This window comes from Anabrus simplex, chromosome 10 (genome assembly GCF_040414725.1).
Source record: "Anabrus simplex isolate iqAnaSimp1 chromosome 10, ASM4041472v1, whole genome shotgun sequence".
Classification (NCBI taxonomy): domain Eukaryota; kingdom Metazoa; phylum Arthropoda; class Insecta; order Orthoptera; family Tettigoniidae; genus Anabrus; species Anabrus simplex.
The window spans coordinates 68,635,184-68,923,541 of NC_090274.1; positions in this window are offsets into that span (position 1 = coordinate 68,635,184).

Here is a 288,358-nt window from a genome sequence, read left to right on the forward strand (position 1 = left end):
ACTCTCGACCGAACGCTATCATACAGGAAACATCTAACCAACCTAGCAGCCAAATTAAGGTCACGCAACAACATCATTCACAAACTTGCTGGCTCCACATGGGGAGCCTCTGCATCTACTTTGCGTACTTCAGCTATGGCGCTGGTGCTTTCCACAGCTGAGTACTGTTCTTCCGTATGGATCAACAGCTCTAATGCTAAAAAGGTGGACACGGTCCTGAATGAAACAATGCGTGTCATAAGTGGCACAGTAAAATCTACTCCTCTTTTCTGGTTGCCAGTGTTCAGCCACATAGAACCTCCTAGAATTAGAAGATTGAACAACTTGTTTAGAGAATACAGCAAGATATTAACCAATCCTGATCCCCCCATCCATGAAGATGCTAACGTCAGATTCAGCCGCCTCAAATCAAGATTTCCTCCTATTCAAACAGCACAGGAACTTGTTAGGAGGGATTTAAATCCAAAAGCAGATTGGCAACAAGAGTGGAACAGCGTAGCTCCGACTCAATGGCGGGCATTGTTCAATTATAAGAATCTTCCAGCTGGCTTTGATTTACCCCGCAAGACATGGGTAGCCCTCAACAGAGTCCGTACTAACCACGGGAGATGTGGTTCAATGATGTTTAAATGGGGTATGAGATCTTCCCCAGCCTGTGACTGTGGTGCAGTTAAACAGACTATCGACCATATCGTCACCGAATGCATTGGAAGGGCATTCGCTGGATCTAGCCAGGACTTTGTGGTGGCATCTGCTGAAGCCATACAATGGCTAGAGAATTTGGATCTAAATGTTTGAACCCTTTTGCTTGCATGATTGTTTTCAATGTTATGTGTATATCTTATAATTATGTATATAATGGTTTGTGCTTACTGTTCATTTATATTTAATCTTTGTATTGTTTTGTGTACGTTACCATACGCTAATAATAATAATAATAGTAATAATAATAATAACAAGGACACCTTTAGAAGATTAAACATTAGAAGAAGAATGGCAGCAAAGTCACAAAGAGTCATGCAACAAGAATTACAGTGGGGCAAGTGGAGGCATGGAGGTTGGAGCTATAGTAAAAATGTTTCAAAGATCTGTCATGAAACACAATGTAAGGTATACCAGTTACTTGGGGGATGGCGATAGTAAAGCTTTCAAAGCAGTATGTGAAGCAAATCCATATGGTACAGACTGTGAGATCACAAAACTAGAGTGTGTGGGACACATTCAGAAACGTTTAGGGAGTAGATTGAGGGAAATGATAAAAAGAAAGAAGGGGCAAAAACTAGAAGATGGGAAGGTGTTGGGTGGGAAAGGTAGGCTTTCAGGCAAGGAAATAGACACTTTGCAAGTTTATTATAGATTCTATGAAGAGCAGTTTGTTCCTCATATTTCCACAAGCTATCCACCAATGAGCAACCACAACATATGTTGTACCCCAAAAGCAGTGACACTTGGTGTGGATATTGGAAAGCTAAGGAGGCTGGTGTGACATATGACCACAAGCACAGCTTACCCTCGGCAGTTTTGAATGAAATAAAGCCTGTGTACGGAGATCTTGCACATCCAAGGCTTTTAGAAAAATGCTTGCATGGAGGTACACAAAACTGCAATCAAAGTTTGAACAATCAAATATGGCTGCGATGTGCCAAAACTACATTTTGTGATGCTAAAAATGTTCAGATAGCAACATATGATGATGTTCTATATTATAATGATGGAAATGAAGGAAAAGGGAAGGTATTAGAACTTTTAGGGATCAGTCCAGGGATGCACACATTAAAAACATTGAGAGTCTTGGACAAGGAGCGGGTTGATCGGGCTGATGCAGCATTGACAAAAGCATTCAAAGTTGACAGGCAGTTGACAAGACCACAGAAGGGAGGAATACCCTGATTATGGTTCAGGGAAGTTTTAAACATCCATTACATCTTTATTTTTCAAATAATTTGCAAAATTTATCAATGCAAAATTTTAAACCTGTTTTTCTACAAATGATATTTTTTAGTTCTTAGGAACGTGTAACTCCATGATGGTTTAAGGGGGGTCAAAAAATATCATTTTTCAATTTACTTTTTGCTTTATAGAAAAAACGTTTCTCGTTAATATGTTGAAGGAATTTTGTAAATATCTCTAACGGTATTCAAGATGTATCCCATAATCTGTACACATGTTACGCAGCCTTTTCCTCCCATTGGTAAGTTTAAACCTCATTCTCCGAAACTTTAATTTTTACCTTTGTTTTCCTTCATAACTCAAACATTGTTTTAGTTATCTTGATGAAGTTTTTATGCATATGTAGTTCTTGCTTCTTAACAATGTGAACTAGAACCATTGCTGTAATTTTTGTTTTTGGTAATTTTTGGGGAGAAAATACTTCAAGAAAATGCTGAAAATTAAACTACTCCTATAAAAAGGGAGAAAAAATATTGTTTCAAAGGATTACCAAACTATCTTAGTTCACATTGTTAACACAAGCATTGTAAACATTCTAAAACAATAATATTCCAGGAATATGAAAATTTGTAGAAATTATCAAGGAAAAGCATAATAAATGTATAAATTAGTCCAAAATTTTGTAAATTAATTTGTATTAACATGGGACAGTTAACTACAAATGTTCAAACGGAATGCTAAAGGAGAAGAACAGTACTATGAGTGTGTGAAATTTCATTTCAACAGAACATAGTGTTACTAAGAAATAAAAGGTTGAATATTGTAGATTTTTGTACTTGTAAAGATGTACCTTCCCCCTTAAGACAGAACTTTCAAATTTTCTAAGCTTGTGTGTATAGATAAGCTGCTTAAAATGGACTACAATGAAGTAAATCGCGGGTGTATTACAACTGATATGTGCCAATATACATGAAAAAATGACATTCAAAACCAGTCTGTACAAAAAAGTCATAAAACTGTAATTAGTGGAACAGTAATATTCATTTTAGTCCAAGTTGTAAAATGAACAATTAATACTGTTTTAGCCAAGTTTCATGACAGTGTGTCTATTGGTTGAGAAAATGTGTGTTCCTAAATTATTTAATGTTACTATATTGTTATTAAAAATTGATATTATTAAAATTTCTATCGAAAACTGTAGACTGACTTTCTTCAAATATCTGTGCCAAGTCACATTTAAATATGTTAATATTAGCATTGTTTTTTTAATTAAATTACATACTACTGCATTTTCACCATCATCCCCCCTTAATGTCTCAATGTATCTGCACTTTTGTAGTATTCAGATGTAATGCATAAATAAAACGTAAATGTTTTATTTTAACTCAGTTTCAATATAATTTCGGAATCATCTAAACTATTATAAATTAAGATGTTTTAAGTTTGTTATTTTTGGTTGAAAGTGCTCCAATAAGTTTTATATTTTTGCAATATACTATCATATTTAACTTAATGGGGAGGAAAAATTCAGTTTATTCACAACAAAAGACTACTAATTTCTATCGTTCTTATTTTAAATCTCGTGATGTAGTCAGAGTTACTCGGTGGTCATTCATGTTCTATAGCCTACGTCTTGTGGTTCCAACCACCTTTCTACAACTTCTCCAAATCGCTTCACTTTCGCTTAACGTTCTCTTCACCTCCAGATAGTCTTTCCCAGGACAACCTTTCGCTTCTTTCCCTAATACTTTACCTTGTAAAATATTAGTAATGAATATGGTCTCTCCAAAATAACTACATTCAAAATTCTTTCAGGAGTCGTCTGTAACCCTTTAATTCTCTTAATAATTCTCGATCTGTTTCTCTTTAAATCCAGCTTATTCCTGTCATCATGAACATAGGATAAGGAGATGAATAAGGGAATAATATTATAAACTACGTTTGCAAGTATTCGATTTTTATTCATTCACTCAGTTTCACATCTCACTAATAATAATATTATAAGAACTAATATATAATATTAACAAGACGTACAGCTCATTCATAAAGAGATATAGATTTATGATACAATAGTAACTGAGGAAGTAGAAAATGTTTGGAGACTATCAGTGCGAGTGCTACTGACACTTCTCAGACAGCGCGTCCTCCAACAGTGTCTCGTTGGATGGGAGATAAATAGTGAGCATGGAAGAGAGAGAGAGAGGAATCAGTCGTGTTTGAGGAGCTTAGAAGGCGAGGATGGGAGCGTGGGCGTAGGTCGTGGCGATGGGGGCGTGGGCGTAAGTGGTGGTGGCGATGGGGGCAGCATAAGCCAGAGGGGCAGCTACGGCAGCGGAGTGGAGGAATACAGGGCTGCGCTTCTTGCGTCCCAGAAGAGCGGCCTTAGCGGCGATGTGGGCGGCGTCGGCGACGGCTACAGGGGCAGCGTGAGCCACAGCGACGGGGGCAGCATGGGCGGCGTAGCCGACAACAGTGGCGGGATGAGCGGACACGGAGGAGTAGCCGAAGGTGCTGACGGGGGCGGCGACTACAGCGGGAGCGGCAGCGACGACAGCGGGGGCGGCGTGGGCGACAGCTACGGGAGCAGCAGCGTGAGCTACGGCAAGGGGAGCAGCAGCGCTCAAGTATCCAGGGCTACGCCTCTTACGTCCAAGAAGAGCGGCCTTGGCGGCGATGTGGGCATTGAAGTGGGCAGCACGAGCGGCGGTGATTTCGACGGAGTCAGCGGCAACGACGGCGGGGGCAGCAGCGATGGCGGCGGGGGCGGCCACAGCTACAGGGGCAGCAGCGACGGCGGGAGCGGCAGCTACGACGGCGGGTCCGGCAGAAGCGGCCAGGGAAGGATCGTTGGTGGCAGCCACACGGAAGCCGTTCAGAGGATCAGACACGTACCTGGCGCTCTGGACCAGACCGTTAGAGTCCAAGTAGGAGTAGGCTCCCTGGGTGATTCCGTCAGCGGTGCGTACTTCGTGCTTGGCAGAGGTGTCTCCTTGGTAGCCATAGGCGTACTGGCCAAGGGTGTCCTGCGTGTGGTACTGGCTGGTCACAGCTCCAGGAGCAACAATGGCGCTGTAAGCTACTGGGGCAGCAGCGTAGGCGGTGTGTGCGACGGCGGGGGCACCAAGATAACCGGGGTTGGCAGCAGCCAAAGCCACCAGGCAAGAGACAACGAGCTGCAAAAGAGAGAAAATAGTCATAAAGAATCTATCTTTGAACATATGAATTAAATGCGTGGCATATTTTCCCAATAAAACAATCACTTCAACACGCGACAAGCGATCATAGGAGGCAATAATTTTCACATCCAGGTGGCTTAGTATTTTCCTGTTGACTCACGCTAAGGGCAGCGATCGGTGTTTATTTCTCATCATTTTAAATTTTAGAAGCCCAAGTATACTGTTATGCATGAGTTCAGAGGCGGCTTTAAACAAACTCAAAAGCAGACGACATAGAGCACGTTTTGTGGGTGCCACTGACGAGCTCTATTTCCAACAATATATTAGTTTGAACCTCTAAGGGACTCTTTGTTCCATCGAACTGTAACACTTCATCAAGTGTAAAATTCCGTACGTGTATATATCAACCTAATTGTTATTCACCTCTTGAACTTCAGGGCATTAACGGCAAACTATTTGGGTGAGTGTTAAATGAAATAGATTAATTTTAAAATCACTGAAATCCAAAGGTGAGTTGTAGATTTTCGGAAGCTGGAGTAAGGTTTCAATTACTACTTTATAAAATTGAATACTGTCGTCATACGGAGCTGTCTGATTACGCCGCACGGTAGTGCTTATAAAAGGTCATAGCTGCGAACTCTACAGTTGACAACCGTATAATAGGTTGTTTTCCAAAATTTTCCCACTTTCACATCATGCAAGTGCTGGGATTGAGATTACGGTCACCTTTCTTTCGAATGCTGCCATTGACCTGCTAGTATCAGTGTGAGGTTGAAATACTAGCAATAGAAAGAAGAACATCAACATGCACCTGAGTTATCGGATGCCATCTCCTACAACTCATGTTAAGAGAAATCCTTGAGAGCGAATTTGATATATATTAATAGACTATTTAAGGCATTAATAGGATCTTCTCGAATTGAAAAGTCCTCTGTAAATTTTAAACATTTCAATCTGTAAAGGAATATGGAAGAAGGCTAACGGTATTATTATTAATCATTCTAAACGTCTTATGAATTCGCAGGAATACAGTTGTATTCGCTTGGCTTAAGCCACTTACTGTTTGATATATACTTACAATAAAACAATGCATTCGTCATGCCAGACGAGAACTTAGCAGGCCATGATTTCTGCACCACGGTACCGATCCAGGTGGCGTAGTATCTCTCCCTTACAGCTCACATTAACAGTAGCGTTAGGTGGGAAAGTACACATCAAGGTAGCCTAGTATTTGTCCCCCTGTCGGGTCACATTAATAGTAGTGTTAGATAGGGAAGTACAGATCCACGTGGGGTCGGTGGATACAGACTGGGTTTCGTCCCTTAAGAGGCCACGGCTTGTTGTCCGTGGTCCAACAGCTCTGTACTCTGACCGAGCAGAGGAAAGGTTGCCACGGCTCTACCGTGGCTCTACGCCTCTGCATTCGGGAGACGGGACAGGGGCACAGAGCTGGACTTCACGCCTGGTCCCACCCGTCGGCTGTCCTGAGAATGGTTTTCCGTGGTTTTCCATTCCCCTGCACTAAGGCGAATGCCGGGACAGTTCGTAGTATAGGCCACGGCCGCCTACCCCCTCACCTCCTCCGCACATCTCCTTCACCGTAACAACTCTCCCGGACTGAGAGACGGCGTCACCGTCTAAGAGGCCCGCCTCCCCCTTCAGGGGAGGAATGAAAACGTTAAGTAGTAGTATCCACGTGGGCCTAGCGGCTCACATTAACAGTAGCGTTGGGTGGAGGTCAAACAATAGGTAGCAGATGAACAAGGCTGGCCGCTATGCTAGCTGCTGATCTTCACCCCGCTGCAAGATTGAAATCCACGATAAAATCCACTAATCCTATTTTGAAATGTGCCCAGTACTGTAGAGTAATATAAATATTTTTTCTCCAGATATTAGAGGACGAGCTTCGAAAACTAAGAACAGTGTGCCTGCAATGTGGACATGGATGCTATTACAATTTTGAAGGTCAAGAAATGATGACTGTTTCCTCTACAATATATACTGTCGTATTTACGGGTATCCATTTCGAAAGGATACATTCCAAGAACCCTCGAAATTTTCTGATCGTTCTTACATTATATCAGTTGGCTATTGGCGTGTGATGGTGCCAAAAGTACTATGATTTTTCTTAGAGAAAGAAGGGTCGCATGGTGATATATCTCCTTACGTTTTGACCGTCTCCGAAGCCTGATAGTCCAATGGCATTTACCCAGAATGGTCGTGGTCCGAAACCTTTCTTATTTCACCTTAAACCTTCTATTTGAATCGAGATTTTTGAGGTAAAATCTTTCGTGCGTCGAATTCCAGATAAAGCAGGGGATTCAATGGTGGTACACTCCTGATTGAAATTGGCCTACTAAGTGACTAATCCTCAACAGGAATACCTGCAGACTATGATGGAATGAATGAATCCCCTCAGTAGCTATTCTTGGCTTTATGATCGCTCCCTCACAAACAGATATCTCCTCAGCTATACTCACATCACCTGGTTGTACATCGAAGAATTCTTTCAGATACAGGTAAAATATACTCACTTGTCCGGGAATCGAACACGAGCCTCCGGGTAAGAGGCAGGTTTTTATCCCAGGACCACGAAGCCGGCTGAATAATACGGTACGCAGTAACATTTTGACTGTGTGATGTAGTTGTTAGTGTGATTAACTGCCACCCTCGGAGGCTTCCGTTCGATTCCCAATTCAGCCATCCTCGAAGTGGTTTTCAGGCAAATCCGGGATGGTACGTAATTTAAGGCCACGGCCGCTTCTTTTCCTCTTCTTTGTCTATCCCTTCCAGTCCTCCCATCCTCACCACCACAAGGACCCTGTTCATCATAGCAGGTGAGGCCATCTAGGCGAGATACTGGTCCTCCTCTCCATTTGTACCCCCGACCAAATGTATCGCGCTCCAGGACACTGCCATGGAGGTGGTAGAGGCGGGATCACTCCCTGAGTCCGTGGGAAAAACCAACCCTGGAGGTTAAATGGATTAACAAAGAATCCCATATCCTATTTTTCTCTTCAGGAAATTTTTCCAGTTATCTAGGATCTGTATTAATGTAGATTAATCCATGTTTTACGGTCGGATTCCCTTCCTGACGCCAACCCAATCTGTTATTGCGTGCGGTGTTTGATAGTGTGACAAGTGTATCGATGAAAATGTGCACTAAGATTATCATAAATACAAAGCCCCCGAGCTGGAGGGAAAAGCTAAGTCCGTTTAAAATCCTCGGTCTGCCTGTGAGTCGAAGCCGGGTTCCTTTGAACAGAAAGCTTCTATCCTGACCATTCAGACAAAACCGGGCAAATAAGTGCCATATCTGATTCTGTTTAACTCATATGCTTCGCATGTTCGCACCTGCCAAGGTCGTTAACTAATAAAAACTAAACCACAATTGAGCACAAGTGTGTTCAAATGTAACCTTGCTTATTGCATTCCGCACTGAGCCAAGGTTATTTCTTTTAAGAACGAAGCAAAAATACTGCCTTTATTAAATGCGTGAGGTGTAATTATTTCACCACGAACTTACCATACACTTCATGTTGAGAGGTTTTGTTGAGAACACTATAGGAGCGACTGTGCTTGAATCCATAGCCTGCTAGATTTTTATACCCTCACGCTGCTTGACCCTGCCCTTGTTGGCAAAGCCTTTCTCTCCGTCATGACCGCGGGACTTAGCCGACCCCGCCCAGAAGCCAGCCAAATAGCCCCTGGTCAAACTGTAAAGGAAATTCGGTCAAAATGACATTCAATAAAACTAATTGATCTCTCTTGTCTGAGTGTGGTGTAAATATTCGATTATTTCGAGTTGCTTTATGAGATTATGAGGATTGCTCACACAAGGTGGCATGTACGGAAGGGGGCGTGGTATCTGAGAAACATCAGTACTTTCCGTTTCGCTTATGCCATTTTGCGGTCAATCACTAATAAACTAGAAGGTGCACAATCCTCCTAGTTATATCAATCGCCATTCCTCTCATTTACAGCTAATTTATGTTATTTTAATGTTTCACTGATCCAATGACCTAATGTTCGTATTGGGACAGTAAATTAAAGAGCTGGCACAGTTACATTAAGAAAGAAACAAACTATTTGGAAAGTTTTGAAATATGGTTGTGGAGAAGAATGAAAAACGTGAAGTGGACAGATTAGGAAAGTGCTGAGAAAACTAGGAGAGAAGAGGCACCTGATGAAAACGATAAGGAAGAGGAGAATATGCTGGTTCGGTCACATACTACGAAGAAATTGTCTTCAACCAGAAGGTGATGAAGCGAAAAATAGATAGAGGAAAAGACAGAGGTAGAAGAAGGTTTGGAATGTTAACAGATGTCAAATAAGGGGGAGAAGCTATGAACTGCTGAAAAAGATGCTCAGGACAGAGAATCATGGAGGGTATCAAGTTGATACCTGTCTCAAGACAGATGCATAGAAGAAGACAGTTACAATATTAATAGCTCATAAAAATTTATAATAACTTTATTCTAAAATACATTTTTCAACGATACAGTTGTGCCTTTAAAAATGTATATAAACAGAACGAAAAACTCGAAATGAAACATAATAGTAAGTTCATTTAAACAGGCTAAATTCCAAGAGCATTACATTTTATCCATACATATTTCTTAATATTTCTTTTGAATTTATTGAAATTCTGACCAGCTTTTATCGAGTCTAGAATGGAATTAAATTCTATTATAGCCCTATACAATACACCATTAGTTCCATACTTCACTGTATTAATTCTAGGGTCATGTAAGTTTCTAGATGGCTGTGTTGCACAATCATGAATTGATGCTAGTTGCTTTACGTCGCACCGACACAAATAGCTCTTACGGCGACGATCGGACAGGGAAGGGCTAGGAGTGGGAAGGAAGCGGCCATGGCCTTAATTAAGGTACAGCCCCAGCATTTGCCTGGTGTGAAAATGGGGAACCACGGAAAACCACCTTCAGGGCTGCCGACAGTGGGGTTCGAACCTACTATCTCCCGAATACTGGATACTGGCCGCACTTAAGCGACTGCAGCTATCGAGCTCGGTCATGAATAGATGAATAACTGATGTATCCGAGTTTAATTTTGAAGGCAATAGATAACTTAATCGGAGGAATGCCTTTTCGTGAGTATATTATTTGTCTGGACATTAAGAATGGAAAACTATAAAGGGCTCTGAGTGTTTCATTTTTAAGAATTTGAAGTTCTGCTATTTGAACTCCATACAACATTCGTATATTGTAGATGGCTATGAATTAAAGCACAGTCAACACAATTTAAGTTAAAATCAGGAATTATTCCACGTAGTCTGTTCAATACACCTATAGTAGGTACTATGTTAAAATCAAACCAAACCCCATGGTGCAACATGCCTGAAGGGACATGACCTACCAAGTGACCGCTGCTCAGGACGAAGGCCTGCAGATAATGAGGTGTCGTGTAGTCAGGACAGCGAATCCACTCGGCCGTTATTCTTAGCTTTCTAGACCGGAGCCGGTATCTCACCGTCAGATAGCTCTTCAATTGTAATCACGTAGGCTGAGTGGGCCTCGAACCAGCCCTCAGATCCAGGTAAAAATCCCTGACCTGGCCGGGAATTGAATCTGGGCCTCCGGGTAAGAGGCCGTGGAGAATCCAATATTCGTAGATGGCGGTAATGCCCCTCATACAGTTAAAATGTAAAAGACCTAAAATATAAATGGTAATCAAACAGAATATATAAAAAATAACACACATAAGTTCAGCTCTGTGCTGTTTTGGTCACTGTGATTAGCTGTCACTCCCGTAGTCCCGGGTTCGATTGGCGGCTCTCCCGCGAAATTCGAAAAGTGGTACGAGGGCTGGAACGGGGTCCACTCAGCCTTAGGAGGTCAACTGAGTGGAGGTGGGTTCGATTCCAACCTCAGTCACGCTCGAAGTCGTTTTCCGTGGTTCCCCACTTCTCCTGCAGGCAAATTTTAGGATGGTACCTAACTTAAGGCCACGGCCGCTTCCTTCCCTCTTCCTTGTCTCTCCCTTCCAATCACCCCGTCTCCCACGACGCCCCTGTTCAGCGTAGCAGGTGAGGCCGCCTGGGTGAGGTACTGGTCCTACTTCCCAGTTGTATTCCCAACTCAAAGTTTCACGCTCAGGGACACTAGCCTTGAGGCGGTAGAGGTGGGATCCCTCGCTGAGCCCGGCGTGAAAACCAACTCTGGCGGGTAAACAGATTAAGGGCCGGTTCTACCATCTACTGGTAAAGTGGCTGGCAGCTGCCCGGGAGGTAAACTACCTGGAGGTGTAAATCGGCTGGTACTTTGGCTTGCGTCCAACCACCTCCGCGCAAGCGCTAGGTAGCTACCAGGAGCTAGACACCGGTATACGAAGTTGGCTAGACTGATTTTCAGCGACTTCTCGCTTTCGAGTGTGGTGCTATCTATCGTCAGATGCATGAAACTCATTTCGATTGTCTTATTTCCCTGTGCTTGCGTTTGCTTATTATCACCAAAAAGCCTAATAAGGGGAGTTTTAAGAGGTATGGACAACGATTTATGTCAAGCTTTCGTGATTTTAATCTATGATCTTCAATATCAATACCTAATCGGGATTAAAATCTTGAGATTACATTTTCTTACGCCCGTTATAACCTGTCATGTAAGGCAGCGTTTAGAAAAGTATTCTCGTAGTAGATTGGTCAAGTCGCTCGCTCCATAATAGAAGGTACGCAGGTTTTCATCGTATTTCTAATTTACATTTTAAAATGTATTTTCGATCCCTGCCGTTGTTTTTAACTCTCTTTCACGCGCTTCCATATACGTAGGCCTATGTACACACACATCTTGTTTACGGACTTATTGCCTTTGAGCATTCTATCTGCAGGCTTCTGTGAACTGATTAAGTATCTCCACGATGCTCTATTTGCAAATAGTTCTGTGACCTCGTTTAGTTCAACCTGCTTCCATTTATTGATAAAGTATTTCATTCTAATGTTTAACTTTATGAAGATAAAGTTGGAAGGTACTGTAAATGTAAAGAACTAATCGGGATAAATATCCATTCATAGGAAGAGGAATTCGGGAATGGAATAGTTTCCAATTTCTTCGAAATAATCTACAAGAAGACTATGTAAACAACTAATAGGGAATCTGCTACCTGGGCGACAGTCCTATGTGCTATTAATCATAACATCACTTTCTATAAGTAGCATGCATATAAAGCAATTTCCTAGTAGACATAATATTGCGATTAAATATTTCAATGAAATATATTATTAACAAAAGAACGTATGAACAGAGGCATACAGATTAACACAACGCTAATAATGGAAATAAAAAAGATTCGTCATAATAAAGACTCGAACCTGCATACCTCGTATTACGCAGTGAGCGCGTTGGCCATTACACTACAAGGACACTCGAATAGTTAGGGTACGGTACATACTATATATTAAGTTATACCTCGTGTCTGAAAACTGAAAAAGTAGAAAACTAAAGCACATTTAAAATGATTTACAAATAGATTTTGATTTTATATCCTTTTAAAGTTTCTTTACAAAAGCTTGACTTATATAATGTGTTTCCTAAGCTACCGATGCGAGAGGCTGGTGTGACCGTTGCAACACAAGGGACCGAGCTCGATAGCTGCAGTCGCTTAAGTGCGGCCAGTATTCGGGAGATAGTAGGTTCGAACCCCACTATCGGCAGCCCTGAAAATGGTTTTCCGTGGTTTCCCATTTTCACACCAGGCAAATGCTGGGGCTGTACCTTAATTAAGGCCACGAACGCTTCCTTCCCACTCCTAGCCCTTTCCTGTCCCATCGTCGCCATAAGACCTATCTGTGTCGGTGCGACGTAAAGCAACTAGCAAAAAAAAAAAAAAAAAGCAACACAAGGGAAGCATTAATGTTCAACATCTTGCAATACAATATCGGCCACTGTTACAGCATCATGCTTTTTTCAGTATACTAAGCTAATTTAAGTTGTATGTCACCAGAAATACAGCTAATAATGTTCAACTCTCAAAACTTGCCCGGCAGGTAAAGTCTTATCGGGCCCTCGAAGTGGCCGATAAATTACGCGCCCGGTAACTACGATTTATGCTGCCAATAGCGCTACCTGGGGGTGGTCGAACGGAAACATCCTTTTACGCGGAGAGCAAATTACGCGCTACTTTACCAGTAGGTGGTAGAACCGGCCCTAGGAAACACAAATAAACTCAAAGCAATAAACTTAACATTTGCAAAAATAATATTTATGATTCTCCTTATTAAGAAGATCTTGCTTCGAAATTCAGTCAGTGCTTGTGGAGTTTTCGAAATAAATATTCAAACCCCTCTGGACGAACCCTATATTCTTCTAACAATTTCCTTTACGTCACACTTGATGACGATGTAATAAGAAAAGACTAGAATTTGGAAATATGTGGCCGTGGCCTTAATTATATCACAACCGGGCGAGTTGGCCGTGCGCGTAGAGGCGCGCGGCTTTGAGCTTGCATCCGGGAGATAGTAGGTTCGAATCCCACTATCGGCAGCCCTGAAGATGGTTTTCCGTGGTTTCCCATTTTCATACCAGGCAAATGCTGGGGCTGTACCTTAATTAAGGCCACGGCCGCTTCCTTCCAACTCCTAGGCCTTTCCTATCCCATCGTCGCCATAAGACCTATCTGTGTCGGTGCGACGTAAAGCCCATAGCAAAAAAAAAAATTATATCACAGTATTTGCCTGGTGTGAAAATGGGAAACAACGGAAAACCATCTTCGGGGCTGCCGACAGTGGGGTTTGAACTCACTACCTTCGGAATGCAAGCTGATAGGTACGTGACCCAAACAGCATGGCCTCTTGCTCAGTCGTGTATTCTTCATCCCCGGAGGCCCGGGTTCGATTTCGGGCACTCCCTCGAAATTCAAAAAGTGGCACGAGGGCTGGAACGGGGTACTTTCCAACATCAAACATCTCGGATGAAGAAATAGAAGACATTTATGACAACATTGATGAAATATAGAATCTGACAAAGGAATTAGACAATGGAATAATCAAGGGAGATTTCAATGGTATTGTTGCAATGCAGCCAGACCAAGAATGAATGGGGAAGGTCAGGAACAAACTAGTGGAGAGGCGATCAATAAAATATGATTGTGACAAACACGTAATTTGACGTTCCATTAGGCAGGAGATACACCTGAAAAACCCCGGGTGACACTGCCCTTTATCAGAAGGACGTCCGACTCGTTGGCTGAACGGTCAGCGTACTGACCTTCGGTTCAGAGGGTCCCGGGTTCTATTCCCGGCCGGGTCGGGGATTTTAACCTTAATTGGTTAATTCCAATGTGTTGTCTTCATCATCATTTCATCCTCATCACGACGCGCAGGTCGTCTACGGGAGTCAAATAAAAAGACCTGCACCTGGCGAGCCGAACCCGTCCTGGGATATCCCGGCACTAAAAGCCATACGACATTTCATTTCATCAGAACGACTACGTCCTTGTCAAGAGCAGATATCGCAATCAAGCCAAAACTGTCACAGCTATCCTGGGACACAGATTGACCGTGACCTCAGCCTTCTGAGGTATTTCCTGGACTTTGACTAAGTTATATAAACACAAGGCTACCTTCTTCTTATGCTTCTTATTCTTATTCTTCTTCCTCTTCTACTCCCAGAACGTCTTCATCCGGTCTCTCCTTTCCTCCTGTTCTTCAGCTGATATTTTCAGTACCCTCCCCTCATTGATGCTTCTCTATGCTATGCCTCGTCAAATGTTAACGGACGTTCGATCACCCTGTACAAGAGCAAAGGTTATCCCTCATATACCACCAGCCTCAGATAGAATCGAACCCGGTATCTTGGTTACGAGATGTGCAGTCCTATCGCAATAGAATCTTATCGCTAAGGAGATATATCTTAAATCGTGAGGGAGAAACGGTGAATTGTTGATGTGACTAAATATGTACCAGTGTAGATCAATAGATAACAAGGAGAAACGTCGCGTCCAGTGGAGTAACTCACTGACAAGGTGTTTGCCTTGTAACTGACTTCACCGTCGGCTGTCGGTTCGAATCAGGTCACGGGCATGTAATGAAATTCCCGTCTCGTGTTAGCACAGCCTACCACGTAGACTATTACACTTGACGTAATACGGGTAATAACGACTGATAACTGGGCATTGGGACAATGCGATCAAGAACATCGTGCACTTCGTGAAGTGTGTTTCGACATTTCTTGAAGTTAATACTCGTTCAGGAACTAGCACCGCAACATTCCTTCCTGGTCACTGCTTCGAGGCTATGGAACGATACTAAAAACTCTTCATCATCTAGCTCGTTTAAAATCACTTGCCATAAATTCTTCTACAGTACAATACAGTTGACTTAAGGTAAGGCCGAATGCCCTATCTCACCAACGTTAATTTTGATGTTATTTTTCTAAGAAACCGCTAAAGATAAATGCATGAAACTTTTACAGTATATTCCTCAAATCTTACTAAGTGCTGGGATCTACAATCGGAACTGTGATTAAATAAATGTGGGAGTAATTATTTTTTATTGAAAAGATACATTCCAATTTAAAAAACCATAAACAATAAGGCATAACTCCCAAGGTATTAGTCGCAATGACCTGATTGTAGATCCCCAGCTGTATTGTATATACATTAGGTACTTGTCAAAATTTCATGGTTATACATTGTATAGTTTTGAAGAAAAAGGAACATTTATTGAGATTTTTTAACTTTCAAGAAAATCAACTCCAAAGTTGAAGAGTGAAAAAAATATCTTAAAAATTACCCTATACGTTTTCCTAGACCAGTTAGAAGCATCCAGCACCATAATCTGACTCGTCACTGGCTAATCTGCTCCTTTTTTGTTCTTTCTTGCTTCTTTTGTTGCCAGATTTGCTGCAAATTCTGCTTTTTGCACCCTTAACCTGTCAAGCACACTCAATACAGATGCTGTATGCTTTCCTATTTCTACTCCCAGTTCTTCAAGAACCTTACGTCTGCCTGAATTCCCATGATTTAAGGTTATTACAGCATGTGAGACCCCTAACTTTAATGTACTATATCCCACAAACCCTAGTCCAGACGATATTATTAAAAAACTGAAAGAAATGTGAAACCACAACAAAGATTCAATAAACATATAAATTTATCGGCAATTATTTGTTTGTAAACAACAGTAGGCAGACATCTTAGAGCGCAACAGTATAGCCAACTTCCAGAACTTTAAAATGAACCAAACCACAACCTTCTAGGTCAAGAAGTTCCTGATTATATTAATGACTATACCAATCGGTGCAATATGAAACGAAAATCCATGCAGTGTAGATGTAAATTTAAAAAGTAATTAAAAATACTTCTAAGACGAATTTCTATATAAATGATACACCAAAATGTTCCATAACGTTCAAATTGTAACATAAGTCAATAAACGAAAAAAGTCTCTTTTTTTTCAGATTTTGGGGTACAATAATGCGAAACTGCTTGAATTTCTTCATCATGGAAAGTCTAATAAATTTTAGTCAAAAATAGAATTTTCTGCACCGAACGAGTTGGCCGTGCGGTTAGGGGGGCAGTTGTGATCTTAAATTCGGGAGGTAGTGGGTTTGAACCACCCTGTCGGCGGCTCTGAATATGGTTTTCTGCGCTTTCTCATTTTTACACCAGGCAATTACGGCCACGGCCGCTTGCTTCCCACTCCCAGCCCTTTCCTATCTCATCGTCGCCATAAGATCTATTTGTGTCGATGTGACGTAAAGCAAATTACAAAAATAAGAAAAAGTTGAACTCTATGCCGTTAAGAATCCTAAAGAAAGTGCTTCCACGGAAGTAATAATAACAACATTTGCCCCAATTATGGTTGACATAACCAATGCAGTGTACAAGCAATTAAAAGAAAAACTTTCTTTTTTATTACTATTTTTTAATTGATTAATTTAATCCGTTTATCTTCCAGGGTTGGTTTCTCCCCCGGAAACTGCGAGGGATCTCACCTCTACCGCCGCAAGGTCAGTGTCATGGACCGTGAGACATTTGGTCGGGGATACAACTGGGGAGGAAGATGTGTACCTCGCCCAGGCGACCTCATCTGCTATGCTGAACAGGGGCGTTGTGGAGGATGGGAAGATCGGAAGGGATACATAAGGAAGAAGGAAGGAAGCGGCCGTGGCCTTAAGTTAGGTACCATCCCGGGATTTGCCTGGAGAAGAAGTGGAAAACCACGGAAAACCACTTCTAAGATGGCCTCTACTCAGTTGACTTCCCGAGGCTGAATGGACCCCGTTCCAGCCCTCGTAACACTTTTCAAATTTCCTTGTAGTCTCGGGAAGCGAACCCAGGTCTGCGGGGCTGACAGCTAATCATACTAAGAAGGCGGACGAAGAACTTTCTTACCTTATACTAATTAATTGTTTGTGTCATTCTATTCAGCTAGCAGTATCTTCTGCTGCAGCTAAATCGCCGCCCAAAAGTTCTGAATATTTGCTGCCGGAGACTTATTCCTAATTCTCGAAGTAATCCTTGCAACAAATATTGTAGAAACAGTTATTCCATGCAATCAACAATAGTACTGATACCCTGAAAATCGTGCAGCAAAGTAGCACAGAGGATGACTATCCATTCAAGTCGCAATGGATCGTGTCCTTTCCCAACGCCTTGAGTTAATGACCTATTTTCAAGCAACAATGTTAAATGAAAAGTGTTTCAGTGATGAAATTCTCTACAATATATTCATTGATATAATTAACAAGTTTTATCTTGTTTTTCTGAATTCCTGTTTGGAAGAACATTGAAAGTAAATAAATCATTCCAGTCGAACTCTGCAGACCGGTCTCGGCTCTTCATTGACCTCGTAATAATTAGCACTATCGCAAGAAGAACCGTTGTCCTAAGATACAAGGGCGATCTGTTAACAGTCGATGTGGAAGTCGAAGTCCTTCCTTTGAACTGATCAAACACAATTAAAACAGTAACTAAAGTAACTACGTGCCTTGCTGTTAAGCTGCAACGGCGATGTAGCAGTGTTACGCAAATCTCCTTTGCTTGCTCCGAAACAGTGTTCCTATGCTCTAACGGGGCCAATAATACAGTTCGGTAAGGACTTAGGATATTCTGACAGAAGTGTAACAACAACAGATTTGGAGTAGAAGAACTATGAATATACTTCAACAAGCATTGAATTCTTGTCTTTGATATGAGTTATGATGCTTACATAACCCGTAGCTAGGCTTTCCTGGCTGTAACCGGACAGGTGACGGAAGTTTCATACACTTACGTTGATATATCGAACTTTGAAGGAAAATCTACACAAATACATTTCTTCAAAGTACATTTACTGTCCTCAGTTCATAAGTGTAAGATAAGATATTGCACTTCCCTCGCTATTCCCATCAATCACTCTTCAATTCTCCGTTGTGGCTGGGCCACGACTTTGGAATGCACTTCCAGCTGCTGTCAGGAACATTAGGCCTACCTGTCGAATACAACTGATTGTTTCGTGTGTGGTAGTTAGGCTATACTCCGGACCACCTTTTGAGTAGACTAAAGCGGAAGTGAGTGTATAGACCAGGGGATGGCGCGGACGACAGGGGCAGAGCGTACGGTGTTGTCACACGCTAGGTGAGGGGGCAAGGGGGGTGCGTTACTCAGAGTGAGTTTTGGCAATGGTGCAGTCAATGCGGAGCTGCCATACTTACTCACTCAGTGGATGTCCTGAACACGTGGGTGCAGTTTCAATCATAGTCTGTTTAAAACAACAGTGAGAAAATTTGATCAGTGTGCTTCGCTTTTACAAAAACAGTGTATGTGCGTATTGTGTGCTAATTCATAATTCTTGTTGTCTCTTGTACGTTTGTAGGTTTCTTCTTACTCTTATTGGATAATATTGTGCAATGGATCCGAAAAAAATCACCAGACTGTTATCAGTTGAAGAAGAAACGCAAGATTTTTACTTCCGGCGAGAGGAATATGATTCTGTCTGTTTATAAACATTTCCGAGCGAATAGTATTGACGGCGGGATTAGTTTACCTCGTGTGCTGACCCCGGTTCTGATTCCGACTTGGGTGTGCAGCCACTCGATAGTGACACAGATTACTTAGTGCGACACAAGATAATCTGACGCTGAAACCTCCTGCATGATAATAATAATAATAATAATAATAATAATAATAATAATAATAATATGTAATAATATTTTTATGAAAATATATTTGTAATAACTAATTTATTGAAATTGTACTGGACAAAGCGGAGGTGGGACAGGTTTTCGCCTGGATCCCCAACTTCATCTGTCAGTTTCCAGTTAATTCCAGTACGAGTAGGCCCATATATAATCCTCACTTCTCTCGCTTTTTCAAAGATCGCCCGTGAGTAGCAGCTCATTTCAATCAGAAAATCAGGCCATATATTTAGATAACAATAGTGAATAATAAATAATAAAATATTATATATATATATATTGTCTCTTGTACGTTTGTAGGTTTCTTCTTACTCGTTATTGGATAATATTGTGCAATGGATCCGAAAAAAAAATCACCAGACTGTTATCAGTTGAAGAAGAAACGCAAGATTTTTACTTCCGGCGAGAGGAATATGATTCTGTCTGTTTATACAGAATATATATATACTGTATATTGATAATTATAATAATAATAATAATAATAGTAATAATAATAATAATAATAATAATAATAATAATAATTTAATGAATGTACTGCTTACTGTTTGTGTCAAAAGAATTCGTTCGCAATGCATTAAGCGTGAAATTGTAGTTAGTACATTAAAATTGTGAAAACCTCCGTGGCTCAGGTGGCACCGCATCGGCCTCTCATCGCTGGGTTCCGTGGTTCAAATCCCGGTCACTCCCCGTGAGATTTTTGCTGGACAAAACGGAGGCTAGACAGGTTTTTCTCCGGGTACTCCGGTTTTCCCTGTCATATTTCATTCCAGCAACACTCTCCAATATCATTTAATTTCATCTGTCAGTCATTAATCATTGCCCCAGAGGAGTGAAACAGGCTTCGGCAGTCGGCTCAATTCCTGTCCTCGCCGCAAGATGGGGCTTCATTTATTCCATCCCTGTCCCGGTCATTGACTGCAAAACAGATTGTAGGTTTTCACATTAGAATGTAATTCAGTAAATTAATTGTTTACAGATGTAAGCCGTTGAAAACCTGTATGGGATTCTAACACGCATACGTTAATGTATTAATTATTTAAAATTCATTCGAGTTTCAATCCGTGAGCTGTACTGTATTATAGTGGTGGAGTACAACTTTGAATCGCGCGCCGGCTCATTTGGCAACCACGGCGAGTGTGACGAGACAATGACGTCACTTCCGCTTTAGTCTGCTCAAAAGGTGGTCCGGAGAATAGTAACATTGCCATTTTATTCTACATCTCAAGAACACTGTTAATATTCCTGCTATACAGTAAACGTACATAATATTTAGCTTTTAACTCATGTACATAGATCAGCGTCTATTGTCATACATGTATTTCCGTTACTTTATTATGTATTGCCAACGGCCGTGGCCCTGTTGAAACACCGGATCCCGTGAGATCTCCGAAGAGTTATGCAACATTGGGTGTGGTCAGGAGTTGGATGGGTTGCCACGCGCTGTTGGTGGGGGGTAAGGGAATGGAAGAGCGGAAAAGAACTGGCCACCCTACCGCACGTAAACTCCGGCTCAGGAACACCTCTGCGGTGGTTCGGACCTGCCTTCGGGCTGTATAACCCTTACCTTACCTTATTATGTATTATGTTCTGTTTATGAATTGGCTTATATTTTTCAGTTTGTATATTACTTTTTCATAATGATCTTTTCTCTTTCATTTTTAATTCTATGCTCCCAATTCTTTCTTAATCTTCTTACCCTCCAGGGTTGGTTTTTCCCTCGGACTCAGCGAGGGATCCCACTTCTACCGCCTCAAGGACAGTGTCCTGGAGCGTGAGACATTGTGTAGGGGGATACAATGGGCAGAATGACCAGTAACTCGCCCAGGCGGCCACACCTGCTATGCTGAACAGGGGCCTTGGTGGGGGATGGGAAGATTGGAAGGGATAGGCAAGGAAGAGGAAAGGAAGAGGCCGTGGCCTTAAGTGAGGTACCACTTGCAGGATGGCTGAGGTGGGAATCGAACCCACCTCTACTCAGTTGACCTCCCGAGGCTGAGTGGACCCCGTTCCAGCCCTCGTATCAGTTTTCAAATTTCGTGGCACAGCCGGGAATCGAACCCGGGCCTCCGGGGGTGGCAGCTAATCACAATAACCACTACACCACACAGGCGGACTGCTCCGAATTACTTTTTTAAATTTTATTTTATTTGTTCAGCTTTGTTTTCTTCTTATTCTTATTCTTATTCTTATTGCTCCCTTTCGCCTTCTTCTCGGTACGTTGAATCGATCATTTCTCTGCGTTTTGTGCTTTTCTTTGTGCCCAGTATTTCTTCATTCTTTCTGATCTTCGTTTTCTTTTTGCTAGTTGCTTTACGTCGCACCGACACAGATAGGTCTTATGGCGACGATGGGACAGGAAAGGGCTAGGAGTGGGAAGGAAGCGGCCGTGGCCTTAATTAAGGTACAGCCCCAGCATTTGCCTGGTGTGAAAATGGGAAACCACGGAAAACCATTTTCAGGGCTGCCGACAGTGGGCTTCAAACCCACTATCTCCCGAATACTGGGTACTGGCCGCACTTAAGCGACTGCAGCTATCGAGCTCTGTCGTTTTCTTTCATCTTCCGAGATAATAGATTTGGTTTTTAATGTAGATTTGTCTTGGAACCTTATATTTTCTTCTTTTTTATTACTTTAGTAGCTGTTCGATCGAATAATGAATACCGATCTCGATAGCTGCAGTCGCTTAAGTGCGGCCAGTATCGAGTATTCGGAAGATAGTGGGTTCGAACCCACTGTCGACAGCCCTGAAAATGGTTTTCCGTCGTTTCCCATGATCTCACCAGACAAATGCTGGGGCTGTACCTTATATAAGGCCACGGTAGCTTCCTTCCCACTCCTAGCCCTTTCCTGTCCGATCGTCGCCATAAGACCTATCTGTGTCGTTGCGACGTAAAACAACTTGCAAAAAAAATTGGGAATAATGAATTTTCTGTAATGTTGAATTCAAACACGTCTTCTTCAGTTTCTTTAAACCAGTTGAGTTTTGTTTAGGGATTATAGAAGAAGTCAAAGAGTTCATTCTGAGAAGATGAATCTTTTTTTTACATAGTATCAGGGCGTCAGGGAGTTTTTCAATTTTCTTGTGGAGTGTTTCATTCCTGATGTATATTACCTTATTATCCTGAAATTATGGTCCTATGACCTTTCTTAAACTTCCCTTTGTTTCAGATCGAGTTTCTCCATCTGCCCTTTGAAATTCGTGTTTAGTGCTTCTGGTTTAATCACAGTTTTATAATGTTTAACTGTGGACACCCATGAAAGAGATTTCTTGTTGTATGTATCTTTTGTTAGTTGGAAGGCCGGTTCAAGTTTCTTTTTCTTGGATCCCATTGCTTTGCATTCCACAGCATTCCAACTAAGCCAGTCTCCGAGATATCTGAATTCTTTTGCTATTTCAATGTCTTGTCCTTGGAATTTATTTGTCTTGATTTCGGTTTTTTCGCAAGAGATGTGAAGACTTATATTAGCTGCTTGTTTTTCTAGTTCAAGGATTTGCTCCCTTGCTTCTTCCATTGTTTCAGCAAATAAGACCATGTTTGTTTGTCCAACCCTTGTCCCGTTTCCCTACGGGGTCAGGTATGAGGTGAGATGAATCTGTCGTGGCGAGGTTTTATAACCGGATGCCCTTCCGGATGTCAACCTAATCAGAGGAGTTAATGAGATGAAATGAATTACGTGTTGTGTGATAGTAGGAAGGGAGAGGGTGAAACCCGGGGCCGGCACATAGCCTACTCCTATCGAATAGCACCAAGGGATCTGCCCAAGGCTTAACGTCGCCATCCGACGGACGAATCACCATCAACAGCATCATAAGCGCTCATTCCAAACGAGCACTGCGGGGAGGTTTGGAATTTAATCCAGGCTTTTAGCACGCAATTTAGTTATTACAAATTGTATACCACCACCTCCCCCACCCTGCCAGTTAACATTCTGATGGTGAAATTTTTTTCGACCAACGGGACTCGAACCTGTTAACCTCGGTGTCAGACCGTTTAGACTTCAACGCCTTAATGATCAGGGCCACCAGGCGGGCTTCAGCAAATAAGACCATATAATCTGCAAAAGGCTCAGTGGCTAAATGGTTAACATGCTGGCCTTTGATCGCAGGAGTCTCGGGTTCGATTCCATGATTGGTTAATTTCACTGCCACGGGAGCAGGGTGTATGTGTAGTCTCCGTCATAATTTTATCCTCATCACGACGCGCAGGTCACCTACGGACGTCAAATCAAAAGACCTGCATCTCGCGAGCCGAACTTGTCCTCGGACACTCCCGGCACTAAAAGCCATACGCCATTTCATTTTATATCTGCAAAAGCAATGCAATTGATTTTAAGGTTTTTCTTTCTGCAACCCAGTCTAATTCCAACCTTTTTATTTTTGGTCTATTCTCTAACTAGTTTCTCAAGCGCACAGTTGAACAACAAGAGTGAGAGCCCATTCCCTTGTCGTACTTCGAAGGAATCTGATAGTTCACCCATGAATTTAAATTTCGTAAACGTGACAGTCGCTTTAATGATATTAGTTTATTTTCTGATCCAAACACATTTCCTCCAGGACTGATAAAAAGGATTCACTATCGATCGAATCGTATGCCTTTTTGAAATCAATGAAAGAGATTACGTACGTCTTTGCACTTCATTACATTTACTCCAAATCTGTAATTTAGCTTATATTTGATTTTATAATAGAACAGTACATTTCTTTTATATGTGTACTAGCTAATATACCTGTACTTCGCTACGGAATTCTATATTGTACACAGAATTCTAAGTTAGGTAGTGTACACGTTGTGAGTAAGATTGTATTAAACTGCATAGCTCTTAGGGTTACCCTAGAAATGCGACGGGGAAGTCACCAAACGTCTTTCTTTTATGTGAAGATTGTGTCAGGGAATTTTCATTGTAATGGTAGGCCCTCTTGCCTACCATCAGTCACAATCAAGTTGAGGAATTTTCATTACAATAGCACCTGCCTTTTTTACATCCTCAGATAGACTGCCTTAGTGGTTTTCCCAACTGAAATCAACATAGATCATTAAATGACGTCGGTGGGAATGTCACAGTTAAAAGCAATGCTATCATATTAGATACTCGATCAAATGAAAAACCACACATTTTCTCACTTTTAACGAACAGTAGTACGCTGCCGATCTAACAATCCAAAGTTCCACAGCTGGAATGACCAGGCCGCAGACAGCCGTGAGCCACGAACACTATTTTAATTTGGGGGGAAGAGAGGAGCGAAGAGCGGATAGTCCCAGATCAAAAACTAAGCCCTTTTACTCATCTGTTTCCTAGGAGTACCCGATGAGTTGGAAAATCTCATTTCACGACACTGGCGGGGGAGAATCTCTAGCTTGGAGCAAAATTTTCCTCCGAGCCAGAATAGAAACCCCCTCTTGGCTGCTAATTTGCAATAAAATGAATGTAGAAGTTAATAAAAGTGAAGCGGAAGATGCTCTTCTTATTTATAACTCATTTCAGGGTTGAATTTTGAGTTACTTAGTGAATTGTGATGCTATAATTCGGAATAGGCCGAAATTGTAATTCTAGACCACGTTAGATGTGAGCCTCTGCCATTATTCCGTTAATTGGCACACTGATCAATTCAATCAGCACGTCAGAGTAGGGATCAAATCTCTGGAATACTATGATGAACCAGTGTGTTACGTACCAGCAGTATCAGAAAATTTATGAACCAGAGGAATGGTATGCTAGAGAAGAAAGTTATCTAAATCCCCGGCTATTTCCCGCCACTATTTAGGCAGACTGTTATACTCGGTACGCAGCAGTAATCCCATCTATCGGAGATGAGTGGCAGCAGAAGAGAAAAAAGAACATCACAACAAACAATGGTCAATGTGATGTTATTGTTGATCAATTTTATGAACTTTCGATGTCGTAGGCCTTCACATTTAGTTTCATTTCGACTCTGAAATACCACTCTTATCATAGTCGGTACGGTAAAATTGTATACTTTTCGACAGACCATTAATATATGTATCTAAAAATTACATATTAAGGTCCTTCCCCTAAACCACTATTTCATCCAGGATGAATAAAATTGTTTATAACTTGGACTGTAGTTTCTTATTCCCCGACTCTGTGTCCGATTTTCATTAAATTCTATTTACCCATTTTCTCGTGGCTCTGCGTTGAATTTGACTTAGAGCAACAAAAATACAAACTCATGAATACCTCTGTTATCATAACCGGTGAGGTAAAAATATATAAGGCATAAATGAACGGAAATTTAAATCTGTATAACTTTAGTTATGCAGTATTTATAGATAGGATGACTAATAACATAAACATTTGAGAACTGAATGTTAAGGCATCTCCTAAACTACTATTTCGATCAGCGTGAATAAAAGGATTTATAGCCAATATTTTAATGGCCTATTCCCCGAATGTACATATCGATTTTTAATTAAAATATCTTCAACCGTTTTCTCGTGATGCGTGTACATACATACAGACAGACAGACAGAAATTACGGAAAAGTAAAAAGTGCATTTTCTTGTAACTGTGGACATGACCGATACAGAAATACCATTCTTTTTCAATTACGAGCAATGTTCAGATAAAACTCCTATTATATACTATTTTCTAATTTACGTGGTGAAGTGTAGGAGAGGGCAACGAATCTTAACTTGGCTAATTCATTCATTCATCATCTGTTTACCCTCCAGGTTCGGTTTTTCCCTCGGACTCAGCGAGGGATACCACCTCTACCGCCTCAAGGGCAGTGTCCGGGAGTTTCAGACTCTCGGTCGGGGGATACAACTGGGGAGAATGACCAGTACCTCGCCCAGGCGGCCTCACCTGCTATGCTGAACAGGGGCCTTGTGGAGGGATGGGAAGATCGGATGGGATAGACAAGGAAGAGGGAAGGAATCGGCCGTGGCCTTAAGTTAGGTACCATCCCGGCATTCGCCTGGAGGAGAAGTGGGAAACCACGGAAAACCACTTCGAGGATGGCTGAGGTGGGAATCGAACCCACCTCTACTCAGTTGACCTCCCGAGGCTGAGTGGACCCCGTTCCAGCCCTCGTACCACTTTTCAAATTTCGTGGCAGAGCCGGGAATCGAACCCGGACCTCCGGGGGTGGCAGCTAATCACGCTAACCACTACACCACAGAGGCGGACAACTTCGCTAATGCTAAAGATAAATAAATAAATAAGTTCTGGAATGAAGTGTCATTGTATAACGATAGAAGTGGTTTAATCCTTTCGAAGAAGTTTCTAAATTATCCTTTGCTTTTAGTGTTACCTTGGTCCAATGTTGATGATAAAAGAGCTCTCACCGAGCTCGATAGCTGCAGTCGCTTAAGTGCGGTCAGTATCCAGTATTCGGGAGATAGTAGGTTCGAACCCCACTGTCGGCAGCCCTGAAAATGGTTTTCCGTGGTTTCCCATTTTCACACCAGGCAAATGCTGGGGCTGTACCTTTATTAAGGCCACGGCCGCTTCCTTCCCACTCCTAGCCCTTCCCTGTCCCATCGTCGCCACAAGGCCTATCTGTGTCGGTGCGACGTAAAGCAACTAGCAACTAGCAAAAAAAAAGAGCTCTCAGCCAATTACATTTTCTGAAACATCTCTGCATAACAGAATGTCTACCACTATCGTAAAGGCATTGCTTACCACAGGAACAGGATTGAGCAGAGTGAAAAAATGTTCCAGTGATTATGAATTGCCATCAGATATTTTGAAAGAAAATGGTACCTTACCTTCATATGAAACTACAAGAACTCAATCCAGCACTTGAACTGCAGAGGACATAGTGCAAGGAGGAGAATATCATGACCTCCTCTTCTAAAACTGACGATTGTTGAGTTAATTTCCTCTTATAAGAAATATGCTATATATAATATTTTGCTTCATTTAGGAATTTAGCGGAGAAAAGATTTCTGGGTTAGCAACACTGACTGTTTCTCCTCTGTGAACTGAGCGGTAAACTACTGGACGTGTGTGCGCACAGGAAAAGTGTGGATGATGTTCAGAGTAATAAATACACTCAGCTCTCGATTTACCGTAATCGGATCAACCGAGTTGCGGCTTAACCGCGATATCAAAAACACTAAAAATGCACGAGTTTTAGGAGTTACAGTAATACAGAACTATAAAGGGTCGGGGATAATGTTGCCAGGATGATGCTCTCATCACCGAAAAACTTGTATTGAGAGACTTGAGAAGAAAAATAAAGAAAAAGTGTTTCTCATTTCAAAAGCAGAAAACCATGTCTGATTATTTTCAGAAACAGTAAAAGTTAGGTAGTCTAAATACTTTTCTTTGGATTATTAGTTTCAACGAAATGTGCTGTTTATTTTTCCATCCATTAATTATGCTAAGTGTTACTTTTATTGCAATGTACCATTTGTTATCATTTTAACTGTACTTTCAGTAAACCTGTTCTATTTTAACCTTTTGCGAATTAACCGGGATTTTACTTATCCGGGAAGCCTTAACCTTACATTATCCCGGTTAATCGAGAGGTGAGTGTAAGTTACAAGATTGTAACTGCAAAAAGATATCGAAAATGTTGAGAGATGGACATCAGGCAATGGTATGATGATAAATGGGGTTAAAAGTCAGGTTGTAAGTTTCATTAATAGCAAAAGATCTCTTAATTTTAATTACTGCGTTAATGGGGTGGAAGTTCCTTATGGGAATCACTATAAGTATCCAGGTGTTAAATAAGGGTAAATGGGATTGTAAATAAAGAGTACAGATCTCTGCACATGGTTATGAAAGTGTGTAGGGATTGTACCAAGGATGTAAAGGAGAGGGCATATAAGTCTATGATAAGACCCAAACTAGAGTATTGTTCCAATGTATGGGACCCTCACCAGGATTACCTGATTCGAGAACTGCAAAAAATCGAAAGAAAAACAGCTCGAATTTGTTCTGATTGATTTCCGAAAACAGAGTAGCGTTAGGAAAATGTTGCAAAGTTTGGTCTGGAAAGAACTTGGAGAAAGGAGACGAGCTGCTCGACTAAGTGGTATTTTCCGAGCTGTCAGTGGAGAGACGACGTGGAATGGCATTAGTAGACAAATAAGTTTGTGTGTTGTTTTTGAAAGTAGGAAAGATCACAATATCAAGATATGTTGGAATTCAGGAGGATAAATCGGAGCAAATCTTCGTTTATATGAAGGGGAGTTAGGGATTGGAATAATTTACCAAGGGAGATGTTAAATAAATTTCCAAATTCTCTGTAATCATTTAAAAACTGACTAGGTAAACAACAGATAAGAAGTCTGCCACCTGGGCGACTGATTGATAATTGCCAAGGGCTTATTTAATTAAACATTGACTGTTCGTTTAATATTTTCCAGAGATGTTGGCCCTTTTAATATGTTGTAGGCTAGCATAAAACTAACTCAATTTCGATCTTTTTAATAACTTCCTCGCTTCAAAACAAACCACCGGATATATAGGGTAGAGAGTAGATGGGGGGGGGGGTCAAATTTACTCCTATAAAAAAACCATGCCGCAACAGCCCCGAAAGGCCATGGCCTACCAAGCGACCGCTGCTCATCTCGAACGCCTGCACATTACGAGGTGCCGTGTGGTCAGCACGTCGGATCCTCTCGGCCATTATTCTTGGGTTTGTAGACCGCTATCTCACCGTCAGATAGCTCCTCAATTGTAATCAGGTAGGCTGAGTGGACCTCGAACCAGCCTTCAGATCCAGGTAAAAATCCAAGACCTGGCCGGGAATTGAACCCGGGGCCTCCGGGTAAGAGGCAGGCACTCTACCCCTACACCATGGGGCCGTCTTTACTACTGTATGAACATGTTAAATTGCCAATGAAAAGTCTTAATTTTATTTTACAAGTAATCCCAGTTGGCTCCCAAGTTCTCTACCCATGCTTCAACGCTCATCGATATTAAGGCGCAGCAGTTACTCGCACAAGACTTGTCTATTGGGAAATCCTTATCGTTCTCTGAATCAGTTCGCCTCCTCTAGCGGTTAAGTCGAAGGTCGTACGGTACTGAGGCACTGACGCAACATACCTTACTCAGAGCTTTGATTTGTTATTGACCATGTCCCACAGTGTCACAAACCAGGGACACCAGGGGGAATTTTCTATGTATTTATTAACATAACCCTGAGAGATCAATGTTTAATAGCTTATATCGGAGGCTGCCTTGTCGAAGTGGCAGAGGCGTGTTCGGCTCACGTGGAAGGATGTGAGTTCGTCAAGAAATCAACTAAATTTAAAATAAGACTTCCCCTTTTCTAGGGAGGTGGTGATAGTTATTATTTATTAAGAAGAGATACAGAAGGGCAACCATTCTCTATTAAGGAGAGTCATGTCTCAAATTTGGAACTTTTACAATTTACAAATTATCACAATAAAATTTAAAATACAAGCATATATTCATGTCCGCCTTTGTGGTGTAGTGGTTAGTGTGATTAGCTGCCACCCGCGGAGGCCCGGGTTCAATTCCCGGTCTGCCAAGAAATTTGAAAAATGCTACGAGGGCTGGAACGGGATCCACTCAGCCAAAGGAGGTCTACTGAAGTGGTTTTCCGTGTTTTCCCACTTCTCCTCTAGGCAAATGCCGGGATGGTACCTAACTTAAGGACACGGCCACTTCCTTCCCCTTCCAATTTCCCACCCCCCGCAAGGCCCCTGTCCAGCACAGCAGATGAGGCCGCCTGGACGAGGTACTGGTCATCCTCCCCAGTTGTATCCTCCAGCCCAGAGTCTGAAGGTCCAGGACACTGCCCTTGAGGCGGTAGAGTTGGGATCCCTCGCAGAGTCCGAGCGAAAAACCAACCCTGGAGGTTAAACAGATAAAGAACAAGAAGAAGCATATATTCAAAAAGATAGACCACCACACAAAATTTTAACTTTATTATTTAATGTGTTGCAAAATTAACAAATGATATTTAATTTTTTAATGTTGCATGAAAAATTCTCCTCGCAACACAGTCTTCGTTATTTAGGGGTTATAATTTGACAGTCTTGTTAAAAATGCCCATATACTTAATAACAACTCTGGGTTTTACAGTCAGTTATAAACTACTGTAGGTATGTTTTTAATTTGTCTCTAATACAATAGGCAAAACTCAAGTTTGATGCTAGTTTAGGAATAAAAATCCACAATTCTAGTCCTTCAGCAAGCAACACAATATTGAAAACATCCTAGGGATATGAGCTACGAATTTTAGGTAAATAAAACATAATCGTCCGCCTCCGTGGTGAAGTGGCTAGTGTGATGAGCTGCTACCCCCGGAGGCCTGGGTTCAATTCCCGGCTCTGCCAATACATTTGAAAAGTGGTACGAGGGCTGGAATGGGCTCCACTCAGCCTCGGGATGTCAATTGAGTTGGATTCCCTCCTCAGCCATGTTTGAAGTGGTTTTCCATGGTTTCCCACTTCTCCTCCAGGCAAATGCCGGGATAGTACTTAACTTAAGGCCACGACCGCTTCCTTCCCTCTTCCTTGTCTATCCCTTCCAATCTTCCCATCCCCCAACAAGACCGCTGTTCAGCATAGCAGGTGAGGCCGCCTGTGCGAGGTACTGGTCCTCCTCCCCGGTTGTATCCCCAAAGTCTCACGCTCCAGGACACTGCCCTTGGAGCGATAGAGATGGGAACCCTTGCTGAGTCCGAGGGTGAAACCAACCCTGGAGGGTAAACATATTAAGAAGAAGAATAAAATAGAATGAAGTATGAGAATATGTTATTTATTTATTCCTAACAATTAAAATCTTTTTTCTTCATCATCGTTATCAGGTTATCAGTTTGCCTGTTGCTACCACTACGAGCGCTAATGTGAGTCAACCACATTCGGTGTGGTCATTTTTCAAAAAAATCAAATACGCGTGAGGTTATTGAACGAAGAAAAACATAACAGAAATAATTATGTAAATAGCTTAATTTAGCTAGGATTTGAATAAAAATAAAACGAATAAAGAAATAAGCGATTTTATGCAGTTTTTCCTGAACTTCATTTAGGCCGGAACTGATTTTCGAAATTTGATTTCTTAGTTTCATAGACTCACGATATTTGAAACCTTTTCATCCTTTCAACTTTCGGCACAATTGAGGATATTGCTTCATTTTACTTCATAATCTAAGAAATATTTGCAACATTAAAATATGAAGTTAATATGCAACAGATAATCCCCGTATTATTCAAACTTTATCTGAAAATTTCAGGTGAGTCTGATAAGAACTCTGTCGCAAGGGGCATTTTATACCTGGCAAAGAGCTGATGACATTTTAAGCCAGCAAAATGCAACTGAAAGTTTTAAGAAACACACTTCAGTTAAAACCTCCTGAGGCCCGGTGTCCTTATAAAGGGACACTATTTAAAAATGGGATATCCCGTAAAAGAATTTTTTTAAAAAAATGACCTTTTGTTGGTGTTCCATTTTTTTCGGAATTCATTTACCTTGGTGTGATATGCTTCTCACTTCACTGTCTCCCACCCAGACACCGTTAAAGAAGTATATACTTTTATGACATTTGACCAAAAGAGAAATGTTCTGGGCCTCAGGAGGAATTGCTCTAGACTTTAAATTACTCCCTCATAAATCTTTATCCTCTTACGCACAGCGTAGGTCTACTACAAGGTGAATATATTCGAGCGTTATTATTGAAGTGGTAGTTCGAAAGAACTTTAAACATCAATATTGTCTGACAATATGTGGTAAAGGGGCGTATTCTTGCTTTGTATACGCCGTGCCGTAACCTTTTAAATCCGGCATTTAGATTTTTTTAATGGCGCTGGAAAAATTGATAATGGGGCTTGAATGAGGAAAATTTCGGAGATTTTTAAGTTTAAAATAAAAAATTAGAAATTCAGTCATGACTCACCTTTTAAAGGTATCGTCAAAAGAAAGGAAGGGCCTCCCAAATCTAATACCGTTGGAGTCGGAAAAGAGCAAGAGTTGACCAAGAAAGGTCGGATAGGAAACATGAAAGCAAGGAGGCTGACACAAGTAAGTGGAAGTCAAGTCAGGCTGGGCTGGGAGATCCGTGGTCGCTAACACACGTTCCCAATATGAGAGTCTCTGCTTCACCTTTTAGGATAAGTACTGTGACAATATAGAGAAATATGGTATGGAGAAGAACAAAACAGTGATGATGACAAGAGGAGAAAGAGAAGGAAAAGGAATCGTTAGTATCAGAGAACAAAACCTTGAGGTTGTTGAATACTTGAAATATTTGGGAAGTGTAATAATGTAAGATGCAAGGTTGGATAAGCAGATCAGCAGAAATGTACAAGAGGGAAATAAGTTCTACCAGAATGTAAGGAACCTCGTGTGGATCAGAGAAGTTCCTATAAATTGTAAAGAGATAATGTACAAAATACACTATACCCTTATATTAACGTATGCATCCGAAACTTGGAATTTGAAAATGAGGGTAAAATTAACGCCAGTGAGATGAAGTTTCTCGGAAGTATGATACGGAAGGTATGGAGAGGCTGAGTAAGGGATTTTGAGGTTAGAAAAGAGATGGGGGTAGAAAATCTGAGTGACAGGATGGAGAAGAATAAATTGAAATGGTTTGGACATGTTATAAGGATAGAGGAGGGAAGGATACCAAAACAAGTTTTGGAAGCTATTATCTAAGGAAAGAGGGCAAGAAGGAGGCTCAGATCAAGAGGGATGGACTGTGTCAAGAACAGTATAAGAAAAAGAAGACCGGACTGGAATACAATTACTGAAGAGGAGTGGTGGAAGGAGAGGCAATGGTGGAGAAGTTCCATCAACACCTCGACCTGGCTTGAGAAGGACGAGGGGAAATGAAAAATATGATGATGATGATGATGATGATGATGATGATTATGAGTAGGGCCCGATGTTTACGCAGTATTAGGTTAGAATGCAAACTTACTGAAGCGAGTAAGAAGAAGAGTCTACCCGCACGACAGTAATGCTATGAGGTTTGCATAAACATTAGGGGTTCGGCCTATTAGAACCCCCCTAGAATTTATGTTACTCCCACTACATTACGTTAGCGGGCTGGTCGACATTTCCTGCTAAATAATGTTCTTAAATTTTGCTAAAGAATTTTATTAGTAGGAAATGTCGACTAGCCCGCTCTAACGTAATGTAGTGGGAGTAACATAAATTCAAGGCGTTCAAATGGGCCGAACCCCTAATGTTTATGCAAACCTCATAGCATTACTGTCGTGCGGGTAGACTCCGCTTGCTACTCGCTCCAGTAAGTTTGCATTCTAACCTATTACTGCATAAACATCCGGGCCCTAATGATGAGGATGAGGGTACTGTGAAGGTATTCTACCGCCCCCACTCACAGAGGTACGTCTTGGGAGTCACATGACCGTGAAGTTCGCTGGGCCTACACCAGGTTAATTCTCGGGGTCGAAGTCAGCTGGTCACGGAACTAACCACTCTACCCCACTTGAATAGCCAGTTTTGGAAACAATTTAAATCAGTTTTCTCAGTAACTACTTCTTACAATGATATGGTAATCGGAAATCCCCCTGTGGGTGGGGGCGGTAGAATAACACCCACGGTATCCCCTGCCTCCCTTGGTCAACTCTTGTTCTTTTCCGACCCCGACGCTATTTTATCGCCCTTCGTGGCCCTTGTCTTCCTTTGGCTGATATCTTCGTTTTTCGAAGTGTCGGACCCCTTCCATATTTTCCCTCTGATTAGTGTTATATAGAGGATGGTTGCCTAGTTGTACTTCCTCTTAAAACAACAATCACCACCACCACTAATCGGAAACACAGTGGCAATTTTGTTAGGAGTGCTACAGTTTTTCTTAAATGAAACACTTGCTCAGGTGTTGGAAAACTGCCCTTATGTTCTTGCATTAAGAAACGTCCGCCATCTATATGAATAAAATCTCTATTCTGTCATTCACTGTGATACTGAAAAATCGAGAAAGTTTCAACATCTGCGATTAGAGGTTTTTCAGAAATTTGTGTTTGCAATCTGTTCCAATATCCATTTTAATTGGAAGAAAACACTCAGTGAAGTTTTAAAAGCACCTGCTAACTGGCATTTCAAATTTGCTCCCACGAAAAGAATCATCGTACAAAAGAACACACAGTAACTATTCGGGGCGAAGCAACATAATTCACTAGGTTTTTGGTGAAGAAGCAAGAACATAAACCAAATATTTAGTAAAGCAGTACAGCTTGGTGTTTTACCTCAAGTTAAAAAGTAAATGACGTTCTAAAGCCTCTCAAAAAAACGGTTATAGAAGTGGTTTCCCCTAGTTTCTCACTTCTCTTCCAGGAAAATGCCAGGATGGTACCTAACTTAATGCCACGGCCGCTTCCTTCCGTCTTCCTAGTCAATTCCCTTACAATCTTCCATCCCCCTCCCCCACAAATCCCTTGTTCAGCATAGCAGGTGAGGCCGCCCCGGAGAGGTACTGGTCTTCCTTCCCTGTTGTATACCCCAATCCAAAGTCTGTCCGTGAAGCTGTAGCGGCTTGCCGAGTCCGAGAGGAAACAAAAGTTGGAGGGTAAACGGATTAAGAAAGAAAGAAGAAAGGAGAGAAAATGTTCATTTCCTTAATTCCTCTTTGAGCTTGAAAACCGACCTAATTATGAATATCTTGATCGATCATTTTACTTGGGTAAGGGAACCTCCTCCGCCTCTGTGATGTAGTGGTTAGTGTGATTAGCTGCCAACCCCGGAGGCCCGGGTTCGATTCCTGGCTCTGCCACGAAATTTGAAAACTGGTATGAGGCCTGGAACGGGGTCCACTCAGTATCGCGAGGTCAACTGAGTAGAGGTGGGTTCGATTCCCACCTCAGCGATCCTGGAAGTGTTTTTTCGTAGTTTCCCACTTTTCCAGGCAAATGTCGGGATGGTACCTAATTTAAGGCCACGGCCGCTTCCTTCCCTCTTCCTTCTCTATCCCTTCCAATCTTCCCATCCCCCGCAAGGCCTCTGTTCAGCATAGCAGATGAGGCTGCCTGGGCGAGGTATTGGTAATCCTCCCCAGTTGTATCCCACGACCCAATGTCTGAAGCTCCAGGACACTGCCCGTGAGGCGGTAGAGGTGGGATCCCTCAATGAGTCCGAGGGTAAAACCGGCCGTGGAGGGTAAACAGATTAAGAAAGAAAGAAAAGGAACCTCCATTATTGATGCTTACATTAAGCTAAGTTTGTTGATGGTTATGTCTCGTGATTTCAATATGTAACTAGTCAAGTTGGCAACAGTGATGAGTCATTTAAAAATTTACAGAATAGAGCGGCGATATTTACTTTTTTAGTGTATAGCCTTGCGTGCCGCGTACTGGAAAAGTACAACAGTAAGACTTGTTGTCAATAAAAAATATTAAGCACCAATGTTTACTATACAAAGTCGGTGGATCCATTCCACTGTCCATAAAATATAGACATTGAAAGAATAGGCCATGTTATGGCACTAAGAAAGTAATTTATATTCAGAACACAGATTTAATTAATGAAATCATTTCTTTCTGGGTAAGTTAGTAATTAATACCTGTTACAACTCAATTAAGACACATTACTATGCTTCGTCTGTACTCCACATCCTTGATTACCGACCATTTCTCGTTCACACGGATGTCAGTAAATCATCAACATTAGTATCCGGCTCCTTGGCTGCATTGTCAGCTTCGAGGCCTTCGGTTCAGAGGTTCCGGGCTCGATTCCTGGTCGGGTCGAGGGAAGTTTAATATTAAGCGTTGTTAATTTCCTTAAACTTGAGGACTGGGTACCCTAGCACTCCTGCACTTCATACAGCACACACAATACTATCACCCACCACATAATCTTGCAGTTTCCCATGAATTCTGTGTCGTCGGAGGGTGTGCCTCACAAATAAATAAATAAATAAATAAATAAATAAATAAATAAATAAATAAATAAATAAATAAATAAATAAATAAATAAATAAATAAATAAATAAATAAATAAATAAATAATCAGTGATGTGTATTTAGGGTGATCACCCACGTGGCAGATTCCCTATCAACTACTTGCCTCATATTTAGGCCGGCCTGAGTGGCTCAGGCGGTTGAGGCGCTGGCCTTCTGACCCCAACTTTTAAGGTTCGATCCTACCACCGTCCGGTGGTATTTGAAGGTGCTCAAATACGTCAGCCTCGTGTCGATGGATTTATTGGCACGTAAAAGAACCCCTGCGGGACTAAATTCCGGCACCTCGGCGTCTCCGAAAATCGTAAAAGTATTTGGTGGGACGTAAAGCTGATAAAATTACTTTTACATCATGTTTACAATTATTTATGCTGTAACTGCTTACTTAGTTTTTCCTTAAACATTTTCAACGGACGTGAAAATTTATCGAACATTTCCCTTGATAATTTATTCCAATCCCTTACTCCTTATCCTATAAATGAACATTTTCCCCAATCTGTCCTCTTAAATTCCATACTTTTCCTCATATTATGATCATGCCTACTTTTAAAAGCTCCGCTCAAACGTATTTTTCTACTAATGTCATTCCACGCCAACTCACCACTGACAGCTCCGAACATACCACACAGTCGAGCAGCTCATCTCCCTGCTCCCAAGTCTTTCCAACCCAAAGTTTGTAACATTTTATTAACATTACTCCTTTGTCGGAAATCACCCAGAAAAAAATCATGCTGCCTTCCTTTCAAGTTTTTTTTTTAGTTCTCGTATTAAGTAGTCTTGTTGAGGGTCCCATACAGTGAATTCATACTCTAACTGCGGTCTTACCATAGACTTATAATCCCTCTCCTTTATATCCTTAGTACAACCCCTAAATACTATAATAACTAGAATCCGGAATTTTAGGTACAGATTGGTTAAAATGCAAATTTACTTAAGCGAACAACAAGTATATACTACCCCGTACAGCGGTTATGCTATGAGATTTGCATAGATATTAGGGGTACGGCCTATGTAACTCCTTGAATTTATGCTACTCTTGCTACATTATGGTACAACGGGTTGCATGACACTTCCTACAAACGAAATTACTTTGCATTCTAACCTACTATCTATGTGGAGAGACCTTTAATATTAATTTTTACTGCCTCGTTAATATGATTACCCCAATGAAGATCATTCCTTATATTAACATCTAGGTACTTAGAATGTTCCCCACGAGGTAGTCTGCTATCACCCTATCAACACAATAATTAAACAAGAGAGGACAAGGGATAACACTAGACTATCAAAAGCCACATGGAACCATTATCATCAACCTTAGTGGCTGTGGTGATCATTATTGCTTTAAGTACAAAAGCAGTCGTCTAACGGAACTATTACAATAATCCCTAAACATTGAATAGAAGTCTTAAGCCTGAAGTCGTGAGGTCTTTTACCTCTTCTACTTTATTCTATTACTAGCTGAATTACCCGTGCTTCGCAACGGGACATAAATAAATTACGCACGGCCGGCAGGTACGCGTGGAGTAGATTGGCGAGGTACGGCGCTAATGCCGTGTTTTATAGCGCAAATTTAGGTTTTACTCGCTAAACGTTGGAGATACACGAAAAGTGATAAGGTCCTTTCGTATAGTAAATTAAATTTTAAACCTCGTATATGTCATCAAAAGTTTGCTGTTTCTTAGGGTTCTCTTTTTATTTTAAATGGAATTATGAACGTTTGAAACCAAAACGTGCAGTGACGTTACTTAAATAGTGAAAAATATCGAAATCAAAAGTATCCTCTATGTTAACCATGTAAATAAGCTATATTCATGCAAAATTTCATGTAAATCGGACCAGTGGTTCTTGCGTGATTGAATAACACACAGACATACACCATTTCATTTTCATATATTATGATAGATTAACATGGTTTTAGTGCGTCTATCTGGAATATTACCATCAACAATTTCCCCACTGTAACCATGGCAACCACTGTACATCTCCGTATACGAGGACAGTAGCGTCATCTTTTCACTGTGCGTTTAATTCATGTAACTAAGAGCTTGAGAACATCTCGTATAAAGTGAACCGCATTCTACTCCTCAGTCCAGAATTAAACAGGGAACTTTTTGACGAGTTGTCTAAATTGATTTCTGTCCATGATGTAATCTTCCGGAATTCCCATCGTACCGGGCGAGTTGACCGTGCGGTTAGAGGCGCGCGGCTGTGAGCTTGCATCCGGGAGATAGTAGGTTCGAACCCCACTATCCATCCTGAAGATGTATTTCCGTGGTTTCTCATTTTCACACCAGGCAAATGCTGGGGCTGTACCTTAATTAAGGACACGGCTGCTCCCTTTCCATTCCTAGGCGCTTCATATCCCATCGTCGCCATAAAACGTATCTGTGTCGGTGTGACATAAAGCAAACAGCAAAAAAAAAAGTTTTTCCTAACTTCATCAGTCTCTTTAATTTTGATCATGTACTTTGTCTTCTCAAAATAAATTTCAAGGCAAGTCTTCTCACCTATCATCTGGAGTTGTTCAATTTATTTCCTTAGCTGTTGCTATATCGCTGGTGAGTATCACTACATCATAAACGAATGGCAAACAATATATACTTACATTCACCATACCTCTCCCAATCTTAAAAGTTTATTATTATTATTTTATTATTAATATTGTTCTCATATATGGGGAGCAACTTCAATCAATCTTCAGTCAATCAATCAATCAGTCACCACTGAGTAGCATTTTGGGCTGCCACCCAGGCTGCAGATTCCCTACGTGTTGTTTCTTATGATTTCAAAGAAGTTGGAAACCTATTGAACATCTCCCTTGATAAAGTTTTCCAATCCCTAATTGCTCTTCCCAGAAACGAATATCTGCTCCAATCCGTTCTCTTGAATTCCAAATTTATCATCATATTATTATCTTTCCTGCTCTAAAAAAACCGTATTCGTCTACTAAAGTCATTCCATGCCATCTCTCCACTGACACAACGGAACATACCACTTACTCGAACAGCTCATCTCCTTTCCGCCAAGTCTTCCCACCCCAAACTTTGTAACATTTCTGTAACACTACCCTTCTGTCGGAAATCACCCAGAACAAATCGAGCTGCTTTTCGTTAAATTGTTACCAGTTCTCGAATCAAGTAATCCTGGTGAGAATCTCATTCATTGGAACCATACACTAGTTGTGGTCTTACAAGTTTATCAAAATACCATTGCCTAATGTCTATGTTACAACATTATCGAGCTCATTTTGCAGTTGCTAACAATCTTGTAAATTATTTATTACTCTATACAGAATAACATCATCCGCAAAAAGCCTTATCTCTTATTCCAGTTTTTTACTCATATAATTCATATGTAAGAAAACATAAAGATCCAATATGACTGCCTTAAGGAACACCGTCTAAATCATTACAGGATCGGATAATAATTCACGTAATCTAACTCTCTGAGTTCTATTTCCTAGAAATTTACCAATTCATTGTGTCTCTCCTTCCTCTAGTACAGCAGCTCTCATTTTTTTCAGTACCGGTACGAACAGCGTACAGTATGTCGGAGCCACCGAATAACAATAAATCATATCTTATGTTGTTCCTAATTTGGCAGTGGTGCAAACAGTATGCCGTTATAATGAAATGTAGAATGATTTCATACCGGAACTCCTATCCAGTTAGGGTCAACTATTAACGAAAGTGACTCATTTTTAATCTAGATGCATATTAATGAATAGCTTGGCCTTCACAGATTATATACGCAGTAAATATACCAATACTTTATGATCATTACATAAAGATTCAATATTCAAATAAGTAGCCTTTTAAATCTCTCAACCAGTGAGGCCTGTTAAGGCAACATAGTGGTGTGCGTGACGTATCAAACTACAAGTCTGCTTGAATGTCAGATTACACTTGTCAACACACAAAATCATTCCTATTTAAAAGCAGTCAATCTGTATTCATTTTGATGTGGGTTAAGCAACCATTATGCTTCAAACGCTTAGTTAGGACTTGTTCTATTGAAGAACAGGAAATTATTGTGTGATGGACGTAAATGTTATAATTTTGGAAAATAACTTTAGCTGCAAATGTTGCCAACACTGAGTAAGTTATACTTTATTCCTAGAGAAGTATAAGTATAAGTATAAGTATAAGTATAAGTATAAGTATAAGTATAAGTATAAGTATAAGTATAAGTATAAGTATAAGTATAAGTATAAGTATAAGTATAAGTATAAGTATAAGTATAAGTATAAGTATAAGTATAAGTGCCTTTTAATGTTGAAAATATTTTTAGCAGGCAAAGTGCGGGACCCCGTCGAAACCGACTTTCAACCGATTAGGTCGTGTTACGTACATTTAGTAAGTGTAGAAGAGATGTTAAATACAGAACAAAAATGGCCAACCGGATACCAGTGGGATCCAAACCCACAACCTCCCGAAAAATGTAAAAATAAGCAATTTTCTCAATTGTGCTGAAAGTTGAAGGGCTAAAGGGCCAGAAAAGGTTTCAATTTGTGAGTCTTGTATAGATATTTCAAACTTTAAAAAAAAATCGAAAATCACTTCCCGCCTGTATGCAGTTCCGGAAATACAACCTCAAATTGCTCGTCTTCTTTCTGATTTAAATCCTAGCCAAATTAACTTATTTACATAATTCAATCTGTAATGTGTTCCTTGGTTCAATACCCTCAGGTGTTTTTTATTTTTGAAAAATGTCCGCACTGAATGTAGTTATAAGGGTTTAAGTGAAACTCTGCATTGACTCACATTAGCGCTCGTAATGGTGCTTAAGTGAAACTCTGCATTGACTCACATTAGTGCTCGTAGTGGTGCTTAAGTGAAACTCTGCATTGACTCACATTAGCGCTCGTAGTGGTGCTTAAGTGAAACTCTGCATTGACTCACATTAGTGCTCGTAGTGGTGCTTAAGTGAAACTCTGCATTGACTCACATTAGTGCTCGTAGTGGTGCTTAAGTGAAACTCTGCATTGACTCACATTAGCGCTCGTAGTGGTGCTTAAGTGAAACTCTGCATTGACTCACATTAGCGCTCGTAGTGGTGCTTAAGTGAAACTCTGCATTGACTCACATTAGCGCTCGTAGTGGTGCTTAAGTGAAACTCTGCATTGACTCACATTAGTGCTCGTAGTGGTGCTTAAGTGAAACTCTGCATTGACTCACATTAACGCTCGTAGTGGTGCTTAAGTGAAACTCAGCATTGACTCACATTAGCGCTCGTAGTGGTGCTTAAACGGAACTCTGCATTGACTCGCATTAGTGGTCGAAGTGGTGATCTAATCGACCGGATAACGATGATTAGGAAACGGATTGTATTGCTTTAGGAATAAATAAAGAATATATTATCATGCTTTATTATATTTTATTTACCTAAAGTTCGAAAACTGTCTGCTGTTTATAAGAAATACCAATGTGAACAATCTTGTACTTTGAGGTTCTTTGTCCTGTAAATAAACCATCATTCGTTGAAATCTATATTTAAATCAGTGTCAATTGGCTTTATTTAGTGTACCTGTACCCTCCTGTGCCCGCTTCCCTGCTTCTAGGGTGGCTATTATTTTCCAAGTGTCTAATGGGATAGTTATTTTCACTTTATAACATCACTCTTGAGGCTCCTTACTTTATAAGGATACAAAAGTAATTGAAAATGGAAAAAAGTGGGGAATGTCTGGGTTTTAAACTCTCCATATGTCCCAGTTATTCGTCTTCTTCTTCTTCTTCTTCTCATTCTGCGCTAATGGGTCACTTAGCACCATGCGGAATCAACATTTGTTGAGCTTTCCTCCTTGCCCAGTAGCTCTTCATTTTCATCGATTGTTGTTATTTCTGTTCTTCCGACCAAGTACGTCGTGTCGGTTACTTACCGCCTTCCTCAAATCCCCTTTTGTGGACAATTTTCCTGATTATATTTCTATCCTTCAGATGTGGTTATCCTAATTCAGTGAGGTTTTCCTCTACTTTCTTATACCATTTTGATTTCGTACGTTTCATTTCCAGAAATTTGTGTACTCGATAAGTAAGTCTGTTGTTATTCATTCTTTCCAAACGACTTATAAATTTAATTCTCCTCAGTCTCATTGTATCAGTAAGTTTAGATACTTTTAAATACCGTATTGATGCGAAAAACCCCGCCACCGAATAATCCCCGCACCCTAACTTTAGGAAGGCTGATTTTGAAAAAAGAAAAAATGCTAACATTGACGCAAATAAAACCCGCAACCCAATTTCGTGCCTCATTTTTTTAACGCGGGTATTATTCGCGTAAATACGGTATATATTTCTGAATTGGGTTTGGGGTGATGTATTACATTTTTAATTCTCGGACCTAAGATTTCTTTCATGATTTTCCTTTCTTTAAATTCTAATGGTTCCTTTACATTTTATGATGCAAACTGTGCGTTTCTGAGACATAAAGAGCTTCAGGTTTGATCACTGTTAAGTAATGACGAATTATTTTGTTCAAGGTCAAGCATTTTTTGTTATAAACATACTTTGGTGATCCTAATTCAGTGAGGTCTTTCTCTACCTGTTTATCCCATTTTGATTTCGTACGTTTAATTTTCAAAAAATTGTGTATGCGATTAGTAAGTCTGTTGTTATTAATTCTCTCCAAATTGCTTATAAATCGAATGCGTCGCAGTCCCATTGTATCAGTAAATTTAGATATTTTTAAATATATTTCCGATTTTGGTTTGGAGTATTGTATTTCACTTTTAATTCTTGGCCCTAAGATTTTGCTCATGATTTTCCTTTCTTTAATATCTAATTGTTACGTTACATTTTTATTATGTAAATTGAGCGTTTCTGAATCATAGCAGGTTTGACCATTGTCAAGTAATGACGAATTTTACTGTTCCAGAACAAGCATTTTTATTATAAACATACCTTGTGTGTTGAAAAGGAAATATTTATGCAAATAAATAAAAATATGTCATATTTTTCTAAATATTTTTATTATAAAAAATTTTTCTTTTGCAATGATTACATTATTTACAATCCATAACATGGAACTCTTCAATGACCTGCACTACTAAAATATTATTTTATTATTTTCCAGTCGTCAAAGTATTTATGGTACGTGTCGAGTGATACAGAATATTTTCTTGGGAAGGAAAAATGTTCATTATTCACTTCATCTATTCCGATTCATAGTTATTCTAATAAGAATTGTTAGCACGTTGGGCGCCATTTTTTATTTTTATCCGTGGGTCAAAACTTTATTTTTACCCTCTGCAAGCGGCCAAGGCGCCCAACGTGATAATTAACGAATTACACATCAGATGAAGAAGAAAGCCAAGGAAGGTAGACATCAGTGTTGGGTCATTCATGCGGGTCCAACTGGGAGGTTAGTAGCAGCGACACGGAATCCAAGGCTATCAGCATGGTACCTGACGTTCTGCACAAGACCATGGCCATCAACATAGGAGTAGGCTCCATTGGTGGAGCCATCGACAGCGCGTGTTTCGTGCTTGGCGGAATTAGCATCTGCATAGCCATAGCTGTACTGACCGAGAACATCTTGAGCGTGGTGCTGGGAAGTGATGGCATTGTAGGTGACAGCCACAGCAGGGGAGGTGTGGGCTACTACAGTAGGATGAGCGGCGACGGCTGAGTAGCCCAAAGTTGAGACAGGAAGGGAGTGAACTGTCTGTGAAACAGTGAGAGATGCAGGATGTCCAGCAACAGCAGAATATCCGAAGGAGGCAGCAGGTGTAGCAGCGACAAATGCAGGAGTGGCACTGTGTGAAACAGCGACAGATGAAGGATGAGCGGCAACAGCAGAGTAGCCGAAGGAAGCAGCCGGTGCCGCAGCGACAACTGCGGGAGATACAGAGTAAGCGTATCCTGGACTGCGCTTCTTACGTCCAAGAAGAGCGGCCTTGGCAGCAACATGGGCGTTAAAATGAGCAGCTTTGGCAGCAGCAACTTCTACAGTGTCGGCTCCATCAGCTACAGTGTGAACTGAGAGTCCCTGGGGAATGTTGGTGGCAGCTACGACGGCGGGTCCAGCAGAAGCGGCCAGGGAAGGATCGTTGGTGGCAGCCACACGGAAGCCATTCAGAGGATCTGACACGTACCTGGCGCTCTGGACCAGACCGTGAGCGTCCAAGTAGGAGTAGGCTCCCTGGGTGATTCCGTCAGCGGTGCGTACTTCGTGCTTGGCAGAGGTGTCTCCTTGGTACCCATAGGCGTACTGGCCAAGGGTGTCCTGGGTGTGGTACTGGCTGGTAACAGCTCCAGGAGCAACAATGGCACTGTATGCTACAGGGGCGGAGACAATACTGTTGTAGGTCAGAGGTGTAACATGGCCGAAATATCCTGGATCAGCCGAGACCAGAGCCACAATACAGCAGACAACAAACTGAAAGCAAAGAAAGAATTCATCATTTAAAAGACATTCTCAGTGTGTAATTACGACAAATAATGAATGACGAAGTGATAATGGTGAACTACGACAATGCAATGAACCAGGAGAGTGAATGTAAACTCTGTTAGCTCAATTACTAGTGTATAATTAAATCACCATCAAAGCATTGGTTAACTCGCTGAACTTTCTATAGTACTTATAAGTGTCCCGCATGCACTAATGATGAATGGGATGCCTAATCGCTGATTAATAAAGGAGCGCTCTAACGTAATATATCACGGAAGTGAAACAAATAGCAGTAATTTTACTACACAAGTTCTGTAACAGGGGGCATTATTTTCTAATACGCCGAAGATGCAGAAAATAAAGTTTAATAACTTAAGAATTCACACAAGCACAAACATTACACTCTACCAAAGAGTTGCTTGTATGTTGTATCTGCCTTGAACGATCCATTACCTATTAATTGCAACTCAATTAGGTAAAATAGTGTATAAAGTACAGAGGACTATTTGTAAACTCCTGCGCGTACCGTCAGCTATCTTCGACTGCATTCCGACCAGATTTTCCATAGATGAAAGTTATCTCAATGTGTTACTCGTGGCTGAACACACCAGCCAGAGCCGATACGTTCACAGCAACTTCAGTGCTCCTGTACCATACACCAGCCTACTACTGAGCGTTCGAAAACGAGGTTCACTAACGCAAAAGGACGCACTAGACGGGTAGCGCTGAGGAACATGCAACGACCAGCCATCTGGTTATCTCTTCGTATTCTGACAGCATGTCTGCAGGCAGTAATAGCCCTGTAAAAACCAGTTATTAGGCACCCCATCCATCATTAGTGCATGAGCGACACTTACAAATAGAAAGTTCGGCGCTGGTGGAGTACCTGGTATTTCTTAACTTCACTGCTTAAGGATGGCAGTCTGTTTCGCTGCAACCGAGTAACATGCTCTTGCATGGGATGCATCAGCTCATGCAGGGAAGGTTGACATCGGCCTCAGCCAAATGGTTTACCTCACTACGGTCTACCTCAAACTTTCTCCTGTCCAGCGCCTGTGCATCCTTACTGACATTTCGCCAATCAAGATTAAAAGAGAAGTTGTTGCAGAGGCCAAAAAGAAGAAGCAAGAGGCAGACCCCAGGCAGTCAGACCTTGACTTCGGTCTCTGCACAGCTTTCTGACAAGAAAAATACCTATAGAAAGAAGCGAGGGAGCAGGAATGCTTCAGAAATTGCAAAAATTGAATTTCCTTGCAAAGACCTTATTGCTGTTAGTATACCTTTAACAAATGTCGGGGCATGTTTCATCCTTCTTGGTGGACATCATCAGCCTAAAATATTTGTAACAGCAATTTTAAGAATATTCTTCAAATTTTTTCATGCATTTTAACTTGACGTATTCAGTAACCCGAATCGTATTTTAATGTGTATTTGTCTTTGTCTATTTTACTTATCTTACAAATATTTTCGCCTGATGATGTCCACCAAGAAGAACGAAACATGTCACGACATTTGTTAATTGATAATTAAACAAAATAATTTTGTGTATTGTAAAGGTGGAACCTTTGACTGCACCTTAAAATGTATGCTTCAGAAATGCACAGCCTAGAATCAGTTTTACATAATTCCACTAAAGAAAGAGCTACCACCCGAACACAATTGAAGAACTTATTTCCAAAGTGACGTAAACTCACAATTGAAGATTTATCTTGTTTTCCTTTCTTAAAATAGTATATAGGTTCTCTCATCATATAGCGAAGGTTTAAGTCTCCATACGTCTTATATCCCATGTTAATAGAGATTTGAAAAATACAGTTATTTGCTAAGTGGCATAACCTCAATCTGTATTGAATTAAAATGTGTATTTAATCCGTTCTGACCAATCCGCTTGTTCAGAATACAACAGTCTTTTCCAAGAAGTTGGCACTGTACATGTTCTTCGGAGGGACTGGCATCTCCATACGTGGAAAACCTCAGCTAGGGAACGTATTAAATGACAACTGGATTTTAAAATCTCAGAGTTGAAATCTATTCGGAAAGTGCGAATAAAGTGTTCTGCAAATCCATATTTTCAGAAATGACAGGATGTTTCCATACATGGTTGGAGAGGAGTAAAAATTATCACCTCTCAAGCCCCAACAAGAAAAATTAAGCCAGTGAAAACCGGGCGAGTTGGCCGTGCGGTTAGAGGCGCGCGGCTGTGAGCTTGCATCCGGGAGACAGTGGGTTCGAATCCCACTGTCGGTAGCCCTGAAGATGGTTTTCCGTGGTTTCCCATTTTCACACCAGGCAAATGCTAAGGCTGTACCTTAATTAAGGCCACGGCCGCTTCCTTCCAACTCCTAGGCCTTTAATATCCCACCGTCGCCATAAGGCCTATCTGTGTCGGTGCGATATAAAGCCAATAGCACAAGCCAATGAAACAGGAGAAGATAAAAGTCAGAGAAAAAGTAAACTCTGTATAACGGAGGAGAACCCTACAATGCCACTTTATCGACATGTGTTTGCTCTGGCTGGCAATATTAATAATGAGAGCGACAGCGATCGTGATGACTGAAGACGATATAATTTACTCCAGGTTTTGAACATTGTTTTAAAATTTATGTTGCTCATATAAGTGGTGTAATAACTAGTTTGGAAATGTGGGTAAGAATTGTTGTGTTTGAAATATTTAAATGGTTATAAATATCTGTCAGAGTATTCGTCAATTAATTATTTAGTTCCAGAACTATATAACTCCAAGTTACACGAGATAATTACCACCATTTCCATTGGTCAGAGATTTTTAAAACAAAATGTTAAGATATGTAGAGAAGGAATGAATGAAACTACATTATATTCAAGATCATTTGGGAATTTAATCATCAGAAAATTAAAACCGGTGATTTCTGAAGTTTTTCATTTCATGGATTTACGTCACTTTAGAAATAACCTTTACCCCTGTGGAAAATTTTGAACGGGCTCCACACAGTAGCTTCAAAGTGCAAAACTAATTTAGAGTGATGATTGGGGTTGCTTCCAAAATTACAGAAGGGGAAATTATTGTCCGAAGGAAATAAATAATAAGAATCTGACATGTACACTCTTCTGCATTCTCAAACAATGTTGCATAATGCATCCGGAAGCAATAAAGGACCCCGACCACTGTACTTCCCATCCTTTTCACGCTTAGTTTTAAGGCTTTATTACTCACTGACAGAAATTATTCTTTTCGGTTGGTTACAATGTGCGGGAGTTCGTTAATTTTAATATGACTTCTTGTGATGTTTTGAAAACAATTAGTAGGAATTTTCTCCAAGCATTGTTCATATTTTGCTTAAGACATGAGAGATATTTTCTCATCGAATATTCTCCTCACTTTCACTTCCATACTTCTACAGTCAATGTTACCATTTTTCATCCAATTACAATATTTAGGAACACAGTCAAAAAATTATACACACTAGAGCCTATCGATAGCATCTCATCGTACCACAAGATACACAAAGTCGTTTGTTATTTCTTCAACATGGCAGTGGAATACACTAACTTTCTCCGTCAGAGGCAGTTTCAGGCAACCAATGTCTACTAAGTAATAGATGAAGATGTTTACGTTCCGGCCGGGAATCGAACCCGGGAGCCGCTCGACCAAAGACCAGAACGCTAACTATTTAGCCATGGACCCGAAGATTACAACGCCTACTGCACAATGCCATTTCTATTTCTGTCATGAGCTCAAAGATGACTACTGAAGCCAATTTTTGTTTTGAACAGAAGTTGAAGAATATTGTTCGTGATACCTGCTGTCACCGGGCGAGCTGGCAGTGCGGTTAGGGGCGCGCAGTTTGAGCTTGCATCCGGGAGATAGTGGGCTCGAATCCCACTGTCGATGGCCCTAAAGATGGTTTTCCGTGGTTTCCCATTTTCACACCAGGCAAATGCTGGGGCTAAACCTTAATTAAGGTCACAGTCTCTTACTTCCCATTGTGAGCTTGCATCCGGAAGATAGTGGGTTTGAATCCCACTGTCGGCAGCCCTGAAGATGGTTTTCCGTGGTTTCCCGTTTTCACACCAGGCTGTACTCTAATTAAGACCACGGCCACTTCCTTCCAACTCCTAGGCCTTTCCTATCCCATCGTCTCCAAAAGACCTATCTATGTCGGTGTGACGTACAGAAAATGTGTAACATAAAAAATGAAAAAGGCAGTCATTATAGCTACGTGGATATCATGTACACCGGACAGGAAAATTGAACAAATTGAAGGCTCTGTTCAAATATTGGCACAGAAATTACTCAAAACCCGACGAGATTTTTGAGCTAGCAGAAACCTGGTGATATCGTTTTTCAATGTGGCCATTTTGAAAGATCCTGCGAACACACGTGGCTTCGGAAGTTTTCGGAGTTATAAGACGATTAAGCATTCTTTTTTTAATCGGCGAATAATGTCCCAGGGAATAAAAGGCAAAAGAACCTAATTTTCTCGTTTATTGCAGATAGACGCACATCTTCCACTTATATAGTATACATAATCTGTAGTATCCGTTTTAATAAGAGTTATTAAATTTCAGAAATATTTTGTATTAAAGTCTGAACAAAATTAAAACATTGTAATGTATATGTTGTTGCTTTTGTTGTTATTGTTGTTGTTTGAGCCAGCATTTCATAGACTGGTTTGATGCAGCGCTCCACGCCACCCTATTCTGTTCTAAACTTTTCATTTCTACATAACTACTACATCCTACATCTGCTTTAATCTTCTTGTCATATTCGTACCTTGGTCTGCCCCTACCGTTCTTACCACTTATACTTCCCTCAAAAACCATCTTTACAAGACCTGGGTGTCTTAAGATATGTCCTATCATTACACAGTATATCTTTTTCTGGTCAAATTTACCCAAACCGATGTCTTCTCAACAATTCGATGTAGTATCACTTCATTCGTGATTTTATCTTCCCATCGGACCTTGAGCATTCTTCTGTAACGCCACATTTCAAAAGTTATCGTCCATGTTTCACTTCCATACAACGCCACGCTACAGACAAAAGTCTTCAAAAACATCTTTCCAATTCACATATCAATGCCGAGATGATATATTAATAAAAATACAAGACTTTCACTGAGAATACCGCCTCTTGAATGAATATCCAGTGCTGAGGCCTTCCGTTTAGAGAGTCTCGAGCTCGATTTCCGATCGGTTATGGGATTTTAACCTCGTCCGGTTTAATTCTCCAACTCAAAGATTGGTTGCTAGTGTGAAAAAAGTAGTAGCAGAAGAAAAAGTAGGAGAAAAAGGTGGCTGAAGGGAGGTCAAAACTACAAAAACTCCTTGTTGTAGAGCATGGCGGTCATTTCTTATTTTAGTCTCTTTTATTATAGTTTATACAGCTTACATCAGTTCTATTATGCAACATATTCCTTTTCACCACCGAGCGTTTCTATGCTCCTCCTTCTGTTTAGCTACAAATTAGAAACATACGATTACATCGTTTACAGCCACTCCTACTTAACTGCCTACTATTTTCTTATTGGTTCCTTCAAAACAGAAAATGCCATGTAACCGGCTGTTTGGAAGGGAGACTTCAATGAGCGCATAAGACAGAAGCACACATGCATCACTCAGAAAATGTTGGTTTCCACTTTAATTGGTCTAGAAGTTACCTGAATAGGTTTACAATTTAATAATACAAATATATATATATCATTGGAGAATTTTCTATTTATATTTTCTTTTCTTAGCTTATAAGAAATTTCAAAATAAACATACCCAGTGAGGGTGTAAAATGAGACTGAATTATTAATTACGAGGTCCGCCTATGTGTTATAGCGTTAGTATGATTAGCGCTGCCACCCTCCAGGAGGCCCGCGTTCGATCCCCGGTTGTGGTACGAAATTTGAAGAGTGTTACGAGGACTGGAATGGGGTCCACACAGCCTCATATGAGTAGGGGATGGTTCGATTCTCACCTTAGCCATCCTCGAAGTGGTTTCCCGTGATTTCCCATTTCTCCAGGCAAATGCCAGGATGGTGCTTAACTTGAGGCCACAGCTACTTCCTTCCCTCTTCCATTCCTATCCCTTCCAGTCTTCCCACCCCCACCCCCCTGAAAGTCCCTATTCGGCAAAGCACCTGGGCGAGATACTGGTCCTCCTTCCCAGTTTAATTTCTGACCAAATGTTTCACGCTCCAGGACACGTCTCTTAAGACGATAGAGGTGGGATCTCTCATTGAGATAGTGGGAAAAAACAACCCTGGAATGTAAACGGATTAAATAAACAGACATAATTAATTACGAGAAAGGAAACTGTCGTTGTTGTTAGTAGTAGTACGATTATCATAGAATGTCTCCGGTTACCATGTTCATGCATAATATTGGACGCCACTTATAGTGTTTGCTGGGCCGATGACCTTAGATGTTACGCCCCTTTAAACAAACAAACAAACAAACAAACATCATCATCATCATCATCAACAACAGACTGTTTGCTTGTCTATTTCAAATTTCTGTGTTACTATAAAACATCCCTTACATCAACTAGCCACAAAAGAGCCGGCAATCGGTCACAGGAGCACAGGAATGAATTCAGCGAGAAAATGAAGGAATACTGGGCCAACAGGAAGGCTCAAGAGGCCGCTAAGAACACAATCCACTACGCCAAAAGGGACAGACGACGACAGAAACACAGATGGCCTAGACGTAAAGAAAATAATGATAACAATAACAATGGATGATTCCTGACTAACAAAAATGATTTTCAAATACCTTTGGGACAAAAAGGCAACAACCAGCTGGATTCGAAAAGTAAAGAAAGATTTAAAAAGAAATAATATAAAAGAAGAAGAAACTATGGACAGAAAGATGTTTTAAAGAGGGTAGCAAGTATGGAAGGATTCCAAGGAAGATTGAACAAGAAGCCTCATGCGAAGTGCTCCAAGGAGACAAAGAAACAGCATAGTGAAAAGTTGAAATAATATTGGAAGGAACAGAAGAAAAAACAACAAAGTATGAAGTATTGAATTGAAATCGGAAATAATAATAATAATAATAATAATAATAATAATAATAATAATAATAATAATAATAATAATAATGTTATTAACTTTACGTCCCCTAACTAGCTTTTTTCGTTTTACGGAGATGAACTCGACAAGTTGTACATCCTGTATAACATGTGACTTACGTTTCTTTACCTAAATTTCACTTCTAGCTAATTGTTTTGTGTAAGAATTGACTGAAACAACATCCATCACAAGGGAAGACAAAAAGTTAGCTTATAATCCCCAATGTCCATATTTGCGCGGTACAAGGATGGTGGTAGATAAAACATGCCGCCCAATTTTCCCAAGCGAGGTTCAGAAACATTCTCAGGTAAAACAATATGATAATCTCTTAGGCCGTCATTAGCTCTGATATCTAGCGAACTGTTCAGCAGAAATAAACAGCACAATGGTAGGTTTCTAGAGGCACAATTCGATTAATAACAGCAGGTGACGTCCCGGGTTTCACTTCCCTGAAGTAAGAACACTTTTAGGCAGCCGATAAGAAGAACTGAGCATAAGGTACACTCTATCCATAGAGTAAAGAACTAGCAGAAAAGCGCAAAGTTGTAGTAGAAATTTACCATCATGCAGCGTCCTCAGAGAGAATTAGAAAGGTGGTTTATATTTCATACCATCATGCTTCAAAGAGTTAACTTCGAGGCATTATAGGCTACAAATATTATATTCTAACACTGTTTTAGATTTTGATATCTAAACACAGCCAAGATATTTACCGAAATCTGCAACAGACAGGGACTAAGAGAAGAAGAATTCTCCATGGCTTATGTTACTTATTAACAGAAAAGTAACACTTAATATTTTGGTTGCATCCTCTTGATATTTTAAGGGGGGATCAGGAGGTCCTTTGAATAGAACCATGTAATTTAGGTGCACCTAACTAGCAAGGTCTGCCTCTGTGGTGCATCAGTTAGTGTGATTCCAGTTCGATTCCCGGCTCTGCCACTAAATTTGGAAAGACGTTCAAGGACTGGAACGGGATCCACTCGCCCTCAGGAGGTCAACTGAGTAGAGGGGAGGAGTTCAATTCCAATCTCAGCGATCCTTGAAGTGGTTTTCTGTGGTTTTCCACTTCTTCTCCAGGCAAATGCCGGGATGGTACCTAAAGTAATGCAACGGCCGCTTCCTTCCCTCTTCCTTGCCTATCCCTTCAAATCTTCCTATCCCCCCACAAGGCCCTTTTCAGCACAGCAGGTGAGGCCGCTTGGGCGAGGTACTGTTCCTCCTTCCCACTTGTATCCCCAACCGAATAGCTCATGCTCCAGGACAGTGCCCTTGAGGCGGTAGAAGTGGAATCCCTCGCTGATTCCAGGGGAGAAATCAACCCTGGAGGGTAAACTGATTAAATGAAAACACTAACTGGCAAAATGCATGAGTTAAAAATTATTTTCATGGAGCTTAATTGGATTTAATTGATGTGTCCATTCCATGTTGTGATTTTCATAACATTCTTACAAAAATATGTGAAATGGATGTATTTAAAGGTGTAATACAAAAAGGTAGGCAAAACACCGTACTGAAAAGTATATGCACTAATGTACCAACTTAACTTGTGTGTCTATGTTTCTCACGCCTGATTTCCTTTCATCCTACGTATTCATTTATGATCGCTATGAAATGTTTTTCATCTCTTGTATACAGCTACATAGAAAAAAGCGTGGCTGATCATAAAAGTGTTCCTGCCTCAGCAAACAAAGGCTTCGTTATAGGGCAGAAGTTACTACAGCAATAAAAACTCATAAAAAACCAAGGCCCCCTCATATAAATGGTATAAAACAGATGTGACTCACCAGACACTTCATGATTACAACAGCAGAAGAACGGACGGTCAACTGAGATGATCACAGGGACCATGAACGGCTATATACCCCTACAGCGGGTGGCCAAGACCTTGATCCGGGGTGACCTGTTGTACGAAACAGCCTAAGGGTGAACCACGCCATCACCTAGTAACTTCTTCAGGAGTCAGGCCCCACCCAGACGCACTGAAAATGGACGAAGATCACTGCTCTCAAGGCCAAAGTGTTAGAAGAACCTGCTATTCCCAAAGAAAAAATTTGAATTATAGAGATCTCTTTTTGTTTTTACTGCACAGCGTAGTGACCGCACGCCATTATTACTCCAGCGTACGTGACAATTATTATTATCTGAAAGCTACCAGTTCACCACTTATTTTAAATAACCAGACTGTGTTAGAGGTACCGCCTCTCCCCATAGCATCACATCTCAGACCGTGATTTTGGTGTTCTATGAGACCATAATGCATTGCTGTTTTAATGTTGAAACCACTTCTTAACAGAAAAAGTACGTGTCACCATATTACGAAAAAACATAAAAATTAAGCAATTTCCTCAAATGTACTGAAAATTGAAGGCCCGAAGACCTTTCAAATTTTGATTTTTGGACATAAAAACAAATTTCGAAAATCGCGCCCGCCCTAAATTCAGTTCCGGATAAACAGCCTAAAATCACTTGTTACTTTACTAGTTTCTTTTTTGATTCAAATCCCAGCCAAATTAATTTGTTTACATAAGTCTTTCTGTAATGTGTTCCCTGGTTCAATACACTCGGGCGATTTTTAAATGTCCACTCCGAATGTAGTTATAAGGGCTTAAGTGAAACTCTGCATCAAGGTCTGTCTAGGGAGGTCAAGTCACGAATGCTACTTATGGAGCCGCCATATTGGGTCTTTAAGCGAGCGTAACCAAAGGCAAGTGTATTCGAATTCAGAGGATTTCGGTACCGTACATTGAAATAAAAACGAAATACTAACCAATTTTGATAAAGAATTTAATTGGGCATCTCCTGGCCATGTATATATAACTGTATAACACTTAAATGATATGAATACATTCACAGCTATTTGAATAGGAAGATAATTAACAGAGGCCGAAATTCTTTCTCTTTTTTTTCTTTTTTGAGAAACAAGAATCAACAGAAAAGCTCATGTTCTTCTGTTTTACTTCCTTACAACTTGGTCTTACTGTGTTTCTTATTAACATCATCTGTCAAATACGTAATCTTATTGACAGAAACATAGAAATCTGTACAGTACCTGTGTCATATTATGATTACCGGTACATGAAATACTGAACTTGAAGTACTGTATTTAAAGTACTAAACGACGGTTGTAATAAATTACCTTCAGCGTTTTCTTTATTAAGAAAGTAATTTCCGATACTGCGTTTCTAAAAGGTTACCCCAGTATGTTGACAAACACTGAATGCCCCTTGAGTTGAGTGCATTAAATTATGTATGGTAACTGTTGTTATCCATTCGTGTGGTATTTCTTTCGGTTCTAAGGCAAAAATATTCTGCACGTATGCATCAAGAGTGATGTTCTTGGCAACTCGTAACTAGTTTATTGATAACCCCTGCAGCTATATAGTACAAAGTGGTGGTGGTGTTTATTGTTTTAAGAGGAAGTACAACTGGACAACCATCCTTTATAAACACTAATCAGAAGACAACAAATGGAAGGGGACCAAAACTTCGACAAATGAAGGCATCGGCAAAAGAAAGATGAAGGCCACAAAGTGCGTGGAAATGAAAAAAACTTCCCAGGCCTCGAATGCGCTAATGCCGTCGAGGTCGGAAAAGAACAAGTGTTGACCAGGGGAGGTCGGATGGGTTAGAATAGTGAAAGCAATGTCAAGACTCAGCTAAGGGCCTCGTAGTCACAACACAAAATAGATTCCCCTCCGTGGGTGGGGCAATAGAACAACAACCACGGTATCCCCTGCTTGTCATAAGAGGCGACTGAAAGGGGCGTCAGGCTCTCCTAACCAGGGAGCGTGAGTTGGCCACCACTCGGCTCTTAGCTGAATCCTGATATTCGTGCATATAATAATAATAATAATAATAATAATAATAATAATAATAATAATAATAATAATAATAATAATAATAATAATTGTTAAGAAAATTAAAGCCATTGGTAGACACGATTTCATAAGAAATAGAAATTCAGTCACTATTAAGTTGAGTTAACCTAGGTTTGGCTATTTTAGCGATTACATTAGGATATTACGTTAGGCTACGGTACATTAAATTACAGTAGCCTAGTTGGTTAGTGCGAGTGAAGCGAGTGTTGTGATCTTTTAAGTATTTGTCCAGCCATATAATGTACTCTATAGAGCATTTAAGATGAATGAAATTTAGCTGTAAATAATAACTACAGTACAGTATAAGACTGCTATTATCAATGGAATTGTTGTAATGATGGCCAGCTGGACATAAATTGTTGGTTTGAAGTGATAGGCCTATTGTTTGTTGTGACTATAATTGGTAACTGAACAGGAACAAGCATTTCAAATATCTGTGAAACATTTCTACGTTGCATGTAGGGTTAGAATGATACTGTCTGTAGTTTACATGAAAAGGAATGGAATGAAATGGCGTTTGGCTTTTAGTGCCAGGAGCGTCTGAGGACAAGTTCGGCTCGCCAGGTGCAGGTCTTTTGATCTGACTCCCGTAGGCGACCTGCGCGTCGTGATGAGGATGAAATGAAGATGAGACGACACATACACCCAGCTCCCGTGCCAGCGAAATTGACCTGAACCTGCCGAGAATCGAACCTGCGATCCCTGTGACCAAAGGCCAGCACACTAACCATTTAGCCATGGAGCCGGACACATGACAAGGAAATTTTCATAAATATCAATACTAGTATTACACATTTCCTGTTACTTTTCTTGCTTGTTTTGAAAGACAATTCTCTTTCTTTGGGAGGTTTCCTATTATATGTCAAAGACTTAGGTGGATTAGGGACTTTGAAAATTGTTGGGATGGAATTCCACTTGAGTAGTTTCCGTCCATCTGCCCTCTTTAGTTCAAATTGCTATTCTTCAAAATGATGCTAGAAGAAAATACACCGGGCGAGTTGGCCGTGCGGTTAGAGGCGCGCGGCTGTCAGCTTGCATCCGGGAGATAGTGGGTTTGAATCCCACTGTCGGCAGCCCTGAAGATGGTTTTCCGTGGTTTCCCATTTTCACACCAGGCAAATGCTGGGGCTGTACTTTAATTAAGGCCACGGCCGCTTCCTTCCAACTCCTAGGCCTTTCCTCTCCCATCGTCCCCATAAGACCTATCTGTGTCGGTGCGACGTAAAGCCACTAGCAAAAAAAAACACCATAATAAGACCTATAAATATAAAACAACGTTCATATAAACATACTGTTATTCAGGAATAATACGAATGTATAACTTCACTAACCTCCCACAAGAAGCAATTATCTGTAGGTTGCCATTTGTCACGCCTACAGTTTTGTACCCACTGAGCTCTTCTTTGCTTATCTCTTGGGAAGCGAAACACTCTAATTCCGTCAGTTGTCTTATTTTGACAATTTGGTGCGGCGCAGTATCCCGTTTTCCTTCAAAATACAAGTAATAACTCACATCATTACATCGGGCACGCCCACTTAACAACGACATTTGAGACCCAATATGGCCACCACCGCAAAGGATTGTGGTAGCGTGACCAGACCTCCCTAGACAGACCTTGCTCTGCATTGGCTCACATTAGCGCTCGTAGTGGTGCTTAAGTGAAACTCTGCATTGACTCACATTAACGCTCGTAGTGGTGCTTAAGTGAAACAATGCATTGACTCACATTAGCGCTCGTAGTGGTGCTTAAGTGAAACTCTGCATTGACTCACATTAGCGCTCGTAGTGGTGCGTAAGTGAAACAATGCACTGACTCACATTAGCGATCGTAGTGGTAGAAAAAGGCAAACTGCTAATCTAATCGACCGGATAACGATGATTAAGAAAAGGATTTTAATTTTTAGCGATAAATAGAGAATATTTTCTCATGCTTTATAATAAACCCCACCAACCTGGACCCTTTGTTTTGGGCAGCCATGCTCTACCTGCCACGAGTCAGGACAAAGGCCGAGTGATAGAGGAGTAACACCTCTTTAAAAAACCATGGTCCAGTTGGCCCGACTGGTAGCACCTTGTAAGGAACCCTTGCCAGGGATACAAGTGAAGTCTGGTCAACGGTCTTGAAGTCGGAAGAGGAATCTCACTCACAACGGCTGAGAGAGCGGAAAAACCTAGTGGAGTAAACCACGAAAAACAACCCTTGTAGCGTCTGTCCTCCAGGTTAGGGGCGGCTACAGCGAGCGTCTGTTCCCCAGGTCAGGAGTGGCCTCAGTTACGTGCAGAAGGTAACGGAAAAATACTGCACTACTTAATCCCAAGTTAAGCCACCATAATTTTGTCACAGCAAGAAGTATCGTTTACTGATCATGAGTCACGGTACCCAAGATCCGGCAGGTAAAGGAACGTGGCCTCCCAGGTCATCATTAAGCGCAATCCTCGCATAAACGAGTCAATGAAAATTTTAATGTGGAATGTGAGAACGCTGTTGGAAACAGGAAAAATAGAATAAGCTAAAATGTTCATGAACGAAAGAGAATGACATATTCTGGATCTATGTGAAATAAGATGGCCAGAAAGTTGTGATTTCCACAGCGATGACTTTAGAATGATCTATAGTAATAGTTCAAGATGAGGCAGTAATGGAGTAGGACTACGGATTAGATGTAACTGCGCCGGAAATGTGATGAACACCTATCACATTACAACAAGAAAACTGAGAAGGAATTGGGAAGTTTAGTTTAGGTGTCAGGAACAAACTAGGGGAGAGGTTACTAGACTTCTGCGATCAGTACAATATGATTAATACAAACACGTTATTTGACGTTCCACTATGCAGGAGATACGCTTGGAAAGCCCCAAGTGACACTGCCCGTTATCAAAATGTCTATATCATTGTCAAGACAAGTCACAACTGTCATGGGGCAGAGACTGACAGTGACCATTGGCTAGTCATGGCCAAATGCAGTATCCAACTGAAAAGAGTCGATCGTCGAAAAGCGAAACTTCTAGATTTAGCCAAGTTAAAAGGCCATCAAACTATGGATGTTTATGTACAAAAAACAAACGAATTAACAAAAGTAAATGAAGAATTGGAATGGGATACTATAAAAGAAGGTTTGCTAGGTGTAGCTTATGAAACACTGGGGAAAAAGAGGATTGGAGCCAAGAAAATCGTGGATTATCAGAGAAATATTGGATCTAATAGTGAAGATAAATCAGTACAGGAGAGGGAAGATGACAGAAAGCCAGGAACACTACAGAAAAGTAAAAAATCAAATTACAACTCTGCGTAGAAGAGCGAAAGAAGCGTGTATGGTCGAGGTAACTGAGAATATCAGAAAAGATATAGTTGAAGGAAGGACGGACAGAGCGTATAGTAGCATTAGAATATTATTGTTAATGATGACATCAGTACACGGTGGAAGGAATCTCTTGAACAACTGCATGAAGGGGGAAATGTGCTAAATGATCTAAGGTGTATTGAACCAGAACATGACGTAGAGGATGATGATCAAGGTCCTACAATAACAAGGGGAGAGTTTGAATCAGCACTTAAGCGATTACATGAAAATAAAGCTACCGGTACAGAAAACATACCACAAAAATATTGGAGATAAATCAGAAGAACTATTTGCCATGATATGGAGATGCTATGATGAAGGTGAAATTACAGAATACGTCATCAAAAGCAAAACGGTTACATTACCAAAGAAGGAAAGTAGTGTAGAATGTTCCGATCACAGAACCATAACTCTGCTCTCTCATACATCCAAAATCGTACTACCAATAATAAAGAAAACAGGATAAATAACAAATTAAATTTACAAATCCATCAGGACCAATTCGGCTTTAGGACGGGGATGGGAACGAGAGAAGCCATCTTAGCTCTCCGAACAATATTAGAAAGGAGATTGGAGGTGAATAGGAACACCCCTTTCTAGCGTTTATAGATATTGAAAAGGCTTTGGATAACGTGAGTTGGGACAAACTGTTTAAAATTCTCAAAGCTACAGGTTTGGACCGGAATGACAGGAGGCTAATACTGCGACTCTATGAAGGACCGACCACGATGGTCGATATCGGAGGAAGTATCCAGACAGCAAAAATCAGGAAAGGTGTAAGGCAGGGCTACTCTGTCTTACTATACCTCTTTAATGTATTCATTGAAGAAGCCATAAATATGTTTAAGGCAAAGACCAAAGGAGTAAACGTAAATGTGCAATACATTCGATTTGCAGATTATATAGCAATTGTAGCAGACTCTGAGAAATAGTTGTCTAAAATGCCGAATGTATTGTCATCAGCATTGTCAGATTCGCACTTAAATATTAATGTCAAGAAGATCACGATATTAGTTGTGAGTAAACATCCTGAACAATGTCACACCAACATCAAGCTTACTGAGAAGATAGTGGAACAAGTCGCCATTTTCTCTTATCCAGGAAGCCTTATCACCAATTACAACAGCTGCAGCAAAGCAAAAGGCGAATAGCACTTGCCAAATAGGCATTTAGTAATAAGAGAAAACTTTTAATCAGTGCAAATTTAGATTTTGGTATTAGAAAGAAATTTGTGATTTATTTTGTATGAAGTGGGCTATTGTAAGGCTGTGAATCTTGTACAATCAGAGATCATGATTGGAAGCGACTGGAAGAGTTTGAGATGTGGATCTGGAGACGAAACGGATTGAAAAGAGAACAGAAAAATGTGTTCTGCAAGAAATTCAAGGAAAAAGAGAAGTGATGCTAACAATACAGAGAAGAATAGCTAAGTTCGCTGACCACATCTTCCGACACAATTCATTTCTTACCAATCTGCTGGAAGAAAGGCCGAGGACGATCGAGGAAAAAATTCCTTCAAGATTTGGCACAGAGTCTCCATTATGGTTCTTATTATGAAATAAAACGACGAGCTGAGGACAGAAAAGAATGGTTGCATAGACAAGGCATTGTCTGTAGACACTGATGATGATGATGATGATATATTTTATTTACCTAAAATTTGTAGCTCATATCCCTAGGATGTTTTCAACATTGAGTTGCTTCCTTGGATTTTATATTTAATCCCCTCCTGATAAATCTTTGATCAAAATATCAGTTAGATGTGTTAGTGAACTCCACTTGGGAATCATACGATGCGAGTAAAGAGTGATGCTTTATAACGACATTGACAGGCCAACGACCGGTGATAGTGGTAGTACTACTACAACACCGGTTTGTGTCCCTGAGATCCCGCTCATTCACGACATCTTCATAGTGGCCATGACATTACTATACACTTTATAAAGCCATCGCGGCTAGACTGGTGAGTCATCCTGGTTCATCTCTGCACTGGCTCATCTCTCATCCAGGAGGCCATGCTTATTACGCAACTGGCCTACACAGCTCTTCTCCAAGCAGAGAAGGCCATGACAAGCCAAAGCCTCCTTGATCACTACCGGTTCAAATGAACTCTTTCGAGGAGTGTGATTTATTGACCGCTGGCCCAGCGGTGTTAACTGAAGGTCGTGAAGGGAAAATATGTTCATCTACCACTTTATAATTAAATACAGATATTGACAACATCTTCTGATTGATGACACACTTCAGCGTATGCCGACAGTAACACGACACATTTACTATTATTACTTCCTTTTAATCTGTTTACACTCCAGGGTTGGTTTTTCCCTCGGACTCCCACTTCTACCGCCTCAAGGGCAGTGTCCTGGAGCGTGAGACTTTGGGCCGGTGATACAACTGGGGAGGACGACCAGTGCCGAACCCAGGCTGCCTCACCTGCTATGTTGAACAGAGGCCGTATGGGGAATGGAAAGACCGGAAGGGATAGACAAGGAAGAGGAAAGCAAGCGGCCGTGGCCTTTAAGTTAGGTACCATACCGATATTTGCCTGGAGGCGAAATGGTACATCAGAAAACCACTTCGAGGATGGCTGATGAGGGAATCGAATCCTCCTCTATTAAGTTTACTTCCCGAGGCTGAGTAGATCCCGTTCCAGTCCTCATACCACTTTTTTTTTATTTTGGGGCAAAGTCGAGTATCAAACCCTGGCCTCCGGGAGTGGCAACTAATTCCACTAACCACTACAACACAGAGGCGGACAACTTGCTTTTTCATACCAGGCGGAAAAGATCAAATAATTCTGATGAAGGTCTCATATACTGGAACCATACTCTAATTTGGGGTCTTATCACTCTTACCATCCTGACTACAACCCCAAATACCCTCATAACCACAAGAAGAGATCTGTACCCCTTATTTACAATCCCATTTGTGTGATAACCACAATGAAAAGCTAGGTCTTCTGGTGACGGTGGGATAGCCCCAGCATTTGCCTGGTTTGAAAATGGGAAACCACGGGAAACAGACAGTGGGGTTCGAACCCGCTACCTCCCGAATGCAAGTTGACAGATACGTGCCCCAAACCTCGCAGCCACTCGCTGGGTAAACAGACCTTAAGGAGAACTCTAGAAGAAATTCATAAGAGCAGTTTGTGAGTAACTCATAAGAGTAGTCGACCTCACGACTTCCATTTAAGTATGAGCCTGACAAGAAAGGAATAAACAAATCCGCATACCACGGTACACCGTTAAGGTGTACGATATATCGCATCCTGGACAGCCTACGGTCAAGGTAAGAGTGGAACGCACACCTGGACGATAGCCATTAAGAGAAACATGCACACTACTATTTTTATCCTTGAAGATTTAAGACACACCCTTCAGAAACAATTACTGACACTGATCTGATATTAACAGATAAATTAATTTGGTGGGGACATAAGTCCGTTCGCATTGTAATCCACTCAGGTGTGAGCTTACATTCAGGAGATAGTGGGTTCGAACCCCACTGTCAGCAGCTCTGAAGATGGCTTTCCGTGGTTTCCCATCTTCACACCAGACAAATGTTTGGGCTTTAACTTAATGAAGGCCACGGCCGCTTTCTTCCAACTCCTAGCCCCTTCATATCCTATCGTCGCCATAAGACCTATCTGTGTCGGTGAGAAGTAAAAAGAAAATTGTAAAAAGTAGCTTTGTAATCGACACAGCAGGAATATTCAGCCTGGGGAGGTGACAACACGCTCTACAGGATCGATAACACAGGTGTCCTATCACTAGAGTGGCTAGGAGTTAACTGGCAACTTGTCCGTCCTCGCCGTTAAGCTGTTATGCATACCTTCCAGGCGTTCTACAAGTCAATACGAATGGATTTTTGTCGTCACCAAATATATTGGCCGAGTGATACAGAGGTCCGCGGATTTGATTCCCGGCCAGACAAGGATTTTAGCCTCATCTGGTTACTGCCTATACATCAGGGGCTAGGTGTTTGTATCCGTTTTAACACACATTTTTATTCACACGCAATACCCACCACTATAATACATAAGAATGAATACATCTCTACACATAGAATTGGCGTCGGGAAGGTCATCCAGCCGTAAAAAGTGGCCCAAATAGCCATCAAGTGCCGACCGGAAAGAATTAGGAAATCATCAGGAAGCAAAAGAAGAAGATAGGGGACGTGATAGCAGAGTGGCATCTCACCAAGGTGGCTGTGATTCTAATACCGCCCAAGAGATCAGTCTCGTGTCTACGAAAGACGACAACAGGACACACAAGAACCGTCACCACAAACGAGAATCATGGGTAACGTTTCCAACAGGTGTTGCCTGTGCCTATTCCTTCACAGACACAGTCAGAACAAAATGTAGCTTCCACGGAAGTCTCGGCCTCATTTATGGCTCTGCCACTACGGAGGCTACTAAATCAGGGGTGCAAGTTATGCAGCTGCCAAGGAAAGTGATTTTAATGTTGAAAACATTCTTAGGAGACAAAGCACGAATCTCCATACTACGAAAAGCGTAAAATTAAACAGTTTCCTCAATTGTGCCGAATGTTGAAGGGCTAAAGGGCCCGGGAAGAATTCAAATTTTGAGTCTTGGATATCTAAATGGAAATTCTAATTTCCCATGGAGGGAATTATTTTTCCACCAATAGAGCATATCGAAAATCAGATCAAAATTAGATGTATGGCTTTTCAGGCGTTTGCTCTATTAGCCAGCGTTTAGTCTTAGGTCTGACACCTGACGCCTGAAAAGCCATACATCTAATTTTTGATATGCTCTATTGGTGAAAAAATATCTAATTCCCTCCATGGGAACTTAGAATTTCCATTCGGAATTGCTAGGTGGGCATTCATTCCTTTGTGGAGTTTTATCTCCCGTATGCAGTTATCAGACTGTGCCTCTTAAATAGGGCTTCTGATAAGTTGACCTGCATACACCCCACATCCCACTCTGACGAGTCTAGTTTCAGACCTAAGACGAAACGCTGGTTAATAGAGCAAACGCCTGAAAAGCCACACATCTAATTTTGATCTGACTCTTGGATATCTCTATCAAACTTTTTTAAAATTTGAAAATCATTTCCGGCCTAAATACAGTTCCGGAAAAACAACCTACAATCGCCTGTTTCTTCACTCGTTTTCTATTTCTATTTTATTGAAATCCTAGCCAAATTAACTTATTTACATAATTCTTTCTGTAATGTGTTCCTTGGTTCAACACCCTCATCAAACAATTTATTGACTCACATTAGCGCTCATAGTGGTAGAAAAAGGCACACTGCTATCTAATCGACCGGTTAGCGATGATTAATAAAAGGATTGTAATTTTAGGAATAAATAAAGAATATATTCTAATACTTTATTATATTTTTTATTTGGCTAAAACTCGTAGCTCATATCCCTAGGATGTTTTCAACACTGAGTGGCTTGCCTGAACTGTGGATTTTATTTTGTTAATACAACTTTGTTTCACGTCGCACCGACAGAGATATGATGACGATGAGATAGGAAAGAGCTAAGAGTGGGAAGGAAGCAGCTTGGGGTGAAAATGGGAAACCACGGGAAACCATCTTCAGGACTGCCGAATGCAAGTTTAAGTCACGTAGCCACTCGTTCGGTAATAAGTCCCATGTTCGTTCCCCGATCTGGTCGGGGTTTTAACCACATCTGGTTGATTTTGCCTAATCAGGGTCTGGGGTGTTATTGCTTCACCGAAGACATTAACTTCAAATACAAACAACACACCACAGAAACAGTGAGTACTGTATATATCCTCGAACATGGGGTTGGCTTCAGGAAGGGCATCTGGCTGTAAAACATGGCCTAACCCACAGACCGCAAATCCTTAGGGAAACACTGAAGAAATGAAATGGCGTATGTCTTTTAGTGCCGGGAGTGTCCGAGGACATGTTCGGCTCACCAGATCCACGTCTTTCGACTTAACCCCCGTAGGCGACCTGCGCGTCATGATGAAGATAAATTTATGATGAAGACGACACATACACCCAGTCCCCGTGCCAGAGAAATTAACCAATAATGGTTAAAATTCCCGAGCCTGTCGAGAATCGAACCCGGAACCCCTGTGAACAAAGGTCAGCACGCTAACCATTTAGCCATGGAGCCGGACAGGAAAACCCTGACCTTTTTCCAATGGGGCTAGAGTGACACTAAGCTTCGTAAGGAAAAATTGCGACTCCAAAGGGTGTGGCAAAATCAGAAGAAGAAGTTAAAACAAGTATACGTAAGTATTGAAATGCTAATACAGCCTAGTTTGAGCATCCATTTTTAGCCTGATCTTGAAACAAGATTATGTAATGATAAATATCCTCAGATTAGTTATCATTATATCGGTGGACAGCTCGTGGCCAAGAGGCTACCGTATTCACTTACGAGAACTTTGTAGGACAAACCCACTTGTTGACGTCAACCTCGAGTTCCCCTCCCACGATCATTGTTACCTTGATAACCGAACAGTGACACGAAAAAGCGAGGTCAAGCATCTAGATCAACTAATCCTTACTCGACATCTGCCAATAATTAACTCTTAAATGAGGGTTTTTCTTTATTTAATTTCATTATCGTTGCTGTTGTTTGGGTCTCAGTCCGTAGACTCGTTTGATGCAGCGCTCCATGCCATCCTATCTTGTGCAGAACTTTTTATTTCTACGTCGCTACTACGTACATCTACTGAAATCCGTTTGTCATATTCATACCTTCACCTACCTCTTTTTTTCTTACCGTCTACACTTCCATCAAAAACTAACTGAACAAATCCTGGGTGTCTTAAGATGTGTCCTATCATTATATCTCTTCTTCTCGTCAAGTGTCTCAAAATAGTTCTCCTTTCACCAAATAGATTCAGTATCCCTTCATTCGTGATTCGATCTGTCCATCCCACCTTAGCATTCTCCTGTAACACCACACTTCAAATGCTTGTATCTCTTTATTTCTGAGCTAGTTATCGTCCATGTTTCACTTCCGTGGCACGTTCCAGACAAAAGTCTTCAAAAGCATCTACCTAATCCCTATGTAGTGTTCTAAGTGAGTACATTTCTTTTTCTTATTTTCTTATTTTACTACCCATGTAACAATATTCATCTATTTCCTTTAAGACTTCATTTCATAATCTAATATTTCCACAATCAGCTGACTTCATTCGATTTCACTCCATTACTGTTGTTTTGAATTGGTTTATTTTGATTTGTACTCCAAGACTGTGTCCCTACGATTCAACAAGTTCTTCAGACGTTTTGCAGACTCAGATAAAATAGTGTCATTGGGAAATCTCAGACACTTGATTTCCTCTCCTCGTATTGTGATTCACTTTCTAAATTCCTCTTTGATTTCCTTTACTGTCTGCTCTAAATAAACATTGAAAAGGAGGAAGGACAAACAACAGCCTTGCCTCACTGCTTTCTGGACTGCCGCTTCTGATGATGATGATGATGCTTGTTGTTTAAAGGGGCCTAACATCGAAGGTCATCGGCCCCTAACCACTTCTTATATGCCAAAGCCCTCGATTATTATCACTGGAGATTTTTTTTAAATACAGATTGTAGGTATTTTTTTCAAACAGCTTGACCCAACCAACAATACAGAATGCCTTTTCTAGATCTACGAACGACATGTACGTAGGACTGTCTTCTTAATTCGATTCTATACCACAGAGGTAAATCAGGATTGCTTCGCGTGTTCCTACATCTCTTCTGAAGCCAAACTGATCTTCTCCCAGCTCTGCTTCGACTTTCTTTCCATTTTTCTGTAAATAATACCCGTTATAATTTTGCAAACGTGAGATGCTAAACTAATCGGGCGGCAGTTTTTACACTTGTTAGCACCGGCTTTCTTGGGAATAGGTATAACAACATTCCGTCTAAAATCGGAAGGAAGTTATCCTGTATTATTATTATTATTATTATTATTATTATTATTATTATTATTATTATTAAAATTTGAATTTATTTATTTATTTATTTATTTATTTATTTATTTATTTATTTATTTATTTATTTGCTCACACATAAAATAAACTTGCAATTAGATCCTTGATACCTAGCATTCCAGAATTGTTGCCAGCGCTGTTGGGATGATAACTGTCGCTGTCATCATCACTGCTGTTTGGTCTCCGCACCTTCTTCATCTCCTCTCCCAGTCAGTACTTATTAATTTTCTCTGCCTCGGAGGTTTGAATGTTGTGGTTCAGTCGGTTAGAAATGTCTGTCAAATAGCCCAGTTTGGCACTCTTATTGAGAAGGATAAAATCAGAACGATTTTCCAATATCGTTTTGTCAGTTAAAACAGATGTGTCCCAGTTCATTTTGTGCTCGTCGATTTCAAGCACGTTGGATAGCTGGTAGTTCTTGATGCAGGATTTTGGCTTCATCTCATTGTGCCTCTTAAAGCATTCCAAACCAGCAACCAGTTATATGATCGACGGTTTCTAGAACCGAGGTGCGATTGCGGTATCGTTCATCTGACACATTTTCTTCTAATATATGTTTTTGTTGTTATATGTAGTAATGACACGGTTATTATTGGTATTAGTTGCGAATAAGACGATTTATGAAATCGTAAAGTAGCTAGAGGCGTTTGTTTGGTTCCTGTGTATCGATATTACTTTCATATTTTTGCTGAGGGCTTCAGTGTTGCCAGCTCTTCTAAGTTCGTGTCCCCACAAGCAAATCAAAATGTCCCTACAGTTTACCGCAAGTCCCTACAAAATTATTTTTAATTTAGATATTACAAGTGGTGATACTGTACTTCTTCCCATCAAAACGGATTATATATAATTTTCACTATTCTTTCAACGAAAATATACTCCACATAAGTTTCACTGTTCTTTCACTAAAAATCTATTAAACGTAATTTTTATGCCCTTTCATCAAAAATCTATCACCGTATATAAACGTTTTGCCATTCTTTCACCAAAATATATTATACATATTTTTTTAACATTCTTTCACCAAAAATCTATTCTACGAAATTGTTACTACTTTTTTACAAAAAATGTATTATACAAAGTTTTACTATTCATTCACAAAAAAATATATTATACAAAATTGTTTCTATTCTTTAATCAAAATTCTATTATATGTAATTTGTTCATTCTTTCATCAAAAATGTATTGTACATAAGTTTTATTATTAATTTACCTAAAATCTGTTATGTATAATTTGAATACTCTTTCATCAAATCAGCGGCCGATGACCAAGATATTAATCCCCATTTAAACTACAAGCATTGTCATCATCATCACCCTTCATCAACAATGTATTATACAGAATTTTACTTCCTTTTTTCTTTTTTGAAAAATCTATTATACATAATCTTTAGCATCATTTCATAAAAATATATTATACATAAATTTTACTGTTATTTCATCTCAAATCTATTATATATAACTTTAACTATCCTTTCATCAAAACATTTATGCTACATAAATTTCACATCTATTTGTCTCACCTGATGAATTCGGTCATGCCTTCCTGAAATCATTCACATTTTGATCCAGGAAAGATAGGTTCTAATGTGATATCATGCAAGTTCTACAGGCTTTGTCTCACGCATTCAGAGAGAAATTAATTTTTGGTTTCTGTGTTACTCAGCACTTTAAAAAGGCCGCATTAAAGTGAGGAAGTGTAGGAACCAGTTTTCCAAGTGTAGAGAACAAAAATGGATTAAACTGACAGCTGGACCAATTAACTGAGACTTACTGTCGCAGAAATTTATTTGATATTTCATGATATTCGAATGTGGTCTTTAATTACTAGATTTTTAAAAATTACATTTTGCAGGTCATTACACTGGTAGGTGGCTTTTACCAGATTAGGAACTACTGAAGTGTAGTCGGCGGATGTGGTGCGTTACGATGCTGTATAACGAATGGCCTCGGCGCAGCAGGATAACAACTTGTTGACAACGACATTGGCTCCATAATACGCTGACTGTGCGCGGCTAAAAAAGGAGAACCGGTCCGAACACGATGTCATTGATGTAGATGGGAACGTGCCAAACAAGTGTCGAGACATTTGATCATAAATGCAGTATCATTTCCAAAACAGGTCCTAATTAACAGATACATTCTCAACATGCATGAAAAGATTAAAGCAAGCGATATCGGTATTAGTGTTTATTCCATTAAGGGCATTAAAAACCTGGTTATCTGTTTCTCTAATTACTAACCGAAATAGAGAGTAATGGCTGGTGTGATTAGCTACCACCCACAGAGACCCGGGTTCGATTCCTTACTCTGCATAAAATTTGAAAAATCGTTCGGGGATTGGAATGGGCTCCACTGAGCCCCAGGAAGTCAACTGATTAGAGAGGTGTTCGATTCCCACCGCAGCCATCCTCCTCTTCTCCAGGAAAATGCCGAGATGGTACCCGACTTAAGGCCACAGCGCTTCCTTCCCTCTTCCTTGTCTATCCTTTCCAATCTTCCCATTCCCCACAAGGCCCCTTTTCAGCATAGCAGGTGAGGCCACCTGGACGAGGTACTGGTCCTCCTCGACAGTTTTATGCAGAGCAAAAGTCTAACGCTACAGGACACTGCCCTTCAGGCGGGTGGAGGTGGTATCCCTCACTGAGTCCGAGGGAAAACCAACCCTGGAGGGACATCGGATAGAAAATCCCAAATCAAGACAGTGATAGTAAATATCACTTCTCAATTGCGCGTGTGTTCTTCCAGATCTTGGAGTTCTTCCAACACATTCATAAATATTCAAATCCAGATTAACACATTCATTAAACATAGTCGTTGGAGAAATAATACGAAAGGTGTCCAAAAATTAACATTAGAAGAAAATTTGTGAACATCTCGAAACAGTCCAATCAATCACCACTGGTCTTCAAGCAGAGCTGCCACTTACGTGAATAATCATGGGTTTACCTAGACCTTTCTTAAATGATATCAAAGAAGTTGAAAATCTGCCTAAGATCTCCCTAGGTAAATTATGTCAGTCTCAAGCTCCTCTTCCTTTTCAACAAATTTATCGTCATGACTTCCAACTTTATCTTCATATTACGAGGATCGGTGGATGCAGAGTGCGTCTCGGCCCACAAGTGACCACGGCTCTGCATTCGGGAGACGGGACAGGGCTGAACCTCACCGCAGGCCCAAACCTTCGGCTGTCCTAAGAATGGTTTTCCGTGGTTTTCCATTCTCTTGCACTAAGTCGAATGCCGAGACAGTTCTTCGTACAGGCCACGGCCGCCAACCCCCTCACCTTCTCAGTGCATCTCCTTCACCGTAACAAATCTTCCGATCTGAGAAACGACGTAACCATCTAAGAGGCCCGCCTCCACCTTCACGGGAAGGTGAAAACGTTTTAGTATTAAAATATCCACTCAGACTTAGTCGTCTACAATGTAATCCTACGCTATCTCTCCACAGACAGCTAGGAACATACCGCTTAGTCGAGCAGCTCGTCTCTTTACTATTAAGTCTTCCTATTCCGAACTTTGCAACATTTTTGCAACACTAGTCCTTTGTCCGACATCACTCAGAACAAATTATGCTGCTTTTCTTTGATTTTTTTTCAGTTCTACAGTCAAGTAATTAATCCTATTGAGGTTCCCATACTCTAGAACCATACTGTAATTGGGTCTTGCATGTGAGTTATACGCCCTTCATAAATATTTAGATAAAAACACTTCCCCCTTAAGGAGGTTGCCCACCAAGTTCATGAATACATAAATTACTAGCTGTTGACCGCGGCTTGGTTCGCGTGGATTTTGTAATTTAATACGAGTAATCTGAAAATCCCTTTCCTTTTGGGGCTAAGACGTCCATGCGACATAGAACTGTACACGTGAGAAACAGTCCTCTCTCGTGTCGAAAAAAAATACGTGGTTCTTTATATTTAAAGAAGATACCAAATACCTATTTCCACGTGTGTAACATCTTCGGTTTTTGAGATTTAAGTATCCTCATAAGAAGAATTCAACCCTTTATCACCCCCTCCCCTACAAAAGAAGATTTTCTGAAAACAAAAAGTGCATGTTACTTTATTTTTAAAAGAGATTCGAAATACCAATTTTCACGCCTGTAACATCTTCAGTTTTGTCACTGCAATACCTTTGGGTTGAATGGAGATTTTATCTATAACATCGCGATTACCACACTCAAGAAGTCCATCATGATCTTCAAGAACCATGCTTGCGGACCTCAAATAAATGTTTGACATGTCTCACTCGATTGCCTACATTTAACATCATACGATCACATTATCTATTGTATCCACATCCATTATTGTTGTTAAGTCCGGCTCCATGGCTAAATTGTTAGCGTGCTGGCCTTTGGTCACAGGGGTCCCGGGTTCGATTCCCGGTAGGGTCGGGAATTTTAACCTTAATTGGTTAATTTCGCTGGCACGGGTCTGGGTGTATGTGTCGTCTTCATCATCATTTCTTCCTCATCACGACGCGCAGGTCACCTACGGTGTCAAATCAAAAGACCTGCATCTGGCGAACCGAACATGTCTTCGGACACTCCCGGCACTAAAAGCCATACGCCATTTCATTTTTATTGTTGTTAAGGAACTCTTCGTCTTTGGGCAACCTGCATCTGTTGCAGGAAGATTGTATAACTTAATAAATATTAAAATACTCATAAAAATTATTCAACCAATTTTTCACGAAATTTTACCCCCATTCTTTCCAACCCCTTAAGTGTATTTTTCGCAAAGTGACATAGGCCAAAAGCAGGCATTTATACACATGGAAGCACATGCTTCCCCTAGTGCATCGTCACTGCATTGTCCTACATAAGAGGCTTGCAGTGGTGTCTCAACGGCGTTCTAGCGCCAGCGTCTTGGAAAGGTGTAGCATTCCAACTGATGGTCACTGCTACACTGGGGTGAAACGTTCGCAAATTCACGATTGAAAAAAGGCCTAAAGATTCAAAAGAGATTAAATGTTTTCTTAAAAAGTGTTTCTTTATTTTTAAAGGAGATTCTATATACTGCACCCGTCCACCTCCCGAGTCCCAGACTAGCATTTATCTCAGGGGTGTCGGTTCATTATTTTAAGTCTACGAATATATAAATATAGAGGCATAATAGAACACGGGAATGAACGGAGCAATTAAAATTAAAATGGGGAAAGCTCGATTGTAAACTTGAATTTAAGGACTCCATGATAGGACTAGGAAGTTGCAGTTAACTTAAAAAAAGGGTATCATCTAACTACAATAAAAAGATTATGAGAATGGTTTCCTTTGAAATAATTGCCAGAAGGAGCAGTTTATTACGCCACCCGACGTACGAAACTTTGATACATTTGGCAATGATATTTAAATTTCCACACATGTTACATAAACAAATCACTTGCTATACCGCAAGTGGTATCAGTATCTCGCTGGGTTGCTTCTGAAAGAAATTACAAGTGGAGTATAACTTATGGATCGATTCCATTTGAATCGAACCGTTGTTCAAGGATATAGCTTCCTTCTATCGGGAGCCCGAGCATAACCCATGTTATGGTCGGCTTCTCGATTTAACTAAGATGACGTACCCCGGCTATATACATTTTTCCGAGACCAGTACTCGGACTGGGTAATGTTTCTCGTGAATTACGAAAAATGGATTACACGGACAGTTCCTATCTTACGATGTCCAGCTGATGCCATACCACTGAATTAGCATTTATATTTTATTTACACATGATCTGAAATGTTACAAAGTAGCCTCAGTAGACTACTGCCACAGATGAGATAACGAGAAGCGGTGGGAAATACCGTGCCGATGACCTCCCCTCGCATCACAAGCGAAGTAAACAAACACACTAAGTATTACTGTCACCTGTCCCGTGCGGAAACCGTACGATAACGAGGTAACAAATGACTATAATATTTATTATTCTTATTATTCAAACATACGAGTCGAGGGATGTTGTCACCAATTAATTAATTCACTATCGTCAGAATATTCATTCATCCCCGAATTTATTATCATCCTTGAAATTATTATTATTATTATTATTATTATTATTATTACTCAACGGTTCCTGGCACTGTCACGTTTGATTAATATCATCATTATTATGCGGGACGCAAACACAAATGGTTATTACTGTTAATATTATTAGTATATCCCTCTTGTGGTTATTATTATTATTATTAATGAATAGGTGACCCAAGTTATTATTATTATTATTATTATTATTATTATTAACGTCACTCAAGATGTTATTATTATTATTAAAGTCACTCAAGATTATTATTATTATTATTATTATTATTATTATTATTATTATTATTATTATTATTATTATTATTATTATTAATGAACCGGTCACTTCCGCCAAAAATGCATTAGGATATCGGTCGCAATTACAATTATTTCACTGATCAACCAACGACATCATTACTGTTATTATTATTATGACAATTATTAATCTGACAGCGACGATTTGACATCGTCCTAACATTGTTACTATTATTATCAGTTGCATATTCTCATTTAGATTCCCGTTTAACATCTTTATCAACGCTCATTTAATTAAGGCGGTCCAATCCTTTATCTGCAATATTTATTATTATCATCAAGCCATCATGATTGTCATCACTCGTCATTACAATGATTACAATATACGATCATTTATGTGGAATCTGAACTCTCATTATCCTTAGTATCTCGACGAATAGCGGTGCAGTCTATTTATTTCGTACATGCTGTCACGGGTTCGAATTCTACCCGCTACGTAACTCAGTATTTCTCTGTGACACTGCCCGTACATTTTACACTCATTTCAATATCCTAAGTGTCTCTCGTACGGAATTTATTTCCCTTTCTATCTCAATATTCCTTGATTCATTTATTTCTCACAGAATTATCAACTGACTTATTTATTCACTTCTGACATCGTACGACCTTTTATTATCTGACTGTAGATTCTTTAACATTTTTCTATCTCATTTTGATCTACGCCTTAGCTCGTTCTCCACAAATAATCGTAACATCTTGAAATTATATTTACCAAAATTTGACAATCAAGGTTTCGTAATATTAGTCCTACGTGTTCCGGCTACTGAATTGCAAATTTAAGACACGATATTTATTCGTAAAAAAATATTGGACCGTATTTAAACCACACGTTCATTAACATGTACGGATTATTAGCACCGATCTTAAATTTCAATATTATTAATTTATCAAGTTAAATTACCACACACTTTATTTCCGAATTAAAAACGACATCCCGTCATTAAATGATTCCCGATAAACTCAACACCTGATCACTTAAATTTTTTTATTATGCACTGCTCACTAAAATTTCCAATATCTCATGAATTATTATTATTATTAATATCGCTTCTCACAAATTTAACAACTTCACTTTGAAAATATGAACACACTAATCAACAACAAAACACAACTGGCATGACAAGGCTTGACTCTCCTTCAATGTCATTACATAACTCGTCAAAATGACAAACAGAAAAGCACATATCGGGTCTATTTGACTATGATAACAAAATCAAATGTAAAGAAAATTATTCTTGACTACAAAGAAAATATGAATGCATGCATGACTTAACGTACTACCCTATATCTACAAAATTTACACCTACAACAAACTGAATACATAAAAAGACCCGATTATTTACATTGTTATTATTTAATACTGTCCGTGCTACAAATTTAGGATGGGGTCGTTAAGCGACTCATCTTGTTACAGAAGGTAACCAAGTGTAATCAAATTATTCCCATTTTTCCAATCACGCTAACATTTCCCAAATATTATCTACATTTTAGTACTCATCTTAGTTATTGGTAATCCATTGCAGCTTTGCAGATGAGAGGCTCCTTTCGGCCCCTCTCCGCCGCACTACTCGTTCATTCTTGATGGCGTAGTTCCACAAATGATTTCCTGGCACATTACCATTTTCACACTAATACCTTAACTATCACAATACTTCACCATTGACAATGTTAACACTGAACAATTTACTTTTATAAAACAAATTAATACCCTAGACCCAAATTTTTAATATTTTACACTGTTTTAAGCTTCGTCCACTCACCGCACAATGGACATGGACACGTACGGCGGTGTGTCGAATTCTACGCCCGTCGCGATTTATGTCGTCCGACGCGATACGCCTGTTTCATACGGCCCTCTTGAAGTGTTCATGATAGCGGTTCGATATTCCAAAGTACAGGCTATTATTCCCTCAAAGTACTGTTCGTCACACAGTATGTTATTTACGTACTTATTGCGGTGCAATTTATATTACTCACTCTTACAATGCAATTAATTGACTTCACTATGATATTTATAACTGGCAAACACTGTCCTAAGTTAACTACTTCCAGTTCATGTTGCTTGAGCGCGATCACATTTTCTAAACACTGGCGGATGCTCGCGCCATTAAATGTTGAGTTACTGTACGCCCGACGGATTTGAAGTCAGCTGCGAACGACGGTTCAGCTCCAGAGATTCATTTCAAGTGTGGTGGCGAGTATCCCTTGCGCCCGTATATATGGATGAAGCTTTCCCTCGCGGATTCATTGACGTCATACCCATGAGGGAGGGGGTGGATTTTTAATATCGGCACTTGCACTCCGAATTGGACGTTAACATTTATATCAAATTAATCCACTCCGCTAGCATATTTGCTGGATTAAATATGAACTCCTGGCGATCATAGATTTAGGAGATACGGGTGGATTTAGCTCCTCACATTTCGCGCCTTTGGAAGCGTCCCTTACAACTTGGTTTTCGTCCAGCCAATGACATTCAAGCTGTCTGGTTTCCAAGAAATCCAGCCTTCAATTTATTTAATTTGCCAATAATTATTGATTATTTTTCCATGCGTGACATCTAATAAATTCATTACATTGCTCCGTGTACTCACAATAATTTATTACTGATTACTTTTGAAGTTACGAGAATATCTCATCCATCATCTCTTAAGATGGTATCCCTGAGTCTCCATCTAAATTTTCGTGATTGGCCTGCAAGTGGTCACGTGATTTAGGTTTCCACCTGCGATAACCTAGGCTAGCGAATGTCCTCGCAACCACTGTACCTTTCCATGACGTCACGGAAATTTCCGTCCGCCAAAAATATCCCAGCGCACTACTCATGTTGCGAGCTTCCTTTGTGTCAAACTACCCCCTTCTCTTTCTGACCAAGACTTATTTGTGGACTTGTATTTTTCCTGGTCGCCAACTAATGGGATCCCCTGCTGTGAAGTAGCTAAATGTTGTTGTGTCGAGCTAAGCCTCACGGCTCCAGTCTGTCGCTTACTCAACCTATTATTTCAACACAGCTTGTACGGAATAAGTTTTCTGTATTTCAATAAATGTACTATATATTATTTTATCAATCAAATCATGACTGACTATGGACCTATGTCACTCGGGTTCAATACCACTTGTCACGTCTTTAAACTCTTAAGTTTTTGAGATATATACTCATTTTAAAAATTCACCCCCCCCCCATTTTCACCCCCTTAGCGATGGAATATCCAAAAATCCTCCCTTAGCGAGCAATTACACTGTAGTATAAATTTATCTACAAAATATAATTTCTCTTTGTCCAGTAGTTTTGGCGCGGCGGTGATGAATCAGTCAGTCAGTCAGTCAGGACATGTTATTTTATGTGTACAGATGTCTCACTATTGATAGTGTCCGACTCGTTGGCTGAATGGTCAGCGTACTGGCCTTCGGTTCAGAGGGTCCCGGGTTCGATTCCCGGCCCGGTCGGGGATTTTAACTTTCATTGGTTAATTCCAATGGCCCGGGGGCTGGGTGTTTGTGCTGTCCCCAACATCCCTGCAACTCACACACCACACATAACACTATCCTCCACCACAATAACGCGCATTTACCTACGCATGGCAGATGCCGCCCACCCTCATCGGAGGGTCTGCCTCACAAGGGCTGCACTCGGCTAGAAATAGCCACACGAAATTATTACTATTGATAGTGGACCTTTAGAGGCTCTGAGGATCACATTCTTAGTCAACAACTCTGGTAGTTCTAATCTGGAGTGGAATTCTTCAAAGAACTTACGAATTGTTCCTCTTGCACCGATCATGCGGCGTATCACATCTTCACCAAAACCCCTAAGTATCCTCATCTCATAACCATATGAAGAAGTCTATAACTTTTATTTACAATCGGTTCTTACAGTGATTGTACACGAGTAAACAAATTTGCAGGCAGATACGAGAGCCAGGTGCAGGTCTTTTGAGTTGACATCCATAGGCGACTTGCGCGTCATGATGAGGATGAAATGATGATGAAGACGACACATACAACCAGTCCCTTGGACCAAAGGTCAGCACGCTAACCATCTACCCATGTAGCTGGTCGTAGCATCCTTAATATATGCAAGGATCTGAGAAAGGAAGATGTGAAGCAGCAATCACATCAAGAGTTACTAAATTCTTCATTGCACAAAGCGGCATCCGTTATTAGGACAGAAGCTTACTTCATTCCTTAATTTATTATTCAACAGAAAGTGTGAAATGTCAGGGGTGAATTTGCGAAGGAATCGTGTGCCTTTTTTTCTAGTTCTTTTTCCAGATTGAACCGTGGTTTATGCAATGTATTCGACTTCTAAGATACGTCTAACTTTTTTTCCTTTCTTGCTTAGTTCGTTTACCCTCCAGGGTTGGTCGTTCCCTCGGACTCAGCAACGGATTCAATCTCCTCAAGGGCAGTGTCCTGGGGCGTGAGACTTTGCGTCGAGGGATGAAATTGGGGAGGAGGAACAGTACCTCGCCCAGGTAGCGTGACCTGCTGTCCTGAACAGAGGCCTTTTAGGAGGAATTGGAAGATCGGAAGGGATAGACAAGAAAGAGCGAAGAAGGCAACCGTGGCCTTAAGTCAAATACCATCCCGGCATTTGCCTGGAGGAGAAATGGGAAACCACGAAAACCCCTTCAAGGATAGCTGAGGAAGGAATCGAACCCCCCTCTACTTAGTTAATCTCCAGAGGTTAAATGGATCCCGTTCCAGCTCTCGTACCACTTTTTTAAATTACATGGCAGAGCCGGGAATCGAACCCAAGCCTCAGGAGATGGCAGCCAATCACACTAACCACTACACCACACAGCCGTTTTTTTTCTGTTTGTCTAAAATTATACTTTTTACTGGCTGAGGCCTTCACATTCCTCATCTCGTTAAAGAACGTGACAAATAACAATCGTTATACTAATTATGCTATGATACCTTCCGTGAGATGTCGTGTCACGAACAATAGAAGTCATTTGTCTGGCATGATAAATGAGGACCGGGAAGGCCGTCGTATATATTGTATTGTAATTAATGATACAGAAATGATGCTGGCAACAATTCCATCATGGCACTTTGAACGCCAGCATACTTATCGCAAGCATTGTGTTTTGGCCTTGTTTTCTTATCGAAATTATCTCTTGAGACTGTGATAGTACATACAGGATGATCCAAAAGTCCGTTAACATTTGAGGAGGCAAAATTTCACGGAATATTGCAGGTAGACAGGTACTAATTGGTACATATTACTGGTATGGTATGGGGTCATTATTATCAATCAATCAATTAATCAATACTGATCTGCATTTAGAGCAGTCGCACAGGTGGCAGATTCCCTATCTGTTGTTTTCCTATCCTATTCTTAAATGATTTCAAATAAATTGGAAATTTATTGAACATCTCCCTTGGTAAGTTAATTAATCCCTGACTCCCCTTCCTATTGTAACTGAGGAACATGAACCAAGGACTGGGGATCAAGTGGACGCCCATTTCTTTGTCTGGGAGTGAGTTCGCGGGATCTCAAAGCGTGGAACGACAAGCGCTAGGCTAGGAAGTATTTCCCCCAAGCAGAGCTAGGGAATCCCTGGATGGAAAGACGGAAGAAGTTATCCCCACCACAAGTCGTTGGTGAGTGGGAGAGATAAAGTTTTTAGCATCGTAATTTGGGAACCGTCTCTAAAACAGTTTGGCCAACATCGTTTTATATATCAAAGGAATCAACGATTTTAGTAATAATGCACTGTACAACGATTCAAAAGAGCTGTTCGTGATTTGTGAATTTATTTAGAGTGCGTGACGTCTTTTATGGTGATAATCTCCTTTTAAAATAAGGAATATATGATTACATAACAGTGGAAAGTTCACAGGCCATGTGTTTAATGTCCTGACGCCCACTTGACAGGGGGAATCCCCTGAGTGAGTTGAAAACTGAGGACAGTTTTTTATTCATTAATGTGGTTTCTGCGATCAGATTTCGTCCGGGCGAGTCTTAACCATATTATAAGATCGCTGGTCACTTGATTATCGCAATGTTGTGCCTTTAATACACCAAGAATAAGGTGTATGGGAATTTTGATAGAGGGAAACTTCGCAGATGAATATAAGGTTTGGGAAGCGTCACCCCTGGGCAGTCTGCGTTTTTGTCTCGTGAGAAACAGATGTGTGATCATCTCGAGTAACAGACAAAAGAAACATTTGTATGTGAAATTTCATTTTAAAGAATAGTAGTAATGTCTTAAACAATTGCTGTATGAGAGGAGGCGATATAATTGATATATGACAGTGCGCGTTCGAGTTATTTGGTCGTAATTCAGGGCATGAACTTGAACTGAGATTATTATTATTCCCGTCATCACTTAAAACGAATAAGGGACTACCGGAACCCTCATGATAGTAAATATCATGAGCGGCGACACAGGGCTTGACACTAAGACATCACTACTACACTAAATGTGGGCGTTTAATTAAAACACTGCATTAGTAATTTTGATCCCGGGATCTTGGATCAAAAAATCGCGCCGTAAAGTGTGCGTTTGTAGCAGACGTACGTAACTGGCCTAACTGTGTATGTTTTGTGCCGTAGATTAAGGTGATTCCAGTGCCAAGGATTATAGAGTTTCATCCTAGGAGTTCCAGTTCGGACCTGGTTATCAAAGCCGTCTATATGGAAGCCATGAAGCAGTAAATCAACCTATGGACGTCCCGTAGTTATCCGAAGTGTCCTGAGGATAAGGCTGAATACATCTATTTTACTAGCATGGCTCGTATTAAAACGGAATATCCATTTGAAGTCCATTAATTTGTAAATAATAATTAATAGGGTTTCTTTCCTTTGACATTTAAATCTGCTAATTAAGGGCACAGTGTTCAATTATTAACAAGTCTTAGTGAATTAGATTTTGTAAATACGGTAGATTTAATTTATTCTATTCTTCATTCTTCGTTTTCGTATTTTCTCGGGTTTGTTTTTACATAGTTTGACTTTGAGTAGAATGGTTAGTGCCAGTACCGACCGTTGGAATGTTTTCTTATGTTGATTGGTACTCAACCAGTTGTATCATCATGCATGCGAGTAGTATTTTGATGTAGTTTAGTCATCGAATGGAAGGATTTCCGGAGTGAGCCGTCTTGAGGTTCAAACCATGACCTCCCATGTAGCTGGCGAGAGTCGGAGATTTTAAATTCGTTCATAAATTGAATAAATGGCTGTGATTTAAAAAGGTAGGAATGTCATCCTAAGAACTTAGTATAATCTTTGATGAAAGTATTTTTAATTGCCAATTATTTCGTAGTGATTTTTTGTGTCAATGCACAGGGAGAAATGTAACATAGCGATACAGCAGAGATTGGAAGCCGGGACTCTGAGTTGGAAAGATTGAATACCCGGTAAGAAATGGAATACGAGATGAAATGCCACCGTGAACTAGTATATTAACGGGCTAAATATGAGTTTATAAGCAACGATAATATGAAAGCCGTGAAGGCAGATTAAAGGTATATTTATGAATGAGTATATGAGCCGGAGTTGCTAATGGAGAGATTTGAAGATGTGTTTCGGCTACCTGACTTGAGGAGCTATATAGTGGGAATCAAACCCCTCTCCCCACCTCTACTCGGTTGACCTACCGAGGCTAAATGTACCCTGTTCCAGTCCTGAAGGGTAAACGGATTAAGAAAGAAAGAAATTTCTTACTTTTTAATTATTAAAACACGCCTCTTTTTATGTGGATTTTATATCGACTGTATGTAGACTTCTGTTGGTACTCATTCATTATTGTTGAAAAAGCGCCTAAAACATTTTATGTTTTCCATAAAGTATGCCAACGGCCGTAGCCGTGTTGAAACACTGGATCCCGTGTGATCTCCGAAGTTAAGTAACATTGGGCGTGGTCAAGATTTGGATGGGTTGCCACGCGCTGTTGGTGGGGGGTAAAGGAATGGAGGAGCGGAAAGTAACTAGCCACCCTACCGCACGTAAACTCCGGCTCAGGTAAACCCCTGCGGAGGTTCGGACCTGCCTTCGGGCAGAATACACCCTTACCATAAAGTATTGCTCATTCGAAAACACCTAAAAATGCATTTTCATGACGGTTAAAGTTCGATATTTTCCAGAGCCTTCACCTTTTTGTACAGAGATAGGCATCATGGCGACTGTGTCCGACTCGTTGGCGTACTGGCCTTCGGTCAGATTCCCGACCGGGGAATTAAATCTTCATTGGTTAATTCCAATGGCACGGGTGCTGGGTATTTGTGCTGTCCCCAACTACCCTGCAACTCACACACCACACATAACACTCTCCTCGACCACAATAATACGCAGTTACCTACACATAACAGATGCCGCCCACCCGCATCGGAGGGTATGCCTTACAGGGGCTGCACTCGGCTAGAAATAGCCACACGAAATTATTATTATGGCGACTATGGGATAGGAGAGGATTAGGAGTGCGAAGGAAGCAACCATGGCCTTACCTGAAGTGAGTTGCAGTATACGGATATTTTATTAATTAGATCTGATTCAGTCCGTCTCTGTGGTGTAGTGGTTAGTGTGATTAGCTGGCCCGTCTGAAGACCCGGGTTCGATTCACACCTCTACCACGAAATTTGAAAAGTGGTACGAGGGCTGGAACGGAGTCCACTCAGTTTCGGGAGGTCAACTGAGCGGAGGGGTGTTCGATTCCCACCTCAGCCATCCTTGAAGTGGTTTCCCACTTCTCCCCCAGGCAAATGCTGCGATGGTACTTAAGTTAAGGCCACGGCCGCTTCCTGCCCTCTTCACTGTCTATGCCTTCCAAACTTCCCAAACCCTCCACAAGGTCCCTGTTCAGAATAGCACGTGAGACTGCCTGAGCGAGGTACTGTTCATCCACCCCAGTTGTATCCCCCGACCCAAAGTCTCACGCTCCAGAACACTGCCCTTCAGGCGATAGAGGTGAGATCGCTCGCTTAGTCCGAGGGAAGAACTAACCCTAGAGGGTAAATAGATTAACAAAGAAAGAAATACCTTAATCATCCTGGAGCAAGGTAACATGAGCAACGATCTGGTAAGAAGAAGAAGAAGAAGAAAGATAAGACAACACTTACTAAAAAAATAAGGGTCCTAAAATGAAACCCATAATTTAATGTCATCCAATACAAAGAGATTAAATGTTTCCTTCTAGGAACCTTAATTTTTATATAAAGGCCAAAGGCAAGTGGAGGCACATGCTTCCCATAGTGCACCGTCACCACATTGTCCTACATAAGAGGCTTGCAGTAGTGTCTCAACGACGCACTAACCACCAGCGTCTTGGACAGGTAGCATTCCAAGTGATGAGCCCACTGCTATACTGGGGCGAAACTCTGGTAATTTCGCGATTGAAAAAGTCTAAGTTTGAAGATCACAGGACCATAAGTCTGATTTCCCATGCAGCAAAAGTACTATTGAGAGTCCTGAATGGAGGGTTAGATCAAAAATTAGATGAATTGATTAAGGAAGAGCAGTATGGATTTAGAAAAGGAAAAGGTACAAGAGATGCTATTGGTTTACTAAGAAGGAGAAAAATACATTGAAAAAGGAAGACTGGTATTTGTGACATTTATTGACCTGGAAAAGGCTTTTGACAGAGTTCAATCGGAGAAATTGATGGGCATATTGAAGAAGAATGGAGTAGACAGGAAAGAAAGAAGGATAATTAAGAACCTTTACATAAACCAAACTATACAAATCAGAATAGGGCATGATCCGTCAGAAGGGAGCAGAATTGGCAATTAAACGCTGTTTAATATATACCTGAATGTACTAATTGCAAATTTCTTTCAAGGAAAACAAGATGTGGCAGTTGGAGGAAAAAGAATTGAATGCATTCGATTTGCAGATGACATGGCGGTTCTAGCAAAAAGTGAGAAAATTATGAATGCTATGTTAGAAAAATTGAACAGATCCTGTAAGAAGTTAGGTATGAAAATGAATAGGAAAAAGACCAAGGCAATGATCATGGGGTCAAAGAAGGAGTCAACAGCTAAACTAATACTTGCGGAGGAGGAGATCGAACAAGTGTCTAAATTCAAATATTTGGAAAGCATAATCAGAAGTGATCTTTATTGCTTGGACGAAGTGAAGACTAGAATTGCAGTGGCCAAGGAAGCATTTATGAAACAAAGGACACTGTTGAGTGGGCCTCTAAATAGGGACCTTAAGAGTGGAGTGTGGAGTGTGGCGCTTTATGGGGCTGAGACTTGGACGTTGAGAAAAGGGGAAGAAAGAAGACTACAAGCATTTGAAATGTGAGTCTGGCGGAAAATGGAGAAAATCAGCTGGCTTGAAAAAGTAAGGAATGAGTAAGTATTAAAAAGAGTGGGTGAAGGAAGGAGAACGGTATTAGAATGCATTCAAAGACGTAAGAAAAATTGGTTACGCCACTGCTTGCGACGACATTGTTTAATAACCGAAGCATTGGAAGGGAAGATACAAGGGAAACTGAAGAGAGGAAGGAAGAGGTATAAGTTACTGGACAGTGTAAAGGTGAATAGCAGCTATTGGAAGACAAAGAGAATGGCTGAAGACCGAACAGCGTGGAGAATTCATGCGAAGACCTGCCGATAGGCAGACCACCAGTGATGATGATGATGATGATGATGATGATGTTGGAAATGTAGTACGAAAAGGATTTAGCTGAATTCAGTTACCAAGGTGGACTAAATTTGTGGTGTGATAATAGGAAACGACGCAAAACCATCTTCAGGTTTCTCGACATTGGGGTTTGAACCCACTACACCCCGAATGCAAGCTGACAGCCACTTGCTGCACCCCCACTAATGTTGGAAACCCCGGGCCCCTGCTGGAAAATCATATTCTACTTAGGTGTGTATGACCGTGAAGCTAATATTCTTAATATAAGATCGCCGTAAATTCTCTTTGCAATAAGGTCAAAGTGGTTTGCAATTCATGAAGACCTGAGTATGACTTTATTATGCTCTAATAGCCGAGTAGCGAGACCTATTATTCAAATTTGATTAAGTCTACCAACGCGCACTTGCAAATCAAATTCTGCGGCGGAGTAACCTGAAAAGCAACGCCCACCAAAGTCAAGGTCGCCTTATACTGGTGGTCAAGGTGGGAGACACACCCTAAATCAAGGCTTAGCAACGGACCGGATCTGGTCTAGTGCCTGGGGCAAGGTAACAGGAGCAAGGATCTCGTTAGAAGAAGAACAACACCTGGCAGACAGATGTCAATAATCGATCATAGATAGGGGCCTGAGTCGCAATAAATAATGTATTTTATGGAGAGATCCTACCCCCGGGTTCGACTCCCGGCCAGGTCAAGGATTTTTACCTGGATCTGAGGGCTGGTTCGAGGTCCAATCAGCCTACGTGATTACAAATGAGGAGCTATCTGACGGTGAGATAGCGGCCCCGGTCTAGAAATCCAAGAATAACGGCCGAGAGGATTCGTCGTGCTGACCACACGACACCTCGTAATCTGCAGGCCCGCGGGCTGAGCAGCGGTCGCTCGGTAGGGCATGGCCCTTTGGGGCTGTTGGAGAGGAGGAAGATATGATCCTACAGAAAAAAATTGTGTTGTCCCAAAAGAAAACCTCCCCAGTTCAATTAAAACTTCACAAAATTTACAAGAATATAAGCGTTTATGTATACAACTAGTAAACCAAATGATATCGCTCACAGCACAGCTACATCAAACGACGTCCGACTTGAGGCTCAAGGCTATGATTAAAGATAGGAATTCTAGGTGCTGCGACTTAATTCTTTTTCACTATTAAAATTCTCAAATTAGCTTGTCTTGCAAAGGGAACATAAAATGAACATCGCTAACTGTGTTTTAGTTCCACTTCTTTTCACTTTTTCTCAATGTCAGCACCTTTTTTCCACTTGTTCAATACTTCTTTAGTTCCTTTGCCGCATTTTATTCCTAAAGAAATAAAACAAAGTAGTACGAGGGCTGGAACGGCGTCCATTCAGCCTCGAGAAGTCAACTGAGTGGAGAGGGTCCCATTCCGTCCTCAGCCATCCTCGAAAGGGTTTTCCGTGGTTTGAAACTTTTCTTTCAAGCAAATGCCGGGATGGTACCTAATTTAAGGCCACGGCCGCTTTCTTCCCTCTTCCTTGTCCATCCCTCCCCCATCCCCCACAAGGCCCCTGTTCAGCACATCAGGTGAGGCCGCCTGGGAGAGATACTGGTCATCTTCCCCAGTTGTATCTCCCGACCCAAAGTCTCACGCTCCAGAACACTGCCCTTGAGGCGGTAGACGTGGGATCCCTCGCTGAGTCCGAAGGAAAAACCAATCCTGGAGGGTAAACAGATTAAGAAAGGAAGAAAGAAAGAAAGAAAGAAAGAAAGAAAGAAGAAAAGAAATTCAACGAACATTTCGTCTGTAAAGCTTGGAAGTATTGTATGTAGTTTCTCTATCCGTCGCTAGAATCGTAGGCTCCCTATACTACACTGATCGGGAGCTTAAGTACGAACCTGTTGATTGTTGAACTATTAGCTTGCCGCCCTTCATCAGCTGCTTATCTGTCGGCCTTGTTATTACTGTATTACGTAGGTGACAGTTTATAATAGTCCGCCTCTGTGGTGTAGTGGTTAGCGTGATTAGCTGCCACCCCCGGAGGTCCGAGTTCGATTCCAGGTTCTGCCACGAAATTTGAAAAGTGGTACGAGGGCTGGAACGGGGTCCACTCAGCCTCGGGAGGTCAACTGAGTGGAGGTGGGTTCGATTCCCACCTCAGCCATCCTGGAAGTGGTTTTCCGTGGTTTCCCACTTCTCCTCAAGGCAAATGCCGGGATGGTACCTCACTTAAGGCCACGGCCGCTTCCTTCCCTCTTCCTTGTCTATCCCTTCCAATCTTCCCATCCCTCCACAAGGCCCCTGTTCAGCATAGCAGGTGAGGCCGCCTGGGCCAGATACTAGTCATTCTCCCCAGTTGTATCCCCGACCACGAGTCTGAAGCTCCAGGACACTGCCCTTGAGGCGGTAGAGGTGGGATCCCTCGCTGAGTCCGAGGGAAAAGCCGAACCTGGAGGGTAAACTGATGATGATGATGATGATGACGATGATGATGATTAATACATGATAACATGAGAGAATTATGTGCGATGTAAAATTGGTTTTGGTGATACTTGCATGAATATTTACATTTAAAATTTGCACCTCTTTTTGCACCTTTTTCGACTACCGGTAAATTAAAGCACATTTTTTAACAATAACAAAAATTCAGTCCGGCCCCGCGGTGTAGGGGTCAACGCTTCCGCCTATCACCCGGTGGCCCCGGCTTCGATTCCCGGCCGAGTCATAGGCTTTTAATTGCAAATGATTAATATCCCTGACCTGGAGACTGGGCGTTTGTGTAGTCATCAACGTTCCCTTCCTCACATTCAGCACTTAGCTGCCTCAGCACTTAGCGGGTTCAAACCCGGCAGAGGTAGTCGGATTTTTGAAGGGCAGAAAAAGTCCATTAGACACTCCATGCCATACGATGTCGGCATTTAAAAGATCTCTGGTGGCACATTTGGTGTTTACCCGACAAAATTAATTAAATCTCAGCCACAGACGCCCAAGAGAGTTTCGGTTTACTCGGTCTGCCATCTAGTGGGCCTAGAGTAAAACAAACGTCGAAATTGGCGACCAGACAGCCAGATGGCGTCAAATAGAAATGTCTACAGACGGTAGCTGAGGCCATACGATTATTATTATTATTATTATTATTATTATTATTATTATTATTATTATTATTATTATTATTATTATTATTATTATTATTATTATTATTATTATTCATCTGTTTACCCTCCAGGGTCGGCTTTTTCCCTCGGACACAACGAGGGATCCCACCTCTACCGCCTCAAGGGCAGTGGCCTGGAGCTTCAGACTCTTGGTCGGGGATACAACTGGGGAGAATGACCAGTACCTCGCCCAGGCGGCCTCACTTGCTATGCTGAACAGGGGCCTTGTGGAGGGATGGGGAGATTGGAACGGATAGACAAGGAAGAGGGAAGGAAGCGGCCGTGGCCTTATGTTAGGTACCATCCCGGCATTCGCCTGGAGGAGAAGTGGGAAACCACGGAAAACCACTTCCAGGATGGCTGAGGTGGGAATCGAATCCACCTCTACTCAGTTGACCTCCCGAGGCTGAGTGGACCCCGTTCCAGCCCTCATACCACTTTTCAAATTTCGCGGCAGAGCCGGAAATCGAACCCGGACCTCCGGGGGTGGCAGCTAATCACGCTAACCACTACACCACAGAGGCGGACATTATTATTATTATTATTATTATTATTATTATTATTATTATTATTATCATTATTATTATTATTATTCAACACTTTACACTTCCACCATTTACAAAATACACGCAGGTTCCTCCTCATATATGGTGCAAGTAGGGGCAAAAGATGTTTTTAGGTCGAAGCCCCGAACAAATAGCATTTAATGTAAACCAAAATTTTGCACCTAAAATTCCTACCTCTAGCTATGATACAAGTAGAATAGGGGATCTTCCACCTTGACGGCAGTCCTAAATGCAGATCAGTGATGACTGAATATACAGTATTATCCTGCGCTGCCCGAGCACTTAATTGAGTGTTTATTTTTAGGCTATTTTATCTGTTAGTTATGTGTGAAGCGACGTTTTGTAGATTTCATTATTGTGACATTGTCTTAACATTTTACGAACCATTTTTAATTTAAAAGTTATTGCTATGGAGCATGAACTTGGACTCAAGGAGCATACGAAGTGTCTCAGTTCACCACAGCGATCCCAAAAACTATTCATTCGACACTAACATCGGTCTTATTCGATATTTTTTTTTCATTTCAACCCCTCCCCTGCGGGTGCTTAAGGGATGATGGATGAACTAATGACGATTCGAACTGAGAATGGGCAGTAAAAATGTATGCGAAAAAAGGTGAAGTTAATAAAAGCCGTTAGGACCTGAAAAATTGCTAAAAAGGACGAATCAAATCCACCATTTTCTGGCCTACAAGACCCAGAATGACATCTTCGGACACTCGAGGAAAAATAATAATTTTCCTTCTACTTTCGAGCCATAACTATCATTACTTCAATAGATACAGTATGTCCAAAAAGTAACAATTTCTTTTCCTTATTTTTTCTGTTATATTGATTATATTTCCGTATACTGTGTCTTGTGGGAGAGTAAACGCCCGGATTACATAGACGAAGGAAGCTTTCCCAGAAAAAATAAGTCACTATTAACATCTAAGGCTATTGATGGGATAATCGAATACGGTACTTTTAATAATCGACTAATCTCTATCCGATTATTCAAATAATCGAATAAATAATCCAATAAAATAAAATAATTTAATAAGCGATTGTTTTGTATTTGATTATCTCATCACTATCTAAGACCGTCTGCACGGAGGTAGGAAGAGACTTCGTGAAAAGTTTTGTATGGAGTGTTGTAAGCTATGGACCCTGCGAAAAGCGGAAGTGATGAAATTCAAGGCCTTTGAGATCTGGTGTTGGCGTTAAAAGTACCTTGGACTGATAGAGTCACAAACTAGAACGTTCTCAAAAGACCAAATGAGATGGCACCTTGGTTGAAACCTTGAACAAAAGAAGAAATAGCTTCGTTTTCCACTTGCTTGGTCGTTCTGACTGGTGCACCACCCTGTTTGAAGGGAAAATTGAAGAAGGACCAAAGGAAGACGTAGAGTGCAGTTTATAGACAACATTAAAGGCAAGCACTTGAAGCTGCTGGCCAAAAGACTGAAACGCTTGGAAGACATGTGTGATACCCAACAACTTGAGGGTTGAGAATAGGAAGTGTTTTATAGCAACTAGATGTATACCTAGCAGTACTTTTGTAAATACAGTAATTTTCTCTCTCTCTCTCTCTCTCTCTCTCTCTCTCTCTCTCTCTCTCTCTCTCTGTCTATCTCTGAGTTTTGTAAGTCTTGGAATTTACATCCGATATCCAAAATATTTTGTGAGTTCATTTATGTTGCCAAATTAAGATTATAATAAAATTTGCAACATTTTGGTAACAAAGTTTTAGATTTATAACACATTTTATAAAAATAATTCCAAAATGTTCAAATTTTCAAATTTTCGAAACATTCCATATACACCATTCAAAACATTTCATAGCGCAAAGTAGGTGCCCCCTATACTACGAAAAACGTAAAATTAAGCAATTTCCTCAATTGTGCCGAAAATTGAAGGGCTAAAGGGCCCTCAAATTATGAGTCTTGGACAGCTCTTTCAAACTAAAAAAATTCGTAAATCACTTCCAGCCTAAATGTAGTTCCGGAATAACAGCCTAAAATCTCTTGTTTCTTTAATCGTTGTGTTTTTATTCAAATCCTAGCCAAATTAACTTATTTACATAATTATTTCTGTAGTGTGTTCCTTGGTTCATTACCTTCAGGCGTTTTTGGAGATTTTGAATAATGCCCACATCGAATGTAGTTACAAGGGCTTAAGTGAAACTCCGCGTTGACTCACGTTACCGCTCGTAATGATAGAAAAATGCAAACTGCTAATCTAATCGACCGGATAACGATCATTAAGAAGAGGATTGTAATTTTTAGGAATAAGTAAATAATATATTTTCATACTTTATTATATTTTATTTACCTAAACTTCGTAGCTCATATACCGTACCTAGGATGTTTTGAACATTGAGTTGCTTGCCTGAACTGTGTAGTTCACATCATTTTGGCTTAAAAAATATTTAGGGGCCCTAATTAATCATTTGTAGTAATTTGTCTCGTGTCCTTCCGATTGGAATGTGAACTCAGAGATATGTGACATCCGGGAGCGTAGAGAAGGCTCCAAATATCTCAATCGGGGTCCAGCCCATCATTAGCATCAATATACACACAATAGCTTGTCACTATAATTGTCTCGAGGAATGTTCACACACAATTCCCGATGACGAAACTTCAAGAAGGACATCCACTACAACAAGTGAATTCATTTCGGCTCAAGTACTCGCATAAATTTCCATTATAAGACATCAACTATGTCAATCATGTCAAAAATACATAATTTTTTACAATTTCCTTACGCCACACTGACACAGGTAGGTGTTGTGGCGACGACGGGGCAGGAAAGGGCTAGGAGTGGGAAGGAAGTGGCCAGGGCCTAAATTAAGATACTAAGTTCGTCTGACAGGAAGTCTGGATAGGCTCCATCAAATTCAACAAACATGTCACTGAAGGATCTGAAGTATGGTTAATGTGACACTCCGGGGATAAAAATCGATGTTTTGATCATTTTGGTGAACTCTTTTCATGACTGAAATTGAAAGGATTGAATTTCCTTTTTCTTGCCACGAAGTTATTCCGCTGAATTCTAACAATATTTATCACTGTAATAATGCTTCGTTTGCCAATTGTAATTTTACATTTAAATCCCATTTTTCTCCCATAATATTCTGCCAAATGTAACAAAATTTGTATGGTATATGAACACCCCCCCATGGCACTACAGCCCTTGAAGTGCCTTGGCCTACCAAGCGACCGCTGCTCAGCCCGAAGGCCTGCAGATTACGAGGTGTCGTGTGGTCAGCACGATGATTCCTCTCGATCGTTATTCTGGGCTTTCTAGACCAGGGCCGCTATCTCACCGTCAGATAGCTCCTCAATTCTAATCCTGTAGGCTGAGTGGATCTCCAACCAGCCCTCAGGTCCAGGTAAAAATCCCTGACCTGGCCGGAAATTGAACCCGGGGCGTCCGAGTAAGAGGCAGGCACGCTACCCCTACACCACGGAGCCAGCCGTATGGTATATTTATCACAGCTATATTAAGAAACCTTCGTATGGAATTTTTGATTGCAGCATTTTTCAAGTAGTAGGGATTTTTAAGTCCAATATTTTAAAAGGTAAAAATTACACCAACTTCAGTAGGATATATCTCCTTATATAAATTATGTACAGAAAAATTTATATGTAGTGTTTTTAAAAGAAGTATTGTCTACCTACTTACGGGTTTACATTAACAAGTTAATTAAATTTCATGAAGAAAATGGAATTAAAAGTGTCAAAAAAAGACTTTGGAAAAACTAGTAAATGTTTATGAAAGAAATGTTCGTGATATCTTTACTTTTATGTAGGTGACATTCCCACAAATTATCGTGAAAATCCATGCATTAGGTAAAAGTAACTTTTTACCTCCGGAATGTCGCCTTACAGACCGAAACATATGGAGACAGTCCATCCATGTAGTCGCGAGGAGTCGATGTCGAGTTGATGACACCTGGCCATCATCATCAGTAAGGATGTAAAGGAGAGGCCATATAAGGCAGTTGTACGATCCCAATTATAGTATGGTTCCAGTGTATGGGGCCCTCACTAGGTTGTCTTGATACAAGAACTGGAAAGATTCAGAGGGAAAAGCTGCGCGATTTATTCTGGATGATTTCCGACAAAAGAGTAGAGTTATGAAAATGTTGCAAACTTTGGACAGGGAAGACTTGGAAGTAAGGAGAGGAACAGTTCGACTAAGTGGTATGTTCCGAGCTGTCAGTGGAGAGATGACGTGGAATGGAATGAAATGCAATGGCGGGTGCCTTTTAGTGCCGGGAGTGTCCGAAGACAAGTTCGGCTCGCCAGATGCACCTCTTTTCATTCGATAACCGTAGGCGAACTGCGCTTCGTCATGATCATGAAATGATGATAAAGATGACACCTACATCTAGCCCCCGTGCAACGGGAATTAAGCAATTATGGTTAAAATTCTCGACCCTGCCGTGAATGGAACCGAGGGACCCTGTGACCAAAGACCACCACGCTAGTCATTTAGCCATGGAGGCGGACACATGGAATGACATAGATGAATATGCTTGAGTGAAGTTTATAAAAGTATGAAAGATCACAGAATGAAGAAAAAGTCGAAATTCAAGAGGACAAAATGGAATAAATACTGGTTTATAGGAAGAACAATTAGGGATGGTAATAATTTATCAAGGGAGGTGTTAAATAAAAATCCAACTTCTCTGAAATCATTTAAGAGAAGACGGGGCAAGCACCTAATATGATATCTACAACCCGGGCAACAGCGCTAAATGCGGCTCATTGACGATTGATTGATTGATTGATTGATTGATTGATTGATTGATTGATTGATTGATTGATTGATTGATTGATTGATTGATTGATTGATTGATTGATTGATTGATTGATTGATTGATTGATTGATTGATTGATTGATTGATTGATTGATTGATTGATTGATTGATTGATTGATTGATTGATTGATTGATTGATTGATTGATTGATTGATTGATTGATTGATTGATTGATTGATTGATTGAACAACAACGTATTCAGTTTTGTCTATATTAATTCCTAAACTTCACGTGACGTATTCTAGGTCCCACATGTATTAAACCAGAGCCAGTATTTTGATTTCCTAAAAATGATCTGTAAAATGACCGCAATGACATAAATTTTTAACGAAATTTTACAATCAATTTACCAATCGAGTTTGTATAGCCTATATTTATGATATATACATTATAATAAGTGTTTGTGATTTTGCCATGAAAAGAAAACAGCGCGAAATTCTTTACGATTCCGAGAGAATTTTGCTCCGCGACTTCAGGAGGTCCGCCTCTGTGGTGTAGTGGTTAGTGTGATTAGCTGCCACCCCCGGAGGTCCGGGTTCGGCTCCCGGCTCTGCCACGAAATTTGAAAAGTGGTACGAGGGCTGGAACGGGGTCCACTCAGCCTCGGGATGTCAACTGAGTAGAGGTGGGTTCGATTCCCACCTCAGCCATCCTGGAAGTGGTTTTCCGTGGTTTCCCACTTCTCCTCCAGGCAAATGCCGGGATGGTACCTCACTTAAGGCCACGGCCGCTTCCTTCCCTCTTCCTTGTCTATCCCTTCCAATCTTCCCCATCCCCCACAAGGCCCCTGTTCAGTACAGCAGGTGAGGCCGCCTGGGCGAGATACTGGTCGTTCTCCCCAGTTGTATCCCCCGACCAAGAGTCTGAAGCTCCAGGACACTGCCCTTGGGGCGGTAGAGGTGGGATCCCTCGCTGAGTCCGAGGGAAAACTGAACCTGGAGGGTAAACGGATGATGATGATGATGACTTCAGGAGAAAATCTCGACTGTTTACGAGAAAGACTTCTCTCTCGTGGAATGTGGACATTTCCAAGAAGTAAGCTGAACAATGTTTCTATAATCCCCAGATTGACAAAGCGTTGTGAAGATCCTCAAGTCTCCGTGTTCACCCTCACCTAAAATTGCGATAATATCCAATACCACACGTGTAAATGCTTCAAAATCCTCAAACATGTAAGCATATTACTCAAAAAGTATAAAATAGTCTAATAAATTCCAAAAAGTGGCCACGTAATGACGTATAATTTTAGATAAATTACCTAAAATACAAAGTGGCAAGAAATGACAAAAAAAAGATCTAATAAATGAGCATTTCTACGATGTGCGAATTACTATCACGATTTCTGTACAAGTTAGCTATGTCTGTTGTGAACCAATTAAAAGATGGCATGTCATCAAAATTCTAGCCCTGATCATAAACCATCACGCTGTTCTCACTAATGTTGCTGCTACTTGAACTTCAGCGGCAGCTTTCGGCGAGCACAAAGATTTATTCTCAGCCCGCTAAATAGCATTTCCAGCTTGTGAGGCAAGCCAATTAGATTTATGGGAATTATTAGTACTCATTCTCCTAGATATCCAAGTAAGACGCAACATTCATTACATTTCTGTAAGGTATGGAGAGAATTCGTCAAATTGACGGCGAACATGAACATACTTTGCCCCCTGCTGGGTAGAACTCTCACTACAACACGCTCACCTGGCACCAGTGACACAGTAGAAGCCAGCCACATCGAGGTGTTTCTCCCTACAACTTGTTGTCCGGCTCCATGGCCTTTGGCTCAAGTGGCGCCGGGTTCGATTCCCATCCGGGTCGGGGATTTTAACCTTAATTGGTTATTTCCACTGGCCCGGAGACTGGGTGTTTGTGTCGTCCTTCAGCAGAAAATACAAACAAAGAGAGGATTATAAAAATAAAAAATATATTAGTAAAAAGGTATTTAAAAACTTATTAAATAAAAAAAATAAAAAATAAAAACTTGCCATCGCAAACTCTATAAATGTAGTGTTCATGATTGTGGAACGGCTTCAATCGGCGCTGCCAACCTCCGAAAATTGAAAAACCAAATGGAAATTCAAAATAAACCGTATGATTTATCGTAAAACTGTACAGGGCCAATATTCACCCAAATTGATTACAATGCGTGCAAATAATAGCAAGTAGCAATAATATCAAATAGGAACACGTAACTGAAACGTATTACTAAAATAAAGAAAATGCAATGTACACAGTTTGCCCTTTTTTTCACATGTTGGATCAGGACGCAGCCACTTCCTACACTCTCCTTATATCCTCCCACGACTACCTGTATAACAGAAAATTTTAACTTTTGGGGTTTCAAAGGACCTGTTTCATTTTTAAAATCAGAAGTTAACTGCATCTTTACTTATTTTATATTCAAAATAAATGCCAAAGATAGTAATATATACTTAATTAATGCATGGTAAGCTAACCAACAAGAAATTGAAGCACTGGACTGTCACCCTGGCCAGAGAGAGGGCGACACCCTCTAGGTGGCCCGCCCCACCCCTTCAGGGTGGGGAATGAAAACTTCTATAGATAGAACTGTAACATAAAAGAATTTGTAAGTACATCACAATATTATTCACAAGTTTGACGAAATCACGTCACTGATGTTACACCGCACTTCACACTGATTAAGAAACGACTGCCGGAGTTCGGTGGGAGCTGATTCAAGAGTGTGACTGTGAACAAATATATGACTACGAGATCCACAATTGATTAAGTTTGAAGTAGGGTAATCCCGGCCGCAGAGTGAGACTGAAAAATCCCACGTGTCAGACTATTCAGGAGCTTCATTGGTTGATCCGAAACCAGCTCAAAGTTGAACCACAACATTCAAAGCTTGGGAATCCTCTGGAGAAATGGAGGCCATATCATATATGTCCAAGAAATGAGGTGTGTTCAAAAAGGAGACAAAAATAATTTTGCATACAAAATCTGAATATTTCCAATAATAAAAATCATTCATTTAAAAATTTTGCAGACCCTAACACCATACATGTACGATTCAAACCGTACGGTTGGCAACGTTGGCTTCAATAGGGAAATCAGCATCCTTATCAGTTCTTTCTTACTAATAATAATAACGCCCTATGAACGGCTTTTATTTCCCTGGTGCGGCCCATACTACTCAATGGTCTTCCTTCCTGGCACCCAACAACAACGGAAAATATGAAGAAACCAGAAGGTGTCCAGCGCCAAGCAGAACGTATAATATTCAAACACATCCCTCTAAACACAGCCAGGTCATTGCCACCAGGTGAACTCGTTACGTACATAAATATACGTAACCTTCCTGAGGCCGGGCTCAAGTTGAAACCGAAAATTAAAGTAGCAGTTCTATCACCACTGCGTGTGACTTTGTGTCAATAGTGTGTGTGATGATTGCAATGTATACTAAAACTTTACTAGACACTAGAAGTTTCTGTACCGAGCTCGATAGCTGCAGTCGCTTAAGTGCGGCCAGTATCCAGTAATCGGGAGATAGTGGGTTCGAACCCCACTGTCGGCAGCCCTGAAGATGGTTTTCCGTGGTTTCCCATTTTCACACGAGGCTGTACCTTAATTAAGGCCACGGCCGCTTCCTTCCCATTCCTAGGTCTTTCCTATCCTATCATCGCCATAAGACCTATCTGTGTCGGTGCGACGTAAAGCAAATAGAAAAAAAGAAGTTTCTTCTAAAACAAGGTTTTGTAACGCTGAGCGAAAAACATATCCATAACATGATAACGAGAAACTTAACAAGTGTCAGTTCTCAGTGACCAAAATCTTTCCGAGAAAATGTGCCATTTCAAATAGTATGTTACGGAACATGGAGCAACATTTTTAAAGAAATGTATCTTTTCTTTCTTTCTTAATCCCTTTACTCATCAGGGTTGGTTATTGCCTCGGACTCAGTGAGGGATCCCACCTCTACGGCCTCAAGGGCAGTGTGCTGGAGCGTGAGACTGGATCGGGGATACAAAAGGGAAGGCGGACCAGTACCTCGCCCAGGCAACCTCACTTGCTATGCTGAACAGAGGATGGGAAGATTTGAAGGGATACACAAGGAAGCGGCCATGGTCTTAAGTTAGGAGAAGTAGGTAAACCACGGAAAACCACTTCGAGGATGGCTGAGGTGGGGATCGAAGCCTCCTTCTACTCATGTGACCTCCTGAGGTTGAGTGGACCCCGTACCAGTCCTCGTACAACTTTTCAAATTTTGTGGCAGAGCCGCGAAGCGAACCCGGACCTCCGGGGGGTGGCAGCTAATCACACTAACCATTAGACCACAGAGGCGTACTTTTATTTTACTGTACATAATTATTTAAAAAATGTAGAAATAAAAAATTCATTTCAATATTACGTCTTCATTTTCTTTTTAACGACAAATCTGAATCCTCCCAACTAAAACATTCTTGTCATTCATCATTATTGGTTCATACAAAGTGTGACACATCTGTGTATAGAAAACATACAAATACCGTATATGCCAATTTTTTTAAAACTTCGTCAGTTAAAGAGGGAGTCTACTGAATATAAAATATCAACTAAAACAAATAAAATAATAATAATTAAATAAATTATACAAACTTGCAACTGCGATTTTAATTTGATTTTCATGTAGTCAGCATGTGAGGTGTCATATAAATTTTTCTCTGTCGAATTGCCTCGATGAGTTGCTCCTCTATCGTGGACTTCTTCGGAAAACAAATCTTTTCACTCCGCACAGGTCGTAGTCACTAGAGAAAACTGCAGCCCACGGACGCACAGAAACTGCGCCACGTCAACCTGCGTTCGAACAATCACTGTTGTTTCATGGAAACTCATGGTGAGTCACCTCACCAAACTGCGTCTCAACTTGCGCCAGGCCTAAGAAATTCCTGACAGACATCACACATCCACCGGCTGCAGTTTAATTACCGCCCTTCTAAGGAGTTACTCTTGTTTACCCCCTCACCAGAACAACCTCATATTTAAATGGAGTTTACGCAAGGTCTGCTCGTCTCTGGAATCTTCTATCATCTGAAATGAAACTGCTTCCTCTTCCTCACTTCCTCCATGCAGTAAAGAAAAATGTGTACAACTTGTATTAATTAGAATTAGTTGAGTGAGAATGGTTGTGAATGAGTGTGTATACAGGGGAATGAGTGGGGGTATAAATGACTGTTCTTACTCTGATATGTATAGCATAAATCAAGATAATTATTTTTACAGTGTTTGGAGTTTAAACATGTAACTTTAAAATTGTCTACACATATACAAATATTCAGTAAACATAATGTAGGGATGGAGGCACTTCCGTGTATGTGGGGTTTGGCCTTTCCCCATCTACCACCCGTAGATTGTATACGTACAATTTTCAAGGAAAAATATTACCATATTAGTCAATGATCTCTTTCAATTTGCTAAGTCCTCAACAATTAATGGGTTATAAATACTCTGGAAAAAGATAAAGAGACTTTTTGTCTTTAGCGAGTACTACCTGATTATATTCTGTTTCCAGCCACAAGGCTAGGTAATTCCAACAACAAAGTAAATCATCATATAGTACTGAACTAGTTTGTAGAACATTTCAATGTAATGTATTTTGCGCCTGACAGGCAGACAACTCCTAACAGTACAACAGTCTGGTGTGTTGCCTATGCACTAGCACTGATCCATAATAATCCGCAATGCAAACTTCCAGGTGGGCACGCACACGCGTCTATAACTAAAGAGTCATTAACTTCGTAGATTGTTTGAACACTGTTTGAGTAGCGGTGACTTTTTTAACAATACGATTTATTTATTTATTTATTTATTTATTTATTTATTTATTTATTTATTTATTTATTTATTTATTTATTTATTTATAGCAGCAATAGGATAACACGAAACGTAGACTAGCCCAGTTACCGAAGGCTTTTCGTCGGAAAAGAAATTTGTTCGCCTAAAACATACTGTACATGTTTAATAATAATAATAATAATAATAATAATAATAATAATAATAATAATAATAATAATAATAATAATAATAATAATAATAATAATAATAATAATAATAATAATAATATAGGTTTTACGTCCCGCTAACTATTTTCACGGTTTTCTGAACGCCTAGTTGCCGAAATTTTGCCCATCATGAGTTATTTTACGTGCCAGTAAATCTACGTACAGGAGGCTTTCGTATATAAGCACTTTCAAATACCACTGGACTGAGCCAGGATCCAACCTGCCAGCTTAAGGTTAGAAGGCCAGCGCTGTACCGTATGAGCTACCCAACCACGCTACATGTTTTTGAATGTTTCTTCATTAAGACGTTTGCGTGGAGGGTGCCTCTGTAGAAGAAGTAAAACTCGAACTACAGTAGCATAAAATGAAAGAGAGTGTACAAGTTTCTTTACGTTGCACCTACACGACGATGGGATAGGAGTGGAAAGTGGCCGTGACCTTACGTTGGGTACCATCCCGGTCACCTGGAGAAGAAGCAGAGAAACCACGGAAAACCACTTCGAGGATGGCTGAGGTGGGGATCGAAGCCTCCTTCTACTCATGTGGCCTCCTGAGGTTGAGTGGACCCCGTTCCAGTCCTCGCACAACTTTTCAAATTTCGTGGCAGAGCCGGGAATCGAACCCGGGCCTCCGGGGGTGACAGCTAACCATACTAACCACTACACCACAGAGGCGGACAAATAAAGGACTTAAAGAAATAATATTTTTAGTAATCCTGAGATGGATCCCAACAAAACTCAGACTATAATATTTCATATCAAAAGAAAACTTCACTTTTTTTAAAGAAAACACCGGGCGAGTTGGCTGTGCGGTTAGGGGCGTGACCTTGCATCCGGAAGATAGTAGGGTCGAGCCCCACTGTCGGCAGCCCTGAAGATTGTTTTCCGTGGTTTCTCATTTTCACACCAGGCAAATGCTGGAGCTTGTACCTTAATTAAGGCAACGGACGCTTTCTTCCCATCCCTAGCTCTTTCCTATACCATCGTCGCCATAAGACCTACCTGTGTCGGTGCGACGTAAAACCAATAGCAATAAAAGAAAGTAGACATGCACTCCCAATCATTTTAAATAATACTGCCATGCCCTATTTTTCGTCAGTAAAAAACGTAGGTGTTGTAAGGACTGAGATGCTAAACTGGATCGAACAAGTGATAAATGCATGCCGTTAAGTGCAGAAATCCTTTTTCCCTCTCAAATGCGACTCTACTATATTTACAAAACATTTACAAGTGGTAAAATCCCTAATCTTACCAGTTCTAGACTACTGCGACACTGTACTTACGTATATCTCAAGACAGTAACAAGATGCTCGAACGGAGTTTAAACACCTGTATTCGATTTATATTTAAGCTGCGATATGATTCTCACATTTCACCTTATTATAGGGAGTTGTCATGGCTTCGTGGTCATGAGCGTCGTAGCCTCCACATGTTGTTGTTCCCTCTGCATAGAGTTCTAAACTCAAGTGTACCGGATTATCTTTCATCAAACTTTAATTACCTCTCCTCCTATCATAACCACGATCCACGATCTGGCTCCTCTTTAACAATATCTCTCAGTCACTCGAGGCCTTACAACCGCTCCTTTGTAGTCACTGCCGCTAGGCTGTGGAATACCCTCCCTGCTACCATTAGGGATTTCCGTCCTCGTAAGAGATTTAAGATGGATTGCCGAAATCACTTGCTGAATACTTCTAGCTGTCTTGTAGCATGGGTGAAGTGAGAATGAGTGCGCGAATGAGCATAATTTCATAAAAATTAGGAATGTATTTGCTAGCTATAGGTTTTTACTGTATTTCCTTCTGTTATTACAGTATTACTAGTGTTATTTTTATAATTATGATCATGTTCATTTATATTTTCATGTTGTACATTCTATAATTATTTTATTATTCTTATTCTTAATCTGTTTACCCTCCAGGGTTGGCTTTTCCTTCGGACTCAGCGAGGGATCCCACCTCTACCGAATCAAGGGCAGTGTCCTGGAGCGTCAGACATTTGGTCGGGGGATACAACTGGGGAGAATGACCAGTACCTCGCGCAGGCGGCCTCATCTGCTATGTTGAACAGGAGTCTTGGTGGGGGATGGGAAGATTGGGAGGGATAGACAAGGAGAAGGGAAGGAAGCGGCCGTAGCCTTAAATAAGGTACCATCTCGGCATTTGCCTGGAGAAGTGGGAAACCACGGAAAACCACTTCCAGGATGGCTGAGGTGAGAATCGAACCCACGTCTACTCAGTTGACCTCCCTAGGCAGAGTGGACCCCGTTCCAGCCCTCGTACCACTTTTCAAATTTCGTGGCAGAGCCGGCAATCGAACCCGGACCTCCGGGGGTGGCAGCTAATCACACTAACCACTACACCACAGAGACGGACATTTATTTTATTAGTATCTCCATATTTGCTATTAGTACTATATTATTTAAAAAAAGATTCGTTGCATTTTAAAAATTATATATCTGTTAATTATTTTAAATGTTGCGGTTAAGTGTAAGAGAGGGCCTTGAGCCTTGACTTCGCCACGAAAAAAGAAGAATTACTTACTTACTTACTTCCTTTCTTTCTTTCTTTCTTTCTTTCTTTCTTTCTTTCTTCCTTCCTTTCTTTCTTTCTTTCTTTCTTTCTTTTGATATATAATACATAGGTTATAGTTTTGCTCGTTTTCTCACAATTTTGTATTACACATTCAAATTATTTATCTACAGTCTTACTAATAAACCGTGTATTAGCCTCCTCTGTATACATCTGTTATAGTTATTCACTGAATTACTTATACAGACCAGCACTCTTGTATAAGCGTTGTATAGCAGCGAGTAGCGGATAAAGAAACAAGTGAGCAGTTCATTTTCGTGGTATTTATTGTCTACAGTAACATAATCGTGTTAAAATATCCTATTTATCCATTAAGTACACACTGAAAGAAGGGAAAGTAACGTTGATGATCTCCACGATATTTGTAACGCAAAAGACATAGAACATTTATAGGTTACGGAGGCTGAACATGTTCGTAAAATAATAAAACACCTTAAGAGACGGACTGACCCATTTATCCTTAGATGATGAAAATTTTAAAATGAAATATATATTTATGAAAGAGTATGGTCGAATTTTCATTACCACAGAGAGAAATGACTTAATGAAAGATCCAATCGTGAGAACTGCATGTTCTCACAGCACCATGGACATGAGCGCGGAATAAGATACCGCTGAAATATGTGTATTACTGTTCTGTTCTTGTTTATTCGATCATTCTATTCTATTAGTCCTATCACACGGCTTCTTGAAAGGTTTATCTCCTACATAACCAGAAAAGGCGATGATAAAGGCGGTGAACGTGCAGAAATACGCCAGTGAATTACAGGAAAAGATTCCTACAGCTTGGAACGAGTGTATATGTGCACTATAGTAATACAATGCGTATACTAGTAAGTAAATATGCAACGCTTATACGAGGTTTATTCAATGTATAACTATACAAGTGTTGAACAACTGTGTAAAGATTTTTTATTAGTAAGACTGTATACAATCAAAATTGGTTTACGTGATTGAATCGTATCCATGAAATTTCATTGTAATTTTTATCCTGAATAATAGCTTTCATACAAATCAACAGTAAAATTTGCGATAAATAAAAAAATGCCATTATTACTACAGAAATATAGATACGGAACTACGGCGATTATTTCGCTGTAGACACGACTCTCTTCTGTGGCATTTCGCTTCATCGTGCCGTCCTTGCTTCCTTCCTGGGATAAAGGGCTAGCACCGACAAATGGGAGTGTCCTGTCTGTGACTTCTCAATATCTTTGTCGATCGTCACTAGCGCGGGCAGTTCAAACGGGAAAATGGAGGTGAAAAGCATATCGTAAGAAATATAAACAAATATTCTTGTTGAAAGAAAAATAGCATGATCCCTGGAAAAGTCAACAATTCGCTCCACCAAGTACCACGAAGTACCACCAAGTACCACCAAGTAACACCAAGCAACACCAAGCAAAGGAAAGAAGTTCAAAGAAGTTCATCGAGCAAAGAACACACAAAAGCGTTACATGAACAAACGACAATACTGAAGCGCTGTGACGTAGTGGAATTCATAGTAGCAAATGTAGCAAAGTATGTATGTATATCTTTCTCTAGTAATAATAGATTTTTTTTAAATTTACCGCCAATTTTACTCTTGATTTGTGTAAAAGTAATTATTATCTTCCATTTAACGCAAAAATAATGATGAAATTCCATGGATACGTTCGTTCATGTAACCGAAAGGAATAGTTTGCGACAAAAACATGCCTGTTCCCCAAAGTTAATTAAGAGTTTAATATGTGGTTATGCGACCAATCTAAGGTTCCATTCGTAGAAGCACTGACCTAGTGCTCAGATACCCACCGGTCTACCCGCATACAACGGTCTAAAGCGAGCTAACATTACGGGTACGCTTATAAAAGGTCCGGAGCAAGGTGGACAAGATAGGTCTTTCAAGGCCTCCTGCAAGACCTTGACTCCAAAGCCCCCTGGAGTCCCGCCACGCCTAACCAGACCACACCCAAAGCCGACTAACAGATCAAGTTCCATGTTATTTCTTTTTTAAATCATCACTCTTTCCGTTTTCCTTTCTTCACAGAACAGGTTTTCCGCGTTCTCTCTTTCAATGCCATTCGGTTGGCATTTTTTTCTGCAGGTAACGGAGAACACACCGTTAAAGATAGAAGAAGGCTTTTCTTGTCCTAGGCATGTAAGGTTCACTTACGCGAGACCTTAAGAGGAGAGAATGTGATGCCGATTGATCCCTTGATCTCTGAACTCCGTACATTCCACAGACGACTGACGCTATATAAATCAAATCACAGCATTTCACGGATAATTTCAATCATATCTTTGAACTATGTGGGGGGGAGGCTCCCAGATAATTTAACAATCTTATTGAGGATTTATTTTAGTTAGTTAGTTAGTTAGTTAGTTAGTTAGTTAGTTAGTTAGTTAGTTAGTTAGTTAGTTAGTTAGTTAGTTAGTTAGTTAGTTAGTTAGTTAGTTAGTTAGTTAGTTAGTCAGTCAGTTACTTACTTACTTACTTACTTACTTACTTACTTACTTACTTACTTACTTACTTACTTACTTACTTACTTACTTACTTACTTACTTACTTACTTACTTACTTACTTACTTACTTACTTACTTACTTACTTACTTACTTAGTTACTTAGTCAGTCAGTCAGTCAGTCAGTCAGTCAGTCAGTCAGTCAGTCAGTTAGTTAGTTAGTTAGTTAGTTAGTTAGTTAGTTAGTTAGTTAGTTAGTTAGTTAGTTAGTTAGTTAGTTAGTTAGTTAGTTATTTACCCTCCAGAGTTGGTTTTAATATTGGAAACATTTCTTCGAAGACAAACTACGGGTACCAATATTACAAAAATAAAATAATCAATTTCCTCAACTGTACCGAAAGTTTAAGGGCTAAAGAGCCCGGAAAGGTTGCAACATGTGAGTCTCGGATAGCTCTATCAAACTTTTTAAAAAAATCGAAAATCACTTGCGGCCTAAATGCAGTTCCGGAAAAACAACCTAAAATCGTTTATTTCTTTACTCCTTTTCTTTTTTATTCAAATCCTAGCCAAATTAACTTATGTGCATAATTATTTACGTAATGTGTCCCTTGGTTGAATACCCTGAGGTATTTTCTGATTTTTGAAAAATGTCCATATCGAATGTACTTACAAGGAATTAAGTGAAACTCTGCATTGATTCACCTTAGTGCTCGTAGTGGTGCCTAAGTGAAACAATGCATTAACTCACATTAGCTCTCGTAGCGGTACTTAAGTGAAACAATGCATTGACTCATATTAGCGCTCGTAGTGGTGCTTAAGTGAAACTCTACGTTGACTCACATTAGCGCTCGTAGTGGTGCTTAAGTGAAACAATGCATTAACTCATATTAGCACGCGTAGTGGTGCTTAAGTGAAACTATGCATTGACGCATATTAGTGCTCGTAGTGGTGCTTAAGTGAAACAATGCATTGACTCACATTAGTGCTCGTAGTGGTGCTTAAGTGAAACAATGCATTGACTCATATTACCACTCGTAATAGTAGAATAGTAGAAGGGCTAGAACTGTGGAATTTTCCCTCGGACTTAACGAGGGATCCCACCTCTACCGCCTCAAGGGCAGTCGAGGGGATTCAACTGGGAAGGAGGAGCAGTACCTCTCCCAGATCGCCTCACCTGCTATGCTGAGCAGGAGCCTTGTGTGGGGATGGGAAGTTAGGAAGGCATAAGCAAGGAAGAGGAAAGGAAGCGGCCCTGAATTTACGTTAGGTACCGTCCCGGCATTTGCCTGGAGGAGAAGTGGGAAACCACTTTGAGGATGGATGTGGTGGGAATCGAACCCCACTCTATTCAGTTCACCTCCCGAGGCTGAGTGGACCCCGTTCCAGCCCTCGTACCACCTTTTTACAAATTTCGTGGCAGAGTAGGGAATCGAATCCAGGCCTCCAGGGGTGGCAGCTAATCACACTAAATTGAGGATCTCAATAAATAACATTTAAATTGTGTCTGTACAATTAACAAGATCTTAGGGACCAGTAGTTCAATTTCTCTCTTTGTGTGTGTGTGAAGCCTATATTCAGGGCTATTCAGCTAAGTTGTCACCTCATATAACTCGTGAACCGTTAAAGATATTCACATTCTGTTTTCGCGTTCAGTAATGGTATCAAAGGCCTCATAATCAGACTTACGGTACTTTTTCATGGCTCTAAAAACTTTGCTTTTAATGGGACTACGCTATTTTCTACACCTAGCTTTATACTTGCAAACATGATGAATTCAGGGTCGTGATTTTTTTGAAAATTTGACAAGTATTTCTCGAGAAAATGTAAAGAATTCAAACGTGCTTCATTTGCCAGTGAGGGGCTGTCCTGTTGGATTAGTATAACGTATGGAACATCAGGTAGTCATTGGCACACAGAATTCCTTCACCTTCCTCTGACAGCTAGGTATTCGCTATGCTGTACGCCATAAATTCACTGCGATAAAATATATAGTTTAACACATTTCGTATTGTCCAAAGGGAAAAAATGCCAGGCTGAGTGGCTTAGACGGTTGAGCCCAATTCCGCAGATTCGATCCTGACTCAGTCCGGTGGTATTTGAAGGTACTCAAATACGTCAATAGAATTACCGGCACGTAAAGTAATTTCTGCGGAACAGAATTCCGGCATCCCGGCGTCTCCGAAACTCGTCAAAAAGAAATTATTTTATTTAAATTAAAAGGAAAAATGAATATGCGATTCCTTCTAAGGGACGACATTATTATCCTGTCGTGGCATTAAATCACATAGGACCGAACGAAGTAGTTGCGCGCTACGGGCAGCTTAGGTGAAAGCTTGATGCTAGGTTCGAACCATCATCTGCACCCCAGAAGATGTTTTCCGTGATTTGCCATTTTTACACTTTAATTAAGGCCACGGGCGCTGCCTTCCCAGTCCTGGGGTTTTCCTATCCCATCGTCGCCGATGCGTTAGTGAGAACTAGAGTCCGGACTTTCATGCATTAATAGGTTAGAATGCAAAATTACTGAAGCGAGCAGCAGGTATAGTCTACCTTCGCAACGTTTGTGGTATGTGGATTGCATAATCATTAGGGGTACGGCCCATCAGAACCCCTATAATTTATGTTACCCTTGCTGCATTATGAAAGAGCGGGTGGCCGACACTTTCTACTAACCAAATCAGTTTGCAATCTAACCTGTTACTGCATAAAAATCCGGGCTTTAGTGAGAACAGTAAAGAAAACCATACATGGTTGACGTCAGGAAGTAAAACTGGCCGAAAAACTTAGTCAAATCCACATGCGTGATACGGATTGCAACCGCATCCCCTGCAAGTTCCTCCTGACAATTTAAGGCCACGGCCGCTTCTTTCCCTCTTCTTTGTCAATCCCTTCCAATCATCCTACCCACCCCCTGCACATTGTCCCTGTTCAGAATAGCAGGTGAGGACACTTGGGTGAGGTACTGGTCCTCTATCCCAGTTGTATCCCCGACCAAATGTCTCACCCTCCAGGACACACTGCCCTTAAGGTGGTAGCGATGGGATCCCTCACTGACTCCGAGGGAAAAACCAACCCTAAGGGTAAAGAGACTAAGAAAGAAAGAAAGAAAGAAAGAAAGAAAGAAAGAAGTGTTAAGAATCAGATAGAATGAGAGGTATTTGAAATATGAAGTAAGGTAAAATGGCGGCAAAGAATGAAGGATTTTATGGAGATGACATAGGGTATGCACAGTGCGACGGATTTCTGGTCGGGGCCAGGATAGGATTTTTTTTAATTTCGTGTGGCTATTTCCGGCCGAGTGCAGCCCTTGTAAGGCAGACCCTCCGATGAGGGTGGACGGCATTTGCCATGTGTAGGTAACTGCGTGTTATTGTGGTGGAGGTAGTGTTATGTGTGGTGTGTGAGTTGCAGGGATGTTGGGGACAACACAAGCACCCAACCCCCGAGCCACTGGAATTAACCAATGAAGGTTAAAATCCCCGACCCGGCCTGGAATCGAACCCGGGACCTTATGAACCTAAAGCCAGTACGCTGACCATTCAGCCAACGAGTCGGACGCCAGGGTAGGTGAAGGAGTTACATGGTCATAGTACCGTCGATTACAGACGTATCTCACACATGCATTTTGACCACGTTGCAATCTCATCAATAATTGGCGCCCAGCATCTCTTTAAATCCCATCACAATAGTCGAACAGTTCTACGCCTCTTACCTTTAAATTATTAGAAACTGAGTTTAATCATCGTCGTCGTGGTCGTCCTGTACTTCTCTTACCCTCTATGGTCCAGTCAATTATTCTCCTCCATTCGCCTCACATGATCCTACCTCTGAAGCCAGTTTATGCGTACAGCCTTTATCTCCTCACACCGAGTATCCTACTGCTACTTTTCCCACCTGTTTATAGCAGCGAACATTTTAGCTACTTTCATGTCTATGACATCTAACTTATGGATAAAAAAAAGAAGAAGACTAATTCCATAAGAGGTTGTGTTCCATTCAGCTTACCCAAAGATATTTCCTACGCTTCGCCACTTCTACTGAGTCGCGAGTCATACTCAGCCAATCGATCATTCCATTTAGTAACGAGTATTATTGTTTGGCGAACACCCAGCCAACTTCCGTGTCATTGACCTTGCACAGGATGGTACTCGAGCAGTTGTGTCACTGCACAGTGCAGTATATTATTACAATAACATATCGGCTTGAAGACAGCTTCACAAGGGCAATGTATTCTACGTCTATACATTATTCAAGAAGCTTCTGCAACATGTCTTGAATAGATTAGCATTTCATCACCTGTGTCTGATACAGAGCAAAATTAACTCTTACCCTGAGATAAAACTTGCAAGTTGGGTTCCAGATATAGCCCATGTGTACTAAATCAGTGACGAGAAAGGGCGTGCAAATTTCAATATGTACCACTCACCAAAGTGAATGAATTTAAATATCTGGGACTGATAATTGACTCTCAGTTGGTTTGGGATGCTCACGTTATCTTTTTTTAATCTCCACCTATTGGTGTCAAGCGCGGATTACGCTACCCCACTTTAACTTCCCTCATGAAAAGTATATATCATTCAACGACCCGTTGTCATTTCCAATACCTTTGTGTCATGTGGAGTTGTTGCCAAAAGAAGAAAAAAACTCTTACAACAACTTCAGGTCCTACAAAATAGAACAGAAAGAAAACTTCATAGCGTTGGCTATTCCGTTAGAACCGATATTATATTCAGAATACTAACATACTGAAAATTGATCATCTTCTTACTCTTTTCCTTTTCTTCATGGGGCATCTAAATATTAGTTCCTAATTAGCGTGGACCTCTAAAATATTTTGCTACCATGTCTTTCCTTCTATCCCACCTAGATATACCTGCTCCCTTTACAAAGCTGCAGGTTGCTCTCATTGGGTCTTCTTGGATTTTTTCTCTCTTCACCCGGTAGTCCTAGCGTGGAGAGTCTGATTCTACCCAGCGCCTCACTTTCGAAAAGTATGTGTTCAGCTGATTCCTCTGCTTCATTGCCTTTCCTACATATATTGTCTATATTACCCCAATTCTATGTAAGTGTGTTTTCATATGGCAGTGTCCTGTCAACAGTCCTACTACCCATCTTATATTTTCTCTGCTGAGTTTCAACAGTTCTTTAATATGCTCCTTGTTTGGTCCTTTTATCAGTTAATTTGCAAGCCTGCATCATGGAGTATTTTTCCAGTTCTCGATTTATTTCTTTTGTACCCATTTTTCTATGTACTGTCGGGCTTGTCCATAGGAAATCCCGCATACAGGTTCTAGCTTAAAAATATGTTTCTGCTCCTTTCCAGACCAGTTTATCTGCCTTTTTATTTCCTTCTATACCTGCATGCCCTGGTACCCATATTATTTTGACATTGTTGAACTTTGAGAGCTTCAGCAGAAGTGAATGGCAATACCAGACAATTCTGGATATTATCTGGACTGCTTCTAGTGCCTTAATGGCCGCTTGGCTGACCGTAAAAATGAAAATATTCTTATTTCTATAGTTCCTTTTCAGATTTTCTTCAAGACATGTTGTGATAGCTATCACTTCAACTTGAAAGACTATAGTGTGTTTGCCCAGGCTCATTTGGATTGATCTCTCAGATCTTTCTCCATTGATCCCTCCTCCTGTGCCACCCACAAAATTGATCATACCATACAGGGCAGAATTATTAAACCTTCCTGTGTTCTTATATATACCAGGCGCCCCGAGAGCGCCGTACTTTCTACTTATAAATGTCCTGCATGCAAAAATGTTGAATGGGATATCTACTAACTTATTTCCACAGGGGCACTACTGCCAGCAGGCAGGAAACGTCAGAATATGGCGAGATAACCGAACGGTCGTTCGCACCATGTTCCTCAGCGCTACCCGTCTAATGCAAACCCTTGCATTAGTAAACCTCGTTTACGACCGCATGGTACTAGGGCGGTGTATGTACTAGTGTACAGCAACACTACATTTGCTGTCTGCATATCGGCAATGGCTAATGTGTTCAATCTGGTCGAAATGAAGCCGAAGCTCCAAACAGACGTCTGCCTTCTACACACGTATTTCGCCGAACAGTATTAGTTTTTGTTTCATACAAACAACTATTTTATAGAGTGGAATGTCTACACGTGTATAAATTAATAACTTATTAAATTTTCTTTTCTTCATCTTTGGCGTATTTAAAAATGCACCCTGTTATGGAACGTGTGCAGTAAAATGACTGCTATATGTTTCACAACATCCACAATACAACACGTCGTACCACTCCTTCGAAAACAAGTGACTAGGCATCCCACGCATCACTAGTGCATGCGGGGCAGTTGTAAGTAGAAAGTACGGCGCTCGCGAGACCCCTGGTATAAATGATATGAGTAAATAACTGGAATCACAGATAAGGCTATATGATATAAAATAACAATTTTGTTTGTACATTGCCAAGAATTTAAAAAGAATGGTATTTCTGTATCGGTCATGTCCTCAGTAACAAGGAAATGCACTTTTTTAATTTTCCGTCATATCTGTCTGTCTGTCTGTCTGTCTGTCTGTCTGTCTGTCTGTCTGTCTGTCTGTCTGTCTGTCTGTCTGTCTGTCTGTCTGTCTGTCTGTCTGTCTGTCTGTCTGTCTCTACGCTCATCACGAGAAAATGGCTGAAAATAATTTAATGAAAATGGGCATGTAAAGTCTGGGAATGAGGCACTACGAACAAGGCTATAAATAACTTTATTCTCGCTGTAAGAAATGGTAGTTCAGTAAAAGGCGCCAGAAATGTAATTTTAAAGACCTATGTTATTATACAATTTAATAAAATTTTATTCAAAACGTGTATATCACTCCATCTAGAATGTTGTATACAATGTAGAATTCCGAAGCGACGCAAGCTAGTACTGTCTTCTTCTTATTTTTCTACCGCTTTTCCCACACCTGTGGGGTCACGGGTGCGAGCTGTGCCGCACATGTGAATTTGGCCCTGTTTTACGGCCGAATGCCCTTCCTGGCGGCAACCGTTTATGGAGGGATGTAATCACGATTGCGTGTTTCTCTGATGGTTGGTAGTTTAGTGTAAACACAAACACCCAGACCCCGAGCCAGAAGAATTAATCAGAGGCGATTAAAATCCCCGATCCGGCCGGGAATTGAACTCGGGACCCTCTGAACCGAAGGCCTCAACGCTGACCATTCAACCGATGAGTCGGACTACACCAGCTAGTACTGTATAGAGTAGTAAATAACTCCCAGCATTGCGAGGGAGACAATATAGCGAGACGGAAGCAGACAACTGTATGATGGTAAACAGGATGGGAAGTCAGGTTGTAAGTTTCACGAGAGGAAAACTCTCTCTGTTTTAATCACTGTGTTGATGGGGTGATAGTAAATCAACTTAGTAAGTACCTAGGTGTTAATATAAGGAATGATCTTCAATGGGGTAATCATATTAACAAGGTTGCAAATAAAGGTCACACCAGGGGCGTATTTTCCTTGCATGCAAGGCATTCATTGCATGCGTTACGATAGCGCGAAGAACTGTCTGAAGTACAATTTTTGGCTGTTTCAAATCAAGTATTATTAATTTCATCTCTCAGAAGTTTAAGAGTTCCGCTCAACTTGCATTAGTTCCGTTGCTTGACTACGTTGGCGCTGCTGTAGTCTCACCATCTACTCTACCGTAGAAAGAAAGAGAGAGCAAATGTAGAAGTTACGGACGTAACGCATTCAATCTTAAAATTGAGGAGGTGGATGCAATAACAGCGTAAGTAGACTTACGTTATTTTGAGAAACAGAAGCTTGAAATTTATAAATGTTCTGAGTTAAAAGTAATATTAGGAATCAACCTGAATTTCATTTAAGGACATTTAAAAGAGCCAGGAAATGTATTTCCCAAAGAATTTTATTTATCTGTTAGCTAATAAGAAAGACAGAGTTATTTAAAATTTCATTTTATACGCTGTTATTGCATGAAGAGCAGGAATATTGTATTTTGCCATACACCTGTATCGATCAGGGAGTTAGGAAAGCATGACCGCCCACTATACAGGAACAAAAGTGGCAGTTTATCCCACCTCAGTTCTCCAAAATGTCTAAACTTGCTAAAATTAAGAACAAATTCCTAAAAAAATTGTCAACTAAGAAAAGTTTATTCGTTATTTAATATTCACCTTTTTCGTTCTTTTTGCGTAAAGGGTCGAGAGAAAGAATTTTGTTACAGTGCTCTCTCCATCTGTGGTATTAGGCTAGGGTAATTCCCCCCCCCCCCCGCCACACCAATTAGTTGAAATGTTATAAAATTAATAACATTCCTTTCTGAACAACTTTTATTCCTATTTTCAATTACAAAATGATTCTCTAAACCTAAACGAAAAGAAAAGGAACAAAAAACAGATCACAAAGTATATAATTGGGATTTAGACATTGTGTGTCTTACTTGTTTGAAATACCCAAATGCATCACTGATCAAAACCAGGATGATTCATCTTCACATGCTGCATTAGCAGACTCTAGGGAATCATTACACACGGACATGACTTTCACATACCACTCAACATTTTCAGTTTTTAAGTATTTCATTAGTGAAATAACAACAACCCTTTTGTCTGCTTTTACACCACACTTTCTTACATCATGTAGCCTCAAATCATTAAAACTGAGAAAGCTATAATTCCTCTTTAAGAAGTTAGGAGTGTAGGACTATGACTCTGATACAACACCATTATGGTAATAAAATCACACAAACTTCTGTATCATGAATCTGTTGCCTTTAGCAGAGTGCATTCTTAGAAATATAGGTCAAAGTGCTGATCCCCAGTCTTTTGTTAAATGTGACGCCACAAAACCTTCTCTTCCACTCGATGACATCTTCTCCAGGCAGAGAACTGGCGGGAACTGAACGTGCCACTCATGAAGCATGCATCATGCAATAAGAGCGTAGCGCATGGTACCAGTTTTAGTGAGCTCCGACATCTAGTGGTATCCTAGCGAACTAAGACCTGGACTGGGTTGTAGTGGTTGTAGTGCAGGGGCCAGGAAATCTGAAAACAGTATTCATGCAATAACAGCGTAAGTAGACTTGCTCCTCAATTGCATTCGGTGGCAGACGTAGTTCTGAAAGCCTCCGCATGACGTCACTGCACCTGTTACCCTCGGCAGTTATGTCTCAAAACTCACAAGTTTCAAAACTCACGGGCTAAAATTAGTTACAAATAGTATCAAAACTCACGAATACAAACTGGTTGCTAAAGTAAACATTCTAATGAGTCTCAAAATTCACGACTCCGGACCAAGGGACCAAGGGGGATGTTTCCCGAAGGGGAGGGGCGGGCCACCTAGAAGGTTACGCCTTCTCTCTGGCCAGGAGATTTGGCGGGGTTTGAGGATTTGATGGGAGTTTGAGGTTAAAAGGAAGAAGCTATGATTTTGGTGATGTGTAGGGATTTGGCCTCTTGGCTAAGGGTGCAGTATCTGCTCCTGTGCTTTTTATTGAGATTCCTGGGTTACATACATGAGTTAAAAATACATGGGTTACATACATCTTATGAGTTACGTACATTAGGTTGCTTACAATGATTACAATGTGTTTAGTTGGTTTACTAGTGCATATATTGGAGATAGCTTGCTAGTTAGATGTGGGTTGGATAGGGGTTGTAGTGGTAGAGTTGGGATGTAAGGAGATGAAGGGTTGTTGTGATGTTGGTAATGGACGTGGCTAGGAGGCGAAGAAGATCTAGAATTGGGAGTGGTGGTGGTAGGAAGTTGGTTTGGGGGATGGGTAGGTGTATGGTTTGCTGAGGCGAGGTGGGTGGGGGCGGCCGGGGGTGGCGGTGCGGGATATTAGGAGGGGAGCGTGTAGGTTGGGGCGGGGAGCGTGAGTGTTCTACTCTGTGATACTGACTATTAATTTGGACGCCGGTGGTTATTAGCTGTTGTACTTCTTCTTCTGTGGGGAGTTGGATTCGTACCATGTAGGTCGGGCCATTCCTGCTGTATATGCGGTACGCTCGGAGTACTGATATGCCTGCAGATTTCAGTTCTTGCTGGATGTCACTTGCTGTTAAGGTTGGTTCAATTCCCCTGATGACGCAGCTCGGGACTGGAGCTGGTGGCTGCCGATGTGCTGGAGTTGCGGCGGTTTCTTGTTCTTGTGGGGCTGGCTGTGCTGTGCTGGTTGCGATGTCTTGGCTAGTAGGAGCTGGTGGCTGCCGATGTGCTGGGGTTGCGGCGGTTTCTTGTTCTTGTGGGGCTGGCTGCGCTGTGCAGGTTGCGTTTTCTTGGCTAGAAGGGATTTGATGATAGCTGGGGGGTGAGGGGCTTGGGGAGGTGGTGGTTATTGACATTATCGGGGTAGGATGAGTTGTTGTGGTAGTGAAAGACGGAGAATGGTGGGGGGTGTAGGCCGAGGTAGTGATGGTGATAGTGGTAGTAGTAGTTGATGTGGAAGTTAGGGACATGGGAGGCGGTGGGCGCTCGTGGGCTGTTTTGGGTTGGTGTTCGTTGACGGTGGGAAGGGCATAAGGATTATCGATCATTTGTTGGAGAATGTAGTCTGGTGTTGTTACCACTGAGTACCGTCTATTGCCGTTCTCTGCTCCACGGGCTTCCAGGGTCAGTTTGTCTTCTCTATTAGGTAGGTATATCAGTAGCTGTGTTGAAGGCTGAGAGGTTGCTTGATCCATGAGGCGGCGAACATCGTGGACTCGGTAGCCGGACTTGCGAAGTTTTGTCCTGATGGTATGTTCTGTGATGTTGGTGTCCACACCTGATATGAGACAGGAGTACATGATTGGGGAGGCGACAGCCAACTAGGCGTCTGCCTGTTTGTGCTTTATTGGGCCGGCTGAGTTTGCGAGTAGAGGTGATGGCACCCCAGCCGAAAAAATACAGGTGTGTTTGATACTGAGTTGGCGAGAGAGGTCGGTGCACGAAGGACCAAGGACCAAGGGGGATGTTTTCATTCCCCTCCCCGAAGGGGAGGGGCGGGCCACCTAGAAAGTTACGCCTTCTCTCTGGCCAGGAGATTTGGCGGGGTTTGGGGATTTGATGGGGTTTGAAGTTAAGAGGGAAGTAGCTTGGGATTTGGAGATGTGAAGGAGTTTGGCCTCTTGGCTAAGTGTGCAGTATTTGCTCTTGTGCTTTTTTATTGGGTTAGATACAATGGTGTTACAATAGTGTTTCATATTTACATTTGGAGATACAGTGGTTGTACATAGATACAATGGTGTTTCATATTTACATTTGGTGTTATACTAGGGGTTACAATTTTAGTATATGTGATTTGGGATTAGGTTTGACTGTGGGTATGGTGGGATGGCCATGGTTGGGAGCAGGTGTGAGGTTAGGAGATGAAGAGTGGTGGTACAGTTGTGAAGAGACAGGATGAGGTAGTGGAGGAGATCCAGTGAGGGTATGGGCGGCTGGTAGGGGCTAGAGTGGGGGAGAGGTGGGAGAGCTTGGTGATATGGTGGAATTTGTGTGGGGGGTGGCCGGGGGCGGGGATGCATAGTGGCTGATGGTTGGCGGGTGGATGGGGGTGGTGAAAAGGAGGGTTCCACTCGGTGATGTTCTCCGTAGATTTGTGCTCCGTTGTTGATGAGTTGTTGTACATCTCGTTCCGATGGTAATTGCAGGCGGACCATATAGGTAGGGCCGTGGATGTTTCGGATCCTTATGGCCTTCTTCACTGGGATGCCTGCAGTGCGGAGTTCCTGAATGATGGCTCTTGTATGGATGTCCGGGTTGATGCCACGCAGTACACAGCTGTGGATGGACATGGAAGATGGTGGCTGCTCGGTCGGCGTTGCTCGGTCGGTGTAGTACTCTTGTTCGGATGGTGTAACCTGGTCAGCGGTATAGTCCTGCAGAGTTATGTCGGACGTTGTTTGCTGTGGACTGGGGGGTTGGTAGATGGGAGGGGGGGGAGGATTGATGTCATGACCGGGAAGGAGTGGCAGGGTGTGCTGGTGGTGGTTATGGTTGTGGCGTGGGTGCTGGTAGTGGTTATGAAGGTTGTGGTAGTGGTTGTGATAGGGAGGGAGAGTGGCAATGGTTTTGTCTTTATTGGAGGCTCATGGAGGATGGGAATTAATTCAGGTTTGGCTTGAAGTTGGTCTAGGATGTTCTGTGGCGGTGTTATTACCACGTAGTTGTAGTTCCTGAGGTTAACTCCCTGCAGTATTAGGCGGTGCACTTCTTGGTCGGTCATGACTTGTAGCAAGATGTGCTCTGAAGGTCTCTTCGTTCGGCCATCTATTACACGAAAGGATTTTACAAATTGAGCATATTGTGATTTTAGTGCTTGCTGAATTTCAGTCTCTGGGATAGAGAGATCTACCCAGGGGAGGAGTACGTAAGGCATGGTATTGGGGAGGCGACTGCCAACTAGGCGTCTGCCTATTTGTGCTTTTTTGAGCTCGGCTGGGCTGCGATTAGAGATGTGGGCCACCCGGCCGAGAAAAAAAAGATTGGGATGAGTGATTTGCGCACTACGGAGATCGGAGTGCACGAAGGACCAAGGACCAAGGGGGATGTTTTCATTCCCCTTCCCGAAGGGAAGGGGCGGGCCACCTAGAAGGTTACGCCTTCTCTCTGGCCAGGAGATTTGGCGGGGTTCGGGGATTTGTAGAGGTTTGATGATAAAAGGAAGGAGCTTTGGGTTTGTTGAAGTGAGGGATTGGCCTCTTGGCTAAGGTGCAGTATCCGTTCTTTTGCTTTTTATTGATTTCTTTGAGGTTACATACATTGTTTGGAATTATTTTAGGTTTACATACATTGATTGGTTACAGAGATAGACTTAAATTCTAATGAGGTTGCGATTGTTTGGGATGAATAGTGGTATGATTTGATGGTAGAAGGAGGTGATGTTTGCTAGGGAGGTTAGGAGTAGTAGAAGGAGCTGGGAGTTGTTGTGTGAGTTGGTAGGGGGAGCTAGACGGGTATGGTTCTGGGAAGGGTTGCGATTGGAGTGGGTGGGTTTTTGCGGAGGGGAGCGTGATGCTTCCACCCGATGGTGCTTCCCGAAGAGCTGGATTCCATTTTCGGTCAGGCGGTGGGTTTCTTCGGGGAGCTGGAGTTGAACTCTTATCATGTAGGTGGGTCCTGTTGCGTTGTAGATTCTGCTCACTTTCTTCGGTTGTAGTCCTGCGCGTTGAAGTTCTTGGTTTATTAGTTCCGGTGGGATGGCTGGATTCACTCCTCTGATGACACAGCTGGTATGAAGTTCTGGAGCTGGTGGATGCTGGGTTGTTCTATTGGGCTCGGACTCGGACTCGGGAGCTGGTGGCGGTGACGGTGGCCTTTCTGTGTCCATGGTGGTGTTGTGGGCTGCTTCTTCTGTCGCCGGTTGGGTTGGGTTGGATAGGGAAACGGGGGACATCATAATAGGGGAGGAGTGGGTCATGGTGGTAGTGGTTGTAGGGGTGTAGGGAGAGCTGCGGGCAGGAGTAGTGGCCAAGGGTGGTGGTGATAGTAGTGACTAAGGTAGTGAGGGGATGGGTTGTTGGCTGGGGTGGTGGGATGTATGGGGGTGTCCTTATTGGAGGTGGCCGGCAAGGTGGCTTGGTTCCCGGGTCCGGTCCGAACTCATTTTCCAGTTGGGGTGGGCAGGGCTCGGCGTAGTGTGGCTTGGCGTTGATGAAAATTCCGTATCTTATTGCAGTCTGGACCGCTCGTTCTGAAGAGAGTTGGAGGAGTACCCGGTCAGTTGGCATGAAGTTCTGATGTATTCTCCGGAGGTTAATAATCGGGATTCCTTCATTTTTCAGGTACCTGAAAAGAACATCGTCTGTGTAGGCAAGATCTACGCCTGGCAGGATGCAGTTGGGCATGGTGGTGGGAGGCCGACTTCCAGTTTGGTGTCTAGGCCTTGATTATGCTTTGTTGTCACGGCTAGGGTTCGAAGTGGAGACTGGAGTGTACCCTAGCCGTAGTGAAAACTGGCATAGATCGTATTCCGAGTTTGGAAGAGCGATGGTGCACGGACCAAGGACCAAGGGGGATGTTTTCATTCCCCTCCCCGAAGGGAGGGGCGGGCCACCTAGAAGGTTACGCCTTCTCTCTGGCCAGGAGATTTGGCGGGGTTTGGGGATCTGTTGGGAGTTTGAGGTTAAAAGGAAGAAGCTTTGATTTTGGTGATGTGAATGGGTTTGGCCTCTTGGCTAAGGGTGCAGTATCTGTTCCTGTGCTTTTTATTGAGATTCTTGGGTTACATACATGAGTTAAAAATACATGGGTTACATACATCATATGAGTTACATACATTAGGTTGCTTACAATGGTTTCACGAGTACAATGTGTTTAGTTGATTTACTAGTGCTTATATTGGAGATAGGTTGCTAGTTAGATGTGGGTTGGGTAGGGGTTGTAGTGGTAGAGTTGGGATGTAAGGAGATGGAGGGTTGTTGTGATGTTGGTAATGGACGTGGCTAGGAGGCGGAGAAGATCTAGAATCGGGAGTGGTGGTGGTAGGAAGTTGGTTTGGGGGATGGGTACGTGTATGGTTTGCTGTGGTGAGGTGGGTGGGGGCGGCCGGGGGCGGCGGTGCGGGATATTAGGAGAGGAGCGTGTAGATTGGGGCGGGGAGCGTGAGTGTTCTACTCTGTGATACTGGCTATTAATCTGGACTCCGGTGGTTATTAGCTGTTGTACTTCTTCTTCTGTGGGGAGTTGGATTCTTACCATGTAGGTCGGGCCGTTTCTGCTGTAGATGCGGTACGCTCGGAGTACTGATATGCCTGCAGATTTTAGTTCTTGCTGGATGTCATTTGCTGTTAAGGTTGGTTCGATTCCCCTGATGACACAGCTCGGCACTGGTGCTGGTGGCTGCTGGTGTGCTGGAGTTGCGGCGGTTTCTTGTTCTTGTGGGGCTGGCTGTGCTGTGCTGGTTGCATTTACTTGGCTAGTAGGAGCTGGTGGCTGCTGATGTGCTGGAGTTGCGGCGGTTTCTTGTTCTCGTGGGGCTGGCTGCGCTGTGCTGGTTGCGTTTTCTTGGTTAGTAAGGGTTTGTTGATAGCTGGGGGGTGAGGGGCTTGGGGAGGTGGTGGTTATTGACATTATCGGTGTAGGATGAGTTGTCGTGGTAGTGAAAGTGGGAGAATGGTGGGGGGTGTAGGCCGAGGTAGTGATGGTGGTAGTAGTAGTAGTGGTTGATGTGGATGTTAGGGACGTGGGAGGCGGTGGGGGCTCGTGGGCTGTTTTGGGTTGGTATTCATTGACAGTAGGAAGGGCATAAGGATTATCGATCATTTGTTGGAGAATGTAGTCTGGTGTTGTTACCACTGGGTACCGTCTATTGCCGATATCTGCTCCACGGGCTTCCAGGGTCAGTTTGTCTTCTCTATTAGGTAGGTATATCAGTAGCTGTGTTGAAGGCTGGGAGGTTGCTTGATCCATGAGGCGGCGAACATCGTGGACTCGGTAGCCGGACTTGCGAAGTTTTGTCCTGATGGAGTGTTCTGCGATGGTGGTGTCCACACCTGATATGAGACAGGAGTACATGATTGGGGAGGCGACAGCCAACTAGGCGTCTGCCTGTTTGTGCTTTATTGGGCCGGCTGAGTTTGCGAGTAGAGGTGTTGGCACCCCAGCCGAAAAAATACAGGTGTGTTTGATACTGAGTTGGCGAGAGAGGTCGGTGCACGAAGGACCAAGGACCAAGGGGGATGTTTTCATTCCCCTCCCCGAAGGGGAGGGGCTGGCCACCTAGAAGGTAACGCCTTCTCTCTGGCCAGGAGATTTGGCGGGGTTCGGGGATTTGGAGTGGTTTGAAGTTAGAGAGGGGCGGTGTTAGGTTTTTGTGAGGTGGGGGTGTTTGGCCTCCTGGCTAAGGGTGCAGTACCTGCTCTTGTGCTTTTTATTGAGTTTTACTAAAGATACATTTTGTTACAATACATGTTAGGTTTACAATACAAATGAGATTACAAATACATATATAGAGATTACAATGAGGTTTTACATAAAGTGGTGGTATGGTTGCGGGTTGGACGTGGTGTTAAGGTAGGTTTGGGATGTTAGGAAGTGGAGGGTTGTTGTGATGTTTGTGATGGAGGTGGCTAATAGTCGGAGAAGGTCTAGTATTGGGAGGGGTGGTATAAAGTAGTTGGTTTGAGGAATGGGTGGATGGATGACTGGTGGAGGGGTTGGGGGTGGCGGTGGGCGTGGGCGGCGGTGGGAGTTGTTAGAAGGTATACGGGTGGGTGGGGGTGGGGAGCGGGATTGCTCTACTCGGTGGTACTGAGAGTTAACTCGGACGCCGGTGGTGACGAGGTGGTGTACATCTTCTTCAGCAGGGAGATGGATGCGGACCATGTATGTCGGGCCGTTCCTGTTGAATATTCTGAATGCTCTGAGGGCTGGGATGCCTGCTGTTTTGAGTTGTTCGAGGATGTCGCTTGTGGTTATTGTAGGGTCAATGCCCCGAATGACACAACTCGGTGCTGGTGGCTGCTGGGGTGCTGGTGGTGTGGCAGTTGCTTCTTCTTGTATGGCTGGCTGAGCTGTGCTGGTTGGTTCTACTTGGTTGGGCGTTGCTTCTTCTTGAGTGGCTGGCTGAGGTGTGATGGTTGCGTCTACTCTGTTGACAGGGGATTGCTGGGTGCTAGGTTGTGAGGGACTGAGGGGGGTGATGGGTATTGACATTATGGGAGAGGGGTGCATAGAAGTGGTGGTAGTAATGATAGAGGTGTGGGTAGGAGTGATGGCCGAGGTAGTGATGGTAGTAGTGGTAGTGGTTATTGATATGGACGAGATGGCGGAGGGAGGTGGTGGGGGTTCCTGGGTTGCGGGTTGATTTTCCATGACAGTGGGAAGAGTGTTGGGGTTTTCATCCAGTTGCTGCATTATATAGTCTGGGGTTGGTACCACTGTGTATATCCTGTTGTTTATTTTTGCTCCGTCGACTTCCATAACTGATGCGTCAACGTCATTTCTAAGGTAGACCAAGACTTGCGTAGACGGTTGAGAGGTTGCGCTGTCCAGGAGTCTGCGGACATCGTAGACTCGGAGGCCGGCTTTCCGTAGTTGGGTCCTGATGACATGTTCTGGTAGGCTGGTTTCTACACCTGTGATGAGGGAGAGATAATACATGATTTTATGGGGAGGTGACAACCAACTAGGAGTCTGCCTATTTCTGCTTGTGTGGGCCGACTGGGTTGCGATTTTAGAGTTGCGGGCACCCCAGCCGAAAAAAATACAGGTGTTGAGTTGATCTCGAGTATGGAGAGGACCAAGGACCAAGGGGGATGTTTTCATTCCCCTCCCCGAAGGGGAGGGGCGGGCCACCTAGAAGGTTACGCCTTCTCTCTGGCCAGGAGATTTGGCGGGGTTTGGGGATTTGGTGGGATTGGTAGAGAAGGATGGAGCTTTGCTAAGTTGTAGGAGTTTGGGGGGGGTCTCGACCTCTTGACTAAGTATTTATTGATTTCTTCAATATGTACAGTATTCATTTTACATTTTTACAATTTAAGGGTTTTTACATTAAGATTTTTTTTACATGTGCTGTAACATTTTACTTGTTTATTGGTTTGCCTACTGTGTATTTAATATATCCCTTCCCCCCCTTTTTTTTTATTGGGGGGTTATTAGGATATTTACATCTGTTAAACTATGGACTATCTACACTTGGTTATTAACAGATCTTGGATAAACAAAGCTTGATATTTACAATACAATATTTACATCTGTTGCGCTATGGACTATCTACACTTGGTTATTTACAGAGATTGGCTATATACAGAACTTGGTTATTTACACTTGATTATTATAGTGCTTGATGTTTACAATACGTTGTTATTTACAATACATTGTCTTGCTTTACATAATTATGAGTAGTCCAAAATGGAGTTATTTACAAGTTGTTCTGGGTATTTACAGCAGATTTACATTTGTTGTTGCTTGATGAAAAATTATCTTGGTTCTGGTTGGAAGGCACTGCTTCTGAAACATAGGAGGGTTTTGTTAGTACATTTAACATGTATCCTGATGTTGGGGGGGGGAGGTCGCCAGGGGTTCCTGTGATGGGATGGGGTGGGTTTTTACGGGGTTAGGGGCTTACGGGGTGGGATATTTTCGTCACAGCTTCTTTTACTTATGTGATACCCTCATCGGGTGGGGGGAGGGACCGGTAGAGATGGAATGGGGTTTGGGTGAAGTGGGGGTTGGGGGGTGGGTCTCCTCGGAGGAGTTGGTTGAGGGTTGGGTTGTCTCGGTCTAGGGCTCGGCGGTAGGATCGCTGGAATTGTGTGAGGACATAGGAGTCTAAGGGTGGGAAAGGGAATATTGCTAGTAAGTCGGTCGTGGGGTATCGGAAGGGGAGTCGGAGGGCGTGTCGGACTGTGCGGCGTTCGATTGTTAGTAAAGGTTGGTATAGGTTCGGATGGGTGTTTGCAGCGGCCGCCCAGGTGATGAGGCCGTAGGTGGTTGCGGGGCGTACGAAGGCTTTGTAAGTGAGGAGGAGTAGAGAGGATTTTAGACCCCATCTGGTCCCGGCTAGGCGGCGCACTAGTCGGGCCCGGGCGGCGGTCTTGGTTTTTAGGTGTTGGAAGTGGGGACGGAAGGAGAGGTGTTGGTCGAAGAGGATACCAAGGTATTTTAGGGTGGGTTGTGTGCTAATGGGGGATCTACGGATTCGGAGTTGGAGGTTGTCTGGGTTACGGGATATACTGGTTTTTCCCCGTCTACGCCTGAAGAGGATGGACTGGGTTTTTTCAGGGTTAAGTTTTAGGTGCCACCGGTCGCACCATGTTAGGAAGGTGTTGAGGTAGGGCTGGACGGAGCGGTTAATGGCTTGGACAGAGTGTAGAGGGGCTAGGATGGCGGTGTCGTCGGCGAACTGGAGCAATTGGATGGGGGGAAGTGGTTGGGGGATGTCGGCCACAAATAGGATAAAGAGGAGTGGGGAGAGGGGTGATCCTTGCGGGACGCCTAATGTGAGGGGGAAGGATGGTGACAGTTGGTTCCTTATTGATATTTGGGTTGATCGGTTTGTGAGGTAGGAGGCAATGACTCGGACGTAGGAGGTGGGGAGGGCGAAGAACCGGAGTTTGAAGAGGAGGGCGGGGTGCCAGACGGAGTCGTAGGCTAGCTGGAAGTCGAAGGTGATTAGGAGGGTAGGACGGGCTCGGTTGAAGTTGTTGGCTGTGGTTTGGATGAGTCGAAGGAGTTGGTCTTCAGTGGAAAGTTTTGGGCGGAAGCCGAACTGGGATGGTGGGAGTAGGTGGTGGGATTGTAGGTGGGGGTGTAGGCGGCGGACTAGGATTTTGTCTAGGATTTTTGCTAGAACTGTGATGAGGATTATCGGGCGGTAGGAGCTTAGTTCAGAGGGAGGTTTGCCTGGTTTAGGGAATAGAAGCATTGTTGTGTGTTTCCAATCTGAGGGATAGAACCCGGTTCGTAGGATGAAGGTGTACAGGTTGGCCAGTAGGGATAGGAGGGTATGGGGTGCATATCGGATGTGAAGGTATCGGGTTTTATCTGGTCCTGGGGCGGTGTTTCGTGATTTAGAAAGGACGGTCTGTATTTCAGCCGGGGTGATGGGTGATTCTAGGGGGTGGTTTGATAATGAGTGTGTGATGGATGGTTTGAGTGAAGGTGAGGAGGCATGCTGGAGGTATAGTTCTGTGTTTGAGTTGTCGAAGTGGGGATCTCCGTGGGTGTTGAAACGCTGGCGGAAGTATTGTGCGAAGATTTCCAGCTTTTCCTCGGTATTCGCTGGTGTTGTGTCTCTGTGGATGATGGGGTAGTGGGGTGTTGTTTTGGTCCCTAGGAGGGTGTTGAGTTTAGCCCAGAATTTGGCTGGATGGGGTTGTAGGTCGTTGAGTTTTGTGCAGGTCTGGGACCATGGAGAGGAGATGTGGTGCACGAACAGCAGGTGCTTGCGATGACCGCAGGAGGGATGAGGTACGCGGTGACTCACGCTTCCCCTACGACAGGTAGGGTATACTGTGGAAGTCATTCTGCCATCGGGTCATCTCCTCGCCAGCCAGCGATTCTCGCCAGCCAGCGCTTCCTAGCGACCCGGAGAAGAACCGCCAGCCAGCGAAAACCAACCGGCAGAGCAGCCTAGCGGAGCAGCAGGTATCACCACTCCAACACACCGGTAAGCTGCCGGGAGGCCTAAGATTCACCGCCATCTAGCACCACGTGTGACGTCACGCAAAGCCGAACATAGCCGACTCCGCTCCGCTCTTGCGCCCTGGGACTCGCATTAATATAATAATTGAAGACAATTCTGAAATATACACTTTCACTGTAGTACGCATGATGACATGAGATCATCCCCAGTAGTAATTATTAAAAGTAACTTGAACTATACGTTAAAATTCGAAGTTCTTTTTCTTTTCAGAAATATAAATACAAAGTACACAATAAATTTGTTATTAAATATCACTTTGTCAAAAACATAATGCTGAACTTGAGCGGGACAAGAATATATCATAAAATAATTTTATTCAGAACTGTTCTGTTAGTTTTGTGTCTTCAGTTAGAATCCTTGGAAAACTCTCTGTAAATAAAGAATAGTTGTTCACTGTTTCAAAAAGAATATTTTAATGGCAGCAAACGATACGTTTAAAATTCAGTGTAACTTTATTATTGATGTAAATGAAGATTCGTTTAGATACCAGTTCTCATTAAATAATAATTGTACAATAAAATACACAGTTTTTATTCGTGAATAGCCAGTTATCTCCCTAGAAATGATGTCTTTAGTTAATCTCCGTTTCAACCCAAACCTCGTAATTATCTCTATTTCTGTTTATAACTCCACGGCAGTGAGAAGGTGGTGGTGAATAGTGTGAAAATGAAAGACTCCGTAGCATTCGCAGATGTAATACCGCCGGGGTCGGAAATGAGCAAGAGTTGACTAAGGGAGGTTCGACAGAACTGATGAAAGTGTGGAGCCTGGCACAACTAAGTGGAAGCAATGCCAGGACTCAGCTATGGGCCTCGTGGTCCCCAACCACGCCCCGAAGCTGAAAGCCCCAGATACCCCTTTTAGCCCCCTCTTACAAGCAAGGGATGCCGTGGATATTATGTTCTACAGACCCTGCAACCTCAGAAGGTACCGGGCGAGTTAGCCGTGCGGTTACGGGCGCGCAGCTGTGAGCTTGTATCCGGGAGATAATGGGTTCGAGCCCCACTGTCGGCACCCCTGTAGATGGTTTTCCGTGGTTTCCCATTTTCATATCAGGCTGTACCTTAATTAAGGCCACGGCCGCTCCCTTCCCATTCCTAGGTCTTTCCTATCCCATCGTCGCCATAAGACCTATCTGTGTCGGTGCGACGTAAAGCAAGTTGTAGGAAACCTCAGAAGGTTTCGTGAAAACGTTATATATTACCAACAATAAGCCTATACAGTACTTCAGTGAAAATTTAATATTTAGATTTCTACATTGGATATATAATTTTGAATGTTTAAAAATAATGTGCCTAACTATAACACATAAAAATGTTTATTTAACACGTATTATTCTACGCTGTTATTAGCTCCGTAGCTTAATGATCAGCGCCAAGACCTCCATATCAGAACATCATACGTTCGATTCCCGGCCGGGTCGCTTTTTAACATCGTCCAGTTAATTTAATTCGGTAACTGTGTGGATTATTTTGCTAGTGGTTCAACGTCGTATTAACGCAATTTCAGGGTTGTCGACGGTGAGCTTCAAACCCACCATCCGCCGCATGCAAGCTAACAGCTGCGCGAACCTAACTGCATGGCCAACTAACTCGGTACTCGTAATATTGAATACATCCCTCCACATATATTTGACGTTAGGAAGGGCATCCGGTCGTAAAGCAGCTCCAGTCCACATGTGTTGCACAGTTGGCACCCGACTTCACAAGATGTGGGTAAAATGGAAGAAGAATAGGAAAATTCCATGGCACTATTGGTTTCCTATTGCATCTGTTAGAGCTATGCACATTATTTTAAAAAATTCAGAAATGTTTGTTTCTTTTTTGTTTAAAGGGACCTAACAGCTAGATCATCGGTCAAATTCAGAATTAGTATCCAATCTAGAAATCATTAATATTAAAGTTTCACTGAAGTACTGTATAGGCTTATTGTTGGTAATATGTAACAGCTTTCATGGAGTCCTCTGAGATTTTGGGGACTGTAGAATATAATATCCACGGTATCCGCTGCCTGTCGTAAGAGGCGGCTAAAAGGGGTCCCTGGGGCTTTCATCTTTGAAGAGTGGGTTGGCGACCACGAGGCCCTTAGCTGAGTCCTGGCATTGCTTCCACTTAGTTGTGCCAGACTCCACACTTTCATCAGTCCTGTCCAACCTCTCTTGATCAACTCTTGTTTATTTCCAACCCCGGGGCATTACATCTGCGAATGCTACGGAGTATTTCATTTTCACGCCCTTTGTGACCCTTGTCTTTCTTTGACCGATTCCTTCATTTGTTGAAGTGTCGGACCTCTTCCTGTGATCAGTTTGTTAGGCGTTGATGGTTGCGCAGTTGTATTTTCTCTTAAAGCAATGATCACCACCACCTTCTCATTGTCATGGAGATATAAACAGTAATAGACATAATTACGAAGTTTGGGTTGAAACCGAGATTAATTCAAGACATAATTTCTAGGGAGATAACTAGCTATTCACGAATAAAAACTGTGTATATTTTATTTGTACAATTTTATTATTTACTGAGAGCTGATATCTAACCGAATATTCGTTTTATTTTAACAATAAAGTTACACAGAATTTTAAACATATCGTTTGCATATTCTTTATTTACAGATATGTTTCCAAGGATTCTAACTGAAGACACAAAACTAACAGAACAGTTCTCAGTACAATTATTGTATGGCATATTCCTATCCCGCTGAAGTTGAGCATTATGTTTCTGACAAAGTGATATTTACAGTAATATCAACATATTGTGTAGGCGTACTTTATATTTATAGGTATTTCTGAAGAAAAACTTCGAATTTTAAAATATACTTCCAGTCATTTTCAACCATTTTCAATAATTATTACTACTGGGGATGATCTCCTTTCATCGTTTGTAAAATGCGTACTATAGTGAAAGTGTGCATGTCAGTATTTTCGTAAATTATGACATTAATGCGAGTCCCATTGCACGCGCAACTTCTGGCGTCTATCGGGTGCTGGTGCTGGAGTAAGATATTATTTCTTGTCGGAGCGGAGTCGGCTATGTTCGGCTTTGCGTGACGTCACGCGTGGTGCTAGATGGCGGTGAATCTTAGGCCTCCCGGCACCTTACCGGTCTGTAGGCGAGGTGATACCTGTTGCTCCGCTAGGATGCTCTGCCGGGTGGTTTTCGCTGGCTGGCGGTTCTTCTCCGGGTCGCTAGGAAGCGCTGGCTGGCGAGGAGATGGATGGCAGACCAAGGACCAAGGGGGATGTTTTCATTCCCCTTCCCGAAGGGAAGGGGCGGGCCACCTAGAAGGTAACGCCTTCTCTCTGGCCAGGAGATTCGCCGGGTTTGGGGGATTGCTGGAGTTGGAAAAGAGGGACGGAGCTTTGTAATTGGTGAAGGAGTTGGGAGGGGGTCTCGACCTCTCGGCTAAGTATTTATTGGTCTTTCAACATATATACAGTATTTTACAACATTTTTACAATTTGGAATATTTACATTTGATTTTTACAATGGTGGTTGTTCTTGTTTTTGTCTTCCTCTTCTTCCCTGTCTGATTGTATGTTAATTGCAAGGTGGATTTGTGTTCTGAGGGATATCCTTAACCCCCGGGTTTTTTTAATTGGGGGGTTATAAGGATATTTACAATGTGTGGCCCTAACTTGTGCCTGATATGCTCTGATTACATTCTGAAATGCATTTTGTACATGGAGTATACAGTTATTTACATGTTCTGGATACATTATCTATACAGAATTTTTGAGGGTTTTTTACAATTATTTACATGCTCTGGATACATTATCTATACAGAATGTTATTTACATTATTTACAACAGATTATTATAGTTTTTACAGTAAATGTTTATTTAGGTATACAATTCACGTATTCGTTGGGTTATTACTCTCGTCCTTACGATCAATGGGGTCTCGTTGCTGATATATCCTGCTTCTGTAACAAGAATTAGCACAAGTTAGTGATATTGCTTGGATGTTTGTTGACTAGGGGGGGGGGGAGAGCTCGGTGGGGGCTCGAGGATTTTGCTTGATGTCTTTAGGTGGGTGGGGGTTCGGGTTTTTTTTGGGGGGATTATGGTTATTTGGTTGCTGGATTAGACATTATAGCCTGTTCGTCTGTGCATCGCCCCCATCGGGTGGGGGGAGGGATCGGTATAGGTGGTATGGGGTTTGGATGAAGTGGGGATTGGGGGGGAGGGTCTCCACGGAGTAGTAGGTTAAGGGATGGGTTATCTCGATCGAGGGCTCGGCGGTAGGATCGGTGGAATTGGGTGAGGACGTAGGTGTCAAGTAGTGGGAAGGGGAATATTTCAAGTAGGTCGGCCGTGGGGTATCGGAAGGGGAGTCGGAGTGCATGGCGGACAGTGCGGCGTTCTATGGAGAGTAGGGGTTGGTACAGGTTCGGGTGGGATTTGGCAACGGCTGCCCAGGTGATGAGGCCATAAGTGATTTGGGGTCGGACAAAGGATTTATAGGTATGCAGGAGTAGTGAGGTTTTTAGGCCCCACCGGGTCCCGGCCAGGCGGCGCACTAACCGAGCTCGGGTGGCGGTCTTGGATTTTAGGTATTGGAAGTGGGGGCGGAATGTGAGAAGTTGGTCGAAGAGGATGCCGAGGTATTTGAGGGTGGGTTGGGTTTGGATGGGGGATCTCCGGATCTGGAGTTGGAGGTTGTCAGGGTTACGGGATATACTGGTTTTTCCCCGTCTTCGTCGGAATAGGATGGATTGGGTCTTTTCAGGGTTGAGTTTTAGGTGCCACCGGTCGCACCATGTGAGGAAGGAGTTGAGGTAAGGTTGGACTGCGCAGTTTATAGCTTGGACTGAGTGTAGGGGGGCTAGGATGGCCGTGTCATCTGCGAACTGTAGGAGTTGGATGGGGGGGGGGGAGGTTGAGGGATGTCAGCCACAAATAGGATAAATAGTAGTGGGGAGAGGGGTGAGCCTTGCGGGACACCTAATGTGAGGGGAAACGTGGGTGAGAGTTGGTTCCTGATGGAGATTTGGGTTGAGCGGTTTGTGAGGTAGGAAGAGATGAATCGGACATAGGAGGTGGGGATGGCGAAGTATCTGAGTTTGAAAAGGAGGGCGGGATGCCAGACGGAGTCGAATGCGAGCTGGAAGTCGAAAGTGATTAATAGGGTGGGGCGTGCTCGGTTGAAGTTGTTGGCAGTTGTTTGGACAAGTCTTAGGAGTTGGTCTTCGGTGGATAGTTTTGGGCGGAATCCGAATTGGGATGTGGGTAGGAGGTGGTGGGATTGTAGATGAGGGTGGAGGCGGCGGACTAAGATTTTTCCTAAAACTGTGATAAGGATGATGGGGCGGTAGGAGCCTAGTTCGGAGGGTGGTTTGCCTGGTTTGGGAAAAAGGAGCATTGTGGTGTGTTTCCAGGGTGTGGGGTAGTACCCAGTGCGGAGGATATAGGTGTATAGGTCAGCTAGTAGGGATAGTAGGTTATGGGGTGCGTGACGGATATGAAGGTACCGGGTTTTGTCGGGTCCTGGAGCGGTGTTCCGGGATTTGGAGAGGACCGACTGTATTTCTGCCGGGGAGATAGGTACGTCTAGGGAGTGGTTCGAGAGGGTATGGTTGTTGGAAGGTGTGAGTTGTGGGGAGGAGGCGTGGTTTAGGTATAGATCAGTGTTGGTTCTATCGAAGTGGGGGTCTCCGTGAGTGTTGAAGCGTTGTTGGAAGTATTGAGCAAAGGCTTCCAGTTTTTCCTCGGTGTTTGCTGGAGCTATGCCTCTGTGGATGATGGGGTATCTGGGTGTGGGTTTGGTACCGAGGAGGTTGTTAAGTTTGGCCCAGAATTTGGCAGGTTGGGTTTTTAGGGAGTCTAGTTTGGAGCAGGTTTGTGCCCAGGAGCGGCGGGTGTGGGCTGTTAGGTAATTGCGGATAGTTCGAAGGATTTGGCGATGGAGGCGTAGGAAGTAGGGGTCTCGGGACCGCATGTATTCTCGGTGGTAGGAGTGGGATAGTTTTTGGAGGTGTACGAAACGGGGGGGGAGTCAGGGTTGGGAGGGGGAGTGGAGAGTTAAGGGGATACTGGATTCTGATGCTGTGGTTATGGCGGAAAGGATAAATGTGTTCATGTTATCAACGGATGGTTGGTCGGTCGGAAATGGAGGGGGGTTCTCGAGTGCTTGGTTGAGTGAGGCTTGGTAGGCGGGCCAGTCGGCTTTGGAGAAGTTGAGGATTGGTCTAGGGGGTGGTGGAGGAGGACGTGGATTAGTGGATGGGATTTGGAGTAGGACTGGGAGGCGGTCGCTTCCTATGCTGGGCAAAAGTTGTACTGTGATGAGGTGGGTTAGAGAGTTGTGGGCAATTAGTGCATCTGGTGTGGTGTTGGAGGCGGGACGGGTGGGGCCAGGGAAGGGTATTAGGGAGCAGTTATGGTCGCTCAGGAGGTTTTGAAGTTCGGTCATGGCTCGGCGGGATCGGTGGGTTAGGTTGAGGTCTGCTATGAGTATAAAGTGGGGGAAGGTGTCGCATAGGTAGGTGATGAAGTCTAGGGGGAGAGGGATGTTCGACCGGTGGTATATGGTTGCTAGGTGTAGGACTCGGGAACGGAAGTATACGGTTGTTATGACGGATTCTTGGAAGTTGTGGGGGTGGGGTGGGGTGTGGGGGCGGGTGGGGAGGGAGGAACGGATGGCAATGGCTGAGCCCCCTCGTCCTATGTCGTGGGGGTGGTCAGCGCGGTGGATGGCGAAGCCGGGGAGGTGAGCGGATTGGTGGGGACGGAGCATGGTTTCGTTGAGAAGGATGGCGTGGGTGGAATGTTGTGAGGCCAGGGCTTTTAGGAGTAGTCGTTTGGAGTGGAAGGATTGAATGTTGAGGAAGAGGATGGAGATGGGTTCCTGGGGTCGAGGATGCCGGGATGGGTTGAGGGCCATTATACCTGTGTTTCTAGGCGGGTGTTTAGTCCGGAGTGGGATGTTTGGAAGTGTGCGTTGAGGGTTTGGTTAGCCGCTGCCTGGAGTTTGGATATTACCAGTGATCGGTGGTAGGGGTGTATGTTCATGAGGGAGAGGGTGACAAAGCGGATTATATCTTCTAGGGTTGGTGGGGGGAAGATGGATTGGTTGGGTTGGGTGGGGGCATCTATGGTTTGGAATGGGGCTACTAGCTCAGGTCGGTTTTCTGGAGGTTGGGGGCGAGCTTTGCATTTGAGGGAGTAGGTTGGGTGGGATTCTCCGCAGGTGTTACATTTGGGTGGGAGTTGGGCGTTGGGGCATCGGGAGGTGGGGTGCGATTGTGTGCAGTGGCTACATACTGTTCGGCGGTACAGTGGGCCGTGTCATGTTTATTGTAAGTTAGGCACCGCTCACACCTGAGGGGTTGGGGGCCTGGGGCGCGGGAGGGTTCCACCCGATGATGGTGTCGGTAGATGTAGACTCCTTCCGCGAGTAGCTTGTCTACGTCCTGAGGTGTGGGGAGGAGTACCCTGACCATAAAAGTAGGCCCTGAGTTGTTTTTGATGCGAAAGGCCTTCCGTACGGGAGTGCCTTCCGCGTTCAGTTCCTCTATTATTTCATTTTCTGAAATGTCCAAGTCCACACCACGGATAACACAGCTGAACAGGCTATGGCGGGGTGGTGGGGGTCGTTCTTTAAGGGCGCGTTGGGAGAGGGTTTGTAGGGGTTTATTTGACCCAAATTGGGCTGTCCCCACCGAGTTCTTTAGCCGTTGTGCGGCTGTGTCCCCGTTTACTTTAATGATTACCCCATTGTTAGTAAGGCGAATGTCGGCTATTTCCTGTCTATTGAAGTTAAATTGCATTAATTTTCTGAATATTTTCTGGGGTTGCCTGTATTCGGGAGAGGGATTTTCGATTAGGAAGGTGTGGGTTCCGGTGGGGGTTTTTTGGAGGGACCGGGAGTTGGTGATGGGTCGGAGGGCTCCGGAGAGGGGGGGGAATTCGGTGTTGGATGCGGTATTAGGTGAGGTGGCGGGGTTGGTGTTGTCTTGGTCGCGGTAGGGTGGTTGCTGTAGCGCCTGTACTTTTGGTCGCGGCTGGTCTTCTACATTTCCCATGGGGCTGGAGTGAGCTCTTTTGGCGACGGCCTGGGAGGTGCCGCGGTCTGCGGCTGGAGAGACTGGGAGGTGGTGGCTGGAGTTTCGAACGTTATCCACGAATGTAGGCATGGTTGGAGATTGAGCTGGACTGTAGGTCCATACTGGCCTGGATTATGGAGTTGGTAGTTGTGGTATTGGTGGCAGCACTGGTTGATGTCATAGCACTGTCCGGAGTACAGTTCACTCACAGTAATAACGAGCACGTTTATATGAGTATATTCACTGTTCACAGCACTCACACTACTTTAGCTGCTGCTGCAACGTGTTTCATTCCCCGCCCTTCGGGCGAGGCGGGCCCCTAGACAGTGTCGCTGTCTCCCGGGCCGGAGATGTTGAAAGAGTTGGGGAAGGACCAATATTGTAAGGAGGAGGGTAAGTGGAATTAATGCTTGAGGAGGTGTGCACGGATGTTATTTAAATACCAGGGATGTGTGTAACTGGTGAAAATTCAGAGAAGAGTACTAGGGCTGCCATGAAAGGTTAGTAGGTGTAAGGTTGCGGAGATATTGTACAAGGAGGTGGTGAGAAGTCTGAGAAGGTCGGCTGTTAAGGGTGGTGAGAAGGAGAATTGAGTTGGTGGACGAACATGTGGGGGAGTTCGATATGAGAGGGCTGGCCGGGGTCGAAGACGTGGGCTGTTGGAAGTTCGAGGAGGGGAGCGTGAAGGTTCCACTTGATGTTGACGACCGTAGATACGTGCCCCGCTGGTAAGAAGACGTTGGACTGCTTCTTCCGTAGGCAGGTGGAGACGGACGAGATAGGTTGGTCCGGAGTTGTTCCAAATTCGGAAGGCACGACGGACAGGAATGCCTTCGAGATTAAGTTCTTGGATAACCTCTCGATCTGAGATGTCAGGATCCACGCCGCGTAAAACACAACTATGCATAGTGGTGCGATCTGGCGGTGGTGATGTTGAATGGCACACGGTGTCTGCTGGAGGTGAAGGCTGTATGACTGGTGTCGTAGCAGTGGTTTCTTCAGCGATGGTCGAACGGTTGAAGTAGCGGGGAGGGATGTACAGGTAACTGGGCGGATCAGGGTATGGCGGCAGAGGAAGGGTCGTAGTCAGAATAGGGGAAGAATGGGAGTACGTAACCGCAGTGACAGGAAGGTAGGGAATGCTAAGTGCGCAGGTCGTGGTGGTTGTTGTTGTTGTGGTAGGAGTGGTAGTGGTCGTCATGGTGAGGAGAAAAGAGTAGGTCTAGGTGTGGCTAACTTCCAACAAGGCGTCAGCTAGAGATGGGCACTATCGACTGATAACTATCGAACTAGTCGATAGTTTAAACTATCGTAACATTCGACTACTTTAAAAATAAGTCGACTGAATTCAGTCGCATTCCCGCCACGCATCTCTCCACGTTTCTCTGTCCAGACAGCACAAAACAAGTCGACTGAATTCAGTCGCATTCCCGCCACGCATCTCTCCACGTTTCTCTGTCCAGACAGCACAAAACAAGTCGACTGAATTCAGTCGCATTCCCGCCACGCATCTCTCCACGTTTCTCTGTCCAGACAGCACAAAACAAGTCGACTGAATTCAGTCGCATTCCCGCCACGCATCTCTCCACGTTTCACTGTCCAGACAGCACAAAACAAGTCGATTGAATTCAGTCGCACTCAAGCCACAGCGACATGGAAGCGAATGGAACTATCGGTTTGTGGTCACTTCGGATATGTTAACTTCATATGTACCTACGATATATGGCGATTTTCTCTTGTCGTTTATATGCTCTTTATTTCGTTGCATATTTGTTTATGTTAATTACGTTAAGCCCTATTCATACATAAGGCATAACTATAATAATAATAATAATAATAATAGTAATAATAATAATAATAATAATAATAATAATCTGAATAACTATAATAATAATCTAGAAAATACGGTAGTATTGTGTTTGGCTGTTCTCATATACAGTATATCTTGTGTACTACAGCAACGCGTTTTACATATTATTATTGTTAGCATTGTTCGGGAATAGAGCCTCATTGTCGTCTTTTTACGTTTCACTGTCCATTTAGCACCAAGAAAGGCCATTCGTATGATGTTGGTTCGTATTAAGGGCATCTCTCTATCTATTAGCCCCGTGTACGAACGAGTGCGTAAATCGGATTTTAATGCGTGTCTATACAAGTGATTTCTAATTATGGGTAAATTGCGTTAAAATGAGTCGAATTCGTAAAAGTACGACTCTCCACTTTTGATACGGAGAGCTTCGACTGGAAACATTCGAATGTTTTTCTTGGTCTGACTAGTTGCGTTATACTTTTGTTCGACTGAAAACATTCGACTATTTAGTCGATAGTTCGAAGGGACTATCGCCCGACTAGTCGATAGCGGTTTTCAGTCGATAGTGCCCATCTCTAGATGTCACAAATCCCGGAATCGTGGTTGCCTGGTGAATAAACCAGTGACAAAACCATTCCCGATGTGGAAAGTCTGATGCTAGTAAGCCCTGCACACGCTGTAAGTTATAAGGGTAGTAACAATTGTCATGGTGAATGTTTCGCACGGTTGTCTGGCTTACGCTGTACTGGCGGGCCAACTGCCTGGTCGCCTTTCACAGTGTTCATCACATTTTCTTCCTCGTCTGGTGTCCGAACAGGGCGGGTAGGTCCTTCATGATTTCTTGCTTCCTTAAACGACCCTGTCTCAGACAAACGGCGAAACGCTGTTGCGAACATTGAATGCTGTGGTTATTGTCGGCGGGGATAGGTCTCCCGATATAACCGTGCTGCTCGCCGCCCATTGCCATTTGCTTTGCCGTAAGTAAAACCATATCGGCAAGCTCTCGAGTCGGATACGGAACCATTGTGTACAACGTTGTAACACATCCACTATCCGGTGAGTCAGCACGAGAAGTGACTCGGACACAACGTTACCAATAACTATGGCAGGAGAAGGCGCTAGGGCATGACGTATGAGGAACTGTACCACCTCTAGGACGAAACCACGCATACTGTGGCGGCATGGTACAGCGCGTTTTGGCCTGCAGTCTTTGTAACAAACCTAGCATGGACACCATGCATTTCCGGACATACGTTCATTAGACCATTTCTGTTCCGTATCCTCTCCGCGATCAATCTCTAGAGTTTGTACGCGGTGGAAGAAATCACCCTGTATTTGGAAGCTGGGAAAGGTTGGAGAATCAGGGAATAGTATTCTTCCGTGATCAGAGGAAGTGTATACTCTCTGGCTTGACAGGTGGTAATCAAACATGGCTGCATGCAATGGCATTATTTAGGATGAAAATCACATATATAATACTAGCTGGAATATCCGGCGTTGTCCGAATAGTTTTTGAATATTTACCTTTAAGATGTGTATTACCAGTTAGTTAGGGCCTATGTGTGAAGTGAAATTCTGTAGAATTCATTTTGGAGAAGTTCATTTTACGATCTATTATGTAGTTTGGCCTTTGCTGACGGGACTTAGTGTTTACAGTGCACTAGGTCTTCTGGTATAGTCTAGACGCAGGGCTCAAGATGCGTGCGCTTGGTGCATGCACTGTGCACGGTGCATGCACTGTGCACGGTGAAAAAGACGACTTCGCTTGGTTGACCAGAGTGCAGACCCCCACTCCTCGATTTGGAGCAATAGCGCTTACTCTCTCTTTCCTCACGCCTGTCTTGCTCGCTCCCCCTGTCTCCCTCTTTCACACTTGCCCCGTAGCGCTCCAAATCCGAGCTGAGTTGCGCCGAGTAGAGCCGAGCTTAGCCGAGTAGCTCAGAGACGAAGCGTTGGTCCGAGACAAGCCGAGCCCGACCGATGCACAGTGCACGGAGCTCTTACGCCTCGATTTGCACGCGTGAGATTTTGGGCGTTTGAGAGACCCTGGGCTAGAGCAGTTTTGTTGCTTTCATTGATCTGTCTCTGTCTTATCCTTGGCTTTGACAATATGAAAGTAACTGAGGCATGAGCGATGCTAGTAATGCCATTCCTTATGCAACCAGTCCTTATTTTGAATAGTGTGAAAATGTTGCTCATAGGGTCACTTGTTGCATGTATTTCAGTGGGCTTGACAGACTGATATGTAATAGCAACTTCTGGCTCGATGAGGAGATCAACGGAAAACTACCTCACTCCTCATTTTCCTACTACGCCTCTTCATTGATGCCTAGGCCATCTATGACTGCTGATGGTGGAGCTGTTGAGGATCCATCAAGCCTTCGGGCTGGGGACTGAACATACATACATACATAGTTTTAAAGTTATTTAGATGGGTTTGATTTCAAGTTTTATATTACTTAATTTTCAAGTAAACTTTTCTCCTTGTGAAAACTTGAATTGACTGGGAAGTATTTGATCCTGTAAAATAAAGTGATACCTATTTGTATTTACCTGTCGTCCTACAGATATGATTTAAATTGCCATTGAGACTGCCACCTACCAGCCTTGCGACCTCGAAAGCTGTGGATTCAACACTAATCTCGGTCATTTCAGAATATTTACTTCTAAGCCTCTCTCAGCCCCACCTTCTCAATGGAGGCGTAACGTGGACTTAAACGGTATCCAGAGCATCACAGTTCCTCTTGGCGACATATAAACAACTGATTCGACATTAATATCGGTTATTTTCAATTATTTTTACATGTTATCCCCTCCCATTCACCAGCCCGAGCGGGGTTCGGGATGATTCATCCCCATAGTATTCTTTTTCCAGACGGTAAATCAAATATGTACCTAGTTTCGTGAGAGCTATTCTGAAACATCATCGAGAGTGTCACAGTACAACTCAGCGGTCTCGTAAACAATGTATTCGACATTAATATCAGTCATTTTCATTTATTTGTATATTTCACCACCTACCCTAGAGTGCTAGGGGTGTTTTACCCCAATAGTGTTTTCTTTTTTTTCAGATAGTAAGTCGTACGATTACCCATTTAGTATGAGGGCTATGCTGGAAGGAACACATATACATCCTCATTTTCGGTCATTTCGGACATCTTCTTTTCCTACCCTTCTTATCTCCATGACGATGAGGGATGAACATGGACTTCAACAATACCTGGAGTGTCATTATTCACCTCAGCTACCCCGAAAAGTATGGATTGTCCATTAATATTTGTCGTTGTCTATGCCACCCTTCTTTCTGCATTTTTATAATTCACCCCCGTCCCTAGGGGTGCTATGGATATCATACACCCACAAAAACATCTCCGAGACAGTAAGTCATATGTGTGCCAAGTTTGCTTGAGGGGTATGCTAGAACATACACACATACGTCCTTAAACTCGGGCACTTAGAACATTTTCCTTTCTTTACCTGTTTTCACCCGTGCCGATTGGGACTGTACTTTGTCTTAAACGGCATCCAGAGTGCCATAAATCATCTCAGCGATCCCGAAAACTATGGGATCGACACATAGTTTTCTTCGTGTTATGTTTATATTTTATCCCTATTCTAGGTGGCGAGAGGTCTCTTACCCCCATGGTATATTTTTCAGGATAATAAGTCATACTTGTATCAATTTTGTTTGAGAGCTATGCTGGAACAGACACACATACATCACTTAACTCGGTCATTTTGAAAATTTTGTTTTTCACCTTCCCTCAACCTCCTATATGAAAGGAGGCTGAACTTGGATTTCTAAAAAGTCCAGAGTGTCAACCACGTTTGGTTCAAATCGCCCCAGTAGTCCTAAGAACTATGCATTCGACACGATTGTCTTTTTTATTCATATTTGTATTTCACCCCTTCCCTAGGGTTTCCGGGGTGTCCCCACAGCATTTTTCACAGGTCCTAAGTAATATTTTCACCGAATTTAGTTGACAGCTATACTGGAAGATAGCCATCTCGGCCATTTTGATCACTTTATTTTCACCCTTCCTCATCCCCTATAGCAAAGAAGGCTGAATTTCTACTCTAAAAAATGTGGTGTAACACTATTCATCTCAGCGACCCCGAAAACTAAGAATTCGACACTATTTTCGATAACTTTTATACCTCGCTCCCTCTTGCCCCCCACCCCAAAAGGAGGCTGAACTTGGACGTTAAAAATCCAGAGTGCCACTATTCATCTGAGCAACCCCGAAAAGTAGGGATTCCACACTATTTTCGATTATTTTTATATCCCATCCCCCACACCGAAGGGGGTTAGAATTGGACTTAGAAACAATCCGGAGTATCACTATTCATCTCAGCGACCCCAAAAACTATGGATTCGACACTTTTTTTCGATTTAAAACTATGGCTTCGACAATATTTTCAATTATTTTCGTATCTCACAACCCCTCGACCACTCACCACAAAGAGCGCTGAAATTTTACTTTCGTATCATGTCAGCGACAACGAAAACTATTGATTCGACACTATTTTCGACTATTTTACTATATCACTCCCCCTCACCCCCACCCCAAATGAGGATGAACTTGGACTTCAAAAATTTCCAGATCGTCACTATTCATCTCAGTAATCCCGAAAAGTATGGATTACACACTATTTTCGATTAGTTTTATATCCTACCTCCCACACCAAAGAGGGCTGAAATTGGACTTAAAAACAATATGGAGTGTCACTATTCATCTCAGCGACCCCGAAACGTATGGATTCGACATTATTTTCAATTTAAAACTATGGCTTCAACAATATTTTCCATTATTTTCGTATCTCCAGCCCTTCGACCACCCCCTCCCCCCTCCCCAAACATATAGAGGGCTGAACTTTCCTTTTAGAAAATCTGGAGTGTCACTAATCATCTCAGCGACACCGAAAACTATTGATTCGACACTACTTTCTACTATTTGATATATCACTTCCCTTCGCCCCCCACCCCAAAGGGAGCTGAACTTGAATATTAAAAAATTGCGGATTGTCACTAATCATCTCAGCGACCCCGAAAAGTATGGTTTCCACATTATTTTCGATTTAAAACTATGGCTTCAACAATATTTTCCATCATTTTCGTATCTTACAACCCCTCGACCTCCCACCACAAAGAGGACTGAACTTGGACTTTAAGAAAATCTGAAGTGTCACTATTCTTCTCAGCGACCCCGAAAACTATTGATTAGACACTATTTTCGATTCATTTTATATCTCACCCCTCCTCGACCCCCACCACAAAGGGGGACGAACTTGGACTTATAAAAAAATCTTGGCTCTCTGTATTCATCTCAGTGACCACGAAAACTATTGTTCGACTCTATTTTCGATTTTTATTATGTATCACTCCCTCCTTGCCCCCCCCCCCCCACACTCCAAAGGAGGCTGAACTTGGACTTTAAAAATTCCGGAGTGTCACGATTTATCTCACCGAACCACGGCCATCTGTTATACTAAACATTTATTAATACAAGGAAATCCAAACATTAAGAAGTATTGCTTAAACGCACTCGGTTACAATGGTCAGGGTGTGTGCCCTTTTCGAATACATAACCTTATGAACGGGGACCTGCCCCTACACAATTCAAAGTTTCATCAGTCCCCAGAATATGGGCGAGGTGTACCTCGAACATATGCTTCCTTCAATATTACAGACCATCTCCTTATAGACCAGTCAAGATGTACATCCGTGCTTGCAAAAGATCCGGTCGTTCTGAATTTTTATATGTTGTTAGGACCTAAACCTATATTAAAAGACCAAATTTGCAAGTATATTTGAAAGTATATAGAATGACTATACCGGTCAGACCCTTCCTTCACTGATATATTGAGCAAAACCTGAAAAAAGTCCGAAAATTTCATGGTTTTTTGGGCACACCGCCGCTCGCACAACACTTTGGAAATTGCAAATCTGGTTTTTAAATATTGGTTTAGGTCCTAACAACATATACAAAATTCAGAATGACCCGACCTTTTGCAAGCATGACCCCGTTTTCATGTTTAACTTGACTGGACTATTAAGAGATTAAGTTAAGACGATGCTTATGTGCTTCCCTTTTCCCTGGAGCCATAAAAGGAAGGGAAAAATGTAATTTATTAAAAGACAGGGAAAGATCATACACACAAATAATATTACAATAAATACAGATCGATCTTCATAAAGTTTAAAATAACGAAGGTGAACGACGAGGGAGAGAAATTCCCGGTTCAGACCTCCCTTTCTAAATCCCAACCATGTTGGGAAGGTTTATTGCTTCTCAGACATGAGAATTCTTGAGAAAAAGTCCTTTTCTTGCAATAGGTACGTATCAACTTGCTTAACAACCAATAAAATTAGTGAACACATATTCTCTCTTGGCAAATAACCGATGAGGCAGAGTCCGTGAAGATTAACAACCTGGGATAAAACACGACTCATTTTCCAAGAAAAGAAGGCATTCCAACAGCATTATCAGACGATATTTTCGGCTTCCAAGTCCGAATTAAGACGGGTACCAGCAAGGCCCAAGGCCAGCCATAAAGCAGAGCGTGAGGCAGTCAGCCGCACCAAGACGTGGAAAACCAAATTGAGCATGCGTCCCACTACCGGCAACGGACGCTGGCCCATAGGGTGCATAAATAAACGGTGGCCAAGAGGATCGGGCCAAGGAGTCGGCGCACGCCAAGATTCGCCCACATGAGGGTCCCTTCCCACGGAGCGACGGGCGAAGGTAGGACCTCCGTACTAGTGCAACACATATGTTTAAAGTCAGCGATTTTGTCACGCAAAAGCCGATAAGAACGAAGGAATGAGTTGGCGAAAAAGACCCAGGCATCGTGCCGGGTGTAGAGGAGAAAGGCAACAAAATTCTTACAAACTTACAAACCTCCAAATACTCCAGTTACCAAACCACTAGGGAAGAAACGCACCCAAATTGAAAATAACATAACAGGCAGCGCAGGTTATCGCTAAACAATTAAAGACAGAAAAACGCACTACGCGGATTGGACCTGCGAGAGATGAGTGCAAAACCCCCTCCCCCCGTCCCGGGGTCTTTCACCAATAGGGTGATCGGAGTAAGAAAATAAAGAATCTGAGATGGACCACAAAAACGAGGAGCCAGCTTTCCGGAAGGAATGAAATTCTTAATAAATACATTATCTTCGACCGCCAGACTGGTAGGACGACGTCCCTTATCATAGCGCTCCTTTCTTCTTTGATAGGACACCTTAAGATTCTCCTTAGCTTTCTTGCAATTAGCAAGGATGTTAAGGGAATCCACCCTTTCAGGCAACAACTCATTAATATGCCATAGATTAGAAAGCGGGGAGTTGGAAACAAACGAAAACATGAGAGGAAAGGGGGGAAATTGGTGCGCCTCGTGGACAGCGGAATTGAACGTATAAGCGAGCCACGGCAACGAAGTGTCCCACCTCTGAACATCTTGATGATGATACGCGATGATGGCAGAGCGAAAATTCAGGTTGACTCTCTCAGCGTACGAAGGCTGGGGGTAATAGGGAGATGTCGTCACGTGAGAAATCGAAAGGCTCAAACAGAACTTCTTGAATAGGTTGAAAGTGAAATTTCTAGCGTTTTCAGAAACCAAGTACTGACTAGGGTCAAATGATGAAAATATAGTCTTCAAACACCTAATAGTAGTCTCAGCGTTGGCCATCCTCGTCGGAAACAACCAGGAAGAACGAGTAAAGCCTTCGACACATACCATTATGAACCTACTCACTTCAGTCTTCGATCTCGGGAGAGACCCGACATAATCGATATACAGACGTTCCATAGTGCGCGTAGCTTGAGTAGAGGACTACAAACCAAATCGGGAATTAACGGAGGGCTTACTTACCCTACAAATCTTGCACGCCTTGACAAGTTCCAGAACTTCTCCGTCCAGTTCCTTCCAAATAAATTTTTCTCATCTTTTCCCTACTTTAAAATACTCCCAGTTGTCCTGCGAGGGGAGTTTCATGGAAGTGCTTAAAGGTCATGGGTACCAACACTGATGAAATTACCACCTTCATCTTACGATCATGACGGGAAGGACAACAAAGAACCCCGTTCCTCAATACGTAAGGGTCAAGTCTTGAATGATAGGTCCCAAGGCAGGATCTTCTAATTGAAATTTAGCTATGGCATGACACAGGAGAGGGGTATCAGGTAAAATGACTCCAGCCAAATGTAATGAAGGTAAAGACTCAGAGGGGCAGGGTTCTTCATCAAGAGTCGGTTGATCCGAGAACATACGGCTGAGGGAGTCAGCTGCAACATTTTATGAACCCTGAACCTGGGATATGACGAGTCAAACTGGAAGGCGGAAATCCTTATGGCCCAACGGACCAGACGACCAGTTTTCCTTCGTTTCTCAAGCACCCAACTCAACGCCTGATTGTCGGTCTCGAGCTCGAACTTAACGTGTTCCAGGTACATACGAAACCGTTCTAGAGCGAAAAGGGCGGCCAGCCCCTCGAGCTCGTACACGGAGTATTTAGCTTCGAGATGAGTGAGAGCCCGCGAAACGTAAGCAATAGAATCCTGCAGCAAGACGGCGTCGACGGCTGTCGACGAAGCGTCAGTTTGAACTATAAAGGTCTTTGTAAAATCTGGCATGGCCAAAACCGGAGCGTTGGAAATAGGTAATTTCAGGTCGTCCAAAGCAGCCTGCTGAGAAGCGCCCCACTGGAACTTTACTGCCTTACGTTGGAGTGCTTTAAGAGAACAATGGGAACAATTTTCGAAAGAAGTTAACCATTCCGACAAAGCGGATAACACCTTTAACGTCCTGCGGAGGTTTAAAATCCCGAATGGCCTGAGTCCGGGACTGATCGACAGAAACGCCGCTCGAGGACACAATATGTCCTAAAAAGATATTTGGAGCTTGGCAAATGACACCTTAGATAGTTTGACTGTTAACCCGACCTTTCTAAGACGCAGCAGGATATCCAAGACCAATCCAGAATGAACAAAAGAATTCGAACCGAGAATAACGGGGTACGGTAAATCTCTCGCTACGTACCAAGGGAATTTCCAGGTAAAATTAGAAACACGAATTTTACATTTTATCACCACAGAACCTAGATTCTGGAAGAATTAGCAGACACGAAGGAAAGCGAAACAGAGGACAAATCAGAAAATTTACAGGCAGATTTGTGTAAGGCAAACCATCTTTCACTAATAATCTTTCACTAATAAATGACACTACACGAGACTGGCCCATTATTTATTTCCACCTTAATCAAGGGAGTCAAATCCCTAACTTCTGTGGATATCTCTAAACAGCCCGCGGGGCAGATAGGAGAAGGTTCGCCGAAAGAAGTACATTTATTGCGGTCAACAGGGGAAGGTGATTCAATACCGTGAACGCCATCCCCATCCGGATCTAGTCAGGTATTATCCGGAGTCGCCACACAACGCCGCGCCACATGACCGGCAACTCCGCACTGAAAACATATGTTATTAGTTCTAAATGGAACCTCAGTCCTAGAACCCGCGTCAAAATCCTGAGTGTTACGGGATCGAGAGGGGGAATTTGTTGCGCAAATAATCAGAGGCACTGCAGCTGCAACACTTTCTTAATAAGACAGGCTTACGAGCAACCGAAGACTCCGTTACATTAGGATCAACGGAAGATGAACTAGTAACACGAAGTGAGTCCCCATGGCGAAAACCTTCGGCCGATACCACGATCGCTTCCAACTCCGCGAAACTATGAGCATAGCGAGAAGAAGGAAGAAGTGTGATCACTCCCCTAGTTCATCAGTTCCTCCGGTAGGCCACTCTCCCAGCAGTATTTGAGCTTGAGCTTACAAGTCAGCATACGAATAAAAGACAATTATTGCATGCAAAATATTATGCTTTTGCTTATCATTCCAGAAGTCAGTTGTCAGATAGTTTAGATAGCTTCCGGGTAGACTTTGTGGTCTTAAAAGATTTAAATTCCTTTCTCATCTGTCTTGCTACAAAATAAAATTGACATTTCATGTAATGTAAAACAAAAATGTAAAAAAAAATCTTCCTCCACTTGGAGACCTCCAAAGACAAAGAATGCACAAACAATTTCACTCAAAAATAAAAATAAATAAACTATGTCTTAGTCTGGTGAGTATAAGTAGTGTCTGTGTATCAAAAGAGAACACCTGAGCGCTTTCAGCCCCCAGTCGATGAACTCCTTGGTACTGAAGTCCTATCGTCTTCTGAGGGACTGTCCCTCTCGCACCGATCATGAGACGCCCTCACTTCTATGTCGTCCAGTTCGTATTTATCCTCATAGTACGGCACTGTAGGCAGATAGATAGACTTCTTTTCTCGGTCCACTTCGTCTGGTTGGTCGGAGTGTGTTTCGAATCTTACTGTGGGGTCTAATATGTATCCTTTCTTCCCTTTAATTGCAATCATATCAATCCTTCTCGTGCTGCCATTTACCCCAATGCCGTGGACTTCATCATGCACTTGAAATCCTTTCTCACGGAGCGTCTGTGCTATGGATGACCTGATGTTGCGATGTCTAGTGTTTCGAAGAGCTTCACCGAAGTTTCAGTCTAGGTTTCTAGTGGCTTCAATATATTGGTTCTCCTCCCGTTTCAGAACGTTGCAGCTGTTTATATTCTGAATCAAGGCTTCCTAGCTTGCTCTAAAAACACCTAATCCTTTGTACCATTTATCTGAGTAAATCATAGAATCCGGAGTGTCAGTAGGAAAGGATAAGGTCTCCTTTAATGTACTCTTAACGAGTTTATCAGCATCTTCCAAAAATCGCCGTGGTATTTTACCTGCAGGAACACAGAGGAAATAGTAAGTCAACGTAGGGCAGACTGAAGAATTTAGAATTGAAAACTTCTGATCCGGATGAAGCCAGGGACAGGATGATAGCGAGGTGAGTTTCTGCTGAAGGAGTATCATTGATTTCTTGGAATCAAATAACATAGTACCTGCATAATTTACCCCTAAGTATTTGACACATTCGTTCCTCGAAATATATTTGATCTCCATACCTTCTTCGACTGTAATGAGCCCTTCGTTTATTTCTCCTCTACTGATATTAATAACTTTACATTTTTTAAGGGTTTATTGTTACACCGAGTTCATGAAACCTTTGTAGAGCTAGTTTCGTCAGTTCTATTGCGGAGTCTCGGTTTTTTCCTACAATAACCGTATCATCTGCGAAGCTTAATATTGTTAGAGGTTGCAGTCCGTTGGCATGTCACATAGTTCGTTTTCACCAATTTCTCGAAAAATGTGATATGTTGTGAGAGTGCATAAAACTGACGACAATGGAGATCCTTGCATTACGCCACGGCGTAATTTAATGGGATTCGTTTTCTTGAAATTGGCCTGGATATGAGTTATATTATTATCCTGAAGCTTGCAAATTATACTGCTCAGCTTGCTTGGCGCAGTTGACGTAGCTAACGTTTTCCTTAAGTGTAAATGGTCCACGTCTATGTCTAGGAAGACCAGAGTAACATCTTGTTTGTTGTGTTTTGCTGAGTTTAACACAGATCTGAGTAAAGCGGTGTTTATGATGGTGCCAGGTGATTTGGTGAATCCTCTTTGATGTTCACTAAATTAGATGTAACTCCTTAATCTTGCGTCAAGGACCTTCTCGATGACACGACGGGGACTGAACATATAGTTATTGGCCTCCAGTCTGAGAGTTCTGTTAGATTTCCATTTTTAGGTAACAAAATGGTGCGCGCCTTTGTGAACAGTAGTGGAACATGCCCTGTCTGTAACATTATCGTAGCAATTTTAGCTATGATAGTTGATGCCATATCATCTTTGATAGCTCTGACTAGAACTCTGTCGGGTCCAGATGACGTGTCCACAGCCATTCGTTTCATAACCTGGATTACCTCGTCCTTGCGCACCGTTACATCGAAGGTTTCGTCTTGTACAGCGCAACATGGTCATCACAGCATCCTAATTGTTTGGAATTAATAGTGATACTGTGCAAAGTGTCCAAACACTCGTAAAATATATCGCCCCATAGACTATGTTCACAGGAGAGGTTTTGTTCCACCGCACTTTCAACATGCACGAACACATTATAAACTGCTCTTGAAGGATTGTTGAGGAAAGTACTGTCAGTGCAGTATTTATTGCTATGGACCCTAATAAATGTGAGGGCTGCGGCAAGTATTTCTTCTGTAGGCTTTCCGTGAAGCAGATTGACACATTTATGACATTTGGTGACCTTAGAAACATTGCGTACTACAGTATATATCCTCCTAGAAAATAAATCAAACACTCCCTTGCAAGAATGCGACTATCACTGTTAATTAGACCTAAATTGTTCTGCCAGTCCGGTAAGAAGTCATTCGTGTTCTCAGTGAGGTCTAGTGCTTATTTTGTGCGTTTTCTGTTACAGCCTTGCTTGTCTCTTCTGTCTTCTTAGCCAGTGTTCTCATTTGATTGACGAATGATTTCAATTTCAGTTCAAATTTGGACTCACAGTTACTACACGATGACAGGGCAAGTTTGGTTGGAATATAAATAGACTGTAACATGTGTAAATTCAGAAAAACTCTTGTTGAAGGGTGGTCGTCAAAACTTAATGATCGTAGTATACCAAAGTGCCATTCTAGTGGATCTTGATTCAATTTGGCTGTGAGAACATATCGGAATCCATTATTCCATAAATACTCGGACACCTGTATGGTGCTCTCAATTGTTACTCTTAGGGATTCAAGAGTTCCTTTTGAAGCAAAAGTATTATTCTTCCGACTGAGCTTATCTCTCCATTTTGTTAAGGTTTGATGCCCTAATGAATCGTTATAAAGAGACGCTGCTCGTGCAGAAGTATTTAATACATCTATTAGGATGTTTAATTCCCTTGTGTATGTATCGTCGCCATAAGACCTATCTGTGTCGGTGAGACGTAAAGCAACTAGAAAAAAAAAAAAAAAAAAACTTTTGTACTTTTCTGTCGGTTCGCTGTCTCCAAATCCCTCCGAGTTTATCTGTCTAAAGAACTTTATGCCATTTGCAACAGAATTACTAAATAACTGAAAAGCAAGTCTCACGTTCATGCGCTAAAAATGAAGTGGGGGGTCTATATGTGCAGACGTTAGCTTGTGGCAAAGTTTCAAACCTGCAAATTTATGACAGTTATCCATTTGAAAAACTTGTCGATAGAATTTGAAGTCCACAAGTTCATTATTGAATTAGAATTGCCTTTTGTCGTCAAAATTATTTCTGATGCACTTAATTATATGTACAGCATCTGAAAAGGCCCAAAGTCTCCTACTAGAATCAAAAGGATTAGAAATAGAACACACGACCTTCTCTTCTTTCCATTTATTCCTAAACATTTCCACACCTTTTTATTAGACTGACTTCCGTCTGAGGCGAAACCTATAATTCTAGCGCCAATTTGCTCCAGTTGTAAGACCACCTGGATTAAAATTCGTGACAAAATATCACCAGGTGTGGTGTCCGACTCGTTGGTTGAACGGTCAGCGTACTGGCCTTCGGTTCAGAGGGTCCCTGGTTCGATTCCCGGCCGGGTCGGGGATTTTAACCTTTATTGGTTAATTCCAATGGCACGGGGGCTGGGTGTATGTATTGTCTTCATCATCATTTCATCCTCATCACGACGCGCAGGTCGCCTACGGGAGTCAAATGGAAAGACCTGCACCTGGCGAGCCGAACCCGTTCTGGGTTATCCCGGCACTAAAAGCCATACGACATTTCATTTACCAGGTGTGCAATTTCGGCTTGCATAAACAGAAACCGGTCGAACCCAATTATGCAACAGGGGCACAAACATGAACACTAACGCATGATTTGAGAGTTCATTTTTCCCGTGTTCTTGGGTGTGTTCTCTTAAATTTACGAATCCATCAACATTTAATGAGTTGGTGTTAAACTGAATATCTTCTCTGTTTTACTTCGTCATGTATGAGAATTTCCGTGCGACTGTTTTCACTCTTCTCATAGCAGAAATAGTTCTTAATAGCACTAATGGCATGGGTGTTCACCCTGTAAGGGCAGGTAAGACCTTTAACTAATTTTCGCCGGTGGGCCTCCGAAGGAAGGGGAAGCATGTCATGCCTTAAACAGTGTCTATAGGCCTTAGGTGATTTAATTTTAAATAATAAGAGACTATCTGAAAGGAATTCATTATCATATCTCATCCCTTTCTTATTTCTCAGCTTACATTTTCTTTAGCATGGTGTCAACAATTACTTTTTGCTTTCTGCTTAATGTCGGCTCACTTGAATAATTTGACTGTAATTTGGAATCTCTTAGTTGTTTTTCTAGCATCAAAATCTTAGCAGTAGCTGTTTTTAATTTATTACGGATAATCATTATATTACGTCCCTGTCTCATTAGTTGGTTTCTAAGTGAACTTATTGCTTTTTAGCTGTGTATGAATCTATTTCATTTCTTTTAGCACTCTCAGAAAATGCATCGGAATTTAATTCGCGGTGAGGCCTGTGTGATTTGTTTCTTGAAGCGTCCTCCGTTTCGAGACAGGATGATTTTCGTTTGTTTAATTGTTTCGTGAGATATTGTGGCAAATTGAGGAATATGTGAGCGACAGCGCCAGTTTTCAGTTTCCATCTATCTCTACGAATTTCTTCCTTTTCACCTTGTATTACAAATGAATCTGATTTAACAATAAATTAATCAGAAAAATGTGAATCGCACACATAACACTTATCAGAAAGCTTTTTGTCTTTCTGGGAATCGTCTTTTCCCATTTTGAAAATTCTGCTTCATTTTTGGTGGTTTGATGAAGTGTTTACCTTGCATAGTGTTGCAGCCAGACTTACATCCTGGAACGAATTAAGTAGGCATTTTTTCTTCGTCGGTGTTTTTGTAAGTTTCATAAGCTCAGCACTATATTTTCACTAAATAAAAGAATACCATCACCAAATCACACGCTCTTCACGTTCACTTAACAATAATGCAGGACAATTAAGTTTTTGCCTTCACAGAACAACACTACCGAACATAACCATTTTACACCTACAGATACCAACCCTCAGATAGCAACGTTGCTGCTCCTAGCGGACGATTCATCACAGTCCCTGTACTAGTCAACAGGAAGCAACTTAAGAGCTTCTCTTCTACTCGTTATGCCACTACATTACTGCTAATTAAAATGGAAATGTTAATATCTTCTTAGACTCGGACGTATTAGGAATACCATATATTGCAGCCGATACGTGTCCGTCAAGAACGTTTGGTAATAAACTGTTCGATATGTTTCCTTGTTTGATTATTGTTTGCATGAAGGAACTTTACCAAATGAATGGAGAGTTGCTATAGTAGCCCCTGTGTATAAAGGAAAGGGTGATAGACATAAAGCTGAAAATTACAGGCCAGTCAGTTTGACATGCATTGTATGTAAGCTCTGGGAAAGCATTCTTTCTGATTATATAAGATATGTTTGCAAAATTAATAACTGGTTTGATAGAAGGCAGTTTGGGTTTAGGAAAGGTTATTTCACTGAAGCCCAACTTGTAGGATTCCAGCAAGATATAGCAGATATCCTGGATTCAGGAGGTCAATTGGACTGTATCGCGATGGATCTGTCTACGGCATTTGATAGGGTAGATCATGGGAGACTACTGGCAAAAATGAGTGCAATTGGACTTGGCAAAAGAGTGACTGAATGGGTGGCTCTGTTTCTAGAAAACAGAACTCAGAGAATTAGAGTAGGTGAAGCTTTATCTGTCCCTGTAAAAATTAAGAGGGGAATTCCTCAAAACAGTCTTATTGGACCTTTATGTTTTCTTATATATATAAAACTGATATGTGTAAAGAAGTGGAATCAGAGATAAGGCTGTTTGCAGATGATGTTATTCTGTACAGAGTAATAAATAAGTTACAAGATTGTGAGCAACTGCAAAATGACCTCGATAATGTTGTGAGATGGACGGTAGGCAATGGTATGTTGATAAACGGGGATAAATGTCATATATTTTTTATGTTATTTGCTTTACGTCCCACTAACTACTTTTTAAGGTCTTCGGAGACGCCGAGGTGCCGGAATTTAGTCCCGCAGGAGTTCTTTAACGTGCCAGTAAATATACCGACACGGGGCTGTCGTATTTGAGCACCTTCAAATACCACCGGACTGAGCCAGGATCGAACCTGCCAAGTTGGGGTTAGAAGGCCAGCGCCTTAACCGTCTGAGCCACTCAGCCCGGCGGGATAAATGTCAGGCTGTGAGTTTCACAAATAGGAAAAGCCCTCTCAGGTTTAATTACTACGTTGATGGGGTGAAAGTTCCCTTTGGGAATCATTGTAAATACCTAGGTATTAATATAAGGAAAGATCTTCATTGGGGTAATCACATAAATGGGATTGTATATAAAGGGTACAGATCTCTGCACATGGTTATGAGAGTATTTAGGGGTTGTAGTAAGGATGTAAAGGAGAGAGCTTATTTGCCTCTGGCGAGACCCCAACTAAAGTATGGTTCCAGTATATGGGACCCTACCTGGATTACTCGATTCAGGAACTGGAAAAAATCCAAAGAAAAGCAGCTCGATTTGTTCTGGGCGATTTCCGACAAAAGAGTAGCGTTACAAAAATGTTGCAAAGTTTGGGCTGGGAAGACTTGGGAGAAAGGAGACGAGCTGCTCGACTAAGTGGTATGTTCCGAGCTGTCAGTGGAGAGATGGTGTGGGAGGACATCAGTAGACGATTAAGTTTGGATGGTGTCTTTAAAAGTAGGAAAGATCACAATATGAAGATAAAGTTGGAATTCAAGAGGACAAATTGGGGCATATATTCGTTTACAGGAAGGGGAGTTAGGGATTGGAATAACTGACCAAGGGAGATGTTCAATAAATTTCCAATTTCTTTGCAATCATTTAAGAAAAGGCTAGGAAAACAACAGTAGGGAATTTACCACCTGGGCGACTGCCCTAAATGCAGATCAGTATTGATTGATTGATTGATTGATTGGTTTATTGATTGATTGATTGATTGATTGATTGATTGATTGATTGATTGATTGATTGATTGATTGATTGATTGATTGATTGATTGATTGATTGATTGATTGATTGATTGATTGATTGATTGATTGATTGATTGATTGATTGATTGATTGATTGATTGATTGATTGATTGATTGATTGATTGATTGATTGATTGATTGATTGATTGATTGATTGATTGATTGATTGATTGATTGATTGATTGATTGATTGATTGATTGATTGATTGATTGATTGATTGAAGTTAACCCCTAGATCACGACGGCGGACAGATTACTAAGATTCTACCCTTGCTGCGGAAAGAAGAAGAGTAAGCGTAGGAAAAGCGACCGGTCAAGTCAAGTAGCAAATAAACAAAAAAATCTGAAATAGTCATAATCTCTGCGTTATGTCCTGACAATAATATGCAGACATTTTAACCCATGTTTCTAAAAGTGTTTTCTTGAATAAACTGGAAAAGTGACTTCTACCTTCACCTCCTATTTCCACTGTTATTAAAGTATTGGAGCAAACAGATGATAAAATAGAGTTAGGAAGAGAACTGCTAACTTTTGCTCAGTAACGAGATTTTGCTATCAACATTCGCTGAAGTAAAGCAACATGTAGTTGAATACAAGATCAATATTATAAATAGAAGAAAATAAGTATGTGAAATTCCAACGCTACGGGAGGAAGTACATTTGCTGAAATGTCAATAACATAAAACGGAATATTTCTAGCATTAAATTACTTACAACTGCAGTTCCGATATCACCCCCCTCTAATCTTGCGTACACGGAGCACAGGTCTAATAGAACCTGGGACTTGTTTTATGATTTCACTCTCTAGATAAAATAACAAGGCAGTACGATCTAATCACACAACAATAAGTCTGACTTTTATAATAACTGATTTGTTAAAAAGTTAAGCAAATGCAGCCGATCACCACTCGTGCACTACAGTACGACATACACTAACCGGAAGGTTGAGTCACAGGGGGTTTCACTCTTCGCCGGGACTGGGAGAACCTCGTTGTGACATTATCTTCAAGACGACATACATGAGCGTAACTTCTCCGACACGTTTGGATGCAGAGAAAAGTAATACTGACACCAATAACAAAATAGTCAAATGCAATGTCCAAATAGAAACGAAGTCAGCATTTATGATAGAATAAGTTGGCCACACGGTTTCAGTCGCGTAACTGTGATCTTTCGAGCGCCACTCTCAGCATCCCTGAAGATCGTTTTCCATTGTTTCCCATTTTCACACCAGACACGTGATGGGGCTGTACCTTAATTAAGGCCACGGTCGCTTCCTTCCTAGTTCTAGCCCTTCCCCATCCCATCGTCGCTCTAAATCTGTATGTGTTGGTGCGTAAAAGAAAAAAGAGAAGAAAAATCAAGAGAAGTATAAATGATTACATCAACTGTATCATCATCTACACCATATACTTGCTTTTTAAGCTTGTCTGTCTGTTAGGTTATCAATACGAAAGCTCAAATAGCAGCATCCAAGGTTATGCGGTCATAATCTACAAAAACCATTGGCGGTGTCAAACTGAGACACGATAAGAAGGATGAGGAGTGATCTTTGAGATTACCTGCACTTCAGTTTGGATATTACACAAAATTATCCTTATTTATTTAATAATTACAGTAGCTACACTCTCCGGCTTCGCAAGGAGAGCAGTTATAAATTTAAGGCGATAGGTTATTTTTAACCGACGACATATAAGATTTCCTTGCGTACAACATTGACCTTTCTTCTTCCACTAATGAACATGAAAAGATTTTGTTTTGATGTAACACACGAAAGGGACACGTAAAGCTGTCCATGAGAAAAACATTCTCCACTGAGAACAACTTGTAGCTACTCCAACCACTACTCTTATACCTTCATATCTTCCACACAATATAAATAACATTTGTTTGAGCGCCAGTTGCTTTTTTAAGAAAAACAACAAAATTCGGTAGAGCATACCTCTTATATCAATTATCTCAAGGCGTGAGGTGATAAACTCACATATCTGGCAATATACAGGGATATGGATCAGGACAATATTAAATTACTGTTGCATTTCCACAATTGAGGATTGTACATGGAACTGGAATCACTTATTATAATTAAAAATAAAACTGAGTTTATGACTAAATTTACGTCACAATGAACAATCATTTACGTCTTTTAATTTAACAAAAGAAATATATCGTGAGATTTGCGGTACAAAGAAAAGGAAAATTTAATCTAAACAAAAAAAGCTATTGGCATGAACTTGAAGTGAGATGTGATATCGCCACTGATTACACTCTTCTTCATATTATGAATGCATAACATGTCTGATGCTTTAATTACCTGTTGTCTGCATACACCGCTGTTGAACTTGAAATTCTTGGGAAAACCTGTGAGCTGAAGTCGGGAGCCGTCTGTTGTAATCTTCTTATATAACAAGGAGTTGGCCTACATACCATGTACGCGTGTAGGGAGCTCCAATGTAATTACGTCCACTCAATATATTTTAAATAATTGGAAAATATTATTGAAACATCTTGTGAAGTCCATCCTCACAAGAAGATGATGTTTCTTTATCAGCATAGTACCCGTCTCTGCTCGGATACAAGCACCACTTGTAGACTTCCTCGATGATTACCTCTTCAAACACAACTCTTAGCTCTGACCATCACACTAAGACCACTTCTTCCATTTGATACATCTGACTGTTACATATGATCTGCACGATATCAACTGCTTATGAACTGAGTACCATCAACTGAATAGATATGATGAACGGAGTACTATCAACTGATTGATATCATCTCTATCTCTCACTACCGTTGCCTCGACTTATATCACCTCGCGATGACGACTCATCTCCCCACTCACTGTTCATCCCTTCCACTTCCACATACAGTAGCTGGCGAATACTGACACTTGGTCGCAATCACGTGTCCACGCACTGATGTCATCAGTCATGTGTCGTCTAAGCGTACCCAAGCGGTCCGAGAATGACTATGCCGAATGCGTCACCGGGAAATCTCCTTGCACAGTTAAACATAGCCTCGATTGCAAAATACTATGCCAGCTCATCCAGCCAGAGTTACAAGCCACAGCATGACAATATGAAACCAACAAATCTCACTTACTACAATACAGAATAATTACAAACATATTCACTTAACCTATGATGAAATACAATAATATACGTGATACCTAATTATTACAGTCTAATTGATGAGAAACAGAATATATAAAATCTAATGAATCGGGTTAATAATAATAATAATAATAATAATAATAATAATAATAATAATAATACTAATAATAATAATAATGAATACAGAATGGAGTCTGTAACCCCGTTGTACGGTTACAGAACGCCTCCCTCATGAAATAATCGATTAAATGAATCGATTGATTCATGAAATATATACATAATCACCTGAAATCGAGTACACCATAGATACATGTATAAAAATGCCCTTTACAAATTTGGTACATAGTATCATCCATCTGGATGTTCGTTGTTACACATATAAAACATTTATCAATTATCATTTTCACTTTGATTATACAGTATTATTTACATACAGATTACATTTCTTTCTCACTTCTGTCGTTTCAAACGTTCATTGAGTGTTCAAAAGTAATTCTCGAAGACATTTCATTATATACACAGTCTCCAAGCACTGGAGTTTATTGCACTGCCATGCTTCACTTAATATCACAACACACGCTAATTTCACTGAAGTCCTGTTCGCAATGCCAGCTTCATAAAACATGGTGAATTAACATAATAATGAAAATTAATCAACAAACTCACATGATATATTTCTTAAGATTTCTTATATTGTATGTTCCTACGATATTTCCTTCCTTATCTTCTAATGAATAAGCACATTTCCCAATCCGTTTCACTACGGTGAAGTATCCCTGATATAACAAGAAAAACTTAGAAAATTGACCAGCTTCTGCTGATGACGGGAGTGGCACTCTGAGTAAAACCTTGTCACCAAGCTCAAATTCATCCAATTTAGTCTTTTTCTGCTGGCGAATACGTTTATCTCCTGCTTTCTTTAAATTCTCCCTAGCCAGCTGGATATAAAAATCCTTAGTTTTCTCCTCTCCCAAGTCCAAGCCTAACATACTCGCAATTTCATCAGTAGGCTTCCTGCCGTGATGAATTTCATAGGGCGTAAATCCAGTGGACTCGTGCAACGTGATGTTACACCAACGTTCGACATTACCCTTGGGCGCCACGTTGTAGCTACTCCAACCACTACTCTTTCCCCAAATAAGATTGACATTACACAGATCAAAATTTAATTTAGCCTTGTGACACGTTAACCAGTCGGTACCTAAAATAACGGCATAAACTAAATTAGGCACTACTAAGCATGGTTGGAAAATACATTCTCCACTTATGCTAATGGGGACAGCTATTTGTTTATTCACTCTTTGAGACTTGTTTCCAACAGCTGTTACGATGAACGTATTCCTCACTGGAATTTCCGCTACCTCATACTTCTCTCTCAAAACTTCCTCATACAGCTTGGAATTTACACATGACTTCTCACTACCAGAGTCCAACAAAATCTTAACTTTTCTGCCCCATATCAGCAGTTCAATCGTCGGTGTAACAGTAACACTACTTAAATTATCCTCATTACATAATATAAGATCACTTAACAAATCTTGCCATATATCTAAATTTAAATTACACTTATAAAATTTATTGTCTACGATTAAGTCGTCACTTAAAACATCTGAATTATTGCTACTTAGGTCACAATCATGTTCACTTACAACTATAGGCTGATCGATATTGCCATACTTATCTACCTTATACGTGAACTCACCATTTACGGACTGTCTCAGTGACCTGTTTATACAGTCCGTTGCGCGTTTAAAGTACTTGGTTCGGTTACGACTTGTTGGTTACACACCTCAGTCGGCCTCCCCTGTTGCCTATTTCCTCTAGCGTCATTATTATTATTATTATTATTATGGCCTGTATTCTCTCGCCTCCCAGCTTCTGGTTGATTACCATAATCACGCCTCCCAGTCCTGAAATTTTCCGAACTATTTTGATAATTTCTCTCCCTGTGGAAATTATTATTAGGTCTCTCCTGATATTCTCTTCTGTAGTTACGATTATTCATAGTCCTGTCCTGATTATTAGATTGGTTATCCCTTCCTTCTACATTCCTATTTAGTGTCCTACTATTATTCAAGCTACTACCTAAAGCATCAAAACTTTCCAACAAAATCTCCATTTCCTTAATAGTCTCCACTCTTTGCATACAAACAGCTTCTCTTATTCTATCGGGATAGTGCTTAGCCATAAGTCTAACTATATCAGCCTCAGGTCCAATACATTCTAAATTTCTCCACACCAAAACATGAGCCAAAAAGTATTCAGTCATTCTAACACCCTCGTTAGAATTATACCTGCCAAACATTACTCTCTCTCTCTCTCTACTCTGAACACCTTCACTCCAAAATTTAGCCACGAATTTCTCCTTAAATTCAGTTAGACTAGACATCGAGCTTTTATATACTTGAAACCAAGACTTAGTCTCTCCTACGAAAGCATTAGATAAGATCTCCAATACAGTTTCCCAGCTAATAATATTGTCTCTTAATTGAACAGCAAATTTCTTCTCTACTACTCTCATAAATTCCATCGGGTTAATTCTTTCCCAGAAAACTTAGGTAAGTCATGATCTCTAGTGATTAAACCATTATTTACAATTATTTCACGTACATTTCTACTATCACGCACTTCTTTCTGGAGTACTCTCTGGCAACTCAGAAATTTTTCTTCCAATGTTTCCTCAGCCTTTTCTTCAATTTTTCTTAACTTCTCCTGTAATTTTTCTTCCGATTCTCTCACCTTCTGTGATAATGATTTTTGTTCACTCTCTAGATCACCTACTTCTCCAAGTTTTCTTTCCACCTGTTCTACCCTACTAATACATTTCCTAGTTTCTTGCCCCACTGTATTGGTTATCTTTTCAAACCTTTCTTCTACTAACTCATTGATTTCTCCTTTATTGGACTCGATCTTGGCGCCTAATTCATCAATCTGTTTGATGCATGTCTCACTAATTTGTTCTATTTCCGCATGGAGATTGCTCCGACCCAATTCCATCTCAGCTCTGATGTCACTACACTCCCTATTTACCTTACTTTCTAAATTATTAATTTGCTTACTTATTTCTAACACCTTATAATCTATCTTATTACTAACATCATCAATCTTCTTATTAATACTATTTATGGCATTACTCTGAGCTTCAATTTTTTCACTAATGACCGCTTCAATTTTCTCACTCATAATATTATTCTGAGATTCAATTTTCTCACTAATGACCGTTTCAATTTTCTCACTCATAATATTATTCTGAGATTCAATTTTCTCACTAATGATATTATTCTGCTCAGTCATTTTGGACATCAGCAAATTAAATAAACCCAGGTCAATCACCCCTTTACTTTGATCTTGCGTGACAGCGTTTTCCTCAGTTTCTACTATTTTCTGACTTTCAGTAGGTCCCACCTTAGTCACCAACTTCCTATTTATGTTACCACCTTGGATTTCCTTGGACACAATAACCTCAGCCTCATCACCTGACTGCATATTGCTATCCTTGTCCATCTTCGGTTTCCTACTAATTTTTTGCGATCTCAAAGCTATTTCCCCTTGCAATTCCTCTGACATTACCCCTTAAATACAAACTTCAACAAAATGACCTTCCTAACATTACTCGGTGAATTTAACATGTGCGTACTCATTAAAAGAACTGATCCATGTATATTGCCATTCAGAAACACTTCTTCTGAACCTTTCGAGTCCCACGTTGCTGGCGACACGTTGTAGCTACTCCAACCACTACTCTTATACCTTCATATCTTCCACACAATATAAATAACATTTGTTTGAGCGCCAGTTGCTTTTTTAAGAAAAACAACAAAATTCGGTAGAGCATACCTCTTATATCAATTATCTCAAGGCGTGAGGTGATAAACTCACATATCTGGCAATATACAGGGATATGGATCAGGACAATATTAAATTACTGTTGCATTTCCACAATTGAGGATTGTACATGGAACTGGAATCACTTATTATAATTAAAAATAAAACTGAGTTTATGACTAAATTTACGTCACAATGAACAATCATTTACGTCTTTTAATTTAACAAAAGAAATATATCGTGAGATTTGCGGTACAAAGAAAAGGAAAATTTAATCTAAACAAAAAAAGCTATTGGCATGAACTTGAAGTGAGATGTGATATCGCCACTGATTACACTCTTCTTCATATTATGAATGCATAACATGTCTGATGCTTTAATTACCTGTTGTCTGCATACACCGCTGTTGAACTTGAAATTCTTGGGAAAACCTGTGAGCTGAAGTCGGGAGCCGTCTGTTGTAATCTTCTTATATAACAAGGAGTTGGCCTACATACCATGTACGCGTGTAGGGAGCTCCAATGTAATTACGTCCACTCAATATATTTTAAATAATTGGAAAATATTATTGAAACATCTTGTGAAGTCCATCCTCACAAGAAGATGATGTTTCTTTATCAGCATAGTACCCGTCTCTGCTCGGATACAAGCACCACTTGTAGACTTTCTCGATGATTACCTCTTCAAACACAACTCTTAGCTCTGACCATCACACTAAGACCACTTCTTCCATTTGATACATCTGACTGTTACATATGATCTGCACGATATCAACTGCTTATGAACTGAGTACCATCAACTGAATAGATATGATGAACGGAGTACTATCAACTGATTGATATCATCTCTATCTCTCACTACCGTTGCCTCGACTTATATCACCTCGCGATGACGACTCATCTCCCCACTCACTGTTCATCCCTTCCACTTCCACATACAGTAGCTGGCGAATACTGACACTTGGTCGCAATCACGTGTCCACGCACTGATGTCATCAGTCATGTGTCGTCTAAGCGTACCCAAGCGGTCCGAGAATGACTGTACCGAATGCGTCACCGGGAAATCTCCTTGCACAGTTAAACATAGCCTCGATTGCAAAATACTATGCCAGCTCATCCAGCCAGAGTTACAAGCCACAGCATGACAATATGAAACCAACAAATCTCACTTACTACAATACAGAATAATTACAAACATATTCACTTAACCTATGATGAAATACAATAATATACGTGATACCTAATTATTACAGTCTAATTGATGAGAAACAGAATATATAAAATCTAATGAATCGGGTTAATAATAATAATAATAATAATAATAATAATAATAATAATAATAATAATAATAAATACAGAATGGAGTCTGTAACCCCGTTGTACGGTTACAAACTGTCTGACCCTGTGCTTTGTTTAATGTCATACCAAAGCAGACTCTTACTGGGAATTGGGTTCGTTTGAAATCAAAAGGCAAATTTAAAGTAATCATAGGGATTGTTGATATTAAGACCGCTTCTCCTGTGCCACAGCTAGTTAAATTAGTAACTTCAATCAAACAGTTTTCAAAATGTTCACTACCAATCGCGTCCCACTGTACAATTTTGGTGTAGTTTACGTAACAACATAGTAGGCACCTCCACTTTCGAAATCAGCTTGTGTGAGATGGCAAGGCGGAAGGATGTAAAGAATTTAGAAATTCTGTAGGGTAATGAACAGCTTCTTTACTATCGACTGTTGTATATGCTGAGTAATATATTTAAACCAGGGCAGTGAATTTGGAAAAAAAATGACTGCCTTTGTCTTTGTGAAGTCATTCTTTCTCTGTCTCACCCCTTTGTTGGTCAGTTTCATTGTTACGTGATAAACGCATTTTGTCGAATGCAATGTACTACGACCGATATTCGCTTTTCGTCTCGGCATGGTGTGTTATCATAGATTTTACATACATAACGAAAAATTACTTAAAAACTAATAATTATTGTATCGTAGCATTATTGTATCAAAGCGAAATGAAATGAAATGGTGTATGGCGTTTAGTGCCAGGAGTGTCCGAGGACATGTTCGACTCGCCAGATGCAGTTTTCTTTATTTATCTCCCGTAGGCGACCTGCGCGTCGGGATGAAGATGCAATGATGATGAAGACGACACATACATCCAGCCCCCGTGCCAGCGGAATTAACCAATTAGGCCTATGGTTTAAAATTCCCGACCCTGCCCGGAATCGAATCCGGGACTCCTTTGGCCAAAGGCCAGCACGCTAATAATTTACCCATGGCGCCGGACTGTATCATGGCATGTTCTACGAATACTGGCCGAAGTCGTTGATAGTTCGCAGCTTAGCTCGCAATCTACTCGGTCGCTCTGAAGCTGGTCATTTACATTATCATATTTCAGAATGGAGATTGCGCTAAAGAATGAAAATGACGGTATCTCCGAAAGTATACATGAATATTACATTTCATAAATTACATTTTAATCTACATTAGTCTCTTTTTCTTTATCTGTTTACACCCCCAGGGTCAGTTTTCCCTCAGACACAGCGACGGATCCTACCTCTACCGTCTCAAGGGCAGTGTCCTGGAGCTTCAGACTCTGGGTCGGGGATTCAACTGGGGAGGGTGACCAGTATCTTACCCAGGCGGCCTCACCTGCTATGATGAACAGGGGCCTTGCGGGGGGGATGGGGAAATTGGAAGGGATAGACAAGGAAGACCTCCCGATGGTATCACCACCTTGACGAACCAAAATGCATTTTGCCGGGTGTTTTGGAGGCTTGCGTGTTCAAATGATCCTTAGAGCTATGCCGGCGGGAGCATATGCTCCTGGTAGGGCCACCCAAGCCGAACAGGTCTAAGGTGATGATCCAGACTAAGAGTGATGCCCTGGTCCTCCAGGTTGGGGGTTGGTATGTGGGGCTAACAACTCCACTACCACAAAACTACATATTGTTCAGAAACCAAATCAAGATAACCGGACGGTCCCAAACTTACGACGACTAAAGCGCACTAAATGGCAACGATACGGATATATTGGAACATGGAATGTGAGAAGTATCTTTCAGGCCGGGGCTAGTAGAAAATTGGAGGAGGAATTACTTAAATATCAGATAGATGTGGCAGCATTACAGGAGATAAGATGGAAGACAATCGAGGTGACAGATCTACAGCACTACATTTTGTTCAATAGTGGGGAGGAAGAAAATATAATAGGAACAGGGTTTATGGTCAAGAAATCGGTCAGTCATAATGTGATTGAATATGAAGCAATAAGCAGCAGACTATGCCGGTTAAGATTGAGAGGGAGATTTGCCAACATATCACTAATTAGTGTCCATGCACCAACAGAGGATGCCGATGAGGAAGAGAAAGAACATTTCTATGAAAAAATGGAGCAAGTATATGACAAGTTGCCCAAGTATGATGTTAAAGTTGTCCTAGGGGATTATAATGCCAAAGTAGGCAAAGAGAAAGAAAACCACCCAGTGGCAGGATATCATAGTAAACACCAAGAATCAAATGAAAACGGGTGGAAATTGATTGACTTTGCCTTTAGCAAGGAGCTGGTGATTAAGAGCACATGTTTTCCCCATAAGGAGATCCATAAAGAGACATGGATATCACCGGATGGTCTGACAAAGAACCAGATAGACCATGTGCTGATAGATGCGCGACATGCCTCCAATATAATGGATGTGAGAAGCATGCGTGGTGCAGACAGTGATTCAGATCACATACTGGTGAGGATCAAGTTCCGAGAAAGACTGGCAATTAAACCCAGGGACAGAGCTGAGCAGAGCAAGATCTATAATGTAGAACTGTTAAGGGATGAGAAGAAGGAGGAAGAGTATAGAGACCGGCTGCAAAGAAAACTACAGATGGGCAGAAACGGAGATGTGGACATCAACACAATGTGGGAGGAAACCAAGCTAGCAATAAATACAACGGCGCAGGAAGTACTTGGAGAGAGATGGAAACAGAGTAGAAATAAATGGTATGACGAAGAAGTGGATAAGGTTCTGGAAGAGAGAAATCTTGCCCGACAAAGAATGCTACAGAGACCCACTCGAAATAATATTGCAGTTTTTAAAGAGAAACGGAGAATAGCAAAGACACTGATAAGGAACAAGGAAAGAATAGAAGAAAAGGAGATAGTGGATGAAATGCAGAAGAATTTTGAAAACAAACAAGGCAGAAAATTCTTCCATGGGGTTGGACAAGTAAAGAAGGGATATCAACCCAGAGTGAATGTGCTTAAGGATGAGACTGATAGACTCATTGTTGGGAAAGAACGAATTCTGGAAAAATGGGAAAAACATTTTGAAATATTACTTTCTGTCAGACCAATAAATGAAGAAAAAGAAGGATCAGACCATATGGAAACTTCAGAGAGAGATGAGGAGGGTGAATATGGAGATGAGTGTGAGGAGGAAGAGATGTATGAGGAGAATGGAGATGAGGATAAAGACGATATGGGATCACCATCGATTGAAGAAATAAGAGATATTATAAAACAATTGAAGAGCAGTAAAGCCCCAGGGAATGACCTCATAACAGCAGAAATGGTAAAACATGGAGGAGAAGTGTTGGTGAAGAAAATACACGAGATAATAAAAAAGGTATGGGAAACAGGTACAATGCCGGAGGACTGGACACTAGCAAATATATGTCCTATACATAAGAAGGGGTCACGCATGCAATGCAAGAATTATCGAGGTATATCCTTATTGAGTATAGTATACAAAATCCTCTCTACAGCCATAACAAAGAGAGTTAGTAGTAGAGCGGAAAGAATTATAGGGGAGTACCAAGCTGGTTTTATACCTGGAAGATCGACGGTGGACCATATTTTCACCATGAGAATGACTCTGGAAAAGACATATGAATACAACGTTCGACTAGGGCATCTTTTTTATAGATTTTAAACAAGCCTATGGCAAAGTTAAGAGATCGACATTGTGGGAAACAATGAAGGAGTTTAAATTCCCACAGAAGTTAATAAAATTGACTAAGATGACCCTGGAGAACAACAGAAGTCAGGTAAAAGTGCAGGGAAGTCTGTCAAGATCTTTCAAAACCGAAGAAGGCCTAAGGCAGGGATACCCCTTATCACCAGTGTTATTTAATCTAGTGTTGGAGAAAGCTGTAAGATCAGTAACTACTAATCCGGGTGGTAATATTTACAATAGACTGATCCAAATTTTGTCTTATGCAGATGATGTGGTGATATCTGCTAGAAGTAACGAGGCACTTACAACTGCCTTGAGGGAGCTGAAAGATGCAGCTGGGTCCTTGGGCTTGGAGATAAGTGAGGCTAAATCTAAATATATGGTAACAGAGAGAAATGGAAGGAACACTGAAAAACTCCAAGTGGATGGTTACACCTTTGAAGCAGTAGATAGCTTCACATATCTTGGCTCAGTAATAACATCAGAAAATTAAGTTCAGACAGATATTGTAAATCGAATTAAGGCTCCCAACAGATCCTACAGGGCACTGAATCCCCTTCTGAGAAGTAAAAACTTAAGCAGGAAATTAAAACTGACTCTCTACAAAACAATAATTAAACCAGTGCTTATGTATGGGAGTGAGGCATCGGTATTGACTGAGGCCACAGAGAGGAGATTAAATGTGTGGGAAAGGAAAGTACTGAGGAAGATATTTGGACCGGTGAAGGAGGGAGATTTATGGAGAATCAGAACAAATGAAGAAATAAGATTATTGTATAAGGAGCCGGACTTGGTGACATCAATCAAAATGAGACGAATTGGATGGCTGGGGCATGTACAACGGATGGAGAAGGGAAGACTTCCAAGGAAAGCACTGACAGGACACCCTGGGGGCAGGAGAAGGAGAGGTCGGCCCCGGATGAGATGGCTGGAGGATGTGGAGACTGATCTGAGGACCGTTGGAGTCAGGAGGTGGCGTAGGCGTGCTGAAGACCGGGACGACTGGAGAGCTGTGGTCAAGGAGGCCAAGGTCCTTAAAGGACCGTAGAGCCATGGAGTAAGTAAGTAAGTAAGTAAGTAAGTAAGACAAGGAAGAGGGAAGGAAGCAACCGTGGCCTTAAGTGGGAAACCACATCCAGGATCGCTGAGGTGGGAATCGAACCCACCTCTACTCAGTTGACCTCCCGAGGCTAAGTGGACCCCGTCCCTGCCCTAGTACCACTTTTTAAATTTCGTGGTAGAGCCGGGAGTCGAACCCGCGCCTCCGGGGGTGCCAGCTAATCACACTAACCAGTGCACCACAGAGGCGAACCGTTAGTTACTTAAGGGGAATAAATAATTTTAGTTTGATAAGGATTTTTTAAATTTTTCTGTTATTCCCTGCAAACAGTAAAATAAAGCAGTTATGATAGGTTATCTCCGAAAGTATAGATGAAAATAACATTCTTCAAATTACATCTTCATCTAAATTATTTACTTGAGGGGAATTTTTTTTTAGTTTGGTAGGGATTAACTAATTTATTTAAAAGGTTTTTAATTTGACTTTTTTTCTGCAAACTCTAACATAAAAGCATTTATAGTGGGTTATGTGATAAAGGTAGATACAGACGAAGGTCAGAAGCAACTTGAACTGGCTATATAAGTGTTACAGGGTTGGCCATATTGATAAATAACATAAAAATAATAATCACGCCATTGTCAATTTTTCAGGAGAGAAAGTGAGCCAAACAGACCGCTTTGCGGGCGAATTCAAATGGGCTTTGTGAGGCGGTGTTGCTATATCTGCACGTGGCTTAAGACTGGATTGAGAGCACCAATCGAAGTATACACTTCGTCGGAAGGAGATAGGGGAGGGGGGATTAGATTTGAACATGGACCTCCGAGCTGACAGGACCGCGCCATAGCAAGTACGCTACGGAGTCACCGGCTAAAATCCGAGGTGTGTTTTTGTATGGTGCGGATTTAGCAACACTGCCTCGCAAAGCTCATTTGAATTTGCTCGCGAAGCGATCTTATTGGCTAAATTCAGCAGCTCATAAAATGACAACGGTATGACATATCGAATAATCAAAGCATGGCCAGCCCTCTCGGTGTTGTATACCCAGTTTACGTTTTTTCCCGACCACTCTGTATGCAGTTGCGGAAATTTTTTGCACAGATTATGCTGAACAATTCTTACCCTCCTAGTATAGATGTATCTTTAACGGTTTAGCCGGCGTAAGGCTCACGGACGGCCGTTTTCTTTCTTTCGACTTGCTTCTCGGATATCATTACTGCTCGGCTTTCTTTCGTCATAGATGAAAGTTTGTATACATAACCCTGCCTCGAGAAATGCTTAATAGAATGGTGAATACCGCATCAAAATCCATCCAATGGTTCTTAAGGTTAGCCCTCACAGATAGACGGACATACAGACAGACAGAATCGAGGACTTTATTTTCATGGCCGGATGACCTTCCTCTTACCAACCCCAGGTAGACGGATGCGTGTTTCTGAGGTGGTTTGTGGTATGGTGTGTTGCCTTAATATGAAGAGGTGAATGACGGGACAAACACAAATATCCAGTCCCCGAGCCAAAAGAATTGATCATACGCGAATAAAATCCCCGACCCCTCCGGGAATAGAATCCGAGACCCTCTGAACCGAAGGCCTCAACGCTGACCACTCAGCTATGGAGCTGGAGAGTCACAATAATATAATTGGTTCTACATCCCTCCAAGTATTTCTAAGGTTTTTGAAGACCTGAAAATGCTAGAATTTTGTACCGCAGGCTAGAGTATTTGAGCACCTTCAAATACCACCGGACTGAGCCGGGATCTAACCCGCCAACTTGAGCTCAGGAGGTCAGGGTTCTAACGTCTGAGCCACTCGGCCCTTATTATTATTATTATTATTATTATTATTATTATTATTATTATTATTATTATTAATATTACTACTACTACGGGGTTACCCGTGGAACGCAGAGGTGAAAGAAGGTGCCGGGAGAATGGGTCTAACTACAATGTCAAGAAAGAATTTAAAACTGAAATGGAAGGTTATATTTTTTAAAAGCAACAAGTTAACAAATTCTCACTTAGTGAGATAACAATGACAAAAATAGAAAATCCAAGATTACAGTACTTTAACTCTCTTGGGCTACAAGCCCCTAGTTTTACAATTTTTGAGTTCCCAGCTCAAATTTACAAAGAGCACAAATTTACACAAGGGCAGAAATCCCTCAATACATGGAGCTCTTGCTCCCAACGCACAATATCAAGCCTCCCATAGGCACTTTTACAACACTAGAAAAGAGCGGACGTGCTCTCAGTTTTCCAAGCCTATTTTAGGCGATATCAGAAAATTACAATCACTCGCCAGCAAGGCACAACTTACAAATTCGAAACAGAGGTATCTAGTACCCAACCTATTGGGCCGTTGCGGTAAAGAACAGGTTAAGTAAATGGCTCGAAACACAAATTGAATGAAGGCGTGTACTTGCACTCCTAAATATGCATTCCTGAAACCTAAGGGGCACTACGCCGATGAAACAGGGGCTATTCCCAAACTATGGAGATAACTCGTATAAGAAAGTAATTTACCACACTACAGAATGAAAAACAGCAATAAACGTAGTCACCTCAAGCCAAGATGAAGGGGAGCTCGAGTGGGTACATCAATCTCTATCCCCGATTTACAGTTAAAGATTTATGAAATTTTTACATGAGCCGAAAGGAGATTTACATTTTAAAGAAGTTGGTTACATAGTTAAAGTTTTGAAACTTTCCCTCGGGTTAAACTGCGGAGCTAGCAAAAAAGTAAGATGTTAGATGGCCATTACCTTGCTGAAGAACTGCTCCCTGATGAAAGAGGCGCCTCCCGCCTCCTGCTTGACACACACACTAAGTTAAATGACGATCAAATGGCCAAGAGACGAGAAAAGCCGTAGTATATAAACCCTCGGGGAAAGTTCGAGATCATTAATGAATTATCAAGACATACCCACAGAAATTTATTGGTTAAATTCAAAAGTAATACTCAGAATCGAGGAAGAAGCCTGTGATTATTGATTGGTTGGATTCAAAACTGGCGGAAAGAAAAGATAAATATTGCCAACCCAAAAATAAATGAACATCAATCAATAAAAAAAATATGAATACAAAACTTCTTCCCCTGTAAGGGCCCCTGCCTAGGGTTACAGGTGAAACCTGGTCAACGGTCTCGAAGGCGGATGAGGAATTTAATGTCCCAACGGCGGAGAGAGCGGAAGAACCTAGTGGAGTAAAGCACGAATAAAAATCATTTCGGACTAACAATCCGATCTTATCTTGGAATTAATTTCCTACCTTGTACAATGTACAATTTCAATTGCAGAATGGAAAGTCCGCTGAATGAAAGCACTACCCCAGGTGGTAGCTCGGAAGAGAAATCCACCATTGCGTTATGCAATGCATCGGGACCTAGGGTTCTGGGGAGTCCCAACATCTGCAATAAGGGTGAGTCGGAGCATCCTTGGAATCCTTTCAGACTTAAATTTAAGAGGAAATTCTTTGCAGGCACTCTTAATGTAAATTCCTTGCTAAAAACCGGCAAACAGAAATAACTGGAAATTTTCTTAGATAGACATGAAATCCAGATCTTAGCAGCTCAAGAGACATGGTTTATGGATGAGAATGTAACAGAAACCAAAAATTATAGAATCTTTAAAGGTAAACCAGCAGTCAAAATTATGAAAGGAATGCCACTACTAGGTACCGCCTTTTATGTCCATAAAGCAATAGTTGATAACGTTATGGAATTTAAATCTAGTTCAGAAAGGTTATCTCTTCTCACACTTAAATGCAAGAACAAAAAGTATACATTTGTTAACTGTCATGCACCAATAAATGAAGATAATAGCAAGAACCCAAATAAAACTGAAGAATTCTGGAGTCTTCTAGATGATGAAATGTCAAAAATTCCAAAATCAAATGTTATTATTCTACTCGGTGATTTTAATGCACAGGTAGGCAAAGAAAAAGTTTTCAGCAAAACAGTAGGGGCATATCCGGCACACAAAAGAACAAACAAAAATGGCATGAGACTAATTAATCTCTGTAAATCCTTTCACCTAAAATTAATGTCGACCTTCTTTAAGAAACTTCCAAGAAAGGCTAAAACATGGGTGTCCCCAAATCCGATGTTAGGTGAGTTTCAGTTGGACCATGTAGCTATTTCTCAAGAAAGTATTAAAGAAATTATGAATGTTAAAGTAATAAGAAGTGAGGAGTTTGACTCCGATCATTACCTCTCTAAAATTAAGCTAAAGCTTCTACCTCGCAGGAATCAAAGAAGGCCGAGAAAATTAATGAAATACAACATAGATAGGCTCAACATTACACAAGCAACTATAGAAAACTTTCAGGATGAAATTAAAATAACTCAGCATGGCAAATGGCCAGAATTATCTAAACAGATTAATAGTGCAGCGAAGAAAGTATTTGGATCAGTTAAAACTAAAAAGAAAGTATGGTGGAATAACGTATGTGAGGAAGCACTTATGGAAAGAGTGAAAAAGTGGAAAAAATGGAAATGTTCCGGAAAGAATGAACACTATGAGCTATTTAAACAACAAAGAAAGGAAACAACAAGAATAATAAGGCAGGTTAAAAGATCTTTTGAAAAATCGCAGCTATTAGAAATTGAGAATAATTTTGTAAGAAATAACTCCCGAAATTTCTATCAGACCTTTAAGAATAACCTGAAAGGTTATCAATCCCGGAGCATTTGCTTCAGAGATGCAAATGGTAATATTGGCCTTAACAATGCCGAGAATTGTGAGATTCTGGCAAAACACTTCGAACACCTGCTGAACTGCCCTGAGCCAAATCATAAATTAGAATTTTCAGAAATTCAGGAAAATCTAGACGCTGATTCACCTCCAACAGCGGAAGAAATAAAGGAAGCAATAAAAAATCTTAAAAATAACAAAGCTAGTGGGGAAGACTCCATAACAGCTGAACTTTTAAAATGGGCTGAACCAAAAATTATAGAAGATCTACAAACAATCTTTGAAGAAATTTGGGAAACAGAAAAGATCCCAGAGGATTGGAAAGTGGCTCTAATACACCCATTACACAAGAAGGGTAACAAGCAGGATGTCAACAACTACAGAGGTATATCTCTCTTGCCAGTTGCTTACAAGATATTCTCAACAATACTACTAAATAGAGTAAAATCGACACTGGACAGTCAATTGGGTGAATATCAAGGTGGATTTAGAGAAGGAAGGTCTTGCTCCGAACAGATTTTCAACCTGAAATCTATAATTCGACACAGATTAATAAACTCCAAAGACATAGTTGTAACATTTATTGACTTTAAAAAAGCCTTTGTCTCTGTTGATAGGGAAACCCTAGATAAAGTAATCCGTGAATTTGGAGTTAAAACTAAATTGGCAAACCTAATTCGTGAAACACTTACAGACACTATCTCAAAAGTAAAATTTATGGGTGAAGTATCTCGACCTTTCAAAATAAATACAGGTGTCAGGCAGGGCGATGGTCTATCTCCACTCCTTTTCAATTGTGTCATGGAGAAAATTGTAAGAATTTGGAATGAAAAACTGAAAGAATCTAAAATATTGCCACTCATGCTGGGGAAGAAGAACAAAGGTGTTGCAATAAATTGCCTAGCATTTGCAGATGACTTTGCCATACTTTCAGAAAGCCTTACAGATGCAGCAATGCAAGTCAATCTCCTTGAAAAGACAGCCAACATGATAGGCTTGAGAATCTCTGCCGAGAAAACAAAATTTTTGACGAATATAAAAAGTTTTTAGCAACGGATATTGGTCGAATAGAAAAGGTAAAGAAATTCAAATATTTGGGTGAGACAATTCAAGAAAATGGTTTAGAAAAATCTGCTATAGAGGAGAGGATACAAAAGATGGAAAGAGCATACGGTATAACTAATAATACTTACAACAAAAAGTGCTTATCAAGGAAACTTAAAATAAAGCACTACAACACAGTAGTGAAACCAGAATGCCTTTATGCCAGCGAATGTCTAGCACTGAACTACAAGCTTGATAAATTAGAAATATTAGAAAGAAGAATTATAAGGAAAATATTAGGTCCTCCAAGAATTGCTGAGTTTTGGAAATTAAGAAGTAACAATGAAATTTACCAGAACGTAGAAAACATATCAGAAACAATAAGAAAAAGGAGATTGCTATTTCTTGGACACATTTACAGAATGGATGACAATAGACTAACTAAACGAATCTTCAAGTACCTTTGGGAAAAGAAATCAACTACCACCTGGATTCAAGAAGTCAAGAAAGACCTGGAAAGGAACAACATACGAGAAGAATTATTGGAAAGAAAGATTTTTAGGAAGAAAGTCTTACAAATGGAAGGATTCCAAGGGAGGAAGGAAAAGAAAACAGGCACAAAGTGGACTGAAGACAGGAAAAAGAAACACAGTGAAACAATGAAAGAATACTGGAAGAAAAGGAAAGAACAACTAAGGAGGAACAATTGAAATTGTAACGTGGTCCTTAGAAGGCCGGAACGCAAGAAGAAGAAGAAGAAGACAAAACTTCTTCAAATCAAAAGTTCTTCCACTTCGCACCAGGGTGCATGATCGTAGCTTTTTAGCAGTGAAATCTATGGCAGACTGTCCAAACTTCTTGATGAATGGCAAACAAAACAAGTAGAAATTCACACAGTACAGGAAACTTCAGAATAACAAAATTATATCAGATTTTAGTGGTGACATCTTCAGAGTAAGGTTTTAAGTAGGTCTAGTTTCAAGTTCATGGTTCCTCCAGTAGAGGAGTTATTTTAGGCGCAAGATTTAAATGTGCGGCGTAGAGGTGTATCGTCCGGTACAGACTCCCCCCCCCCCAAATGTCCTTCCTAGGGGTGACACAGGATAATGTTAAAAAAAGTACTATATCACTTTGAAGAAAATTTTGTAAGTTTTTTGAAGTAGATAGGCAGAAACTAGTTAAACTCCAGCTTTAGAGTGTCTTTGTAGTCACAGAAGGTAAAATATATGTGAATATAATTTTGACGGCAAGTCCTGCCGCCGCTGCCGATATCCAGTTGAGGTCGCCCGGCCCCCTCAAGTACCCTCAGATACACCTCTCCCGCTACTATGAGAGGGGTAGTCGTGTCGATGGACGCCGCAGATTAGAAGTATATGTACAGTCCCCAGATGAGTTGTCGGTTGGGGCGCCGCACTTCAGCCCTTGCCGGGAGATGGGCTCCGGCGCGCCGTGCACAAGGATTCTTCACGGGAGTGGAGTGGGCCCGTACACCACCTCTGTGGTAGTACGGCGGCGAACGGCTGCGGGGGCACTGAAACAGTAAGATCTCGGCGACAGAAAGGTGTTGTTGGAGATTTGAGAGTACGATCTTTATTGGTGATGCTGAGGGCCGGGCGGCGTGAAAGGCTATTTATACCAATGGTGTGGATATGCAGGTGGCGGGGGCTTGGTAATGGCCACTCAGGAATGGACAGCAGGAAAACCAGAGGGGAAGATCGTACATACAGTTTATATATATAACAAAATAAAATAATTTGGGGCAGAAGGCCTCCCAAAAGTATATACTTCAAACTGCTGCTAAACGTTGATGGCTAAGTTAACAATGACTTTACACAGGTTTCACCTGAGACAGGTGAACTCTAAAGATCCTCTCCGTGGCTGGATTGCTCACTAATAAGGTAACCGGAGTCAAAAAAAAAATCCAATACAATGCACGGCCCATGAAATCTGGGGGCAAGCTTGCCCGCGGGAACAAAGTTTCTTACCATGACTTGATCTCCTACTTTTAAATTGGTGGGCCTCCGTCCACGATCATACCTTTCCCTAAACTTTTCATGAGAAGCCTTAAGATTGCCCTTAGCCTTCTTCCATAGATCTCTAATATTATCGGGACCTATTGTCTCTGGTAGAATATCATTAAGTGACCAAAGGTTAGAGAGCGGCGTGTTAGGCACAAATTTAAACATCAAAAAGCAGGAGTGAACTTATGGAACTCATGAACTGCTGAATTCAAAGCAAAGGCCAACCAATGCAGGGACGTATCCCACCTGGAATGATCTTCATGATGAAATGCAATGAGCGCTGATCTAAGACTACGGTTGACCCGCTCAGCCAGAGATGGTTGAGGATAATAGGCCGATGTAGTTATATGTGATATAGACAGGTCAAAAGAGAATTTATGGAAGAGATTGGATGTAAATGTCTTAGCATTATCAGAAACTATATATTGACACGGACCAAGAGAAGCAAAGATGGTATTTAAACAAGCAATATTGGACTGTGCGGTTGCCAGCTTAGTCGGAAATAACCAGGAAAATCTTGTGAAACCATCTGCACACACGAGAATGAATTTGTTGGCATTCCCCATTGATTGGGGAAAGGGTCCTACGTAGTCGATATAGAGGCGTTCCATGATCGCGACGCTCGATGAGAAGATAATAGACCTAGCTTAGTGGACAAGGTGGGTTTACTAAGCAAACAAGATTTACAAGCCTTTACCAATTCACGAATTTTACCGTTCATACCTTTCCAGATAAACACCTCTCGGATCTTTACTCGAGTTTTAAGATGCCTAAATGCCCCCCCTAATGGGATCTCGTGATAGTACATGAAGATCATAGGTACAAGGACAGCTGGAACCAACACTTTCATATTTTGATCATGCCTCGACGGGCAACATAAAACCCCATTCCTCAACACATAAAGGACGACATGTTCCCCAGAAGAAAGGGTTTCCATAATAGGGGCCAGCACAGGATCTTCACGTTGATATTTTTCAATATCCCTAAACAACATGGGGGCGTCAGTTAGAATCGCATTAATGCCCGAAGGTATGGGCGTGGGAAGAGAAGAACGATCTTCCAATTCGGAGGTCTTTACATCATGAGCAAACATGCGGCTTAGTCCATCCGCAACAACATTTTCAGATCCTCCTATATACCTAGTATCCAGTAATCGGGAGATAGTGGGTTCGAGCCCCACTGTCGGCAGCCCTGAAGATGGTTTCCCGTGGTTTCCCATTTTCACACCAGGCAAATGCCGGGGCTGTACCTTAATTAAGGCCACGGCCGCTTCCCTCCATTTCCTATGCCTTTCTTATCCTATCGTCGCCGTAAAACCTATCTGTGTCGGTGCGACGTAAAACAAATAGCAAAAACCTATATGCCTAACGTCAAACTGGAAGGCAGAAATCCTGATGACCCAACGGGCTATACGACCAGTGCGACGCGGCTTAGCTAAAACCCAACTTAAGGCTTGGTTATTTGTTTCCAGGTCAAACTTGACGTGTTCCAGATAGAGTCGGAACTTCTCTAATGCAATAAGACTGCCAAACCCTCAAGTTCATAGATGGAATACTTGGCTTCTTGGGCCGATAGTGTCCTAGATGCGTAGGTGATGGGTCGCCTTCCGAGTTCAGTTTCTTGAAGAAGCACAGCAGCCACCGCCGACGACGAGGCGTCGGTTTGAACGATGAATTTTTTCGAGAAATCAGGCATAGCAAGGACGGGGGCGTAACAAAGGGCTAATTTCAAATCTTCAAAAGCGGCTTGTTGAGACGGCCCCACTCAAATTTGACGCCTTTTTTTACGAAGTAAGTTCAAGGGCGCCGCTCTGTTAGCAAAGTTAGGAAGAAATTCACCATGCCGATGAACTTGGCAATAACTTTGATGTCCTTAGAGTTTTGAAATCACGGATGGCCTGTGTTCTAGAATGATCGATCGAAACACCATCGGGCGACACAATATGCCCTAGGAATGGCATGGAAGGTTTAGCAAAAGCTGCCTTAGATAACTTCACCGTTAACCCTGTCTTACGCAGGCGATTAAGGACCTCTTTTAGATGATCAAGGTGTTCTTGAAAGGTCACAGATAATATGACGACATCAACAAGATAATGGTATAAGTATTTAAACTTGATGTAAGAGAAGACCCTATCTAACAGTCTAGTTAGCAAAGCTGCCCCCGTGGGGAGCCCGAAAGGCACGTGGTTGTACTCATACAAGTTCCAATCCGTGGCAAAAGCTGTTAGTTTTTTGATTGCTCGGCTAGAGGGAACTGATTATACGCCTGATTAAGGTTTAAGATGGTGAAGGTTTAAGATGGTGAAGAACTTAGCTTTCCGAAGCCATTAAAAACAAGAGTGTAGGTCGGGAAGAGGCACAGATTGTAACACCACCTTCCGATTTAAAGCCCTATAGTCAATCACAGGCCTGAAGCCATCTTGGGGTTTCGGAACCAGAAAAATAGGCGATGAATACGCCGACTTAGAGGGTCGAATAATACCATCCTTTAACATCTGATCGATGATCTCCCTGAGGGCCATCGTGTTAGGAGGAGATAGCCTATAAGGTGGAAACCTAACCGGGATCGAGTCCTTAACCTCAGTCTTGTATTTAATAAGGTCAGTAACACCAAGAGTATCAGAAAACACATCAGGAAACGACTGACACAACTTACGAATACTATCAGCCTGCTCCTCAGGTAGATGTCTAAGGTCTAACAACATCTCATCCTGGGTGGGCGAAACAGATGAACGATGCAGAATTACATTTAAGCAAGGGAATTTTAACATATTTTGCAAATTTGAAAGTGCACGACTTGTTCTGAATGTCGAGCACTAGACCAGTAGAAGACATGAAATCCGCTCCCAATATTACCGGGCAAGACAAGTTCTTCACCATAAACAATTTAACTTTCCAGGTGAATTTAGAAATACGAATTTTGGCGAAGATAAACCCTAAAATTTCTAAGGGAGAGTCTAATAGAGCGGTAACGGGCTCAGTATTCAATTCCACTTTCAGAAAAGGTACCAGTGCGGGGGTCTCCACCGGAATCCTAAGGCATTCTTTAGGGCATTCAAATGCGGGGTTGGAAGAACTTCTACCCCGTTCTGAGCTTTCGCTGGTTTTAACCGGGGCTGAGTCTATGAAGATGAATTTGCCGCCTCAGCCGATGCCACTAGTCACTTTCGATTATTCGAATTGGTGGAGGCTGCAACTTCACGGTTCCTCCAGTAGAGGAGTTCTTTTAGGCACAAGATTTAAATGTGCGACGTAGAGGTGTACCTCCCGGTAAATTATTGTTATTATTATTATTATTATTATTATTATTATTATTATTATTATTATTATTATTATTATTATTACTATTATACGCCGTCAATTATTCAGAAAATATCTCCAGTCTCATACTGAAATTGTATTTCTGTAACCTGGCATACCTGGTGTTACCGTGGTTTGGTGGATTAGCAGAGGTGAAAGAAGGTGCGGGGGTGAACAGGTCTCAGGCTACGAAATTAAAGTTAATTTAAAATTTAACAAGGTTATATTTTCTTTGCAAAATCAAGAAATAACAAGCATGGCAGATACAGAGTAGCAAGGCAACAAAAGTACAACTACAGTATTTACAGGATTTGGGCTTCGAGCCCCGAACTCACAATTCTTGAGCAATTAGCCCAGCTTTACCCCAAAACAAGTTTCAACAGAGGGGCAGAAAACCCCATTCATGCCCAGGAGCACTTGCTCCAAATTACACAGTAAAGCCTCCCTGAGGCGCGCAGAAAACAAAATTTTCAAGAAAGAGCAACTCGCTCTCAAAATTTAAGCCTGTCAAAGGCCACACCAAATTCCACCTTCAAGCTGTCCTCTAAGGACATAAACACAGGGGTAAAATACCCAACCTACTGAGGCCTATTAAGTGAGAAAAGGTTAATTACATGGCCTCTAAAATACCAATTTGAGAGGAGGCGATCTGCACTCCTAATACATTTGTTTAAAACCTATTTGGCACTAGGCCGTTAATGCAAGGGCTAATCCCATACTAAAGAGGTGACTTTAGAAAGAAACAATTTACATTACGTTAAGGAAGAAAAGTTGTGAAAATAAGCTCACCTCAATGCAATATGAGTGGGAGCTCGAGAGGGTTAAGCACTCTCTATCCCGATATGCAGTTTAAAAGATAGAATAGATACTAAGAGTCTTTACATTTTAGGGAAAGGTTACATGGTGGAAAAGCTTCGGAAAGGTAGTTTTCCCAAAGCAATATCTACGTCGTGAGTAGCATACGTTGAGAGAAATCCTGATGGTAGATAGTTAATTAGATGTTGCGGCATACGATGTAAGCTACCATGTATGTAATAGGCTCAAATAGCATAACTTACTACTGAGAAATAAATAGTGCATAGCGCATCCGGCTTAACGTTCGGCGTACAAATTTCGCATTTACAGCTGTGTTTGGTGTTATCACTGAGTGTTCTGATAGTTTCTGTTTTGTTTTCTCCAACCTCATTCCTCGTTTTCTGACGATCCATAATCTTCAATAGTTTCTAAAAACACACTGATGACGACGGTGTCGATACTTTCTTATTTATTCACACACACTCTTTTTAATGGTTGATTACAATTGGCTTTTCGTCACACCGACAAAGACCGGTCTTTTGGTGACGATGGAAGAGGAAGGAACTAGGGAGTTGGAAGGATGCGGCCGTAGCCTTAATTAAGGTGCACCCTCTAGCATTTGTCTGGTGTGAAAATAGGAAACCACGGTGAACTATCTTTAGGGCTGGCGACAGTGGGGTTCGAATCCACTATCTTCTGGATGCCCAATGGTAGCTAACTAAAATTGTGAGGGAATTTGCCTGTTATATATATATATGCTAGGTGTGAGATTATATTATTTAACATTAGCAGACGCGAGATTGTTTTGTATAAAAATTCTCGACTACACATATGTGCGAACTTCGTCGTCGTGAAACGTTTTCCGCTCAGGGAACCACATTTTGACGGGGGGTGAGTTCGTACCAAACAGTTAGAGGTCAATGTCTCTGGCGGGCAATGCGAAGCCGAAAGTTGAGCGTTCTCTCTTTCCGGGCCTGCAAACCGAAATATTTGCTGGCTGTGATATGGGAAGTTGAAATTTTGTGCCCGCCAGGTTTTAGAAAAGTATATATATATAAAGTGCGCGTATACTTGTTGAGATTACAGAACAGTGTTTTCTTATTCAGTACTCCATGTCCGTCCACAGTGCTCTCTTTCTACGAGAAATTCTGCGGTTAAAGGATGATTGCGAACAGCTGAACGTAAGAGAAGTGGAAGGAGCGTTCGAACAGGCTGTGATAAATTGTATAAGGCAATTAACCAACGAAGAGTTTCAGCTCTTCGTCAGTTATTACTCTTATATAATTTCATACCGAGATAGTCCACACGTCTTTCTCTTCCTTTTACTGATATATATTTCACTACTTCTTCTGTAGTTTAATCTTAATTAAACTAGGGGAGAGTATGCGAGCTTTAGAAGGAAATGAAGGAGAATTGCACGGTGAGTGTAAAGGTTTTTTAACTTTTTATTTCAAGAAAATATCTATTATGGGATTTAGGAAAAGAGAATATTTAATTCTACATTAATTTTCCTCTCGAAATATGGGAAGAATAAGAAGGATAAAACAATTTTCCACCCCTTATAGGTCGGTGTAAATGGGTTTTGTTTAATTTTACTTTAAGGCAAACTAATCTAGGATAAGAAAATATAAGGTTATTTCTTTAATTTATTCACCTTGGTCTTTTACAACTTGCTTTATGTCGCACCAACACATATAGGTCTAGGAGTAGGAAGGAAGTGACCGTGGCATTAATTATTATACAGCCTACGCTACTTGTCTGGCATGAAAACAGTGAACCATGTAAACTATCTTTAGGGCTGCTAACAGCTAGTGTTCGAACTTACTATCTCCCAGATGGAAGCTTATAGCTGTGCGCCCCGTAACTGCATGGCCAACTCGCAAAGTAGTGATTTTTTATCAGGAGAAATAAAAAAGGAAACTGAAAACGTTATATTTATTGAGTTATATATACGTTACATATTGTTTTGAATTAATTATGTATGGTCAAGACGTAGCCTAAATATTTTCTTGACTGAGGTAAAGCGGAAAGTCGACACCAACAAAACAAACACCACTGTTTCTTGTGAGAGAATTCTGCAACAATAAGTAGGTAAATGTAGTAGACAATAGAAGTGAACATATTTAATTTTATACTAGTATACATTCCGCCGATTTTTTAGAATGCACATTCTTCCGGAATCCATGAATTATGAGTGGAGTTAAGACCCAGCCAGGATACTAATACTTGGTTGCCTCTTCTGCGTAAAATTTTGTTAATAAGGTATACGCTAGGATGTTTTGTCTTCTTCACTTCTTGTTCATATAAAGCTAACAATATTGGTTTATTTTGATTGTCGTTAAGTAGGTACGTTCTCGGTAATGTTTCTTTCACTTTTGTTATAGTAAATAATTCATTACTTCAATTGGGTTTATAGGCCTTTGTGAAATATCGCTTAATTTTGCTTATTAGTATTGTGCCATTTTCATGGCAGTTATTCATTACTCGTGTTCTGGTTCGTACTCTAACCTGTATATTTGTCTTATGCTTGATTTCAGTCACTCTACAAAACTCAATATTTCCTAGTTTTGTCGTCAGATGGCAATGCTACGCCATCTTTAGTTTCCAGGCCTTGTAGAAATGAGGTACTGATGGTTATTCCGAGTTTTTAGTAGGATCGAGTGGTAACAACAACAAGATGGACTCCATACTAAACGAGACTGCTTTTATGACCTATCAGAAGGTTTTTAGCAGATTTCAACTATGATTATCCCTATGTGACTATTTTATTGTACTCTTATATTTCGCAGGTACGTGCATTTTTATTTTACATTTTGGTGCGTGCTGTTCTGTCCTCGAGCGCACAGGTGTGTGTGTGTGTGTGTGTGTGTGTGTGTGTGTGTGTGTAGATGTATCTGGCGTGTTATTTGTCTATCTGATGTACGGTCCCATTGCTTCGAATTTATGTGCCTCTACATTTATTTTTCGATTACATGAGTGTTGGTCATTCGTGTCAGTTCCTGTAAAATTGGATCTGTACGAATTGTGACCTTGTACACCTCGTGTGTCTTAGTATGCCTATCGCATATACCTTGTGTTCGATGCTTCTTATTCCTACGGAATACTGTGTACCTTATATTGAGGCAGTCTGTTTTGGTAACCCGGCTTGATTGGGAGACCGTTGTGTGTGAAATTACTCTTTGGACGGACCGATGACCTCGCGCCACATATATATCATTATGTTCGGGTGGTTGGTTGTGCGTGCGTGGGTGTTGTGTGTATGGATTGGACGGAGCAGAAGCCGCACTATATTATGTATGTTTTTCCCGTATTAATTCATGTGATGTTTTTATATTTGCTCTTTCATTTTTGTTCGTACCTGACCGGGCCTTGTATTTGACATATTTTTGATTCCTATGGCCGTCATTTTATTTCTCATTCCCAGTTTTCTTTTTCTTTTTATTTTGCGATATCTGGCTGTTGATGTGCGCAATCTCGGGCTTCCAGCCATGGAGGTTTATGACTGAATTTCTCGGCCTCCTTGTCCCTTTTTGATTAATGTCTTTATTCCTTTATGATGGGTAATCTAATGAATGCTATGAAATGAAATGTCGTATGGCTTTTAGTGCCGGGATATCCCAGGACGGGTTCGGCTCGCCAGTTGCAGGTTTTTCTATCTGACGCCAGTAAGCGACCTGCGCGTCGTGATGAGGATGAAATGATAATGAAGACAACACATACGCCCAGCCCCCGTGCCGTAGGAATTAACCAATTAAGGTTAAAATCCCCGACCCGGCCGGGAATCGAACCCGGGACCCTCTGAATTGAAGGCCAGTACGCTGACCGTTCAGCCAACGAGTCGCACAATGAATGCTATAATGAACTAAGAGCAATAATACATGTAAGTGAACATCGACCTATGTGGGCGTTTTGGATAAAAATTGAGAGAGAAGCATGAGGGTATTGTGGAATTGAACGTTTGGATGTGAGCTTTATTACCGTTCGCAATTTGGTGGGAAGCTTGGCCGGGAAGACTTGGATGTTTTGCTCAGTGTGTATGTATTTCTCTTAACATTTTTTTCAATATCCTACTTGCATGTTTCATTGATTAATTTTATCTTCTTAATTTACTCTTTCAATAAACTAGGAATTTGTGTACTAATTTGGTTTTGATTCATAGTAGCGTTAGTCCTTTAGTATTATTACTACTATCAAGGAACTGATCTCCAGTTCAAAGCTGATATGTTGTCGCCTTTCCCTATCGCGATCGCCGGATCTCATTTTATTTGTGCACTCGTTTCCTTGCGTTTCCCGTATTGATTCTCTCTTTTGTCCTCTTTTTCAGGGATACGAGTGCGAGTATCGGCTCTGTATTATGTCACCTACTTTAAATGTTGGCAGATAAGAAGACTTATTTTCCTTTTATTTCTCGTAATTTGTACACATTTGCAAGTTGTTGAAGATCATTTGTAACTTCTATAAGTTTCATACGAATCGTACGATGTTTTCGATTATTATATTCATCTAATAATTTTGGTAGCATAAGAAGCCAGTGGTAAAAACTACGTGCGGAAAATCTCTGCCACATCCACTGCTTCAGTGTTCGATTGAAGCGTTCAACTACGCTTGCCTTCAAGCTGCTCCCTGTCGAATAATGTTTAATTTTTCTTTTTGTAATCCACTGTTGAAAAATCTTATTATAAAATTGTTTTCCTCTGTCAGATTGAAGATGTTTCGGAAAGCGTTTACATTTCGAATAAATATGTTCCAGATTTTCTACTACTTCTTTCCCTGTTTTTGTTTTAAGTGGAACTTCCCACGCATACTTGGAATAAACATCAGTTACAGTCAACGTGTATTTGTATCCACTATTAAGTTTTGAAAATAGTGACATATCAACAAGATCGGCCTGGTGAAGTTCATCATTCCCTTTGCTAATTACACTCCGTCTTTCAAAATTCTTTCTTAGTGGAGCGTGGAGCTCTTTCGTTATTTCTTCTCTGATTTTGTTCATAAATTATGGCTAAAAGAATTCGTTCTGTGTCGTCTATTCGTTTCTTAAATCAAAGTCTGTCTATAGCTAGTTGCTGCCTAATGCTCTTTCTAAATGCTAAAGTTTGAATTAGCGGCGTGGAGGTGTACCGCCCGGTACAATAATAATAATAATAATAATAATAATAATAATAATAATAATAATAATAATAATAATAATAATAATAATAATAATAATAATAATAATAATAATTGTACCGGTTGGTACACCTATACGCCGCACATTTGAATTTTCCGCCTTTAAGTCCTCCTCTACAGCTGAAACTCTGAACTTTAAAACTGAATTAATTCAACCGTTTATCAGAAGATGCCACTGAGTTAATTTCGAATTGTTTTTGTTTACTAATTATCAAGAAGTGTGGACATTCTCTCACAGATGTCTCTACCATAAACTATGAGCATGCACCCTGGTGCGAAGTGATGGAACTTTTCTTGAAGATATTTTATACTCATAAGTTTTCCTATAACTAAATTTCGTTCTTTCATTTGTGGGTAGGCAATATTAATCTTTCTTTCCGCCAGTTTTGAAGTTAGCCAATCTATTATTTCTGTCATTAATTTTCAGCCAATTGTGTCTTTCTTCCCTAATTTTTGATGTGTAAATTTTAGTTAGCCAATAAACGACTGTGGGTGTATCTTATTCATTCATGAAAGGTCTCTAATCTTCCCCGAGAGTATAAAAACTGCTGATTTTCCTGGCTCTTGGCCACTCGTACAATATCTAGCTTAGTGTATAAAAGTATAGCAGGAGGCGTGAAGCGCCTCTTTCATCCGCCAGCAGCTCTTCTACAAGGTAATGGCCTTTTAACATCTTTAATTCTTGCTAGCTCAGCAGTTTAGCCCTCGGGGAAGGTCCGAAACTTTTTCAATGTAACCTACCTTTCGAATAATGTAACTTAGTGCCGGCTTATGCAAAAGTTTCTTATTACTTTAACTGTAAATCGGGGATAGAGACTGCTTTACCCTCTCGAGCTCCCCTTCATCTTGAGTTGAGGTGACTACGTTTTCATAACCGATTTTCTACTCTTAATGTCTTAAAAATTTTCTTATACGAGTCACCTCCCTAGTTTGGGAATAGCCCCTGTATCATCGGCCTAGTGCACCTTATGTTTTATAAGGTTTCATGTAGGAGCGCAAGCAACGCCTCCATTCATATAGGTATTTTGGGCCATTTAATTATTATTTTTCTTTTAAGGCCTGTAGGCTGTGTACGAGATACCCCTGTTTAATTCTTGTAAGTTGTGCCTCGATGGCAAGTTACTGTAAAGTCTGGTATTGCCTTTAATAGGCTTGAAAGATTGAGAGCGGGTCAGCTCTTTCTGGTATTTTGAAAGGTGCCTCTAGGAGGCTTGACATTACTAGGTGGGAGCAAGTGCTCCATGTAATTAGGGGTTTTCTGCCCTTTGGTAAATTGTGGTTGTGAGCTAAGAGCTGAGGAATTATTGATCTTGGGGCTCGTAGCCCAGATCTTGTAATGATCCCCTTAAAACTTGTGTTTTCACTTGTAAAGTTATCATTGTACCTGTGTTTTTTTATGGTTATTTCACCTAGTGAAAGTTTGTTAAATCTTGTTGTCTATTGAAAATATAACCTTTATTTAAATTTGAATTAATCCTTCGGCCTTGTAGTTAGACCCATTCCAGCCCGCACCTTCTTTCACCTCTGCCTTCCACGGATAACTCCGTAATAATAATAATAATAATAATAATAATAATAATAATAATAATAAGTGGACTTTGAGTGAACTAAAAACCGTAGATAACTCTTCTTTGCCGAGAGAAAAGCGGCAGAAAAAGTAAAGATTGAGTGAGCTGAGTTTGTACATTTGTGTAGTGATAATTGTACTGTAAAATAAAAGTGTAGTTAAGGCAGATTCAGTGTGTTGTGTACTTCACTACATAATTGGTGACCCCGACGTGATTCAGTGACGGAAGTGCGCAATAAACATCGCGAAGTGCATAAGTGTAGTGTAAGCGTGAAGAACAATGGATGAAAACAACACAACGGGTACGCCAACGGCAAACGAATCTCATTCAGAGCACATGGTGGGTGAAGCTAACAAGGTAAGTATCAAGATCTCTCCTTTATGGATAGAAAAACGTGATATATGGTTCTTTCGAGCGGAAGCTCAGTTTTCTATCTCAAGGATTACCCAAGAGGACACTAAATTTAACTACCTCGTGTCTCAGCTCGAACCTAAATATCTCGAAAACATTTGGGACATTATCAAAAGTTCGGAACTGAATAAATACTCCGCGGCTAAAGAGCGACTTCTAAATATCTTCAAGGAAAGCGAAGATAAACAAATAAAACGGTTGGTAATAGGCCTAGAATTAGGCGATCTGAAACCTAGTCAGCTTTTAAGGAAAATGCAGTCCTTAGCAGGCGTGAATGTTTCTGAAAAAGTGCTTCGTACCTTGTGGCTTGAGAAATTACCGGACTCTGTCAAACATGTTCTAATCGTATCTGACGAAAACTTGGAAAAAATCGCAATTATGGCCGAAAAAATCATTGAAATGAATCCCTGCAGTAAACTTTACAGTGTGGATAATAGCGGTACTGATGCGTCCATAAGTAACGACGCTATCACGAAACTCTCTGCACAGATAGCCGCCTTAGAGCAACAGATAGCTTCAATGCGGAATTTTAGGCTCCGCAGTCGAAGTTCGAGCCGAATCTGAAGCAAAACGAAGTACAATCCGAACGGAAAGTACTGTTACTACCACTTCAGATTTGGTAATAAGTGCTTCCCTGACAAATGCAAGCCTCCATGCTCGTGGAAAAATTTGGAAAACACCAAACAGTAGTTGAGTTGGCAGCAAGCTCCACTACTGAAAGTAGTAAGGATTGCTGTAAATCCCGTTTATTTGTACGTGACAAAAACACGAGTTTGCACTTCCTAGTGGATAGTGGAGCCGATGTTTCAATAATCCCTGTCACTTCCAGTAACAGAAGCTGTGACCCAGATTTTAAATTATTTGCAGCTAATGGCACAGAAATCCCAACTTATGGACTTAGAACACTGAATATGGATTTAGGACTCCGTCGACAATTCCAATGGCCTTTCATAGTAGCTAAAATTGGCAAGGGCATATTAGGTGCTGACTTTATGAAGAAGTTCAACTTACTAATTGACCTAAATAAAAACAGTTAATTGATGACGAGACTAAACTCTCTGTCATGGGTGAAGTAACAGCCATCACAGCTGATAATGTTGTTAGCACAATGTCAAATGCACAAAAGTTTGCCGATCTCTTATCCAGTTACCCAGATTGAACGAAACCTAATTAACTACCTACTCAAATCAAACACGACTTCAACACTTCATCCCAACTGAAGGCCAACCAGTTTATTGCAAGCCCAGACAGCTGGATCCTCTGAAGCTACACATTGCTAAACAGGAATTCCAGTTTATGCAAAACAGTGGAATTATTAGACCACCAAAGTCGCAACGGGCTAGTCCTCTCCAACTGGTCCTCAAAAAGGATGGAACTTTAAGGCTTTGTGGTGCTTACAAACGACTGAACGCACAAACTATCCCAGACCGATATCCAATTCCTCGGATTGAAGATTTTCAACATATTTTGAGGGGTAAGAAAATATTTAGCAAGCTCGACCTCTTCAAGGCATATTTCCAAATTCCTGTAGCAGAGGAAGACAAACCTAAAACTGCTATTATCACTTCATTTGGTTTACATGAATTTAATGTGATGACGTTTGGACTCCGTAACGCACCAAGCACCTTCCAACGTTTAATTAATGAGGTATTTAGAGGCCTAGACTTTATTTTTCCATATCTTGATGACTGCCTAATTGCTTCAGAATCAGTAGAGGAACATCGTGAGCATCTTAAGATTGTGTTTGAGAAGCTACCTACATGAATTTGGCCTCCAAATCTGTACTTGGCGTAGAGCAAGTGGAATTCTTGGGACACTTAATCACCACGGAAGGCTCCAGACCCTTACCAGTGAAAGCGATTGTTGACTATAAACTACCACAGACAGTTCATGACCTTCGTGTATTCTTAAGTACCGTTAATTTCTACAGACGTCACCTCAAGGATGCAGCAGAAACGCAGTCTCTTTTGCATGCTTATCTCAAAGGTGCTAAGAATAAAGGTAAGCGACAAATTCACTGGACACCAGAAGTTACCACAAAATTTGAAAAATGTAAGCAGGACTTGGCAAATGCAGCACTGCTTACATTTCCAGACCCAACATACCAGCTGGCCTTGGCAGTAGATGCAAGTGACTTTTCAGTAGGAAGTGTCCTGCAACAGTATGAAGAAAAAGGATGGAAATCTATCGGATTCTTTTCGAAGAAGTTAAGCGATACACAGAGAGCGTATAGCACCTATGATCGTGAACTGTTAGGAGTCTACCTCTCTGTCAAGCAGTTCAAACATTTTCTCGAAGGAAGAGACTTCATAATTTATACGGACCACAAACCACTCACTTTTGCATTTAATCAGAAAAATGAGAAGGCATCTCCACGGCAGCTGCGACATCTTCAGTATATCTCCCAGTTTACAACAAACATCCAACGCATTAGTGGCAAGGACAATATCGTTGCAGACAACCTGTCACGGACTGAATCTATGACTGTCATCGATTATGACACAGTCGCTGAAAGCCAACGTCAAGACAGTGAACTTGAACAACTTCAAGAGGGAAGTCAGTCACTCGTGTTCAAGAGCTACCCACTGCCATCTGGAAAGTTACTGTGGTGTGATACCTCTACAAACAACATAAGGCCATACATTCCAAAAGAATTTCGCAAACAATTCTTTCTTCAGATCCACAACATGGCGCATTAAGGGAAAAAGACTACTGTTAGGCTGACGACTTCAAAGTTTATCTGGCCTGGTATCAAGAATGACGTTAGAAAATGGACGCAAGGTTGCATGGGATGTCAAAAAAAAATAACAAGACATACCAAATCGCCAGTCAGTCATTTTCAAGAACCTGATGAGAGGTTCAGCACTGTTCACATCGACATTGTTGGCCCTCTTTCACCTTCTGATGGCTATCTCTACTGCCTCACATGTGTACATCGCTTCACCAACTGGATGGAAGCAATACCATTGCAAAATATAACAGCAGAGACGGTAGCAAAATCATTTTATGATCATTGGGTGACGCTGTTTGGAGTCCCAGCAAATCTAGTTACTGACCAAGGCCGACAGTTCCAAAGTCAGCTCTTTAAGAATCTTTCCGAATTGTGTGGTGTGAAGCTTAAACGTACTACACCCTATCATCCGCAGAACAATGGTAAAGTTGAACGTCTGCATCGAACAATAAAAACTGCTATCAAAGCCTACAACTCTATAAAGTGGACAGACACCCTTCCGACTGTGTTGCTAGGTCTACGCGCATCACTCCGGGAAGACTCGAACAGTTCAGTTGCACAAATGGTGTATGGCACGCATATTAGGCTTCCAGGTGAATTCTTTGATAACCCTCCATCTCATACCGAACCAGAAACTTTTGTCTCCAAACTTCAGCAGCACATGCAGCAACTCAGGCCTGTGGAAGTTAAGCACAAAACTTCCCGAACTGTGTTCATCCATAAAGACTTGAGTAAATGTACTCATGTATTTCTGAAAATTGATAGAGTGAAAAAACTTTTGCAACCCCCATATGAAGGTCCTTTCCTGGTAACTGCCAAAACTGATAAATATTTCACGCTTACCATAAAAAATAAATCTGTGAATGTCTCCATTGATTGCCTGAAACCAGCCTACTTCATAGCAGCAGATGATGAAACTTTTAGAGCTCGTCATGAAGAACGACCAGGTGTCTTGCAAGGACTCTAACCCCCTGATGGATCAACCTCGGATTCCCAGGACAAACCCAGCAAGGAGAAAGTGGTAACAAAATCACGTAGTGGAAGGACTGTCAGGTTTCCCACTCGCTATTTAGATGATGTTGTATATATTTAATATTCTTGTGATTATGGTATATTTTGTTTATGTTTATATTGTCTTTGTATCGTACCTTGGTTACTGGAGGGGGAGCGGTGTAGGCAGCCCCTAGTGGGCTTTGAGTGAACTAAAAACCGTAGATAACTCTTCTTTGCCGAGAGAAAAGCGCAGAAAAAAGTAAAGATGGAGTGAGCTGCTTTTTTGTACATTTGTGTAGCGATAATTGTGGTGTAAAATAAAAGTGTAGTTAAAGCAGATTCAGTGTGTTGTGTACTTCACTACAACAGTATACCAGAGTTGGCTTCCTGGTACAAGCCATGCAGATGTGAGCTTGTATTCAGGAGCTGGCTAGTTCGAGCCCAGCCCTGAAGATAGTATTCCGCAATTTATCAGGTTCATACCATGCAAAAATGCTGGAGCTATATGTTAATTAAAGCCACGGCTATTTCCTTATCAGTCTTAAACCTTTTCTATTCCATCGTCACCGACAACCTATCCGAGTGAGAGAGGCGTTAACCCGCTAGCGACGATGATAATAATAATAATACACCCCATGTCAATACTTGTTATTGAAAGATCAGATGACCAGGGGGATGTGACAGCTGAGTGACATCAACACGGCTTCTCATTTAGGCTGTTTATGTTCGATTCACAGATTATACATGAGCAATGTTCGAAATGAAATTGCATCTTTAATGTAAAATTGCTGTTTACATGGCTATGATCACGATGTCAGTAGCCATGCAAAATAACAGGCTTCTTTCTTTTTCAGGGAAGATGGTACATACAACTTACTGCTTGTGTGGTGGTGGTTGTTACTTTAAGGGAACGTCCATCTGGGCAACCATACTCTCTTAATCAGATAAAGAAATGGAAGAATTTCGACACGTCGAGGACTGAGGGATGTCGGCAAAAGAAGGGAAGAGTATCGCACGTCTTGAAAATGAAAAGGCCTCACAAATCTCATGCCGTCAGAGTCGGAAGAAAACAAGTGTATACCAAGGGAGATCGGATATGAGAGATGAAACTGAGAAGTCTGGCACAAGCAAGTGTCTCCAGGCCACGCTCCCAAGTTGAGGGCTCCTGAGGTCACTCTTTTAGTAACCTCTTAGGACAAGCAACGGTATCGTGAATATATTCTACTGCTTCCACTCACAGGGGCGACGAGATAGTGCAGCTGCCACCAGGATTCCAATTCCAAACTCCCACCAGGGCGCCCCCGGTCCGTCGCGGCACGCCTCGTCGCGGTAGGGGCCGCGGCTCTCGGGGAGCCCCGAGTGGAGCCTCAGGAGGAGCAACCTAGTTCTACGTCCTCCCCGGCCTTGCCTACCAGCCGGGGCGAGGATTCCGGCTCGCAGTCTTATCTGCGGTTGGGCTGTGTTATTGTGACCTTACTGGCTATTTATGTATCTGTTCTCTGTATCTTCTCGATTATGTTTGCCTAGACCCTCGAGGTCGCCAGTTAATGGATTTGCTTGTTTATCTGTATTGCTCCTGTATTTGATTGTATTTAATAAAGAGCACATGAGGGGTGCGGAATCGAGGAAGGATAGTCGGCGCGGGCTTCCTCTTCATCGCGCGGTTTTTCTTGGGCTCTCTTAGCGGAGAGGAAAGAAGCCGTGCGGGAAGGGTAAGCTTCTTGGCCTTGGCAGACCTTCACCGGTCCCGCATCCGCTCGCCTGCTCCCTCGCTCGCTGCGGCTTCGCCTGTGCTGTTCCTTTACACGCATCTCGCGGCTTCCTATATAAGGAGCCACGGGATGGGAGCAGGCGACAGTCGTCAGCGGGCGGGGGAAAGGCCTTCTGTGTGAATTTATTTTGGGTATGTTTCCTCAATCCTAATATATTACGTACACGTGCAGGACTACCACGCACAGCACTCGATAGCATATACTGAGCTTAGTTAAAAAATGATTGCCTCTCCCACGAGTTGTATCTGCTGGCATAGATTAAGTTCAATCATTCAAAAACACAGAATTCAATGATTTGAAATTCAATTTCAGAACCGCCTAGAATCTGGACCTTGAATCCAAGCCGGAATATAATAACTAAATTATTTTAATGTTCCCACCCCCTACCGGAGGGGTAGGGAAGACAATTGACGCAGGCGCATTCGGCTCGTAATTCGTTACGTGGTAACAACCGCAACTATACAGTGGTTGTATGCTTGGACAATAATGTAAAAGTTTATGTTGTTGATACATTCCTAGCAACGAACTTACTTTATTGATATAAGCGATGATGATGATGATGAAGGTGTGTTTGGAACTGCGATGATGATGATGATGGTGTGTTTGGAACTGCGATGATGATGATGATGATGGTGTGTTTGGAACTGCGATGATGATGATGATGATGGTGTGTTGGGAAGTGCTACTAGTAGCAGTTGTTTTCCTCGATAGAAAGTTTACTGTCGGTAGACCTATTGAGGTGGATATGATGGCAGGGAAGCCATTAGTACGCAATAAGTACATGAGCCCAGTGATGCTGCATAATGCAGGTAAGATACGGGAGAGAAGTCGGTCATTAGGCCACATGCTACTTTAAAGGTTTGTACCATAATGGATAATATTTTAACGAACCACAAGTGGTTCTTGAATTTCGCACAAACTACAAGAGGTGGCACTGCAGATATCAGTGTTCATTCGTATGTCACTCTCTAAATCTGAATAATGAATGAAAAGAATACCCTTATGGGGGGAGACCTAGCTTAACACAGGGAATATAGGCAAATATTAATTCGATTGTTATATATGCTACAAACGTAGTTGACAAATGCTGCACATCACCCAGTACTGGCATGCTTCAGAGCAATCAGAAGCAACTTCAATAATGTCAAAATTCTAATTACAACATTTCAAAATAAAATGTTCAAAATTTTCCGCCTTTTTAACGGTTTCCTTCATAACTCCCTTACTGTTTCACGGATAATTATGAAATTTTCAGAGTTTCCTCCCATAGTGTTGTAGGGCCTACTACAATCTGTACCTCATTCAGACCAATGGGATTTAATTTAGATTTTATATAACATATTTATTTACAAAAATATAAATATTTTTCTGGTGCTCGGAATAAAAACCCAACAAAAATCCGAATTACAGTCTATATTAATGATTGAGGTTCATTTTGTAGCTGGAGGTTTTATACACACTTTAAAAAAGGAAAAGTACGAAAATTCTTATAAACTTGGAATTTATAAGGGAAACAGTGATATATTGTTAAAAAGGCGGGAAATTTTGAAAATTTAATTTAAAAAATTGAAATTATTAAAATTTGAAATTATTGAAGTTGCTTCCGGTTGCCAGGAAGCATGCCAACACTGGGATATGTGCAGGAATTGTCAACAACAATTGTAGCATATTTAACAATCGAATGAATATTAACCTTCTTTTTTCCTTTATTAAGCTGGGTCTCCCCTCTTAACTCCCAATCACGAACGATCACAAACTACGGAGAGAGTGTTCATTTATAATAATAGTAGTAGTAATAATAATACACGCAGTTATTTCTAAAAATGCAATAGATTGATAATAATCCAACTATGTAAATGTTACAAAAATTATTAAAATAGGAATTACTGATCTTCCGCCAATTTTCCACTCCCTGGCGAGGTCTTGAGTGCGAACTGTGTCACATATGGGTAATTGCTGTTATGTTACAGCCCGATAACCTTCTTGGCGTGTTCTTGTGGTGTGACATGTTTCCGTGTGTGTGTGTCAGAAGACAAACACGAACACCCAGTCCCCGAGTCTGAGGTCTTAAGCAGACCAAGTTAAATTTTCCGACCCTGCCAAATATCGAACCCCGGACCCGCTGAACTGACGCTGACCATTCAGCCAGGGAGCCGAATGAAACTTTCTTCCGCTTATCCAAACTTTTTCTGGGGTAGTTGGAGCTACCCAGGTTTATTTTAGTTCTGGCCAGGGGTTTAAGGGCGAGTACCTTTTCTGACGCCACTTGAGTTTTGAATTGAAAATCTCAACCCACGAACAACTGGGATTCGAAACTGAGCCTTCTAAGTTGGAAACCACCAGCTAAGTCACAGAGCTAATCAATATACGAATATACTGCATATTCCATAAAGAAACCCTGAACATTCATTTTTAACGGTTAGATCCTTTGAGGTATTTTCGAAGTCTAATACCCATGCATATCATTGTTTCTAGCTATATGTATCTTCTCTGTTTTCGGCTTAATTTTTTTCCAGATTCTAGGCTGCCAGGGAAAATGAGTATGACAGAAAATGACATGCACTCTTCTCCCCTAGACAGATGTTAACATATTTACTTTTACTGTTAGGACCAAATGAAATACTGTACATATACTGTAGTTTAGTTCTCACCTATACTACTTAAATCGAAATCCCTTCCAGGACTCACACAGTGGACGTATTTTATTTTGAACATTTTCTGACACTCCTGTTTTCCTTGTAGCCTAGTTATTATACAGAATGATCGGAAACAATGTGGACCGAGTATATGAGAGAGACATGGTCGTACTGAAAAACACTTTATAAAAATAAATTCAATATCTCTCGCCGTTGTCATTTTATTAGCTGCTGAAGTTAGCCAATCAGATTACTTCGCAGGCGAATTCAAATTAGCTCCTCGAGGTGATGTTGCTAAATCTGCACGTGGCTTGAGAGTCATTCCGAGAAATCAGCAACCAACACAAACCGTTGCCTACGTCACACCAGCGGCCGTGACATGAGCAAGACCGGACGAGTTCTGCTATTACCCGCTAGGCAGCACTCCTACCACCTGCCTCGTAGCTTTCTCCCTTGGGTGGCGGCGGTAGAATAACACCCACGGTATCCCCTGCCTGTCGTAAGAGGCGACTAAAAGGGGCCTCAGGGGCTCTGAAATTTGGAGCGTGGGTTGGCGACCACGAGGCCCTCAGCTGAGTCCTAGCATTGCTTCCACTTACTTGTGCTAGGCTCCTCACTTTCATCTATCCTATCTGACTTGGTCAACTCTTGTTCTTTTCCGACCCCGACGCTATTAGGTTTGCGAGGGCTAGGGAGTCTTTCATTTTCACGTCCTTCGTGGCCCTTGTCTTTCTTTGACCAATACCTTCATTTTTCGAAGTGTCGGACTCCTTCCATTTTATCTCTTGATTAGTGTTATATAGAGTATGGTTGCCTAGTTGTACTTCCTCTTAAAACAATAATCACCACCACCACCTCGTAGCTTATGCGCGAAGTATTTTTTTATAAATAGGTACGTAACATAATGTTTCTAATACCACTAGAAAATATTTTCAGAAGTTTTGTGTTTATCGCTTACCTCTTTAAACACGGCTGAAGATGATTACATTTTCAAATGCTTGCGGCTTATAGGTTTTCTCACGAAATTCCTGGAAATATCAAGTTTGTTGCTTATTTCATAGTCTAGATGCTGCTCAATGAGAGAGGTTACTTCCGTTTTACCATTTGTGTATCCAATATACGAGTAACTTTTCAATGTTCTTCTATGGGGAAGTTTCAAGCAGCCATTGATCTAAAGTAATGATATCCGGATGGAGATTTTCTGTGCAAAAGTACACATACCTTCAAAGTTGTATATTTATACGTCACATTTTTCTTGCCATAGGAATCAGTTCTTCTAAAATGAAAGTCTCTTTAATTTCTCCATTGCTAGCTACTTTCTTGTCTAACTGCGATGCTTATTGCCAAGGGCGCCCATAACCGGGGGCAACGTGGGGCCCCGGCCCCCCTCTAGCTCTCAGGGAAAGGCAAAAATCTAGTGTAGTCAGATGTTTTCCTTTCAAGCAAAATGATTTAAAATTCAGTATTACGTAGAATCTGTAGTACCGTCCCCCACCAACAGGCAGGGGATACCGTGGGTTATTCTACCGCAGAATACAAGTCGCCATTTATCTTCCAAAATATTAAAAATACTACGTATCCCCAGGTCTGCCCCCGCCCCCCCTACAAACTGTCATATGGGCGCCCATGCTTATTGCGTATTCGTATGTTTCTTTAATTGATAAATATTCACCTTTAGTACACTTATCGTTACTCTTAATCTTCGATTTATTTGCTATGGAACTAGTTGGTTGTGAATTATCGAACAGTATCTCAACATAATCGCTTCGTTCTTGCACTAGCATCCGTCTCTTTGGTGGCAAAGAATCTGATCTTAGCAAGACTTTCTTTCTATCAGCAGCACACTTCAGCTTATGAGAAGAATAACCATGACCAACTGAGGGAACTGCGTTAGGCATCAGTCATCTTTTAGTTGCACTAATACTTAAAGTCACATTTTTACAATGGGTACTCCAAAATCTTAAAGATTCCTTAGTGTTCCACAGAGTGCCTGGCTTCGTCCCCTGCCTAGAAATAGCTGTAGTCCATTTGTGTCTCAATTCGGCGTCCCTGGTAAAATTTGTTAAACGTGACACTGTCTTTCTTTCTGGAATCATCCGATGTGCAATACGAAACACAACTATACACCATTTTAAAACTATGTAAAAGCGTTAATATAAACAAATACCTCAAATATTTACCAGTCCTGCACAAGGTTTTACTCACTATATTTACACATTTTATTCGCACAATTTAACTGTACAATCTCGGAATGACTTTTTAATATCTCTGCTGGAAATTTTAGCACGCCACAGATGGTTAAAATGTGTTTTTTATTATCTGATAGAACTTTTATTACACCGTGCACTATTTGCATACAAAGCAATGTAAACTAGTCGCGAAACCAAGGTCTATATACACAGGTCAGGACACGAATGTTACTTACGGAGCCGCCATAGTGGGGCTCAATGCAGGTGATCCCTGCATAATTTCTATTCCATTTAAGTGAGTTTCGGATTTAATGAGTGAATTGAAGGACAACAAAGCTGTTAAAATTAGTTTTATTTTCCTCGTATTACATGAACACATGTATACATGTATAACCTGCGAATTGTTATGTAATGATAAAGTATCTATTTTGCCAACTATAAGAATTCGGGTTTCATAAATTGTGAACAATTGCAATGGAATTAAAACCAGACTATATGACAAAATTATCCTATTTTATGAGTTAATAGATCTAATTTAGCGTACCTGAGCATGAAAAAGTAATATAATGATCAGAAAAGTACAGGAACCCAAAGAAAAGGGTACGGAATCTGACCGTAAACTGCTAATAGAAAATTAGCTCAGTTCATAGCCCATTTACTGGCCTAAAACAACATTATTACGATCAATTTTACAGCCAGCAATTTAGGCTACATGCCTGGTAACAGAAAAAACATGCAAATATTAGAAAATTGCGGTACATTACGGCAGTGTGTCCGCCTCTGTAGTGTAACGGTTAGTGTTATTACATCCCGTCCTCGGGACCCGGGTTCGATTCCGGGTACTAACAGAAATTTAAGAATGTCAGGAGGGCTTGTATGTGTTTGAAATGGTATATACAGCTCACCTCCATTAGGGGTTTGCTTGAAAAGGGAGCTGCACCACCTCGGGATGTGGACGTGAGTTAATTACTTTAATAGAGTAGTATAGACTACATTTTATATAATAATAATAATAATAATAATGATAATAATAATAATAATAATAATAATAATAATAATAATAATAATTGAATAAGTTTTGCAAATTTTAGATAACTATTATCAAGAAAACCGTGTCTGAAGGTTAAGGAATCTGAAAGGTCATTGATTTACATGAATTTACAAAATTATTAAAATTATTACGAATAGTCTGCCTCTGTGGTGAAGTGGCTGGTGTGATAAGCTGCCACCCCCAGAGGCTCGGGTTTGATTCCCAGCTCTTTCAAGAAATTTGAAAAGTGGTATTTTACCCTTTTGATGGCTTCGCCTTATGGGTGCAGTATGAGGGCTAAAACTGGGTTCACACAGCTTCGGGAGGTCAACTGAACTGAGAGGGGTTCGATTACCACCTCAGCCATCCTCGAAGTGATTTTCCGCGGTTTCCCACTTCCCACCCAGGAAAATGCCGGGATGGTACCTAACTTAAGGCCAGGACCGCCTCCTTCCCTCTTCCTTGTCTATCCCTTCCAATCTTCCCATCTCCCACAAGGCCCCTTCTCAGCATAGCGGCTGAGGCCAACTGAGCGAGTTACTCAATCTACATGGCCTCCGACATGCTATTATTTCTAAGAAGAAGAAAGAGATAGCAGGGAGGAGTGGGAGGTGATACAAGGGGTATCTGCCGGTTTCCGAGTCAGACTCGCTACCACGGCAAGAGTTTGTGTTAGGTATATGGTGTTGAAGTATGGTATTGAAGGGTCAGGGAAAAACCACATAGGCAGAAAGAAGAAAGAGCCTACATGTAAAACCTCTCATCTAGTGATAGCACATGCAAGGATGTGGGCTGGATAAAGTCCAGAGGTTGTGTTAGTTAGGAATAGGTGTCATGCAATCATAACCATTTCCTTGCAATTTTTGTTATTATGGGGATCAGTCCTTCTTGTCACTGCCGGGTCGGCTCGGGTCTGCTAGCGTCTGGGCTTTGGGCCACAGGTTCGTCCCATTGTCCAGCAGCCAGCAGTCCCTGGTGCCAAGTCTCCTTTTGGAGAGGGGGAAATTAGAGCCAAACCTTGCATGCAAGGGGCTATCTTCTTCCTCCTGTCGATGTCCCTCTATGCGGTGTTGTTGGAACACACTTGTCACTGCAGATCTAAAACTAAGGTTATTAATAACATATGTATATACAAGTTCTCATTGGAGTGCCGGCTGTTTGCCTGCTCTCGTGTCCAGCGTTCAACCTAGATAGGAGTGAGATAACTTATTAAACAAATAGATATTAGTGCTGTTTATAGGGCGCGGGCTGGTGTTCCGTTCCCATGTCTCTGTCGGGAGGCGGGGGTGGATTGATACGTCTTTGGCCGTCTGGCTGCGTTGCCGTCGTCTTCTTAGGTTGTACTTTTGTCAATCTTCCTCGCCTGGTCCCTGGGTCTAGGACAGCTGAAACATATTTACATATTTACGTAGGTGTCTGCAGTGTGTGGGTTTATGTGGTATATAGGTGTCAGCTTGGCGGGAGGGGGTTGGCTATCGGCCCCTCGCCCACCCAACCCTGTGGCTGAACAGAATGTGCTTCGGTGTAGGATACTTTGTGTACAAATCGACGTCGTAGCGTCCGATCCCGCTTATTAACGGGTTGATCTTATTACTCCATGACTTTCTGTACATGTTTAGTGTCTGTTTACGTATTTGGTGCCTTATTGAGCTGACTTTTGCAATACTGCGTAGTTGGCGTATTGGCGTGTCGCAAGGGAGTCTGGTCGCTGCTCGTAGGCATTTATTTTGTATTAATTACAGCTTATCCAGGTTCGTCATTGCAGTGAACCCCCACGCTGGGGCTGCGTACATGATTATTGGTCTGATTAGGGCCTTATACATGTTTATGGCTACTTCCGTGTTAATACTGGACTTTTTGTTCAGTATAGGATATAGCTGCCTAAGTCGTATGTGTGCTTTTCTTTGGATATCATTGATGTGGTGTAGCTTGGTGAGCTTTCTGTCTAGGACTACTCCTAGGTATTTGACTTTGTCATGCCACACTATATCTTCGTTGAAAAGCTTTAGCGCTTTTATGTTGACTGGTCTGCGTGTGCGTCTGTTCTTCTTAGTGAACAGCACTGCTTGGCACTTGTCAACATTGACTTTGATGCGCCATTTCGTTAGCCAAGGCTCGAGAATTCTTAGTGCTACTTGTAGCCTCTTTCGAGCGCACGCTAGCTGTGGATGTTGAACTGTGAAAGCGGTGTCATCAGCGTAGAGGTGTGTGGTAGTGAGTTCTGTAGTAGGCATGTCGTTTGTATACAGGACGAAGAGGATTGGGCCGATAAGGGACCCTTGGGCTACGCCCGCTCTAATCCTGCGTGTACTTGACAGCGTGTTGTGTACGTCTACTTTGAACTCTCGGCTTTACTGTTTACTGTTTACTGTTTTTCAAGTTGCTCGATGTAGTTCTTGGGTTGACGATGCCCACTAAAGACATCAGTGATTTAGAATATGGCCATTTGGATTCTGGATGACCGCCAGCATCACCTGAGCGACAGCGAGGGAACTTCCCCATTTCTATGGCGAATTGGTCTCTCAGATAATTCCACTTTTTCCGCAGAACCCCATCTAAGAAAACAAACAGAATTATTAGTTTATCGATAGATTATTTAGTTTTATACTGTTAATAAGTCGCTGATCATCTGAAGTCCCATTCAAAACTATTCAACCATTAGGAAAAATCTGAAAACACATTACTGGGAAATGCAGTAATGTTTAGTAACTACTAATGTAGCTGTTTGATATAATAATGACGACTTAATTTGTGTTAATAATAATAATAATAATAATAATAATAATAATAATAATAATAATAATAATAATAAAAGTACTGTCTATTTCTCACTTACCGTCTTCAGCAGCTATTTCCTTCCATGCTTTGTCAACAAACAACGTTGGCATGGGCTTGCAATCTTTTGCCCCAAATTACACTTTTCATAAATACTTTGGGGATTAAAATGTCTTTATCTGCTTCCATTTTATAAAAGCAGAATGCGCAGTCGGAAGATAAAAAGCAGACTGACCGGGCGTGTTGGGCGGTAAGCGGTTCAAGCGGGGAAACGAAATAATTATTATTTCCTGTTAAAGCGGGTAGAAGCGGTTTGAGCTGGTTAACGCAGGTAAGCGGGTGCACTATGGCCGCCCCAATCAGTTTTCACTATCGTTTCTTTCCCGCTCGCCCGCCGCGATAAAGCAGGAAGCGGGAAGCGGTGCACTATGGCCGTACCCTAAGTAGGCAACGCACTAACACACCGTGGGTTTCAGCCGGTGTCCGTACTCGCTAGGGTGATATACTGTAGATATGCTCATTTTAAAAGTTCACCTCCTTATCACCCTCTTAGCGATGGAATATCCGAAAATCCTCTCTTAGCGAGCACCTATATTGTAATATGAATGTATTTTCAAAATTTAATTTCTTTATGTTCAGTAGTTTTGGCTTGGCGATAATGAATCAGTCAGTCAGTCAGTCAGTCAGTCAGTCAGTCAGTCACGACATGTTATTTTATATATATATAGACTAGCAATTAAACGCGGCTTCGCTCGCGTGGATTTCGTAATTTGATCAAAGTAATCGTTCCTCCGCATTGTACTAAGACATTATCTGAAAATTCCTAAACTATAAAAACTCACCCAAAAATTGAGTTTCATTAATCCCAGAAATTCTTTGTAAACCATGTTTGAGGTATTACCTTTTGGGGCTAAGACGACCATGCGACATAGAACTGTACAAGTTAGAAACAGTCTTCTCTCAAGTCGAAAAAATAAATACAGGTTTCTTTATTTTTAAAGGAGATTCCAAAATACCTATTCCCACATCTGTAACATATTCAGTTTTTAAGACATACATAAGAATCATCACAAAAATAATTCAACCCTTTGATCAGTCCTTCCCCCACCCCCACCCCCAATGAAGTGTATTTTCCGGAAATAAAAATACAGTTTTTAAAATATAAGTATCCTCATAAAAAATAATTCAACTATTATACAGCAGCGAGATTTTACATGTATGTTTGAGTATAGCTGCCAACCAAAATTGATACACATATGACTTACAATCTAGAAAAAATAAACTGTTGTGTAAGACGCTCATAGCACTCCTTTGGGCGGGGATGGAAAGGGAGTGAAGTATAAAATTAATAACACCCCCAGAGATCTCCAGTTGCCGACGGGCCTCTACCATCTTAAGTTTTAGAGATATTTTTTACGTACTGGCTTAGGTTTCAGCATTTTGCAGAGTCTGTTACCTATAGCTTGAACTATTTTCTATCAAATCGTGGAGTAGTAGGATCACTGATGTTATTAGTGCCGATATTTCGGTCCACTTTTATGATCATTGTAACCATGAAAACAACTTACATGCATAATTGTCAAGATGGCGCGCTCAATATTTGACAAAATATTTCAACAAAGGAATACTTGTTACTTTTAAAAAATATTCCAAATACAGATTTTCATGTATGTAACGTCTTCAGTTTCTGAGATATAAGCATCCTCATAAAAAGAGCTCAACTCACTTTTCAGTCCTTTTTACAACCCCCTTAAGTGAATTTTTCGAAAACAAAAGTACGTGTTTCTTTGTTTTTAAAGGTGATTCCAAATACGAATTTTCACGTCTGTAATATCGTCAGTTTTGGAGATACCAGCATCCTAATAAAAATATTTCAACCCTTTTTCAGTAATTTTAACCCCCCCCCCCTCTTAAGCATTTTCCCGAAAACAAAAAAATATGTGTTACTTTATTTTTAAAAGACATTAAAAATAGCAGTTTTAATGTCTGTAAGATGTAAAGTTTTGAGATATAATACAAATTGCTCATTTTAAAAATTTACCCCCTTTAACACTCCCCGTTAAGCGGATTTTCGGAAAACAGATTATGCGTGTTCCTCTACTTTTACATGAGATTCCAAATACCAATTTTCACGTCTGTAACATGGTAGGTTTTTGACATACACATCTTAGATATACTCCTTAAAAAATTCACCCCCTTTGTGACTCCTGTTTACCCCCTCTTAAGAAGATATCTTTTAAAAAAGCACGTGTTTCCTTATTTAAAGATGATTTCATATACCGGTTTTCAAGACTGTAACATCTTCAGTTTTTGACTTATATGTATCCTCACGAAGGGTACTCAACCCCTTTTTCATCTCTTTTCACTCCCCTTAAGAGCAATTTTCCGAAAACCAAAAAGTACGTGTTTCTTTTTAAAGAAGATTTTAAATACCAATTTTCACGTATTTAAACTGTTTATGAGGATGGTTATATATATCAGAAAATGAAGATGTTACGGACGTGAAAATTAGTATTTAGAATCTCAATTAAAAATAAAGAAACTCTCATTTGTTTCTTTTTTTTTCCGGAAAATCGACGTAAGGGTTGTGGGGTTGAACATAGGTAAATAAGGAGTTGAAATATGTTTATGAGGATACTTTATCTTAAAAACTGAAGCTGTTACAGAGGTAAAAACTGGTATTTGGAATCTCCTTTAAAAATAAACACGCACTTTTGGGGAGGGGGAATATACTTAACGGGTAGGAAGCGGGGAGGAGTGAAAAAGGACTTAAATTACATTTAAACTGTCATTACCGGTATATGGTGTGCGACATGAGTGACAAGCCCTCAGAATTATAATTCTCGATAATTATAGTAGTTTCTTTTCTGCATCGCGTATTTTCTTGATCATTCATGGATGAGGTTATGAGTTCCAAACGGTTTGTTTTGGTCCACTTCTACGATCATTGTGACCATGAAAACAACCTCGCGTATGCACTCGCCTTGTGATTCCTGGAATGTCGTTCTTGGAACCTGTTTCTGCCTTAAAGTGCCTATACATACTCATCCATTTTTCACTGAAAGTTGTATGACCGCCAATTTTGCTTGCCATCATGATATCCTTAGCTGACTTCTTTGCTAGATTCAATTTACTATAAATTCCTTCAATTTCTCCTTACTTCCACAGCCATTTCTAACTCTATTTCTTTCCAACCTGCACCTCCTTCTTAGGCTCTTTACTTCTCTGCTATAATATAGTGGATCTTTACCATTCCTTATTACCTTTGTAGGTACAAACCTATTTTCAGATTCCTCAACAACTGTTTTAAACCCATCCCAGAGACTGACATTTTTATTTACCGTTTTCCACTGATCATATTTACTTTTTTAAACTTCCTCATGCCTGTTTTATCCGCTATATGGTATTGCCTAACAGTTCTAATATTAATACCTTCCTTTCTTTCACATTTATTTTTAACTACCACAGAAACAGCTTCTTGATTACTTTTTTTTGCTAGTTGCTTTACGTCGCACCGACACAGATAGGTCTTATGGCGACGATGGGACAGGAAAGGGCTAGGAGTGGGAAGGAAGCGGCCGTGGCCTTAATTAAGGTACAGCCCCAGCATTTACCTGGTGTGAAAATGGGAAACCACGGAAAACCATTTTCATGGCTGCCGACAGTGTCTTGATTACTAATACCATCTATTACTTCGGTTTCTCTATAGAACTCGTCTGGTTTTACCAGCACCACATCCAAAACATTCTTCCCTCTAGTTTGTTCCATCACTTTCTGAATCAGATGCCTTCCCATATTAACTTCTGTCTATTATCGCATTCAATACGCGAAAACTTCAAACCTGGGAGTACAACTTGGTTCAGTCTTATGCCAATAGATGACAATGTTATTGTGTGTATGAAAATGACAACGTCACCTCGTTCAATGAGAGGTACTTTGTCGAGAAGAACTAGGCATATGAAATTCCATCTCAGCCGAATCATATCTCCACCGTCGAATCACCTATAATTAAGCATCCAGTATGAACATCTGTTAAGATGTCATTCGTCAAACTCAGCGGAAGCCTTTTTATATCGTGCTTGTACGTCTAACCCTTGCCCCGTTTCTCTTCGGGGTCGAGTATAAAGTGAAATGAACCTCCGTAGCGAACTTTTATGATCGGATGCTCTTCCTGACATCAACCTCATCAGAGGAGTTAATGAGATTAAATGGAAAATGTAATGGCGTATGCCTTCTAGTGCCGGGAGTGTCCGAGGACAAGTTCGGCTTGCCAGCTGCAGGTCTCTTGAATTGACGCCCGTAGGCGGCATGTGCGTCGTTGTGAGGATGAAATAATGATGAATACGTCACCTACACCCAAACTAGCCAATTATGGTTAATATTCCCGACCCCGCCGGGAATCAAACCCGGGACCCCTGTGACCAAAGGCCAGCACCTAACCATTTAGTCAAGGAGATTAAATGAATGAATTGATAGGTGATGGTACGAAGCTAGAGGGGGAATCCTGGTGCCAGCACATAACCTACTCCTGTCTAATAGCACTAAGGGGTCTGCACAAGGCTTTACGTTGCCATCGCGTCATATACCCTCATTTCATATGAGCACTGCGGAGAGATTTGGAATTTAATCCAGGATCTAACGAGTTTATCATGCGGTTAGGGGCGTGCAGCTGTAAGCTTGCATTCGGGAGATAGTGGGTTCAAACTCCACTGTTGGCAGCCGTAAAGATGGTTTCCCGTGGTTTCCGATTTTCACACCAGGCAAATGCCGGTGCTGCACCTTAATTAAAGTCACGGCCACTTCCTTCCAACTCCTAGCCGTTTCCTGTACCATCGTCGCCATAAGACCTCTCTGTGCCGTAGCGATGCAAAATCCGTTGTAAAAATAAAAATACGAAAATCTAGGCTTTTGGCACGCAATCTAGTGCTTAGATACTGTATACCACCAGCTACCTTCCCCTGCCGGCTAATCAACCAGCTAACAACGGTGTCAGACCATTTAAATATCGCGCCTTAGCGACCATGGGCACAGCAAACTAGGTTAATTTTGTGCTTATCGATGAATTGGTTTTCATATCCCAGAATGGAAAAAAAAATGATTCATTTATTTTACTGAAAGGTAGCATTTCTCACGAAACAGTATGATAGTCAGCATTCCATTGTTCTTGTAATCCACATCTGGTACGTGTTTTAAGGCAACAGAAGTCGGAATGTACGTAGTTCGAACACATGCCGATAGATATCGCTGTGTACTTAAGTCATCATGGCGATAAAACAATAACTTCGGTGACAGAAACGTATTTTTCTTTTAACAATTTACAGAAGTCGTGGTCGTAAGAGGTTTATTGTATTTTGTCGTAAATAAGACATAACAACCTATAACTGGTACCGGTTTCAGCTCTTGAAACATTCTCTTTTTCTCAATATCACTGTGAATGGCGCAGAGAAGAGGAATATTATCAATCATAAAATCATATTTTATATATAGGTTGTTTTTCAGTATGACCAATCCTCTAACGCTCATATACCGGTTCACATATTTTCCGATCACCCTGTATAGGCCTAGTTCTAATGTTCTCCCTGGTTTCTTCTATTCTCTGTTTAATAGACAAACAATGTTCATTTCCTTGTTTCCTTACAGTCTTTTTTAGTAGGTGTGCTATTTGCAACGGCGTAGCCAAGTGGGGTGGGGGGGTGGGGGGAGAGTCTTCCTGAAACTAGAGTGAGGATCAACCGCTATTTTACGTACGGTACAAACAAATTAAGGACTTACGCCGAAATGTTAAATTAACGTAGCGACAAAGAATCTACTAGCAAGACACAATGGGGCTAAACGTAATTCACGATGTCTGTACTGCTTGAAGGAGCTTGCTTGAAAGGAAAGCACTTAGGATTTTGATGCACCCTGTAGAGGCCTCAGTATTGGGAATATAACCATGTGTGGACGAATGTCGAGACATTAGTAAAAGGGCAATTAGCAAGGGATTACTCTGTAACGTTACCACCGAGATAGCGTGGACCAGAAACAGTTGCAAAGCTTACATCATCGTGTTAGCTTTCGTACATCGGTTCCTGGAAACAACAATATTCCAGTGACCGTAGCCGTGTGTATCTCGTAGGCAACGCCGTAGCACAGCATGGTTGTGATTGTCGGGTTGTACCGTGGTTGAGAGATGTGCTGCATTTAAGTTGCGGTGTTGGGAAAACTGTGGCAGGATTGTGAGCTGCACGTTACTTCCTCATTTTGTGCCATGTTTTGACTTTTGTGAAGATGGACCATTTTGTTATCTACAAGCAAAGAAAACGTTTTTTATTCTAACAGCAGCACTAGCCATGATCGCGGATGCATGCGTAAGTTCTGTCTGTTTCATCAAATTGTCTTATTAGAACCTCAAATGGCAATATCAAAAGTGCGGGCAACTACTTTGTATTTAGCGGGCGTGATAACTCAGTTCCAATGGTTTTATCTTCTCATCAAGATTGCTGAGGCTTAAATCGCAGTCGATGCATGCAAAATTTTAAAATGTATCCCGAAGAACGGCTGGATACTCAAAATAAACCACCATAAGTGATGCGGTTATGGCTCAAAAATACCAAAGAAAGGTAAGTGACGGAATCAACCGTTTTAAGTAGAATCGAATCAATAGAAAGTGACTTCCCATTTCCTGGAAATTTTCTGACAAGGTTGTGTGCAGGAGTCCTTACACTCGTACGCCGTGGTGGACTTGCAGTCCACTTATATAGATTACTTCCGTTGCCATAAAAGAAGGTAAGCATCATTACAATCACTAACCTCAGCACTTTCTTCATCTTCTGACTGTTCACTTCCTGTACAATGTTCGCTATCTTCTATAATGTCTTCTAAGTCTAAAACATCACTGTTCATTTCATTTTTTTTTTTTTTTTTTTTTTTTTGCTATTTGCTTTACGTCACACTGACACAGATAGGTCTTATGGCGACGATGGGATAGGAGAGGCCTAGGAAGTGGAAGGCAGCGGCCGTGGCCTTAATTGAGGTACAGCCCCAGCATTTGCCTGGTATGAAAATGGGAAACCACGGAAAACCATCTTCAGGGCTGTCGACAGTGGAGCTCGAACCCACTATCTCCCGATTACTGGATACTGGCCGCACTTAAGCGACTGCAGCTATCGAGCTCGGTGTGTTCATTTCAAGACCTACATGTTTTTCGTCCAAAGCAACAAGAATCCGCTCATCGTCCAGAGTCGTATTTCGTCTAAAACTACTCACCATAGCTGCTACACACTATTTACACACTGCATGGGTATCTACTAGTCCGCCTCTGTGGTGTAGTGGTTAGTATGATTAGCTACCACCCCCGGAGACCCGGGTTCGATTCCCAGCTCTGCTACGAAATTTGAAAAGTGGTACGAGGGCTGGAACGGGGTCCACTCAGCCTCGGGAGGTCAACTCAGTAGAGGTGGGTTCGATTCCCACCTCAGCCATCCTGGAAGTGGTTTCCCACTTCTCCTCCAGGCAAATGACGGGATGGTACCTAACTCAAGGCCACGGCCGCTTCCTTCCCTCTTCCTTGTTTATCCCTTCCAATCTTTCCATCCCCACCAAGGCCCCTTTTCAGCATAGCAGGTGAGGCCGCCTGGGCGAAGTACTGGTCCTCCTCCCCAGTTTTATCCACCGACCCGATGTCTCAAGCTCCAGGACACTGCCCTTGAGGCGGTAGAGGTGGGATCCCTCGCTGAGTCCGAGGGAAAAACCGACCCTGGAGGGTAAGCAGATTAAGAAGAAGAAGAAGAAGAAGAAGAAGAAGAAGAAGAAGAAGAAGGATATCTACTAACACCGAACAATTGAAGAACTGCAAGAAATGACGGTGGGAGGAGACAGTGACAAGGTGAATGTATGTCGCACTCGTGGTATGGAGCGGGTCAGACAGACCCAGATGCACCGGGAACAATGAACCGCTCTGTTTAAGGCTCGAACATGCACTGACCTGCAACGAGAGTGGAGAAACAGGCAGCTGTTGGCAGGTGGAGCCCTCTGGCAATAAAGCCACGAAAGTGACAGCACATATTCATAGCGCTGCAGCGATCTGACCCGTACCATACCAGCTGTGGGTTAAATTTCTTTTCCACTTGATTTGTTCAGAGAGGATGATTACCTAGTTGTACTTCCTCTTAAAACAAAAATCGCCATCACCACCTCACCAGGATTACTTGATTCGAGAACTGGAAAAAATCCAGTGAAAAATAGCTCGATTTGTCCTGGGAGATATCCGGCAGAAGAGTAGCGTTACGGAAATGTTGCAAAATTTGGGCTAGGAAGACTTGGAAGAAAGGAGACAAGCTGCTCGACTAAGAGCCTGTACTACGACTGCCAGGTAAACAGCCAGATACGTAGGCTGCAGTTTTGCAAACTAGAAGTTAAATATTTTCTTGCGTACTACCAACGGATTTTAACGACGGCATTGTAATGCGGAAGATGTAGTAACATTTTTATTGGGTTGGTAATAAGGTTACTGAAAATATAGTGAAATTTAGCGCGGTGGTATACGTGTTTCATGGTGTTTTCGTTTGTTTAGCTCTATTCCTTTTGAAATTGTATTACTAGAGTCCAATATCAGGCTCTTATTAAACTATAATGTGGAAGATCAGGTCAAAAACAGCATTAGGACTGAAATCTACACCTACGAGGAAATGTTAAAATTAATTAACTATGTAACGAAACTGAAACTGTTATAGAAAATAAAAAGACTGAAAATATAACCTCGACACACAAGTTAAGATTCAGGTTGTGTATCTTTTTTGTCTAGTACTATTTACAAGGTTACGCGTCACGGCGAAAGTAAAGTTTATATCCGTGATTAATGCCACTGATGCAGCGTAGGATTTCTTAACCTGCTTACCCTCCAGGGTTGGCTCTTCCCTCGGACTCAGTGAGGGATCCCACCTCCATCGCCTCAAGGGCAGTGTCCTGGAGCGTGAGACATTGGGCCGGGGGATACAACTGTACTGATACAACCAGTACCTCGCCCAGGCGGCCTCACCTGCTATGCCGAACTGGGGCCGTAGTGGGGGATGGAATGATAGGAAGGGATAGACAAGGAAGAGGGAAGGAAGCGGCCGTGGCCTTAAGTTAGGTACCATCCCGGCATTTGCCTGGAGAAGAAGTGGGAAACCACGGAAAACCACTTCCAGGGTGGCTGAGGTGGGAATCGAACCCAGCTCTACTCAGTTGACCTCCCGAGGCTGAGTGGACCTCGTTCCAGCCCTCGTACTACTTTTCAAATTTCGTGGCATAGCCTGGAATCGAACCCGGTCCTCCGGGGGTGGCAGCTAATCACACTAACCACTACACCACAGAGGAGGACTAGGATCATTAATTTTATATTAATTCAATTTATTGTTTGTTTCTTTGAATAAGTAGTTAGTTTCCTTCTTTTCAATACAATGTGAGAATAGTAAATGGCAAGCATTTATCTCAGTTTAGTGTAAATGCTTAGTAGAAAATTGTTATGAAGTCAAAGAAATATAACATCCTTAACAACCTCATTCGACGAACGAATTGCCATGAACAACGTCGTATACCTTTACTCTATATGTGCGTTGCGGATAGTTTTGGAATAGAACTCACGCTTTTGACACGCACTCTAATCGTTAGGAAATGAGTACTATCGCCTCTAGTACCCTACCGACTAACATTTAGATGGTAAAAGAAATGTAAAATTATTGGGATTCGAACCCACGAAGAATTACATAGCAGCAAACGATGTTGCCCTAACGACCACGTTACCCATGAAGCTTGCTGTAGACAAGCTTGTGTGTAACTCATATACTCAGTAGCAACAACTTGCTAGTTTGGAAAATCTTTTTTTTTTTTTTTTGCTATTTGCTTTACGTCGCACCGACACAAATATGTCTTTCGGCGACGATGGGATAGGAAAGGCCTAGGAATTGGAAGGAAGCGGCCGTGGCCTTAACCAAGGTACAGCCCCGGCATTTGCCTGGTGTGAAAATGGGAAACCACAGAAAACCATCTTCAGGGCTGCCGACAGTGGGGCTCAAACCCACTATCTCCCGATTACTGGATACTGGCCGCGCTTAAGCGACTGCAGCTATCGAGCTCGGTAGAAAATCTTTAAGAATTTTGTGATAGCTGGACAGGTAGCATGACATACTTTATAAATATATAGATTTTATTGTAACAAGTCCGCCTCTGTGGTGTAGTGGTTAGAGTGATTAGCTGCCACCCCCGGAGGTCCGGGTTCGATTCCCGGCTCTGCCATGAAATTTGAAAAGTGGTACGAGGGCTGGAACGGGGTCCACTCAACCTCGGGAGGTCAACTGGGTAGAGGTGGGTTCGATTCCCACCTCAGCCATCCTCGATGTGGTTTTGTGTAGTTTCCCACTTCTCCAGGCAAATGCCGGGATGGTACCTAACTTAAGGCCACGGCCGCTTCCTTCCCTCTTCCTTGTCTATCCCTTCCAATCTTCCCATCCCCAATCTTCAGCATAGCAGATGAGGCCGCCTGGGCGAGGTACTGGTCATCCTCCCCAGTTGTATCCCCTGACTCAGAGTCTGAAACTCCAGGACACTGCCCTTCAGGCGGTAGAGGTGGGATCCCTTGCTGAATCCGAGGGAAAAGCCAACCCTGGAGGGTAAGCAGATTAAGAAAGAAAGAAAAACGTAACAATTTAATTTCCTGGAGCATCATGTTGATGTAGATTCGATGGCGTGGAGTGACAGTAGTAGACGAATAAGTTTGAGTGATGTCCTTAAAAGTAGGAAAGATCTTATGAAGATAAAGTTATAATTCAGGGGGACAAATTAGGGCAAATATTCGTTTATAGGAAGTTAGGGATTGGCATCATTTACCAAGGGAGATGTTCAATAAATTTCCAAATTATTTGGAAGTATTTAAGAGAAGACTAGGTAAACAACAAACAGGTGACCTGCCACCTGGGTGACTGCCGTAAATTCAGATCAATGGTGACTGATTGACTTGATTAAGGTTTTTTCCTAAGCTATGTTGATGTTGAGCATGCAATTCCTGTATGGTCCAAATCGGCACATTCTAAACATGTGGATGTTGCATCAGTTTATATGTTCCATTTGTTTGAATTGTCCCTAGAAATCGTCACATCCACTCTGAGCCTATTAATAGCTCTCCAAAGAGGCCATTTCTTCTCATGTAGAGCGACCAGGCTTTTCGATTATTCCATACAGTGGTAGTGAAGTTTTTCCCTCGACATAATCAACCAGCATTTCTGGCTGGTGAAATCTGCTGCGCATATATCGCTGGCTGCCAATCATTTTCCTAGGCCAAGGTGGTTATTGCATTATATATGACATAGGATTGCTTTTGTCTTCCTTTTTAGTTACTTGTTTAACGTCGCACTAACACATAGAAGATTTTCGCCAACGGGGGGATACGAAAGGGCTAGGATTGGGAAGACAGCGGCCGTGACCTTAATTAAGGCATTTGCTTGCTGTGAAAATGGGAAATAATGGAGAACCATCTTCAGGACTGACGACGGTGGGATTCGAATCCACTACGTCCCGAATGCAAGCTCACAGCTGTCGACCCTAACCGCACGGCCAGCTCACTCGGTCGATTTGGTTTCATTAAGTAAATGAAATGAAATGGGTTATGGCTTTTAGTGCCGGGAGTGTCCGAGGACATGTTCGGCTCGCCAGGTGCAGGTCTTTTTATTTGACTCCCGTAGGCGACCTGCGTGTTGTGATGAGGAGGAAATGATGATGAAGACATATACACCCAGCCCCCGTGCCAGCGAAATTAACCAATGATGGTTAAAATTCCTGACCCTGCCTGGAATCGAACCCGGGATCCCTGTGGCCAAAGGCCAGCACGCTAACCATTTAGCCATGGAGCCGGACTTCATTAAGTAGTTTTAAATACTCTAAATACTAAGCTGTTAAAAAATAATTCGTCGTAATTTGAGGTGGTTAATTTCCTCAGGTTCTTTCATATAATTTTTAAAACTGCTATAATAATTCTTCTTCTTGGGTTTGGGCGAGTTTAACGACCGGATGACCTTTCTGATGTCAACACTGTGTGAGGAATGTATTCATTATTGCGATTTTCTGTAATGGTTGTCAGTACGGTGTGCTGTACGTAGGTGTGCTGTACGTAGATGGAGACAAGTGTATTAAGCTGCCAGTTCTCGGGCATACATAGTTAAATCGCCGATCTGATCATGGAACGAACCTGGGTCCATCTGAACCAAACACTATTACGCTGGCCATTAAGTCAAGGAACCACACATTGTTTCTAATATAATAATATTAATAATAACAACAACTTGGTCTTTGATTTTGATTATGAGAAGTAAATGGTAAGAATGAATTGCTTAAACCTTGCTTCGTTTTGTGCAGTTAGTTCACTTATATTTTATTTGTTTTATTCCAAAAAAATATGTTATCTTCTGCATATATCCATATAAATGTTCTGCTGTTTTACTGAAAGCAAATATAAAATTTGATGGAGTAGATGCTGACTTGACATTCAACAAGAGGAAAAAATATCACACCCCCCAAGAAAGTAAATACAGAACTGGCCGAGAGTAATTGAAAGCAAATTTTTGTCAATATGGAACGAAAGTTAATATTAACATTAATAAGGCTATTCTCGTTGTGAATTTTTATAGAGTTATTCAATAATTTCATTCTCCCATATCACTCATTTCCAATCAAGCGGTATGTCAACCATTCGGAGAATGGTTATCCATTTCTATTTCCTCTTATAACAATAACCACCACCACCTCAACCATTAGGAATAGACCTCTAGTTCCGGAGCTGTAAGCCCGAATATGAGCACTTCTTCTTCATGTGCCATGTCCTCGCAGAACGTTGGCGATCAGTAGCATGATCTGTTGTTTGTTCATAGCTGTTCTGAACAGAGTAAGCTTTGTCACCCCAAACCACTGGCTCAAGTTGCCGAGCCATGATGTCCTACTTCTCCCCGGACCACGTTTTCCATTAATTTTCCCTTGGAGTATTACTTGCAGAAGGTGGTATTTAGAGTTCCGCATCATATGACCAAAGTATTCTAGTTTCCTTCTCTTGATGGTAGTGAGAATTTCTTGTTCTTTGTTCATACGGTGCAAAACGTCTATATTGATCATTTTAGCTGTCCAAGGTATCTTAAGCATCCTTCGGTACGTCCACATTTCAAATGCTTGCAATCTCTTGCACATGGTCTCAGTTAGTGTCCATGCCTCAACGCCGTACAACAGAATGCTGAAAACGTAGCACCGGAGTAGTCGTGTCCGTAGTGAAATGGAAAGGTCACGGCTTGTCAAAAGTTTCCTAAGTCTCTGAAAAGAATTTCTGGCCTGCTCAATTCTGCATCGGATCTCGTGAGTAAGGTCCCAAACGTATGTAGGCTGGTTTTATTGTTACGTACAGAGTTTTGATGCTTGCTGCTTGCTTGTCGCTTGATGTTCAAAGGGGCCTAACATCTAGATCATCGGCATTTGAGATTTACGGTATTTGCGTAGAAAGGGAAAATGCATAAGTAACGCTATGATAAAATAAATAAATAAATAAATAAATAAATAAATAAATAAATAAATAAATAAATAAATAAATAAATAAATAAATAAATAAGGCAATTCGTGATGCGTCGCATTAAAAGGTCTGTTAAGAGATTACAAAAGAAGAGAAAGACCAAGATATGAGCAGTGCAAAACAGATCAAATAATAATAATAATAATAATAATAATAATAATAATAATAATGTCCGCCTCTGTGGTGTAGTGGTTAGCGTGATTAGCTGCCACCCCCGGAGGCTCGGGTTCGATTCCCGGCTCTGCCACGAAATTTGGAAAGTGGTACGAGGGCTGGAACGGGGTCCACTCAGCCTCGGGAGGTCAACTGAGTAGAAGTGTGTTCCATTCTCACCTCAGCCATCCTGTAAGTGGTTTTCCGTGGTTTCCCACTTCTCCTCCAGGCGAATGCCGGGATGGTACCTCACTTAAGGCCACGGCTGCTTCCTTCCCTCTTCCTTGTCTATCCCTTCCAATCTTCCCATCCCTCTACAAGGCCCCTGTTCAGCATAGCAGGTGAGGCCGCCTGGGCGAGGTACTGTTGTATCCCCCGACCAAGAGTCTCACGCTCCAGGACACTGCCCTTGAGGCGGTAGAGGTGGTATCCCTCGCTGAGTCCGAGGGAAAAGCCGAACCTGGAGGGTAAACAGATGACGACGACGACGATGTTAAAGTAAACTTTGTTCTTATCGAGCGTCCCATCGTGAATCATAATTGCTAGATTATACCACCAAATATGATGGGCATATTTAACCTCACCCCACGCACGTTATGCTGCATGTCCGGAACAACGGTCATCCGATTACAGTATTTGATAAGACGTCTTTGGACGCAATAGGCGTATCCTATGTTCCGTTATCAGTTTCTGATTTTCATTATCGTTATATTTTTAAAAAAAATCCATCTTATTTGTTACACAAAATTAACATGCAACAGATTTGGGAGAAGCAAATCTAATATTAAACTGAGGAATACACGATAACATATCATGAATGAAGACTGTAGTCTGGAGTCAGTTTCTTCTCTTTTCCACATGCGATACATTTTTCTCACATTCGAAGTAGAAGGTAAATGTGAACGTGCAGTTTCCCTCTTGACTCAATAGTCTTACTTTTTGATGTGATTTACAATGCTCCGTGTGACAGCAACGTCATTTTGTTTGATTCGTGAACCACCTCTTGTTTGACGTAGGACATCTTGACCCATCTGCAGGAATTTCGTCAAGTTCTTCATTCTGTCCAATGTGATGACTGTTACTGACAAAAAAGCACTTAAGACAGACGTAAAATTGTAGTCCATTTCCTTTCAGAATATTCTACTCGACGACTGCTCGGTCTTCCGGATTCTGTGCCCTTGGCCGTTGTTGCCTTTTTCTCTTAAATCTGACCTACCTCAATAAAAAGTTGTCTTGTTAAATCTTAGATTTATTGCTGTATACTACAGTATATCGAAAAAGTATTTGATGCCATAGGCAGTTAAACCACGATCTTGATGACAATTAAGTCTTGGAGGACAATGAACTTCCTTAATGTTCTTGGCTATTTGCTTCTTCATCCTTCTAATATCTTGTAATCTTCATCCTTAATCAGGCTCTTTTATTACTTGTTCCTCTCCTTCCCTTCTGACACTATATCACCCATTTTACTCGACTGAGGCAGCAGTTCAAAATAAGAACAATTAACACTCCTCTCCATCTCAAGCAGTTTCACTGTTGAGAGTTACAGTTACTGTTTCAACGGTTCTGTCATTTGTAAACTAGCTTCTCCCTCCAAAACTCAAATTCAAATATCGTTCCATATCAATCAATCAATCAATCAATCAATCAATCAATCAATCAATCAATCAATCAATCAATCAATCAATCAATCAATCAATCAATCAATCAATCAATCAATCAATCACTACTGATCTGCATTTAGGGCAGCGCCCAGGTAGCAGATTCCCTATTTGTTGTTTTCCTAGCCTTTTATTACATGATCGCAAAGAAACTGGAAAATTATTGAACATCTCCCTTGGTAAGTTATTCCAATCCCTAACTCCCCTTCCTATAAACGAATATTTGCCCCAATTTGTCCTCTTGAATTCCAACTTTATCTTCAAATTGTGATCTTTCCTACTTTTAAAGACACCACTCAAACTTATTCGTCTACTGATATCCTCCCACGCCATCTCTCCACTGACAGCTCGGAACATACCACTTAATCGAGCAGCTCATCCCTTTTCTCCCAAGTCTTCCAAGCCCAAACTTTGCAACATTTTTGTAACGCTACTCTTTTGTCGGAAATCACCCGGAACAAACCGAGCTGCTTACCAGAGACATATGCCTTCTCCTTTACATCCTTACTACAACCCCTAAACACCCTCATGACCATGTGCAGAGATCAGTACCCTTTATTAACAATCATATTTATGTGATTACCCCAATAAAGGTCTTTTCTTATATTAACACCTAGGTACTTACAATGATCCACAAAAGGAACTTTCACCCCATCAACGCAGTAATTAAAACTGAGAGGACTTTTCCAATTTGTGAAACTCACAACCTGACTTTTAACCCCGTTTATCATCATACCATTACCCACCGTCCATCTGACAACACTATAGAGGTCACCCTGCAGCCGCTCAAAACCCTGTAACATATTTATTACTCTGTACAATAACATCATCTGTAAACAGCCTTATCTCTGATTCCACTTCTTTACACATATCATTGATATATATATATATATATATAAATATAAAGGTCCAATAATACTGCCTTGAGGAATTCCTCTCTTAATTATTACAGGGTCAGATAAAGCTTCGCCTACTCTAATTCTCTGAGTTCTATTTTATAGAAATATAGCCACCCATTCAGTCACTCTTTTTTCTAGTCCAATAGCACTCATTTTTGCTAGTAGTCTTCCATGATCTACCCTATCAAATGCCTTAGATAGGTCGACCGCGATGTAGTCCATTTGGCCTCCTGAATTCAGGATATCTTCTATATCTTGCTGAAATCCTACAAGCTGAGCTTCAGTGGAATAACCTTTCCTAAACCCAAACTGCCTTCTGACAAACCAGTTGTTAATTCCGCAAACATGTCTAATATAATCAGAAAGAATGCTTTCCCAAAGCTTACATGCAATGCACGTCAAATTGACTGGCCTGTAATTTTCAGCTTTATGTCTAGCAACCTTTCCTTAATACACAGGGGCTACTATAGCAACTCTCCAATCATTTTGTACAGCTCCTTCAACCAAACAATAATCAAATATGTATTTAAGATATGGTACTATATCCCAACCCATTGCCTTTAGTATATCCACAGAAATCTTATCAATTCCAGCTGATTTTCTAGTTTTCAACTTTTGTATCTTACTGTAAATGTCATTGTTATCATAGGTAAATTTTAATACTTTCTTTAGTATTACTCACATCCCCTATCTGGACATTATCCTTGTAACCAACAATCTTTACATACTGCTGACTGAATACTTCTGCCTTTTGAAGATCCTTGCATACACACTCCCCTTGTTCATTAATGATTCCTGGAATGTCCTTCTTTGAACCTGTTTCTGCCCTAAAGTACCTACACATATCCTTCCATTTTTCACTAAAATTTGTATGACCACCAATTATGCTTGCCATCATGTTATCCTTAGCTAACTTCTTTGCTAGATTCAATTTCCTAGTAAGTTCCTTCAATTTCTCCTTACTTGCATAACCATTTCTAACTCTATTTCGTTCCAACCTACACCTCCTTCTTAGTCTCTTTACTTCTCTGTTATAATATAGTGGATCGCTACCATTCCTTACCACCTTTAAAGGTACAAACCTATTTTCATATTCCTCAGCAATTGCTTTAAACCCACCTCAGAGTCTGTTTACATTTTTATTTACCATTTTCCAGCGATCACAGTTACTTTTTTAAAACTCCCTCATGCCTGTTTTATCAGCCATATGGTACTGCCTAATAGTCTTAATTTTAAGACCTTCCTTTCTTTCACATTTATTTTTAAATGCAACAAAAACAGCTTCGAGATCATTAATACCATCTATTATTTCGGTTTCTCTATAGAGCTCATCTGGTTTTATCAGCACCACATCCAAAATATTCTTCCCTCTAGTTGGTTCCATCACTTTTTGAATCAGCTGCCCTTCCCATATTAACTTATTTGCCATTTGTTGTTCATGCTTCCTGTCGTTCGCATTACCTTCCCAAATGACTTTTGGTAAATTGAGATCACCTGCTACTATCACATTCCTTTCCATATCATTTCCCACATAGCTGATTATCTTATCAAATAATTCTGAATCAGCGTCAGCTCTACCCTTTCCCTTTCTGTACACTCCAAAGACATCTAGTTCCCTATTATCTTTAGAGATGAGCCTTACACCAAGAATTTCATGTTTTTCATCCTTAACTTTTTCGTACCTCATAAATTCTTCTTTCACCAGAATGGATACACACTCCAGTTCCGTTAGAATATTTCTGCATCCATTATATCATTTCTCAGCCATGATTCAACTCCTATTACAATATCTGGGAAGTATATATCTATTAAATTACAATTCTATTCCTTTGTTTACAATGCTTCTACACTTGAGTACTAACATTTTTATGTCATCCCTACTTGATTTCCAGTTCGCTGTTTGCTTAACACCGCTCCCTAGGCCACCCCGTTTCCCTTAATATACCTGCTCATAACCCTTCGACATAAGTTTCCTAACTTACATGTACCACTGCGGTTTAAGTGAAGGCCATCTGAGTGCATATCCCTGTCTCCTACCCACCCATTAGGATCTAGAAATCTCACTCACAGTTTCCCACATACCCACTTCATAGTCTCATTTAAATCCCCAATCACTTTCCAGTCAGTATCCCTCCTACACAGTATTCCACTGATAACAATCTCCGCTTAAATAAACCTTATCCGCGCTGCATTTACCAGATCCCACACATCCCCAACTATGTTGGTACTTATACCTGCTTGCCTTACGTTAGTACCAACGTGAAACACTACCACGGTCTCCTTTCCCTCTTCCTTCTCTTCTACTTTCCTCAACATCTACCTCAACCTAATTCCTGGATAACACTCTAGCCTGGTTCCCTTTCTTCCACACACTTTCCCCACATGTCTAACGATGGAATCCCCCATGACCAGAGCCTCAACCCTACCCACCTCATTGGAACCCCTCCCCTCCTGGTCTGCCCTATCTTCTCTCACTGCTGCAGAAGCTACTTCTTCCTCCCTTTTCTCCCTCCCATTACCCTGTTCCACCTGTCTTTTCCTTTCCACTACACTGCATTTCCCTTTCCTACCTTCTCCCTTCCTCCTACTTCCACACATATCAGCAACAGTTCCCTATTCATCTTCCCTCGGTTGTTCTACCTGCAGTGACTCGTACCGATTTCGCACAGACACCTGTCCTGAATTCTGATCCTGAACAGAGCCCTTAGCCTGCAATCTCCTTCTCCTTAAAACATTAGACCACCTGTCTTCTACAATTCCCCCATTTCCTTCCCATCCCTCCTTTACATGTACTGTATCCTGTACGTTATTTGAGGGAGGGCTACTTTTCTTCCTGTCCTCTGAGAGAATCCTAATTATCTCCCTCAAACTCTCCAACTCCTCCCTCATACTACTTAATGCCTGAGCACACCCACAGTTCTTACACTTGCATTACTTAGCCATAATTTACGGAATAATGGGAAGAAATAGAAACATAAAATAACATATTCTGTGCGAAATAAAAATGAAATGAAAGAAATATTGTCTAGGATAGTTCACAAAGATCACACAACAACAAGGCAATTCGTATAAGCTACTACTACACTACAATACTACTTAGTTGTACGAATATTTTTCCTACAACACGCTAACAGAATAAAAATTGCTGTTGATTACTGAAAACCGAAAGTAATACACAAGAATTAGTTCTACAGAATTCTAAACTGCAGTGAAATCGACCCTAATTACTGCACAGAATTCTAGTAAGAGAGTTAATACAGATACCACAGATACTACAAAAACTACAGGTACCATACTACACAAATATTTCACAGTCATAGAATAAACACACTAATTTATAATAAGATACCTATTATAATACAGTACAATGATTTTAAACTACGTTCAGACGTATCCTAATTATAATACAACAGGTTATTAGTAAGCACAACTGATATGAAAATTAATATTAAAGTTTGAAATTCGCAAGACTACTCAAAATAACAGAAGAAGCACTCTAATGTCTAATAAGTCACTACAATACACAACAACAGTTTTTAAACTACGTTCAGACGTATCCTAATTACAATAGGTTATTATTAAGCACAAATAGAATTGAAAATTGCAATTAGGCCTAAAGTTTCAAATTCGCAAGAACTACCATACTCAAGGATTACCAACAAAGTTAAACGCGTAGACAGAAGATTATTCTTTAGTATTACTTTATCCTACAATGCTCTAATAGAAATGAAACCTTGCGTTTGGTTAAATGCTTAAGTATCGAAAGGATTGCCGTAAACGAAGAAAAACACGAATATAACAGGCAAGTTACTATCTAATATACACTGACTGACAGTGACAATGCAACACCAAGGAGGAGTGGTTCGAAAGGGATGAAAGTTGGGGAAAAAACAGAGACGGCACGGATGAATAATTGATGTTTATTTCAAACCGATATGCAGGTTACACAATGCGCACGGCATCGACTCAGTAGGATGTAGGACCACCGCGAGCGGCGATGCACGCAGAAACACGTCGAGGTACAGAGTCAATAAGAGTGCGGATGGTGTCCTGAGGGATGGTTCTCCATTCTCTGTCAACCATTTGCCACAGTTGGTCGTCCGTACGAGGCTGGGGCAGAGTTTGCAAACGGCGTCCAATGAGATCCCACACGTGTTCGATTGGTGAGAGATCCGGAGTGTACGCTGGCCACGGAAGCATCTGTACGCCTCGTAGAGCCTGTTGGGAGATGCGAGCAGTGTGTGGGCGGGCATTATCCTGCTGAAACAGAGCATTGGGCAGCCCCTGAAGGTACGGGAGTGCCACCGGCCGCAGCACATGCTGCACGTAGCGGTGGGCATTTAACGTGCCTTGAATACGCACTAGAGGTGACGTGGAATCATAAGCAATAGCGCCCCAAACCATGATGCCGCGTTGTCTAGCGGTAGAGCGCTCCACAGATACTGCCGGATTTGACCTTTCTCCACGCCGACGCCACACTCGTCTGCGGTGACTATCACTGACAGAACAGAAGCGTGACTCATCGGAGAACACGACGTTCCGCCATTCCCTCATCCAAGTCGGTCTAGCCCGGCACCATGCCAGGCGTGCACGTCTATGCTGTGGAGTCAATGGTAGTCTTCTGAGCGGACGCCGGGAGTGCAGGCCTCCTTCAACCAATCGACGGGAAATTGTTCTGGTCGATATTGGAACAGCCAGGGTGTCTTGCACATGCTGAAGAATGGCGTTTGACGTGGCGTGCGGGGCTGCCACCGCTTGGCGGCGGATGCTCCGATCCTCGCGTGCTGACGTCACTCGGGCTGCGCCTGGACCCCTTGCACGTGCCACATGTCCCTGCGCCAACCATCTTCGCCACAGGCGCTGCACCGTGGACACATCCCTATGGGTATCGGCTGCGATTTGACGAAGCGACCAACCTGCCCTTCTCAGCCCGATCACCATACCCCTCGTAAAGTCGTCTGTCTGCTGGAAATGCCTCCGTTGACGGCGGCCTGGCATTCTTAGCTATACACGTGTCCTGTGGCACACGACAACACGTTCTACAATGACTGTCGGCTGAGAAATCACGGTACGAAGTGGGCCATTCGCCAAAGCCGTGTCCCATTTATCGTTCGCTACGTGCGCAGCACAGCGGCGCATTTCACATCATGAGCATACCTCAGTGACGTCAGTCTACCCTGCAATTGGCATAAAGTTCTGAGTACCCCTTCTTGGTGTTGCATTTGCTCTGTCAGTCAGTGTACCTTATCTTCACTTCAATTCTCAACTGAAATATGGTTATGTGATTATTACAGCTGGTGGATTACTATTATATTCCCTACTCCACGGGACGGAGAATAAAAGTGTCCTTAATTAGGCCTACTGAAAAATTCGACGTTGTCTACAATCATTTCTCAAAATATTTCTGTCAAAACTACTACTACTCCAGGGACTTGAATTGCAATTACTGGGATATATGAAATTTATTATTATTAGCTAACCGCTCATAAATACTGAAAGATCGAGGGAGCGAAATATAAATTACGGATACTTTAACTACCTACTCAGAACTACAAATGATTGGAATACAAGATCAGCTGGTTTTTATTTATATATACTTGACTACACTACACACTTTGTTCACGATTGTAGCCAACAATGCAATATTTGTATATGAAGAGCGACAATAATCAATAACAATAAAACGACTGTTAACTATTACCGTGTAAACTCTTTAACTTCTTTTTAAATTGAAGTTTACAGGCGTATCGTGTTTTTTAATGTAGTAAATTATTACCTTCGCGATACTTTGAACGGATATCTATACGAAATACCGGAGAAGTTGCGGCGGAAGTTACGGTACTATTCCTTATGATAATCTGTCTTTGTAAGTATTATACCAACGAACCTACAGATATTTACAAATATTTTTAAAGTTAATATTATTTCCTAAAATATTTCCTAAACCTAAATTCGAAACAAGGTACACCTAGCTAGCCTACTTAACCCAGAAACGTAATTTACTGAAGACCAACTGAATTACTTGTTATAAAATTTAAATAAATAACACTACTCCCCATTTCTACCAACAAGCACTAAACACCACTATATTAATAGCACTAAATGAATCACAAATACACAAAATTAAGCAATTTCAATAGGTTTTAACTACTTTTTCTCTACAATAATGCAAGAGCTCTCTCAACAGCCAACGGTTCTCAAGCGAATCCAACAATGGACTCAATATTGTGCAGGAATCAATGTGTAACCATGAATTAAATTCAAGTATACCGATTTGACTTATGCGGGTTTTGGAATGACATGGCTGGACTTTGGAAAACAATGCGATGTCTCAGATCTTATTATAACCAGACTTAAATGAGTTTTGAATATTTCTGTAGCTGAGTAGGTGTATCTCATGCATGCTCATGCGATCCAGACGTTTCAGCTCGAAAACGAAACAAAGTCATTAAACAAGACTTACAGTAGATGGAGTTTTCAAGAACTCTCCTCGTATACAGAATAAGAGTTTTGTCCGTACATTGCTCAGAATTAGAATATTATTGTATGTCTGTATCGGTCGTATCCACAATAAGAAGGAAATGCAATTTATAATTTCCCGTCATCTATGTCTGTCTGTCTGTCTGTACGTGGATCACGAGAAAATGGATGAACAGAATTTAATGAAAATCGGTATGCAAAGTCGAAAAATAAGACACTACAGTCCAGGCTATAAATAATTTTATTCATGCTGGGTGAGATGGTAGTTTAAGGGAGTACTTTAATTTTATTTTCCAATATATATGTTTTTATTGGTTCTCTCGATGAACACTCCATTACAAACGTTGTAGATAATACAATTTACGATCAATTAGGTTTTATACAGTCTTACAATACCGACTATGATAACGGAGATATTCATGAATTTAGATTTTTATTACTTAGTCCTGTCAATGTCGAACATTGCTATCATGGAAAATATTGTTTAATCATGTTAACTGGCGATGGTGGTGTTTTTTATCCTGATTACCTTGGGGTGAAAAACCTCGTGCTCATCAACCCATATCGGCAAGAAAAATTGTAAAGCTGATTATCAAAACGAGAAAAAGTCGTGAATGAACGTTATGAAAGGAGGAAGAAGGAATCATTTTACATTGGATGCCCTAATATCACAGTCAGAATAAAACTAGATATAGAATATCGAAAGTCTGCAAAATTGTTCAACAATAACACTACATTGGCTGTTGTTTGTTCTGATGTGCTTTGTCTCTTCTGCTGCCACTGATCTCCGATAGATGACATTACTATTGCGTGCCAAGAAGAACAGCCTGTCTGAATATTGGCGGGAAGTAGCTGAGAAGTTATGAAACTCTCTTTTAAGCATGCCATTCGTCGGGTACGTAGTAAGTGTTCTCATAACTACTGATACATGACACACTGGTTCACTACAGTATTCCAGCTATTCGAACCCTGCTATGAGGCTCAGATAGGAATAGGTAGTGCACACTTAACGGAAAACGGCAGACCAGTGTTCCCCGGTGTCTTTGGCTGGTCATTCCAGCCCTGGAACTGGGCATTACTAGAATGCCAGCGTAGTTTTCTTCGTGAAAAGTGAAAAAAAATGTGACGTGCTTCATTTGATCGAGCATTTCGTATGATAGCTTTGATTTTAAATGCGATATTCCAGTTTTAGAATGCAATATTAACACAGGAATACTAACATCGTTGTCAAGAATTATATTGAGTTCAGCTTAATATTTGACTCTGTGTGTCACACCATCATGAGAAAATGGATGAGTGGCTTTCGATGAAACTTAGTATTTCAGTTCAGAATAAGGTAGAGTCTGATCTTAGCTGTAATACGAACAAAAATGTTACGACGACGATTAACTACATAGTTATTATTTCCCTTACAACAATAATTACCGAGCAAGATGACCACATGGTTTGTGTGTCGCGTAGCTGTAAGCTTGCATTCGGGTGAGGGTGGATTTGAAACCTACTGTCGGCAATCCTGAATATAGCATTCCGTGGTTTCGCATTTTCACACCTAGCAAATTAAGGCCATGGTCGCTTCCTTATTAGTCCTAAACCTTTCTTATGCCATTGTCGCTATAAGACATACCTGTGTCGGTGAGTCGTAAAACAAATATAACAAGTAAGTAAATATATTCATCACCCGTAGATGAAGGCTAGTTTACCTCTTCTCAAAAATACGTTTATAAGAGTGGGTGAGGTAAGGTCAACCAATGTAACTGACGTAACTGAGATCAATAATTTTATTTGCGACACTAGTATAGCTAAGCTCACTCTTTACATGTAGTAATTGAGGCTTTCACGGTTGGCGTTTCACGTCATTGTTTTCCAGGCTTGTTGGCCCGTCGTCCAGGTGCATGTGAACTTCACTGCTATCGAAGTCAGTCGAAACTCCTGATAATGTCGAACGGAGTCTTCGGTGAAACGTGGGGACCATCACATGCTTGTGGACCACGGCCTACAAGCAGGCCCCGATTTACAAATGGGCGGACTGGGCATTTGCCCAGGGCGCCAGTTTTTGAGGGGCGGCGGCCGGCGGATCGAGTAATTAGTAACACTTTAAACTATTCGAACTTTAAAACTTGAATTTAATCTATATATTTAAATTTTATGAAGAAAACGTGTCTTATTTCTAAAATTATTTAGTTACATACAAACTATCAAACTGAACCAACGGCTTTTTAAATAAAAAACAACCTCATTCTTATTTGGCTGTTATCTTTATTTGGCTTGGTAACTTTAATTATGAGAATTAACTGTATTTGCATAATGTGCTATTTTAAAACTCATAATATTGAAAACTGTAATATTTAACTTGTAAACAATTATTTTTTAGAACGAGCAGAGGGGCGGGCGGCTAAATATTGTTTGCCCAGGGCGCTAACTACTTGAAATCGGGGCCTGCCTACAAGCCCGGAAATCACTGACATGACCTCATTCTTTACCTAGTTCCTAGAAAGTCTGTCTATCTTAACCTAATGTTTAATTCAATTTCGGTACGATCGCTATACAGAGTGAGTCTCTCGTCTATGACAAAACGCAGCTATTCTCCGGACCACCTTTTGAGCAGACTAAAGCGGAAGTGACGTCATTGTCTCGTCACACTCGCCGTGGTTGCCAAATGACCCGGCGCGCGATTCAAAGTTGTACTCCACCACTATAATACAGCACAGCTCACGGATTGAACCTCGAATGAATTTAAAATAATTAATACATTAACGTATGCGTGTTAGAATCCCATACGGTTTTTTTTTTACGGCTTACAACTTTAAACAATTAATTTACTGAATTAGATTTTAAATGTGAAAACCTACAATCTGTTTTCCAGTCAATGGCCGGGTCAGGGATGGAATAAATGAAGCCCCATCTTGCGGCGAGGACAGGAATTGAGCCGGCTGCCGAAGCCTGTTTCACTCCTCTGGGGCAATGATTAATGACTGACAGATGAAATTAAATGATACTGGAGAGTGATGCTGGAATGAAAGATGACAGGGAAAACCGGAGTACCCGGAGAAAAACCTGTCCCGCCTCCGTTTTGTCCAGCACAAATCTCACATGGAGTGACCGGGATTTGAACCACGGAACCCAGCGTTGAGAGGCCGACGCGCTGCCACCTGAGCCACGGAGGCTTTCACAATTTTAATATACTAACTACAATTTCACAGTACAATTTCAATAAATTAGCTATTAAGAATATATTTTTATAAAAATATTATTTTTCTTCTTCTTAATCTGTTTACCCTCCAGGGTTGGCTTTTCCCTCGAACTCAGCGAGGGATCTCACCTCTAGCGCCTCAAGGACAGTGTTCTGGAGTTTCAGACTTTGGGTCTGGGATACAACTGGGGAGAATGACCAGTACCTCGCCCAGGCGGCCTCTCCTGCTATGCTGAACAGGGGCCTTGTGGAGAGATGGGAAGATTGGATGGGACAGACAAGGAAGACGGAAGGAAGCGGCCGTGGTCTTAAGTGAGGTACCATCCCGGCATTTGCCTGGAGGAGAAGTGGGAAACCACGGAAAACCACTTCGAGGATGGCTGAGGTGGGAATCGAACCCACCGCTACTCAGTTGACCTCCCGAGGCTGGGTGGACCCCGTTCCAGCCCTCGTACCATTTTTCAAATTTCGTGGCAGAGCCGGGAATCGAACCCGGACCTCCGGGGGTGGCAGCTAATTACGCTAACCACTACACCACAGAGGCGGACTAAAAAAGTATTATGACATATTATTATTATTATTATTATTATTATTATTATTATTATTATTATTATTATTATTATTATTATTATTATTATTATTATTATTATTATTATTATTATTATTATTATTATTATTATTATTATTATCAATATACAGTATATATATATATATTATATTTTATTATTTATTATTCACTATTATTATCTAAATTTATGGCCTGATTTCTGATTGAAATGAGTTGCTACTCACGAGCGATTTATGAAAAAGGGAGAGAAGTGAGGATTATATATGGGCCTACTCGTACTGGAATTAACTTGGAACTGACTGATGAAGTTGGGGATCCAGGCAAAAACCTGTCCCACCTCCGCTTTGTCCAGTACAATTTCAATAAATTAGTTATTACAAATATATTTTTATAAAATTATTATTATTATTATTATTATTATTATTATTATTATTATTATTATTATTATTATTATTATTATTATCATGCAGGAGGTTTCAGCGTTAGCTTACCTTGTGCCGCAGTAATTAATCTGTGTCACTATCGAGTGGCTGCACACCCAAGTCAGAATCAGAACCGGGATCAGCACACGAGGTAAACTAATCCCGCCGTCAATACTATTCTCTCGGAAATGCTTATAAACAGACAGAATCATATTTCTCTCGCCGGAAGTAAAAATGTTGCGTTTCTTCTTCAACTGATAACAGTCTGGTGAATTTTTGTTCGGCTCCATCGCACAATAATATCCAATAACGAGTAAGAAGAAACCTACAAACGTGCAAGAGACTACAAGAATTATGAATTAGCACACAATACGCACATGCACTGTTTTTGTAAAAGCGAAGTACACGTGTTCAGGACATCCACTGAGTGAGTAAGTATGGCAGCTCCGCATTGACTGCACCATTGCCAAAACTCGCTCTGAGTAGCGCACCCCTCTTGCCCCCTCACAAACCGTGTGACAACACCGAAGGCGCTGCCCCTGTCACCCGCGCCATCCCCTGGTCTATACACTCACTTCCGCTTTAGTCTGCTCAAAAGGTGGTGCGGAGAATAGGTGGTGGGGCAATGTTAAAGCCAAAGAGCATGCTCCAACACATTACTACTGTTTGTTAAGTACAGTTTATGAAAGTTGCATTGCCTCTACCAAGTGCTTGCATGCGTGCCAACAGCAGTTACTTTGAGCAATTGCTGTAACCTCGTTTCTCACCCGGCACAGCGCAGACCCTGTTACACGAGGCGCGCTCATCACTAGTCTGACCGTAGGTCTCTTAAACAGCCACTATCCACACATGAGGACCGTCTGTTCAAACGATGATATTTCCACTTCAAACATAAATTTATATTTCATTCACAGCCATTACAGTAATTGAATACTATCGAATGAACAATCCAGACCAAACAAATATGTAATTCCGCATAAATTGTACCATACTCGAACATGGGTTCGACCCATGTGCCTTCTGTTACACGTATTTTGTGTTTTCCCACAACTTCCTTGCGGCAGCAATAGCGCCTTTTGAATATGGATGCGCAATTGCTGTTTTATCAGCATGCAGTTGGAGTACAAAAACGTTATAGTTATGTAGACTATATGTCTTGGCTCCGTCTTTTGTGCCATATATGAGAGAACCACCCTGTATAATGAATTTGAATCTGTAACTCTGTTAAATAATACATCACTTTGTTTATTTATTCCACATAATTTTGTAATTTACTTATTCAGAACTGTGGAACGTATCACGTCCGTTTCACAATGATTAAAACTGAAAAATCATATCTTTCGATTTACGTTTGTTAATTTTCAGATAAATTGGGCCGAGAACCGAAGAACAAACACGAGAAGTTGAACTACCGGCCTGTGGAAAACGTCCAGGGAGGCGGTCGTAAGCCTGCTGGATTGAATTCTCCGCCGTATTTTCAGCAAGCAAAATATGCTCTCGTGGAAATTCTTGAAGGACCTCGTGAATATAATTATGAAACAGAACCAATTATGATGGATGAAGTGACTATACAGTTGACAGAACGTTCCACTCGGGATAAGGATATCACGAAAGAAGAGATCCAGCCGTTTGGTACAACCACAGCAGAGCTCAGAGTCAGTCCTCCGAGTACTGCAGCCACGTCCACTTCGACAAGGACCGAAACCGAACCTTTCTTGGAGATAGAAGAAGACGTCACTCTAGCTGGTTTAATGAAAGGAATAAAAACTACCAGCTCTGAAACAAGTAGTGGAAGTTTCACCCCCAACTTGACTGTAAATACGAAAATATCTCCATTTCTAATGGAGAAGTTTCGGCTGAATAATGGAACTCAGCTGATTTCTCAGGATAAGACACGAATTGAAGTACCTGAGGTAATAAAGACAAAGGAAAAAGAAATGGAAGTTCCATTCGTAGCCAGTTACAAGGAGAAACTATTTGAATTCCCACCTGGTAATAAACTTATAGAAAACAAATACTCTGCCTCAACTAGTAATAGATGGAAGGTATTTGATTTCCTTACCCCAAACAAACAAAAGGGATTTGAATTACCTCTTCTAAGCAAACAAACGGGATTTGAATTACCTCCTCTAAACAGACAAAAAGGATTTGTTTTACCTGGAATAACCAAGAAAACAGATTCAGGAATGTTAGTTCCTGCCCTAAATACATATAAGGAAAAGCGAATCGAAGTTCAAGATATAAGTAAAGTAAAAGGAAATGAAGTCTCTGCTTTACCTGGAGCAAAAGGAATTGAACTATCTGGGATTGCTGAAGTAAGGGGTAATAAATTACCTGGTATCACTAATGAAAGTGGAATAAAATTTCCAAATATTTTTGGTTATAGACAGGAAGATTTTGGATTTCCTAGTGTAACTACATATAAACAAGTTGAAGTCCCTGCTATACCTAGAGAAAATGATACCATATCCCACGACATGACCAAAGAAAAAGGAAGCGAATTCCCTTCTATAACCAAAGATAAAGAATTTTATATTCCTAGAATAAACAAAGGAAACGTAGTGGAATTTCTTAGCTTAACCAAAGAAAACGGAATTGAAATCCCAGAAATAAGTAAAGAGAAAGGACTGTACATCCCCGTCATAAACAAAGAAAAAGAAACTGGAAATACTTACATAGGCAAGCCGAAAGAAATGCATCTTTCTAACATAAATAATGAGAAGGAAATTGTAATTCCTGACATTAAAAGTAACAAAGAAAAAGGAATCGAGGTCCCTGACATAACGAGCTATAAAATGCAATATCCGTCCATGAACAAGGGAAACGGAATCGATCTACCTGATATGACAACTTATACAATGAAAGGACTCAATGTTCCTTCTATAATGACTGAGAAACCAATCGATATCCTTGGTTTCATAAAGTATACAATGAAAGAAATCAATGTTCCTTCTATAATGACTGAGAAACCAATCGATATCCCAGGTTTAACAAATTATAAAATGAAAGGAATCGATATCCCTGGTATAACAAGTTATACAATGAAAGAAACTGATGTTCTTCCTATAACAAAAGAAACAGGAATCGATATCCCTGATATCACGAACTATAAAATGAACGCAATCAATGTTCCTCCTATAATGCAGAAACTTGGCATAACTGATTTTAAAAGTAAAGGTACTGAAGTATCGTCTATAATGGGAGAGAAAGAAATCGTAATTCCAGCCAGTAACAATAATAAAGAGAAAGGAATTGGAGTTCCTTACATAATGAAAGAAAAAGAGACAGATATTCCTGGTATAAACAGTTATAAAGAAAAAGGAATCGAATTTCCTTTTGTCACTATGGATAAAGGAATCGCTATCACTGGCATAACCAGTTATAAAATTAAGGAAAACGGAGCCTCTGATATAATTTACGGAAAAGGAATATATCCCACGGGAATCACCGGTTATAAAAGAAAAGGTATTGATATTCCTGATACAGGAAAACAACAGAGATGGGAAATTCCCGCTCTTACCAGTTATAAAGATAAAGGAAGAGACTTCTCCATTAAAACTAAGGACGAAGGAAGTGATACTCTTAGTGTGTTCAAAATGAATGGGCTCGATATAACTAACGCAAATAAAGGGAAAGAAATAGATATTCCTGGGCTAAATGAAATGAAAGAACTAGAAATCCCTGCTATAACGAAAGACAAAGGAAGCAATATTCTTGAAAAGGCAAAAGGTAAAGGAATTGATGTTCTAAGTATAAATAAATTAAATGATATCGGAGCTTTTCCTGTAGGGATAGATATCCCTGGAATGGGAAAAACAAAAGGAAGTGATGTTCCCACTGCATTCAAAGACAAAGGGATCGATATGTTTGGTATAAGCAGAGGAATCGATATCCCCGCTACGGGAAAAGTAGAAGGATTTGAGATCCCCTACAGAAGGAAATACAAAGGCAACTATACACCTGCCCTCAGAATGAAAGGAATAGGAATGCAAAATGTGAATGGTCGAAAGGGACATGAATTCCCTAGCATAAGTAGAGAAGAGGTATTCGAAAACCCCGGAGTAAATAACGAGAAAGGAAATGAATTTCCTTATGTCCCTAATGGAGCCGAAATAAAAGGAGATGATACTTCTAGAGTACGTGGTCTTAAAAATGCAATCAGATTCACCAAGAATTCTAAACCAGCTAAAATTTCCATCAATAATAATTCTCCTGGAAATAATTTAATTCAAGATAGAATGGGAGACGGGAAAAGTTCACCTCTCGTGAAGCGATTTAGACTTCGCCCTTCACTTAATATGACACCCAAGAGTACAATTATTAATCCAAACTATACACCACCACACAACGTGATGCACAGTTACGATTACAGTGGAATCCCAACAAAGGATAATTTTAGTTACCGAACAGAAGAAAATAACATGTTTGGAACACAGGACAAGGTAGGCACCTACTACATGCTAAGTAGCTATAAACCTCCCGTGTACAACGCACTATTCAACGATGTGATATTCTCCACAGAAAACCCAACATTTATTGCAAATCCTGACAAATTTAACATGAACTATCCATTCAATTTCCTTAACATAAGTGACATCGAACAAAGAATGTACCTTCCTGAAATATATGCAACCACCGGAACTGTTGGGATATTCGTATCATATGACAATTCGACCGAAGGTATAAGTAATGCTGAGATGAGAACGGCTTCTACAACAACGCCCTCGGAAGAAGGTACCTACGCTACATATTACGGTATTGACAGCTTCAACGAAAGCAACAGCAACAACCTAAATATGCCAGTATCCGTCCCCTTCATATTTTATAATTTTTCCAGTAACATGGTTCCATATCCCGTCCTAAAGTACACAACAAAACCAAAACCTACAAACTATCCTAATGAAGGACAGATAAAACAGGAATATATTTTCGGGGTTGAAAACTTCGATAATCAATTAACGTCAAATGTATTCACATCTGAAAGTGCAACTAAAATGAATGATGTAGATTTCAACGTAGGGCTAAACCCTGTTAATAACTTTGAAGGAACTCCGGCAAATAAATTATTCCCCTTAAATCTAGGCCCGAAGACATCTCTTCACCAGCTACTAACTAAAAGTTCGAAAAGGAAAAGAACAACTTCAAAGCCACCTTTTACTGAAATTAACGCTGTTAACAAGTTATTGTTTGATAAAATATCGCATATGAAGACGAGTGTATTATCGAATTACGGCACGTCACGGAATGTTCTAGATAAGGAGTACGTTGTCGATGCTGGCGATCACCCAGTAAGAGAATATAATTCACACTCAGCAGATCTCTATGCTATGCCGTCGGCTGAGAATTCCCGCGCCAACCGTCTGCTCAACTTAAAGTTATCTATGGTAGCAGCGAGAACACGACCAACGCCTCCACGTAAGATAATATTTGAGTTGAATTACAGAGAACAAAATCCTCGTATGATTTTTGAACATGGTCGGTACAAACTTCAAAAATATAGAAGTCGCGGAGGTGCTGCAGAAGTAACTCCGTAATCACTTGAATGAATTCTGCAGCAATGTGGCTTCAGCTTGTCGAATGAGATATAGGATCATATTCAGATTGAGTTACATGTTCGACTCGGAAAAATCAGAACTAAGGTGATGTACAATTAATCTCAAATTATGAAAAGTAGAAAGGACTTGAAAGAACTCAATTTATCTACAGGGACTGAAAGACTTCACAGAGCCACGGAAAACATCGTTCATAACACCCTCTCTCCCACTCTCTCTATTTCTGACCATAACCAACAAGTCATGAAATATGAACAAAGGAAAAAGGATTACTTTTACCATCCTCAAAGCAGAAGAATGATTCTTTCAATCTGGAGCTAATGAACCACGAAGGAGCAAGTCGAAACATTTGAGGGAAATCTTCGTTGTCCAAATGTCACATGAAACCCCTTTTCTTAATAACGATCATTAGAAAGACTGTCAACATCCGTCCTGCCGTTCCAAGAAACGGCACACTTAACATACGCATCAGGAGAAAGTAATATAACTTACTAAAGCTCAAAAGACGGTATGTTCCAGTGTGAAAGAGAGAAACGGTGTACTGTTGCATCAACAGTAGAGAAAAAAGTATTTCAAGAACGTTTCCTGAACGTCAAGATTGAAACAATAATTAACTTGCCTCAGCTTCAACCTATCAATTACAAACCAAAGGAAAAGGAGCTGAAGTTCAAGCTCTTGTTGAAGATGAAATATCAAATTAGTCGAAATAAAATGCCTTCGATTCCTTGATCTTATTGAAAGGTTTCACGAAGTCTATTCGACATATTACATGACACCGAAGCAGGTATGTCACAATTAATGGTACAAGATTATATATGATGTACAATTTCACGAGTCATTTTGACGTATGTTGTGATTTGTCATGCGGTTGGCAGTGGCGTTTTGTATCTAATGTTGCCCTATCCAGGTAACGATATATCAAACGTATGAAACGTCTGTCACAAGGAATACACGGATTAGGTTAAATGTGAATCGAAAATGACAGATGAAACAGAAAAGAGGTATGCGTTGAAAATAAATAAAAAATACTCCCTTGCAACTCACAGATTCTTCAGACGGCAATGGAAGATGCTTCTGATTACTATTGTTGTTCAGGAGGTTTCGAAGAACCGAATTGAATTACGCCGTCGCAGATGGGGAAACCAAGAAGAAAACTGTAGGGCTGGAGAATATCGCAGCGAAAATCAAAGGGATACATCGGTACGTAACGATCCCGAGGAAAGATCACACTCTCAGATTTTCGTCCCTACAATATTTCATTCAAATGTAACTGGCTTGAGAACACTTAACTACTTGAATATATAATAAATTTTAAAAACATCTGAAGCTTTGATGTGTATTTTTGTTTACAATAATAATAATAACAATAATACACAGTTCAAAAAATTAGGGAAACATGTCTTTGAACGCATGCCATGTTCCACGAAATAATACCTCACACCCAGGTATATTACAAACTAAATCTTATTCTTTGCCTTTGAAGTATACAAAAGATCATCGATGGATTCACGTTCATTTTCAGAACACAAACAAAAATGTCCAAATAGGGGCGAAAACAAAGTGATAACAGTCCTCCAGGGTGGATTTTTATCACAGTTGGTGAGCTTCAGTATAGTGTATGTCCTCCACGAGCATATCACAGCTTGGCACCTACGTGGCATGCTCCGTATAAGTCGACGGAGGTCAAGTTTCCGTATCAGGTCCCATTCTTCAATGAGAGCCTGTTCGAGGTCTTGGAGAGTCTGTGGTGGAGCAGGACGCCCATGAATACTTCTGTCTAGCCTATCCCACACATGCTCGATGGGATTAAGGTCGGGACTCACTGCTGGTCATTCCATCACTTGAAAGTCCAGTCCAGTTCTCGCAAGACAGCTCTGGCGATGCGCGCTACATGAGCCCTGGCATTGTCGTGCGTGAGTACGAATTCAGGGCCAACACCGTATGCAGAAACTAACACATGCTGTAGCAGTACCTGTTCGATGTACCCCGCAGCGCAGATTACCACGGTCGATGACAAGATCCGTAGAGCCATCAATACTGATGCCACCCCACACCACAGAACCTTGTCCGAATCGGTCGCCTTCCTGGACAGCATTTGGCATGTACTGCACCCCATGGAGTCCCCATACACGTTGAAGTCCATCACGCCGTGTCAGGGGAAATCTGGACTCGTCTGTGAACAACACAGGTCTCCATTGGCGAAGTTGCCAGTAAGTTGACGTGGGTACGGGCAAACAGAAGGCGAGTTGCGTGATGTTGCGTTTAACGGGGCACTCGAACATGACGTATGAGTCGTAAGGACATTTCTCTTAAACTGTTACTTACGGTGTGGTCAGATACCGTTACTCCAGTGACCATCTTGTGGTCTTGTTGCAGTTCTCTGGCAGTTGCTGAACGATGCTGCAACGCACAGATGGTCAGATATCGGTCATCCTGTGGTGTTGTCATGCGTCCACGACCTTGTCCAACACTCCATGTGAACTGACCTCTCTCATAGTAGCGATTCCACAACCTTCGAATAAGGGACGGAGATACATTGAGATCCACAGCAACACGACGAAAGGTCCATCCTTCCGAGAACAAAGTAACGGCCCTTGCGACTTGAAACTCGTTAAGATGTCTCATGGGATGTGCTGGTTTACGTACAACGTGCTCAAATAACCGCAGTAGCCTGTGTACCTCACAACGACATACGGACGCACTGCTATTCACTTTGTTTTGAGGCTACGCCTACAGATTGAGTATAACTTCGATTTGACATATCCTGAGTAGCTAAGTTCTTAAGATATGCTGTACTACCATTAGAACCCCATCTACCAAACTAACGCTCACATACCAGACGTTACAAAACATGTTCCCTATTTCTTGAACTGTGTAATAATAATGATAACATTAATAATAATAATAATAATAATAATAATAATAACAATAATAATAATAATAATCACAATTGTTACGGAGATATCCGTGGTAGTTAGAGGTGAAAGAAGGTGCGGGCTGGAATAGGTCTCAACTACAAAATTAAAGTTAATTTAAAACTTTAACAAAGGTTATATTTTCTTTTCAAACTCAACAAATAACAACAACAGGGTAACAGGTACCAAGTAGCAGGAAAACAAGTTAAGAAATTACAATTCTTTACAAGATTTGGGCTTCGAGCCCCAAGATTAATTTCTGAGCTCTCAGCTCACCACCACAATTGCTAAAGGGCAAAACACCCCTAAGTACGAGGAGCACTTGCTCCTAATTACAATGTTAAGAAAAAGAGCAGAACCGCTCTCAATTTTACAAACCTATCAAAGGCTACAACAAACTTCATTTCTATCTGCCCTTAAGGCACACAAGGAAACAGGGGTAATTAGTACCCAATCTACTGGGCCTTCGCAGGAAGGAAAACAAAACGGGTTAAGTAAATGGCCCAAAATACAAAATGAATGGAGGCGATAACTTGCACTCATACACCAAGTTTTTGTCTAAAACCTATGTGGCGCTAGGCCGATCATACAGGGGCTAATCCCAAGCTAGGGAGGTGACACGTATGAGAAAACTTTACTACATCAAAGAAGAGAAGACGGTTATGAAAACGTAGTCACCTCCTTTTTCAAAAATGAAGGGGAGTTCGAGAGGGTGAAGCACTCTCTATCCCCGCTTTACAGTAATTTATAGTTTTATAATTTATAGATTTTACATGGACAGAAAAGAAAAAAGGTAGGTTACAAACTAAAGGTTTCGAACCCTCCCCGAGAGTTAAACTGCTGAGCTAGCAAGAAATGAAGATGTTAACCGGCCATTACCTTGTAGGAGAAAAGCTGCTTGAAGAAAGAGGCGCTTCCCGCCCCCTGCTACATATTCACACACTAAGAAAGATGTTACTGAAGTGGCCCCGAGACAAGAAAATCAGCAGTTTATATACCCTCGTGGAACATTCGAGACCTTTCCGGAATGAGTAGTCACACCCTTTCGTTTTTATTGGATAACAGCAAAAACAAATACACAAGACGAGGAAGAAACACCTTATTGGTGGAAAATTAATTACATAAATTCCTGATTGGTTACATTCAAAATGGGCGGAAAGAAAGGGTTTATATTGCCAACCCACAAACCACAGGACAAAATTTAGTAAAAACAAAACTTAGGAATACAATATTTCTTCCGGAGAATACATTCCTTTACACCAGAGTGCGTTATCATAGTTTTTGGGAGAGACATCTGTTAGAGAATGTCTCAAATTCTTGATACGGAGCAAAAAAACACAAATCGAAATGGACACAGTTCAGAACACGTCAAAATTACCAAAGTGACATCTTCCGAGCAATCGTTGAGTTAATTCAGTTTGTAAAAGTTCAGGCTTTCTCCTGTAGAGGAGTTTCAACTGGCGCAATATTTGAATTAGCGGCGTGGAGGTGTACCGCCCGGTACAATAATAATAATAATAATAATAATAATAATAATAATAATAATAATAATAATAATATACATACATACATCATTATAGGCCGCTATGCTTTTCAGCGTTCAGTCTGCGAGCCTCTGCGAATTTAACAAACGTAGCCACAATCCTCTATTTGCAACTAGTGCTGTGGCCTCATTTAGTTCTATACCTCCTACCTTCAAGTCGTTAGAAAACGAATCTAACCATAGTCGTTTTGGTCTCCCTCTACTTCTCTTACCTTCCATAATAGAGTCCATTTTTCTCTAGGTAACCTGTTCTCTTCCATTCGCCTCACATGTCCCCAACACCAAAGCCGGTTTATGCGTACAGCTTCATTCATCGAGTTCATTCCTAACTTAGCCCTCATTCCGAGTATCATCCTGCCATTGTTCCCACCTGTTTATACCAGCAAACATTCTCGCTACTTTCATGTCTGTTGCTTCTATCCTATGAACGAACTACCCTTATTCCATCCAGCTTTCGCTCCCTTAAAGCGAAATTGGTCCGAAAACAGACCGATGTAAAGATAGTTTCGTCCGGGAGCTGACTTGCTTCTTACAGAGTACTGTTGATCACAACTGCGAGCTCACTGTTTTAGCTTTACTGCACCTTGATTCAGTCTCACAATATTTCCATCCTGGGAGAACAGACATCCTAAATTCTTAAAATTATCTACATGTTCCACCTTTGTATCACCAATCTGACATTCATTTCTCTAGGATTTCTTTCCTTCTGACATCCATTTATTCTTCGAAAGGCTAATTTACATACCATACTCCTTGCACCTATTTTCAGTTTCCAAAATATTAGACTACAAGCTTTCGGCACAATCTGCCGTTAAGACCAAGTCGTCAGCATAGGCCAGACTGCTTATATATTTCCACCTAACTGAATCCCTCCCTGCCACTTTATACATTTCAGCAGATGATCCATGTATACTATGAACAACAACGGTGAAAGTATACAGTCTTGTCTAACCCCTGTAAGTACCGTGAACCAAGAACTCACTCTACCATCAATTCTCCCTGCAGATCAATTGTCAACATAAATGCCTGTGATTTTAATAGTCTACCGTTTAATCCCATAGTCTCCTATTATGGCGAATACCTTATCCCTCGGAACCCTGTCATATGCCTTCTCTAGATCCACGAAATATGAACATAACTGTCTATTCCCCTCGTAGCATTTTTCAATTACCTGGCGCATACCGAAAATCTGATCCTGAGAGCCCCTCTGGGTTCGGAAACCATACTGGTTTCATCCAACTTCCTCTCAACCACTGATTGCACCCTTCCTTCCAAGATGCCTGCGACTATATTGCCTGATATACTAATCAATGAGATACCTTGATAGTTGTTGCAATGGTTCCTGTTCCCTTGGTTATAGATAGTTGAAATTACTGCGCTTGTCCGATAATACTTCACGTTAATCATATTACTCTATGAAGCCATTTCATCCCTGCCTTCCCACTACACTTCACGATTTCAGGTCTTATTTCTTCTACTCCTGCTGCTTTATGACAATGGAGTTTATTCACCACCTTTTCCACTTCCTAAAGCGTAATTTCACCGACTTCATTATCTTCCTCCCCATTGAGCCCTTACTGAAGTGCTAATTTAAATAATCAGCCATCTATTCGAATGTACAGAGAAGATTTCATTTTCATTAAGTACTACTAACTGGCAGGGAACATCTACATTCAGCAGTACATTTCGCAATTTCTACAGGAAGATTGGAGCCCAGGTCTGTTTGCTCGCCAGCTAAGTTTAGAAGGAGGAATTTCGTCATGACGTACACAAAGCAGAACAAGGAAACAATAGAACCCCAACGGCAGACCAACGGAAAACATTTCGGGGGACCGGCGAGAGGCTAGAGGAGCTGGAATTATACGTTTGAAATAAGCGTCGGATACGCGGTGTGTTGAACCAATGAAATGATAGCGTTACAGTAATTTTGGCTAGGCATTGTTCTATGTAAGGGATGCCCCCAATCGAGCATACAACAGCGTACGAGAGGAGGAATTAATAAAAGTGATTAGCGCGACGGCTAGCTGCCCTATCATTTGGCGAGATCCCATGCAGATAACATCGTCAGAAGAAGTATTATTTACGTGAGTGATCGTGTGGAGACTGGTAACTTTTGTTGAAAGACGCTCAGACCGCATTTAAGTATTCAAGATTTTAACTTTAGTACAATGGCATTTATGTTTCGTGTCCAGATGGAAAGATCAGCTTCAGATAATCATTTTAAACGCATAGTAGCCTGCCAGTGTGGATAGGTTTTTCGTGGACATTCACTTCAGTATTTCCAGTCCAAGATTTAAATGGGAAATATTTGACCAATAACTGAATTAGATAAGAAGTTGTTCCTCGAATGAATGGTAACTGGTTTCACGGTCAGTGGAAATCATCCCGGCTGTAGTATTCTAGTAACTGGTAGGTTAATCTTGACCCAGTTTTCTACACCGTGTAACGAGGGGATGTTTTGGGCAGCATCCAGAAGCAGCTACGGAGACTACGAGATCACATTTCTACGCCAGGAGAATGGAGACCCAAGGACGGACCCAAGTCTTTTGTGAAGGCATTCTCTAAGCTGTGGCCGGTTAAAACGATGGGGAGTCGGCTGTTCCGATGACTGGCGGCAATAAGTCAACGAAATAGATTAGTACCAAATTTTCAATGTAATTATGTATGTATGCACGTGTTTTAATGTTGCAAAAAGGGATAGGTTAGTTTTGATATTTAATTTCAGTAGATTTAGCTTTGGTTTGGACGGATTACGTCCTGTTAAAGTAAGTGTCAGGAAGCTTCTAAATGTAAATATAACTGTAACCTAAATTAGGTCATAGCGTGCTTTCTTTTCATTTTATTCAGATTTTTAGCTTAGTGGTTAGCTTCATTTTTAAAGAGTCAGTTGCTTGTTTTAGCTTCAGATATTTTTTTATTTGTTTTGCTTTGATGTTTGAAACGCAGTGTACGTCTCGGAGATTAACTCTAACTGTAAATAAGGATTTAAATTAAAGTCAGGAAGGACTAGATTAAAGTATTAACGGGAGCTCAAAGTGTACGGAAATATGCCCGTCACGTTTTCTGGGATTTATTGCATGATGTGTGAATGAGAATGTGTGAGATGGTGGAGTTTGGATCCATAAATTTTGATAGCGTCATCTTCATGGTTATTTGAATATAAAGATGAGTGTAAATTAGTGATTGATTCACGAGCTACTCGAACGCAGTTTCGTATTTCAAGTTCCGGGTATTTAGAAACAACTTTCTGTAAAATTATTATTGTTATTGATGCGAGTTTCTCGAGTGGTAAGAATTTGATATTTCAGTAACTTTCAGATGTCCAGACATGATCGATTGTCTATGTGGCAATTTTCTTAGTTTCAAGTTATGGTATTATTTCCGAGTTTGCCACTTTATTATTCAAGCTTAACTTTGAGCAGCGAGTGCTTTGATTTACGACCAGAGCGGTCTTATTAATTTTCACAGAACGAATGTTAGACAACGTCATTTTATATACTTATTCAGTTTTGGCAACTTTAGGACATGTGACATAGTTTAGTGTGATTTTGAGTAAGAGGACGCGTTCCTTATTTGAATGGCCTGCATTTTTCATGATTGTGTGACCTGCCTCGGGTAGACTGTTGAGCAGTGAGCTCTTGAGTCATTCCGCCGTGTGTTGGTGAGGGTGAGATGTGGGTCTACCGAGGAGAGTTTTACTTTAGCGGCCTATACTTCGTGACTTTATTGATTTTTGTCCATGTTACTACTGTTGTTGCAGTACACGAGATTTTTTAAATCGCAATGTTTAGTTTGGTTTTCTTTTATGATATAACGGCGCTGAGTAATATTTGTGCCATGTAATCTTTCTCGGGAACCAAGGTTGCAGTATGTGTTGAATGTTAAAGCCTACTCTGTTATTTTTATGACTTGTATCATGTAATTTATTTCAGGTTTCCACGTCGATTTGTGCGTGTCTTTATAAGGTCCACCAGTTGATTGATTTTGTGTCATGTAATTCATTTCAGGAACCTACGTTGAATAGGAAGTGTTGCGTAAATTGTAAAGTTATCTCCTTATATTTTCCATCGAGTCTTTGAGTGAGTGAGGATAGCGTAAATGAGTTCTGGAAAATATGGCATCATGTTTCTTTGATTATGTATATTTGCCATTAATGTGATTTTGTAGTGTGTGGTTTGGCTCCACAGTGTTTGTCGTGCTCATGAGATTGCTCATGATTATGTTATATTTTGTACAGTTAGATTAGTTTTTGTCTGCGAATTAAATCACGTCTTTTCTTAAGGTTAGGGACCCCCCATTGCAATGTCAAGTGTGCAGGAAAGGGCAAAGTACTCATCTACAGTTTAAAGTGTTAAAAAGAACCAGGCCAGGTGAGTTGCGCGAGTGCGCAAGCCAAAGTGTTAAAACTAATAAATTTCAAGAATTTGATTTGTAATGTTAAGTATGTGTGTCAGCATACAATTGTATATTTGGATGATTTCCTTTTTGATTCTCAAACTGGGCTTTATCAAGCTGAGAATATAATTCCGAGTATTGTAAATTTTGATCTTTTGATGTTTTTGCTTTTTTTCATTTTTCATGTTTTTAATAAACAAATTTTTCTTCTAAACTGACGTCATGTTTCGCCTTGCTTTACTTGTAGCTTTTATTTGACCTCTCCGTGTCCATATTAGTTACCTATGTTCCCTATCAAATCCTGGGTGTATGTATTTGCAAGACATTATTATATCACAGTTCGAACTGAGCACGCCTGGGAGCGGCTGACTAGTCTGGGGCAAATTGCCTTGATGGATGAACGGGGACACCATTAGCTCTGTTGTTCGCAGCACCACCAGGAAGATTTCTTTTTACGTTGAGAAGATTTTCAAATTTTTCCCTCCATCTGTCCAGTGACTCCTTGGGATCTATTATGAGTTCATCTGAATTACCCAAAACACTGTTCATTTCCTTTTTCCCTCCCTTCCTAAGATTCTTTATTACTGTCCAGACAGGTTTCCTTGCTGCTTGACCTAGCCTTTCCAGATTATTACCAAATTCTTCCCACGACTTCTTTTTGGATTCAACAACTATCTTTTTCGTTCTTTTTATTTCATCTACGTATAATTCCCTGTGTGCATCAGCACTTGTTTGGAGCTATTTCTGATAAACCTTCTTTTTACATTTACAAGCTGCTCTCACTTCATCATTCCACCAAGGTGTTCGGTTTTTCCCATCTTTACACACAGTTATTCCTAGGCATTCCCTTGCTGTTTCTACTACAGCATCCCTGTATGCCACCCATTCACTTTGTATATCCTGAACCTGCTTACTGTCTACTGTTCGAAACTTCTCACTAATCATATCCATGTACTTCTGTCTGATTTCCTCGTCCTGGAGATTTTCTACCATTATTCGTTTGCAGACAGATTTCACTTTCTCTATCCTAGGCCTAGAGATACTTAGTTCACTGCAGATGAGATGGTGGTCTGTGTCATAGAAAAATCCCCAGGAACCTCGTATATTCCTAACACACTTCCTGAATTCGAAGTCGGTTAATATATAACCTATTATGGACCTGGTACCCTTAGCCTCCCATGTGTAGCGGTGAATGGCCGTATACTTGAAGAGTGTATTCGTAACTGCTAAACCCATACTAGCACAGAAGTCCAGCAAACGCTTCCCATTCCCATTAGCTTCCATATCTTCTCCATATTTACCATTCACCTTTTCGTACCCTTCAGTTCTATTTCCAACTCTCGCACCGAAATCGCCCATTAGCACTATCCTGTCCTTGCCGTTGACCCTGACTACGATGTCACTCAATGCTTCATAAAACTTGCCGACTTCATCCTCATCTGCAACCTGACATAGTGAATACACTGAGACAATTCTCATCCTAATTCTTGCAAATGCCAAATCTACCCACATCATTCGCTCATTTACGCTTATAACAGAAACTATGTTGAGTGCAGTGGTATTCCTGAAAAACAGCCCTACACCATACTCTTCCTTTCCCTTTCTAACACCCGTCTAGTACACTTTATAATCTCCTCTCTCATCCTCGTTATCTATCACTTACTCCTAGCACATCTGGATGCATCCCCTTTCCTCACTCAGCCAGTTCCACTTTCTTCCGTAATGCTCATTAACATTGATAGCTCCCCATCGAATTTCATTTCGTTCGCCAAGTTCTTTCCAAGGAGTCCCTCGCCTGTCAAATAGTAGTGGTAGGTCCGAGAATTGCTTGATTTTATTTCGAAAAGGAATAAATCATTACAAATACTACAAGCTCTACAAAATTTATGTTCATGAAGCACGTTTCACATAAAAATTACACAGCAATTTTCTTTCATTTGCTTATCTATGACTATTGTGACGCTTCCTAGCCGCACCCCCCGCCCCCACACACACAAAAATGCATCTGATATTTATAAAAAGGAAGCATTTATTAAAACGCGGCTGTTGATAACTTGCTCATAGCCATGAGACTTCCGGTTTTAAGGGGAGCCATGACTGAAAAATTGAACTTCTACAATTTATCACGTAATAAATCTAAACTTAAAATACAAGCATATATGTATATGACATACCCCACGAAAAACTTGGAGCTGATTATTTAACTGGTTGTAAAGTTATTGACAAATAATTTTTATTTTTATACGTTTCATAGAAAATGCTCCTTGCGGCAAACTTTTCATGCTTGGGCTGTAATATGGCAGACTTCTCAAAAATACTCATATAATAAAGGACAACTCCGGCTTTTGCAGTCAGATATAAACTACTACAGATATTTTTTTATTTCAATTTTTCATTATTCAATAGACATATATCTAGTTTCGTGCCATTTCAAGAGTAAATATATGAAGGTAATATTCAACTGATAACAAAATACAAAAACGCTTTTGATTCCTGAATATATTCAAACTTTTTCAGAACATTTTAGGCATGGCAAAGAGCTGAAAACGTTTTAAAGTAGATAAAAGGAATTGAAATTTTTAAGAAGTATGCTTGCTTTAAAACTTTCCTGGACTGTAAATTACTCCTTGAGGTGTATTTCTCTTCTTACGCACAATGTAGTTCTATTACATGGTAAATATATTCCAGCGGTACTATTTAAATGCAGTCCGAAACAACCTTGAAGCAAATTTTTCCTGACAGGGTGAGAGAAAGATACGAGGGCTTGCTCTATATTCCCGAACCGCTACCCTTTAAATACGACATTTAGAGTTTTTAAAATAGCATCAGGGAAAAGCTGATAACGGGATTTGAAAGGGGAAGAATTGGGGAATTTTTCAGGTTAAAAATGAAAGTTCGATTTTTTTGATAAAATGTCTCCATGACTCCTCTTATGTGGAATCCGAACTACAGGGAGTTTTCATTTCAAAAGTACCACATTGAAAGGACGGAATTCGAACCACGCCTTGCTGAGAAACTAGTGATAATGTCACTAGGCTATCATAGCCCTTCTGATTTGTGTTGGGATTAGATAGTTGCCAAGTTGTACTTACCCGTATAAAGATACTAATCACCATCATCAATCATGTTCACTGAATAGTCGTACTTTTTAGGAAATTTGTGACATGCTGTAACGATTTGCATTGTAGCATTCGTTGTTAGTGGTAATTATGCCTTTAAGGGAAAGTACAACTAGGCAATCATTCCCAATCTAACATTTAACTGCGTCTGTCAGTGTCACTGGATGTCAGTAAAGGCTGTGTTCGCAATTAGTTTTTAACATCGACGGTCACTTTCATTACACGATATTATTTGTTTGTTCCGAATAAAATGCTACATGGGTACAATTTGATGAAATTACTCCAAAATATTCCTCGTAAGAGGTCGGAACTACGGTACACATATTACGTTTTGTGTGCTATAATAAAACATGAGGCCCGACATGTCTTTGGCTACCCGCATAACATTACGTAAGATTAACTGAAATGTCATGTTGTGCCACCTGTATTTCACATCGAAATTATATTCTTTGAATGAATGATTTCAAAAAGTTATATGGTTGACTTCTTGGCTTCCAATCCAGTTTACAGCAGGAATAGAACGTTTAAATTTCTAGGAAGATAGAATAATACCGAGGATATTGTGATGATAAAGGAATTTTTTCACGGATATACTTTATTTCCACCTAAAATGGGAATGTCAAAAGGAAAAGTAGTATATCCAAAGCAAATCCATCTCCGTATAGATCATGAAGGCCCTTGGAGGAGTGGAAGGTAAAGGCTTCCTTTTTCCACAATCTCAGCCCTAAGTGGTTTACTATAAGCTGTCAGGAATTAATCTGGTGTTTTGGTGTAGGCTGAGTGAATGTCAGAGCTGTATAAACCTCTTGAAGTGGAAATATCGTTTCTTAAACTTTTCGACTTCCTGACAGAGAACTGAATCCACGACCTTCCGGTTGAACCGAGCACGCCTTAACCGCCTTGAAAGGTTGCCCCTAGTAAGAAAGTAAACCCGGTAATTTACATTTAAACTTACCGACAGAGCAGATAGCTCCTGTCCCAATATGCTGTTTCTACCATCAGAACCGGTCATTTAATAGAAATGATCGAGCTTGATAGCTGCAGTCTCTTAAGTACGGTCAATATCCAGTATTCGGGAGATAGTGGGTTCGAACCCCACTGTCTGCGGCCCTGAAGATGTTTTCCCGTGGTTTCCCATTTTCACACCAGACAAATGCTGGGGCTGTACATTAATTAAGGCCATGGCCGCTTCCTTCCCACTCCTAGCCCCTTCCTGTCCCATTGTTGCCATAAAACTTGTCTGTGTCGGTGCTACGTAAAGCAACTTGTCAAAAAGAAAATGTTTGCACATATAATCAAACTCGCTTCACAAGATATAATTGTTAAAATTCTGAAAGAGTTCTGAAAGCATGAGCTAATTCCTAAGCTATAAACTTTTATCAACAAGCATATTTTTGAGAAAAACTACCACACTCAACTACCGCTAATCCGGCCCTCAATAGTCCGGTCTATCAGTCACTCGGCCTGTTGTAGAGATGAGCTTCTACGCTGGAACGAATAGCCATCAACAGCTGTGCTATAGCTACTAAGTGGATCCCAACAATATGTCAACGAATTTTGAGATTGTGACTTCAGTTAAAGTACAAAATCATACCTCAAAAAAAAAAAAAAAAAAAGTAGAAATTTTGGACATGATGGAGTCAAAGCGATGGTGATAAGGCAGTTAGTATAAATCGGAATCCATCAGTTTTTGACACTCACTTGTCAGTAAATTTACTTTTTCCACAAGCTTCTAGGAGGAGAGAAAATTGATGGGAGTATTAATTTTAATTGGCCATGCAAGAAAATCTGCGAAGTATACCCTGTTTAACGCATGGAGTAGTAATCAAAAGTGCGCAGAAAAATAAAGATGAAAGTGATGAAGAATAGGACATAGCAGAAGCAGAGAGCATTTCTCACATTACTTTTGTTAAAACTGCAGATATCTTTCTGAAGTATATTTTAGTGCAAAAAAAAAAATATACGTGCAGAACTGACGTAATGGTTGTCAAGCGGTTGCATGACAAGGCATGCGCTGGCGGACATCTTCATTGCTGCAACTAAAAATTTAATATTGGGCGATACTTCATGTAGAAAACTCAAAGGATAAAAATTTCTACATTGTAAGATTGGATTCGATAAAGAAGGTATTCAATTAAATTTCCCAGACATTCTCCGTGATCCGGCACTCTCTCAATCAATCAATCAATCAATCAATCAATCAATCAATCAATCAATCAATCAATCAATCAATCAATCAATCAATCAATCAATCAATCAATCAATCAATCAGTCAATCACTACTGATCTGCATTTAGGGCAGTCGCCCAGGTGGCAGATTCCCTATCTGTTGTTTTCCTAGCCTTTTCTTAAATGATTGCAAAGAAATTGGAAATTTATTGAACATCTCCCTTGGCAAGTTATTCCAATCCCTAACTTTCCTTCTTATAAACGAATATTTGCCCCAATTTGTCGTCTTGAATTCCAAATGTAGCTTCATATTGTGATCTTTCCTACTTTTATAAACGCCACTCAAACTTATTCTTCTACTAATGTCATTCCACGCCATCTCTCCGCTGACAGCTCGGAACATACCACGTAGTCGAACAGCTCGCCTTCTTTCTCCCAGTTCTTCGCAGCCCAATTTCGACACCCCTCTGTGCAAGGCATGGTTAGATTAGCGAGTGTCTAGTTCACTTGGAATGCTTATATTAGATTTATAGGTTGTTGTGTTTTATTAATCTGATGGACATTAGTAATAACATAGTTGTGTTTTTCACGGAACGAAATAACATTAATACGAATTTTCTTGAGTATATCATTTCAGGGAATTTTAAAAACAGAAATTTGAAATTATCACGGTCCTTTTGTTTAGTGCTCAGAGTAGATGGCTGCCCAATGGTACTTCCCCTGGAAATGATAATAATAACCAAGAATTCTTCTTATTCGTACCCTAGATCTGAAGTACAAAGTGGAATTTTTTTAAACGAGAGGGAATCAAAGCGATGGTGAACCATGTGCTTCAGATCTAAGGTAACGTGCTTTCTATTTTTTGGAGGTATGATTTTGTACTGGGAACCCGTTGGACGACCCTGCAACCTCACTCGGTATCAGCGCTGGACTGAAGACTGAGGGTTCGGGGGACGAATTTATACCATCACAGAAAGTTGGTGAAGGAAGCGCACATGGGTTCGAGAAACATCAGATAGTGACGTAGAGAGTGACGTAACCCAATAGTAGATCAGTATGCGATGAGCTGTCCAGCAGATCGGGCGGTAAGCGAGGCCGCAGTGAAGGTACAATGCCGATTATATGACTGTTGATAGCGGCGAGTAGAGCACGGCAAGTGGAGTTCGTGATAACGGCAGCCGTAATTAGGCGAGTGGCCATTAGAGTACTGTACCTGAAGTCACAACCTCAAAATTCGTTGACACATTGTTGACATCCAGTTAATATCAGCAGCATACCTGTTGATAGCGATTCGTAGCCGCTTAGAATTGTTCATTGACGTGGACTGGCGACCATGGAGCCCTGCATTGTTTCCACTTATTTGTGACAGTCTCCGCACTTTTTTTTTTTATCGAACCTCCCTTGTGTTCTCTTCTACGCAGTTTTCTCTGCGAGTACGTTATTAAAAATCTCCTACTTTAATGGTTAGCTCATGAATGAACCTTTTGATTATAAGTTTAAAGTTTAGGTGTTCTTTCGTTTATAGTGTTGGTAACTTTGAGTGATGATTTCTTTCAGGATTTTAACCACTATATTTGCAAATTTTTATTAAAATTGTTTCTAATGGTAGGACCATAATACTGGGACAGTCAGTCCCACCTTAATGACTACATAAATTCCTAATTTTTTATACTGTAATATTATCATGAATGTTCAAGCTTTACTTTTCTTGTTAGATGCAGAGACTGAACTGATCTAGTCTGTCAGAGGGAACACTAAATTGAAATAAATGAGCTAGCTACCGAGATGGAGACGACGCTTGAAAAGAGTCCTTGTACACTTTGTTTGAGATAAATTAAACGAGATGAGTAACAATATTCAGCATACTAACTACATGTTATTCCTTCTGATTCTTAGTCTCCCAGTACAATAGCTTGACGCATTACCACGTGTGATATGTAACCATGGAGACTGATGCAGATGAAATTAGTTCACATTCCACTGCCAGTCGTACAAGGATTTTTTTCTTTTTTTCTCGGTAATTTTCTCATTCCAGCCTCAAACAAAGAATTAAAACACAACAGTTTATTTCTCAATAACATGCTCGCTTCCTTTCTATTCCTAGCGACAACTAAAGGCAGATGTAATAGACCCATAGGGACTCAGCTTGTGAGTCATGGCGTTACAATTCTAGCTCATTCTGGCATTGGATCCATTTACTCATTTTCTTCCAGTGCGTGGAGGCGGTAGAGTATATCCACAGTATCTCCTGCCCGTAGTAAAGGCTACCATTTTTGACGTGGGTTGGTGACAATCAATCAATCAATCAATCAATCAATCAATCAATCAATCAATCAATCAATCAATCAATCAATCAATCAATCAATCAATCAATCAATCAATCAATTTTATTTACAATCCCATTTAAGTGATTAACCCAATGAAGATCTTTCCTTATATTAACACCTACATACCTACAATGTTCCCCATAAGGAAAATTTCACCCCATCAACGCAGTAATTAAAACTGCGAGGACAATTCCTATTTGTGAAACTCACAACGAGGGGGAATCAAATATAAAAGGAATTTTATTTTTTTATTTAAATTCATTTATTGAAACACACAAGGCAATTATAATTTATTTTTCCACATAGGTTCCTGCTTTGGAAATTTATTTATTTATCCCAGCATATGGGCAGCCTTTTGATGCCCTCTTCGTAAAAAGAACAGGGCCGTGTCACCAGCCAGTTGCGCACGAATTTTTCCACACTCTCGTCATCTTCAAAATGTTGCCCTCCTAGAGCTTCATTAAGCGGTCCGAACAAATGGAAATCGCAGGGCGATAAGTCCGGGCAGTAAGGAGGATGATCAAGTGTAGTCCAGTGCATTTCTTGTAGACTGTTATTAAAGGGACCCAACTGGAACGCACTTTAAGAACTGTAGGTCCTTTGTGATGATTGCTTGACGGCTCCCATAACTGATTCCGACTTGTTCTGCAATTTCTGATACTCTCGTCCGTCGATCCTCGTCAATAATGTCTTTAACCGCACGAATATTTTCGTCTGTAATGCTGGTCCGAGGACGGTGATCATGTTGTTGATTTTCTACACGTTTTCGTCCTTCCTTGAACTTGTTATGCCAGGAAAACACACGCGTCCTTGACAATGTTTGATCACCGAACTGTGCAATCAATCTCTAGCAAATCTCCGAAGCTGTAACTCCTTCACGAGCTAGAAATTTTATAATTATGCGTTGCGCAGTGGAGGGGTGCACCTGTTGCTCCGACATCGTGAGCGTTACTGACGAAACGGCGGGAAATGTCTAACAGCACCCTCTCCCCACTCCCAACGATCCCGCCTAAGCATAGCAGAAGCGCGGGACCAGTCATACCAACTGTTGATGTTCAGGAACAAAAATCCCATTTATATTTGATCGACCTTCGTATCTACACACTAACAAAGTAACCATAGACACTGGATAGGACTGAAAAGATATTATATTGACTGAGTGAGAATGACAGACTGACGAATGCGCGCTTCTAACGGGTGTCCTTGGCAAACCCCTGCTACCTTTCGTCGCAGAACATGCTATACATTGCTCCGTGGGTCTCCACTACTTGCTATGGCGCTGTGCAATTCGGTTAGCCATGATGAACGACATCTTTCGCATGTCTCCGGTAAGGAAGGAATTAGCTGAAAAAACAACAGGGTTAATACAAATATTTTTTAGTAATTCCCACTTTCAGGTCGCTAAAATGAAATAACGTTCTCCACAAAGTGTGTGTGTGGTAGTGCGGGGGGGGGGGGGGGTAGGCGACTGCCAACCCCCTTCACCAGCCCTCGCTAATCGCCGTTGTTACCATCTGTATATTTCCGTTTATCTGGTTGATCCCGCATCCGTGCGGGGAAAAAAAATAGTTGCCATTACTTTCGCCGCAACATCGTAGAAGAATAACCCCTGTGGGTGGGAGCGGTAGAATAACACCCACGGTATTCCGTGCCTGTCGTAAGAGGCAACTGAAAGGGGCCGCAGGGGCTCTCAACTTGGGAGCGTGGTTTGGCGACAACGGGATCCTTAGCTGAGTCATGGTATTGCTTCCACTTACTTGTGACAGGCTCCTCACATTCATCTATCCTATCCGACCTCCCTTGGTAAACTCTTGTTCTTTTCCGACCCCGACGGTATTAGAGCATTCGAGACCTAGGGAGTCTTTTGATTTTCACGCCCTTCGTGGCCCTTGTCTTCCTTTGGCGGATATCTTCATTTTTGAAGTGTCGGATCAATTCCATTTTTCTCTCTGATTAGTGCTATATAGAGGACGTTTGCCCAGTAGCACTTACTCTTAAAACAATAATCACCACCACCATTACCCAACAACAATCACTACCACCGTTCTTGCTATGGTAACACGTTTCTCAGAGCTTTGAAAAAAAAAATTCGTTGTTGTCATTTTTAACCGATAACCTTATTCTTTGACGGTCTGAATTAACCTCTTTCTTGTACGACTAGTATTCCTTTGATTTTTGTCCTTCGAAATGAAATTCAGAACTACCTCCACGGCACGGCACCGGAGCAGAATCCTCAGCAATGCAAGTTTCCAGAGAGACTTTAAAATAAGTAAACAGGACTGATGATTTTCATGTTCTTCGTGCTTAAATGAATCCATTTGATTATTTACACATCTTGTTGCGCTCTGCGGTGACATGTAATCTTTTAACGTTTAAATTTATGTGTCACGCTCGAATGGCTGCTTTAGCACCTTCGACATTATACTTTTTTCTTTTGCTAGTTGATTTACGTCGCACCGTCACAGATAGGTCTTATGTCGGCGATGGGACAGGAAAGTGCTAGAAGTGGGAAGGAAGCGGTCATAACCTTTTATAAGGTACAGCCCCAGCATTTGCCCGGTGTGTAAATGGGAAACCACGGGAAACAATATTCAGGGCTACTGTCAGTGGGGTTCAAACTCACTATCTCTCGAATACTGGATACTAGCTGCACTTAAGCGACTGCAGCTATTGAGCTCGGTCGACATTATACTAAAGTCTGTTTCACCTTATAACTAATCCTTTCTTCCTCTGTTAGAAATAACTTATTTGTTAACCACTGAGTTTTTATATGTCTTTCAAGTTAACTTCCTTTCAATAATACTTGTGTCAATTTTCGTGATTTTCCTTGTTACTTGTAATCGACAGTCGAAGTATTTTACCTCCTTTTCTACCAATATATCAATACTTAAACTTTACCTTGAATTGTATAAACCCCCCCCCCCTCTTAAATATACAAATTTGTTATTCATTTTTTAAATTGTTATTATAAATTATAACAATGATTATCTTTCATCCCCTCGGATTGAGAAGATCCTTCTTACTTTGGGCGCGGCATGCTCTGGGTAAACGTGACTAACAAAGCTGTTTACAGTAGCTGTGTTGTTGAAAGATGTCGAAGAGATAATGCTTGTTTGCCATGACGGTGTGAGGAGATAAAGAAAAATACTTGTGTTATTCACCCCACCATCTCGACCCAAAAACGTCTTAGAATGTTTTTATAATTGACATTGTTTCCTTCAGCACTGGCCGCCTGCTTATATGTTCGTGCTACGTATTAAAACAGTATTCAAACTCAATTGAGGTATCCATTTCTAAAGGGTTCCGCATCCACGAATACGAAAAATTGATGTTTTGGTACCAACGGCTTCCTTGAACGCTATCTGCTGATTTCGTCGTTGTTCGGGCAAGAGGTCATATCTCACAACGCTCTTCCTCCATTATTTTCCTTAAGACTGGTCAGGCTTCTAGCCACATATGGATATGCAGTACATCAGAACAATTTTGTTGTGTTCATTTTCGCATGCTAATGTGTAAATGAAAATGAAGCTTAAGTACATTATGCTGTAAATAAGTCTTGCAAACATACATTCCTAGAGTGCGGTACGGTAAGATTCATTTTCCATTACACGTAAGCATAGGAGAATAAACACAAAGAATATTCTTCTGATGGACTAACTATCCATATGTGGCTGGAAAGCGTGACCAGTCTTAAGGAAAATAATGGATTGGAAGATCATTGGGAGATATGACCTTTTGCCCGAAGAGCAACGATTAATCTTACAGTACCAAAACGCCCCAAAATCCTTGAAAACCGGAAGAGTTGACCGTGCGGTAAGGGGCAAGCGACTGTGAGCTTGCATCCGGGAGATAGTGGGTTCGAATCCCACTGTTGGCAGCCCTGAAGGTGGTTTTCCGTGGTTTTCCATTTTCACACCAGGCAAATGCTAGGGCTGCACCTTAATTAAGACCACGGCCGCTTCCTTCCAACTCCTAGGCTGTTCATATCCCATCGTCGCCATAAGACCTACCTGTGTCGATGCGACCAAAAAAAATCCTTGAAAATTACATTTGAAAATCCTTTGCAGTCAAAAGGTGGTCCTTGTCCAATGTTACGAATCCAGACATAATAACATACAATAACAAACAATTGCTTGCCCCATTGGGTGAGTAAGGACGCTATATTACTGAGTTCCAAAGTGACCCTTGTCCATGAGATAGATATCCAGTTACCACACCTTGTAAACAAATGAATTAGTTACTTTATGTTTATTTGACTGGAATAATACATGTTTCCCTACTGTAAGCACTGATTGACTGGGGCAATAAAAATTTAAGCATTAGAATTTCAAATAACAGGGAGCTTGTAATATTTATGTTAACTATTGGTTTCAACTAGGGGCTGCCTGGCCGAGGCGGTAAAGGCGTGGTCGGTTCGCCCGGAAGGACGTGGGTTCTAATCCCCGTCAGGAAGTCATAAAATTTAAGAAACGAGATTTCCACTTCCGGAGGTGCATATGGCCCTGAGGTTCACTCAGCCTATATCAAAAATGAGTACCAGGTTAATTCCTGGGGGCAAAGGCGGTCGGGCGTACAGGTAACCACTCTACCCCATCACGTGCCGCGGTTAACAATGGTGGAAGCCTTTACCTTCCACTCCTCCACTGGCCATCATGGCCTGTATGGAGGTGAAAAAAAAATTTGTTTCAACTGGATGAGCAATCACTGTGTTTTTATGTATTATATACTTGAATAATTAATTGTATAGTGTACCTTAGGGGTTGTGTGACAGTTTTCCTAGTTTGACAATATAAGTCAATATCAGCTGCAGGCATGATGCAAGAATTTACACTCAGTGAAAATGATATTAGGCGGGAAGGAACAGTGACACAGTGTCGTAATGGAAAAGATAGGAAAAATAATGAAATCCATTGTTGGGGAAGAAACGTATGCGTAAAGATGCTTCACTCCTGCAAGTGCCTCCCAAAATTACCACATTGCCAACACAAGGTCTGAAAAGATCTCTACTACTGAAATCTCATACTTCAAGATGTTCGTAAGTTCTATATCATATTTTGTTCCAGAAAACTGGATTATAGCTCAGCTAAATAACGAGTGGATTATACCAGGATGAATAGCAACATTCTTTTTGTATTTTAAACAGTATGTGGAAAGAGAAAATTAATAATCAATACAAACACAAACGAGAGTAATGAAGGATAAGGACAAGATGGATAAGAGGCATGCGTGTCCTAGAATAATGAATGTAATTAGTGGTAGGTTAAAAGAATATCAAATGTAGTAATATACTGGCAAATGTGCCCGTGCTTCGCTACGGTATTCTACAGTGTATACGTATATCGAAGTAAATTACTGTACATGCAATGAATAAGTATTTTTAAATTGCATGTCTCTTAGCGTTATCGACAAACAGTAGGAGGAGGTTCCCATGCTTTGTTTCCAATGTAAAGTGCGAGTTGAGGAATTGTGATGATAACGGCAGGCTCAGTTTACTACTGCCATTCACAATTCATTATAATGGGAGGCCCCATTACCTACTGTGCGGTCACAATCGATTTGGGGAGTTTTTTGACAATGGCAAGCGCCCTTTCCTACTTCCAGACAGATTACAGTTGAGGAGTTATACTTGTGCTGTTGTCGTTATCATGACAGGCCCCTTTTCTTAATGACAGTCACACCGAGTTGGTGAGTTTCCGTTATAATAGCAAGGCCACTAAGCCTAATGCCAGTCGCGTTTGAGATAGGTGAATTTGTTTATAATGGCGGCCACATTTGCCTACTCCTAAACGCAATCGGTTAGGGGATTTTTGAACGAAATTTCATGCTCCCTTGACTTATGGCTGTCAAATCGGGAAGGGAATTATTAATTACAATGATAGTCCGTCCTTACTAATCCTAGTTACAAAGGAGTTGGAGAAGGATCCCATTTGTACTGCCAGTCAAAGTCCATGTGGAGAATAATGATTACAATAGCAGACGACCTCCTGCTGAGAGCCACCATCAATGTAAAATATTAATTATAATGGCAAACACACCATTACATCGCTGCAAATCGACTTCAATGAATATATATAGATCGACATACGAAATATCTGCATGTTCACAATATTGCAAACCTTCATTTACAGATTAACTGCTGCTTAACGATACATCATATCGACAAGAGGATTGTACCATAATAGGCCTAATTTAGCGGTCCAAATGCCTGGTCTTAAGATACTTTCTCCTGTCTCATCTATTTATGGGTAAAATTGAGTCAGAAAAGTTGAACTGGGTGAAATTTGGGTAAAGTTCTCTCACAGTGCATTAGTTTTGGGTACTAATATGACAGCTGCGAACATAGAATTCGTTTCACGTATGGATACTGCGTGGGTCAATGTTCGTGTAGAATTAGATGATTCTATCGTTCGTAAAAGTGATTCGAACTACTAATTATACGTGTACAAAGAGCAAAATGTAGGCATAATCGAGAAATAGAGACCAATCTAACATAATAAGGAACAGAGATATGACGAAACGTCATAGGACCGAAGTTGTAGATCACTCCAAATTGAACTGAGATTGGTCCATCCGTTTTGTGATAAGACTTACCGTTTAGCCACGAAATACCTCTAAACGAAGGTCTGCACGGACATTAAAATTGTCTCAAATTCCGAAATTTTTCGGGGGTAAAAAATGGAATATTTAAATATGTTGGAAGCTTTTCGTCGATTACAGGCTATGACATACAATTTTACGAAAATTCAATTTTCTAGCTCGTCTGGCAGACCGTGCCTCAATCTTGCTTTGGGGGAGGAGTAAAATGAGGACCTTCAGGAAATCTGAGCTAACAAATATGCAGATGGTCATTATTACACTTGAAACGGGTAACTGTACAAAAATATCGCCAAAATAGTCAATGTGCAGACAAATAGTCTTCACGATTTTATTTATATAGGTGACAGATGAGCATGAGCACGTTTAAAATTGCGGACCTCCATGTCAAGATTCACTACTCCTAAACAGCACATAATATCAACAACTGGTTTGCGCCATCAGACGCCGCTTTTTTCTTCTACATGTTTGCTTCTTAAACATTTTTTCGTATCTCCCATATTTATGGGTTAAATTGAGTTCAAAATTTGAATAGGGTAAAATTTGGGTACATTTTAAAACTTTACATCATTTTTTGCATACTTATATATAAGCTAGAATCATGAAATTTGTTCCACATATGGCCTTTGATTGTGTCAAAGTGCGCACCAAACTTGATAACTTTATATTTCCTATAAGTGTGTCAAACAATGAGATATAATGTAATATCACCATATTTACGAACAATCCAGAAATACAGCCAAATCTAACATATAAGGGAAAGAGATACGACAAAAAGGTCATAGGACCAAAGATCACTCCAAATTGAACGGATATTGTGCCATCCGTTTTTTGATAACTCGAAACAAAGGTCTGCACGGACATAAAATTGCCTCGATATTCCGAAATTTTTTGGGGGTAAAAATGAAATATTTATTGATCTTGGAAGCTTTCCGTCAATTACAGGCTAAGACATATCATTTTGGCAAATTTCAATTTTCTAGCTCGTCTGGCAGACTGTGTCTCAATCTTGCTTTGAGAGAGGGGTTAAAATGAGGACTTTTTCGGAACTAAAGGTAAAAAATATGCAGATGGTCATTATTACACTTGAAACGGGTAACTGTACGAAGATTTCGCCAAAATAGTCCTCTGTACATAGCCTGAAAAACCAAGCGTTCATGATATCTCCATTATGAACCCTCCTATCGAAAAAATGCACAAAAAAGTTTTAGAAATGGATATCCATCAAGGTTGGTTGATTTCCAGTCAGGTTAGTCTTGTATAAATTGTGGGAGGGTAAAATCACTACTTCGGTTCCCAATAAACCCCCAGTCCATTCCGGGAATTTGAAATGGTATGGACGTCAAAACCTACCTTTGGACAGATGAATGCTAAATATGAATTTTGGTTGACATATCTCCAGTAGTATTCAAGTTATAATAGGCTTTACCCGCACCCGCTCTTCAGATAAGTCCGGTGGGACTTGTACCGAAAAAGGGTCTGTTAATGATATCTCCCTTATTAATGCTCATATTGAAATGTTGCATATGAGAAAAAAGTTTAGAAATTGATACATAGCTCTGAACTCTTACACCTACGTTTTTACTTAATACTATTCCTAAACCTGCATGGCTTCCTTTTTTCTCCAGAGTATATAATTCTATAGTTATCACTCCAAAAGTTCCCCTTCTCAGGCCACTTTATTTCACTCATTCCTAATATGTCGATGTCATGTTTAGCCATCTCCTTTTTTAAGTTCTCTAGCTTACCACAAATGTTGAGAGATCGTATATTCCAAGTTCCTAAAATAATATTTCTTGTGTTTCTTCCACCTCCCCCTGTGGGTGGGGGCGGTAGAATAACACCCACGGTATCCCCTGCCTGTCGTAAGAGGCGACTAAAAGGGGCCCCAGGGGCTCTGAACTTTGGAGCGTGGGTTGGCGACCACGGGGCCCTCAGCTGAGTCCTGGCATTGCTTCCACTTACTTATGCCAGACTCCTCACTTTCATCTATCCTATCCGACCTCTCTTGGTCAACTCTTGTTCTTTTCCGACCCCGACGCTATTAGGTTTGCGAGGGCTAGGGAGTCTTTCATTTTCACGCCCTTCGTGGTCCTTGTCTTCCTTTGGCCGATATCACCATTTTTCGAAGGGTCGGTCCCTTCATTTTTTTTCTCTCTGATTAGTGTTATATAGAGGATGGTTGCCTAGTTGTACTTCCTCTTAAAACAATAATCACCACCACCACCTTTCTTCCACGCTTTGTCCCTGACCCCAGCCGGAGATCCGAATTGGGGACTATTTTACCTGCAGAATTACATTTAGTTCCAAAGCCCAGCATCATTGCTGCATAACAAGGGATATCCAGTGGATCTTTAATGGAGTGGTTTCCCTCTGGCCTTCTCCATCCTATGCCGTTGACCATATTGGTTAATCCATCTTTAGGAGCAGTTTCCCACTCCAAGGGCAAGAAAGTGCCCTACCCTATACCCGCTCATCCGCCCTCCTTGGAGGCCGTTGGCACTTAGTAAAGGGGGCCCCCTTATCCCGGGGGGTATTGGGTCCCATGTCTTCTATCCAAGAATAAAACCAACTCGGTAAAACTTGGGGTTAGTTCTTCCGCCCTCCAAGCCGTTGGGAGATCTCCTCTTCCGTCTTAGAGACCGTTGGCCATTTTCTTTTTAGCCTCATTTGATCCGCGGGTGCTTATTTGACCATGCCTTATTCGCACCTGTCCTGCATATCTACAGGACGTTCCCTATCAGCCATTGGGACGCGCCGTGTCGGGGTTGAGGCCCCCCATCCCAGTGTCTCACGCAGGGTTATGCTTAGCTCCTACTCATTTCAGAGCCAAACCCCCACGCAAGCTGACCAGGTAATGTGTAATATGCTGTTAGTACAGAAGCCTCACTTTACTCATCTTAAAGATGGCTGACAATATGGGCCGGCTGTGTGACCTAGGCAACGCTAAGAATGCTAAACAGAGTGCCAATCTTCATCATAGTTTCTATGGTAGCAAAGACAAAAGAAACAAGATGGGTGAAAGTGAGGGCAAAGATGTTAGCCGAACATAACGAGTGGCTATCTACGTAGTGTTATCTATGAAACTATTGTAGCACTTAACAAGATGGCTGACACTTACTGCACAAAATTTATAATAAATATTACAGTAAAAGCACTTTAAACGAGGGTGTATTCTTGGATAACACTAACACAAACTCAGCACCCAAAATAAGCCGCTAATACTCCTCAGAAACTATGAAAGAAGCGCAGGTTTTCTGTATAGGCGGATGTAAGACGCAGAACTATTACACATGACCTCACCCTCTGGTGGTTGGCCCTAAAACCCAAGGAACTTAGAATACTCTACAGGTAGGCCATTACACCAATACCGGACAGCTCTATCTCAACAGCATTGTGTCGAGTGCGAACAGCGATGGTGGTGACATCTAGCGTGTTGGTGTGAACTGCATACTCGTCTATGCTACAGTTGAGAGGAATGCACTACACTCATTGGAAATATTTTTGTTAAAATAATAAATTGAATAATCATAATAATTAAGAATGACATTTTAAAATATGAAATGCCTCTTTCATAAACCTCCAAACGAGCATTATGTTAGCCGTGCCTTTCGCTATGTCTTGAAAATTAAAAGCAGCATTTGTTTGAGGATCCAACCATCCTCTAGGGGAAATATTTAACAACTACCTACTCTCTCCAGTTTTTTCTAGCCTGGCGAAGGACGTTGTATGGACTTAGCCTAGTTTTGCGGCCGGATGCCTTTCCTACCACCAATCGTATGTGGAGGGATATATATTCACTACCTCGTGTTTCTGTGGTTGTTTCTCGTGTGATGTGTTGTATATATTTGAAGATGCGTATGAATACGAACACAAACCCGTAGCCCCCGATCTACAGGAATTAACAGACGCGAATAAAATCTCCGACTCAGTCGGGAATCGTACCAGGGTCCTCTGAACCGAAGGCCAGTACGCTGACCTTTCCGTGGTGGTTATTTTTTAAGAGGAAGTACAACTGGCCAGCCATCCTCTATTAACACTAATCAGAAGGGAAATGGAAGAGATCCAACACTCCGAAGAATGAAGGTATCATAAAAACGGGGGGCACGATGCGCTAACCATTCAGCCAAAGCGCCAGAGCGGGCAGATAACTTAACAACATCCATGATTTATTACAATTTTGGAAAAGAGAAGCTGTAATTAAGGAACAGGAGTTCTGATCCATTATTTTGACTTCTTTTCTTTCTCCGCCTTCTTCTTCTTCGATACGGCCGATCTTCCCGAATGCTACAGGAGAACTCAGCTCACGCTGCTCTCTCGTTTTTGCTGTACTTTGAATTTTCTGTTTTACCTCTGAAGACAGAAATACATAATATGTATAATACATTGGGGTTACTGTGAATGAACTAGGATGTTCTTGACAAGGAAGAAGTGTTCAGAATTTCCTAAAGTCTCTTTCACAAATTTATGCATGAAACATTACCATACACACGTATTACTGTAAATTAGTTGGACTGGTGCTCAAGCCTATGCCTGTAATACACTGAAATAATTGTCGTGCCCGCTTCTGTGGTGTAGTGGTTCATGTCATTGGCTAATACCCCCGGAGGCCCGGGTTCGATTCCAGGCTCTGCCACGAAAATGAAAAGTGGTACGAGGGCTGGAACGGGGTCCTCTCAGTCTCGGGAGGTCAACTGAATAGAGGTGGGTTCGATTCCCACCTCAGCCATCCTGGAAGTGGCCATCCTTCTCCAGGCAAATGCCGGGATGTTACCTAACTTACGGCCACGGCCGCTTCCTTCCCTCTTCCTTGTCTATCCCTTCCAATCTTCCTATGCCCCCGCAAGGCCCCTGTTCAGCATAGCAGGTGAGGCCGCCTGGGCGAGGTACTGGTCATCCTCCCTAGTTATATCCCCCGACCCAGATTCTGAAGCTCCAGGACACTGCCCTTGAGGCGGTAGAGGTGGGATCCATGGCTGAGTCCGAGTGAAAAACCGATCCTGGAGGGTAAACAGATAAAGAAGAAGAATTTTCTTACGCGGACTGAGTGGCTCAGACGGTTGATGCGATGGCCTTCTGATCCAAATTTGGCAGGTTCGATCCTGGCTCAGTCCGGTGGTATTAGAAGGTGCTCAAATACGTCAGCTTCGTGTAGGTAGATTTACTGGCATGTAAAATAATTCCTGGGGGACTATATTCCGGCACCTCGGCGTCTCCGAAAACCGTAAAAGTACTTAGTGGGACGTAAAGAAAATTATTATTATTATTATTATTATTATTATTATTATTATTATTATTTTCTTACAGTAAAGAAATGACTGGATTCGAAACTCATGGACTTCAATTTTCAATTTCAAGACTACCGCGATAACCATTACGCTACAGGTCCACAAGTTTTCGTTTGTGAAATTTATGGTACTGTTTAACAATGTGGACCCTCAAATTTGAGTATACTAGAGTTCCATATATGTTAATGTTATTGTTTTTACGTCCCACTAACATTTCAGTAGAGTATTTGATTAATTTTCTTAATATAAGGGTCATAGAATGTAACCTCAACACAGATGCGAGGTCATAACTTTTTTAATACTTGCTGTCCTTATCAGTTCCCATGCCCATTAGCTTGTGGGTAATTTGTTCAGCGCATAACACTTTTCTTGGAATATAACTGCAATGTAAGATTATTTAGTGACAAACACTGATACATTACAAACAACACGGCAGTGCGCCAAGAATCATACAGATGACAATATGTTATTGAAGAGTTGGTCACACCAAGCCATGTAGGTAGCAGCACTATCGACTTTCTCATTGAAAACAGCAAGCTGTCCGGTATTATCATATCACGGCCCACTGGATCCCTCGCTGCGCTCCTTATATCGGCCTTGACAATCGCTTGTGAAGCCCAGCATAAAGCTGTAATTGGAAAGTTTCACCGTGATGCCGCTGGAGCGCTGGCCTACTACCCACTGACAGGAAGCTGTATATCGCAAATTGCCGCATTTCCAATTTTATTTATATGGTTTTGCTGTCGTAAATATTGGCAATATGTTTGCAATGAGGTGCATGTTGGCTTGATATTGAGATCTGATAGTTATGCGCTAGTGAGTTTATTTTTTATTGTGTAGTGTGATGATTATATTTTTTAAATTTTTAAAATTTTTAAAATTGTGTTTACAAATCTTGGAATTTGTGACATTCTTGGGCACCTTTTCGTACTTCGAGCAGAAATTTTATGGAAACAAGAACAAAGTGATTTCTCGCTGTAACTTCGTCCTGAACAAGGATTTTAATTTATGCGTTAATTCGTTTTTTAATGATGTGGTGATTTGCTTGTCTTTAACTGTGTTAGGAAATATTCGAATATATATTGCTGTGTGCCTTTTTTGTATTCCGAACAGGAAAAAAGAGCAAAGGGACACTATCATTTCACGAATTCTCTGTAGACCAGGACAAAACTACGGAGTGGCTGAAAGCAGGTAGCACTCTCATCTCAGTTTTCCGTTTCTATTTCGGGTATTTACTTTCTTTCTTTCTTTCTTTCTTTCTTTCTTTCTTTCTTTCTTTCTTTCTTTCTTTCTTGTTCTGTTTACCCCTCCAGGGTTGGCTTTTCTCTCGGACTCAGTAAGGGATTCCACCTCTACCACCTCAAGGGTAGTGTCCTGGAGCATGAAACTGCGGGTCTGGGATACAACTGGGAAGGATGACCAGTACCTCGCCCAGGCGGCCGCAACTTCTATGCTGAACAGGGGCCTTGTGTTGGGGATGGGAAGATTGGAAGGCATAGACAAGGAAGAGGGAAGGAAGCAGCCGTGGCCTTAAGTTAGTTACCATCCCGACATTTGCTTGGAGGAGAAGTGGGAATCTATAGAAAACCCCTTCGAGGATATCTGAGGTGGGAATCGATACCCCTCTCTACACAGTTGACCTCCCAAGGCTGAGTGGACCCCGTTCGAGCCGTCGTACCACTTTTGAAATTTCGTGGCAGGGCCAGGCCGGGTCCCCGGGAGTGGCAGCTAATCACGCTAATCAGGTATTTTTACCCATGGATTTTCTTTCATAGAATAATCCTTTAGGCGGTGTCGCATTTGCCATATGACAGCAACACAACACAACACCTTTTTATCCAAGATAATCTGAACTTTAACATTTAAACATTGATAAGTAAGAATCACTACTGGGTTCGAACCCACTATCTCCCGGATGCAAGTTCACAGCTCACAGCTGCACGCCGCGTGGCCAACTTGTTCCACCCTACTGCATTTCAAGTAAAAATTATTGTCTGAATTTAGCACGGTCAACTTGCCCGGTATTTAATATTCTAGTGAAAGGTATGAATGAAATGTAATCTGAAACTATATATATTGAAATTAAATTTTAAACATATTTGAGTCAAAATTTTTATGTTATGCACACAACGAATATGGAAAAAGTAAGACTTTTATGTTTTGTCTACACCCCCTTCCTGAGAGGAGCGCTTGAAGAATTTTAAAACGCTAATTGAACACTGACTCTTAATCTCACCATTAACATCAGAAGACAAAAGTATTGTGGTAAGTTCTGCTATGTATCTAAATGCCATGATAATAAAAACGGTTACTATTATTCCTCTCAATTAAGGAACGCCAGTTGGACAACTCCATCCTCCGCAGTTTCATTTCACGACGTTATTTTGGCACATATCAATGAAAGTAGCCTTTAGGATTAATCATTTTAACAATATTAGTCAATATAGCATACTATTTTGTTCCCTAAATTAAGATACATCGGCAATGAGAGACAATATCAGAACGTCAGCTGGACTAAGTCATCTCCCCGCAGTTTCATTTCACGACATCATTTTGGCAAATATCAACGAAAGTAACCTTTAGGATTAATCATTTTAACAGTATTGACCTATGTAACATTCTCCATAACTCTAAATTACGATAAATCGGCAATCAAAGTCAATATATTTTCCATAAAGGAGTATGCATTTCTACCGCAAATAGGTCGGCCGCCAGCGCCACGTGTCGACCTGTGTAACTACTCCGATTACAGTGCGTGGACCCGATTGTCAAGGCCGGTAAGGAGCTAGCTAGAGCGACGCATCAAGTCGGCCGTGATCATATTAAAGTATTTGGCCATTCCGGGCATGTGTGCTGCCATTGGTCAACGGCTTGTGACGTCATCGGGAAGAACACATCTGCGGTCTGTAATATTCTCTTGCATTAAATGCTGAATGCAAGGTAACATTTATCGTTTCTTTTGCGTTTTCAAACTGGTACGTCTTTCTGTCATGACTTGGAACATATATTTAAATCATGAATATTTGTAATGAGCGAGAGAAAAATAGAAAATATCTATCGTAGGGCAAATTATAGTGCACAATGTATGTGCCAGCCTCGTAAGCCTTAGTTAGGCATGTTTGTTATTAATAATCATATTACAATGAAAAGGTAGTTCTTAAAATTGTTTTAACAGTTTTCTTCTTTATCAGACAAGACGGATGTGGATTTCGCAAGGCTATCCTTCCACTATCTGCAGGCTACCACGACTTAGCAGGCTACGGCGCTCAGTGGGCTGTTTTTGCCCTGTTATGTTCTAAATATCCTTCAAAAATTGAAGTTGTCGACACTGTCATCGGCTAAAGCTTATTTTTTTTATGTTAAGGCATGAAATGTAATATATGGCTGTTAAGGAGATACAACCCAGAGTAGGTTCTTCTTTACTGCATTCTTCTTCATTGCTTCCCATTTGGCCTTTTTGTTCAAATGTCTGATACGAATGAACGTCCTTGTCCTTACATATAAGGCAATGATTTTCCTATCGACTTCGGGAAATTTCGAGTGTATAGTTGATGTTAATGTTTCCATTACTTTGTAGCACCTTGAAATACAGGGCCCGTGGAAGGAAGCAAAAATAACTTCAAACTCCATTGTCATAGCCAACCACTCAGGGGAAGGAGAAGTGAGGCCACCTTTAGAAATAATAGTGATCCAGTCTTGTTCAGAGGATAGTTTCGGATCAAGACGACATATATCCGTTTTTGTTCCCAAAGAACTGTCTATGTTTTTACACTTGTAGGCGACGTAACCTGCCAAGTATTTTAAAGCATCGTGTGTTACATCTTCATTGGGAATCGTTAAACTGCTTAGGTCAGTATCAAGTAGCAAGTTTTCTTCACTTCTATCAAAACTCATAACATCGGACGGGTTGTCAGTCACTTCAATGCAAAGTTCGCTGGAAAGGAAATTCTGGAATTCTTCTTCAGTTCCTTCGTCAGGTGTGAGAGGGTCAGAAAATATAGAAAGTTGACTTCTGTCCTGACCAACAGAAGCTCCACGAAATAGAGGCATGTCGTTCGCGTTCCCAGTTAGTATTAAGAGGCGCATTCTGTTCTTCACTTCGAAGGGAGTGGGATTGTTATAAAATATACCGAGACCCCGAAGTCTAGAGAAATAATTTTCCAGACAGTCTTGATTCAGTCTGGAAGTCAAAATGTACTTTTCCCCAATGCCTTTCACATCTCCAAAGAGTCCAATAAGGGAGTTTATGGATATTAAAAACCCTTTCTGGAACGGAAGGAGACTGCTTCTTTTCCCCAGACGCATACTCGAGCAAATGTCAAAAAACCGTTTTAAAGTGTTTTCTTGACTTCGATGTTTGAGGCCATAACCACTTCTAAGGGGCTGGAGTGCGTGTAATTGCTGTTACTTCCGACATGGGGGGAAAAAATGCAAAAGCATGGAAAGAACTTGGGGTATCTACAAGCAAGACATATTTTTCCAACCCTGTGGACAGTAATCGGAAAGTCTGGGTGTTCTTCGACGTCCCTCACTTGTTAAAACTATTACGTAATCATTTCCTTGATGATGAAATCACTTTGCCAGATGGGACTACCGTGACAAAGACTCTAATAGAAGATCTCATAAGGCATCAGAAAAGTGACCTTTCAATCGTACACCATATATCAGAGGTTCACCTGAACGTTACAGGACGTGCTCGTCAAAATGTCAGAATGGCAGCACAGCTGTTTTCACGTCGCACTGCCCAAGCAATTAAATATATTCTACACAAACATAATGAGGGGAATATTATTGAATTAATAAATGATGTATTCGATGTTTTGAACTCAAGGGTCCCTAACGATGAAATCCCTCTACGCGCACGGCCAACTCGCCCGGTTTTTTTTTGTTTTTTACAATTGGCTTTACGTCGCACCGACACAGATAGGTCTCATGGTGACGATGGGATAGGAAAGGGCTAGGAGTGGAAAGGAAGTGGCATTGGCCTTGGCTCGTGTGAAAATGGGAAACTACGGAAAACCATCTTCAGGGCTGGCGACAGTGGGATTCGAACCCACTATCTGCCGGATACAAGCTCACAGCTGCGCAGCCATCAATCGCACGACCAACTCGCCCGGTATATGTTACTATTAATAACAAGCATTTCAAGTCTGAAATGTAATTTTAAATTTAAAAACATAAAAATTAAAGGCGAGATTAAGGAAAGTGAATGTGACTTACTGCACTAGCCTCAGTTTTATTTCCATGCCAATTCGGTATTTTCTGGGAAGGAACAGCATCCGATTTCAATATCTTCCGTATTGGGAGACCCAGTGATTCATTATTCAAGTCTCGTTCATAATCATCCGGAAGAAAATGTTCTGAACATATTCTTGCATTATTAATATTTATCTTGTCCATTAGCTTGCACCGAGCTACCCATGTATTTTGGAGTGCCTCATTCTTTGGGAATCGATGGTAAACTAGTATGTCCTGAGTTTTGTAACCAATATTATTACACAGAGCAACGGCACAGTTAGTTCTATTCTTACTCATTTTACTTGAATACAAGGAAAGCAACGGGAAACTACCTCATTTCCCTAGTATGCCTCTTCAGTGATGCCTAGGCCATCTATGACAGCTGATGGTGGAGCTGTTGAGGATCCAACCAGCCTTCGGGCTGAGGACTAAACGCATACTTGAATACGTAGAACACTAAAGAAACCAATCGCCTGTTAAATGAGAAACGAAATGTTTACACCGGTAAGTTAGATTCTATAACATAGAACTCACTATTTATCACCCACAAACTCAACACAACCAAGACTTCAAAGCGAGTGGCGAGTTCACAGCTCCCTGCTATCTTCCCAGTGACGTCACGTTAGACTTGACTCGTTTGCCACCAAATGCGCGGGAAGCCGGAATACACCACCCTGCCTAAAACCTACCCAAGGACAGGTGGAATCTAAATATGAAGTTCGGTAGAAATATATCCAGTACTTTTCAACAGACAAACAGACACCAAAGGTAAAATATATTCAGATGGCCATTATTACACCTGAAACGGATAACTGAGCTTTCTTCCTAGTTTCAGGAGATTCAGAACTAGGAGATGGGAGTATTCTATTCTATTCTATTCTAAAACAGATCCGGATAACGCAATTTTGAAACATACCGCAGCACAATCTCCTAAACGTAAACGTAATTAAGCCAGAGGAGAACATAAGCAAACCACCAAAAACTGGCATAGGTCTGATCAAGGATTTTGATGATGAACGTCAATAATATTGAGGAAATAGTTGTTCTGTAATAATAAAAATGTAATCTGTTTTCCAGGTTTATGCATAAATTGGCTAATATTCCGTCACGAATATTGGTTATCTTTGTCTTTAAAAAGGAATTTTAATCCCTACTGAATCGAAGTCTCCCTTGTCCATTTCATACAGTTCCAGAACTCCTGTCCATCATGGAATTCCAAACAGCACCTTGTTCGTATTATTTTATTTATTTTGTGAAGAGTCCTTAGGTTCTATAAGCTGTGATTCCTCCGAAAGTCTTCAATGGGTAATAGTAATAAACGTGCAAAATATTATTAGCATACAATGAGTGGCATATCTGACAACAGGTTTTAGCATTTTACTCAAGCACTTCACTTCTTAGACAAGGAGCCGTTTAGAAATGGATTTCACAATTATTTCATTCACAAATGTTAAATTAATAATTAGTGGCTATTTATAAGTATATAAGGAACTTCAACCAATCCACAACACTGTCTATTGCCACAATTTTATTGTTTTCATGTTACCACTTTCGTTTAATTGCACGCTCGTGTACTAGCTTTTTATATAAGTTCTTCAAAATAGCGCACTGAAACACCTTCAACGGTATATTTGATCACAGACCACACAATTAACAGGACGTAAGTGTGTTAACATCGCCAGTCGACATTTGGAAGACAGTGACACAAAGATGTTAAATAAAAATAAGATAGTATATTTCCGTTCTAGGGGCTACCTAGCCGAAGCAGTAAAGGCGTACTCGGTTCACCCCAAAGGATTTTGGTTTGATTCCCCGTCAGGAAGTTGAAACATTTAAGAACCGATATTTCTAATTTCCAAGGTGCACGTTAAGGTTCACTCAGCCTAGGCCAAAAATGACTAACAGGTTAATTCCTTGGGGCAGGGGCAGTCGGGTTTAGTACTAACCACTCCACCCAACCAAGCGTCGAAGTTAAGGATAGTGGTAGCCTTTACCTTCCACTCTTTCAAGCGCCTTCATGGCCTGTACCAAGATGAATTTGCGTTATGGTTTAAATTCCTGGACCGAAACCTTTGTTCTCTATATAGGTTATAATACTTCTGCGTTTGTTTTATATTTATCACCTCTTATTCTCATTACTTATTCAATTTTGGAATTATTCGCTAAATAGTTAAGATCACAACTCGGCCCCACATTCTCTCCAAAGTTCTCGTTAAACTATTACAGAATTGATAATAGACCAACTTCCGAACTTTTTAGTGGATAATTTTAAACTTACAAACTTAATCTAAATTTAACATCAGATATAGTTCCAACTGCATTCAATGTTTCAATATCATTAATGGGAGACGACTTATACTGGCATTAGTGAGGAATTACCACGATAAATTACGTTGAAATATATATATTCAATTTATGTTATTTATTTTACTTTGTCAGCTGGCAACCTCTGGTGAGGGTAAATTGAATAAATTCCCATCTTTCTTCCCAACCATTCACTTACTTCTATCTCAAGATCCTGTTTGTGATGAGAAAACTGTTCGTTCAAGTTTAATTCTATGCATCACCATGTCCAATATTATTCAATACGCCCAAGTGATAAGGGTATAAATAATTTGCTCAGCATCACATATGGAGTTGACGGCTCCATGCCTAATGGTTAGCGTGTTGGCATTTGGTCACAGGGAACCGGGTTCGATCCCCGGCAGGGTCGGGAATTTTAACCACAATTGTTTAATTCCGTTGAATAGGAGGCTTGGTGTATGTGTAGTCTTCATCATCATTTCATCCTCATCACGACGCGCAGATCATCTACGTGGGTCAGTTCAAAAGACCTGCATCTGGCGAACCGAACATGTCCTCGGACATTCCCAGCGTCAGCCAATTTGCTTTTTTGAAGTCGGCGAAGTAGCTGGAGTAGTAGAGATGGCTGAAAAATAACGTAGCAGTTACTTTGTCCCAGTTACATGTCTGTCACTGTTACAAATGTAACGAGGACGAGAAATAACAGGTTATCGAGTAACGACAACAGAAAAACATACTAGTGAAAACAGTAACTGGGAAGTGGGGACCAGTCACTAGTAGCAGCTTGCACACTAGTAGCACCTTACAGACACAGAATGTGACCTTCAGATAGTACGCATGTCTTCCAAGTGAGAGCGGTTTCGTAGGAGATTGCTTTAAGTTCCTGCTGTCATCTGGTAGTGGTAACTAAAGTGTAAACTGTTATCACACATTCAACTGTTCGTGCAAGGCTACCTACATTATAATATTATAAGTTTCACCCGTATAATTTTTCTTGTACCATAAATAAATTATTATGCTAACTTTCCATACTGAACTGATATTATAGAATGAACGTAGATAAAATGCATTTTGTAATATTATTTCACTTTGACATCATTATAATTGAATAAACCTGACCCCGCCGGGAATCGAGCCCGGGACCGCCAGGTGACAGGCGGGCGCGTTACCCCCTACACCGTGGAACACAATGAGCACAATTGTTTGAATATTCATAACAAGTACAATAAACATTTCAGATTGTCATGAATGAAACGAACGTGATAACGTCTCTTCACCCACTTAAGTTTTTATTAATTCATTTCACACAATCCATTATAACAAAATAACACATTATCGGTTCTTCATTTTACTTAAACGATCCTCTTGTACCGGTTTGTGCAAGGTTTGGCAGACAGATCATCATGTTTTCTTGTCTTCCATCCTTAACTGGGGCATTGTCAAACTCACTCCTCTAGATTTCAGAAAAAGATGCTATGTTGTCTTCTCATTTCATCCCCTGTCTGCCTCTTGATAACTTTATAGCAAATTGGAATGCGTGTTTTGCTGTTCAACAGTGTGTGTAGTGATGCGTGCGCGCTTGTGTGAGTGAATGAATGGCAATTTGCAACACAGCTGTAAGGGGACAAGCTTGAAGCCGTGACCAGGCTGTGACCAGTAAAAGGTGAGTAACGTTGGACGTTAAACGGGGACAAGCTTGAAGCCGTGACCAGGCTGTGACCGCACAGAACACCAATGTGTGACCGGTAAAAGGTGAGTAACGGTGGACGTTATTTTTCACTGATACTTTTCACAATTACTTTATTGTAGCAGTTAGTGATGGGCGATATTTCACGAACTGTGATTTTTTCACTGATATCAAGAAATCACGAGTAACGACTGTTACTGTCTAAGCTATCACTGTGATCAGTCGTGATTTCACTTCAAGTGATCATCGTGCGCGCTCTTAACTCCATATACAGAACTAGAATGTTGCTACCTAAACTGTGACTGTGATCGATGTTGTGATCAGTCGTGATATCACGACATGTGCTGCCGCAACGGTATCCATGCGAAGCGATGCGTTCAAGAGAGCAGTATCGCCATGATTACCAACAGTATGGACATTTGTTGATTTAATTTTTTAAGGACGTCAACATATCGTTCAGTATGTAATGTATTTGTAGAAATTGAGCACATTCCTCCCGAATATTTTAACAACTGAAACACTTATAATCCTCGGCATCGCTTGCAATATCAGTTTCAGGAAATTGTTAGTTGACTCGCAGTGTGGTATTATTTTTAAGCGCGCGTTCAAAAAAATCGTGGTACACGGGACTCTCCTAGAATAGTAACAAACATGTATTTCTCCTGTATTTTGGAATGCCCGGGGGCATATTGTCACTGAAGCTCAGTATTAGGAGGCAAGTTGACTGAAATGGCGTTTTCTAGAAAAAGGAAGAACAGTGACCTGTAGCAGTCCTTTAAAGAAGTGGATGAAAATTTCACAATATGTAATATTAGCAAACAGAAATTGTCTTAAAATGAAGTACTTCAAATCTGAATAATCATTTGGAATACAAGCACCTCTCACTTGCTTTGCCAGAAAGCAGTAGTCAACATTTTTTTTTTTTTGCTAGGGGCTTTACGTCGCACCGACACAGTTAGGTCTTATGGCGACGATGGGATAGGAAAGGCCTAGGAGTTGGAAGGAAGCGGCCGTGGCCTTAATTAAGGTACAGCCCCAGCATTTGCCTGGTGTGAAAATGGGAAACCACGGAAAACCATTTTCAGGGCTGCCGATAGTGGGATTCGAACCTACTATCTCCCGGATGCAAGCTCACAGCCGCGCGCCTCTACACGCACGGCCAACTCGCCCGGTCAGTAGTCAACAATCGGCATGTATCTGATGATACAGACCTGGGATTTTAGACTCTAAAAAAATGTTTTAGGCACCTAAAATGGCCTTTTAAACAAGTAAATAGGTTTTTAAAAGAGAATATAGGCACTTCAAATATGCTTTAAAAATAGGCAGAAAATCGACTTTAAAATATGACAATATAGACCTACACTGTAATGTGATATTTTTTTTTACGTTAAGTACAGTAATGTGGTATAGGCTACCCTTTCTAAATAGGAATAGTTGCAAAATGAAGGCATAATTAAACAGGCGTTTATTACAAACAGCTATGGATTAGGAAACAAAAAAATTTCATGAGTACTCTACTAAAATTAAATTAAATGCGTAGTACTGGTATGCGTATTTATTTGTGAGGAACATTCCTACTGCACTTTTCAGTCATAGTTTGCTTTACAGCACATAACAATAATCTTCTCCAAATTTTCCACAGTCAGGCTGCATCTTTTGTCTGTTAAAACAATTTTTAAAGCAGAAAAAATGTGCTCTACACTCACAGATGTTGGAGGGGCATAGCAAAATTTACCTACATTTTTCAGTTCAATTTCACTAGGTAGGTCTACTTTTCCCCATCCATTACCTGATATATCCTTTCCTGCACTGAATTACCTAGATTCTTCTGCAATACACTAGCCCACCTGTCTTTTATTTTATCCCTTACTTTACCCCTAGTACTTTGTATAATATTCTCAGCTTCCTCAATTACAAAATATATCTGTTTGAGGCTCTACTTTTTTTCCTATTTTTGTAATGATTGACTGGAAGAAATGAAAAATTTGCCTGAATATATGCAATGTCTCTCTGAACACTGGAATAATCCTTTAGCAGATCTTTGCCCATACGACACACATGCAGAGTTGTCTGTTAAAGGCATATTGTCTATCACAGATGTTCGATATAATACAGGGCAGCTTCCATTGAGGAACCCCAACGGCTGATGATTGGCTGTGGTGGAAAAGAATAGAGGGGAATTTCTCTCAGAAGATGGCTATTCTTGATGGAAGCTTACAGAACACTCTCTTCGTTGTTGAAATCAGATTATTTACTGCAGGCAACTTGGCCCTAACTATTTCTGTGAGTCTGTGCAAGGCATGGGCCATGCAAGTAACATGGACATTAAAGAAGGGTAGAAAGTTTTAACGAGAGGTAGAGTAGCAATCATGTAGGAAGCAGCATTGGAGACAAGGAGAAGGTCTTTATAATCATCAACACTCCCAGGATACAACAACTGGAACCCCTTGTTGATGATGTACACAATGCTTTGCTCTATTTTCTGAAGCTGCTTAGAACAAAGGAGAGCAGTAAATGCCAATTGGGTTCCAGTTTTCCTACTACAAGATTAGCAATGTACCTGCCCACAGAGTTGCTGGTTTTGTCCACATACAACCCTATGTCAGGACTCCCAAATATCCTCTGTGACTGGCAAAATTACCTCCTATATCTAAGTAGTTTTTCTTTAATGTAGATGTTGAAAGTATGTGTTGTTGGTGTATTTCTGTAAACAAATCCCTGAAAACATGACTATGCACAGAATTCCAGGGGATATTTTCAGCAACTAGGGCTCTAAACATATGAGCATAGAAACTACTGTGGATTGTGGGAGGTATACTTTGTGTGAGCAGAGTCTGTCCAATGTTACGGTATTTTTCATGGTTGATTTTGCTTTGTGACTAGCACTATCAGCATGCTCTTGTGAAATTTAAAACACAATAATGTGATGAAAATTAGACTAAGATAAGGAATAGCTAATGAATAAAATTTGTAATTTTGAATTATTTCATTTAAACCACTACTACTCTAAAGTTAATTAAGAACAAGAACACTCCAGGCCTCGAAAGGTCTTGGCTTTCATTTACAGCTGCTGCGCAGCTCTAGGCTTGCAGATATTAGATAGCCGTGTGGTCAGCACGTCACATCCCTCAAGTGTATTGCCGTGCCTCTTAGACCGCTCCTCATTGTAGCTTCCCAATTGCCCTCACGTAGCTGGGTCAACGCCTTTCCATACCATATATTTTTCTAAATTACTGCCGGTACTGGTATCTAGGGAAAGGTGCACTGGTATCGTTAACCTTACATTAGGTGGCTGGGAATAGTCATTCATCATTATATTTTTCACTTGTGCCAGATAAATGTGTAGAATTTCATTTCCTAGCACATACCAAATAATCGGTTACAGTATAAAACACGACTGTTACCAATGTTGATCCTATTTTTTCCTTGACATATTGGTTGAACTTCGGCATGTCTACAAAAAACAAATGTAAGTAATAAAATGATTATGTTTGTACGCCTAGAAGTAAATTGGCAACGACCGTGTCTGTAATGCAACCAAAATGTAGGCTGTTTATTAAATGCAAACCCTTAGGTGGCTGATTTTCTTATAAATGTTTACCAACGACATTAAAGATATCTTTCATGTCGTTGATGTTTACACAGAGATAGCCTAGTCACAATAACAAGGCATTCTCTTGATCACAAGCTACGAATAACAAGCACCAAGCAGCACGGACGATGCGGTGATTGTGATCACGTCACGACTAAAAATCACTGATATCAGAAAATCACGATATCGCTCATCACTAGCTGGTTGGGCACATTACGGAGTTATGTGCTTGGCTGTAGAAAAGCTGGTCCATGCCGGCTTGGGAGATGGTGGTAGTAACTGCCGTGCCTGAATCCATCTTGTCCACTCAGTTTATATAATAGTAATTCAGTCACAGAGCACTGTTCACTGACGTTAATTAATGCACTGAGCACTGTAGGGCACTAGCACTGGGCAGAATTCTCAGCACTGTTTCTTCATTCAAATAGTTATTTCATTCCTGCCCGGTAAGGGGCAGGCGGGCCACCAGCTAAACATGTAGCTCTTTGGCCGGTGAGTGAATACATAAAAGTAGAATTTTGAAACACATACATAGAAGTATGTCTCGTACATACTGAAAACAAAACATAATCAAATACAGATTGAAGCAGAGAAAATAAAAAACATAAACAAGTATATAACAAGGAAATATTATGTGATTTCTTCCATGTCAGTCTATTTTTCATTGATTTGGATTGGCACACAAAGTATAAACGCACAACACATCGTACTGAGAGAGAAATGTCTTCAGTTCATCTTGACGTACGATACGAAAAACACTATGGTGGAAGCAGAAAGAAATGGACGTACACTAGTGGAACAATGAGGACGCGAAAAACACAGAATGATTGAAAATGAACACGGATAGAGATGACACTGGTAGTGTCGTAAAGCACTCAGACACAGATATTGGAGGCCGGTACCACTGCCGCGAGGAGCATCGTAATATCCAGTAAAAGAAAAAATTAGAATAAAAAGGCAGTGGGACAGGGGGGGAAGTTACGTGATAGGGGTGGGGAAAAGGTAAGAGATAGCAGGAGAGCGGTCATTATTAAGGATAGCGGTGGCAAGAGGAGAAAGGTTGAGGGCTTCTTTAATCGCAGAGTGATTGATGGCTAGGGCAGATTGTAAGTATTTGAGACGAAGATCATGGACATGAGTAAGGATGGTGGGGAAAGAATAAAGAGGTTGGAAGTCAGCAGAAGGGGTGTCAAAGGGGAGATGGTATGCAATACGCATAGCATGTCTGTCAAGTTTAAGCAAGGTCACGTATTGTTGTCTGTCAGCTGTGAGCCAGGTCAAGGAACTGTATGTTACGACAGGGCGAATAAAAGATTTATAAACTGTGAGGATTTGGGAAGGACGGAGGCCCCACGTTTTACCAGTGAGAATACGAAGGGCTCGGAAGCGTTGAAGGGCACGTTTGTATACTTGTGTTAAATGATGTTTCCAATGAAGGTTGTTCTGGAATTGAATACCAAGGTAGATTAGGGTATTCGTTTCTGTTAGTGGAGTATTATACAACGTTAAAAGAACTCGGTGACGGGGTCTAGTGAGGCGGGATTTTTTCAGAAATACAATAAATTGGGTCTTGGTGGGATTAACAGCAATATGCCAGGCGTCGAACCAGGATTCTAGAACGGAGAGGTAGGTCTGTAAATAACGGGTAAGAGTAACAGTAGTAGGTGTAAGTGCAAGGATAGCCAGATCATCGGCATATTGATAGAGTCTTAAAGGGGGGTCGGGATGTGGGATATCATAAGTATATAAAATATATAAAAGTGGGGAAAGTGGGGAACCTTGGGCTACGCCCGCAGTCATACGAAAGGAATAGGAACGGGTACCACGGATGAGGATCTGTGCTGATCGATGTTGAAGATAGTTGAAAATAAATCGAATGATAGTGATAGGAATGGGAAGATGGCGTAACTTAAAAAGCAACCCAGCATGCCAGACTGAATCAAAAGCCTTATTCACATCGAGGCAAACTAAAGCGGCAGTTTTACGGGGGCGAAGATAGGCATTGAGAGAAGAGGATATGTGAAAGAGGTGATCGTGAGTGGAATGATGGGATCGAAAACCGGCTTGAGAGGATGGAATAAGACCTAGAGAGTCGAGATAGGAGGAAAGTCTCCTACTCAGAATCCCTTCTAGGATCTTGCTGAGGACAAGGAGTAAGGAGATTGGGCGATAAGACCGAATGTCAGATGGGAGTTTATGGGGTTTTAGGAATAGGAGAAGATTGGCGTTACCCCAATGATCGGGGTACGCGCCTGTATAAAGAATGTAGGTGTAAATAATGCTAAGAAGATAAAAAAGAATAGGAGGGGCTTCTTGAATATGACGATATGAGATGGTATCGGAGCCAGGGGAGGTGTTTTTCCGATGTTTCAGGAAAAGCCGGATATCAGTGGGTGTAATGGGAGCATTTAATGGATGAGTATAATCAACATGAGAAAAATGGAGGAATGAAGGTTGAAGTTCAGGGAGGTTAGGATCAGAGTAAGCAATGATGGTAGGTTCGTGAGCATGATGGAAATTAGGGGCGTGGGAGGGGGAAAACACAGTTTGATAATAGTCAGCGAAAAGATTAGCCTTGTCTTGGTCAGTTTGTGGATGAGTGGGGGGATGTGTAATAGGGTAGCGAGGAAGAGGGTTGGTAGTTTTGGTTAGTTTGCGAAAAGTCGTCCAAAAACGTCGAGGGTCGTGATAATCAGCTAGCTCAGTACACTTGTCCATCCACATTTTACGTTTAATAGCTTTAATATATGAGCGCGCGTGGCGTAAAGTTCGGCGGTGTTGTTGGAGCGTAGTAGGGTCCTTGGTTCGAGTATATGCAGTAAAGTAGTCATGAGCTAGCTGCAATAAGCGGAGAGCTGTGGGGGGTATAGGAGGTTTAGAGGGGTGGTAGGAGTGACGAGGAATATGAAGAGAATCTGCGGTAAGGATAGCTCGCTCTATTTTAGAAATTAGGGCGAATAGAGTGGGAATATTAGTAGGCGGTACAGCATCACTGAGTAAGTTAGTGAGAGTAGTGCGATAAGTATTCCAATTAGTGTGATTGAAACGACGAGTAGGGGGAGGGCGAGGAAGGGGTAAGGTCTGACGGGGAAGAACACCAGGAAAGGTGAGAAGGGCTGGGGCGTGATCGCTACCTATAGAAACGAGCTGCTGGATGGTGATAGATGTGGCAAGGGAGGGAGAAAGAAGGAGGACATCAGGGGTGGAATTATTGGCTGGGAGGGTGTGGAAAGGAAAATGGAAGCGCATGCCCCGGAGAGACGTACATAAATTAGTGAACTCGGAGATTTGAGTAGGGGTATATGAAGTAACATTAAGGTCTGCAACTATAATATATTCAGAAAATGTAGCGTCTATGTATTTAATAAAATCAGAGGGAATGAAAGGTTTAGACGGTATGTAGATAGTAGCTACCGTAATGGTTTTCTGAGGAGTAATTACTTCGAGTATTAGATATTCAGAGAAATTAGTAGGGAAGTGAAAGTAGTGCTGAATAACAGTAAAATCCCGTCTGACGCCGATAGCCACGCCACCACGGCCTTGAGTCGGACGATCAGCGCGATAGAAAGTAAACCGGGGAAATTGAGGCATTTGGGCCGGCGTCAGAAATGTCTCATTCAGAACAAAAATATCCGGGGCATACAATGAAAGGGAGGTGTCCAGCAGCGGCCGATTGGACTTAAGAGATCTTATGTTGGCATAGTAAAGCTTCAATACGCTAACGCATAAAGTGAACAGTACTTAGGGGAAAAAATGCAAAATGCATTTTATTCCCCGAGTACGCCACGTCGACATGAGTGTTCAAAACCAATCGAGCCGCTAGCTGGATCTGATTTAGGATGTGTGGGCGATGGAAGGGGAGGACGTTCTGTAACACCATCGTAATAAAACGAATGATGTTCTCAGAACTCGGAGGGAGGAGGAAGGAGGAAGAGGCAGGGGTAGGTAGGTCTTGAGATTGAACAGGGACAACGGTTTCAGGATGATCAGGTTCAGGAGCAGGTTTGGAACGACATTTATAACTGAAAGCAGGATGATTTTGATTACAATTAACACATTTTGGATTCGACTTATTGGGACAAGCATGAGTAGGATGCTCCTCACGTGAACAGATGGCACATACCTCCGGATGAACACATGGTGTCCCTGGGGCGTGGTCGAACCTCTGGCACGTCCCGCAGCGGATCTTCTGAGGTGGCGATGTTCTGGAGGGTTCCACCCGATGGCGCCGGGCGTAGATCATGGCGCCGTCACGGAGCAGGGCGTCGAGCGTCGAGACGTCGCGTGATAGAATGCGAACCAAGGAAGTGGGTCCTTGAGCGTTCCGAATACGGATGACTCGGTAGATGTGGTGACCCTCGAGTTGGAGTTGAGCAGCCACCTCATCGTCGGTGTAGTCTCGGTCGACTCCATAAGCAACCACAGATAGAATTGTTGCTGGTCGGGTGGGCGGTGCAGGACGTTGTGTTGGACGCTGTGTGGTGACATTAGTGGCCCGTGCATGTGTCCCCAGTTGATGAGCTCCGATGTTATTCATGAAGTGATGGTAAAATGGTTGGCAGGTTTTAAGATTATAACCATCTCTCGACCGTTGGATTTCAAGTTTATAATCCTGAAGATTGGGCGTAAATTTTGCAATTAGTTGATAGATGCACCTGACGTTGGCCTTGGTGATGTCCAGATTTGTAAGCTTTATCAGATAGAAAGGCGGTTGAACAGTTGGCTGGAGCGTTGGAGTAACTTTTACTGCGCTGGCGAATATTAGGTGGTATTGCTGGGTTTTGCGCCGCCTGAGCATAACTACGTACATGTGCAGGCATGTACGTTGCAGGTTGGTCCAACAGGTTGGGCATTTGGTGGGCGGTCGATGGTCCAGGGCCCAGCAAATGAATCCCAAGGTCCGTTCCAGAAGATTCCAGACGAGCATGAGATCCCGGTGAGGTTTCGACAGAGCCTGGAGAACGTTGTATCAGGGATTGTGTCGGACAAATTCTTTTCCTTTCTCCATCAGGACTTCCAGAACCAGATTCCGATAAACGACGAGGTTGTTTGGTTTGAGTAGTTTCCATGTCCTTTGGTGGCGACCTGGGTGAACGTGATCGCGTTGGTGATGGCGGCGGTGAAGGAGTCATCGCGTAACTTCCAGAAACTTCTTGATATGTAGACGTAAGACTGTCGACGTGTAGAGATTCCGGTCCGATCATATACTGTAGACTGAGAGCGTGTGTCTCTCAGCACTGTTACTTGCGCTTCTTATCACTAGTTCTAATTCTCTGTCACTTGCTAGTGCTAATAGGTGTTGGCACTCCTGGAGGTCGGTGGGTGCACCCAGTAAGACCGGGAGACACTCCTGGCTGCCCTCCGTGGGCCCCTACACCAAACCAAACTGTCCTGGGGTGAAACCCCTCGAGTGCCGCTTAGTCCACCTGTCCGTCTGCGTTTTTAAGCTCCACTGGGGAGCCGCAGCGGCTTACGGTGTAGGGGCCCTCGCTGGACGGAGATAGAATAAGAGGAGGCAGCTTACCGGTCTGTAGGCGAGGTGATACCTGTTGCTCCGCTAGGATGCTCTGCCGGGTGGTTTTCGCTGGCTGGCGGTTCTTCTCCGGGTCGCTAGGAAGCGCTGGCTGGCGAGGAGATGGATGGCAGACCAAGGACCAAGGGGGATGTTTTCATTCCCCTTCCCGAAGGGAAGGGGCGGGCCACCTAGAAGGTAACGCCTTCTCTCTGGCCAGGAGATTCGGCGGGTTTGGGGGATTGCTGGAGTTGGAAAAGAGGGACGGAGCTTTGTAATTGGTGAAGGAGTTGGGAGGGGGTCTCGACCTCTCGGCTAAGTATTTATTGGTCTTTCAACATATATACAGTATTTTACAACATTTTTACAATTTGGAATATTTACATTTGATTTTTACAATGGTGGTTGTTCTTGTTTTTGTCTTCCTCTTCTTCCCTGTCTGATTGTATGTTAATTGCAAGGTGGATTTGTGTTCTGAGGGATATCCTTAACCCCCGGGTTTTTTTAATTGGGGGGTTATAAGGATATTTACAATGTGTGGCCCTAACTTGTGCCTGATATGCTCTGATTACATTCTGAAATGCATTTTGTACATGGAGTAATACAGTTATTTACATGTTCTGGATACATTATCTATACAGAATTTTTGAGGTTTTTTTACAATTATTTACATGCTCTGGATACATTATCTATACAGAATGTTATTTACATTATTTACAACAGATTATTATAGTTTTTACAGTAAATGTTTATTTAGGTATACAATTCACGTATTCGTTGGGTTATTACTCTCGTCCTTACGATCAATGGGGTCTCGTTGCTGATATATCCTGCTTCTGTAACAAGAATTAGCACAAGTTAGTGATATTGCTTGGATGTTTGTTGACTAGGGGGGGGGGGGGGAGAGCTCGGTGGGGGCTCGAGGATTTTGCTTGATGTCTTTAGGTGGGTGGGGGTTCGGGTTTTTTTTGGGGATTATGGTTATTTGGTTGCTGGATTAGACATTATAGCCTGTTCGTCTGTGCATCGCCCCCATCGGGTGGGGGGAGGGATCGGTATAGGTGGTATGGGGTTTGGATGAAGTGGGGATTGGGGGGGAGGGTCTCCACGGAGTAGTAGGTTAAGGGATGGGTTATCTCGATCGAGGGCTCGGCGGTAGGATCGGTGGAATTGGGTGAGGACGTAGGTGTCAAGTGGTGGGAAGGGGAATATTTCAAGTAGGTCGGCCGTGGGGTATCGGAAGGGTAGTCGGAGTGCATGGCGGACAGTGCGGCGTTCTATGGAGAGTAGGGGTTGGTACAGGTTCGGGTGGGATTTGGCAACGGCTGCCCAGGTGATGAGGCCATAAGTGATTTGGGGTCGGACAAAGGATTTATAGGTATGCAGGAGTAGTGAGGTTTTTAGGCCCCACCGGGTCCCGGCCAGGCGGCGCACTAACCGAGCTCGGGTGGCGGTCTTGGATTTTAGGTATTGGAAGTGGGGGTGGAATGTGAGATGTTGGTCGAAGAGGATGCCGAGGTATTTGAGGGTGGGTTGGGTTTGGATGGGGGATCTCCGGATCTGGAGTTGGAGGTTGTCAGGGTTACGGGATATACTGGTTTTTCCCCGTCTTCGTCGGAATAGGATGGATTGGGTCTTTTAAGGGTTGAGTTTTAGGTGCCACCGGTCGCACCATGTGAGGAAGGAGTTGAGGTAAGGTTGGACTGCGCGGTTTATAGCTTGGACTGAGTGTAGGGGGGCTAGGATGGCGGTGTCATCTGCGAACTGTAGGAGTTGGATGGGGGGGGGGAGGTTGAGGGATGTCAGCCACAAATAGGATAAATAGTAGTGGGGAGAGGGGTGAGCCTTGCGGGACGCCTAATGTGAGGGGAAACGTGGGTGCGAGTTGGTTCCTGATGGAGATTTGGTTGAGCGGTTTGTGAGGTAGGAAGAGATGAATCGGACATAGGAGGTGGGGATGGCGAAGTATCTGAGTTTGAAAAGGAGGGCGGGGTGCCAGACGGAGTCGAATGCGAGCTGGAAGTCGAAAGTGATTAATAGGGTGGGGCGTGCTCGGTTGAAGTTGTTGGCAGTTGTTTGGACAAGTCTTAGGAGTTGGTCTTCGGTGGATAGTTTTGGGCGGAATCCGAATTGGGATGTGGGTAGGAGGTGGTGGGATTGTAGATGCGGGTGGAGGCGGCGGACTAAGATTTTTCCTAAAACTGTGATAAGGATGATGGGGCGGTAGGAGCCTAGTTCGGAGGGTGGTTTGCCTGGTTTGGGAAAAAGGAGCATTGTGGTGTGTTTCCAGGGTGTGGGGTAGTACCCAGTGCGGAGGATATAGGTGTATAGGTCAGCTAGTAGGGATAGTAGGTTATGGGGTGCGTGACGGATATGAAGGTACCGAGTTTTGTCGGGTCCTGGAGCGGTGTTCCGGGATTTGGAGAGGACCGACTGTATTTCTGCCGGGGAGATAGGTACGTCTAGGGCGTGGTTCGAGAGGGTATGGTTGTTGGAAGGTGTGAGTTGTGGGGAGGAGGCGTGGTTTAGGTATAGATCAGTGTTGGTTCTATCGAAGTGGGGGTCTCCGTGGGTGTTGAAGCGTTGGTAGAAGTATTGAGCAAAGGCTTCCAGTTTTTCCTCGGTGTTTGCTGGAGCTATGCCTCTGTGGATGATGGGGTATCTGGGTGTGGGTTTGGTACCGAGGAGGTTGTTAAGTTTGGCCCAGAATTTGGCAGGTTGAGTTTTTAGGGAGTCTAGTTTGGAGCAGGTTTGTGCCCAGGAGCGGCGGGTGTGGGCTGTTAGGTAATTGCGGATAGTTCGAAGGATTTGGCGATGGAGGCGTAGGAAGTAGGGGTCTCGGGACCGCATGTATTCTCGGTGGTAGGAGTGGGATAGTTTTTGGAGGTGTACGAAACGGGGGGGGGGAGTCGGGGTTGGGAGGGGGAGTGGAGAGTTAAGGGGATACAGGATTCTGATGCTGTGGTTATGGCGGAAAGGATAAATGTGTTCATGTTATCAACGGATTGTTGGTCGGTCGGAAATGGAGGGGGTTCTCGAGTGCTTGGTTGAGTGAGGCTTGGTAGGCGGGCCAGTCGGCTTTGGAGAAGTTCAGGATTGGTCTAGGGGGTGGTGGAGGAGGACGTGGATTAGTGGATGGGATTTGGAGTAGGACTGGGAGGCGGTCGCTTCCTATGCTGGGCAAAAGTTGTACTGTGATGAGGTGGGTTAGAGAGTTGTGGGCAATTAGTGCATCTGGTGTGGTGTTGGAGGCGGGACGGGTGGGGCCAGGGAAGGGTATTAGGGAGCAGTTATGGTCGCTTAGGAGGTTTTGAAGTTCGGTCATGGCTCGGCGGGATCGGTGGGTTAGGTTGAGGTCTGCTATGAGTATAAAGTGGGGGAAGGTGTCGCATAGGTAGGTGATGAAGTCTAGGGGGAGAGGGATGTTCGACCGGTGGTATATGGTTGCTAGGTGTAGGACTCGGGAACGGAAGTATACGGTTGTTATGACGGATTCTTGGAAGTTGTGGGGGTGGGGTGGGGTGTGGGGGCGGGTGGGGAGGGAGGAACGGATGGCAATGGCTGAGCCCCCTCGTCCTATGTCGTGGGGGTGGTCAGCGCGGTGGATGGCGAAGCCGGGGAGGTGAGCGGATTGGTGGGGACGGAGCATGGTTTCGTTGAGAAGGATGGCGTGGGTGGAATGTTGTGAGGCCAGGGCTTTTAGGAGTAGTCGTTTGGAGTGGAAGGATTGAATGTTGAGGAAGAGGATGGAGATGGGTTCCTGGGGTCGAGGATGCCGGGATGGGTTGAGGGCCATTATACCTGTGTTTCTAGGCGGGTGTTTAGTCCGGATTGGGATGTTTGGAAGTGTGCGTTGAGGGTTTGGTTAGCCGCTGCCTGGAGTTTGGATATTACCAGTGATCGGTGGTAGGGGTGTATGTTCATGAGGGAGAGGGTGACAAAGCGGATTATATCTTCTAGGGTTGGTGGGGGGGAAGATGGATTGGTTGGGTTGGGTGGGGGCATCTATGGTTTGGAATGGGGCTACTAGCTCAGGTCGGTTTTCTGGAGGTTGGGGGCGAGCTTTGCATTTGAGGGAGTAGGTTGGGTGGGATTCTCCGCAGGTGTTACATTTGGGTGGGAGTTGGGCGTTGGGGCATCGGGAGGTGGGGTGCGATTGTGTGCAGTGGCTACATACTGTTCGGCGGTACAGTGGGCCGTGTCATGTTTATTGTAAGTTAGGCACCGCTCACACCTGAGGGGTTGGGGGCCTGGGGCGCGGGAGGGTTCCACCCAATGATGGTGTCGGTAGATGTAGACTCCTTCCGCGAGTAGCTTGTCTACGTCCTGAGGTGTGGGGAGGAGTACCCTGACCATAAAAGTAGGCCCTGAGTTGTTTTTGATGCGAAAGGCCTTCCGTACGGGAGTGCCTTCCGCGTTCAGTTCCTCTATTATTTCATTTTCTGAAATGTCCAAGTCCACACCACGGATAACACAGCTGAACAGGCTATGGCGGGGTGGTGGGGGTCGTTCTTTAAGGGCGCGTTGGGAGAGGGTTTGTAGGTGTTTATTTGACCCAAATTGGGCTGTCCCCACAGAGTTCTTTAGCCGTTGTGCGGCTGTGTCCCCGTTTACTTTAATGATTACCCCATTGTTAGTAAGGCGAATGTCGGCTATTTCCTGTCTATTGAAGTTAAATTGCATTAATTTTCTGAATATTTTCTGGGGTTGCCTGTATTCGGGAGAGGGATTTTCGATTAGGAAGGTGTGGGTTCCGGTGGGGGTTTTTTGGAGGGACGGGGAGTTGGTGATGGGTCGGTGGGCTCCGGAGAGGGGGGGAATTCGGTGTTGGATGCGGTATTAGGTGAGGTGGCGGGGTTGGTGTTGTCTTGGTCGCGGTAGGGTGGTTGCTGTAGCGCCTGTACTTTTGGTCGCGGCTGGTCTTCTACATTTCCCATGGGGCTGGAGTGAGCTCTTTTGGCGACGGCCTGGGAGGTGCCGCGGTCTGCGGCTGGAGAGACTGGGAGGTGGTGGCTGGAGTTTCGAACGTTATCCACGAATGTAGGCATGGTTGGAGATTGAGCTGGACTGTAGGTCCATACTGGCCTGGATTATGGAGTTGGTAGTTGTGGTATTGGTGGCAGCACTGGTTGATGTCATAGCACTGTCCGGAGTACAGTTCACTCACAGTAATAACGAGCACGTTTATATGAGTATATTCACTGTTCACAGCACTCACACTACTTTAGCTGCTGCTGCAACGTGTTTCATTCCCCGCCCTTCGGGCGAGGCGGGCCCCTAGACAGTGTCGCTGTCTCCCGGGCCGGAGATGTTGAAAGAGTTGGGGAAGGACCAATATTGTAAGGAGGAGGGTAAGTGGAATTAATGCTTGAGGAGGTGTGCACGGATGTTATTTAAATACCAGGGATGTGTGTAACTGGTGAAAATTCAGAGAAGAGTACTAGGGCTGCCATGAAAGGTTAGTAGGTGTAAGGTTGCGGAGATATTGTACAAGGAGGTGGTGAGAAGTCTGAGAAGGTCGGCTGTTAAGGGTGGTGAGAAGGAGAATTGAGTTGGTGGACGAACATGTGGGGGAGTTCGATATGAGAGGGCTGGCCGGGGTCGAAGACGTGGGCTGTTGGAAGTTCGAGGAGGGGAGTGTGAAGGTTCCACTTGATGTTGACGACCGTAGATACGTGCCCCGCTGGTAAGAATACGTTGGACTGCTTCTTCCGTAGGCAGGTGGAGACGGACGAGATAGGTTGGTCCGGAGTTGTTCCAAATTCGGAAGGCACGACGGACAGGAATGCCTTCGAGATTAAGTTCTTGGATAACCTCTCGATCTGAGATGTCAGGATCCACGCCGCGTAAAACACAACTATGCATAGTGGTGCGATCTGGCGGTGGTGATGTTGAATGGTACACGGTGTCTGCTGGAGGTGAAGGCTGTATGACTGGTGTCGTAGCAGTGGTTTCTTCAGCGATGGTCGAACGGTTGAAGTAGCGGGGAGGGATGTACAGGTAACTGGGCGGATCAGGGTATGGCGGCAGAGGAAGGGTCGTAGTCAGAATAGGGGAAGAATGGGAGTACGTAACCGCAGTGACAGGAAGGTAGGGAATGCTAAGTGCGCAGGTCGTGGTGGTTGTTGTTGTGGTAGGAGTGGTAGTGGTCGTCATGAGGAGAAAAGAGTAGGCATAGGGGTGGCTAACTTCCAACAAGGCGTCAGCTAGAGATGGGCACTATCGACTGATAACTATCGAACTAGTCGATAGTTTAAACTATCGTAACAGTCGACTACTTTACAAACAAGTCGACTGAATTCAGTCGCATTCTCGCCAAGCATCTCTCCACGTTTCTCTGTCCAGACAGCACAAAACAAGTCGACTGAATTCAGTCGCATTCCCGCCACGCATCTCTCCACGTTTCACTGTCCAGACAGCACAAAACAAGTCGACTGAATTCAGTCGCATTCTCGCCAAGCATCTCTCCACGTTTCACTGTCCAGACAGCACAAAACAAGTCGACTGAATTCAGTCGCATTCTCGCCAAGCATCTCTCCACGTTTCACTGTCCAATCAGCACAAAACAAGTCGACTGAATTCAGTCGCATTCCCGCCACGCATCTCTCCACGTTTCACTGTCCAGACAGCACAAAACAAGTCGACTGAATTCAGTCGCATTCTCGCCAAGCATCTCTCCACGTTTCACTGTCCAATCAGCACAAAACAAGTCGACTGAATTCAGTCGCATTCTCGCCAAGCATCTCTCCACGTTTCACTGTCCAGACAGCACAAAACAAGTCGAATGAATTCAGTCGCATTCCCGCCACGCATCTCTCCACGTTTCACTGTCCAGACAGCACAAAACAAGTCGACTGAATTCAGTCGCATTCTCGCCAAGCATCTCTCCACGTTTCACTGTCCAATCAGCACAAAACAAGTCGACTGAATTCAGTCGCATTCTCGCCAAGCATCTCTCCACGTTTCACTGTCCAGTCAGCACAAAACAAGTCGACTGAATTCAGTCGCATTCTCGCCACGCATCTCTCCACGTTTCTCTGTCCAGACAGCACAAAACAAGTCGACTGAATTCAGTCGCATTCTCGCCAAGCATCTCTCCACGTTTCACTGTCCAATCAGCACAAAACAAGTCGACTGAATTCAGTCGCATTCTCGCCAAGCATCTCTCCACGTTTCACTGTCCAGTCAGCACAAAACAAGTCGACTGAATTCAGTCGTACTCCTGCCACGCATCTCTCCACGTTTCACTGTCCAGTCAGCACAAAACAAGTCGATTGAATTCAGTCGCACTCAAGCCACAGCGACATGGAAGCGAATGGAACTATCGGTTTGTGGTCACTTCGGATATGTTAACTTCATATGTACCTACGATATATGGCGATTTTCTCTTGTCGTTTATATGCTCTTTATTTCGTTGCATATTTGTTTATGTTAATTACGTTAAGCCCTATTCATACATAAGGCATAACTATAATAATAATAATAATAATAATAATAATAATAATAATAATAATAATCTGAATAACTATAATAATAATCTAGAAAATACGGTAGTATTGTGTTTGGCTGTTCTCATATACAGTATATCTTGTGTACTACAGCAAAGCGTTTTACATATTATTATTGTTAGCATTGTTCGGGAATAGAGCCTCATTGTCGTCTTTTTACGTTTCACTGTCCATTTAGCACCAAGAAAGGCCATTCGTATGATGTTGGTTCGTATTAAGGGCATCTCTCTATCTATTAGCCCCGTGTACGAACGAGTGCGTAAATCGGATTTTAATGCGTGTCTATACAAGTGATTTCTAATTATGGGTAAATTGCGTTAAAATGAGTCGAATTCGTAAAAGTACGACTCTCCACTTTTGATACGGAGAGTTTCGACTGGAAACATTCGAATGTTTTTCTTGGTCTGACTAGTTGCGTTATACTTTTGTTCGACTGAAAACATTCGACTATTTAGTCGATAGTTCGAAGGGACTATCGCCCGACTAGTCGATAGCGGTTTTCAGTCGATAGTGCCCATCTCTAGATGTCACAAATCCCGGAATCGTGGTTGCCTGGTGAATAAACCAGTGACAAAACCATTCCCGATGTGGAAAGTCTGATGCTAGTAAGCCCTGCACACGCTGTAAGTTATAAGGGTAGTAACAATTGTCATGGTGAATGTTTCGCACGGTTGTCTGGCTTACGCTGTACTGGCGGGCCAACTGCCTGGTCGCCTTTCACAGTGTTCATCACATTTTCTTCCTCGTCTGGTGTCCGAACAGGGCGGGTAGGTCCTTCATGATTTCTTGCTTCCTTAAACGACCCTGTCTCAGACAAACGGCGAAACGCTGTTGCGAACATTGAATGCTGTGGTTATTGTCGGCGGGGATAGGTCTCCCGATATAACCGTGCTGCTCGCCGCCCATTGCCATTTGCTTTGCCGTAAGTAAAACCATATCGGCAAGCTCTCGAGTCGGATACGGAACCATTGTGTACAACGTTGTAACACATCCACTATCCGGTGAGTCAGCACGAGAAGTGACTCGGACACAACGTTACCAATAACTATGGCAGGAGAAGGCGCTAGGGCATGACGTATGAGGAACTGTACCACCTCTAGGACGAAACCACGCATACTGTGGCGGTATGGTACAGCGCGTTTTGGCCTGCAGTCTTTGTAACAAACCTAGCATGGACACCATGCATTTCCGGACATACGTTCATTAGACCATTTCTGTTCCGTATCCTCTCCGCGATCAATCTCTAGAGTTTGTACGCGGTGGAAGAAATCACCCTGTATTTGGAAGCTGGGAAAGGTTGGAGAATCAGGGAATAGTATTCTTCCGTGATCAGAGGAAGTGTATACTCTCTGGCTTGACAGGTGGTAATCAAACATGGCTGCATGCAATGGCATTATTTAGGATGAAAATCACATATATAATACTAGCTGGAATATCCGGCGTTGTCCGAATAGTTTTTGAATATTTACCTTTAAGATGTGTATTACCAGTTAGTTAGGGCCTATGTGTGAAGTGAAATTCTGTAGAATTCATTTTGGAGAAGTTCATTTTACGATCTATTATGTAGTTTGGCCTTTGCTGACGGGACTTAGTGTTTACAGTGCACTAAGTCTTCTGGTATAGTCTAGACGCAGGGCTCAAGATGCGTGCGCTTGGTGCATGCACTGTGCACGGTGAAAAAGACGACTTCGCTTGGTTGACCAGAGTGCAGACCCCCACTCCTCGATTTGGAGCAATAGCGCTTACTCTCTCTTTCCTCACGCCTGTCTTGCTCGCTCCCCCTGTCTCCCTCTTTCACACTTGCCCCGTAGCGCTCCAAATCCGAGCTGAGTTGCGCCGAGTAGAGCCGAGCTTAGCCGAGTAGCTCAGAGACGAAGCGTTGGTCCGAGACAAGCCGAGCCCGACCGATGCACAGTGCACGGAGCTCTTACGCCTCGATTTGCACGCGTGAGATTTTGGGCGTTTGAGAGACCCTGGGCTAGAGCAGTTTTGTTGCTTTCATTGATCTGTCTCTGTCTTATCCTTGGCTTTGACAATATGAAAGTAACTGAGGCATGAGCGATGCTAGTAATGCCATTCCTTATGCAACCAGTCCTTATTTTGAATAGTGTGAAAATGTTGCTCATAGGGTCACTTGTTGCATGTATTTCAGTGGGCTTGACAGACTGATATGTAATAGCAACTTCTGGCTCGATGAGGAGATCAACGGAAAACTACCTCACTCCTCATTTTCCTACTACGCCTCTTCATTGATGCCTAGGCCATCTATGACTGCTGATGGTGGAGCTGTTGAGGATCCATCAAGCCTTCGGGCTGGGGACTGAACATACATATATACATAGTTTTAAAGTTATTTAGATGGGTTTGATTTCAAGTTTTATATTACTTAATTTTCAAGTAAACTTTTCTCCTTGTGAAAACTTGAATTGACTGGGAAGTATTTGATCCTGTAAAATAAAGTGATACCTATTTGTATTTATCTGTCGTCCTACAGATATGATTTAAATTGCCATTGAGACTGCCACCTACCAGCCTTGCGACCTCGAAAGCTGTGGATTCAACACTAATCTCGGTCATTTCAGAATATTTACTTCTAAGCCTCTCTCAGCCCCACCTTCTCAATGGAGGCGTAACGTGGACTTAAACGGTATCCAGAGCATCACAGTTCCTCTTGGCGACATATAAACAACTGATTCGACATTAATATCGGTTATTTTCAATTATTTTTACATGTTATCCCCTCCCATTCACCAGCCCGAGCGGGGTTCGGGATGATTCATCCCCATAGTATTCTTTTTCCAGACGGTAAATCAAATATGTACCTAGTTTCGTGAGAGCTATTCTGAAACATCATCGAGAGTGTCACAGTACAACTCAGCGGTCTCGTAAACAATGTATTCGACATTAATATCAGTCATTTATTTGTATATTTCACCACCTACCCTAGAGTGCTAGGGGTGTTTTACCCCAATAGTGTTTTCTTTTTTTTCAGATAGTAAGTCGTACGATTACCCATTTAGTATGAGGGCTATGCTGGAAGGAACACATATACATCCTCATTTTCGGTCATTTCGGACATCTTCTTTTCCTACCCTTCTTATCTCCATGACGATGAGGGATGAACTTGGACTTCAACAATACCTGGAGTGTCATTATTCACCTCAGCTACCCCGAAAAGTATGGATTGTCCATTAATATTTGTCGTTGTCTATGCCACCCTTCTTTCTGCATTTTTATAATTCACCCCCGTCCCTAGGGGTGCTATCGATATCATACACCCACAAAAACATCTCCGAGACAGTAAGTCATATGTGTGCCAAGTTTGCTTGAGGGGTATGCTAGAACATACACACATACGTCCTTAAACTCGGGCACTTAGAACATTTTCCTTTCTTTACCTGTTTTCACCCGTGCCGATTGGGACTGTACTTTGTCTTAAACGGCATCCAGAGTGCCACAAATCATCTCAGCGATCCCGAAAACTATGGGATCGACACATAGTTTTCTTCGTGTTATGTTTATATTTTATCCCTATTCTAGGTGGCGAGAGGTCTCTTACCCCCATGGTATATTTTTCAGGATAATAAGTCATACTTGTATCAATTTTGTTTGAGAGCTATGCTGGAACAGACACACATACATCAATTAACTCGGTCATTTTGAAAATTTTGTTTTTCACCTTCCCTCAACCTCCTATATGAAAGGAGGCTGAACTTGGATTTCTAAAAAGTCCAGAGTGTCAACCACGTTTGGTTCAAATCGCCCCAGTAGTCCTAAGAACTATGCATTCGACACGATTGTCTTTTTTATTCATATTTGTATTTCACCCCTTCCCTAGGGTTTCCGGGGTGTCCCCACAGCATTTTTCACAGGTCCTAAGTAATATTTTCACCGAATTTAGTTGACAGCTATACTGGAAGATAGCCATCTCGGCCATTTTGATCACTTTATTTTCACCCTTCCTCATCCCCTATAGCAAAGAAGGCTGAACTTCTACTCTAAAAAATGTGGTGTAACACTATTCATCTCAGCGACCCCGAAAACTAAGAATTCGACACTATTTTCGATAACTTTTATACCTCGCTCCCTCTTGCCCCCCACCCCAAAGGAGGCTGAACTTGGACGTTAAAAATCCAGAGTGCCACTATTCATCTGAGCAACCCCGAAAAGTAGGGATTCCACACTATTTTCGATTATTTTTATATCCCATCCCCCACACCGAAGGGGGTTAGAATTGGACTTAGAAACAATCCGGAGTATCACTATTCATCTCAGCGACCCCAAAAACTATGGATTCGACACTTTTTTTCGATTTAAAACTATGGCTTCGACAATATTTTCAATTATTTTCGTATCTCACAACCCCTCGACCACTCACCACAAAGAGCGCTGAAATTTTACTTTCGTATCATGTCAGCGACAACGAAAACTATTGATTCGACACTATTTTCGACTATTTTACTATATCACTCCCCCTCACCCCCACCCCAAATGAGGATGAACTTGGACTTCAAAAATTTCCAGATCGTCACTATTCATCTCAGTAATCCCGAAAAGTATGGATTACACACTATTTTCGATTAGTTTTATATCCTACCTCCCACACCAAAGAGGGCTGAAATTGGACTTAAAAACAATATGGAGTGTCACTATTCATCTCAGCGACCCCGAAACGTATGGATTCGACATTATTTTCAATTTAAAACTATGGCTTCAACAATATTTTCCATTATTTTCGTATCTCCAGCCCTTCGACCACCCCCTCCCCCCTCCCCAACCATATAGAGGGCTGAACTTTCCTTTTAGAAAATCTGGAGTGTCACTAATCATCTCAGCGACACCGAAAACTATTGATTCGACACTACTTTCTACTATTTGATATATCACTTCCCTTCGCCCCCCACCCCAAAGGGAGCTGAACTTGAATTTAAAAAAATTGCGGATTGTCACTAATCATCTCAGCGACCCCGAAAAGTATGGTTTCCACATTATTTTCGATTTAAAACTATGGCTTCAACAATATTTTCCATCATTTTCGTATCTTACAACCCCTCGACCTCCCACCACAAAGAGGACTGAACTTGGACTTTAAGAAAATCTGAAGTGTCACTATTCTTCTCAGCGACCCCGAAAACTATTGATTAGACACTATTTTCGATTCATTTTATATCTCACCCCTCCTCGACCCCCACCACAAAGGGGGACGAACTTGGACTTATAAAAAAATCTTGGCTCTCTGTATTCATCTCAGTGACCACGAAAACTATTGTTCGACTCTATTTTCGATTTTTATTATGTATCACTCCCTCCTTGCCCCCCCCCCCCCCACACTCCAAAGGAGGCTGAACTTGGACTTTAAAAATTCCGGAGTGTCACGATTTATCTCACCGAACCACGGCCATCTGTTATACTAAACATTTATTAATACAAGGAAACCCAAACATTAAGAAGTATTGCTTAAACGCACTCGGTTACAATGGTCAGGGTGTGTGCCCTTTTCGAATACATAACCTTATGAACGGGGACCTGCCCCTACACAATTCA